The sequence below is a fragment of the Leiobunum rupestre genome, chromosome 7 (genome assembly GCF_980474605.1).
Source record: "Leiobunum rupestre chromosome 7, qqLeiRupe1.1.hap1, whole genome shotgun sequence".
Taxonomy (NCBI): Eukaryota; Metazoa; Arthropoda; class Arachnida; order Opiliones; family Sclerosomatidae; genus Leiobunum; species Leiobunum rupestre.
The window spans coordinates 47030655-47319012 of NC_143390.1; the positions used below are offsets into that span (position 1 = coordinate 47030655).

The 288358-nt window shown below is 33.6% G+C and overlaps 1 protein-coding gene across 7 annotated transcripts; it reads left to right on the forward strand.

Moving 5' to 3' along the window:
* Positions 1–6767: 6767 nt before the first annotated feature.
* Reph (Regulator of eph expression) lies at positions 6768–243174 on the forward strand. 7 transcript variants are annotated; one of them, XM_090153127.1, is made up of 4 exons: positions 6768–7228; positions 129710–129779; positions 158150–158874; positions 240971–243174. In XM_090153127.1, exons 1-4 carry the CDS (start codon positions 7160–7162, stop codon positions 240989–240991), a joined length of 885 nt encoding a protein of 294 aa, XP_090009253.1. In that variant the 5' UTR covers positions 6768–7159; the 3' UTR covers positions 240992–243174. The 7 variants fall into 7 exon arrangements, with proteins under 7 accessions (XP_090009253.1, XP_090009259.1, XP_090009254.1 ...); XM_090153128.1 differs by lacking the exon at positions 6768–7228 and adding an exon at positions 7696–8251; XM_090153129.1 differs by lacking the exon at positions 6768–7228 and adding an exon at positions 28123–28164.
* Positions 243175–288358: the final 45184 nt, after the last annotated feature.

Below are 288358 nucleotides of genomic sequence, written 5' to 3' on the forward strand. Positions count from 1 at the left end.
TTTCGAAAAATGTAAGGGTATTTCTAGAGAAAATCTTTATAAAATTCTATAGGAAAACCCAATATTTTTCTTAAGAAAAAGGGGCCAATATTCCGAAATATTCTTTAGGATAATCTAAAGAAATTCTTTAAAAATTTACATTTAAATTTCCTTTAGAAAACCCCAGAAAATTTTCATAAGGGCAATACGAGTTGCTACGTGCGAATGGAGAAAAAGGTACCGTGGCGGATTAACTACAACTCGGGACCTTGGCAAGAGTTTTATGGGGTAGGTACATTTGTTCGAATTTCATTCGTCCGAACCACCAAAATAAAAAACGTTTCAATTGTTCGAATTGGACAATTTGTTTGTTTCATTCGTCCGAATCGGTAGCATCACTTGTCCGAATTCTGTCGCTAAATTAGTATTTCTTATTGCTGTTTTTTTTGGCCGATATATTAAGTGGGAATTGCGTTGAATGTTATGGATATTTTAGGTTAGATTAGGTTAGGTTAGGTTAGGTTAGGTCAGGTTAGGTTAGGTTAGGTTCACGTTAATGTTACTATTTTCTTATATTAACAATATTTAAAAAAAAACCAACCAATTCCTAATGTTCGAAAAAACGGACAAACGATTATTCGAACAAATTAAATTTGCCAGTAAAGTTAACATAAATTGAACGAGTAAATCACCAACAAGAGTTGTGATAAATTTTTCGGGCAAATGAAATACGTTTTCGGACATACGATCCTGTTTTCCGGCATTCGGACAAATGATCATTCGGACATTTCTACCACCGTTTGACGAATGAAATTCGAACAAATATAGCCAAATCAGTTTGATTGGGGCCACCTTAATCTTTCTTCAGTGTAGTCTTGGGCCCTCGTATTATTTCACAAATTCCAGGCCCCGATAAATAGCCACTGATATTAACGTGCTGACAACACTAACGCATTTGTGGGCCAGGTTTCACTGGTGATGTCAAGGCCAGGCAGGCCACTAACTAATTGCTACATAATTATAATAATAATAATAATAAACTAGGCTAATACTATAATACTAATACCTTAGGGCCAAAAATTTTAAAATTAGCGAAAACATTTTCAGATTAACTTTTAAATTCCTTAAAATTCTTTTGAAATTTATAACAGGAAGCTTAAAAATTAAATTTTTTTGAGGATGAAACATTTTGCTCGCTCTAGGAAATGAAAAAATGCATCAAAGTCCGCCACTGAAAATGGGGCCCCATGTAGTACTTGTTTTAAAGAACGGTTGGTTTTAATGACTAAGGCTGAGCTCCAAATATTCTAATACCTTTAGTACAAATCACTTTCATTAGGCAAATCAAACTGATAAAACTAATATTGAACACCTTTAGTAATGTAAATTGACATATTTTGTAGTAGGTAAGCGGAGGACTTTTCGTGGAGCGTGTGAACAAGTATGCAATTCGCTTTGCAACCAGCAATGTGAAGCCAAATTTTGTCTCGTGTGAATAGGCCTTAAAAGAAGTCTGTTTGATATTTTTTGGCCAGACCTGGGAGTTAAGTCGATATATCAACCGTTTCTGTGAAATTACGTGTCTGTAAGAGAGGCTAATTACTTGTCTTCCGTTAATGAGTATTTTATGATGCTTTCTGCCTTTTTGTCGAACCTCTCTCTCTACAGCGTGTCCAAAAACGAGGAAAGTTATTCCGAATATTTTCGCAAATACGTCGTTTTTCGTGCAAATATCTTCGCCGGAGATCGGAGAATTATTTTAACATTCGATGGAGCTGAGGTTTAACTAAAAGATGATAATATTTTATTCAAGGTTTTCCGGTAGACATAATTTTTTTTCTACACTGAGAACTATTAGTGATTTTTTTTTAAATATTTACATGAAAAACTTTTAAAATTTTATATTTATTAACAAAAATTAAACAGTTTACTTTAATATATTAAAGGTTAAACAATTTCTATAATCTAAAATTTTACATTAAATTATTAACGATTAAACGTTTTATAAAATTTTATATAAATTAATTAAAGAATAAACGTTTTCTAAAATTTTACATTAAATTATTAAAGATTAAACGTTTTATAAAATTTTATATTTGTTAATAAAATTTAAACATTTCACATCATTATATTAAAGATTAAACGATTTCTATAATTGCATATCAATTTATTAAAGATTAAACGTTTTCTAAAATTTTACATTAAATTATTAAAGATTAAACGTTTTATAAAATTTTGTTTAAATTTATTAAAGATTAAACGTTTTATAAAATTGTATATAAATTAATTAAAGATTAAACGTTTTATAAAATTGTATTTAAATTTATAAAAGATTAAACGTTTTATAAAATTTTATTTAAATTCATTAAAGATTAAACGTTTTGTAAAATTTTACATTAATTTATTAAAGATTAAACGTTTTATAAAATTTTATATAAATTAATTAAAGAATAAACGTTTTATAAAATTTTGTTTAAATTTATTAAAGATTAAACGTTTTATAAAATTTTATATAAATTAATTAAAGATTAAACGTTTTATAAAATTTTATTTAAATTTATAAAAGATTAAACGTTTTATAAAATTTTATTTAAATTTATTAAAGATTAAACGTTTTGTAAAATTTTACATTAATTTATTAAAGATTAAATGTTTTATAAAATTTTATTTAAATTAATTAAAGAATAAACGTTTTATAAAATTTTGTTTAAATTTATTAAAGATTAAACGTTTTATAAAATTTTATATAAATTAATTAAAGATTAAACGTTTTATAAAATTTTATTTATATTTATAAAAGATTAAACGTTTTATAAAATTTTATTTAAATTTATTAAAGATTAAACGTTTTGTAAAATTTTACATTAATTTATTAAAGATTAAACGTTTTATAAAATTTTATATAAATTAATTAAAGAATAAACGTTTTCTTTAATTTTACATTAAATTAGTAAAGATTAAACGTTTTCTAAAATTTTACATTAAATTATTAAAGAGTAAACATTTTATAAAATTTTGTTTAAATTTATTAAAGATTAAACGTTTTATAAAATTTTATATAAATTAATTAAAGAATAAAGGTTTTCTAAAATTTTACATTAAATTATTAAAGATTAAACGTTTTATAAATATTAAAATTTTTAAATTCGAATTCTACAAAATATAATTTATAAGTTTATGACGAGGAGTCACAATTATGGTTATTAATGCATCCTTAAAGTAATAAATAGGATTAAATTATGTATAATTAAATTGGTAAAATCTCGATTAAATGACGTAAATCGTGGTTAAATTGATTAAATCATGATTAAAGGGGTTAAGAGTGATTAAATAGAGTCAATTACGATGAAATAGAGTCAATTACGATGAAATAGAGTCAATTACGATGAAATAGAGTCAATTACGATGAAATAAATTAAATTTCGATGAAATAAATTAAATTTCGATGAAATAAATTAAATTTCGATGAAATAAATTAAATTTCGATGAAATAGATTAAATTACGATGAAATAGATTATATTACGATGAAATAGATAAAATACGATGAAACTAGATTAAATTATGATGAAATAGATTAAATTAAGATGAAATAGAATAAATTACGATGAAATAGATTAAATTACGATGAAATAGATTATAGAACGATGAAATAGATTAAATTACGATGAAATAGATTAAATACGATGAAACTAGATTAAATTCGATGAAACAATATTAAATACGATGAAACTAGATTAAATACGATGAAACTAGATTAAATACGATGAAACTAGATTAAATACGATGAAATAGATTAAATTACGATGAAATAAATTAAATAACGATGAAATAGATTAAATTACGATGAAATAGATTAAATTACGATGAAATAGATTAAATTACGATGTATTAGATTAAATTACGATGAAATAGAATAAATTACGATGAAATAGATTAAATTACGATGAAATAGATTAAATACGATGAAACTAGATTAAATTCGATGAAACTATATTAAATATAATGAAACTAGATTAAATACGATGAAACTAGATTAAATACGATGAAATAGATTAAATTACGATGAAATAAATTAAATAACGATGAAATAGATTAAATTACAATGAAATAGATTAAATTACGATGAAATAGATTAAATTACGATGAAATAGATTATTTTACGATGTATTAGATTAAATTACGATGAAATAGTGATTATTTAACTTTAAAAAAATGTTGGTGGGTTTCATTGGACTGGACATAAAAACAGTAATTAAATTTTGTAAGTAATTCCACAGTGAATTGTGCTAATGTACACACTGAATCAAATCGAACCAAATCCATTTGAATAAACGATATTCAACACGATATTTCGTTTATGAATTCTTTATTTCAAATACGAAATTGCTAAATAATTGAGGACGTAATCCCTAATTCTAAAGACCCGTATCTTTAGACAAATAAAAATATGGGAAACATCCTGGCTCCATATGGTGTCGATATAAATATGGGTTTTGGCGAAAAAAACACACATCCGTAGAACGTTTGGATAGATAATGCACCATCCATTGTTAACCTGTAAGTGACACTTTTCTATGTTGGGTAGCGGTAAAGGAGGCTATATAATTTTGCACCACTGAAGAGAAAATGCATTAGGAATAAATAATTCTTTGGAAACTATAGCTATTTGACAAACAAGGCTATACGGGGTAGGGGCATCCTACCGGTAACTATTATTACGGTGAATATGTATTTTTCTCTATATATTAGGATGGAATCGATTCAGCGTCGTTTTTAATAGCTTTAGAACTTTTTAGGGAATTACCGGGCACGTGAAATTCCAGTTTAATTCGCAATTCGTATATTGTCAGACGATAAGAAGTGAAATGGGATTTTGATGGCCCTAGCGCTTATAAATTGACGCCCTCTTACCCGTTTTGTTCAACGTAGAGCTGTTCGCACCAAGCCGGAGCTTTCCCGTTTATAGTTCAGCCACGGACAGGCAGATGGCGCTGCTAACCCTCACTATAGCAAAGGTTTTATAGTATATTTCATAGAAGGTATAAATATGAAATTGGATCAAAGCGTGAACGTCTGAGGAGCTGATCACTTAAAATGTGTATGATTACGTAATCTCCTTACTCTACGTAATCTTAAATACTCCGCGTAATCTCTAAGTATTTCAAGTAACCTTCGAGTAATATAGGCGTACTCTGCGTAATCTGCATACTCAACGTAATGATTGCGTAATTTTAATATAATTTGGACTTGCTTATCATAAATTTAAATTCAGATTCAAATTCAAATTTATAAGCATGTTTAAAAGAGGTTATAGGACTAAATCATCCTTTGTGTTTTATTTAATATTTTATAATACTCAAACAATTTATAAAGGAGGCGAGAAAACAATTAAAGTTTGAATATAATAAAAAAAATTACAGTTTGCGAAAAATAAAGAAAAAAAATAGTGATTAAAGTATTACATATACATAAGATTATTTATAATTATCGAATTTAGTTTCCTATTAAAAATATTTTCTTATTCATTGATATTGATATGTTCTAAAGGGAATATAGGCTTGGAAGAATATACTATCTCCAAGTAACCTGGGAGTACTCACAGTACTTCCTGATTACGTAATCCGTGTATAGGGAAACACTCAGTTCATCATCTACTCGAACTAACGGTAAAAAATGTCATTGCGTAGGGATATATTTTCTTGCAAAACGTATTATGAAAACAGGTTGCAAAGGTACGTAATTAGCAGTTTAGGGAAAAAGATACTTAACTCGTAAGAAACCTATATCCTTCTGGTCATATTTAAAAATATTTTTAATCTTTTTATCCAGTTATAATGAAGATAAATATTTCACAGTGCGCTTCAAAAATGGAATTTAAAATTCTTTGTCAATTAGAAACGCGAGATTTTGCAAATTTCCAGAGAGAAAAGAAACATTTCTTCAGTGACTAAAACACATAATGTAACCGGAGAAATATTGGGGGTATCGATTTGGAAAAAGGCAGTGAAAGTATCCTCTCGGGGGCTTTGCCAGCGCGACTCGAAAGCACCGCGGGGAAAACAACAAGCAGGCGGAGAAACTTTGTTTTGAAGAATGCGAAGAAGAAAGTAAATCCGAAAATCGAATCTTTTGCATTCCCCCACACGTACAAGTTTATAATGTGTTATCGGATTTGGTCTTTGGTCGACTCTTTCGTTACTAGGTTCGGGTTTTCGTTCTTGGCCGCTCGTAGTTGAGAGATTTCGGGCGAAGTTGGAGGCGAAAGTGGAAGCCCGCTGTTATTGATAAACTTGAGCCAAGAACAACGTAACGAATTTCGCGAGAGAACGGACCAAGTTTCGGGAGCTGTCAAACGCAGAACACTTTCGCCGTAGGCACTCTCTGGCCAACTCCCGTTAGCTCCAAACCCCAATTCTGCAATATCTCTCTCCTCTTCCCCGGATCGCTGGCTTCCAGGCTCGCGCTATGACGCCTCGCCAACCGACCAATCGGAGGCGACTTGGACTCGACCATTATTTAAATTCGAAGGGGTGGACGCGTTTCCGAGTCGAGGGTTAACGACGATTATCGTCGTTAATTACTCTTAATGGCGGCCGTAATTAAGTTTGAATCTTATTTAAAACTCGAATTTGTCAAGGATATAGATTTAAGTCGACTTTGTCGGTAGATGATGGTTGTTTTTGAACGAAGGGAGTTACTGGTCCCCTCCCGGGCGACAGCGAAATGGTTGGGCCGACCGCCAGATGATATTTTGTCGGTGTACTTAGCGGGCAAGCTCGTCAGTTAGGATGAGTTGCGGCGCCCGAGGAGAATGTGGCTATCGACCTGGATGTGTTTTTAGTGTCTTCTAGTCCTTTGTTCTCGAACCACGTCCCAGAACAAGTTCCGCTCTCATCTGGCGCGTTTTAGGGAGAGAGAATTGGTTGGAAAAGGATGTACACTTTGGCTTACTACTGGCATCGGCTGATACGCGTTAAATACCAGTGATTTACCTTGTCGGTAGAAATACTTGTCTTTCACATCTCACCAGCACATTATTCGGAAATACACAAAAAAAAACCTAAAGAAAATAAAAAAAAGTTTCGATCGTATATAAGGTCTCGCTCGTTGGTCCGGTCTCGGTCAGTCCCGTTTCGGACGTCGTCAACAACGGTTCCGCGAACATAATCGCTACTTGAAATGCTTAGGTATTTGACTCATAAACTCCGTACGCAATCGTTGAATGAAAGCGACTCGATACAAACGAAGGTAAGGAAAAATTTCTCGATGGTAGCCTCGTGTTGACGCTTGCCTTTTCTGTCGCGGTCGCTCCGAGCCCCTTTGAGTTTCGTTTTCCGGCGCGGCTTCGAAACCATGGACTCTCGGCCGCGTCGAGGGGAAAAGGACGTTTCCCAGGGCGAAGAGAGCTAAGCCTAACGCTGTCACTGTCATGGCTGCGTTCCCCGCCGCTCCTGGCGAAGCCTCGACGGCTGTTTCCCCGATCGCTTTCCCCGTACCTCTCGCCAATCTTTTTCCCCGGTTTGCAATGGCGGAATGCCCAGCCAAGTCCTCGTCGAAAGACAATCTTTTTCTCGCGATTAAATTCTTGGACAGTGTCTGCTTTTCGAATTTTATTTTTTAGAAGGAAGGTGTAGTTAAATTGAAGCGAGCTGTGGCGGCGGCGCAATGTCTGGTCGAACGCCAAGATGAGGTAGACGCGTTTTTCCCGTCAGGGGAAGGTAACTTTTCGAGAAGAGCCGGTTCGGAGCCATCGAACGGCGAACGTAGACGGCGCGCAGCGACGAGCGCCGCTTCAGTTCTAGCTCGGTGCCTTCGGCGTAAGGAAGGCGAGTCTCGGTTTCCTCTCTGGTTTTGTTGTACTCTAGTTTTAATTTCATTTCAAATCCGAATTAAACGATTTAAATAGTTTGTCAGTTTCGAGCTAAGTTTTCTCCCAGTGTATTTTGACGGATTTAGTCTCGTTTAACGTATTATTACGGCCTTTCGAACCCGAAGATAAGTTCGAATTTTCGTCGGAAGAACTCCAAAATCGTCGGTCGAACGCCGGCTCTCGACGAGTTAGGCTTAGTGATTTTCGCCGGCCACTGGCTTCGGTTTATACCGGTTTTTCGTCGGGCCTAGGCTAGGGTTCCCTCCTTTTGCGTTCTTCGCTTCTTTTGTTTTGGAAAAACGCGTTTTCGCCTCGATTTCTTTTAAATATCATTACGGAATTTTTGTCATATCGTTTCTGGTGCTATGTGGTGCTATACAGATAATACCCAAATACAAAAGGTCAGTTGTCATTATTTTTATTTTCCTGTTTTAATTGTCTCGTCATTTACGATAACATTTGGGGGAAAAAGTATGATTTTAAAGTATTCGTTTTAAGTTTTGGGGTTATAATTTACATTTCATTAAAATAAATTTATTTCGCTACTGAATGTAGTATTTTTCGATTTTGCAATAATTTTAATAACCGTAATTCTTTATGGAAATTAAAACTTTATTACTAGTGTGTTTTTGTTGGGTATAAAAATCAACGGGTTTTACGTCGTTGGCATTAAATTTAAATAAATTTTCGTTGGGAATTTTGTGAAAATATCGGTGATATCGGGGTTATAACAAAGAATACGACGTGGCGATTTATTGATTTCGATTTTGTGAGGGTGAAATATTTTAAACTTATTTTTGTCGTTATGAGTAATATCTATACGTTGAACAAAAATAGGTATATTGTTGTTATAGTGTATCTTACTGATAAACTTAAATTGCATAAGATTATTTCAAGTTATATGTTATAAGGGGGGTTTTTTGGGACTCCCCATTTTCAATTATATTTGCAAGAGGGAATTCGTAGTAAAATAAGATAAAAACGACGAAAAGGACCAATGCAATATCGGAAAAAATGTAACCAACATATCTCTATAATCAAATATACAATAATATCAATGTGAGAATATTCAGAAAAACAATATTTTTATTCCATGTTATTTTGCTTCACCCAAATAGAAATTCTTTTTTGGCCTTTGTCTAATTCCTTACTAAAAAGTTTAGTCTTCTTCCTTGAGACATAACCTCTAATAAATTTTAAGAAACGGGTATTTGCAATTGGTTATGGGCGTATAGGCTATCTTTAAAACCGGCTTTTCCATTTAAGGGAAAAAAAAGTTACCGCTGTAATGTATTTTTTCTTTAATTTTATAAATTTTTTTTTTTATTAATTCCATATCGGGAATATAAAATTGGAAATTATAAAGTTCATACTTTTGAAGGCAAAAGTACATATTTTTTATACGGTTAAGATTTTTTTTTCGTCATAAACGTTATTTTGTCCCTTTTAATTCGATTTCACGTTACAATTATGACCCAAGGCGAAACTACGATAATTTCTTATATATTTTTTTGATACGAGGGTGTGGCATATACCGTACGATAGGTGGCACTGTAAGTGTTTTTAACGTACACGAAAGATTTCATTGTATTGTGTTTTAATTAATTAATTTACATGGAAAATAGTAGTTGTTTAGTTTGAAAGTGAGAAATTTTAACAGCTTAAGGTTTTGATCGAAGTACTAATTTAAACTTATGTGTATCGATTTTAAAAACATTGTGTCAATAGCATAAATAGAAATTAATCTTCATATGATTTGAATAAAAGCAAATTATTTAAATCAATGCATATTATTTAAATCAATGCATATTATTTAAATCAATGCATATTATTTAAATCAATGCATATTATTTAAATCAATGCATATTATTTAAATCAATGCATATTATTTAAATCAATGCATATTATTTAAATCAATGCATATTATTTAAATCAATGCATATTATTTAAATCAATGCATATTATTTAAATCAATGCATATTATTTAAATCAATGCATATTATTTAAATCAATGCATATTATTTAAATCAATGCATATTATTTAAATGAATGCATAATAAATCAATGCATATTATTTAAATCAATGCATATTATTTAAATCAATGCATATTATTTAAATCAATGCATATTATTTAAATCAATGCATATTATTTAAATCAATGCATATTATTTAAATCAATGCATATTATTTAAATCAATTCATAATATTTAAAACCATTCATAATATTTAAATCAATGCATAATATTTAAATCAATGCATAATATTTAAATCAATGCATGTTCTTTAAATCAATGCATGTTCTTTAAATCAATGCATGTTCTTTAAATCAATTCATAATATTTAAAACAAAACATAATATTTAAATCAATACATAATATTTAAATCAATGCATAATATTTAAATCAATGCATAATATTTAAATCAATGCATAATATTTAAATCAATGCATAATATTTAAATCAATTTATATTATTTAAAACAATTTATATTATTTAAAACAATTTATATTATTTAAAACAATTTATATTATTTAAAACAATTTATATTATTTAAAACAATTCATAATATTTAAATCAATGCATATTATTTAAATATATTTTTATTTAATGAAGTGATGTTTAATCAAATTTATTTCAGACCACCTATCACGTTACACGTCACCAATTATTAACTAACAAATATATATATATGGTTAAATAATGATGTATCAAAAGTAACATAAGAATATAAGTAATATAAGTAAGACTTTGAACGGTTGCCAAGGTTGGTTCAATGGCGATAAATACAAGAGAAAAACGTGTTTAACTCCCAAATTCTAAAATTCCCATCTTTCAATATCGAAGGGACTGTTTCTAATAGTTAATATTACTTTTCGATTCAATCATTCATAATTACTTAGCGTTACTTTTACTTTTGAAAGCGTTTCAATTTTCAATAAGCCTTGGCTGTAATTCCAACATTACAATAAAATAATTTTCTTAAAACATACCCCGAAGAGTCACTTTTTGAAGAAAATTCATTTACTTCTGATAGAAGTGAAATATAAATTTAAAAACTGTTCGATATTAGCCCTAGAAGAGTCAAGGAAAAATTAGGGAATTTGAGTATGAAAATATTGTGGAAACCCTTAATTTTATTCCTAGTAAAAAAAGGCATAAAATGTTTAAAAAATGGAAAAATCAAATTTAAATAAAATAAATTAATTTTTAATTTTTTTTGGTGATATTATTAAAAATTCGTTAGGGTGTAGAAAGTGTCATACTTATGGCTATGTTACTTACGTGCATATTTAATAAGATTTACGGATGGACGCCTTAGTGCAAATAAAACTTGGCAAATATGAAAATGCGACTCTTACACGGGGCATTGAATTTAATACTTTTTGATTGAACAGGCGAGCGTTCTTTATGTATTTTCCATTTGAGTCCTAGTGGTTTTTTGAAGGTGCGTTGCCTTATCACTGGGAGTAGAAAGTAGCCTGTTCCACTGGGAATCCAATAAATTCGTTTTGGCGTCGCTAGAGGCGCTGCTGATTGTTTCTATTAGTATTTAAACGCTGTAGGTGTCTTATTTCTATAACCTTATGCGATGTGCTTTATCCACGAGTTTAATGACCTTACGAAAAGTAATCGGTTTACGAAAAGTAATCGGTTTACGAAAAGTAATCGGTTTACGAAAGTAACCGGTTTACGAAAAGTAACCGGTTTACGAAAAGTAACCGGTTTACGAAAAGTAACCGGTTTACGAAAAGTAACCGGTTTACGAAAAGTAATCGGTTTACGAAAAGTAATCGGTTTACGAAAAGTAATCGGTTTACGAAAAGTAACCGGTTTACGAAAAGTAACCGGTTTACGAAAAGTAATCGGTTTACGAAAAGTAATCGGTTTACGAAAAGTAATCGGTTTACGAAAAGTAATCGGTTTACGAAAAGTAATCGGTTTACGAAAAGTAATCGGTTTACGAAAAGTAATCGGTTTACGAAAAGTAACCGGTTCACGAAAAGTAACCGGTTCACGAAAAGTAACCGGTTCACGAAAAGTAACCGGTTCACGAAAAGTTACCGGTTCACGAAAAGTTACCGGTTCACGAAAAGTTACCGGTTCACGAAAAGTTACCGGTTCACGAAAAGTTACCGGTTCACGAAAAGTTACCGGTTCACGAAAAGTTACCGGTTCACGAAAAGTTACCGGTTTACGAAGAGTTACCGGTTTACGAAACGTAACCGGTTTAAGAAAGGTAACCGAAAAGTTACTGGTTTACGAAAAATAAGCGGTTCACAAAAAGTAACCGGTTCACGAAAAGTTACCGGTTCACGAAAAGTTACATACTAGCTGACGGAAAGATACTAGCTACCGACTTACGAAAAGCTACCGGCTGACGGAGAGCTACTACCCGCCTCAATTATTGCTACCATTTTCATAATTGATACTCCCTTTAAAGAGGGGGATGCACTTCGAATAAAGCTGGTGATTTTGTATCGAGCGTAGTATAGGTTCTGTATGATTATTTTTCTGTGATCGCGATGATTATTCGGTGGCGCGGGGGTACCGCAATGTATTCGTCCGCATCTCGATTTAGTTTTGGCAGCTAAAAATGCCTCGACAGCTGCTCGCGAAAGCCAATACGCAATACGGCGATTCAATAACTTAGGCCAATGATTGGATATCAGTTCACCTCGGCCGCCAGCCCCGCGAAAGGAAAATAATCGTCTCTTTCCAGATCCCAGCCAGACCTATTTATACCCCGCTTGTCTTGACACTCGGAAAAACGCCCTTCTAGGCCCTTTAATAGCGTAATCCGCGCTGACGAGTGTCGTTGTCGAGCTGAGACGCGGGCTTTACTCGACACTTTGCGGGCGTAGATTTACGATACAACCGCTGCCTTTGATATAAGTGTCAAGTGGCTCGTATTAAGTAAATAAATTATAAAAAAGAAGTAATAGACTTAAGCTTTCCCGATAACGTTGTTTAGCGTTCTTACGGCGCTGTTTGTGATAAGGGCGGGAATTGTGTTTCGTGTGCCGTAAAGGTCTTTGTACTTCTGCATTTTTAGACCATTTTAGGTGGATCGTATTTTACGCGGGATTGTCGCCGGCCAGGGAAATATTTTGGGAGATTTAAAAATATACATAAAAGGTCGAGAATTAGGGAAAAGTCAAAAAAAAGTCGGGGAATTGAAATATATCTTAAAATTTTATGAAGGTTATCTAAAAGAAGATTTGTAAACGTTGCAATAAAATGAATTATCTTAGTTTAATTCTGGGATTTTTATAAAGATTTGTAAACGTTGCAATAAAACAAATTATCTTGGATTAATTCTGGAATTTTTATAAAGATTTGTAAACGTTGCAATAAAATACATTATCTTAGTTTAATTCTGGGATTTTTATAAAAATTTGTAAACGTTGCAATAAAACAAATTATCTTGGATTAATTCTGGAATTTTTATAAAGATTTGTAAACGTTGCAATGAAATGAATTATTTTAGTTTATTTCTGGGATTTTTATAAAGATTTGTAAACGTTGCAATAAAATAAATTATCTTAGTTTAATTCTGGGATTTTTATAAAGATTTTTAAACTTTGTAAAGTTTGTAATTCCAATAAAAACATTTTATAACTGAAACTTAATCTGAAAAATAAGTAAATTCATTAACTTCTGATAAGTTATAAATCATAAAATTTTACACAACAGAAGGTAATGAAATACAATACCTGTAATGTTATGAAATAATATGTGAGGAATATCTGTGCGTATTTATTTTCCACGTTAACCGTTTGTACGTTATTGTGTTATAAAATATTTCTATGAAGGTGTTTTATTTGTCAAATGCCTCGTATTCAAAGAATTAATGGTTTCGTTTGTCTAAGTAATTTATGAAGCATTCAAGACCGTTAATATCCTCAATGTCAATGGATTTTTACAAAATAGTAAAACGTGTGGAATGATAATGGCTTGGTATAGTGTAGGCCACATTTTTAGATAGTCTCCCATACTTAAGCCCGAAAGGCAGTCGGATTGAGATTTTCCCTTAAGGGGGAAGAATGCAGTAAAAGCCTCTTTTTCGTTCAAGCTGAACGTTTCTGTTTTAACAATTACATAATTTAATTATATTTTTCTTATTAGGCTGAACCTTCCTCTAGTGCTTAAAATAATTTTGATAATTATAATATTAATTAAAGAGATATAAGGTCCTAACTAAAGGGTAGTTTGGTAGCTTGCCCAACTTGTTTAGCTCCGGGGGTCAGAATTAAAACGTAATAACTTAATTACTATTAAATTTAAAATTGTCAAAATTATTTTAATCACTAAGCAAGAGGCTGTTCTACACATAAATATTAATTTTTTAATTTAAAATACAAAATTAAAAGAGTTCAGCTTGAAATAGCTCGAAAGTAAACAATGGCCACTGTAGTCTTCCCCCTTAAGTACATTTCTGTATTTACAAGCTGCTATTTGCATATTAAACCATGCGTTCACATTATTAAGCAATTCGATTTAAATCAAATGCTTAATTGACTATGTTCGTTCTGTATAATTAATGAAAACGTTGATTTAAAAACAAATAATTGAACTAATTGTTATTATATAATTTAGTACTTTAGATTTAGAAATTGGAAATGGTATCGTGTTCTTTTGAATCTTTTAGTTCTAGTTACTGTTGAAAAATGCTTTGTCTGCAACTAGAAAACCCTTTTTAACTATTTACATTTCGAAATATTTTATCCGCAGTTGAAATAAATAAGAAAATCCACAACCGTGTTGTTAAGATTTTAAATTTAAATTTCTTTACGATATTAAAATTCTATAAATTTAAATTTATCCGTGGTACCGATATATAACCTTACCACACCCACGTTTTCACCAAGTACTTTGTTGAAAATTGAAGTACCCGCGTTGAATATTCCAGTGCTCAAGCGCCTATAAATATTGGCCTTCGAAAATGTTTTAGGAAGAAGTTAACTTAAATTATTATTAATTTCTTCTATGTTTATTCGTACGTAACCTTTTTGGTGGAATTAATTTTTTGACAATTATCTTCGTACTGTTTAGTTTACTTTATCTTCGTATAGCTCTTCACTGTAGTGTGTTAGTTGGTGTTAAAACCGGAATGTCAAAATGCCGCCTTCGACAGCGCTGCCTTAATTGCTTGATGCCAGCTGCTTCAACTACTCTAATTTAACGTTTCTACCGCTACACACTAGGTTGGCAAAGTACTACTTAAACTACAAGTACGATATCAGATAAAAAATTATTTGAAAATTAGTAATTCTAATTTTAAATAATTATTATTTTATTTACAACCTAAAATATTTATTCTTATTTTTTAAGTGTAATTTTAATTTATTTTAACCCCTTTCTTAATTTATTTTCCCTCTTGTTGGTACTGCTCAAATTTGTACTGTTCTGACGAGCAATAAACGCAATTATATATTCCTAATATTTGTAATATAGCCCTATTTTTTTTTTTAATTTATACGCCAAACTAGTTACCAGATGTGACGACAAAACTTGCAAAACAGTAGAACCGTAAAAAGGTGTAGTAATTACTTTCCCGGATAAATTTTTTAACGTTTAAAAAATCCCGTTTAATCGTAGATAATTTTAGTTTATTTCTCGTTTCGATACACTCGATAATCAAGATTTTATCAGTTGACGTATTAAAGCGAACTTTCAATAATTACCGTTGATCGAGAGAGTTATTAGGTCTCCCCCCAATAGGCCTTGGCCCCGCGGGCTCCAATTTCCTGATCATTACCGACTTTAAATGATTAGTTATTGGATTTATTCCACTATTAAAATGGGAGATTGGCTTCGAGCGAAACTTTCCTATACTATACAGTTTAATAATAATAATAATAATGCCCGCCGAGAGATCAGCGGAGATAAAACGAAGCTAATCGTGTTTGCCAGTTACTGACTTTAATATCTTTCTTTTTTCCTTCCAACTATTTCCATTCCCCGAGTTTCGCTCCCTCCCGTTTCTACTATCAATTGCACTTCTACTTTATACATTTAGCCTAGTTTTTGTTTTGAAAACTGGTATCAAACATGGCCTTCTCGAAGCTAAGCGTTGGTTTTTAAATATTTTATGTAGCTTGATTTATACAGATGGTTCTTTAGTGTGTTTAAATCGTTTAATTAAATTGTTAAATATTTAGTTTAAACGTGAAATATATTAAAATAATTTATTTTAATTGTTAAATATTTAGTTTAAATGTTAAATATATTTAAATAATTTATTTTATTTGTTAAATATTTAGTTTCAATATGAAGTATATTTAAATAGTTTATTTTAATTGTTAAAAATGAATAAATAATTTATTTTAATTGTTAATAGTTTACATGTAAAATATATTTAAATAATTTATTATAATTGTTAAATATTTAGTCTAAATGTAAGATATATTTAAATAATTTATTTTAATTGTTAAATATTTAGTTTAAATGTGAGATATATTTAAATAATTTATTTTAATTGTTAAATATTTAGTTTAAATGTGAGATATATTTAAATAATTTATTTTAATTGTTAAATATTTAGTTTAAATATGAAGTATACTTAAATAGTTTATTTTAATTGTTGAATATTTAGTTTAAATGTGAAATATATTTAATTTATTTTAATTGTTAAATATTTAGTTTAAATGTGAAATATTTAAATAATTTAGTTTAAATGTGAAATATTTAAATAATTTAGTTTAAATGTGAAATATTTAAATAATTTAGTTTAAATGTGAAATATTTAAATAATTTAGTTTAAATGTGAAATATTTAAATAATTTAGTTTAAATGTGAAATATTTAGTTTAAATGTAATATATAAACTGAATGGGAGATTAATACATTTATTATTAGAACTATCATGATTAAATCTGATTTACTTTAATACAAAGATTAAAATTGATTAAATCGCGATAAAAAAATTAATCTTTATTAAGTATAGTACGTTTCTAATTTTAAGTAATTAGACTCAAAACGAAGCGATATTCAAACCACATATCAGTACGCCACTGTCTCGAAATCTGGGAATATGGGTGAAAATCGGTTCCAAAATCACAAACCGGAAATCTTTAAAATAGGTTTCCGAAATCCCTTGACTGTTTCGAAATGACCGACAGACAATTACTTTTTCTTACCTAAAGAAAAAAGAAACTAGAATATGAATCATTTTAATAATCTTAACTGTTGTTATAAATAACCTGAACCCGTACCAGTTTAAAAAAGAAACGCTACATTTAATAACACGCATTACGCTTGTGGCTGGAAGCTAGGGTCACTCCAACGCCAAACCAGTTTCCTAACCCCCCACCCTGCAACCACGTTAATTATATGGGCTAGAGACCGATATTTTGTAAGATTTATAAGCCCCGCGATTCACTCTTCTGCCGAAGACATTTGACTTTTTTAAATCTTTTCTAATGATAGTTCTCCTATAAAAAAGCACGCGTAACCTGTTTTAGACGGGCGCCATCTATGGGGGGGGGGGGGGGCGAGCGTAAACATTATCGAGCATCTTTTCGCGGTAAACAGACCTCGATGATCATCCCGTAACCCCGTCTTTGGAAGAAAAAATGTCTGGCTCCAGGTACGCAACGAAGGTCGAGGTCACGGCTTAACTACGAGAGAGAGAAAATGTTTCCCTTCTTACTCACCAGGGGGAGGGGGCTGAATTATGGGAGCTTTAAAAGAAAAGCCTTGCCGCCAGGGGACGCTCCTTTTACCTTTCATTAGTACCTGTAATAAATTATGGGACGTACTTATCGTCTTTACCTGTAAAGAAGTTAAAATTGCCAGACGGAGTTGTCTGATCGAAATAAATTTTAATTAAATCGGCTGTTTAAAATAGGCTTTACGTATTTAAGAAAATGCACTAGAATTAGAGTTGTTAATTTTCCGGAAAATTAACACGCGGGAAAATTTTCCGCAAATTGGTAAAATGAAAAAATGAAACATTAATTACTTTTTAAGGGTTTTTAATACTACAAAACATTAATTGGATTATATTGTTAACCAGTTTAAACTAGTCTAGAGGTTTAGTTTTACTTTTAGATTCGAAAAAATTAGACGAAAATACCGCTTTATTTAAATTTGCAAACAATATTAGACTAATCATGGAATGTAAAATTGTTTTATATTTTTCGCAAAAATACGTAAAATTTTCTGGAAAATTTCCCGACTTACGGTTTCTCTAGTTTGAATGTCCGTTGGAAGGGAATTCATTAACTTCTGATTGAAGTGAAATATAATGTGAAAATTTTTTGATATTGGCCTTAAAAGGGTCAGATAAAAATCAAGGAATTTGGTTTACTTTTCCCCGGGGTTAAAGGTCTAAAAATGAATTAAAATAATTAAGTAAATTTAATTTTCATTTTTTTAAATAAGCAGTAACCACCCCTTAAAAATGTACCCTTACCTTTCTTACATTATAATAAATATACATGGTATTTTATTGTGTTGTTTTTGAAGATATGCATGGCGTGTTCTGATGATGGAACCGAATGGTATTTTTAAATAAAATACTTTTATTTTCACAACGCCAAAGTGGTCTTTTTAAATTTTGACTAGTAGAATTATTTATGTTTGAATGTTGCGCGGACGTGATAAGATTTAAAATGAGCCCGGGAGAAAATGGCACGCTTATTTCCCGCAAAGATACAGAAAGGAAGGGAGGTTCGAAGGTACTCGATCACATTATAGCTCGCTTGGTTTGTTTCGAAGGAAATTCAATTAAATTTCTATAAATTATTCTCCTGAATTTTCGATCGTGCTATGGCAATTATAATAAATTAAATTTTCAGTGAGAAAAATGTCGTACAATGTACAAGGTAATTTCATTTAATCTTATCGTTGAAAAGATAACCGTTTAAATTTCATTTCCACCTTACAAAACCAATTAAAGTAGTTGGATAACATTTAAAGTAATTTAATTGTTAAGATAAATAAGATTCTCAAGCTATATTAAATATGTCATTAAATTTTCAAGACTTGTCGCCTTTTCCTGCTAATTCTCATTACATTTGGAGTTAGCTAGTACTGAAATTAAATTTTAAATGATAAAAGTGTTCCCGTATTTTACGTTAATTATTTTTTGGTAATTTACTTGGTCGTCTTTTTAACGAGAAAATAAAATGATCCTCATTTCATTTCCACGTTACAGAATTAATTATCGTAGGTTAATTATATTTTGAGTAATATAATTTACTGGTTTTGCATATTTTAATGATATTAATAAAATTATATAGTGATATTAAATATGGCGTTAAATATAGAAAATCTTTTGTAACCTAATTATAATAATGATAATAATGATAATGATAATAATAATCAGCTAGGCTAATACCCAAGGCACCACCATAGGCCTAAGTCATCAAGCGACTTTTAAAGCCATTAATTCAGGTGGCATTTGAATTTAATACTCAAATTAATTTTAACTGCAACATAATATTGTCCAAGATAATAACTCTAACCTACACGTTAAGCAAATGGTATTGGGATAATTGAAAACTAAAGCAGTTATTGGGATAATTGTAAACTAGGGCAGTTATTGGGATGATTGTAAACTAGGGCAGTTATTGGGATGATTGTAAACTAGGGCAGTTATTGGGATGATTGTAAACTAGGGCAGTTATTGGGATGATTGTAAACTAGGGCAGTTATTGGGATGATTGTAAACTAGGGCAGTTATTGGGATAATTGTAAACTAGGGCAGTTATTGGGATAATTGTAAACTAGGGCAGTCATTGGGATAATTGAAAACTAGGGCAGTTATTGGGATGATTGTAAACTAGGGCAGTTATTGGGATAATTGAAAACTAGGGCAGTTATTGGGATAATTGAAAACTAGGGCAGTTATTGGGATAATTGAAAACTAAGGCAGTTATTGGGATAATTGAAAACTAAGGCAGTTATTGGATTAATTTTTTAAGATTTATCCCCTGTTAATACCAAAAACAAATGTTTAATTACCTATTTTGGATAATACGAACAGATTCGATAAGTTCCGCTAATTAAAATGATGCTGCGAAAAAATAATCGTCGAGCGCTTCGTGAGAAAATAAAACCACCTTGTCGTCCCGGTTCCATTTTAGTGCAATTATCACCTAATTGAATCGCTACAGGTTTTTATTCGAAAACGGTGTCCTTTGTCATATTAAGAACCTTCGACCACCAATTTAGGCGGGTAATAAAACAAGTTGGCAAAAGGAAATGTATAGTCCGGCGCTTTAGTCGACATTGCAGTCGTAAAACCGAATATTTGACGAGAGAAGCACTTTAATATTAATTTAATTTAATTAGCTGTAATATAATAATAATGTGGTTCTTAATTTCGATATAATTTGATTTTTAAAATTTATATATTTTAATTCTTATTTTGGATATAATAATTTGATTTGTTATTTTGATATAATGATAATTTGCCCTTAAATTTTGTTATACTAATATTTTTATTCAAAATTTCGATATAAAAATAATTTGATTATTAATTTTAATACAAAAATTTAATACTTAATTTTGATATAATGTAAAATTGGATTCTTAATTTTGATCTAATGTAAAATTGGATTCTTAATTTTGATCTAATGTAAAATTGGATTCTTAATTTTGATCTAATGTAAAATTGGATTCTTAATTTTGATCTAATGTAAAATTGGATTCTTAATTTTGATCTAATGTAAAATTGGATTCTTAATTTTGATCTAATGTAAAATTGGATTCTTAATTTTGATCTAATGTAAAATTGGATTCTTAATTTTGATCTAATGTAAAATTGGATTCTTAATTTTGATCTAATGTAAAATTGGATTCTTAATTTTGATCTAATGTAAAATTGGATTCTTAATTTTGATCTAATGTAAAATTGGATTCTTAATTTTGATCTAATGTAAAATTGGATTCTTAATTTTGATCTAATGTAAAATTGGATTCTTAATTTTGATCTAATTTAATTATTAATTTTAATTTAGTATTAATTCAATTATTAATTTTAATTTAGTATTAATTTAATTATTAATTTTAATTTAGTATTAATTTAATTATTAATTTTAATTTAGTATTAATTTAATTATTAATTTTAATTTAATTATTAATTTTAATTTAATTATTAATTTTAATTTAATTATTAATTTTAATTTAATTATTAATTTTAATTTAGTATTAATTTAATTATTAATTTTAATTTAGTATTAATTTAATTATTAATTTTAATTTCGTATTAATTTAATTATTAATTTTCATTTAGTATTAATTTAATTATTAATTTTCATTTAGTATTAATTTAATTATTAATTTTCATTTAGTATTAATTTAATTATTAATTTTCATTTCGTATTAATTTAATTATTAATTTTCATTTAGTATTAATTTAATTATTAATTTTCATTTAGTATTAATTTAATTATTAATTTTCATTTAGTATTAATTTAATTATTAATTTTCATTTAGTATTAATTTAATTATTAATTTTCATTTAGTATTAATTTAATTATTAATTTTCATTTAGTATTAATTTAATTATTAATTTTCATTTAGTATTAATTTAATTATTAATTTTCATTTAGTATTAATTTAATTATTAATTTTCATTTAGTATTAATTTAATTATTAATTTTCATTTAGTATTAATTTAATTATTAATTTTCATTTAGTATTAATTTAATTATTAATTTTCATTTAGTATTAATTTAATTATTAATTTTAATTTAGTATTAATTTAATTATTAATTTTCATTTAGTATTAATTTAATTATTAATTTTCATTTAGTATTAATTTAATTATTAATTTTCATTTAGTATTAATTTAATTATTAATTTTCATTTAGTATTAATTTAATTATTAATTTTCATTTAGTATTAATTTAATTATTAATTTTCATTTAGTATTAATTTAATTATTAATTTTCATTTAGTATTAATTTAATTATTAATTTTCATTTAGTATTAATTTAATTATTAATTTTCATTTAGTATTAATATAACCCTTTTAAGTTTACCCTCCATCCTCAATAAGTAGAGACTATATTTCTAGAACAGTCAGCGACGAAGCGAAGTGAATCAATATACTCTCCCTCAATCCCAGGTTCGCTCTAGCCTTTGGCAATGGTGTCAACTAACAACGAAATTGATGAAATTTGTTCCTTTATCAGAGTATAATTCGGCGCCATGCACGACGCCCGGACTAAAAAAATCGGGGTCTCTCGGTGGTGGCGTATGTGTCTTGATTCTTTATCAATAAACCCCTTATTAGGGCCTAGATCTTTCCCGTCAGATAAAGGTGCCGATAGAATTTCAGATATCTTCATTCAAGGGTGCGGGTGAAAGTCGATGCTTTAAACCCTTATTACGCTCTCTTTTTGTTTGGCCGGTAATAACGATTCGCTTCATTAAGCGCGCATATATTACTTTCTCCGCTGTGTCAGGGCAGCCTCCCGTTCTGCTCCGTTTCATTTCCAATAAGATCTTAAATTTCGTGCCCGACTAACTTTCGACCGTGTTTCCAAACTGATTGTTCAGATTGGATATTTCACATCGACGCCAAACAAATTATTTGATAGTTTATAAACCAAATGTCGATAGTAATAATTATATTAATTGTCTTTATTATTGTTATGGAATTTAACGTCTTTAATCAGGGCCACCTGTATTTTTAATTTATAACTATCTCGACGCTAGTAGTGATATTTCTTCCCTGAACACTTCTAACCAGGAATTTATATATTCGTACACTTGGAATATTTAAGGTATTGATGATTAACATTTAAATGGGCGTGGTTTACAAACCAGATTATCGCTGCACGGTACCAATGGATTCTTATAAATTCCTAGTGTCTACATATATTGTTTCCCGGCATATCAGACCAATCATTTTGTATTTTTCCAGCCATATTTCGGAGTTCGCGTCAAGGTGAAGTAACTAAATTCATCTACGAACAATCTTTCTAAATGTAACCAACGCAAATCATTAAAGAGTAAGTTGCAAATAGATTTTCGGGATAGAAACTTAACTACTTAATATTTTTCTTGTTCATTTGATCATGGGCTTTCCGAAAATGTAACTCACTTGACGAAATACCGTCGTTAAGTTTATTTAATATTAAAATTAAATTAACGTGCGGCTTTTATTTTGAACGATAATTTTATCGCGCTTAGTTTGTGACGTCATTGAGTACGGTTTTTTTTCATAATTTTCCCCACTGCATCTGGTAGATTACATAGTTTTCACTATCCTACCAAAATAATTATCGTAATATCCTTGCTAAATAATATGGCGATGCCAATTTAGAGCGCGTTTTAAAGAATAAACATAAGCGCGTGTTTTTAAAAAAAAGTAAGAACAAAATACAGTAGTAGAATCCCATAATTATATAGGAGATTTTTCAGATTCGGCCACAGAATCAGTAGCATCTAGGAGCAACAAATTCAAGGAGAACGCAGCTAGCCTTTAAACACGCTAACGCAGTGTTGTGTACAAAATACAACCTTTACCCTGATTGTTTTACGGAAAGGGGGAAGACAATTTCCGAATTTTTCCCCTTCCGACGGCAGCAGGTGCTAAAGCGTCTAGCCAATGAAAATTGTACACAAGAAAATCCACAACTTTTGACGGGTTGCGTTCTGCTTGTGTACGGTGCGGTGTTTGTTGTTCCTAGGTAGCATCTACATTTTGTATCCAAGCCTTAACCCATGGAGATATCAGCCAATGATAAATAACGTATAGTCCAGCGGTTCCCAATTTTTTTTTTGCTATGGAACCCTAAATTATCCACCAAATTCTGGCGGAACCCCAACTCTTTTTTTTACATATCTTAAAAGACTCTTGACACAAACAAAGATAGCCGCGCTGCGAATTCTCGGAACCCCTGTGACCCTTCCGCGGAACCCTAGGGAACCGCTGGTATAGTCAATAACGTCAATCGCCACCCTAAAATTCAAATTGTTTCGCCGTTCTACTAATTATTTCTAATTAACAACGAAACGGAAAGCAACGAAACTTTATATATTTAGGTATTTTAAACGTAAGCGCTTCGTTTAAAGGGAATATTACCTCAGGTTTTTTGGTGTGGAACACCAACACTTCGACCATTTCCCGCTCATTCCTATGGCTTCAGATATTTTTGGCGCTGGTTAGTGATTTCCCGCCAAAATTGTTAACATAAAAAAAACAAAAAAAACCTTAAAATAGATTTGAGGTTATATTCCCTTTAATAACAAAATTAAGGCGGTAACGAATAATTTGCAACTTACTCAGCTGAATTAAAGGCTTTAAAAGTCGCTCGATGACTTAGGCCTAAGGTGGAGCAGATAAGTACTGAAGAAACGGACCACAACACCGTTTGTATCAACCCGTGGTCGTTACCGTTTCTTGGCGGGGGCAATTTATAAGGGAACTGGTCTTTTTTTAAAAATTGTATGGGCTAAAAACAACTGGGCTAAAATTATATTCGACCGCAAAAACTTTTAGTGTAAACACACGTGGAAGTAATAATTTTTAGCGCCAGCCTAGCCCTCCCCCCCCCCCCACACTCCATCCGATACCCCCCGAACGAGCACTCTTTGGATCCCAACCGAACAGACTGTTTCACTCTCTTTCTCGCACATTGCAATCGCAAAGAGTACTGTAACGAAAACACCATTTAATATATTAGGATTTTTTTTTCACTCGGAAAAAAATTTCCTTCTGTTGATCAACTTGTCCAGACGGTAGGCAACTCTGAAAAATATTTTCTTGGTATAAAATTGCTTCTCTCAGTCCGTATTTTTTATTTCTTTAAAAACACAGCCGGGTTTTGAAGTTAAAAGCGAATTTCTTTTATACACGAATATATATATGTATATATAGACGGTACTATTTTGGTTTAGTATAAGGTGAATAAAGTAGTTTGAGAATTCACACATTTGCTGACAGAATGGCCCTTCTCGTCGACGAGTATGAGAAACAAGCTGGCCATGTTATTTATACTTTTTACCAAGAACATATTTATGTCACTAAGAACGTTTGAAGGGGAAGAACAGGCACGGTTCGTACGGAACCTGGATATCCTTGATAACCTGGATAAGTTAGGGATTCTCCAATTGGGGAAAAAGTCAGGGATTTAAATAATATCGTAAAAAGTCAGGGATAAGTCAGGGATTTAAATAATATCGTAAAAAGTCAGGGATAAGTCGGGGATTTAAATAATATCGTAAAAAGTCAGGGATGAGTCAGGGATTTAAATAATATCGTAAAAAGTCAATGATAAGTCGGGGATTTGGTTTTGTATCAAAATAACTTTAAACTTACTAAAATTTCTTTTATATTTCTGTTAATTAATTTAAATTACTCTAAAAAATTCCTATGCAAAAAATACTAAATGTGGTCCGTTTTTTGGTTTCAATTTTTTTCTTATGGCCAGGGGGCTGCCCCCAGAACGCTGATTTGAAACTACTTTGCCCCCCAACTCTCAAACATTCCTACGCCACTGTGGTTCATTTTATACTATTTAAAGTACCTGTGTCAACGTACAACCACCAGGGTCGAAATCATAAGCTTCCCACAAAACTAGAAAAATAGAAGTGAAACGCAAACCGAAATAAAAGTATGTCTGAAATATTGGAGCGTTTTCTCGGCCATTCTTCCACTGTAGGCCCAACTATCCTAGAGAGGGTAGGGGAGGGGGGGGGGCTATATTCCCCCCACTTCATTTGTGTTATGGCGGGCGTTTTGTTGGACTCTTTCTGCGAAAAGGTAAATGTTTGAATAAGGCTCTCTGATGAGCGTGTGTTTGCCAATGCAAATCCAGAAAATGCTAACGTTAGTTTTGACAATGTTCTTACAAAGAAGGGGAGCAAAATTGAAGAAAGATCAAAGAGAGGAAGGAAAATAAAAAGTGCTTGGAATAAAAAAAAACTTTATCCCCCCCCCCCCCCGACCCGCGACCCCGCAATCGTTTGTAGTCAGGTGTCTGTGATGGTAGTTGATAAGCTACCATTTACTTTAAAAGAAAACTAGTCGGAAATCATTAGAATTCTCAAGAACTGATTTAGGTTACTGAGAACGTAAGAATTAAGAACCGTCCTTAGCATGATCTACTACCTACGCTCCTCCCTCGAACGTTGCACCATCTAGGTCGTTAGAACGTTTTCTCTTTTATTCCGAGTTAACGCGTAACTAAAGTAAAATTAAAAACTTGATTTAGTTCGAGCACCTTTAATTAAAGCTAAATTTAATTTAATTAATAGTTTGGTAGATTTTCAATTATAGTGTTAAAATATTTTTATAATGTAAGTTCCCGACAGATGTCGTTACTATTCTAATTTAAATTACGATTTAACTAGGGATGCACCGATAAGGGTACAGCCGATATATCGGCAATTCGTTACCGATAATATCGGACGATATTAACAGAGTTATCTATCATAACAGTAGTGTATATGCAAACTCATTAGAAAAGATGGTTCAGTGCACTGTCATACCATTTTATTATATTTTTTATTTTATCGCTATTTAGTTAATCGAGAATTTTAAAAGTTTTTCCGATAAATATTTTTCTTTTACCGGTATAGGCCAATATCGACTTCGTTTAAACTGATATTGGCCGATACCAATTTTAGACCGGGTTGCCACACGTCAGTGAAATCAGGAAAAGATCAGGGAGTTTAAATATAAGCTTAAAAGGTCACGGAAAGGTCAGGGAATTTTAAACATTTTTAAAAGTCATTTTATCTTGACACTTTTTGAAGCTAATTTTACTCTAGATCTATGACAAATTATGTGACCATTATTTAGTTCCTTGAAAGTTTTGCTAATTCTTTTAACCTTTGTACTGAAGTATTACATAATTTATTAACTTCTAATAATTATGCTAATTTTCTCCTTAAAACGTCAGGGAAACAGGGAATTTAAATCTGAAATTATTGTGGCAACCCTGTTAGAAAAATAGGCCGATGTATCGTCCGATATATCGGTGCATCCCTAGATTTTCCATACGTCCTATGTAGTACTACTTGCTTCCCTGAACGCGCGAACTCTTACGTTCTTAGTACCCTTAAAAGGTTCTTGGTAATACTCGTGGAAAAGGGGGAATGAGGCAGGAGCGGCTAATTTTATTTGATGTGGAATTAGAATATCTGCTTCCTCCCTTATTGATTCGGCGCGGCAGTCCTCCCGCGAAACCCCCGCTCCGTTTCAGCCGCCCTCTTCCGGGAAGAAATTTCATTCGAATTTAATTTGTCGACGTTTTCCAAGTCCTATTGTTTATCCCTCTTTTTTTAGTCTCATGATTATTTCTTCCAAATTGAAAAACGTATACACCGACTTCGATTGGAAGCGGAGGCGGCGGATCGGGGGATGGATGCGGAGTTACGAAGGTGGCGCTCCCTGCTGGATAAGTTCCGTAATGAAGTGTAGAGGGCGTGTGTGACTTTGTCGGTTTTAGCAAGCTGCCTAATGATTTCTTGATATCTGCCCGTCCCCGCTTTGGCCTTTTTACCCTCCCCCCCCTTCGATGTGGCGTTTAGGACCGCGAAGTGTATGGAATCCGAACGGATGTGGCGGGAGTTGTATTTGTTTCCTGACATTCTGACTTCACTGATTGCGATAGGACTGTTTGGAGTGGGCTATTCGGAGAAATTAGCTTTTATCGTGATTGTAGATTTGTAGAGTTTTTTTATTAGTGTGATGAAAAACACTTCCCTGAAAGCGAGGGTTTTAAAAATCTGTTGAAATTAATTTGTCGTGAAAACTGTTGTAATGGGGATAATTATTTCCACAATTTGTTTTAACGTAGCAAATACGAATGTACCATAGTGTTCTAAAAAACTGACGTCCTTTTTAGAAACCCTGCAACATGATTGTCAAAATATCGACGTCATTTTTCGAAACTTTGCAAAATGTTTGTCAAAATCTTGGCGTAATTTTTAGAAACCTAAAATATCGACGTCATTTTTCGGAACCTTGCAAAATGATTGTCAAAATATCGACGTCATTTTTCGGAACCTTGCAAAATGATTGTCAAAATATCGACGTCATTTTTCGGAACCTTGCAAAATGATTGTCAAAATATCGACGTCATTTTTTGAATCTTTGCAAAATGATTGTCAAAATCTTGGCGTCATTTTTCGGAACCTTGCAAAATGATTGTCAAAATTTCGAAATTAGATCCAACATTATATGTTCAATGATGATTCTGTACACTAAAGTTAAAAAACTACCACCCGTTCCTCCAATTGAAATTTAAAACAATTTTTCATGTTAACCGCAAATCTATTGTCCAATTTTAAGTAGTTAAAAATGATGAACAATATTTAATCTGATGGCCGTCTTATTTGGCAAAATAGTACGAATTTTGGCGTTGTTCAGCGAAGTTGTTGGTCCGTATTGTCGGAGGAAGCGGCTGTATAAAAGGCGTCGCTGGATTTTACGAAAACCAGTTTTTAGATCTGCCTTTATATTTTTTGGGGCAAAATAATTTATTGTAACTCGTATTTTTGGCCAACCGCCGGTAATTTTCAAAATGAGTTCGCGGCGGAACCTACCTAAAAATGAAATTTTGATTAGCTAATGAAAGCGATTGTTTAAAAGGATATTAAAACAATGAAAGGCGGGAAAAGTTGGTGCCGAACCCGCCGCCATCCAGGAAATGAGCAGACCAGAAAACTTTCGCGGCGAACTTTCCTCCGCCCCTCCTTGACCTTGACCTTGATAAGGCCCGAATGAATAGTTATTGGGAGTGCCATCTCCCTTTTGTTCGCCACAACGAAATGAATCCTCCCTATTTTCAAAGCCGCCTTTCGTCGCTGACGTTTTAGTCCTTCTATAGATATCCGTCGAAAATTAGGTCGAAGATCTCGAAATAAGTTTCTGATTTCTAAAATCATTTTGTGTTTCAAAATCCCGTACGCAAAATTTTAAAAGGTCGGACCACTCGATAATTAGGTACGAATAAATACAGGGCCGCTAGAGGTCCTATAATTCCTATAAAATGCTATATTTTCAACATCCTATATTTTTAGCAAAATCCTATAATTTTTATATATTTTGCCCATTTCAAATCCCGCCACTCCGTTAAATTGCTAGATTTAGCTGTAGGATAAATTGCTATACAAAGCCATTATATAGTCTATAATTTGGTTATTGTTAACATGATTAGCTACTAGTATATTTATGTGATAAAATAGTTAAATAATTTCTATTTTTAAGTGAAAATCAAAGATTTAACTAAATATAGATTTTGTTAGTAAGTTAAATAGCATATATAATCCTATAAAATCCTTTAATTTTGAAAAAAATATTCCATTAAACTCCTATATTTTTTAAATATAATCCTATTTTTCCTATAAATAATTTATGATTTGAGGGAGGGGGGGGGGCGTAAATATCTCATTTTGTTGTACGTACGTTAAGTGTTACAAAATTAAAAAAAACGTCTAGTTTAATTTCCATTATATCTGTTGCCATCAGAATATCTATTTCTAGTCGCCTTTGTAACTCTTTTAGGGGCCAAAAATAACGCCCAACACCACGAGACAGTTTAAAATGTAACAATTGAGCTCGAAAATGTAGCTAGCCTTTTACATTATCGAATTTGTATCATTATAACACGAGTAGGCTATTGCGTTAATTTAACAATTTCTTTGATAGCGCCGAAAAATAAAACTTAAATTGTTCTGTTTAATCCATTAAACTTGTAGTCGAAGTCCGTTTAACGACTCTACGCCCTGCATCGCGGGTCATTTCAAGTCGATTAATTTACTTTGAAAGCGAATTACGTTTTTAGTTAGTTGTACAACATTCTGACCCCGTATCAGGCACCAAAAAATAATTTGCGAAAAAGCCCATTTTCTAATTTAAAAGTGTAACATTATCAAACTTTTTTTTTGTAAATTCCCTTCTTGATTATTTAGTTATATACTATATTCGTTTAAATAAATGGTTGTTTTTTTTTAAGTATTATTTTCAGTGTTCGTATTCCGTTCACGAAGGTTTTGAAAAGTCGTAGAAATGTCATTTGCGAATTTCTGTTGTTTTTTAGACAAAAGTGAAATTAAAAACAAAAGTTGGTTTTGTGAATGAGGTATTGTGTGTACCGCGGGATGTAAAAATATTTATCCATTAGACCAGAAAGTGATAATCATCCGACTGCCCTCTGAAATGAGACTTGGCAGAAAAACTAACCTAAGCCTTGGCTCGGTAATAGTCTTTTTTATTTTTAGTTTAGTTCCTTTGACACGGTACAATAGGCGAAAATAAACCGGATTTAATAACGTGTGAAAGCTTTCTCATTGTTTTTCTTTTAATTGTAATTCCTTCAAGAAACTTTCACTTTTTTTGGTGTCGGAAGTGTTTGATAGGTTACGATCTTCTCGCCTATTCATATTTGGGCCCCCTCTTTTAATTTATGTCCACAATACTCGGCCCTTAATAGGGGCTGCCCCGCGAACAAACTTTTTTCCAATGAAAGAGAAAGCTGTGGGAAATAATTACGCGAAAAGGCACAGATTTTGTTTCCCCCCCTCCTTTCGCTGTGCTTCTTAAATTGCTTTTTTTATCTCCAAAAGTAACTTAAAAACGTAAGTGTGACACGATAACTGTTTCGTAGAATGTTATTTGATCTTTGGGAATAGGAAACTCGCCACTCGTTCTTAAATCAGAGAAATTCTCTAAAAATGGTCCGGGAAAACAAAGGAAAACATGGGAAATATTCTATAAATGGTCCGGGAAAACAAAGGAAAACATTGGAAATATTCTAAAAATGGTCAGGGAAAACAAAGGAAAACATGGGAAATATTCTAAAATTGGTCAGGGAAAACAAAGGAAAACATGGGAAATATTCTAAAAATGGTCGGGGAAAACAAAGAAAAACATGGGAAATATTCTAAAAATGGTTAGGGAAAATCTGGGAATTTTTATAAAAATATTCAAGGACAGGAGAGGAAAATATGGGAAATTTTCTAATAATGTTCTGGAAAAACTGTGGAAAGTAAGAATTTCTAAAAATGGCCAGGGAAAGTCAGGGAAATTTTCTAATAATGGCATGGGAAAACTGTGGAAAATGAGAAAATTTTCAAAAAATGGCCAGGTAAAGTCTGGGAAATATTATAAAAATAGCCAGGAAAAGTAGGAAATTATTTAAATGGTTACGGAAAATTAAAAAAATTGGTCAAAGAAAAGTTATGGGATTTATTTCTTTAAATATTGCGGTAATTCTGGTATAGTTTGAACACCTCCTGGAAAACACAGTTTCTATTCCTCTACGTATATTCTCTTTGGCTCATGCCACGACCTCACGCTTGGTTTTTGGAGTTCGTTTATAACTCGGTTGAAACGGGCTCGATTCAAGTATCTTCGCCGCCGACAGTGAATTCTTTTTAAGCTCGAATAATGAAAAGCGTAGAAGTTAATGTAGTGGGAGAATTCGGTACGGTGGCCCTATCGCGGAGTGTGAAGCCTGTGTGTGAGAGGGGGACCGGTGACGACGAGAAGGGCCTCTTCCCGAAATTCGTCCCTGTCATGAAACGGCAATTACCGAAAATGGGAAACTGCCTCCAAGAGTCGCCGTATAGGCCAACGCTCAGAACAAAAAAAACAAGTGGTGGAAATACTAAATATGGTTCGGCGCTTGAGTCGACATCTGCACGCGTGAAAAATAACATTTTGGCGAAAAAAGCGCTTTAATAATATTTAAATAATTTAATTTAATGTCAATTTAACGTGAAAACTAACATTTTGGTGAGAAAAGTGCGGTAATAATATTTAAATAATTTAATTTAATGTCAATTTAACGTGAAAACTAACATTTTGGTGAGAAAAGTGCGGTAATAATATTTAAATAGTAATTTAAAGACAATTTAACGTGAAAACTAACGTTTTGGCGGGAAAACGCGGTAATAATATTTAAATATTAATTTAATTTAATGTCAATTTAACGTGAAAACTAACATTTTGGTGAGAAAAGTGCGGTAATAATATTTAAATAGTAATTTAAAGACAATTTAACGTGAAAACTAACGTTTTGGCGGGAAAACGCGGTAATAATATTTAAATATTAATTTAATTCAATGTCAATTTAACGTGAAAACTAAAATTTCAATATTAATTTAATTTAATGTCAATTTAATTGTAAAATTTCGCTTTTAAATTTAACGTACCACCCTGTTAATACTCTCTCTGTGTACCCTGGGAGGCTTTTCTGATAAAATCAAATATGACCAAAAAATCATGACCTGTCACAAATGACAATGCGCGTACATGCCGAAGAAGCTGCTACCCGAATATCAAACTATCGACAGTATTGGTCAAATTCAAAATCGCGGTGGTCTCTGTAATGCCGACGTTAGTGATTTTAATGAAATGCTTCGACATACGGTCGATGGTGCCAATTTAAGTCTTAGGCACCAAAAATAAACAGGTATTTTACGTCCGCTTAACTCTTAAGCATTAAGTTCATGATTTGATTAAATACCGGATATAGAATAACATACTGCCACTACTTAAAATTGAACTTGCATTTCTATTTTTGACGGATCGAGATTTTTTTGTCATTTTTGATTTTTACAGAAATTAGTCCCTTCATCAGAGTATAATTGTGGCGCTATCTATGAGGCGCTTGCTAAATAATGGAAGATGGGGGCAAAACGCGTGCCCAGGGGGTCGGTGAAATTTGCAAAAAAGAAAGGGGACATTTTACAATTTCTGGGAGTGAGTCTAAATGTAATGTCCTCAGGAAAAAAAAAGAATAATAATTTTTTCTTTTTTGAAAGTGCATCAAAGCGTAACTATTTCTCCCTATTTTTTGATATCTTGATATTATTTTTTTGTTCGTTTTCTTTTTCTTATTTCCATTGTACGATCTTCGAATGCGTAATCCGTCCACGAATATCACACGAAGAGCCTCTCGCGCTTATCGACTGAGTTGTTGGCCGCGGTTTGATCTTATCTAAAGACCTTCTTCAGATATTAAATATTCCCAAGTCTGGGAAAAATATGTATAAACCGTTAAATTATTTAACTCTCAATAGTCAACAATGTTTTCCTCCTGACAGTAATGTCTTAAGAAATACTAATATTATTATCGTTTTCCGTTAATATTTGAATCTATTTTTAGCTAAATTCAAATTCTGATTTTATTTGCGAATATTGTAATATCATTATAAGTAATGTAACACGTATAAGTATGACACACCAATTTATTTTATGATAATCTGTTTCGCTAATGACCATCTAAATCATTATGTGGGTAAGGATCTACTCAAGATTTTACTGGTCTCTAGACAGGGTTGCCGCACGTCAAGGAAATCAGGGAAAAGTCAGGTAATTTAAAAATGGACCTAAAAGGTCAGGAAATTTTAAAAATTCGTAAAAAGTCAGAGAAAGGTCAGGGAATTTAATCTTGACCCTTATTTAAGGTAATTTTACTCTAGATCTATGGCAAATTCTGCTATTATTATTAATATTATTTAGATCCTTGAAAGGTTTTTTAACGTTGAAAAATAAATGACCTTGTACTGAAATATATGTTGATTCTATTTATGAACTTCTGATAAATGTAAAAGTTATAAACTGTCTAATTTTGGCCCTTTAAAGGTCAGGGGAAATTACTTAAAATGGTCAGGGAAGAATTAGTCGAAGCTTTTATAAATTTGAATTCCTTTCAATACGAAATATAAATAATGATAAATTATTAAATCGAATCACAAAAATTGGCTATTAGCAACATCAGTTTCGTTTCGGAAGACCCAAACTGTTCAGAGTCATACTTAATTTTATTATCTTACTTATGATATGTATTATCAATCGAACAAAGCGAATTTAGTGTGGGATATATTAGGATGGGTCGGCCCTTCCCCAGTACACGTTGGTATATCGGGCCATTTAAAAGACTGGTTCTTATTGTTAAGAATTGTTGAAATTCCAATCCCATTTCGTATTATCGAGAATATATTCAAGGTAATCGAGAATATGTGGGCAGAATACGTGATTTCCGTAAGAAAAGCCATGTAGACTGAGACTTTCTTCCGGAAATTATAAGAACAGAGGCTATAGTTGCGGTTGCATATTCTCTGGTAACCTCAATACATTCTTGGTATTATAATATCTCTCTCATCTGCTACAGGGAGTTGTAATAACAATAATAGAAACCTCGCCGAGATAATGATGGCTCTCATTAGCGTTAATGATTGAACGCTTCATAGAGGACGCCCGACAGGTTATTAAATGAGAAACGGAAATAAAATTCTACAACCTGGTCAGGCGCGCCGATTGCAGCGCCACCAATCGGGCCATGAAATCGTTTCGAGAAACTTAATATCATTGATATTTATGATATTAAAAAAAAAGTAATTTATATATATATTTTTAAAAATAGTAATTTATATATATATTTTTAAAAATAGTAATTTATATATATATTTTTAAAAATAGTAATTTATATATATATTTTTAAAAATAGTAACTTATATATATATTTTTAAAAATAGTAATTTATATATATATTTTAAAAATAGTAATTTATATATATGACATTTTTAAAAATAGTAATTTATATATATATGATATTTTTAAAAATAGTAATTTATATATATATTTTTAAAAATAGTAATTTATATATATGACATTTTTAAAAATAGTAATTTATATATATATGATATTTTTAAAAATAGTAATTTATATATATGATATTTTTAAAAATAGTAATTTAAATATATGATATTTAAAAAAATTTGAATTTAAATATACGATATTTTTAAAAATAGTAATTGAAATATATGATATTTTTAAAAATATTAATTTAAATATATGATATTTTTAAAAATAGTAATTTATATATATGATATTTTTTTAAAATAGTAATTGAAATATATGATGTTTTTAAAAATTGTAATTTAAATATATGATATTTTAAAAATAATAATTTAAATATATGATTTTTTAAAAAATAGTAATACATTTTATTGATATCGTTTCATTTTTATTTAATCAAATTTAAATATCTTTAATCAAGATTGAAAATTTCCAAAATTATTATAACCGAATGAATTATATTATGGAAAACAGTGAGCATAAAATTAGTTACGACGTTGAAAAATAAAATATAATTTCGTTATATACGTATCGAAAAGATAATTTCAAAGTTTATAGAAAAATATTTTAAATAAATGTTATCTTTAAAAAATATTATATAATTTACTATTTTTCATTATTAAAAAAAAATTTATCCCCGTGTCTGGTTTTGAATATTAAGTTAGAGTAATTTTCTATACATTTAAATTTAAAATATTTTTCACCAGAGGCGCTTCGTGTCATCATACGCCAACTAAACTAGCAATTACAGTCGTCAGCCCGTCCTCTGAGATTACCGCTGCCCGGTTTATATCATTAGCTAAAAATCATTATGGTACATTCGTGAATAAAGGTCGTCACGGATAAAATACAAATCGATATCGAAATAATTTATAATAACAATAATAATAAAAAGCAATTGATGCGAATATTTTTCCGCTGTGTTCTTGATTATGAAATTGTTGACCACTTTTATACGGCGAAATTTCCTATATTTTTTCTACAGGTTCTTTATGAAATTATTTATTACATTTCGGCTGTCCCATGGCAAAACCTTTTAACCAACACTAACGAAATTTTGAGATATTTGACTTTTTCAAAAGCTAAGTTATAAGATTTTAACTTGGTTTTTAATGCGAAAATTATAAAATCCAAAACCATTTCTTAGGTCATAAATAGTTAAATATTTATGACTATTAAGCAGCGTTCAGACTATGTGAAAATATTACGTTAGTATCGGTCGTGTCGTTTCGGTTATGTTGGTCGCGTCGGTTCGTTCATTTCACTGTTCAGAAAGGAACCAACCTTGCACGGAGATTAACATAAAAAGTGATTGTTCATCCAATCAGAGCTCAGTAATAACGGCGGAAAAATTGAAATAATTTTTATCCACCTCTGATTGGTTATAGTATTTCGATGCTATGAACTTTTTGAGCGGAACGAAATGAAAACTGTAAACGACACGCGCGAAAATTTGAAGTCTCTGTTGAGAAGTCTGAACGGTGTAAGAAATCGAAAGAACCGACACGATCGACGCAAATGTAATATTTTCACATAGTCTGAACGCAGCTTAACCTCAAACTTTTACAGTACTTTTGTACATGCCTTAGTAATACTGATGCGTAAAATCAAATTTTTCAAAAATTTGTTTGATTAATTTTACCTCGATTTATATTTCTTCGATAAATGACTTGTTTTTCTCATTTCGCTAAAGTCGTTACGATCTCCATCCAAGCTTCAAAATCGCATGTTCAAAAGAAAATTGAGGGAAAGTGGAAAAATTGAGAGCCATTTAGCAATTTTCATAATTTGTGACGGTGATTTTTTGCTACTTCGTTGATAAGATATTGGCCTCTTAACGCTAAACGTTCAGAAAATGTCACGAACTTTTTATATTAAATTATTAACTACTATTTAGTTGAATTGGGCCGTGTGAGTTGGAGATAATTTTTTCGGTTATTAGTTGCCGTAAAATTTTAACAAAATTGCTTAAAGGACAGTCTACCATTTTCCAATAAGGCGCCAAATTTGCACGGTGTGACCAACCAAGACACGTAATTTACACAAACTGAGGCAGCTATTATCGATTAAAAGTCGCTCGATGACTTGGACCTAAGGTGGTCTGATTATTATAATTTTATCCGCCATTTTCCCAAATAGTTTAGAATTTCATCTCGCAGATAATACCAACCAATACGAACTTATACTAAACGTTACCACGCCAGAAAATGTTTATTACTAAACCCTAATTTACGTACGCTAAACTTTAAAGGAAAAGTCCAGGTATAAATAAACTAAAAAATATCAGTCGTAAAATTGTATCTTTTTTTAATGACGAGAAATTAATTTTTAAACGAGCCAAATTTACCGCCAAGCGATCTGCCATTTTTTGTTTCGGGGTGACGTTTTAGGACTTTAATCACGCGCTATAACAGGCTTTAACAGAGCTCTGTTCCCCGCGCGCGCTTGCTCCGCGTGCGGTCTGCGGAGGGAAGGCGAAAGAAAATGGCAGCTCGCTTGGCGGTAAATTTCGCTCGTTTAAAAATTAATTTCTCGTCATTAAAAAAAATACAATTTTACGACTGATATTTTTGAGTATATTTAAACTTGATCTTTCAAATAGTCCCAAGTTTTACCCAGCCTGGACTTTTCCTTTAAATAAAATATGATACGTCATCTATTTTGTATAAAACCAAATATTTAAAAGGTAAATGTTTTATTTACTTTTTCAAAAGTATATTACATTATTACAGCAAAAACTTAACATATAGTTCTAGTTTTAAGACAAACACTAAATAATTTCTAGTCATACCAGTAGCGCTTTTGGTATCGGAATAACGTATAAATTAAATATGACTTTTGACTTTTGGAAAATGTTTAAAGGTCGACCACGTATAGTTCGGGGGTAGCCGCAAAGAGCATCCCCCGGCATCCCCAGCAGACAATATTCTTCCAAGTTTTAAATCTGGGATCTTACGGGAATGAAGCACTGCCAAATATAGCGCTTCCCTCTTTAAGACCGTTCTATTCTACCTCTGGATATAGTTTTCTTCGAAAATGAACTTTGCTGGAATCTCTTTGAAAGAGAGACGTCTCCCCAGCGAAAGATAACGAATTATTGATGTCTTTTGAATTGTAGATTTATTTCTCTCCGGCTTTTTTTTCTTCTTCTTTCCATTATTATTTAATGTCAAAACCCGAAGGAAGGTGGCGTTGCTTCGCCTTCCTCTTTAGTCGCTTATCTTTTTAAAAACCTTTTTTCTTTCGGGGCCAGAAAAAAGATATTATAGAAAATAAAAGAAAACTAAATCGTGGTGCTCGCGGAACTAGGAAACGGAATGAATGCCAAAAGAAAATCTTATCTGACATTTTGCAAGAACACAAATTAAAGAATAGACTGCACCGTAACAATTAAAAATATTTTTCTTTGGCAAGAATGCATCGTGATTGACAGAGAATGTGTAACTGCGACAATAGTATTTGCTTTCATGATCACCGGAAGATATTCTCCGCCTACACGGGCAGACAGCCTGCGTTCGCACGGGAGTGTCTTCCCCCCTTACCGACAAAAGGGGGGAAAGATTACACGAGGAAAGGCGCAGGGGCGTGGTTTATCACGAGGGAATCTTCGCTCACCTGAATACATTCTTGGTTTGAATTGATATCGTTCTTTCCGACAATTAAAATATTTTTTCGTGCAATGCCTTTTCTATGTTAAGAGTCGTTTAGTTCTATTGTTGCAGATAAATCTTATCTAAGAAAATATAAAATTATCTTTTTTAACGAATTTGGTAATTATCAGGGCTGTATTTTAATTTTATGTTAAATTGATTGTAGAGTAATTTGGGCTGCCGTGTTTAACCGTCTTCATTTCTTCGAAACACTTTTGAGGTTTTGAACTCGGCGCTGCTAGATCCTGTAAATCAAATTATAGTATTAAGGCCTTAAAATTATCGATTTCAGTAAAATAAGTTATTGTGCGTCTGAAATTTTATTTTCGTTTCGGTAAATATTTACAAGAATTCAAGTTAGGACTATTAAAAATGATCTTGAGCAAAACAAAAAATGTGTTTTCTACGGCTACGATACATTGGTCGAACGTCTACGATATATTGGTCGAACGTCTACGATATATTGGTCGAACGTCACCGATATATTGGTCGAACGTCACCGATATATTGGTCGAACGCCACCGATATATTGGTCGAACGCCACCGATATATTGGTCGAACGCCACCGATATATTGGTCGAACGCCACCGATATATTGGTCGAACGCCACCGATATATTGGTCGAACGCCACCGATATATTGGTCGAACGTCACCGATACATTGGTCGAACGTCACCGATACATTGGTCGAACGTCACCGATACATTGGTCGAACGTCACCGATACATTGGTCGAACGTCACCGATACATTGGTCGAACGTCACCGATACATTGGTCGAACGTCACCGATACATTGGTCGAACGTCACCGATATATTGGTCGAACGTCACCGATACATTGGTCGAACGTCACCGATACATTGGTCGAACGTCACCGATACATTGGTCGAACGTCACCGATATATTGGTCGAACGCCACCGATATATTGGTCGAACGCCACCGATATATTGGTCGAACGCCACCGATATATTGGTCGAACGTCACCGATATATTGGTCGAACGTCACCGATATATTGGTCGAACGTCACCGATATATTGGTCGACCGTCACCGATATATTGGTCGACCGTCACCGAAATATTGGTCGAACGTCTACGGCATATTGGTCGAACGTCTACGGCATATTGGGCGAACGTCTACGATAAATTGGTCGAACGTTTACGATATATTGGTCGAACGTTTACATTAACGCCGCCAGTAAGGAAAAATACAGTCAGCGTTGATTTTATTGAATGACTACAGAATCATGGGAAAAATTCGTCCCGAATTTCAGCTTAGTTCCTCCACTGCCCCAAATCGTGAGTGCAGACACGACCAATTAAATTTTGGTATTTTCGAAATTCAAACAATTCTCTGGCCCTTAAAACAAGTGAGCCGCAATTTTGTAGTTTAAAATGATAAGTTGAAAATAATAAGGCGGGTTTCTCAGAGCGAAAAAACCAACGTACAATTTATTTAAAACGTTCGATATTTTATAATTTAATCATTATTATGAAACGGCGAAAGGAGAGAGAGAACAATGAAGCTTTGGTTCTCCGCGCGGGAAAAATAACAATGGGTGAGAAGGCTGAATTTTCGCCTGTTGGAAACACGACGTATTAGTTACATCGGCCGCCTTAAAGCTCCCCCTGGCGATATTTAATACGCGCTGTGTGCCGCAATTATTTTGAAAGGGTTCCAATCTTTTTTTCTGATTATTATTTTCGCCGTCTGCCTTTCCGATAACTTTATTATTGTTGACAGTTGATTCTAAAAATAAATATCTTCGAGTTCGATTACCACCGTCGTTTTAACTGACTCTATTCCCCCTCTTTACGACCCCCCCCTTCAAACGTGTGTTTTTCCGAGTTTTCGTGCTCCATTTAAGTTTAAACAAAACCTCCATCTAGTCTGAATAATACAATGTTTTGTTTTGTGTGGCGCCGGAGCTATACTCTGATAAAGGGATATATTTCGTTTCTGTTGATACCATTTCCAAAGGTAAAAATGCCCTTGAATATCTGCAAATTGGTTCCCAGGGTATACCAAGATTCGTCGCACGAACAGACTCACTTTATTTAGTTGGGCTGGAGTTTAAATTTAAAATTAAATTACGTAAATTCTTAATATGTTGATTACAGGGTTGGCTGATTTAAATCACACAATGTATTTAAATGGGGGAATAAAAATCTGAGCAAATTAAAATATTAAATAGTAATTAAATTTAATTAAGATTTCATTTAATTCAAGATTAAAAAGTAAAATATCCGTTAATTATACAATGAAATAGCCATAAATTATATAAAAATCAATAAAATTAAAAAAAAAAATTCAGAAAATCGATTGTGGCGACTTAAGCGCCGGACTGTAATTTTCATTTTGGCAACTTGTTTTAATTCATCTTCTTTAATGCAACATTTGCAACTGACGTGCAAACCGGACCGTTTTTACTCCACTTCAATTGTTAACTGTGCTGTTAAAGCGGTTAAGGATAGTCTAATTACCCGAAGGAAGGTGACATTTACAGTTGACAATCGCAATTCGTGTCTACGTCTCCGTATTGTTCGATTATACGCGGACCGCGTTTCGTCGAAGATGGGTATAATAATCGAGAACCGCCTTTAGCTAAGCGTAACACTTGTTTATAGCTGCATGACGTCATTTACCTCTGCTCAGAATTTTGGGCATTTCGCCCGAGTCGGATAAATCAATATAATATATTTTGGTCGCTTTTGAGGCTTGTTTTCAATCCGTCTAAAACTGCGCGACGGCGAGTTTCGACGGCCATAAATTGTATTACTACTAACGTAATATTTTTCCGTCGTCGTTTGCCGTCGCGGCGTTTTCGCCCTAGTGAAAACAGGACTTTATTAACAGTGCGACGCGTACAATGTACAGTATGAGCGAGATCTCCTTTTGTCAGGCCCCGGTTAGTAGTATATTGTATTCAATCAGCTATTGTACCTTTGAGGGCATGGACCCCAGCTATTTTATTCTCGTACTGTATACATGTCGTGTTTTTTTGTTGGAAATATGTATTTTTTTTTGGTATTTGCTTTATTTGACCATATCGTGGGCTTCCCCGATACCCTTTTTTGTTCGTTGTAAATCTGTGTATTTATGACGTAACTATGGTGTTCTATTTAACGGGGTAATATTTAGTTTTCGAGGTTCAGCCCTCTGTTTACATAAAGGCAGGAGGTGATATTCCAACGCGGTTTCCGACCTAGTGACCTCTCCTCATGAAGAAAAAAATTGATTTCGAATGATGATTTCCATTGTTATTTTTTGAAAGGTTTTTTTGTTTTGTTTTGCGTTAGAATCTGGGTGAACGCTAATAATTACAGGGTGGTTTTAGGTCTTTTTTTATTAATTATAATTTAAAATCTTGAAATATACTTATATAATAGTATCGGTAGCGATGCCAAATTAATTAATATTAATTTAAGTAGTTGATATTACAAGACAATTTTCAATTATTAAAAAAAAAGAAAAATTCGTATTGCCTAAAAAAATTAAATTCAATATTTGTGTGGAAAAGTAGTTAAATATTTCCTAAAATATTATTTTACCCAAAACTTTTCAAATAATATCATGTTTTATACTTATATTAGTTTGGTTAGAAAATATAATGTCAGCATATAAGCATTGGCGATACCTCTTTGACTGTCTCCTGTCATTTTTATATTGGGGAAATATTTTGGCCATATACAGCCAACGAGTATAGCGAATCAATTTGGAAAAAGTTTATATTATGCGCCTTATAAATTATAAATAATTAATAAATAATTTCAAATAAATGAATAATATTAAGTTCTCTAGGTAATTTCCTGTTTTCCTATAATTTCACGGTTTTTTATTCGTTGTACGGGTTGTGTTTTATTTGATATTCAATTTTATCTTCATTTACAAAAAAAAAGCTAAAAAATATTTATTATTTCAAGGACAGGTCAGAGATAAGACCTCTAACGTCAGTTCATTTGTAGTACTTTCCTTCTGCTATTTTTGCTGCCTTTATACCTTATGTACTAAAAATTTGTTTGCCTAATTATTTATCCTCAATTTAACCTATTTTTACGAATAATTCGCCCTTAAATTTCCCATTTGTCCGACAATATTTCCGTGAAATTTCCCACGAGGTCTGTGATGATTTCATATTAAATGTAATATTACTATTATAATAATAATAATAATAATAATAATAATAATAATAATAATAATAATAATAATAATAATAATAATAATAATAATAATAATAATAATAATAATAATAATAATAATAATAATAATAAATATTTTATTTACAATATATACATACCACAATCCAATACAAGTGCAATAAATTTACTCGAAAAGGTGATAGATCACATCGAAGAAAATAATGCTCTTAATATAATTTTATTGGGGGATTTTAATTGTACAATCGACCCAAAGTTAGACCGAATAAACACCGACGAAACTCGTTTACCACTATTACAAAAATTAAACCAAGTACTAGCTAAATATCATCTTATAGACGTTTACCGGAAGTTATTTCCTGAAGGGAAGGAAATGACCTGGCAACCAGACTCCGACCCTAGTAAATACGCACGTCTAGACCGCTTTTATGTTTCTCCTACCATTTGGCCATCTGTAGCTGGTGTCACAAAAGTATTAGGCACCACCACGTCAGACCATATCCCGTTGATTCTCGATCTTAATATCACCTCAGCGATGAATAACAGAAACATCAGTGACACCTGGTGCTTCAATAACGCACTTTTAAAAGACCCTAAGTTTGTAAATGTTTTCAACCATTTCTGGGGAAAGCGTATACTTGACCTACCAAACTTAGACCAAGATCTGCTCCCCTGGTGGGAAAAAACAAAATACCTAATTAAAAATATTACTAAGGAATATACTTACCACTCTAAAGTCAACCGAACAAACGAAGCAAAACAGATACAAGAAAAATTAATCCAGAATCCAAACCTACCTGAAAATGAAAAAATAAAACTATTAAAGAGGTTGGAAGAAATTGAAAATATAAAGGTTGATGGAATACTTACCCGTATTAAATTGGAAAACGCAGTCGCTGGAAAATATCCATCCAAGGAGCTCCTCAGACGTGAAAAGAATAGGACCGTTAATAGTATCTCGACAATTACAACGGAAAACGGTAACGAGACGACTACAAAATCCGAACTCTTTAATGAAGTAGTAACATACTATACAAAGCTCTTTGCAGACGAAAAAACAGAAGATTGTAATGATTACATAAGTATTTTACCGCAACTAACAGAGGAGGAAACGAAAGATTGCGATTGCTTACTTCTAAAATCAGAAGTAGATAATATTGTGAAAAGTCTACCAAAAAACAAATCCCCAGGCAAAGACGGCCTAACCAATGAATTTTACATGTTTTTTTGGCCTATTATAGGCGAGACAATTTTTAACATTTATTTATGCATTTTAAATCGAAATCATATTCCAAGCTCCTTCACGACCGCAATCATTACCCTCATATTCAAAAACGGCGACCCAAAAAAACTATCAAACTGGCGGCCAATATCACTACTTAACTGCGATTTTAAAATTTTATCAAAATGTCTCGCCAACCGAATAAGAAAATATATCGCCAAATTAATAGACCCTGATCAAACGTCTAGTATTCCCGGAAGGCACATTTTATCCAACCTGAACATTACCCGCGATATAATATACTATTTCAACTATAACTCCACCGACAACCTGGCGATTATTTCTTTAGACCAGACAAAAGCTTTCGACAGAGTAAAGCATACATATCTATTTAAAATTTTGAGACATGTAGGATTGGGAAATACTATTACAAAATTTATTCAGGCTGTCTACAACTCTGCCGAAGCGCGAGTTAAAATAAACAATACTTTGTCATCTAAATTTAGGATCGCTAAGGGTGTCAGACAAGGTGACCCACTCTCAAGTTTCTTATTCTGTCTTTCGATTGAACCTTTGCTTTGGCATCTTAGAACCAAATTAAAAGACCATTCGATAAATTTACCTTTTCTCCCAAGACCGTTATCAGTAATGTCGTTTGCTGATGACCTAAACTCTTTCGTTACGACAAACATTGGTTTTCAGATCCTAAATGATGAATGCATAGCGTATGGGGCGGTAAGCAACGCAAAATTCAATTTAGAAAAAAGCCTTGGTCTATGGCTCGGTGGTTGGAGAAATAGATCTGATAATCCATTGGACGTCAAATGGAGTAGCGACCAAATCAAGATTCTTGGCGTTACGATGACCACTAAGGAGGACATCCTCAAAGACCACGCAGAAAAGCTAACAAACGACATTATTGACGATTTAACAAATCTTTCACAAACAGTTGAAAACCTTTCTTACAAAACTCGTACGCAATTGTGTAATTTTTTCCTAAGCAAGATGTACTATATTCTTCCAATTCTATTTTTGCCCATTGATCTTTCGGAAAAACTCTTTCGAATGTGCGTCCATGTAATTTGGGGGAGAGAAAAACATTGGCTAAATTCTGAAGATATCAAACAGAAAACCATTGATGGAGGTCTCGGTCTACAGTCACTAACAACCCAGTGGAAAAATTTCGCTTTCACGAAACTTCAGAATCAAATCACCCAAAGTTGTCACCCTATAGAAAACGCTTTCGTCACATACTATCTCAAAAATACAAATGTTTACAATTTTAGTTACGAAGTGTTTGGCATGCCTAAAATAGACTTAAAATATGATTTCTTACCGAAATATTACGCGGATCTCTTCGATTTTTGGCATACGCTACCTGTGCGGTTAAAAAAACCTACCACGATTGATGGTCTACTAAAACTACCAATTCTATATAACCCGTTCATGGATCTCGAATTTTATCATCCAAAATGGAAAACTCCAGGTTATAACTTTTTAGGGAACATTTTCAATCGTGATTCTATGTGCTTCAGGAACCCTTTTTTAAATAAAGGACTGAGAGCGCAAACAGAACGCGCCCTCTCGAGCCAATATGAAAAAATTGTAAAATTATGCAAATTAAATTTTGACTTTACACAAACATCTATTGTCCAATTTGACGAGGACAACAACAACCAAATAAACTTTCAAATTAAGATCAATAATGAAAACGTTGCCATCGAAAAAGTGTCAAAATTACAACGAAAAAACTTAATTACCCAAAAATCCCAGAATTTAAAAAATCGAATTTTAGCTCTTTTTACAAATAATAACGATATCATACCCAAACTAAATTTTATTTGGTACCCGAGTTTTCTTCCGAAGGAAAATAATGTCCTTTGGAAGATCATCCTTGGCTCTATAACTACTCCTGTTGTTGCCGAAAAGATTTTTAATATTAGTAGTATTTGTCCTTTATGCGAAATTGGCCGTGGAACAACAAAGCACATGTATTTTAATTGCCAGATTACCCAAGATTTCTTACATGAAATTGAAGTTTTAATCAGAACTTTTAACCCAGATTTTAAGTTAAAAAATGAAATGTTTTGGTTTTATGCAGATAATCAAACAGCGTATTTTAAATTAATTGCAATTTTAATCAACATAGCCAAATTGTCAATTTATTACACCTACCAAATAAGAATGAATCTCAAAGATGAAAACCCAATGACCATGTTACGAAGTTACTTTAATAAAAAACTATTGTTATGTACCCTTACTGAATATGAATTCTACAAAAAAGATGACAAAACTGTATTTATTGAATTTTTAAAATCTGAAATATGTAACCTAAAGGGTCCGATTGTGAAAATGAAGAAATTTCTGTAAACGCGAAAATTTTTATTATGTATTAGACCCTTTTTTGTTGTTTTAAATAAACGCTTTCTCCTTGTTTGAGAAAGTTTAAACTAAAAAAAAAAGAAAAAAAAAAAAAAAAAAAAAAAAAATAATAATAATAATAATAATAATAATAATAATAATAATAATAATAATAATAATAATAATAATAATAATAATAATAATAATAATAATAATAATAATAATAATAATAATAATAATAATAATAATAATAATAATAATAATAATAATAATAATAATAATAATAATAATAATAATAATAATAATAATAATAATAATAATAATAATAATAATAATAATAATAATAATAATAATAATAATAATAATAATAATAATAATAATAATAATAATAATAATAATAATAATAATAATAATAATAATAATAATAATAATAATAATAATAATAATAATAATAATAATAATAATAATAATAATAATAATAATAATAATAATAATAATAATAATAATAATAATAATAATAATAATAATAATAATAATAATAATAATAATAATAATAATAATAATAATAATAATAATAATAATAATAATAATAATAATAATAATAATAATAATAATAATAATAATAATAATAATAATAATAATAATAATAATAATAATAATAATAATAATAATAATAATAATAATAATAATAATAATAATAATAATAATAATAATAATAATAATAATAATAATAATAATAATAATAATAATAATAATAATAATAATAATAATAATAATAATAATAATAATAATAATAATAATAATAATAATAATAATAATAATAATAATAATAATAATAATAATAATAATAATAATAATAATAATAATAATAATAATAATAATAATAATAATAATAATAATAATAATAATAATAATAATAATAATAATAATAATAATAATAATAATAATAATAATAATAATAATAATAATAATAATAATAATAATAATAATAATAATAATAATAATAATAATAATAATAATAATAATAATAATAATAATAATAATAATAATAATAATAATAATAATAATAATAATAATAATAATAATAATAATAATAATAATAATAATAATAATAATAATAATAATAATAATAATAATAATAATAATAATAATAATAATAATAATAATAATAATAATAATAATAATAATAATAATAATAATAATAATAATAATAATAATAATAATAATAATAATAATAATAATAATAATAATAATAATAATAATAATAATAATAATAATAATAATAATAATAATAATAATAATAATAATAATAATAATAATAATAATAATAATAATAATAATAATAATAATAATAATAATAATAATAATAATAATAATAATAATAATAATAATAATAATAATAATAATAATAATAATAATAATAATAATAATAATAATAATAATAATAATAATAATAATAATAATAATAATAATAATAATAATAATAATAATAATAATAATAATAATAATAATAATAATAATAATAATAATAATAATAATAATAATAATAATAATAATAATAATAATAATAATAATAATAATAATAATAATAATAATAATAATAATAATAATAATAATAATAATAATAATAATAATAATAATAATAATAATAATAATAATAATAATAATAATAATAATAATAATAATAATAATAATAATAATAATAATAATAATAATAATAATAATAATAATAATAATAATAATAATAATAATAATAATAATAATAATAATAATAATAATAATAATAATAATAATAATAATAATAATAATAATAATAATAATAATAATAATAATAATAATAATAATAATAATAATAATAATAATAATAATAATAATAATAATAATAATAATAATAATAATAATAATAATAATAATAATAATAATAATAATAATAATAATAATAATAATAATAATAATAATAATAATAATAATAATAATAATAATAATAATAATAATAATAATAATAATAATAATAATAATAATAATAATAATAATAATAATAATAATAATAATAATAATAATAATAATAATAATAATAATAATAATAATAATAATAATAATAATAATAATAATAATAATAATAATAATAATAATAATAATAATAATAATAATAATAATAATAATAATAATAATAATAATAATAATAATAATAATAATAATAATAATAATAATAATAATAATAATAATAATAATAATAATAATAATAATAATAATAATAATAATAATAATAATAATAATAATAATAATAATAATAATAATAATAATAATAATAATAATAATAATAATAATAATAATAATAATAATAATAATAATAATAATAATAATAATAATAATAATAATAATAATAATAATAATAATAATAATAATAATAATAATAATAATAATAATAATAATAATAATAATAATAATAATAATAATAATAATAATAATAATAATAATAATAATAATAATAATAATAATAATAATAATAATAATAATAATAATAATAATAATAATAATAATAATAATAATAATAATAATAATAATAATAATAATAATAATAATAATAATAATAATAATAATAATAATAATAATAATAATAATAATAATAATAATAATAATAATAATAATAATAATAATAATAATAATAATAATAATAATAATAATAATAATAATAATAATAATAATAATAATAATAATAATAATAATAATAATAATAATAATAATAATAATAATAATAATAATAATAATAATAATAATAATAATAATAATAATAATAATAATAATAATAATAATAATAATAATAATAATAATAATAATAATAATAATAATAATAATAATAATAATAATAATAATAATAATAATAATAATAATAATAATAATAATAATAATAATAATAATAATAATAATAATAATAATAATAATAATAATAATAATAATAATAATAATAATAATAATAATAATAATAATAATAATAATAATAATAATAATAATAATAATAATAATAATAATAATAATAATAATAATAATAATAATAATAATAATAATAATAATAATAATAATAATAATAATAATAATAATAATAATAATAATAATAATAATAATAATAATAATAATAATAATAATAATAATAATAATAATAATAATAATAATAATAATAATAATAATAATAATAATAATAATAATAATAATAATAATAATAATAATAATAATAATAATAATAATAATAATAATAATAATAATAATAATAATAATAATAATAATAATAATAATAATAATAATAATAATAATAATAATAATAATAATAATAATAATAATAATAATAATAATAATAATAATAATAATAATAATAATAATAATAATAATAATAATAATAATAATAATAATAATAATAATAATAATAATAATAATAATAATAATAATAATAATAATAATAATAATAATAATAATAATAATAATAATAATAATAATAATAATAATAATAATAATAATAATAATAATAATAATAATAATAATAATAATAATAATAATAATAATAATAATAATAATAATAATAATAATAATAATAATAATAATAATAATAATAATAATAATAATAATAATAATAATAATAATAATAATAATAATAATAATAATAATAATAATAATAATAATAATAATAATAATAATAATAATAATAATAATAATAATAATAATAATAATAATAATAATAATAATAATAATAATAATAATAATAATAATAATAATAATAATAATAATAATAATAATAATAATAATAATAATAATAATAATAATAATAATAATAATAATAATAATAATAATAATAATAATAATAATAATAATAATAATAATAATAATAATAATAATAATAATAATAATAATAATAATAATAATAATAATAATAATAATAATAATAATAATAATAATAATAATAATAATAATAATAATAATAATAATAATAATAATAATAATAATAATAATAATAATAATAATAATAATAATATAATAATAATATAATAATAATAATAATAATAATAATAATAATAATAATAATAATAATAATAATAATAATAATAATAATAATAATAATAATAATAATAATAATAATAATAATAATAATAATAATAATAATAATAATAATAATAATAATAATAATAATAATAATAATAATAATAATAATAATAATAATAATAATAATAATAATAATAATAATAATAATAATAATAATAATAATAATAATAATAATAATAATAATAATAATAATAATAATAATAATAATAATAATAATAATAATAATAATAATAATAATAATAATAATAATAATAATAATAATAATAATAATAATAATAATAATAATAATAATAATAATAATAATAATAATAATAATAATAATAATAATAATAATAATAATAATAATAATAATAATAATAATAATAATAATAATAATAATAATAATAATAATAATAATAATAATAATAATAATAATAATAATAATAATAATAATAATAATAATAATAATAATAATAATAATAATAATAATAATAATAATAATAATAATAATAATAATAATAATAATAATAATAATAATAATAATAATAATAATAATAATAATAATAATAATAATAATAATAATAATAATAATAATAATAATAATAATAATAATAATAATAATAATAATAATAATAATAATAATAATAATAATAATAATAATAATAATAATAATAATAATAATAATAATAATAATAATAATAATAATAATAATAATAATAATAATAATAATAATAATAATAATAATAATAATAATAATAATAATAATAATAATAATAATAATAATAATAATAATAATAATAATAATAATAATAATAATAATAATAATAATAATAATAATAATAATAATAATAATAATAATAATAATAATAATAATAATAATAATAATAATAATAATAATAATAATAATAATAATAATAATAATAATAATAATAATAATAATAATAATAATAATAATAATAATAATAATAATAATAATAATAATAATAATAATAATAATAATAATAATAATAATAATAATAATAATAATAATAATAATAATAATAATAATAATAATAATAATAATAATAATAATAATAATAATAATAATAATAATAATAATAATAATAATAATAATAATAATAATAATAATAATAATAATAATAATAATAATAATAATAATAATAATAATAATAATAATAATAATAATAATAATAATAATAATAATAATAATAATAATAATAATAATAATAATAATAATAATAATAATAATAATAATAATAATAATAATAATAATAATAATAATAATAATAATAATAATAATAATAATAATAATAATAATAATAATAATAATAATAATAATAATAATAATAATAATAATAATAATAATAATAATAATAATAATAATAATAATAATAATAATAATAATAATAATAATAATAATAATAATAATAATAATAATAATAATAATAATAATAATAATAATAATAATAATAATAATAATAATAATAATAATAATAATAATAATAATAATAATAATAATAATAATAATAATAATAATAATAATAATAATAATAATAATAATAATAATAATAATAATAATAATAATAATAATAATTTATTTGGCGTTTTAGTGAAAATTGGGTCTTACAATTGTTAATTGGCTAAGTCGCGAGGCGACTTTTATGCCGTAGCACCGAAAACATTAAACTTTATATTTATATATCCAGTAGAAAAATTTAGATTAACAACAATCCTATAAATTTCCTATTTTCCGTGGTCACTCTGAGAATGTATTTATTTAAACTTAGGCAACTATTCAAACGGTCAGGCTACGTATGTTTTAGGGAACCAATGAGACACCGTGCCGATTTAATTGACGTCAAAGGGGAGGGGCATACTGGCCATGTGACGTGGATTGCTTAGAAACGTTCAAATTCGTCTCAAAATATTCTTGCGAAATATGAATACATTCTTGAAAGTATTAATCCGTATCGCGTGATATCGAGCAGCGTGGTTCGCTCGGGCTTTTGGTGGCGAACGAGGTTTGAATAGGATGTTATTTGGGAACGGGCATGGAGTAAAAAATCTTTATTTTTTTGGTGTTGTTATATAAAAGAAAGTGAACGAAAAAAGAAGACCTAACTGACGTTTTCCCGCGAAAAAAAGCTAAAAAATCGTAAAGTGTACGTTTGTCGTTCACGCCTGCATTTCGAAGAACTTTCTCTCTCTCTACAAAAAGTGCTCGCTGCCGGAAAGCCAAAGTAAAGCAACTTCAAAAGCTCCTATTCTTTGAAAAATAAATTTAGTTAAATTGATGTCATTTCATTTAAATCATTTCCATTTCATTTTAAACAACATGACTTATATCATTTATTTTTAAATGATTCCCATTTCCTTGTGAATCATTTCATTTAAATGATTCCCATTTCCTTGTGAATCATTTCATTTAAATCATTCCCATTTCCTTGTGAATCATTTCATTTAAATCATTCCCATTTCATTTTAAATCATTACCGTTTCATTTAAATCATTACCATTTCATTTTAAATCATTCCCATTTCATTTTATATCATTCCCATTTCATTTTAAATCATTCCCATTTCAATTTAAATCATTACCATTTCATTTTAAATCTTTTCCATTTCATTTTAAATCATTACCATTTCATTTTAAATCATTCCCATTTCATTTTAAATCATTCCCATTTCATTTTAAATCTTTCCCATTTCATTTTAAATTTTTCCCATTTCAATTTAAATCATTCCCATTTCATTTTAAATCTTTCCCATTTCATTTTAAATCTTTCCCATTTCATTTTAAATCATTCCCATTTCATTTTAAATCATTCCCATTTCATTTTAAATCATTCCCATTTCATTTTAAATAATCCCCATTTCAATTTAAATCATTCCCATTTCATTTTATATCATTCCCATTTTTTAAATTTTTTCACATAAATAATTTCATTTTAAATCCTTTCATGTAAATAATTTCATTTTAAATCCTTTCGTGTAAATAATTTCATTTTAAGTCCTTTCATGTGAATAATTTCATTTAAAAAATTTCATTTAAATCCATCCTATTTTATTTTAAAATAATTTCAGTTAAATCATTCCTATTTCATTTTAAATCATTTCATTCAAATCATTCCTATTTCATTTAAATCAGCTCCATTTCATTTTAAATCATTTCATTCAAATCATTCCCATTTCATTTTAAATCATTTCATTCAAATCATTCCCATTTCATTTTAAATCATTACATTTAAATCAGCTCCATTTCATTTCAAACCATCAGAGTTAAATCATTTCATTTAGATAATTCCCATTTGATTTTAAATCATGTGATCTCGAGTTGCTTGACTTTCGTTCCGCGGCGGCGCTCGTGGTTTTATTTTCGGGCGTCCTTTATCCGAAGAAAGAGCCGCTTCGGAAGGAGAAGATTGGCCAGTGTATTCGGCCGGGAGTGAAGCCCGGAAAAGGGAATATGACAGGACTACTTTTTAGCCTCTGTTTTTCCAGCGAGCGCCTCTGAAATGGAGACCCTGCGTTTCTTTTCTTCTCCGGGCAGCGTTGGCCACCTCCAAAGGCTGCAGCCAGAGCAGATCTTGATCGACGTCATGCGTAAAATTACGGAGAATTCGGCTTGACTTTTTTCCCTCTATTTCGATTTTCGCGAAGCTTTATCTTTTTATTCATTCGCTTTTTCAAACGTGAAATGAATCCCCAATTTTTGGCCAAAATCGACGCGAAGTTTTTGGAAACCGTCTTGGTACCCTCCTCCGTGCCCTTGTTTTGAAACCGGTGGCCTCGCTAAATTATGTTACACGCTTCTGGTTTAAAGAAATACAATTTCTCCGTGGAAAGATTGAAACGCTTTGCGGTATCTATATAAATATAAGACTGTTTTTTTCTCCTCCCAAATTTACAGTGTATGCGAGTATCGTGGGAGCTTGTGAAAGTTTAGACATCGCGATTTGTAGTTCGTAGTTTAAATTTTAGCAGACAGTAGAGACGTGCTGCGGTGAATAGTCGAACTAGTGAGTCATGTGTCCAGAACAAAAGATATTTAAATCAAGTGAAAATATTAAATTAAAAATTAATAAGTTAAACGCGAAAAGGTAAGATGAGACCAACATTTCGGGGAAACTAAACTTAATTAGCTAATAATAACCACCTTTGGCCCAAGTCAGATAGCGACTTTTAAGGCCTTGAATCAGGCGCCCGGGTGAAATTGCGTTATCTTCATTTTATTGGTCAAAATTGGCATTCAAAACGACTTAAACTGGGTTTAATTCCACCCTAATAAACAATTTTCTTATTGTGAAATTTAAAAACATTCAGAGCCCCCAGAGGTCCTATAATTCCCCTAAAATCCTATATTTTCTAAAATGTCCCATAACATCTAATATTTTTAGCAAAATCCCCATTAAGTCCTATAAAATCCTATAATTTTGATATTTTGCCCATTTCAAGTTCCACCACTCAGTTAAATTGTTAGATTTAGCTATAGGATAAATTCCCATGTACAAACAGAAAGTCATTCTAGCCTATACTTTTATTTTTGTTACTAGTATATTTTTGTTATAAAATGGTTAAATAGTTTACATTTTTGAAAATCAAATATTTATTTTTTTAAATATAGATTTTTATTTTAAAATTTAAATGAATAAAGTTAGTAAATGAAATGGGATAGTCCTATAAAATCCTATAATTTAGAAAAAATAGTCCTATAAAATCCTACAATTTAAAAAAATAGTCCTTCAAAGTCTGTAAATTTTTAGAAATAAAATCGTATTTTTTCTATAAAAATTTTAAGATTTTTAGTGGGGGCCCTGAAAATTGAGTTTGCGCATCAGTTCAATGATTTAGTATTTTTTTTTAATAATACCGATTGCTATTATGGAATAAACAAATCTTAGGCGATTCTCCGTTAAAGGACTTACAAAAAAACCTAATCCTTTGTTGGCCCTCCAACAAAATGTAGTAGTAATAATAATAATAGTATTTCTTCATTGTTTACTCCGTTGTAGAATCGAACGATCGAAAATTATACCCTTCGTTTTAGAGTTAATGCAATCAAGAATTTATTTAGGTTGACAGAGAATACGTAGCCGCAAATAAATCATAGCTGTTCTCATGATTTTCGGAAAATACCCCCCACCTACGTGGAGAGTAAGCCCGCGATCTTAGGGGGAAAGTTTACGCGAGAGAAGGCAGAGGGGGCGTGGTTTTGCATCCGGGTTTCACGAAACGAACGGCCTGAAATATATCGGAGGATGATAGTGCTTTTGCGTTTTGTCAAAACACGGAAAGATGATGAGGCGTTAAGAATTGTATTTTACCCACTTCTTCATTTTTGAAGCTGCCAGGTTTTTTTTGGTACCACCGGTTGTGTTCTTTTGAAGTGGCCCGTTCATTGTTTTAAATTATAAACGTGCCGAAAGAAAATGTAGGTTAAGTTAAGTGCTATTTCCGCCAGCCCAATATCCACGGACGTTTTCGTGCTGAAAACGATGGAACTGAGGAAGTATATAAACTGCCACCTTTCGCCAACGCGAAAAGCGGATCACCTTGCCTTTATTCTAACTATCTGGTCATTGTTAGCCGTTGTGTTTTCAAACCGGGCAATATATTTTCATTCCTCTTTTTTTCAATTTTCCTCACGATGATCTTCGAGTTAAGCGATTTTTCTTCATTTACGTTGACTCACCCTTCTACCAGTCTTTGGTTGTAGCTAAATTACCCCTTAAACGCGGAAATGGCCTACGATGCCTAAAGAACGTATTCAGGTTATCATAGAACACGTTGCCTCAACTATATCCTTTGTTTATATGATTCCCGGAACATTTTTCCGGGTTGCCACTGTACCTGGGAAACCTGGAATTCCGGGAAAGTTAGGGAATTTGTATATTAGCCGGAAACTCAGGGAAAGTCAGGGAATTTTAAAAAATGGTCTGAAACTCAGGGAAAGTCAGGAAATTTTAGAAAATGTTCTAAAATTATCGTTCAAAATAAAAGCCGCAGTGAGGCGCTCCAAGCTAGGAGCTGTGTTTGTTGCACCTAGCTGCAAGTAAATTTAATTATGATATTAAATAAACTTAACGATGGTATTTCACTAAGTAGGTTATATTTTCGGAAAGCCCATCATCAAATGAACAAGAAAAATATTAAGTAGTTTAATTTCTATTCCGAAAATCTATTTACAACTTCTCCCTTAAAATATAATTTTTTTGACAAATGTGTTGGCGTTTTTGGTACACCTATTAAAACTGAAATATTTGGGGAGGAAGACGATGTACGGTGGCGCCATCCAGTTTTTCTCATTTACCCTCGAAAGTCGAACTTGTCTCGTAAATATTCCTTTGGCAAAAATAGTCGGTCGTGTAACAGCGGCAGAAAAAGGAATTTAATATCCTTTTCTTTTGTGGGTCTGCGCTTCGACGCGACTCGTAATAGGTTTCCGGTAATAGCCGGAACAGAGAGCTTCCAATGTACCGTCCAAATCAGTTCTGGCCGCCAGCGCCGACCATATCGCTCATTTTTTCCCCGTGGATCAGTACCTCTAATTTTCCCAAGGATAAGCCAGCTGCTTGCCTAGGCCGGGTTGTCATATTCTACCCTATCTCGCCCATTTCCGCGGGTTTTCGATAAAACTCCTGAGTTGTAACAATACCTTGAAAACCTGCAATAGTCTGGGAATCCGAAAATTTGGCATAAAAATGTTAGGGAATTTGAAAATGGGGAAAATGGCATGGAATTTGAAAATGAGAAATATGTTATGGAATTTGAAAATGGGAAAAAGTTTATAGAATTTGAAAATAGGAAAAATGTTAGGGAATTTGAAAATGTGAAAAAGTTATTGAATTTGAAAATGGGAAAAATGTTATGGAATTTGAAAAGGGGATATGTTATGGAATTTGAAAATGGGAAAATCTTTTATGGAATTTGAAAATGGGAAAATCTTTTATGGAATTTGAAAATGGGAAAATCTTTTATGGAATTTGAAAATGGGAAAATCTTTTATGGAATTTGAAAATGGGAAAATCTTTTATGGAATTTGAAAATGGGAAAATCTTTTATGGAATTTGAAAATGGGAAAATCTTTTATGGAATTTGAAAATGGGTAAAATGTGATGGAATTTGAAAATGGGTAAAATGTGATGGAATTTGAAAATGGGAAAAATGTGATGGAATTTGAAAATGGGTAAAATGTAATGGAATTTGAAAATGGGTAAAATGTGATGGAATTTGAAAATGGGGAAAATGTTAATGAATTTATAAATGGGTTAAATGTCTGAAAATTTGTTATTTGTTAAAAACATTAAGGAAAAGAGAGTTAATTTGGTTTTCTTTGAGTTATGAATATTTGTGGTAAAAAATAATATTGGAAAAACGTAGAAAAGTCAGGGAATTTGAAAGTACGAATTCTGTAACAATGGGGTTTCCGAATATGACGAGAATTGTGCCCGTTGCGTCAAATACATATTGGGCTAGACGAAGGTGTAATTCCGGCGGGCGTAAGTAATGGACAAACGCCGGCAACCCGGTCTCGGACATCAATGGATTTTTCTTGTCGTCGAATTGGAAGTTTTGACGAGAAAATCAACGAAAGATGGCTTCGGACATTAGTCTTCGTGGAAGTACCGTTGTTACCGGCGTACAAATGACCGTAGGCTATCCGGGAAATGACCGATCCGGGTTTTCGTTCGTCGTCGGCAAGCTTGTTATCATCCTTAGCCTATCAGTCCCGCTTAACTCCCACCCAGGGGTGTATTTTGCCTCGATACCAGACGCGTTACTCTATAGCTGGCAGCCAAACCCCGTTGCTCTTAGGGATATCGTCAGCACCTTCCCATTTTCGGGGCTTTAAAAAAAAACCCTCCTTGGAAGAATAAACATGGCGTGCCCGAAAAATCAATGTCGGAAGTAATACCGCGGGGTGAAATTAGGTTCCCCGCAGTCCCCCTTTCCGCGTCCGTCGTTTCTCTAAGCGGAGCCTATTTTTGGTCCCAGCTCCCTCTCATCTTCCTCAACGCGACTCTCATCTCCCGCGTGAAGCACTTTCCGGTAATGTGTCGTCAATCTTCGCCTATCGGAGCTGCCTGCGTCTGCGCGTTTACCCGAAGAGATTCAACGGCGGAATAAAAAATAACTTCAGCGACGTAGACTTCAATACGACCTTAATTTTCATTCCCAAACGAACCCGAAAATCTTCCCTCTTCATCGTTGGTGTAATTCACTATTAAAGGTGTTAACTACGTCTTCAACCTTGAATTTGTTTGTTCAATTATTTTTAATACTGAATTATTTGGCGCTTTTGATTAAAATGAAATGTATTTACAATAGATGTTTCTATAAAATAAAATGAATAAAATGTAAAAAATAGGAGCAACAAACGCAACGAGAACGCGGCTAGCCTTTAAACACGCTAACGCAGTGTTGCGTACAAATTTCATTGGACGAACCTTAACGCTGAACGTTTTACGGAAAGGGGGAAGACAATTTCCGAATTTTTACCCTTCCGACGGCAGCAACCAATGAAAACGGTACGCAAGAAAATCCACTACTTTTGGCTGCTTCTCCTTGTGTGGGGTGCTGTGTTTGTTTCTCCTAGCTCTATATTAGTATATTCTACGCGCGATTTGCACGCGCGCTAGAAAAACCTGTATACCTCGCGACATATTATATTTCTTACTTTTTATTCATTTTATTTTATAGAAACATCTATTATCTAACTCGTGTCTATAAGTTTGCTTTACATCATCAGAAACAAATATTTATTTATTTATAATCTTTAATCTTTAAATTTTTAATTTTACTTCTGGCTACGCAATCGCCTTTTTCCTAATTAAAATTACGTAACCTATAAATATTTAATTACAAATTTGCTCAAGATGGCGACCACTACTCAAGGCAGCGATAATGATATCGTATACGCGCCACCTACCTATATATATATATATATATTTAATTTATGTAATTAGTGATAAATATAATGGAATACGCTTGATTTATTAAAAGCAAACTATGGATTGAACCCTAGTTTATTTATCGATTACCCCTCGTGCTGTGGTCAGTTTATAATACATATACATACAACGACCTTGTGCCTGGAGTTTATGGAAACTCCCAACAGATCGACCTGTGTTTAAAATAACAGTTTTGAATATTTTCTTTTTGTCGGCCGCGGGCTCTAAGTATACGGTGTTTCAACGAGATCTGTTGCATTTTTGATTAAGGCCTTGTCGATTGCGTAATAGCTTCTAGTAAATGAGCTAGAACGGTAAATGGTCGGCATAATGGACTGAATATAAATCTACGAATCTGTATTTTCCGATTCTACAACGAAATGCTCTTAGCGGAAATCTTTTTTCATCCCGTTTTAATCCTTAATGGTTTGTAACGCGACAATGACTCCCGCTCAGAAACGTCTAAGGAATGTTTCCCAGGTAGTTCAATAGCAGGGCCCCCAGAGGTCTAATTCCTATAAAATCCTATATTTTCAAAAATGTCCTATATAAAATCCTATATTTTTAGCAAAATCCCCCAAAAGTCCTATATAAAATCCTATAATTTTAATATTTTGCCCATTTCAAATCCAACCACTCAGTTAAATTGCTAGATTAAGCTATAGGATAAATTCCTATACACAGTCATTCTAGTCTATGCTTTTGTTATTGTTAACATGGTTAGCTACTAGTATATTTTTGTGATAAAATGGTGAAATAGTTTCTATTTTATAAGTGAAAATCAAAGATTTATTTCACTAAATATAGATTTCGTTTTTCAATGCATAAAGTTAGTAAATTAAATCGAATATATATTCCTATAAACTCCTATAATTTTGTAAAAATAGTCCTATAAAGTCCTATATTTTTAGAAATATAATCCTATTTTCCTATAAAAAAATTGAAGATTTGAGTGGGGGCCCTGCAATAGCTATAATATTTTTAAAAAAAAGCTTCATTTTAGCAGATCAAGGGAAAATATGGTATGGAGGCTTAATATTTGCAGAATTTAGTTGATATATTGTAAAATATTTAACTCCAAGAAGACGTTAAGTGCCTGAATCGATTGAAGATCAAGTTTTAAATAGCTTTTACAATTTTACCTAAAGCAGGGTACGCGATGATGAAATAAATAACGTTTTTACAACCACTGCTGTTGTAACCAACGCTCACGAATCGGCTTGGAACGTTTAACTTGGTAACTTAAGTTAAACTCACAGTGACAGACATCGTTAAAGAACTAGTTGGTGGGTTTGGAAAAATATCCCTTCCCATACCGTTTTGGTTCAAATATTTGTCTTCCAACCATTTAAATTAAATTTTCGCATTCCCTACCACTACCATTCCCGATTTTAAGAATTGTAACCATATGAAAAAATCAATTCCCGACCATTCCCGATTCAAAGAATTGCGACCGTAGGAAGAAATCGATTCCCGACCATTCCCGTCTCAAAGAATTGCGACCAAATGGAAAAATCCATTCCCGATAATTCCCGATTCAAAGAATAGCGACCAAATGGAAAAATCCATTCCCGATAATTCCCGATTCAAAGAATAGCGACCAAATGGAAAAATCAATTCCCGACCATTCCCGATTCAAAGAATTGCGACCGTAGGAAGAAATCGATTCACGACCATTCCCGTCTCAAAGAATTGCGACCAAATGGAAAAATCCATTCCCGATAATTCCCGATTCAAAGAATAGCGACCAAATGGAAAAATCCATTCCCGATAATTCCCGATTCAAAGAATAGCGACCAAATGGAAAAATCCATTCCCGATCATTCCCGATTCAAAGAATTACGACCATAGGAAAAAATCAATTCCCGACCATTCCCGATTCAAAGAATAGCGACCAAATGGAAAAATCCATACCCGACCATTCCCGATTCAAAGAATAGCGACCAAATGGAAAAATCCATTCCCGACCATTCCCGATTCAAAGAATAGCGACCAAATGGAAAAATCCATTCCCGACCATTCCCGATTCAAAGAATAGCGACCAAATGGAAAAATCAATTCCCGACCATTCCCGATTCAAAGAATAGCGACCAAATGGAAAAATCCATTCCCGACCATTCCCGATTCAAAGAATAGCGACCAAATGGAAAAATCCATTCCCGATCATTCCCAATTCAAAGAATTGAGACTGTAGGAAAAAATACATTCCCTTCCATTCCCAACCTCAAAATTTCCTATTATTAAAATAAGATATCAATCTGACTCCCGCCCATTCCACGGTTACCGTTGCAAATGGTTAAAAAAAACATTTCAACGCATCTCTCTAATTCAAACTAGCGTAATAAATGCAATGGTCGAAATGGAATCCATTTAGATATGTCATGGGCGAAGGGGGTATATATATTTTCGTAGTACCTTTCTTCCAATAAAAGAATTAATTCCTTTTCTACAAAGACGATGTTCCGCCGTCGGTTTATTGACAATTATCTTGACCCATCGTATTATTGGATATCTTCCACTTCGTCAGGGCCGACCCCTGCTGAGAAATGAACAAAAAAATGGAGAACCGCGGTCCTGGTTGTATTTTTTCGACGCCAGGGCACTCGCGCAATCGCTTCGCAAATGAAAAAAGCAAATAGAGATATTTGGAATGGTATTCCTATGATATTTCTCTCTCCCGCGCCCCCTGAGCTGGCAGGCAGGGCGGGCAGCCAGGGCAGGGCTCTCGGAGTATGTGGGAAAAGAATTCGCAGAAATCCGAGCCTCCATTTCCTATGGCTCTCCGGTCGACGGAAAGAGTAGTAATAAGAAGTGTGTGTGCGCGAAGAGAAAGGGAGAGAAAAAAGATGGTTTATTTTCCCTCGACGTTCTTGGTTTGATCCGTGACGGCGTCATTGACGCATGCGCCCCTAATGGAGTTGCCCTTTTATTGAACTTTGCTGCCAGAAATCTGAGACCCACTTTTTTTTTCTTCTTCCATTTGACAACGCTCACTGCAGCTATGGCGTAATCTTAAATTCTGTGGAAGTGTTAACGGTGAGCTTTGATTGTAATATACCATCTCGTACCTCCCGGACCCCTTCACAAAACGAAATTGTGCAAACGGAAATGATAGCTTCTGATCGGTTCGGTTCCTTTCTTAACACCACCCCCAAAATATAAGCGGGTCATTGTTCTGTTTGTTTTATCGATGCTATTTTTTTTTTCGTTTTAGTCGTAAGGGATAACCAGATTTCCGGGGATTGCAGGTTTAATTATTTCATTTGAATTATCATATTTTGTTTTAATTTTTATAATTACACCGCAAAGAATGGTAAAAAAAACTTAAGGTACACTTTTGTTATTTTTTGAATAATGGTTTCCACTTCTAATTATACGAAAAATATTTAAAATAACTTTGCGTTGTAATTTTACCCAAATTTATTCTTTGAGTAACTGGAAGCAATTTACATATCCTTAAACTATGACCAGACTTCCTATATTTTGCCTTTCTATAAATTCTTTTATTTTCACCTATTTTCCTATAATTTCACGGTCTTTTGAAAATGAAATAATTTCTTATGTACGTGTCATAGAGCATCTAGTGAAAACAAAATCTTGAAATGTACGAGCTTTATAAATCCGCTAAGTGATCCAATAATGCAAGAAGTCAGTGTACAAAAATTATCAAATTTCTAGATGATACCGATATGCAATAATTACCTTATTATTTTTCCAATTTTTACTATAATTCGCTTATTTAATTTGATATATTTTCCTATAATTAACCCCCAAAAATGCCTATTTATCCTATAGGCATAAGTTTTCAAAGCCTTTCCCAAGTCACCCTGCTATAAAATAATAAAAACAATTGCCGTATTTAAATATCAAAACAAGATTTATTAAGCTAATTGAATCTCCTTATTAAAATGGAAAAACACAAAATTTTACAAGATACCAAAGTATAAACATTGTATTTAATTTATCCTAATTGCTTAGTTGCATAATGGATGTCAATATTACTACGATTCGAAATCCGTAGGCGGTGCATCTACTTTTCATTTCCTTCAACGCGAAAATAGATTCCATATAATTTAATATTCGCTCTCGAATTAGCGATAATTATAAGTTCAATAACGGATATCCGGTACGTTACGTAATCAGGAACCCTCCAACTCTCGCTAGAAATTACAAAATAATTTCCTGCATGACGAGGAAAAACGCTACAAATTGAGGGTTTCCATAGGTCAGGGAAAACATGGCCAAGTCAGGGAATTTTGAAATAAACCTAAAAAAAATTGGGGAAAGGTCGGATAATTTTAAGGATTTTTATAAAGTCAAGAAATCAATTTTTTTTAATTACTCCCGAAAATTTTTTGAAGGTGATCTATAAACACTAAATGCTGCAATGTATTTTAATAGTCAATTTTTTTTTACAAAATATAATTAATTTCATTAACTTCTGATTAAAGTAAACTAAATTTTTAAAATTGTCTAAAATTAACATAAAAAGAATTAGAATTTGAAAATGTGGTTTCAATACTTAACGTTTGGTTGCTGTAGCCCGGGGACCAGAACGGTCTTACAAGGACCCGGGACCAGTATTGTCTTACAAGGACCCGGGCCCGCTGTAGTGATCCTCTATATTTTCTACATAACCGCCGTCTGAGACTACCCATGATTACTTAACTTATGATTAGTATTCTACTGCGTGGGATTCTTGAGGAATGCAAATAAGAGAGAAAATTATTCCAGCCATTTTTACGCCCTTCAAGGTAAACTTCTTATTTTTAACGCGCGTGCGCGTCTTTTGAGCTTTTATTTAAATATTTGCACCCGTGTGTGCGAATTCGCGCCGTCGCTTGAAAGCCAAAACGACGTATCCATTTGGAGGGCGTTTTCAAATAAATACGAATTATTTAATGTTACGTGGTGTTTGCTCTTATACGAAACCGTGTTTTTGTAATTACTTTTTTTTATCTTAAGCTAAGGCAAACTGTCTTCTAATCCGAAATAACGATTTTTTTATATTAAGCAACTTGAGATTGTAAATATATATGTGTATACTTTTCGGCGATTGAGAAGGGAAGAATACCCGTAAATATAAACCGTTATATTAACCGGGGGCTTTTGTAAAACCGGATGGAGAGGTTGGGAAAGATGCACCTCATTAAAATCATTCTCTTTTTCCGGTTTTCGAGTTCCAGTATCGATCCCTCGCGTGAATTCCAGTTTTGACACACGCGATTTTTACATCTTTCCTCTTTGGAATATTTGAAGCGAGAGAAGACCGGGGGAAGATATTGTCTAGTCGGTTGTCCTTGGGAAAACAAGTTGCCTAATGGGAAAAATAATAGTTCGGCGCTTAAAATTCAGGGAAAAATCAGGGAATTTGAAAATAAGTTAAAATTTATGGAAAAATCAGGGAATTTGAAAATAAGTAAAAATTTATGGAAAAATCAGGGAATTTGAAAATAGGGTAAAATTTATGGAAAAATCAGGGAGTTTAAAAATAGGTTAAAATTTAAGGAAAAATCAGGGAGTTCGAAAATAGGTTAAAATTTAAGGAAAAATCAGGGAATTTGAAAATAGGTTAAAATTCAAGGATAAATCAGGGAATTTGAAAATTGGTTAAAATTTAAGGATAAATCAGGGAATTTGAAAATTGGTTAAAATTCAAGGATAAATCAGGGAATTTGAAAATAGTTTAAAATTCAAGGATAAATCAGGGAATTTGAAAATAGGTTCAAATTCAAGGATAAATAAGGGAATTTGAAAATAGGTTCAAATTTATGGAAAAATCAGGGAATTTGAAAATAGGTTCAAATTTAAGGAAAAGTCAGGGAATTTGAAAATAGGTTAAAATTTTAATAAAAGTCAGGGAATTTGAAAATAGTTGGAAATTCAAGGAAAAGTCAGGCAATTTGAACATGGTTAAAATTCAAGAATGTCATGGAATTTGAAATGAGATAAAAATTTCAAGGAAAAGTCGGGGAAGTTTAAGAACTAGTTAAAACATCAGGGATGGTTTATGGAAAACGTTTACTACAAATATAGGTTAGAAATTGCAATGTCGTTTCTTAAAATAAATCAGGCAAAATCTCTGAAAATGGTCAGTTAAAACCTAAAAAAGTCAGAGAATTTGGAAAATCTGCCAACCCTATTAGTAACTTAATTCACTTTTAATTTCAATTCAATATACAATTAATTCTAAAATTAGGCCCTTAAGTTTAATCTCCTAGAACAGACAACGACGAAGCGATCTAAATACTCAGCTTTTATACCCTGGCAGCTAGTTTGTAGACTCTACCTTTAACAATGGTGTGAAGTAAAACCAAATTTACGAAATGTGTCCCTTTATAAATCCGGTGGGCTAAAAAGAGAAGATAGAAGCTGGCGTAGGTTTGGATGGAAATATATTATAGATTCTTGTTATTTGACGTTTTCTCGTTTTTTCTCGTTATTATGAATAGGAGCGCCAGTTTATTTTTACGTTCCAAAAGATGAGATTTCTATAAGGTTTTTTTTATTTCCTTCGTCTTTTGCCTTCGCTTGATCCTTCTTAAAATTTTATTCCTGGGGGCGCTTAAAGAGCGAGGGGAAAAAGCCGTATTCAATCCGATCTGCGCTCACCCCGAGAGAGAGAGAGAGAGAGAGAGAGAGAGAGAGAGAGAGAGAGAGAGAGGACTGCTGTCTACCGACCAGAAAATGCGCCCTATATTGGAGCTCCTTCGTTTTATTTCCGTCGGGGATATCGTTGTTTATCTTCAGCAATTTCTATGAAAGATTACTTCTTTTTTATTTTACGTAACTCAGAAACGGTGGGATTAGTTATTGAACGAATACATACAATTAAATTTAATTCATCAAAATGAAGTGATTCACTAAATAAATGATTCGTTAATGAAATCATATCATTTCATTTACGAATCATATCATTTCATTTACGAATCATATCATTTCATTTACGAATCATATCATTTCATTTACGAATCATATCATTTCATTTACGAATCATATCATTTCATTTACGAATCATATCATTTCATTTACGAATCATATCATTTCATTTACGAATCATATCATTTCATTTACGAATCATATCATTTCAGTTACGAATCATATCATTTCAGTTACGAATCATATCATTTCAGTTACGAATCATATCATTTCATTTACGAATCATATCATTTCATTTACGAATCATATCATTTCATTTACGAATCATATCATTTCATTTACGAATTATATCATTTCATTTACGAATTATATCATTTCATTTACGAATCATATCATTTCATTTACGAATCATATCATTTCATTTACGAATCATATAATTTCATTTACGAATCATATCATTTCATTTACGAATCATATCATTTCATTTACGAATCATTCAGAAATGAAATATGATTCGCAAATGAGATGAAGTGATTCTCATGCTCAATTGAAGTGATTCGCCAGCTTAAATGAAATGACTCGTAACCTTAAATGAAATGATTTGGAAGCTTAGATGAAATGATTCGTAATCTTAAATGAAATGATTCGTAATCTTAAATGAAATGATTCGTAATCTTAAATGAAATGATTCGTAATCTTAAATGAAATGATTCGCAATCTTAAATGAAATGATTCGTAAGCTTAAATGAAATGATTCGCAAGCTTAAATGAAATGATTCGCAACCTTAAATGTAATGATTCGCAAGCTTAAATGTAATGAATCGCAATCTTAAATGTAATGAATCGCAAGCTTAAAAATTTAATCATGATTTAATCATTTTTAATCTTTCTACAGCGAAAGCTACAGATTTATTTTAATCTAATCTAATCATGATTTAATCATACGAGGGTGTCCTAATAATCATAGGAGTGAGCTGCCCCTAGCCTAAATATTCGATATTTCTGCTCTGGGTGTAATTGCAAAATGTGGTATAGTTCTCGTTCCTTTTGTTCCGTAGTCTGACTCTCTCATCTTCGTTTTGAAACTGGTTTTGCTCTTTCTTTCGTGTTTTCGCAATGTCGTCTAAATGTGATGTATGGAAAGCTTCGTCATTTTACGCGATTTGCAAAACGAATATTTCTTCACTTAGTGCTTGATTTCTTCACAGCCTTTTTATTATGTAACACTATATCCGTATAGGCTAGTTTCAATTTTAGTCATTTTTAACACGCTCATTTCTTTAATGTGTACAGTTTTTAAATTGAATGTCATAACTTTTCAAATAGGAAAATTCTGAGAATATTTTATGGGTTTTTGATATAATTAGAACATATATAATATTAATTACTTAATTTTAATTGTAATATATAAAATATTAAAAGTATTAATATTAATGTTAAAAATATTAATATTAATGCTAAAAATATAATATAATATAACATAATATTATCAATATTAATATATTATATTATAAATATTAATATATAATATAAAAATATTATATTATATTATATTATATTATATTATAAATATTAATATAATATAACATAATACATATTAATATTAATATTCTGACAAATATGACCAATTAATAATTACAAAGAATGTGAGAAAAATCTTAAATATCGTAAATTTTGGTTGAAAAGGTTAAAAGATAAAAAAATTGTCAACCGGAGCAAGAATCAAATTCGCTTATATCTAGCCTATATTTTCTGGGTCAGCGAAGTGAAGTCAGGGAGGGAGGGACGAAGAATAAATGGCAGCACCGAGAACTAAGAAACACTTTCCTTTATATATTTGAGAAAAAGTATTCCCCCCAATGTACTCTCTTCTAATACGAAAATAAAACCCAGGATTGAGGAAAAATCTTATACAGACAAAGATCTGTAAAACCGGAATATATTTTACGTACCTCAATTTTGTTTAAAATAAAACTTCTTTTTGTTAAACGTTAATTTTACGTGTGTTTTAGAAGGTTATAGTGACTCTCGCAAACGAATTGTATTATGATTAAAGAGAATATGCAATAAATCTAAATATCGTCTGCTAACACGCGCTATTACTTGTTTTAACGTAACTAGCGCCAATTATCCATAACTTCTCAGTGGCACAATATTAAATTAAATGATTTATCATACTGCCTTTAAATAAATGTAAAATAATATAATAATTGAATATTAATATATTAATATTAATTGATATTGAATAATGAATTGAATATTAATATATTAATATTAATTGATATTGAATAATGAATTGAATATTAATATATTAATATTAATTGATATTGAATAATGAATTGAATATTAATATATTAATATTAATTGATATTGAATAATGAATTGAATATTAATATATTAATATTAATTGATATTGAATAATGAATTGAATATTAATATATTAATATTAATTGATATTGAATAATGAATTGAATATTAATATATTAATATTAATTGATATTGAATAATGAATTGAATATTAATATATTAATATTAATTGATATTGAATAATGAATTGAATATTAATATATTAATATTAATTGATATTGAATAATGAATTGAATATTAATATATTAATATTAATTGATATTGAATAATGAATTGAATATTATTATCAATATATTAATATTATTATGTTAATATCATTATATATTAATATTAATATATTAATATTATGTTAATATCAGCATATATGAATATTAATATCAAATTATTATTATTATTATTTAAAAATATAACACTAAAAACCGTTAAAATGTAACCTGCAAAATTTCTATATAATTATATATAAGTACACTATCTTGTTTCAAAGTAATTGGGTAATATATCCTTTATTTCCTTAAAAGCGTGAATTTTTCGCTTTATTTTTAGTTGCGAAATGGTTTTTTTCATTTAAATGTTTTTGGGGGATGAATGAATAAGAAGGTCTGATTGAAAGTTGTCACTTAATTATATAAATTATATGTAAATTATTCCAAAAATCGTGTTTTTGGCGGTAAATTTACGCCTGCATATATAACATATATAATATAATAACCTTTGCCAAACGGGAAACCCACCAAACGGGTTTCGGTGGAATGGGAAAATTGTTACGCGCGTAGCAAATCGCATATATTTCGCTAATTATTTAAAATTTGTGCTTTTCTGCCTTGCGTAATGTAACGTGCTTTTCACCTCTACCGTTTAATGGCTTGGTAATTCCCCGCCACTTGGCATCTTTTCCTCGCGCGTCACGGATTGTCGCATTTTTAGTTCAAGGTTGAATGCGGATCGGAGAATTTTTTATTTCTACTCATTGTTAATTTAAAACCACGCTGTTTTAATAATTATTTGGCAATTTTTTTTCCGTAATTTGATGGGCCAATTTTCGCGACCTTAATCGGCATAAATTTTATTACATTTCCCATAACATTTGAGATTTATACAATACGGCATGATTTGGTCGAATTTTATTAAAACTAGTATTTTCTATACTTTCGTATAATTCCGAAATTATCTTATAAATTGCTTTTCCATTTTATCCAGTATTTACTATATTTTTGTAATTGGTTAAAATTAAACTTATTTATTGCTTCTATCGGTTATGTAATCTAAAATTACAGAAAATATGAAATACATTTAATGTAATATAACTCGATTGAAATCAAATTGATTAAAGCCAGTCAATATTTGAGGCAGGCTTATACTATAAAAGATATTTTCTGACGCTTGTCTTTAGAGACGAGAGGTTAAGCGCCTGACGTTACAGACGTTAACGTTCCAACATTTCTGTTGTCCCCAATGTTTGTTTGCAAATATCACACTTGTAGGTGTTTTCCACAAACAGTTGTTGCATTGTCTCGTTTTATTTATTTATTCAGTACGGGTTTCCAACAATTTATTTGGTCGTAAAAATGCCTTACGTTACTATAGAACTAACAAAAAAGCTACTGTCTATCCGTTCCAAAGTTGTTGATATATTTTATATTATTTTAAAAATCGGGAAAAAGTTTATTTAAATCGATTTTTTATTTAAATCGATTTTTTTTATTTAAATTGGTTTTTTATTTAAATCGATCTTTTTATTTAAATCAATTTTTTATTTTAAATATTTTATTATTTTTAAACATCATCCTTTTCTTAACGTATTGATTACTAATTGGCGTTCACCGATAAGGTAAACTAAAATTAAATTTAATCTTAATTAAATTTAATTACTTTGTTTGCTCTGAATCAACATTGCTACAGTTTCATATATACGTAGAAAAATAATTAGTGATTTTAAGCCATGCTTAAAAAAATTAATTTAATTTAACTAGAGATTGAAATATCTGATTTATTACCATGTTACCGTTCTGCATTATACAGGCATTTAATTAATTTCTATTTTGTTAGACATAAAATAAAAATAAAAATAGACATAAAAAATTATCGTTTAAATACTCCTTTTTATATCTTAAGACGATGTACAATATTGTTATATTTCATCATAAATACCGACCAAGTTTGGTACGAGTTTGTTGTAAAAGAAGTTTTGGCTAAAAAGACTATAAAAGTCTCTGAATTGATGATTGAAGCCGCTTGAGAAAGAGATTTGGAAGGCGGTGTCTGCCCCCCCCCCTCCCCTGCCTTTATTACCTTAGCTTTTTTCCACAGCCACTCCTCTACAGCTCGGCTCTTTACCAAAAAGTACCTATTATAAAAAATGTAATTTCATTTTCTTATTTTTCATTCTTTTTGCGGCTAGGGAGGGGATGGCAAAAACCTCGGAATAGCCGGTTCCGACCCCCCCCCCCCCTTCCCTCGCTAACATTTCTTAGTCGTGGAATACAAAAATCCCTTCGAATCGTTAAGCCTAATATTTCGTTTTCCTCTGTCTCTCTGTTGAAGAATAGCTTGGGCCCCTTTTTAAGTCCGGTGCCATCTATGGTAAGCCGGAAATATAGTTTAGTATAAAGAGAAATTTCAAGAATTTGGTTTTGGTTGAGGTCACTCCAATGATTATTAGGACACCCGCGTATGATTAAATCATGATTAGATTAAAAGTAAATCTGTAGCTTTGGCTGTAAAAAGATAAAAAATGATTAAATCATGATTAAATTTCTAATCATGATTATTAGGACACCCTGTAACTAAGTTATCTGCCCCTCGAGTGGCCCTTGGATATCTGCCAAACTGACTATCAGAGTATAGGGGTATTTTCTCTTCGCTTAGTCGCTGTCTGTTCTAGGAATGTGGAGAACTATATCTAATAAAGATGGAGGTTAAACTTGAAAAACATTAATTTTGAAATTAAATTAATTCTTAATTTTAATACAATATTAATTTAAATCTAAATTTCAATACAATAATAATTTAAATCTAAATTTCAATACAATAATAATTTAAATCTAAATTTCAATACAATATTAATTTAAATCTAAATTTCAATACAATATTAATTTAAATCTAAATTTCAATACAATTTTAATTTAAATCTAAATTTCAATGCAGTATTAATTTAATGAAATTGACAATTAAATTAATATTGCATTAAAATTTAGACTGAAAATAATATTGCATTAAAATTTAGACTGAAAATAATATTGTATTAAAATTTAGACTGAAAATAATATTGTATTAAAATTTAGACTGAAAATAATATTTTATTAAAATTCAGACTGAAAATAATATTGCATTAAAATTTAGACTGAAAATAATATTGTATTAAATATTAGACTTAATACTAGTTTTATTTTATCACAAATTGCAAGGTTTTACGAATGTGACACAAGCGCCAGACTATATTTTGCCGCTTGTCAACTTGTTTGATGGGTAATAGTGAAGATTCTTACATAGAGGATTTGCTCCAGAGGGAAAAAAAGCGAGGGGAAAAAATGACCCTTCTCTTAAATGATTTTCTTCTGATTAATGGCCAACTGAAATTAAAATAAAAATAACGTTACCAGCCTAGTTACCGTTAGAGGAAGAGTCATTTCGCTCTGGTACCACTCGCTTTTACGAGCAGTGCCATTCTGCGCTCTTAAACGTTATTGTTCTCAACTCAAAATGAATTGATATTAAAAAAAATTGCAGGCAGGGGTGCGGTGGGGTTAATATTTAACTATTAATAATGATTATTATGATTAATAACCAACCTATTTTTCCTTTTGTACGTGCGTTTTTGATTAAATTAAATGTTCATTTTTTTTATAAAAATAATAATTCTTTTTTAATATAATAAAAAAATAGCGTGTGGTGATTCTATTAATTTATACTTAACGACGTTTTAAGAGATTTGTTTTCCACGTTGAAACATAGAGGAAATTCTTACGCTGTTCAATTTTGAAATTATTTTATAAAGTATAGTTATTTCGGTTACTTTATACGAAAAAAGTTATGACTCATTGTACGTATAATATCCTATAAAAAACTATAAATCGGAAATTTTAGTCTTTATATCTCTAATTTTACAATTTTTATCCTACGGTTGTTATGTATAAAAACAATTCGTGAAAAATGTTAAAATAGTACGTATTGAATACCTAGATTCAAATTGCAATTCAAATTGAAATTAACGCCACCTGACGGTGAATTACTTTAAAATATGTTTCTTGACACGATAATTAGGAATTAAACAACAATTTTGCTATTTGTGAATATGTAAATTAATTAAATAGTTAATTAAGCTATTATTAAAGTTGAACGAACTTATTTAGAGTTAAATGTGTACGAAATTATACACTATCGAAAGATACAAGCGATACTAGATGGCGATATACAATTGGATAAATGGGAGGGGTTTTCCATTTGAGGAAGAAGATTATGTAGTACATCATGTTATTCGGGCTAAAAGGTAGACTCGTACGTTCTCAGTAACCTCAATACGTTTTACAGCGCAAATCCTGTAAAGCGCAACCAAAGGCAATGAATTATAAAAACTGTTGTATCTCGCAAATGGTGCAAGGACTAGGTCGAATGAACCCAGAATACAAAATGTTTACTCTAGAAGTAGAAACCCTGAATTATAGAGGACTTTCACTAGGGCACTTCACGTGTGAGCGGCTCCCGATTATACCAAGGCCTTTTTAAACCTAATATTTATTATTTTATTCCGAATTAACTATTAGAACCGGTTAAGGTGTATTCGCTCGTAGGGAAACTTTACGATTGCCACTTTTTGTGTCGTTTTTGGATCAAGTTTCTTGATAAAATAGAAATTGTTCCGAGATGCTGAGATAGTCCTTACCCCATCTAGTGGCAGAAAACGTTACTAAACATTCGCCGGGTTTCTCCTTGAATGTATTGATTTACAGAAACAGGCATTACTACCGAACGATTTCTTATATAAAATATCGCGACATAGTTGCAGTTTACTATATCAAAATGTTTGGACCTAAAAGTTTGGCAAAAAAAACCAAGACCCGAAATAATCTTCTCGACGATTAACTATAATTTATTCTACGGATTCTGTACCCAAAAAAGAAAAGTATGTATACCAAGTACTTTGAGAGATAAAAAACGTTTCGAATGATTTCCATGCTAAACGACGTGGACTTAGTTATTATTCAGATTAATTTCTTGGTGAGCTTTTCCCCCACCAATTGTAAGTAGAAATCACGCTTACCCGTTACTACTGGTACAAGCTAGACGACCCTCCTACGTGCACTTTTGTAATGTCGGGTAACGTCGATTTTTAACAAATGGAAATTATATATGTATACACTTGGAATGCAGGGTTGGCTGATTTAAATCAAGTGATTTAAATCTCACAATATATTTCAATGGAGGAATAAAAATTGGCAAAAAATAGGTTCTTAAAAAGTTAAAATTCATAGAAAATCTGATAAAATTAAAATATTAAATAATAGTTAACATTTAATTAGTATTTTATTTAATTCCAGATTAGCTATCTAATAAAAATAAAATATACGTTAATTATTATAGGAATCAATAAAATCATAAAAAATCCGATTTAATTAAAAAAAGTCGATTAATTTGATTTTTATTAAAAAAATAAAAAAGGGCCAACCTTGTTGGAATGTCTAAGGAAGAATGTGGTTGCGCTGATGATTTCTTTAGAAACGGGCTTGGTTTTTTTGTTGCGTAAATAGACATAAGTTTGTGAGAGAACGAACCGAGATTTCTTACGTCCATATATTCCGTCGACTTCTTAGCGACGCCGTTCAGCCAATGAAATTGGAAATACCCGCGTGACGTCCGACGTATTTTAAGCCTCGGTCATCTCTAAAGGTGCATTCGCGGCACGATTGCAACGGAGCGTTAGACATTCCGAGTGTGCACTTATACAATTTCTGGTTCCAAAGCGTCGCGAAGGCGGCAGGAAATTTGGGATGAAATATATAGATAATTTAAAGCACGCGTGGCCACATTCCCGAAATAAATTAAGCGAACGCCTCGAAGGTATAAAGCCCAAGCTTCTCAGCCGGTATCTCAAATTTCAGCCATTTAACAAACGCCAATTTCTCTCTCTTACGTTGCAGTCACCTTCCGTAACCTAATACCCCTTTGGCCATAGACGCTTATACGCTTTGACGTCTACAGGTGAATTTATAAAGCGAGGATGTCAGCTACGGAGCTGCATTTTGTACGTATCACGGTGTGTAGCGGCGCTGGGGTCCCCGAGGCCCCAGCCTAGGCCTAGTTTATAACAATATAGGCAGAACCCCATTTGGATTGGCCTTTGTCGCTCGCCTCAGTCGCGGACCTCGTCGACCAGCCAATTAGGAAGAGTTGATAGAACATCCTATCGATCCTGTAATGGGCTTTCGCCCCCCCAGCGTCCCCTTCCTTTAAGGGATCGACCCCTTTCCTGGCCCCCGCCCTCGCTCCGTACGCCTCTACCCAACCCCATTTCCTCAGGGTCTTCGGGGGGGCCACTGGTACACGCGCGTATCTCTATATTAAAAAAAGAATCTGCTTAGAAAGCTTAATTAATTGAACTCGTGTTAGACAGGTAAGAATCTACTCTGGGCCAAAGCTTTTTCCCGCTATTCTCCGCGCATAGTCATCGAGAGTTTTTTCGTCATCATTGTTCCCCGTTCAGCAGCGACCGGGGAAGCTCAGACGATCCTTCATCAGATCGCGATCGAGCCAGAAACTGAACCCGTCTTTCGTGATTGTCCAACGCTTTATCCCGCGCCCTGATCGATTTTCATTAGGAAACTTCTTAAGAAAACCGGAACTTCAAAGTAGAGTCGCTACTTTAAAATTATCCGTCAGAAAGTGAGTTTTATCGGGAAAACCTCCCACTATTACAATTTAGTCGACGCTTTTGATACGAGGTTTTACCTATTTCGGGGATTTACTGCTTATGGCGTTCTAATAGGGTTGGAAAACCTTTGACTAAAACTGGATAACATCCGAGTTAATCTGGGTATCGTCCGACCAAAACTGGGTAACATCTGACCAAATCTGGGTAACATCTGACCAAACTGGGTAACATCTGACCAAAACTGGGTAACATCCGAACATCCGACTAAAACTGGATAAATCCTACTAAACCTGGATAACACCCGACTAAACCTGGATAACACCCGACTAAACCTGGATAACACCCGACTAAACCTGGATAACACCCGACTAAACCTGGATAACACCCGACTAAACCTGGATAACACCCGACTAAACCTGGATAACACCCGACTAAACCTGGATAACACCCGACTAAACCTGGATAACACCCGACTAAACCTGGATAACACCCGACTAAACCTGGATAACACCCTACTTAACCTGGATAACACCCTACTTAACCTGGATAACACCCTACTTAACCTGGATAAAACCGACTAAAACTGGATAACACCCGACTAAAACTGGATAACACCCGACTAAAACCAGATAACACCCGACTAAAACTGGATAACACCCGACTAAAACTGGATAACACCCGACTAAAACTGGATAACACCCGACTAAAACTGGATAACACCCGACTAAAACTGGATAACACCCGGCTAAAACATATCATTCAATAGAAAAAAATCCTTTTCTTCCCCACCGCTAGCAATAATTTGCCAACTTAAGCTTTTAATTTTGAGTATCCTATTCTAGTCGTCTGGTTTAGAGTTAAATCTTTAGAGCTCCGTTTTCTGGACGCACGCTATCCACGATGTTATTGTATTTCGGAGGTCTCATCTTCAATGTCGAGTTGTCCACTCCTCGGTCTCCCCCACTCGCTGTTGGACGTTGGCCGACTATTATTAGATACTCGCCTGGCTGACTACCTTCCCTCTGTATGAATTGATCAATAAGTTGCCGGGATTCCCCGCCAACGCTCATCCTCGATCGTATGCCTTCGACGCACTCTGACCAGGCTGACGGCCGACCGAAAGGGTGTCGCGACCGAGTGGTCTAAAAGGAGTTTATACCTTCGTCAAAACTGCCAAGTTGAGTTGGTAGGACGGCATTCACGTAACCCCATCGTTTAGAGAGCCTTTTATTTGCAGGTAGCTTCGCTAATCTTTCTTGTTTTCCTCGTCTTGGAAGCTGTCCTCGATAATATTCCCAAGCGTCTTTAAAAGTTTCAATATTTCTTCGATGTCGCATAAGGGCAAAAGCACCATCGACTTAAAATATTTTTTAATCAACTGTTCAAGGGAAATTTGAGAAATGGTCAAACTTTCTAATCGATACGCGATAACTATGACCATAAGTGTATAGTATTATTACATAAGTGTGACACTTCCTATTCTTCACATGCGAAATTTTTAATGAGAACTATTCACAAGACAGACTGCATTACGGGCTTCGTCGCTTGTTAAGCGTCCGCTTGCTAACGCGTCACACGTAGCCTTTGACAGTGCCTCGCTAGGGGGAGATTTCTACTTGTGATGACGTCATTTCGTTACTAGCTCTCAGTAAAATATTCCCCAAAATGACAAACTTATGGAACAATGTTATAGACTTATGCTATAACTTAATACACAAGATGGCGCCAAGGCGAGTTCGGTTATATTGCGACCGTACAAAGACTAAATTAAATGAGCCTCTCAGATATGAAATTCCATTTGTAGGATAACTTAATTAAATGTTGGTTGACGAAAATATTTTATTTGAGGGACACGATGGACCGAATTTCGTCCCTATTTCGAAAAATGTGGTCCCTATTTCCTAAAACTGGGTCTATATTTCCAAAAATGTGACCTCTATTTCTTAAAATTGGATCCGTATTTCCTAAGATTGGATCCGTATTTCCTAAGATTGGATCCGTATTTCCTAAGATTGGATCCGTATTTCCTAAGATTGGATCCGTATTTCCTAAGATTGGATCCGTATTTCCTAAGATTGGATCCGTATTTCCTAAGATTGGATCCGTATTTCCTTAAATTGGATCCGTATTTCCTTAAATTGGATCCGTATTTCCTAAAATTGGATCCGTATTTCCTAAAATTGGATCCGTATTTCCTTAAACTGGATACGTATTTCCTTAAATTGGATACGTATTTCCTTAAATTGGATCCGTATTTCCTAAAATTGGATCCGTATTTCCTAAGATTGGATCCGTATTTTCTAAAATTGGATCCGTATTTTCTAAAATTTTGTCCGTATTTTCTAAAATTTTGTCCGTATTTCCTAAGATTGGCTCCCTTTTTCCAAAAACGTGGTCCTTATTTTCACCAATTGGTTTTTTAAATTTTCAAAAATGGTTTAATATTTTTATCGTGATAAGGGTCCCTTTTTCCGCTGAGTTATTTCCGAAATTTCGTTGGCAACCCGGTGTCTGTATTTCTTAAATTTTCCATGTCGAGGAAGATTATAGATGCGCCGCTGGGACATACGAGCCCTCGAGGGCTGGACCGTAGCTCCGGGCTCTGGGAACTTTGGAGGGCCAAATGTGTTTCGGGAGTAATATGGCGTGCTCTATTACCGCGCTGCTGTTTTGCAGAGCCCCCAAATAGGTGTGTCCAAACCTATATTTCGACCCGCGGGGTAGAAAGAAACCGCCTTCTTATTAAATATTAACGACGTTTTCTCTTGACGTATTCCTTTCATGGTCTGATATTCATCGCGCGAACTCCTCGGGGTATATCGGAAATTTAACGTTGTTAACTGGTAGCGACTGACGCTCTATACCATTATACGCGCCGTTGCCATTAAAAATGTTGCCTCAATTCTAATTATTTACAACTCGCATGAATATTGATGTTTATGCACGGTTGTGAATTTAAAAGTCAGTCAATTTAAATTTATTTAAGCCATTTTGGTTAAATATTATGTAAAAAGTGACGGACAAATTAACGAATTTATATTTATTTAAGCCATTTAGGATAAATATTATGTAAAAACTGACGGACAAAATAACGAATTTAAATTTATTTGAGCCATTTAGGATAAATATTATGTAAAACGTGACGGATAAATTAGCGAATTTAAATTTATTTGAGCCATTTAGGATAAATATTATGTAAAAACTGACGGACAAATTAACGAATTTAAATTTATTTGAGCCATTTAGGATAAATATTATGTAAAATCTGGCGGACAAATTAACGAATTTAAATTTATTTGAGCCATTTAGGATAAATATTATGTAAAATCTGGCGGACAAATTAACGAATTTAAATTTATTTGATCCATTTAGGATAAATATGTAAAATATGGCGGACAAATTAACGAATTTAAATTTATTTGAGCCATTTAGGATAAATATTATGTAAAAACTGACGGATAAATTAGCGGATTTAAATTTATCTTAAAATATTTAGGCTAAAGAATTTAAAAAATCACAGAAAATTCAGGGAATTTAAATTTACGTGGAAAAAATTGGGATAAAGAATTTTAAAAAAAATGACATAAAAGTCAAAGAGTTTAAATTTATCAGGAATTTGTAAAAGCGAGTTAAAAATTAAGGAATTGAAATTGATCTTCAGCATTTTAAACTAAGGCTAGTAAACTTTGTATGGAGTTTAGAGAATTTGCAAAAAACAATCAGGATAAGAGTCAAGATAATTAAAAATTCTCGATAATTTTAAGCTAAACGTTTTATGGAAATATTCAGGGTTGCCATACTTCAGGGAAAAGAGGGAAATCATGGAAAAGTCAGGGAATTTAAAAATGGGCCTACAAAGTCAGGGAAAGGTAAATCTACTCTATAGATCTATGACAAGTTCTATGATTATCATTTATTTCCTTGAAAGTTTGGCTTTCAACATTGCAATAACCTTTTTACTGAAATATAAGTCAATTTAAATTTATTAACTTCTGATATAATAAAAATTTTGCCTTAAAAGTCAGGGAAAATCTCTTAAAGTGGTCAGGGAATAGTCAGGGAGTTTGAATCTGAAAATTTTGTGGCAACCCTGATATTTTAAGTTAAGTCATAACGTTTATACTTAAATATAAGTTGAAAGAAATTCAGTAATGTCTGATAATGGTACTCAAACAATTCTCATATTTTTTCCTTGGGAATGTCATATAAAATCAAGGAAAAAAGTCTTGGGAATTTAAAGAATATAGTGGCAACCTTGTTTATAGTCGGTACAGTTGTTTTCAACGATCCGTTTAGGGACACATGCTTCATTTGAAACACGTGCTGCCTCGTTGCAAAGTTATTAATAATAGAGAGATGACGCTCACGTGTTCTACCCACGGGCTGCTGTATCTTTCATTATGCCTAACTTGGCTGTTTTTCTCAGGCAGGATGGAACGAGACACCGTCAGTTGAATACGATCCTTTATTGTACCCTCACTACCCTCGAGGATATCACTATTATTGAAAGTATATTATATCGTTTAGAGATAAGTCTTCCTACGTTATTCCTACTTTTCGCCTCGAAATTCGTTATTATTATTGTCTTTGTCAAAATGATTGCATTGGAATAAATATAGTTTATAAATATAGGGTTCATACACAACCTGGGAAAGTCAGGGAATTTTAAAATTATTTTAAAAGGTCAGGTAAAAGTCTGCGAATTTGAAAATGATTCCAAAAGGTCAAGGAAATGTCAGGGAATTTGAAAATGTTTCCAAAAGGTCAGGGAAAAGTCAGGGAATTTTAAAATGATTCCAAAAGGTCAAGGAAATGTCAGGGAATTGGAAAATGATTCCAAAATGTCAGGGAAAAGTCAGGGAATTTTAAAATGATTCCAAAAGGTCAAGGAAATGTCAGGGAATTGGAAAATGATCCCAAAATGTCAGGGAAAAGTCAGGGAATTTGAAAATGATTCCAAAATGTCAGGGAGAAGTCAGGGAATTTGAAAATGATCCCAAAATGTCAGGGATAAGTCAAGGAATTTGAAAATGATTCCAAAATGTCCGGAAAAAGTCAGGGAATTTGAAAATGGTCTAAAAAATTACGGGAATTTTAAAATGTCCCCAAAAAAATCAGGCAAATAAATTGGTGAAAGAAAATATTTTTCGAGATTTCTACCTCAAACCATTAACTTATTCTACAAAAATGGTCAGGGGAAATTTGGTCAGGGAAAACCGGGAAATGTCAGGGAATTTAATTCTGGAAATTTTGTTTAACCCACTATAAATATATTCTTATATCTTAACATATTTGATATACTTCTGGTATTATGGAACGGGATAAAAATAAGAGTTAAGGCCAAAAGCCATCGATCAATTCCTTTTGGCTTCTATATATCGGCTTTGTGGGGGATAAAACAAACCGTAGGTAATTTCCATAATTTCGAAGAAAAAACCGTGTCGGTAAGAAAACCTCGTGGGCCAAACTTTTCGTTTTTGGCCTGTTTTCCTAACTTTTTTTCCCCATTCTTTGCCAACTCGTTGTTCTGTTTTTATAGCCAACGGAGGAACCGTTGTTTTTAGTGGACATTGATCTCCGTGTCCATAGCCTTTGGTATAATATAACATTGACCTCTCATTCTTTTCAGGGGACCCGTCTGATAAGCGCTATATCCAACAACACGTGTACTCTATACGGATTTAAATTTGTTAGATATCTTATTTCCATAAAACGCGTATACTTTTCGGGTTTCGACACCACCCGTTTGTACGGCGCCCCGTACGCCTGGCGAAGGCGGACTAGTTTGGGTTTAAAGAGACGCAACGGGCGGCTGCGCTAAGGACAAGGAGCTGACGGGGTGGCGTGCTGCTGGAAAACCCTTTAACGACCTAAAATCGTTGTTGCGTGTAACGACAACATGCCCTTTGTTTGATGCTCTATCGCATTTTTTCTTATTTCTCGAATATATTTTTTTGCGAGACATTTAAATCGGAATAGGAATTGGTGGCCATTTCGTTCCCTTTGTCCTTTTTATACTCCCCTCCCCCCTCTTTTTCGTACCGCGCTGGACCGGCTCAGCTCCTTTTGGAGCGAGTTTGCGTTTAGATGAGCCCATACACCGATTACTAAAGCCATGGTCACACTAGTTAGGGCTGATACTTCTTAGTCACTTTTTAAACTAAAAGTCACTTTTTTAAAATCAGTGACTAAAAGTCTTTTTTTCTTCAAATTTTGTCACTTTTTCAAATTTGGTCACTAAAAGTCACTTTTCAAATTTGATCACTAAAAGTCACTTTTCAAATTTGATCACTAAAAGTCACTTGTCAAATTTGGTCACTAAAAGTAACTTTTCAAATTTGGTCAATCAAAATAACTTTTCAAATTTGGTCAATAAAAGTCACTTCAAATTTGGTCACTAAAAATCACTTTTCAAATTTGTTCACTAAAAGTCACTTGTCAAATTTGGTCACTAAAAGTCACTTGTCAAATTTGGTCACTAAAAGTAACTTTTCAAATTTGGTCAATAAAAGTCACTTCAAATTTGGTCACTAAAAGTCACTTTCCAAATTTGGTCACTAAAAGTCACTTTTCAAATTTGATCACTAAAAGTCACTTGTCAAATTTGGTCACTAAAAGTCACTTTTCAAATTTGGTCAATCAAAATAACTTTTCAAATTTGGTCAATAAAAGTCACTTCAAATTTGGTCACTAAAAATCACTTTTCAAATTTGTTCACTAAAAGTCACTTGTCAAATTTGGTCACTAAAAGTAACTTTTCAAATTTGGTCAATCAAAATAACTTCTCAAATTTGGTCAATAAAAGTCACTTCAAATTTGGTCAATAAAAGTCACTTCAAATTTGGTCACTAAAAGTCACTTTTCAAATTTGATCACTAAAAGTCACTTTTTTCCATTTGTTTAGTTTTTTAAACAAAAATATTTTTCAGAGTGAAATTTCATATGGCACGTTACTAATAATATAGCAAAAATTGTTCATTTAACCGAAATATATCATAACTCTATTTTTAAATGGGATATTTTCCTTTTAAGATCGATCATCTTATTTATAGCCCTAAAATTTATTTACTAATATGAAAACACTACTTTTAAGAAATAGAAAGTTATGCTGTAATTTTCACTTTAATAAACTTTTTATTTTTAGTGACGTTTGGATTTAGTCACTTTTTGGTAACTTTTTAGTCACTATTTATACTAAAATTTAGGCTAACTCTGAGTATCAGCACTGCACTCAAACCCAGTTAAGGTCGGTTTGAATGTCAGTTTTGACCGCCGACGATAATTCCTGGTTCATACGTGCAAAATCGCTTCACCCCGGTTAGCTTATAGCCGAGGCTTAATGCCATTTTAAATAATGACCAGAATTTTGAAAATACTAAAATGCATCCCAAAGCAAATAGTTAATCATGTTTACTATTCATACAGTGATTTTATTTGACATTATTAAAAATTTCATTCCCATTATTTTGGAAAATACGAGCAATTTGACTTCGCCGCCTTGTCGTTCGTTTTGAAAGCGATTCTAAGCGAACCGACTTGGACGAGTTGCTTCCCGAACCAACACGGAGCGATTTCCCACACTGGTTATGAAAACTAGTTATCTAAAACGAAGCGATGCTAGGGGTAAGTGTGAACCTGGCTTTAGACGAGTCGGAAGAGTTTGAGAGTATATTTTATATTTTTCAGTTTGTACCACTTATTATTTTAAAAAATCTTGATAAAACTGGTAATATTTGTTAATATTTGCGATAAAGTTCGCGCAATTAATCAGTAAATCATGTGAGCGAAATTTTTATCAATTAATTAATCTTAATAAATTTGTTTAGAAACTTGGATACGGCATCTCCAATATAACGCAGTTTGAGGTGGTCGAAGAGCTGAGTGGGAATTTATGTAATCGGTTGAGCTGAGCTCGAGAGTTGTCTAGCTATATTCTAGTCAAAAATGAGCTAATGAGAGTGCCCAGAGATAAAATTATCTTATAATCAGTGAAATATCCGAGCGGATATAAGAATCGTGAATTTTTCTCAATAAGCACGAGCTGCTGTTACGAATTGAGAATCCCGTTTTTAAAAAAATGCCCATCCTGTTTTCTTTCTAGATATTTTTTCTTTTATTCCTGTTTCTTCGATTTTGAAGATTAAAGTTCCATTGTTGGGGGGTTCGGTTTCAAGTCGCCAGAAGACGCTAAGCTCCGTTCACTCGTGTAAAAGGGACGTACGCTGTGCGGGGATTTTTTCTTCCACTCGAAAGAGTCGAAAGGATCTTTTTGAATGGTACTGATATAGGGAAGGTAGGCCTACCATTTACGGATCTCTACTCGGAGAGTACCCTATCTCTCCCCTTAATGGTTAGATTCGAAAAAATCCCTTTTATTTTTGCTCGCTGCGTGTGTTCCGCCAAAAATATGCACTTTTCATATCGTTTTTCTCTTGCTTTCCCAACTAGCTCTGTTTTAGCTGTTTTTTGTTGTTGGGGAAATATGATCGAAGAAGAAATTGCTTCGGTCATTTCGTTGGCCGTATACCCGCGTCCGATTTTTACTCGATATGTTCTCCGGATAATGGTTTCTACCAGAAAGTATATTGTACACTTTTTTTCTTTCTTCTCCCGGACCGGTTTTTGAAGGGTTTCCAGCTCTAAAAGTTGTCTATTTCAACTTCGGATGGTTTACAGATTTCCACAAAAACTTATTTCGTTTTTGAAGTTCAAACGCTACTTCAATTACAATCGTAGATACTCTTTTGAATTCGAAACTTCTGTATTTCGAGACAAAAATGTTTCGACCCTATTAAACTACAGTGGAAGCCTATTTTTCGTTCAAGCTGAACGTTTCTGTTTCAACAATTACATAATTGAATTATATTTTTCTTATTAGGCTGAACCTTCCTCTAGTGCTTAAAATAATTTTGATAATTCTAATATTAATAGTTAACGAGATATAAGGTCATAACTAAAAGGTAGTTTGGGCGCTTGTCCAACTTGTTTAGCTCCGGGGTCCGAATTAAAACGTAAAAACTTAATTACTTTAAAATTAACAAGTTTGCAAGCCAAAATATACCTCCTCGGAAGAGTTTTTAATTTTGAGTTAAGCGTAACTGTATCCGTGGTTCTGCGGTAGAACGCTCACCTGTCGTGCAAGAGGGCTCGGGTTCGAATCCCGGCCGATTAAAAAATTATACTACACCCAATGACAAAAAGAGGGCGCTTTTGGAAAAACCTTTTCCCTGATTCTAAGAAACTGGGTACGCAGGCCTGACAGACAGACCCACAGACAGACAGACCCACCCACCCACAGACAGACACGGTGGTTGTATAACTCCTCCTAGGTAAAAATTGTCAAAATTATTTTAAGCACTAAACAAGAGGCTGTTCTACACATAAATATTAATTTTATAAGTTAAAATAAAAAATTAAAAGAGTTCAGCTTGAAATAGCGCGAAAATAGACAATGGCCACTGTAGTCTTCCCCCTTAACTTCGTAACCCATATATTTTTGTAATTTCAACAGACATTTGGGTATTTTTTCCTTAACTTACCACCTATAAAATCCTGTTATCGATAAATCGTCTTCTTTGCAAAGGTTATTTCCAAAATCTAAGTTATGATAAAATTACAATATTTTTTTAGTTAAAACATAACACAAAAAGTAATTTTTATAATATAATATAAAAGGAATAAAAACTTTGGTAACTTCCGTTAAATTTAATTTTATAAAAAGTGTCTAATTTTGGCTTTGATTAGGTCTAGCAGGGTGACCACTGTTCCTATATTTCCTGTTTTTCCTATTTTTCCTATAATTGAACGTCTTTCCTTTTTCTCCTATAATTTCATTAAATTTCCTATAATACCCTATATTTTAACTCAAACGTCTGAAGAAATTAAATTAGTTGATATTTTACCCTTAGAAGTCTTAATATTGTCCTAGTTTTTATAGATGCTGATAGTTTTCGACTATTTCTATCGGTTATCAACTTTATTTTGAAGGTTATATCCCCTTTAAACAATTTTGACAACCGTTTTCTCTTATTGTATAATGAATTTTCTCCTATTTCTTCCTGTATTGCCCCCCCCCCCCCCCCAATTTTCTTCCTATATATTTCCCTATATTTCACTGATAAATTTCCTATAATTCCTTTAAAGGAATTAAAAATATGAATTAATAATATCAACTTTATTTTGAAGGTTATACCCCCTTTAAACAATTTTGACAACCGTTTTCTCTTATTTTTTAATTAATTTTCTCCTAATTTTTACTTTTTCCCCCCAATTTTCTTCCTGTATTTTCCTTTCCCCCTCCCCCCAATTTTCTCCCTATATATTTTCCTATATTTCACTGATAAATTTCCTAACATTCCTTTAAAGGAATGAAAAATATTCTGTGGTCACCCTGGGTCAAAGAAAAGTCTTAATTCGAGTCATTTATGAGTTTGTCCTAAATTAGACTTTTTACCAAAGTTGGTTACTTTTTCTATCCCCTTCAATGGAGTTTCTCACTTGCCTAAATGACTTCGTACACGATAAAAAATAAAGCTGAACATTTGGGCTATCTCTATTAAACCCGCGTTGGTTCTCGGGACTAGGCAATTTTGGAAATGTTCTCTTAACCCTTGACTTTACTCCGTTCGTTTATAAGAGTGGCGGGGGAGCATTCCTTGGTCCATTGCTCGGTCCATTCCCCCTCTGGTTTTTAATGTCCTGAGACTGGCAATTACCCGTGAAGAGCACGCCACCGAAGAGTGCAAGAACAAATACTTAAAAAAAATCGGTCAGTTTGGTTGGATTTAATAAGTGGCGCGGCCATTACTTTCTGGGGCGGCCCGGATGATAACAAGTTGCCAGATGATGAAATTGTAGTCCAACCCTTAAGTCGCTAACTACCATGGCAGGGCTGATACTGGGTTACTTTTTTAACTAAAAGTTGCTTTTTTTAAATCGGTTACTAAAAGTTACTATTTGTCTAATTTGGTTACTAAAAGTTACTTTTTTGAAATTTGTTAGGTTATCTCTACGAAAAAATATTTTACCATATTTAATTGTATCATATTTAATTTTAGTACTGCCCATAGAAATCAAAAATGCCTTCTTTTAACAAAATCCTTTATTCTTAACGAAGGGAAACGTGTTTAGCTACAAAACTAGCGGGAGAGACCGCCACCGGCCAATTCCCTAGAAATGTAACGGCCGCTCCCTAAGCCAACTTATGTCTACTCCTATTTTGGCAGCCACATTTTTTTCTCGTCTTAAATTTAAAGATCGTCTGCTTAATTTATCACAAACCTCGTGTGGTGGGTTTTCAAGTTATTTCTTAGTTACTTTTAGGTTACTTTTTGGTTACTATTTTTGAAGAGGTTAGTTACTATTTCCACTAAAATTAGTTTATGAATTTGAGTATCAGCCCTGCCATGGCGAAAAATCGCGATAATATTATTTAATTAATAGGTATTTAATTCTTAATTTTTATTTAGTATTAATATAATTCTCAATTTAATATTAAGATAATTCTTAATTTTTGTATAATATGAATTTAATTATTCATTTTAATTTAATACGAATTTAATTCTTAATTTTAATTTAATACGTATTTAATTCTTAATTTTAATTTAATACGTATTTAATTCTTAATTTTAATTTAATACGAATTTAATTGTTCATTTTAAATTTAATATTAATTTATTTGTTCATTTTAATTTTAATATTAATTTAATTCTTTTTTGTTTAATATGAATTTAAGTCTTCTTTTTTGTTTAATATGAATTTAATTCTTAATTTTATTTTAATACGAATTAATTCTTAATTTTAATTTAATACGAATTTAATTCTTAATTTTTATTTAACATAAATGTAATTGTTCATTTTAAAGTTAATATTAATTTGATTCATTTTTTATTATAAATTTAATTCTCAATTTTAATTTAATATGAATTTAAATCATGCTTAATTTTATTTAAATATGATAATACGAATTAAATTCGAGCTTCAAATTATTTAAATATAATAATATGTAGTTAATTCTAAACTTTAATTTAAAAGCGTAGTTTTAGAATTAAATTATTCAACTTTCAGTAATTTTATTTTAATATGACAATATGAATTTAAATCATGCTTAATTTTATTTAAATATGACAATACGAATTTAATTCAAGCTTATTTTAATATGATAATACGAATTTAATTCGAGCTTCAAATTATTTAAATATAATAATATGTAGTTAATTCTAAACTTTAATTTAAAAGCGTAGTTTTAGAATTAAATTATTCAACTTTCAGTAATTTTATTTTAATATGATAATATGAATTTAAATCATGCTTAATTTTATTTTAATATGACAATACGAATTTAATTCAAGCTTATTTTAATATGACAATACGAATTTAATTCAAGCTTATTTTAATATGATAATACCAATTTAATTCAAGCTTATTTTAATATGATAATACCAATTTAATTCGAGCTTCAAATTATTTAAATATAATAATATGTAGTTAATTCTAAACTTTAATTTAAAAGCGTAGTTTTAGAATTAAATTATTCAACTTTCAGTCCCACTAGATAGTAGTCCCATATTCCTAGAACAGACAACGACGGAGCCCTCAAAATTATGTCCCTCTAAACCCTAGAAACCACTTTGCAAATATCCAAAATCCGGTCCAATTTCGGCAATGGTGTCCTACTAAATTTCCTAAATTAGTCTTTTGATCAGAGTATAATTCGTTGCCATCTACGACGCTCTGGACTTAAAACGGTTGGTTTCATTATAAATAACCGGTACCTCTATGGAAGTTTATATTCGCTGCCCCGCGAGAACACGGCCATTTTTCGGCCCAAACGACCTACGCAGAAACTAGCTTTTTATTGCCTTTGCACGGCCTATAGCTTTTTACGCGCGTTTTTTAATTTTTTTACCCCTTTCCCGCGCGACAACTTAACCTAGCTAACCTCCGTTAGGTCAAACTCGCCCCCACTTAGCTTTCGTACCAACTGTCAGGTGCGTAGGGAACTCCTCGTCGACTGGACTGGCAAGCACCGAAAAGGATTTATTCCCATTGCTATTCGGAGTAATTTATTGGGTTGCGGCGCTCCCCCCTTCCTTCCTTCCCCCAGCCCGAAAAATGTAGCCGCCCGAGCTCGCATTAACTTCTCCTCGCCCCCCACACACTTTTATCGCGTAGAAACGCCGAGAATAAAAATTGATGTTTTACGATGTCCTCCTTTTTTATACTCCCCCGTGTGGTAAGTACTCCCGCCAACCGGGCCACTGTCTCCAACCATGCTCGCCCGAAGAAAAGTCTTTTAAGTCTTTTATATAAATATATCAAATAAAAATATTGTATAAGGTGAAGGGGTTACGGGGGGGTTTCAAAAGCTATGAGGTTTATAAGACTAGTCAGGGGGTACTTTTTAAGGGGAAGCTGCAAGATATTTATGGGGCCCGACCAGCCTGGGGGCCCGAGCGTTTATGGGGGAAGCTGGTTTATCTGTCGAGGGCCCGACGATTGAGGAGGAAAAGTTTGTACATATTTCGGGGGCCCGTCTAACCTGGATGGCCCGAATGTTTATGGAGGAAGCTTTTTTATTTGTCGAGGGCCCGTACAGCTGGGGACCCGATGATTGAGGAGTAGAAGTTGGTACATATTTCTGGGACCAGTCTAAGCTGGAGGACCCGAGCGTTATTGGGAGTCCATGCAGCTAGGGTAAAAATTTCATAATAATGAGATTATGACATTATTAAAATTAAAAAATTATACGTGGTTGGGAAGTTTTAAATTAAATGTTAAAAAAATCCCCAATTTTAAAACTTTTTTTAAACAATTGTATGAAGTTTTAAATAGTTGGAATATAATATTAAGATAATTCTTCATGATGTTTTTCTAAGAATTGTTTTAGTCATACTTTATTTGAGTAAAAATATAATTTTAATTAAGTATTTAAAACGTTTTAAACTAGTATTTTGGCTTTTGGTTTTTTTAGTTTGATTTAAAAAAAGATGAATAAATGACAAATGCTTTCAAACAAAGTCCTCTCTAGCTTCTATGCTTCTGTAGTTAGTTTTCCCTATTAGAATGTTTTACCCCCCAAGGCTGCAACTGCGCATCTGATAATTAGGAGAAAACAACGTTCTTGTCTTTTTTGGGGCACACATTCTCAACTGTGTGGAACGAGCTCGACATGTATTATCATTAGCAACGGGGAGTCTCTCCAACCTACTAAATCACGATTGCCTTTCCTCGCTACCCTCCGTCTTGGGCCGTTCTTACCCGGGGTAATGATAACCAATATCCTTTCAAGATCGGCTTAGTAAATTCGGGTAATTCGGCGGATGGGGAGATCTCGCTATTTTATCTTTATATACGTATAATATAATAAATATTCTTTTTTACCGCCACCTACCTCGTGTTGTCTTTTCCCTGTGATAGTTTGATTAGGGTCCCCCCCCCCCCCTTACGATTCCGGATCGAATAATAGCGCGCTCTGGCGACGGAGCCGCTAACTAACCCCCCCTCCGACGATCCCGGAGACTGGGTGATCCTTCGAAGAGCAGCGGAGGAGGAAAGTTCCGGTTGCCATGGAAACCCGCGGTGGCGTCATTCTGTGATGGAAGTACGCATTCCAGCGTACTCCGCAGGTGCGAATAAATGATCCGGCGAGAGCGCGCGCGCGCGGGGCCAAAAAAAGTCACCGTTCTGAACTTTGATTCTTTTTTTTACCCGTAGGTGGCGCTAAAAGGGTTTCTCGCGTGGGTTGTTGGTTAAGGGGCCGCATTTGCAATTGATGGTGATATAGAAAACTATAAATTTCGCGCTCTCTCTCCGGGGCAACAATGAATATAAGAAAGGTTGTTTCCTTCTTGCAAGCTGCTCTTTATTCTTTACGGCCCCTATTCCCGTCCACTTGGATCCTCGGATTAATATTAGCGCGCCATCGACATTACGCTGGAGTTTCTTACCCCACCGCCATCGGGCACTGCCCACGTTGGAGGTAACGAAAATAGATTTACCCGGCCGGGAAAGGGTCCTAGTGTATACAGTGTGTTGCTTTGTCCGTGCTTCACCGCAACACATGGATGTATTGTAAGTACGCTCAGGGGCGAACATTTTTCCAGAGTTGGCAAACTAGGCATTTCATTCTTAAGGGGGAAGAATACAGTAAAAGCCTCTTTTTCGTTCAAGCTGAACATTTCTGTTTTAACATTTACACAATTATATTTTTCTTATTAGGCTGAACCTTCCTCTGGTGCTTAAAATAATTTTGATAATTCTAATATTAATAGTTAACGGGATATAATATCCTAACTAAAGGGTAGTTTGGGCGCTTGCGCAACTTGTTTAGCTCCGGGGGTCCGAATTAAAACGTAATAACTTAATTACTTGAAAATTTAAAATTGTCAAAATTATTTTAGTCACTTAACAAGAGGCTGTTCAACACTTAAATATTAATTTTTTCAGTTAAAATACAAAATTAAAAGAGTTCAGCTTGAAGTAGCGCGAAAGTAGACAATGGCCATTGTAGTCTTCCCCCTTAAAGTTGGCAACTACAACTTAGATTCTTTAATTATATCTTTATATCATATGTTTATTCAATATCAGGGACCCCAGAGGTCCTATAATTCCTATAAAATCCTATATTTTCAAAAATGTCCTATAACATCCTATATTTTTAGCAAAATCCCCCAAAAGTCCTATAAAATCCTATAATTTTAATATTTTGGCCATTTCAAATCCAGCTACTCAGTTAAATTGCTAGATTTAGCTATAGGATAAATTCCTATACCGAGTCATTATAGTCTACGCTTTTGTTATTGTTAACATGGTTAGCTACTAGTATATTTTTGTGATAAAATGGTTAAGTGAAAATCAAAGATTTATTTCTCTAAATATAGATTTGGTTTTTAAATGCATAAATTTAATAAATGCAATAGCACATATAGTCCTATAAAATCCTATAATTTTGGAAAAATAGTCCTATAAAGTCCTATATTTTTTGAAATATAATCCTATTTTTCCTATAAAAAAATTTAAGATTTGAGTGGGGCCCCTGCAATATGTATAATTTAACTTACGTCAATAAATTACTAGTAGTGTTTTATTATTTTGGATTTTTAGTGAATTTATTAAATCAAAGCCATTTACTATGAATTTAATTAGACCGTTGAAAGCGAAAAATATATTCCATGAAGTTGGCAATTTTTAGGCTTTGAGTTGGCAAAATTTTATCTTCTACACCCCTCTCCCCCCTAAATTCTAAGTGCTTTGCTACGCCCCTGATTACGCTCTTTATATCCTTGCGAAGGACGAAGGAGCCATTGACTCCGTTAGGGGGGGGGGGGGGGTGATGAATACTCTACGCGTGTTGCTGGGATGCACTGGAATGTTCCAGGGGAAACCAAACGCCCTGTGTACGACCAGGCAGAGTGAGATCAACATGTTTTTAAGTCCATTTTGTTTTTACGTTCTTCGGTGAAAATTAAGTTTTGGCGCCATCTACCGACATCATTTATGAAATTTTGAAGCCATATCCTCAGGACCGAACATACTCATTCCAATTTAGTTGGCCATCACGCCAAATGAAATTACTATGCCACGAGCTGGTCTTAAAATATCTTTTTGGTAGGGTAATTGATAATTTACCATCTATTCGTCCATTTATTAAAGATAAAAAGGTTTCAACGACCGACGTTAGATGGCATTATACAATTAGCTACCGGGCTTGGAAGATAAGACTCGTACGTTCACAGTTGCCTTAATAAGTTCTTGATTTATACTCTTAAATCCTTTGCTAAAAATCTCAAAACTTCATGCTTCAACAAAAGCTCTAATCAATTTGATAAATTGCGCAACTCGGTTGGACGACTGTGTTTACCTACCAAATTGGCCGTAAAGGTTTGCCAAATGCGAATTGACCTATACATATTTGCTTTACTAATTGTGCGGACGATGGGACGAATTTTTCCCTATTATAATCAATAAATGAAATTGGCAAAATATATATTTATTCCACCTATTACTTGTACATGCTTTAAAAGGATTCTCTTGTAATAGTTTTTTTTGCCTATACTTTGGATAAACTTTCTATACTACGCAATTATGTATCGTTACGTTCAATTACCATTGATCCCAGGTAAAGCGATAAGGGTAATATGTTATTTCAGTATTGAACGTCTGTATTTACCTATTGGAAATCGTTGCTATATTGAGCCTCCGGAAATAATAATTTTAGTCAAAGTTATCCGACTTATTTTATAATATTTTATATTTTCAAGGTCTTTCTATAATTACACTATTTTCTTATTTTTTCGTTCTTTGCACGTTGCGATTACGTGTTTTGATATAGACTTCAATCATAATTTTGCATTTAGAACAAAATTACCTCAGTTATAGCCTCAATCAGATTCAAGCTCAAACTTTTTCCACTCTTTAAGAAACCAAATTAATGTTCAAATACTTCACAAGTATTTGAAACTGATATTTTTATGTAATTTCAACAGAAATCATCTTATATTTTAGTTTAGTTTTTAAAAAATATCTCCGATTAAATCCTATGAATCCAGTTAAAATTTCCTATTTTTCATATAAAGATTTTGAAGCTTTTCTATGACCCCTGAGATTGCCCTTGCGCTAGTTGAAAATAACAATGTTTTGGAACTCGCTTATAACCGGTTTAAACAAAAATTTAACGCCATTAATACATGGTTGGCGTTTTGGCAATATTCTTCAAGGAAAAAGACCGATTTAGAATTAATTTAAATATAAAATCGATAGTTTAATAATTTCTCTTAATTCCTTGTTCGGATCTTTCGAATTTAAAGGACTTTTAAAATTAGAAAATTTGCACGGCTCCTAGCGAATCCTATATTTCCGATAATATCCTACCATTCTGAAATGATCCCATAAAGTAATATAATAAATTTAGCCGATATTTTATATATTATTTTAGTAAAGTTCTGTTAACGTTCTTATTAACTGAAAATGTTGGTGTTCCACACCAAATACCTGAGGTTATATTCCCTTTAACATTCTTTTTAACTAGGGGCTGAAGAGTAATTTATTTCATCCTCATAAGTCAATACAGCTCGAAGTTGACTAACTTCTGACTCCATCTAGTGGCAGACGCTAGTACTAAACATTCGTAGGGTTTCACCTTTACACAATAAATCTGTTTTAAGTCCGTCATTTTATTCCTATAAATCTCATAAATTTTAAAATTTGATAAATCTCCTATAACTTTAATATTTTATTATCCTATAGTACCTACATATTTTTTTTGGGGGACTTAAATCTCGAAGCTCTGGAATTTGTTAATCTTGAAAGAAAGTATAACGTTTTTTTATAGAAATGGCTTTTCTCTGGTCCTTGTCTATCGATCTCGTTCTTTTTACTGAATATTTTAGAATATCCCCGATTCCGCCACCAGTCCGCGCTGTAAAGTGACGGCTAGGGCCATTGTATCGATTAAAAATCCCTTTATCCCCGCTATTAAACGAAATAGTTTCGGGGGCTTAAATGGCCCCCCTCTAATCTAACGTTAAAAGTAGCGTCGTAAAATATAATAATTGACTTCCAAAGCCATTAAAATCTTGGTCATTAACCTACTTTTAGCGAAGTTTTACCCAAATGCCTCCGAGCTTCTAGCCTTTCTCCATCCAACCTCGCTTGATGCGTGCGCCACTGTGGCATATTTTAATAGTCGAATTATTATATATCTTCTATAGTGGTGCCAGTGGAAGAATGGGGGCTGACATAAAAGGGGGGTCTTTTATTTGTGGTGCATGAGGTCGCCATCACAGGTATTAGGGACCTTACCGTATCACGAAAAACTCGTTGTCCACCCCTTTTTGCTGACCCCATCCTCCTTCTAGCTGTACGGTGACGCTAAATATTGTTTTTACAGTACGACTCCTTACTCTTTCTCCATGTTTCTATATAGATACTTCGCTTCCTCTTTATAATATTTTCTGTTTCCATCAAATATTGAAGGCCATTTGAATGTAGTTTTTTCAACGTCACTAGATTGAATTTATAGCTTTCGTGTCAAGAATATTTTACGTTTAGTTTGATTTGATTGAAACGCCGAAACAAGGAGGCGGTGAATAGCAAATTAAAAGTTTGATGGAAGTTTTAAATTTGTTTTAACGTGACGTGTGAATTAAGTCCAAGGCTTACGTTTCTTAGTCATAAATAACGCAGTTTAAGAAATAATTGTCACATTGGTATTTATCAGACATGATATTCTACGGTAGTAATGCTTTTAAAACTCTTTAAACAGACGAAGAGTACTTGGAAACGGAATATATTTTATTTTAGCCAATGGAATATTTTCCAATAACCTGACGTCAGTACAATTCCTTCGCTGTCATTCGATATTGCGAAAAATAGAATAAATTATTTTAATAAAATATATACGATCTAAATTCAGAATTTTATTCGCTGACTATTGCAAAATCCTTTTCAGCGTTTCATTTTTCAAGCTTGATCTTTCCACGTGGTTTCAGTAATCGTAAATATTTTTAGATAACTTTTACACTACTTGTATGTTTCAATTTTGTTAATGTTATTACGAAATTTAGTAATTTCCAGGTGTTTAAAAAAGGTTTTCGTGCTGTTTCAGTTCAGTTTATGATTTAAAACCGGGTGCTTTTATGTCCAGGGTGTGAAACGTCATCCATACGTCACCCGTGACGCAACCACAACATCTAAACAAGAAGAACAATGTTACTTTATAGAAAGGCCTATTTTGATTTTGCAGACGACTTTTCAAAATTCAATATAAAATTCCGCCAGTAGATGTCGACACTTCTGACCAGGGGTCATTTATAGTAGGCTGAGCAGCACGCTATAAACGCAGGGCCCCCAGTGGTCCTATAATTCCTATAAAATCCTATATTTTCAAAAATTTCCTATAACATCCTATATTTTTAGCAAAATCCCTCAAAAGTCCTATAAAATCCTTTAATATTGATATTTTGCCCATTTCAAATCCAGCCACTCAGTTAAATTGCTAGATTTAGCTATAGGATAAATTCCTATACACAGTCATTCTAGTCTATACTTTTGTTATTGTTAACATGGTTAGCTAATAGTATATTTTTGTGATAAAATGGTTAAATAGTTTCTATTTTTGAAGTGAAAATCAAAGATTTATCTAAATATAGTTTGTTTTTAAATGCATAAAGTTAGTAAATTAAATAGCATATATAATCCTATAAAATCCTTTTGATTTTGTAAAAATAGTCCTATAAAGTCCTATATTTTTTGAAAAGTAATCCTATTTTTTCTATAAAAAATTGAAGATTTTAGTGGGGACTCTGTAAACGTGCAAAATGTATTTCAAGAACCAATTTCAAGGTTACAGCCAAACGGGAATCGAAAAACTCCAATTTTATCTCTCGTTTGCCATCTTGTATTACAAAATTCTCGCTCTGTACGCGCACTAAGTCTATTCTACAATCACCTTCAATCCGCGTTAATGTTAGTCTTGGTAAAAGTGTAAATGAAGAGGCGCTAGACATTTTTATCTCTCCGGGGCTTAAAGAAACTTCTCGCTTCATTCATCACGATGTCTCTGTAGGTAACGACGTACGGATCACTGTCTCTGATAGTCTCGGAATAATCCTGCTCCCAGGCCTCCTCTTAGTAATCCCTCTCTCCGTCCTATGTCCTCGGAATCCATTTTGTCGTATCACCGGAGGAATGCAGACGTTCTCCGTCTATGAGAGAAAATAACGTTTAGTGAAATATTATTGTCAAATTCCTTTTTACCCAACCGATTTAAATTACGATGATGATGATGATGACGTGAGCGCCACAAGGTACCATGACCATCATGCTTAGCTAGCCCCGTAGTAGAAATTATTCTTGTGGTAAACTTTCGCCTTACAGCGCGAAAATCCGACTTTGATCCCAGCTTGTGGCAATGGGTGAAAACTCTGAACTACTCCTTCCGCGTCGAGTTTGTTGACTTATTTTGAACGTAACTAGCAACAAACACACATAGCTTCTGTTAAAATGTCACTTTTCTAAAAATAGCTCAGAGACAAAATTTATCACGCGAAAGATTTGAAAATGACTCACAAATATAATTATTATTATTATACCTATTTATAAGAGCTACGTGGTGTTCATTGTTTTAGATTATATTTTAAATTGTTCTAAATGGAACCACGCGACGATATAGAAATAACACGATTTTATCATGGAGAAAATGAAAGGAGTGGTAGAACAATTTCAAAGCATAAAAGAGTGTGCACGAACGAAAAGAGGAAAAAACCGGGTATATTTTCGCGGTTGAGAAAGGCAGTACGGGAATTAAAGGCTTTTGATTTCATGTGGGAAAGGTGGTAGTCGATACTTCGGCCAAAATGTGTCTAGCAGGCGAGCGAATTATAATTTATAGGATACAAAATTGTTTTCTTTGTTTGCTTGTACGGTTTAGCTTTTGTCTAGTTTGAAGTTTCCTGTTTATTTTGACATTTTTACGAATCCAATGTTATTCGACGTTTCACCAGTTCATATTCTATTATGGTGGAAGTCAGCGTTCGCAAATTAACTTGTCAGTGTCGCTTTGCACGTTTCGCGCCATAATTGATTATACGCTGGTTTGTTTTGGGCGTTAGAAGTCGCGTGTTACCTTTTTTGGTTTTTTTCATCATTTTTATTTCACGCGTTGGACTTTCAAATAAATAAATAATCCGTTTTTCGCGAAAGTTAAAAAAACCGGATTTGAATTCGCAAAACTTTGGTTATATATCAAGAACGTTTTTAGGTTAGTGAGAACGTACGTAGCCTCGCCTTTTACAGAAAGTAAAATAGCTATATAGGCGTGACTGAATATTGAAAAAGAAACAGTAAAGTCAGCTATTGAGGAGTTATCTTAAAATAATTTTTTGACATGATTGTTGAGAATCTACCAATTATTTCGTTAATTAAATCGTTAAATTAAGAGTTAAATCTAACTTTTTTTTACAAACGATACTAGGGGGCGTGAAACAATTGGAAGAATTAATGGTTTCAATTTGAAAGAAGTGAGGTAGAGGCTGCCAAATTTCCTATTAAAAATACATTTTTCAAGGTCTATAAAGATCGAGATTACATTTTACTAATGATCGAGATTACCTTTTACTAATGATCGAGATTACCTTTTACGAATGATCGAGATTACCTTTTACGAATGATCGAGATTACCTTTTACGAATGATCGAGATTACCTTTTACGAATGATCGAGATTACCTTTTACTAAAGATCGAGATTACCTTTTACCAAAGATCGAGATTACCTTTTACTAATGATCGAAATTACCATTTATTAATGATCGATATTACCTTTTACTAATGATCGATATTACCTTTTTATTAATGATGGATATTACCATTTATTAAATGTCGAGATTACCATTTATTAAATATCGAGATTGCCTTTAAATAAAGATCGAGATTACATTTTACGAATGATCAATTATTACCTTTTACTAATGATCGAGATTACCATTAAAAATGTTGAGATTACCATTTATTAAAGATCGAGATTACCATTTTTTAAATATCGAGATTACCATTTGTTAAATATTGAGATCACCATTTTTTAAATATCGAGATTGCCTTTTACTAAATATCGAGATTACCATTTATTAAATATCGAGATTACCATTTGTTAAATATCGAGATTGCTTTTTACTAAATATCGAGATTACCATTTTTTAAATATCGAGATTACCATTTGTTAAATATTGAGATCACCATTTTTTAAATATCGAGATTGCCTTTTACTAAATATCGAGATTACCATTTATTAAATATCGAGATTACCATTTGTTAAATATCGAGATTGCTTTTTACTAAATATCGAGATTACCTTTTACTAAATATCGAGATTACCATTTATTAAATATCGAGATTACCATTTATTAAATATCGAGATTACCATTTGTTAAATATCGAGATTGCCCTTTACTAAATATCGAGATTACCTTTTACTAAATATCGAGATTACCATTTATTAAATATCGAGATTACCATTTGTTAAATATCGAGATTGCCTTTTACTAAATATCGAGATTACCATTTATTAAATATCGAGATTACCATTTGTTAAATATCGAGATTGCCTTTTACTAAATATCGAGATTACCTTTTACTAAATATCGAGATTACCATTTATTAAATATCGAGATTACCATTTGTTAAATATCGAGATTGCCTTTTACTAAATATCGAGATTACCTTTTACTAAATATCGAGATTACCATTTATTAAATATCGAGATTACCATTTGTTAAATATCGAGATTGCCTTTTACTAAATATCGAGATTACCTTTTACTAAATATCGAGATTACCATTTATTGAAAATCGAGATTACTTTTTACATAAGATCGAGATTACCATTTTCAAGGTTGAGACTAGCATTTTCGAAAGATCGCCCCAGGGTTAGGCAGTAACGGTTTGGCAAAGTAGAGCCATACGTCCTCGGAAACCTAAATACGTTCTCGGTGTATTATACACGTCGCGAGAGACAGCAAAAAGATCCCAGCAGAGGATGATGATCAAATATGGAAAAGGGGAGAGTCGCTCATGGTTTCGCCTCCACTATTTCGGGCATATTTTCCGCCGTTTCTTCGCTTGACAAATAGTAAATGCGTTTTTCGGGGAATCGCTTAGGCAAGCAACTCATCCCCGCAAAACCAGGAATGAAGAGGCGGCTGCTGAAATACGGGCTGCTCTCACTCTCGGGGAATGGAGGCGAGAGCGCGCCGGAGCTAAACAAGATGCCCAAGCGACCAATGTAGTCCGCCGCTTGTTACGATATTTACACGAGACATAGTACCTGGAAAACGTGCAATTCCTGGAAAAGGCAGGGATTTTTAATATGGGTCGAAGAGTCGGGGATTTTTAAAATTGTTCTAAAATTCAGGGAAAAGTCGGGGAATTTTAAAAATTTGTCTAAAAATCAGGGAAATGTAAGGGAATTTTAAAAATTAGTCTACAAATCAGGGAAATGTCAGGGAATTTTAACAATTAGCCTAAAAATAAGGAAAAGTCTAGAAATTTTAACAATTCTTCTAAAAATCAGGGAAAAGTCAGGAAATTAAAAAAATTAGTCAAAATATCAGGGAAATGTCAGGGAATTTTAACAATTAGTCTAAAACCCCGAGCCATCAAAAATTAAATTTTCGCCACTTTAGCGCCACCAAGTTTTACAACGTTACTTTTTTTTCTAAAGATAAGAATAAATAGTTCCAAGACAAATTAGCTCATAGACCAAAGATAACATAACCTTTGACTTCGTAGTCGATGGTGAAAATAGCTCTCAATAAATATTTAATACTAGAGAGCTACATATTCCTAAAACAGACAGCGACGAAGCGTAAAGCCTTCTATATACTCTCCCTCTCTACCCTGTGAGTCAGTTTCCAGATGTCCCAGACATCCGCTCCACCTTTGACAATGGTGTCGACAAGAACAAAATTTATGTAATTTATCCGAGTATCAATGTTGGCTCTTCGTAGATGGCGCCAGAGTAAAAAGCAGGTAAAAGGAAAAAGAGAGGAGAGGAAAAAAAACACGCCAATCTCTGATGGGTTTCCCTACACGTCACGCGCGCGTGGCCTTCTTCCCGCCTCACCCGGGGAATCTGCCGGGAAGAGAGTTTTACCGGGGTCGTGTTCTGCCCAACCTCACCGGATACTAACATCAAAGGGGCCGCGAGACGCGCGATAGGCGGTGGGAAATAGTCGGTAACCGCTTTGCCGACCCTCAATCCTTCGGAGAGACTGTTCCAAAGAGGATTTTTTTCGCTTTGGCGGCCGATATCTTTCCCTCTATACTTTAAAGAGAGAGCGCCTTTCGCCAGAGTTAACAACCCAATGCGTCCAAAAAAGTGCGTATTACGCGGAAACCTCGTTTTTCGTCGCATTATCTACTTCCCGAAGAGCTCTGTAGCGCGTGTCCTGGACTTCTGCCGCTGCAATTCCCAACCTTCCTTACTTAAAACTAGTTCCGTTATAAGTTGCGTTTCATAGATGGTATTGCACTGGGTCTTCATTGTCTTAAAGCACTAGGTTTTCCTCTGCCTGTCACCCTTTAAATTTACTCTCCTTCCAAACAAATACAATGGTGGTAGGCCAACGTGTTCTGTTGTTGGCCTACCACCAGGGTATTTGTTCGGCGGGAAGTAAACTTAAAGGGTGACAGGCAGAAGAAAACCTAGGCCTTTAACTCTATGATTAATTATTAGTTTTATAATTATATATAATAATATAATAATCAGCTAGGCTAATAACATAAGTAAATGAACCGAAGTTATCAGACTGCTATACTCCCCATGTTGGAGGCGTTTTCCTTATGTAGTTAAATTTTGACCTCGAATTGGAAATTTTGCAGTCGCCTAGACCGAAAAACAAGTTTGTTTTTATGAAGCCATTTTTTATACATAGAAATATCTATACCCACAATTGCCAAGTGCAATTTATCGCGTCAAAAGACGGAGATGGAAATTTGCCTTTATTTGACGCGATTTTTTTATCATTTTCATAAGGAAAACGCCCTCCGATTCTGAGCGCTAATTCGATAACTTCGGTTCATTTACTTCCGCTAATACCCAAGGCACCACCTTAGGCCTAAGTCATCGAGCGAATTATAAAGCCTTAAGCAAGCCGAGTTACAACGTGTAGGAGGGTGGCGGCCAGCAATTCATGCCACGCGAGATAACAGCTCCCTACACTAACTATTACCGTTAACCTCTACAAGTATTTATGGAAGGGGAAACCGAAGAACTCGGGGGACAACCCCTGTAACCAATGGGGACAGAACTTGCAAACTCTACGCGGAAGGAGTGGTTCCGAGTTTTCACCCAGTGCCACAAGCTGGGATCGAACCTGGTTAATCTTGCTGCGAGACGAAAGTGGCAACCCTGTAAAAGCATGTACTTCGACATGGGCGTTAAAATGTTGCGAAAACCAATGTCGATTATTTTTTCTCTTCGTTATCAGCGTCCCCAATAAACAGTACAGCGGCACACTTTTATCTCGGCTTGAATTTAACGGGAATTGAAAGCCCAGCGTGTCACCCTGTTTAAAACCGAATTGAAAAATCAATAAAGCGTTATCTCTTTTTCTGGGATTTCCCCCCATATTTATATTTGCTGAATCAGGGACCGCTCTCCGTGGAATCGGGAAAAACAGTATAATTTCGCCAGTCCCAATTTCCCCCCATCCCATTCGGACTTAGCATCCCCGTCCTGACGAACCTATCTGGAAGGTAAATATGAGTGACGTGTCTCGCGGGACTGACTCCGCCGGTGGTGGCGTTGCTGTTCTGTTTGGGTTGCCGTATTTGGCACAGTCGGCAGGATTTGTCGGGGGCTCGATTCGCGACACGGGAGGGGAGGGGAAATCGCTGACGTCTTTCTATCCATTTTTGCCCATTTTCGACGTTCTCTCCGATGCACTGTCCCTTACACTTTGGGAAGGGGTGGGCGACTGTCTACGAAGGGGGGCTACTTTTAACGAGAAGAAAGCGAGCCGTCATCGTCCTTCCATAATTATATACTCTCTGGCGAAGGAGGACATACTGAATGCGATTTAGAATTATCGAACGGCGGCTCTCTGTCGTTGTCACCCTTTCCCACCGAATCTGCCTCTTTGCCAATTATTTCCACTCGCCCTATCTTATCGGATACGAATTCTGCCTTTTTTTATTATTCGTGAACTTTCTGAAAGAAGGTTTCCACTCTGGCAGGGTTCCCAGAGTTCCTATAATTCCAATAAATTCCTATAATTTCAATATGCTCCTATGATTTTTTCATTTTCTCAAAATTGTTCCTATAAATTCCTATTTTTTCGAAATTTTCTAGTTTTTCTTTAGCTATATCCAGAAATTCCTATAATTTTAAAAATAATGTATTAGAAAACAGCCTTAACGTTTGGGGAAAATTTTGCCTTCTAAATAGAGCTTAGCTCTAGCTTAGGTCCGGTGTTCCCGAAAACATCAACGGTTGGGCTCCCAGAGTTCCAATAAATTCCTATAATTTCAATATGCTCCTATAATTTTTTCATTTTCTCAAAATTGTTCCTATAAATTCCTATTTTTTCGAAATTTTCTAGTTTTTCTTTAGCTATATCCAGAAATTCCTATAATTTTAAAAATAATGTATTAGAAAACAGCCTTAACGTTTGGGGAAAATTTTGCCTTCTAAATAGAGCTTAGCTCTAGCTTAGGTCCGGTGTTCCCGAAAACATCAACGGTTGGGCTCCCAGAGTTCCAATAAATTCCTATAATTTCAATATGCTCCTATAATTTTTTCATTTTCTCAAAATTGTTCCTATAAATTCCTATTTTTTCGAAATTTTCTAGTTTTTCTTTAGCTATATCCAGAAATTCCTATAATTTTAAAAATAATGTATTAGAAAACAGCCTTAACGTTTGGGGAAAATTTTGCCTTCTAAATAGAGCTTAGCTCTAGCTTAGGTCCGGTGTTCCCGAAAACATCAACGGTTGGGCTCCCAGAGTTCCAATAAATTCCTATAATTTCAATATGCTCCTATAATTTTTTCATTTTCTCAAAATTGTTCCTATAAATTCCTATTTTTTCGAAATTTTCTAGTTTTTCTTTAGCTATATCCAGAAATTCCTATAATTTTAAAAATAATGTATTAGAAAACAGCCTTAACGTTTGGGGAAAATTTTGCCTTCTAAATAGAGCTTAGCTCTAGCTTAGGTCCGGTGTTCCCGAAAACATCAACGGTTGGGCTCCCAGAGTTCCAATAAATTCCTATAATTTCAATATGCTCCTATAATTTTTTCATTTTCTCAAAATTGTTCCTATAAATTCCTATTTTTTCGAAATTTTCTAGTTTTTCTTTAGCTATATCCAGAAATTCCTATAATTTTAAAAATAATGTATTAGAAAACAGCCTTAACGTTTGGGGAAAATTTTGCCTTCTAAATAGAGCTTAGCTCTGGCTTAGGTCCGGTGTTCCCGAAAACATCAACGATTGGGCTCCCAGAGTTCCTATAAATTCCTATAATTTCAATATACTCCTATAATTTCAAAATTGTTCGTATAAATTCCTATTTTTAGCTAAAATGTTCCTATAAATTCCTATTTTTTGGCTAAAAATGTTCCTATAAATACCTATTTTTTGGCTAAAAATGTTCCTATAAATTCCTATATTTTCTATGAAATTTCCTATAATTCCTATAATATTAAAAAAAAAAATCGCTGGGAGAATAAATTTGACGTCCAAATTATTTGAAAATTAAGGGATACGAATTTTCTCCCAATAAATCATATGACTTCGCACGTCGATAACGTTATAAATACGTTATATTTTAAACGGTAATTGCTAACGTGAATTTTGCAAAAATATTTGGTACGCTCTTTGGTTTGTAATTTTCTTGATGCACCTGAACACGTTTGTTATTCGAACTCTATCGAGATATGAGTCAAGTCTTTGGCATTGCGTTGGGATTGGAATTGCGTAATTCGGAGAGCCAGCTTTTTAAAGCTACGATAATAGTATAAATGGTAAAATAAATAGGGGTGGAATTGTTAACCGTCGTTGCTATTTCAAAACTGGATGATAGCTAGGGAGGGTTGTTATTAGAGTTTGCACAGAGACTGTTTCTTTACTGTAGCCCCGAAATAAATACCAAAGATAATATAGAACTCCGTCAGATTTCGTACACGACCGGGAAAACCTAGAAAATCAAGGAATTTGCAAATGTTTCCAAAAGGTCAGGGAAAAGTCAGGGAATTTGAAAATGTTTCCAAAAGGTCAGGGAATTTTTTAAATGATTCCAAAAGGTCAGGGAATTTTTTAAATGATTCCAAAAGGTCAGGGAATTTTTTAAATGATTCCAAAAGGTCAGGGAATTTTTAAAATGATTCCAAAAGGTCAGGGAATTTTTAAAATGATTCCAAAAGGTCAGGGAATTTTAAAGTGACCCAAAACTAAATTTGGCAACAAAGATGTATTAAAAATATACAATAAATATTTTTCAAGATTTTACCTCAAACCATTAATTTATTCTACGTAAATGGTCAAGGAAAATGGAAATTTGGTCAGAAAAAACCTGGAAATTTCGGCGAATTTCATTCCGGAAATTTTGTACGAACCTTGTTTAAGTACGCTGACCGTTATATTTCGGAAATGGAGGCTTTGAAAAAATGCACGTTTAACTATAAATTTAGTACAATAAACTCGTTAAATTAAATTACAAATTATATATTGAATGAATCATCATAGACGTGAAAAATGTCAGAAATGACCTCAGTGACTGTTGAAGTCAGGGCCGCCACGCTGTCAGGTAATCTTCCCCTAATGCAAAATTCCCTTCGATGACGGGAAGCCGTTAGAATTTAGTTTACCGTGTATTCTATGTGGCATAGTTTTTTTTTGGCAAAATCCAGACTTTGACTCATTCGTGTTCGAATACATTTAAGTACACGGAGAATATTCCAACAGCACTCCATTATCCCGGTGATTCCCGGAATAAAAACCACGCCCCTCCGCGTTTGCACGCGTAATCTTTCCCCCTTCCTTCAAATAAGAGGGGGAAGAAAAAATATATTTTATTTCCCCTCTTCGACGCCACCGCGGGATTGAGCTGTTATCTATATTAAAAACACGACAACATAATAGCCGTTGTTTTAAACTGACACACGATAACGGAAAAGTGACATTTTTATCGTTGCCATTCCACTTCTGTGTCAAAAAATAATGGTAATTGTTAGCAACGAATTCTGAGATACGTCAAGCGCGTTTATCAAATATTAATATAATCGAATCCAGTACTGAGATTAAGCTGATCGAATAATGTCTGATACCTTTTATACGTATACGGGAGCTCGTACGGATAACTTGGAAAACAGGGTTTCCAAATTGGAGGGAAAAAGTCAGAAATAATTCAGGGAAACCCAAACGGGATAAGTCCGGAATAGTCAAATATAGCATATTTATATATTTTTGATAGTTCTGTTGTTTTCTCGCCTAAAATATCATCAATGACAGCAATATTACCAAAAATATTGCAGGGGTTTTGGCATAAATTAGTCAATGAATAAGCGAGAAAATCCTTAAGACCTATTTATACGCTTTTGGGCCCATAAAATGAACGTAAGCACAAACTTAGGTGACACGCGTTACTTAAACCGGGTCGAGTAGCTTAAAACTAGGAAGTATTTCCACAAAAAATCATCCTCGCCATCATTAAAAGCAACCACCACACTGCGGGTATCTGTTCAATGTCAAGTCAATTCGGCTCTCTCCGTTCTGGGGTTAACGGGAAATTAATGGTTGTTTACCATTTTTGAGTGGGCACTCTCTGTTACGATCGAAACCCGGCTTCAAAGCTCCTTTCGCCATTTGTCAGCGTCAATTAAACTCTGTTTTCCGCTCTCAAAAATGTTCGCAATTAATCAGCCAGAACTCCCGCCTCTTAACCTAATGCGTTTCTGTTTACAGTTACCCAGCTTATTACAAAATCCGCCGGTTTGCAGTCTTAAGAAGATCGTATTTATTTATACAAGGACGGCTCGCAGATGCCACCAACTTTATTGCATTTATCCTACTTTCCTTCCGCTATTAGTAATTAGTAGTTCGGCACCTTTTGTACTAAAGCCGGGTACGAGACGTTTTAATTTTTATTTTGGATAATATTAACCTATTATTTTATCTATATTTTACCCGTTCTTCCTACAGGTCCCTAAAATACGTAATTGTTGTCGAGGTCCGTAAACCAACTTAAAATAAGAATTTTTTCCCTATATTACCCTATTTCTAGTAAATTTGATGAAAAGTACCATCGGCTTATAATATTGAACCAGAATTGTATCGATTCCCGTTAATAATTTACTACATTAGGTGGCTAAATTGAAATATTCGGTAAAATTCATAATGAATCTCCCTTTCGTAAATTTGAACTATATTATTTTGAGTAAAGATAGCCCATTTTGTGATAAAATATTTTTACAAATTAAAACTAAGTCAGCTTTAGAAATATCCTATTTTAAAAGTCTTTTTTGTTAAAATTTAAGTTTAAATAAAGATCTAATTTTTTATTTAAATGGTCCCTTTTTGGTTCCTAATTCTAGCCTGAAAAATCCCCTATTTCCCTTTTTTTTTAAAGATTTTGGTGAGAGCCCTGTTCCTATAATTCGACTTAAAATTTCCTATTTTTCATGAAATATTTATATAATAGGAGGTATTTTGATTTATTTCGGAAAAATAATTCAGGGTTCGTACACAGCCTGGAAAAGTCGGGGAATTTCAAAATGTTTCCAAAAGGTGAGAGAAAAATAAGGGAATTTGAAAATGGTCCAAAAACGTAATTGAATTTTAAAATCACCCCAAAAACATCGGGCAAATAAATTTTTGAAAGATGTACATAATGAATATTTTTCAAGATTTTACCTCGAACCATTCATTTATTCTACAAAAATGGTCAGGAAAAATTTTGAAATTTGGTCTGGTAAAACCTGGAAATGTCAGGGAATTTATTTCCAGAAATTTTGTACGAACCGTGTAACTTGCGTTGCTTCATGGTCTAATTATAAAAACGTCACCCACGTGTGGTTCAATCGACGTGAGTTGTAGGGATCAAATGAAATCCTTGTCCGATTTGATTGAGAGATACGCTATAAAATCGTATCAAATTAATCATTTTTCCTAAGTAAAATTGTATCTGGTTTTTAAAAAAGTCTTTTTCCAACCATCTGCCTCTTTTAGTTATTAAAAAGAAAATTAGGTTGAGTAATGGGCGTTGTAACTGCGTGCTCCTCTTTTACAATTTAGCTCGGAAATGATTGAGCCGTCACTCGATATCCCTTATAAAGCTATAGATTTCCAAAAGCTTTTTAAAAAAAGGCTAAAAAAATACAGCTAAGCATGAGCGGTTGGTCGAACTTCGCGGATGGGCTTTGTTCAATAGCTCGGCTTTTGGAAAACCTAGCTTTCGAGTATTAGCGATAGATGGCGATTTATTCCGCGCTAAAGGTGACTGCGGAAGTACGGCATCGATTCTGAGATAAGACCATTTAATATTTTGTCCCAGTTGTGTCGATCGAAGGGGTATTCTACGCCTTATATTTAATATTGGCGCGAGTTCGGGCGTCGATTTTTGAAAGACAAGAAGTGTTACGAGTTATAATTTTTTTATTATTATTCTTTTCGAGTATTTTAACTGGTTTATTTGATTTCGCCAAAAACTGGAAATAAATAAATTTAGCCTTTAGTTCATATCACGAGCCACCGGTTCCGAATGGATAACAGTCGTCACGGTAACTGAATACCGAACTAACTCTCTCTCTCTCACGTCGAATACCCCGCTACTGGACGAGGAAGGTAATGCATTTGTGTCGTCTGTGGACGTAGCTGTGGTTGTATTATTTTAATGGTGACGGGCAAATCGGAGTGTCTACAACTGATACTGTATGTCGGTAAAGGAATAGTTTGTACTTTAATTAGTTTAATTTTAGTTTGAATTTAAAATAATGGCCACGAACTTGTTTAAAGTTAAAGCGCCATCTGCTAACGGTCGTAAGAACATGTTTTTATGTCAAAAAAATTAAGTTAGATTTAATATACCTTTTTATTTAGTAACATTGACCTTCTTGATTTGATGTTGCTGTTGCGTCACGGGTGACGTATCGATGACGTTTCACTACGAAAAGCTTATTTTATAGAAAGGTCTATTCTTAATGTGTTTTGCGCATTTTTAATAACGAGTAAATTCAACGATTTAAATTAGTTCATTTATAAATAATAGCAAAATATTTGATAGATAATCAAGATTCGTGTCAAGATAAAATTGTTTAAAACAACTCTTCACAGAAATTGTAGGTCTGAGTAGCACCATAAGTCTATAATGTTGTTCCATAAGTTTGTCACTTTGGGGAATATTATACTGAGAGCTAGTAACGGAGTGACGTCATCATAAGAATAAAATCTCCCCCTAGGGAGACGTTGTCAAAGGCAACGTGTGACGCGTTAGCCATGAAGCCCGTAATACAGTCTGTCTTGGGAATAATTCTCTTGTAAAACTTAAGCATGTGAAGAACAGGAAGTGTCACACTTATGTAACAATATTATATACTTATTTATTATTTTCGTTAATAGTAGTCAACGTATACGTTCTCAGTAACCTAATTAGATTCTTGGTAAATTTAAGTCCGTGAGCGAAACGAGGAAAGGGGTCGTTAACCCAATTGTTACGCGGCAGATTTTATTTTTATCGAAAGAACCTTGTTTTTGGAAAGGGATCAATTTTCGGTAGTGAATTCCGATACATTTTCCATTTCAAACTTTGCCGGCGTAATAGGTGTATTTCCAGGCGGGGGATCATTGGGGGAGTGGAGAATGGATAGTTCAAGGCGGAGAGGGAGTGATCAGAATTGCTCCTCGGCTCGCGCCAATCGGAGGAGGGCGGATGGCGGGGTGAACTGGTAATTGTCTCTCCAGGCTCGCGTCGCCGGCATTCCGGTCGGCAGGACGGGTCCCTAATGACGGGAACAGATGCTCGGCCGGCGTACTGGTTCGAGGACCAGCGTGCCAGCTCTCCTTGCCGGCTGCGTTATAAATGCAACCCGGAAGGCCGTTCTCGCTTTACTCGCCATTGTGGCCGACAGGATACGTCCGTACCCAACCCGCGCGCATTCAGGCAATGGCCGCTGCCCCCGAAACAAAACTCCGGCCACGCTTGGTCGCCCAACTTTTCGTGCCCGCACTGCACTCGGAAATCACTGGTCACTGGACACTAGACGGGAAGGTTTGGGCTTCGTTTGTGGGAGGGGGGGGGGGCGTTGATCTATGGCGCCCCCTGGTCCCCCCCTCTTGTAATACCTCGTCATTGCTTCCCTTCGTTTTCGATTCTTGTCAAAAGATGGGCCATTCCACCCCCTCCTTTAATTTCGGTGAAAGCTACCCTCCTGGCATCATTCAAGTTGACGTTATAAGGTTGTTCCCGTTACGAGGATATGGACGAACACACTGGTCAGCCACCCCTCGCCAATGCCCTCTCTATCTTATTTCTTTGAAAGAGGGGGGCTCGAGACTCAACGTCCACTTACGCTTAAAACACTAACAGAAACAAAATTCTATTATTTTCCTTAAATTGAAAAATAATTGCCTTTAGAAACGTTACGAATTTAATAATTTATTGTGCGTTACCAGGGTGACCAAACTTCCTATATTTTCACCTATTTTCTTAAATTTTCATTTATTTTGCTATATTTTAATATATTTTCACGGTCTTTTGAAAATGGAAGAACTTTTTTGTACGTGTCATAGAACATCTAGTGAAAACACTGCCACTTTCGAACCAAATCTTGAAATGTGCCGCCTTTGTAAATCCGCTAAGTGGTCCAATAATGCCAGAAGTAAAGTATACAAAACATTATCAATATTCGAGGTGATTCGAGTCAAAGTATACTGATTAGCAATAATTACCTTATTATTTATCCTATATTGAGCCTATTTAGTTTTCTACATTTTCCTATAATTCGCCTATTTAGTTTTCTATATTTTCCTATAATTCCCCTATTTAGTTTTCTATATTTTCCTATAATTCGCCTATTTAGTTTTCTATATTTTCCTATAATTCGCCTATTTAGTTTCCTATATTTTCCTATAATTCGCCTTTTAGTTTCCTATATTTTCCTATAATTCGCATATTTAGTTTTCTATATTTTCCTATAATTCGCCTTTTAGTTTCCTATATTTTCCTATAATTCGCATATTTAGTTTTCTATATTTTCCTATAATTCGCCTATTTAGTTTTCTATATTTTCCTATAATTCGCCTATTTAGTTTCCTATATTTTCCTATAATTCGCCTATTTAGTTTTCTATATTTTCCTATAATTCGCCTATTTAGTTTTCTATATTTTCCTATAATTCGCGTATTTAGTTTCCTATATTTTCCTATAATTCGCCTATTTAGTTTTCTATATTTTCCTATAATTCGCATATTTAGTTTTCTATATTTTCCTATAATTCGCCTATTTAGTTTTCTATATTTTCCTATAATTCGCCTATTTAGTTTCCTATATTTTCCTATAATTCGCCTATTTAGTTTTCTATATTTTCCTATAATTCGCCTATTTAGTTTCCTATATTTTCCTATAATTCGCAACTAAAATTCCTATTTTTCCAATACATTTTTCAAAGTTTTTCCCTGGTCACCCTGCGTTAAAAATCATACAGCAAATATCCTTTTTTTTGGTCAATTATTTTGGGTTTTTTTTTATCATTTCCCGTAATTGGTGAACACGTGGGCTAAATCGTTACTTTCTCCGTAATCACCTCATTAATATGTAGTTAATCCATTTGTTGATTCGGGGTTTTCCTTAAGGTCATTAAATGTTCTGTAATAATTAAAATATTAAAATTTATAAGAAATAAAAAGTTACCTAGTTTAAATATGACAAATAAATCATTTAAAATTACACCAATTTCATATTTAATAATTAAAATGGTTTTTATTGCGTTATTAATTAAGTAGCTTTTATTTATTTTAAATTTAAATAATCGTATATCAACGTGAAATAGTAAAAAATATTTGAAATGGTACGAAAATAGACGTTCTCTGACGTAGAACAACTTCGGCTTAAAGCATTTTGACATTTTAACAGAAAATAATTTCTAGGTCGATCTGAATGCGTTAATTCGTTCTGTAAAATTAAGTGGGCGTTAAATTTAATTCGATTTAAAAAGTAACATATACAACAAATGTTTAACTTCTTGTAATTATTTTTTTAATGTAGCGCCTACTCGTACGTTACGCTCGAGCAATATTCATTTAATTATTAGTAAATCGAAATAAAAACCTGTAGCCAAATAATAGCAAGAATGCTATTATTTGTTCCGTGATTCCATCGTGAAAAACCACGCCCCTGTAGCCTTTACTCTTGTAATAATTCCTCCTTTTCCGGCGGTAAGGGGGAAGACACTCCGGTACAAACACAGGCTTTCTCTCCATATAGGCGGAGTCTACTTTACTGGTATCATGAAAACAGTGGTTATAGCTGAGGCAACATATTATCTGTTAATATAAATACATTCTTGGTAAGGTAAAAATCGGCGTTGAGTAAATATGAAAGGAGTGCATCTTAGCATTAGGGCTAGCGAGCCTCCCAAAAAAAACCTTGGGCCAAGGGGGCCCCTCAGTCTGCACCCTTCTCCGGGCCGAACATTCTTTATCCGAGCGATAAATCACGTCCAAAGCAGATCAAAATCTATTCCTTTTTCTTCTTCCCGAGAAACACGATTGCTTCCAAGAAAGAAGGTTCTTTGAAAACCATTAAGATTCTTTCATATTTTCTTATGATAATAGCCAGTCCACGGCCAAAGTCTTCGATATCCATCAAGTGAGCCTCCCTTGAAATATAAAAATTTATGAAATAGGCTTAAGAACTGGTTTCGCTTTTTTTTTATTCTCGCCAGGGTTGGCTTTAGAAAGTTCTATCTTTCGCGAGCAGTTCGTATCCGACTTTTTTTCGCGTCTAAATTTGAACGACGCCGTTTTATTTTATATCGTGGTATTACAGAATCAAATGCCATTTCGCGGCATTTTTATAATTATAATAAACTGTATTTTTTTAATTTTAAACTTATATTTAAATTTGTTTCAGAATATTTTTTAAATACACAAGTATAACAATTAAATATCGAAATTTGAGGGACATAGTTAGTTTTTACACTTGATATATCGTTGATTTTGTAACACACTTCCATCACGTTGGTTACCTTAGACATCAACCTAATCCCTGAATTTTAATCTTAGACATCAACCTAGTCGCTGAATATTAATTTTAGAAATCAACCTAAATGGTAACATTAAATATCAACCTAATCGGTTAATGATAACCTTAAATATCAACCTAATGGCTCAATGGAAACCTTAAATATTTAACCTAATCGCTCAATGGTAACCTTAAGTCAACACTAATCGCTTAATGGAAACATTAAACATCAACCTAATCGCTTAATGGTTACATGGTAACCTTAAATATTAACCTAATCGCTTAATGGTAACCTTAAATATAAACCTAATCGCTTAATGGAAACCTTAAATATCAACCTAATCGGTTAATGGTAACATTAAATATCAATCTAATCGCTCAATGGAAACCTTAAATATCAACCTAATCGCTCAATGGAAACTTTACATATCAACCTAATCGCTCAATGGTAACCTTAAATATCAACCTAATATCTCCCATGGTAATATTAAATATCAACCTAATCGCTTAATGGTAACGTTAGATACCAACCTAATCGTTGAACCACTGGATAGCAGCAGTCGAACATAGGATGTCGGTAGAATGTACAGGAGATGGATTTTAAAATCACATCCCTAAATCGCCACTACTCTCACAGAAGTTAACGGTAATGGTGGGGCCCAAACGTAGCTTTGGGCGACGAACCATTTAACCTACATAAACACGGTGTTAAATGGTTCGCGGAACTAGTGAAATATCCGCTTTCTGTGTCAAAACGCCTTTCCTGGTGTGATATGAATACAATAATAACTTAATAAGGCAAACTGCCGCCGTTGGTGGCTTGAGACAGATGGCCCACGGATTCGAACAAGAGCTTTTATGTTGAAAAGTTTAGTTATTCTGTACAGTTAGATTTGAGCGTGTTGACCGAGTTACCGTACCGGTACTGTAGTATATAATGTAGAACGCTATAGTTTGAACTGCCATCTGCTTACCGGCGTTTATTACAACCTGGTTTTACACTAGACGAAATTTTTGCCCAACACGTGTCGCAATTGGATAAATAATTCCCACCCTCGCCGATGCCGTTATTCGCCATGTTTTGAAGAATGGATTGTTTTTATTACCAAGGCTTAGCTTCAAATACATAAATCTCATTATTTTCGCACACATTATTTGTATTTCGCTAAACTGAGTCGTAATATTTTGCGCATCTTTATTACGATAAATTGTCATGATTTTTCGTAGTAGAACCGTCTTGCTAAAGTACTCGTTTAAAAATGGTCTAAAATTCAGAGGAAAAAAGACAGGGAATTTTATTAAGGTTGAAAATGGAAAATGTTTACTGAAATAGAAGTTAAAAATTTCCATATTTTGGTTTAAAGAACAGTTAGGAAAATTAACTGAAAATGGCCAGGAAAACCCTACGAAAAATCAGGGAATTTTAATCCGAAAAACTGTGGTAACCCTGGTAGTAGTTTTTGGTTAAAGAATTAGTTCGCTCAAAATCTCAGCAACGTTTTGGTATTGCCAGTTTCGCTTCGAAATCTGCGTTTACCAACAAAGTAGGTCAAAAATGTAGTACCTCGCAAATAAGCTTATCCACCCATTGGCACCGAACGAAATGTACAACGTGGCTTTTAACGACGTGGAAAACTCTTCTCCGAGATTCGTTCCCTGAGCGTCGGCTGCCCTGCCATCCATTCTCCCATTAAACTTTCCATTTTATCAGATAGGCGCTCCCCTCCACTCTCTTTTTGATAACTTCTCTGCCGCGGCGTATAGAAGGCAAACGGCCTTTCATTACTGCGAATCGAGTCCGTTGTTTTTGAAAAAGGAAGGCCAACTTTTCTAATGGCCGAATCCCCCCCCCCTTATCCCCCTCCCCCCCTTGGTAATAGTACCGCGGCCCGGGCTAAAAGCGAGAGAGGCTAACGTTTTGGCAGAGTGGTGCCGGTGTGGAGGAGAGCCGTTTTTGGCGTTGAATGCGCTAAAGGGTAATTAGTACTCGTTCCGTTTCCCATTTCTGCGCCACCCCCCACCCTCCCCCACGTGCGCGCGCGCGCCTGGCCTTACACCTTTCCTCGGACCTTGATTAAAGAGTTAGGAACCCGGCTCGAAATGTTTCCCGTACGCCTCCCGCTTTTGCGTCGTGAATGCCTAATTAGGCGAATGGTCTCGCCGATTAGCTCGGTACGGAAAAGTTTTATTTTCCGGATTTATCGCTTGATTATATGAAATATGTTATTATAATAACGCCTCGCGTATAAGGTCAATCCACTGTACCACGCGATCTGGTGGTGTGTGTGTGTGTTATAAATACTTTTAATAGTTGTCCGGCAAACCGATTCAACTAGTAGTCAGGTTGCGTTTGTCGTCAATTTATGAAAACGTTGCGATATTACCATAGGCCCCAGTGGTCCTATAATTCCTATAAATTCCTATATTTTAAATAATGTCCTACAACATCCTATATTTTTAGCAAAATCCCCAAAAATTGAAACGTTGCGATATTACCCCGGCCCCTAGTGGTCCTTTAATTCCTATACAATCCTATATTTTCACAAATGTTCTACAACCTCCTATATTTTTTAGCAAAATCCCCAAAAATGAAAACGTTACGATATTACCAGGGCCCCCACGGGTCGTATAATTCCTATAAGATCCTATATTTTCAAAAATGTCCTACAACATCCTACGTTTTTAGCAAAATCCCCAAGTCCTATAAAATCCTATAATTTTGATATTTGGCCCGTTTCAAATCCCGCCACACAGTTAAAATGCTAGATTTAGCTATAGGATAAATTCCTATACAAAGTCATTCTAGTCTATACTTTTGTTATTGTTAACAACTTAACATGGCTATTATTAACATAGTATATTTTTTGTGAGAAATTGCTTTTAAAAATATTTTCTATTTTTAAGTGAAAATCAAAGATTTATTTCACTAAATATAGATTTTGTTTTTAATTGCTTAAAGTTAGTAAATGAAATGGCAAATATAGTCCTATAAAACCCGATAACTTTAAAAAATAATCCTATAAAGTCCTATATTTTTAGAAATATAATCCTATTTTTCCTATAAAAGTTTCAAGATTTGAGTGGAGGTCTTGGTTCTGTAATAATGAGGCTAAGCCACCGCCAGAAAACGTGTCAGAACTTGCAAGGTTGTAAATTGAACGTAAATACACGTCTACACGTTAAACGACGTTTTTTTCATCAGTTCTTAGATACATCCTATAATAATATTTATGGTTTTAAAATATTACGTACTGAAATAAATATTTATTTAAAAAAATCTATTCAATTAAAAGCGACTGTCGGATAAGAGGGCATTAATTTTAACACCGTTATTAATATTATCTTTAAATTAAACAGCGTTTGGTGGGGAAGTCGGCGACGAGGGGGTACTTTATAGTATCAATTAAAAATCCGGCGATGCTTTGGAAAGGGAGCTTAATTTATCTCCAAAATTTGAACTCTAGGCTCCCCTTGGCGGGGGGTGGCGTAGATATATTTACATTCAGCGTGATTTAAAGCTGGAATTATTTCGCAATAGTAATCCTTTGACAGCCACGGGTAACACGATATACAGTGAAATAAATCACGATTTCGAGGTGATCCTATGCTGGGTTTGGCGCGTATAATTTTCCGCTTTGCTAGTTTCTTCCTTAATTTATGCCAGTTTTAACGCTAATACATAGGGGAAATCTCGGCCGAGAGATGGCGTTTTAAGCAGATCCCCCCGCACGTTTCGCCTTGACAAGGCTGGCCTTATACTCGGGAACCGGTCTTCGAGAACAGATTGCCTCAACCCAGGACTTAAACGGATAGTCTACTTAAGGGCAGGATTAAGGTAAAGTTTGTCTCTTTTATTACTCGAAGCCACTATCCGCTTATTATTCGCCAGAGTTAAACCTTTCTGACGCTGCGTTTGAAAAATGAAACTCGATTGTTCGCTTCTCGACGTTTCGTTAATTTCTACATTTATTATTTAAATTCGATTTCCAGTTTAAGTCGAAATGACTTCCTCCTGGGGTACGAAATAATAAAACTTTCAAACCTTATTTAAACCACAGACCACCTACCCCAAGAAGAACTCGCATCAACCGCGTAAAAAAGTTGTCTCCAAAGTGATGCTATTTTTTTTTACTTAAATCAGAAAATAGCGCATGAAAATTCTTTATTTAACGAAATAAAAATGAAGTCGTTCGTGAGCCAGCTTCAACAATAGAGTATTTTCACCTATGGCTGCCATTTTGTACGGGTTTTTTTTTTCTCTATGCGAAAAAGCATGGATGACGTCGTGTCACGTGAGACTGAAATCACTGAATACATTTATTATGTTCGCGCGTACTCTTATTTTTACCTTTAAAACTGCCTCTACTGGCCGTGAGATGGCGCGCTTTTTAAAAAGCCGCATCACATTCGAGATAAAAAGAAATGGAAATTACTACCAGCTATACATGTCCCTCTTGGGGTAGGTGGTCTGTATTTAAACGCGTTTATGTTGATAGGAATCACCTCACCCTTTCGGTAAATTCGTAATTCAACGGTGAGTCGCTTTTTAAGTTATTTAAACGCCGTTTAGTAGTTTCTCAATTTCGCTGGTTTTTTTATCGCTTTTGAGGAGTTGTTAGGACGAAATTTGAATTTTATTTTTACGTACAAGAAAAAGGTTTTATCCCTTAAATTACCCGAGATTAAATTGGATGAAACGTTAATGCGGTATAAACACGGGTATTCCCAACCGTAAGTTTAATTATTCTTTTATTATAACCTTTGTATAAACAACACTCTAGTCACTCTACCGAGCGTATAGTGGAACTCGCGAACCGTTCATTTAACATAATTTCAAACCATGTAGTGAAACAAACGCGTGTATACAAATATAATCATATATTTAGGAACTTAATCGTATTTTCATGACATTAACTAGGTGGAAATAAAATATACCGTTAGTAGCAAGTAATCATGAAACATGGAGAAAGATTGTAAGGAGTCGTAATTATCCGCAGGAAATTTTTCGTATTTTTCTGAAACAAATTTAAAAACAATTTCATTCCATGATTGGTCTAATATTGTTTACAAATTTAAATAAAGCGGCATTTTCGCCTCATTTTTTTTCGAATCTAAAAGTAAAACTAAACCTCTAGACTAGTTTAAACTGATTAACAATGTAACACTATAAATGTTTTGTAGTATGTTTACTGTTATTAGACATTTTATATCGATAAAAGTTTTAAAAAAAATTAAAAACCCTTAAAAAGCAATTCAATTTTTTATTTTTCCGCAATTCGGAAATTTTCTGGAGGTTTTTCCGGAAAATTAACAACACTAGCTAATTGTAATGGGTCACCGTTATTGCAGCGAGTGAAGTCGGGCTTACGAGCGGTGTTTATACCCTTTTTTCAGCGTCGGTTTTCTATCTACCGTTGTGTGTAATATTATTTAACAACACTACTCCTTATATTTTCCTCCATGCATTAACTCATTGTGACTGGTCAAAATGGCGGCGCGCGAAACCAAAGTATATATATATACATACATACATATATATATATATATATATATATATATATATATATATATATATATTGTAGGTCCTTTTTGAAACCCAATTATTATTCCAAACATTTCGTCTACGTTAAACCTAATGGCTTTTAGAATTTGGCGTCAACACCATTAGGCTTTTGTTAGAAGCTAAAAGGTACAAGATGGGCGGGGGAAGGGGGTTCTGTTAGCATTTTGTAATGGTTGACAAGAAAATTGGCTTGATATCTCTGGGGTCTAAAGTGGTCGAGAATGCCAATATCGATCTTCCCTTAAATTAGTTTAATGTGTTTTTTTGCGTAGTAATGATCAACCTACCATCCGGTGCAATGTCCTGTCCAATTCGGGTTCGCTTCGGCGCACTGGACGGCGGCTGACCCTTGATACGGTTCTTCTAAATTACATTTTCCATCGGTGTACTCTATGTTCGAGATCATTTGTTTCGTTTCTATAAATAAAATATACTAGGATTTTCTACAGGTATAATTTTATAATAAGGTTTTTTTTATTGCTAATTCACGTTATTTTGCTACTCTTCTCTCAGTTAAATAATGGTGTTCGCCTGGCCAACCACAATTTATATAATTACTTATTTCAAAAGTCGCTCGAGGATTTAGGCCTAAGGTGGTGCCTTGGGTATTAACCTAGCTGATTATTATTGATTTTATTAGATTTCTTATAAAAAATACGAAAGTAAAATATTATAGTTAATTCTTTTTTTAGACTTGAAATTCGTCATTTGGGGTATTTCCATCATAATTAATATACAAAATTTCCAATGAAAATTAGTCAAATTAAGTTATCAACCGTACATCAGGGCCCCCAAAGGTCGTATTATTTCTATAAAATCCAATATTTAAAAAAATATCTTATAACATCCTATATTTTTAGCAAAATCCTCAATTAGTACTATAAAATCCTATAATTTTGATATATTTTGCCCATTTTAAATCCCGCCACTCAGTTAAATTGTTAGGTTATAGGATAAATTCTTATACAAAGTCATTCTAATCTAGAGGTCGGCAGTCGATTAATTTTTATCAATGAATAAAATAAGCTCGGCTATATTCAAATAATATTTATTTAAATAACCAATAGTTGAATAAAACTTGTAAAATGTTTAAGTAATCGAAAGTGAATAAGCCTATTATTTAAATTAAACAAACAATTATTTAAATAAATACCATTTTAATTCAAACAAATGCTTGGTTGCGTAAAAAACATAATTAAATAAGTTAAAATGATATTCTTTTTACCAACGTTTTTTAAATAAATCGGAAAATTTGTGGATAATGAATAAACAATTCCGAACACTATTCTTATCTATAATTTTGTTCTTGTTAACTTGGTATATTTTTGTGATAAAATGGTTAAATAGTTTCTATTTTTTAAGTGAAAATCAAAGATTTATTTCACTAAATATGGATTTGTTTTTAAATGCATAAAGTAACAAGTTAATAAATGAAATTGCAAATAAAGTCCTATAAAATTCGATAATTTTGAAAAGAAAAATAGTCCTTTACTCGTATAGTCCTATATGTTTAGAAATATAATCCTATTTTTCCTATAAAAAATGATTGGGGCCTTGCTATGGTCCCCCTGAATATTAAAATTCGGTTATTATTTATTTTCCAAATAAATCTATTTCGTTTTTGAGCTTTTCTGTGGTCACCCTAAATGAATTAAAATTATATTTAAACCTAACTCGTGTTTTAGCGTTGAAGCTAGTTTTAGTTGCACGTTAAACCGGTAAAGATTTTTTCAAGTTTCCTATAAAGTCCTATATTTTTAGAAATATAATTCAATTTTTCCTATAAAAAATTTTAAGAGTGCTTTGCCGTTCTTGTGTAATACCGCTTCAAATAGCGAATAAATAAAGAACTATTAAGGATGGTCTTCGGTGGTAGATGGACATAACTTCTTCCAATTTGGGGCGGTTGGAAAGTAGAAGAGCAGTCGTGAAGAGCTTGACTCAGTCCTCGTAAATCCTTTCGATTTGCATAATAATCGGTGAACTCCGGAACTACGCTGAAGGACTTTCATGGTGGGGCCAAGTTAATGAAATTTTTCAAACAATGGCTAATTTTAACTTGCTCCGCAACCCCACCCTCTCCTCCTACTTCGTGCTCGGAGGCTCCTTGGACTCTACCCTTCTTTTAAATAAAGCCCTTAACAATTTGCCCAATGGCCAAATGTAGTCCGGCGCTTTAAATTAGGCTTTTATTTCCTATACAATCATCCTATTGTATCCTATTAGTTCTTGAATAATTTCTTATGTTTGAGTTAGAATCGGTTAGAATATATTTCCGACATAGTTGGTGACCGAAAAACATATGTTGAATAGAATATAGAAATAACAAATGAACAAAAAAATTAATTTAGCTTCGAAACAAAATTAAGAAATTAACATTTACTTTTGTGATATCGGGTACAATAAAGCCCATAAATTTATATATTTATCAAATTTTAGTCTTATATTGTCCTAAATATTTTTTTATCCTGTTTATCCCATAAATTGACATATATAATCCCATATTTTGAGAAATATAATCCCATAAATTGATCAAAATAATCCTATAAATTGACCAATATTATCCCATAAATTGACCAATATTATCCCATAGATTGACCAATATTATCCCATAGATTGACCAATATTATCCCATAGATTGACCAATATTATCCCATAAATTGACCAATATTATCCCATAGATTGACCAATATTATCCCATAAATTGACCAATATTATCCCATAGATTGACCAATATTATCCCATAAATTGACCAATATTATCCCATAGATTGACCAATATTATCCCATAGATTGACCAATATTATCCCATAGATTGACCAATATTATCCCATAGATTGACCAATATTATCCCATAAATTGACCAATATTATCCCATAAATTGACCAATATTATCCCATAGATTGACCAATATTATCCCATAAATTGACCAATATTATCCCATAGATTGACCAATATTATCCCATAAATTGACCAATATTATCCCATAAATTGACCAATATTATCCCATAAATTGACCAATATTATCCCATAAATTGACCAATATTTTCCCATAAATTGACCAATATTATCCCATAGATTGACCGATATTATCCCATAGATTGACCGGTATTATCCCATAGATTGACCGGTATTATCCCATAGATTGACCAATATTATCCCATAAATTGACCAATATTATCCCATAAATTGACCAATATTATCCCATAAATTGACCAATATTATCCCATAAATTGACAAATATTATCCCATAAATTGACAAATATTATCCCATAAATTGTTCAATATTATCCCATAAATTGTTCAATATTATCCCATAAATTGACCAATATTATCCCATAAATTGACCGATATTATCCCATAGATTGACCGATATTATCCCATAAATTGACCAATATTATCCCATAAATTGTCCAATATTATCCCATAAATTGACCAATATTATCCCATAAATTGACCAATATTATCCCATAAATTGACCAATATTTTCCCATAAATTGACCAATATTATCCCATAAATTGACCAATATTATCCCATAAATTGTCCAATATTATCCCATAAATTGTCCAATATTATCCCATAAATTGACCAATATTATCCCATAAATTAGCCAATATAATCCTTTATATTGACATAAATTATTTTTTATTTAAGGAATTTAAAATTTTGGCTAGGTTCCCTGGGCTTACAAATAAAATAAAACCTTTATTTAAGAAAAATGTTAAAAATGAAAATTTGGAATTTCGGAATTCAAAGTACTCAATATTATAAGTCACGCGTCCCGATAAATGGCACTGCGCCTATTTAAAAATGAAAATTCTCTCCAATAACGGTCGTGCGTGCTTGCCATCTTAGGCTGCCAGATCTGGCTATAAGCCGGGAGAAAAGACCCTATGCAAACTTGAAGACGAGTCCTATACTTTACTATATTATAATACGATCTTTTCTAAATTTGAAAGAAAAAAAATCCTATCCAACATAAGAATCAATTTGCATTATCTTACCCTCTTCTAATGTCTTTTTGTAATTCCATATTAGCCTATTCCAATACGTAGTTACTCTTGGGCTGAGAGTCAATTAAAGGCCGTGGTTTAGCATATCCACTTGGTCATGGCGACAGCCGCCAACGGGGAGCCATCCTCAGATTCATAGCTGAACTAAACTTTTACTATTTTATTTAATATACAGTCGTTTGCTTAATATCTATTTCTGCAAAGAATTTAGAGATGGCAGCACTTTTATTATAAAATTTCGCTTGCTATGACGGGTATTTACAGTATAGGTTGAATCTCTAGTATATTTTTTTTACCATAACGTTCTCCAAACCCAGAATTTTGATAATAATGATTGTAAATTTCGGTAGATTTTTAAACCGAAGCAGGTCTATGGTGAATTCAAAATTGTACAGTTAAAGCTTTTAAATTCTTTACACATTTTTTTTTAAATTGAGTGTAATAACAAATAACTCTTCATTACTGTACACAGGGTTGCCACGTTAACTGGAAAACCTTGAATTCCTGGAAAAGTCATTTAATTTGAATATGGGTGTAAAAATCAGGGAAAAGTCGAGGAATTTTAAAAATTAGTCTAAAAATCAGAGAAAAGTCAGGGAATTTTAAAAATTAGTCTAAAAATCAGAGAAAAGTCAGGGAATTTTAAAAATTAGTCTAAAAATCAGAGAAAAGTCAGGGAATTTTAAAAATTAGTCTAAAAATCAGAGAAAAGTCAGGGAATTTTAAAAATTAGTCTAAAAATCAGAGAAAAGTCAGGGAATTTTAAAAATTAGTCTAAAAATCAGAGAAAAGTCAGGGAATTTTAAAAATTAGTCTAAAAATCAGAGAAAAGTCGAGGAATTTTAAAAATTAGTCTAAAAATCAGTGAAAAGTCAGGGAATTTTAAAAATTAGTCTATAAATTACGATTGCTAATAGGAAACATTTTCTAAAATATAGGTTAAAAATACAAATTCTTGGCACAAAATAAGTCAGGGAAAACCTGGAAAAGTAAGGGAATTTGATTGTGAAAAAACTGTGGCAACCCTGTGTACAGAACTCTATTTTACAATATAGTGAGGTTAAGCTAACAACATAATGAACAGAGTCGTGTAAACTTCTACATTGCTTCGCGATGTTATCAAAGCCACGTTGAAATTTTTATTAATTCCTCTATTTGGATTTGCTTAACTTCGATAACATTGGTGCACACAATTTCGAAGGTTTTAAATGACCTAACGGTATATTTCTATGTAACTCTAGTTACAGGAAGTTAAATGAATAAAATTCAAGGCAGGTTTTTCGCTTCCCGTCACGGGTTTTGGTCGTTTTAATCAATACAAACTAGTGTAGTTAATCTAAGTGTGTTTATTGTTACGAGCACAATAATTTATTTGAATATACTCATTGCGTTTCCAACCAAGCGCTGCTTATAAATTATATTTATAAATTGATAATTTTTTAAGGTCAGTCTTGTCGCTTACGTAAACGCGTTTTTATCCGCGTTTTTATCGTCATGTGGTAGACCCTTGTAAGCTTTTTTAAGAAATTCGATACCAGCTACGATAGACATTTTTTTTTCACGTCTGTAGATTTCAGAATCTTGGTGTCGTGTTTCATCTTAATTATATAGTAGTTAATTTAAACGGCTGTAATAAAATTCAAGGATATTGTCTCTATTAATAGTGTAACGATACTTCACTTTGATCTTAGCCCAAAAAGAACCACCTTATTATCATATTTCCATAAATTTTATACGCATTTATTTGGTACAAAATGAAATATTTGACAGCTTATTTTACACTCAAAACATATATTTATTTTTTCAAAAAGTATTTTACAGAATTAAAATAAAATTTATACAACAATTAAAAGCTATATATCAATTAGTGCTCGGCATTCGATTAATTTTTACCGATGAATAAGATAAGCTCGGCGATATTTAAAATAATATTTATTTAAATAACCAATAGTTGAATAGAAATTGTAAAATGTTTAAATAATCGAAAGTGAATAAGCCTATTATTTAAATAAAACAAACAATTATTTAAATAAATACCACTTTTATTGAAATAAATGCTTGGTTGCATAAAAAACATAATTAAATAAGTTAAAATGATATTCTTTTTACCAACGTTTTTTAAATAAATCGGAAAATTTGTGGATAATGAATAAACAATTCCGAGAACTAATATCAATTGATGCCTTCATGAAATTTTAAACTTTTTAAAGAAATCTAACTTGATTTATCTTTTATAAATTAACAATAATAATAATCAGCTAGGCTAATACCCAAGGCACCACCTTAGGCCAAGTCATCAAGCGACCTTTAAAGCCATTAAATCAGGTGGCCGGGTTACAATGCGTAGGAGGGTGGTGGCAAGCCCTTAATTCCACACGAGCCAACAGCTCCCTACACTAACTATTACCGTTAACCTGAACAACTTTTTATGGAAGGGGAAACCGAAGAGCACGGGGGAAAAAATCTTTAATCAGTGGGGGAGAGAACTTGCAAAATCAACGCAAATATTACATTTAAAATATTGCGATATTTTGAAATATACTGTATTAACGTGGTTTAGCTTAGCTATATAGGAAAATCTACTTATGCCTGGGGTTTTACCAGAAGTAAATGAATCGAAGTTATCAGACTGCTATACTCCCCATGTTGGAGGCGTCTTAAAATTTTGATACCAATATATTGCGATTGAAATGGAGTTCAATATATATATGTATATATATTTATAGATATCGCGAGAGAGAGCGCGAGAGTATTTTGGGCAATCTATAATTTACATATCGGCTTTCCGCTTTTGAAATTTTAAAGGCTTTTACATTAATTGAATCTACCGTCCAGTTCACTCCGCCAGTTTCGGAATGTATAGGTAATCTAAAAACTCTAACGCTCGCGCTAATGCCCGGCATTCGCGGCTTCCTCAACCCGAAGTTAGAAGATCCGCTTATGTAGAAATTGTATTACAGTGGGCGTTTTAACGCCGAATCTAATCAAGTTGGATTCGCTATAAAGGCCGACAAGTTGCGCCCCGATCTTAACAATCTCTTGACGCTTGAATATCAATTTAATTTGAACGGATAAACGCGAGATCTATTGGAGTGAGGTTCGATTCCTGCTGGCGTCTTTGATGGCCCTAGCGACACACCGTCTTAGAAGACGCGGGAAAAGTTACGTTCTTAAATTAATTGGAGCCGTAAATATTCGCTAATTATCGAAGACTCGGGCCACCGTGTTTGGTGATTCTCGGTTTATCTCCGTCGGGACAACGGTGTTCTACAGGGATCCGTGCAGCGCGGCCGTTGAAGAATGGCCCTGATTTACAAGAATGCCCGCTTGTCCAAGTTTCATTAATATTAACGGCCCCAAAAATAGGTTCCTCTGACCGCTTTGGGCTTTGAGTTTCATATTTCATATCTCTTAGGTATAAACCAGCTTTTGTTTTAGCTGCATCGATCTTGTCAAACCCGTAGAAAAATTATCTGTAGAAATGCAATTGATATTCTGTAGAAATATTACTCAAATATTTTAAAGAATCTTTAGAAAATTGGGCAATTTTTCTTAAACTATTGGTAAAACAGATATCATTTTTTCTAAAACTATTGTTAAAACCGATTTTGGGGTGTTTTCTACAGAAATGTTTAGAAAATTGGGTGAAAAGGTGAACATTCTATACTTTTTCTATAGAAATGTAATCCAAATCCTATAGAAAAATTAACCCGAAGTCTATTAGGGTCTATAAAAATGAGGGCTTTTTCTATATCTATTGAAAAAGTATAGAAATTTCTAGGTCTTTTTAATAGTAATGTGATAAAAAAATTTATAGAAACGTTACCCGACGTTTTATAGAATGTATATAATTTTGGGTAATATTTCTATAACCATTGAAAATAGAAGAAACTTCTATTCTGTAGAAATATTTATATAGCACTCTATTATAGACTTTAAAAATTTGTCTATCAAAACCTGCGTAATTTTTGTAGAAAATTCTAGAAATTTAAGTTATTTTTCATTACTTTTTACGTTACTATTTATTGTGCCTTTGACCCGTACTTGTAAAGATTGTACTGTTAATAAAAAACGTGATGTCATATTAAAATATTTTAATCTTGTTAAAAAACAGCTCCGTGAAACAACCTTTTTCATAAATCTGATATTTCTTTATCCAGCAATATTTTCATACGCCAAATTTCGTAATTTCGTCCTTGGATATTTCAATTTCCAGCTAAGCTTTGGGCTTTCAATAATATTTTTTCTCTCGCCCATTGACACGTTGCTAATTTGAATGTATATTGCAACTGAGTTTGGGTTCGAATCTATTCCAACGGCGATTGGCCTTCTAATTCCCAATTAACGATTCTGTCTAACTGTTAAGTTGTTGTTGGATTAGTCGAGAGGAGACAAGACAGACAAGCGAAGAGATCTGAGAATTTATCTTATTATTTCCAGTTTTTCTTCGTTTTCCGCTCACGTACCACCAATTTTATCCTTTCAACATTTTTGCCTCTTTCATTTCTGCCATAGGTAATCACTTAATTTAGTTTTTTGGGAAACCTGAAATTTTATTTATACTCGTGGTGTAGGTTTTAGGTTTTCCTAAGCAAAGAACTTTTAAAAAATCTCATTTGAATATTTCGAAAACGTTATTACTTATTTAATTCTGTGTTTAAATTTATAATAACGCTTTTTTGTAGTGTACGTTTTGTGTCATATATTTCGACTGTAAATATCTGGCGGAAAATATTTCGACTGCAAATATCTGGCGGAAAATATTTCGACTGTAAATACCTGGCGGAAAATATTTCGACTGTAAATACCGGGCGGAAAATATTTCGGTTGTAAATATCTGACCGTAAATACCTTGCTGAAAATATTTCGGTTGTAAATATCTGACCGTAAATACCTTGCTGAAAATATTTCGGTTGTAAATATCTGACCGTAAAGACCTTGCTGAAAATATTTCGGCTGTAAATATCTGGCCGTAAGCACCTTGCATAAAATATTTCGGCCGTAAATACCGGGCGGAAAATATTTCGGCTGTAAATATCTGACCGTAAATACCTTGCTGAAAATATTTCGGTTGTAAATATCTGACCGTAAAGACCTGGCTGAAAATATTTCGGCCGTAAATACCGGGCGGAAAATATTTCGGTTGTAAATATCTGACCGTAAATACCTTGCTGAAAATATTTCGGTTGTAAATATCTGACCGTAAAGACCTTGCTGAAAATATTTCGGCTGTAAATATCTGGCCGTAAGCACCTTGCATAAAATATTTCGGCCGTAAATACCGGGCGGAAAATATTTCGGCTGTAAATATCTGGCCGTAAAATATTTCTTCTGTAAATATCTGGCCGTAAATATCTTGCGTAAACTATTTCGGCGGTAAATATCGTACGGAAAAATATCCTCGGTAAATAACTTGCGGAAAATATCGTACGGAAAAATATAATCGGTAAATACCTTGCGGAAAATATTTCGGCGGTAAATATCTACATAAAGTAACCCATTTAATTGATTTAAAAAGGAAATAAGATATGTGCGCTCTTATCGGAGCCAAGGCTTAATTTCGACACTGAATTTATCGTAAATCTCGCCCGTAACGCCCACTCGTTTCTATAGGAATCATCGCTGAGACATTCCTAGTTTATACGTATATAATTTCCTGGAAATACTTCGGTATATATTGCTAGAAGTTGTAAATTAATCAAGAACGGCTCTGCCGCATTTTCCGGACTGCTGATCTTAATAAGTGTAATGCGCTTGTTACTAACGCCATCTGTCGTGTTATTTTAATTTAGCGACACGTAAAATCCAATTACTCTGATAACTTTGACGGGGATAAGATATACGTTTTTAATTTTGAATTATGCACTAGGCTAAAACAGCATAAAGTAATGAAATTTGACGAATATTGCAAGCGTGTTCCGGATCTTATCTCGGAATGTTTGCTGAAGCCTTATTTTTTACGCGCAAGAATCCGTTGGAAAAATTTAGAAACAGTCCGCCCCCGCCAACAAATTTCTTTTATTATTTCTAGACGTTTTTCTTGATTCTTTGGGGTTTTGGCGGAAAGCGGGCATTCTCGAAATAGCGTCTTTATTGGAATTTTCTTTTTCGCCGGTAGATGGCGTGATTTCGTGTTAGATATCCGTATGTAGTTTTAAATGTATTTAAACTTTTGACTGCGAAATGGAGCTTTCTCCGGGTACTTTTCCGTTTTGCTGTTTCCACCGCGCCGATCAAAATCATCAGAAATTGCCTTTCTTTGGCCAATATTCAGCTAAGCGAGAATACATCAAAGGAACTATGTTCAGAATTCTCCTTACTTACGTTTTAGTTTCCGGCTACTCGTGCCATTGGTTTTATGTTAAGCTGGACGCTTGATTTAGAGAATATGAGGTGGAATATGAAATGCCTAACAGTGGAAAATAAATTAGAAAAATTGGCCTTTATGATTTTTGTTTATTTCAATCGGATTTCTATTTAATTTCTATAGATATTGGGAGTCATTTTTCTATAGATAATGTGGACTTTTTGTTCCAATTTGGGTCACTTTTCTATAGATATTGTGGACTTTTTGTTCCAATTTGGGTCACTTTTCTATAGATATTGTGGACTTTTTGTTCCAATTTGGGTCACCTTTCTATAGATATTGTGGACTTTTTGTTCCAATTTTGGTCACTTTTCTATAGACATTTGATCCAATTTCCATAGACATTTGATCCAATTTCTATAGACATTTTATTCAATTTCTATAGACATTTTATTCAATTTCTATAGACATTTGATTCAATTTCTACAGTCATTTTATTCAATTTCTATAGACATTTTATCCAATTTCTATAGACATTTGATTCAATTTCTACAGACAGTTGATCCAATTTCCATAGACATTTGATTCAATTTCTATAGACATTTGATCCAATTTCTATTGATATTTTATCCAACTTCTATATTTCCCAATTTGCACTAAAATTTAGGCTAACTCCGAGTATCAGCACTGCTTAAGATTATATACCTTTGGTCACACTTCAATTATCCCCCGCATACAAACAACCGTATATTATAATGTACGTCGAAAAGCCATTTGAGGGAGATGCGAACTGAGCGTCTTCCTACGGGACGCGAGGAGGAGGTCAGGGAGAAGTGGTCCGTTATGTCGGTCATTTTTCTGGACTTTGCGATAGTTGAAATTGTTGTTAGTCATGTGGGCTCTTTCTATTAAGGCTATCTTTATTTTTGTGTAACGGGCTGTTGACTTCCCGTGATGGATCGGCCGACGATGGAGAGAGCAGCCAGAGAAAAGTATCGCGCAAACCGTTTGCCCCGCGAGCGAGGAGCCCATTAGATCGTGCACCACTCTCCCACTCTCCCACTCTCTCACTCTCTCTCCTCGTTCACTCTTACGTCTGCCTTCCCCCCTTTTGGACCACCCCTCAATCCCCCCCCCCCCCCCTATTTGGAGCGAAGCTATTTTTCGAGATTGAAAAAGGGGCACACATTTGGCGGGGGACAAAAATGGTAAAAGCGTAAATTCTCGAAATTTTGTGGGGGGTTTTATTTTTTTTGGCTCTGGTACTTTAATTTTTTATTTTTCAAGTGTTATTTTTTTTTAACTCTCCGCAGTTTTAAAAGATAATTTGGTTCGGAAATAAATTATTTTTAATCAGAGAACCGAGCGCCCAAAAACCGTTCTTTCATTTGTGTCATTAATTAGAATTCCAACTAAGCGAAATAATATTTTTTTGTTTCGCGTTGTAATTATAAGCGAGGCTAGAAAAGACCACCCGTTTTTACCCCTTGATACAAAGGACCTCTTTATGCACGCGCTCTTTTTCGTCAGAAACGGGGTGCTTTGATAGATATTGTATTCGACTAAAACGAAACGGGATATGTTTTCTGACGAAATTTTATATTTGCGTTCTTTCGTATTCATTTTTCTTAAATTCGTTAATTTTTTTGCTTTTGATATCGGATTTACGCTTCGAAACTCATCGGTTAAACCCTGCTGGCTGGCTGGTACAAAGAAATGGGCCCGTTATGTGTTCTAACGAAATTGTATAATTTGCCAGTTTCAATAATGTAAAAGTATTTTCAAATACCACAGGTATAGCCAACTTCAATTGTTTTGAAACGCGCTTTTATTTTATCGCAATTGGCCAAGATGGTACTTTTGCGCGAGACTAATTTTAAGAACGCGCTGCCTTATTCAGTAGAAATTTGAAACCGATAGATGGCGGTAATGTTATTGAAACTGGCAAATTACGTGCTTGGGTTTTAAATTTTTATTTAAATTCTTTCCCTTTTTTTGTTTTATTGTTTTTTTTGTTTTTACTTTTGATATCGGATTAACACTCCAAAACTTATAGATTTTACCATATTGGCTGGCTGGTTGTCGCGTTTCTACTTTTTATTTTGTAATGTTATAAGCGATTTCAAAATGTTGAGCTTTGTTGAGCTTATTCTTGCGCTTTTGATTTGCAGGCTAATGACGATCATGACTCGGGTACTGAATCGGATGACGAAAGTGCAAACATTGAAGAACTACAAAAATGTGAGTGTGACGTTTATAAGCGAATGCAGTCTCTCAGTATTTTTTATACACCTTTAGAAAAAGTTAACGCGCAATGTCGAACTGAAGTTTGGAAAGGCTGACTGGGCACGCGAACCTGATAATGTTTTCAAAACCCAAACCGAGTTTTTTTAGAACCTTGGATAAAATTGCCCAATGTTTGGTTTATAAACATCACGTTTAAATTATATTTCAGTGTTCTCTGTATAAGAACGCGAACGACATTTTCCAATACATTTAGAAATTAAAATATTACGCACGTATCTGGCCAAGTTTGTGGCATGAGGCGCAATTTTCGGTTTCCTTCAATATTTACCCAGCGCGAAGCTACGTTTCGAGAATGCCAAAAACGCAATTAAAGGAAATTTCGCCTAGCGGAATAACGCCATTATAGGAATTTGCAAACAGTCGGGCAGTTTCTCTGTAGTATTTACTATACGATTTGATTCCATTGTCGACTACAATAGCAACCAAAGCGTTACCCTAACAACGGCGTATAGACTTAAGAGAGCTTCGCTTTCGTAGTCGTGATGTTAGGCCTTGGACAAATAAACTACTGGACCCGAATCTAGATTGCGCGCTTTTGGTCCCTTAAAGCAGCGGCACCTGTAGCGCCACGGTGTCCGATATTGGAAACATTTACCCGCAAATATTAACAGGGAAATGAGCTAATTCAAAAATAATCTTAAAATGTCAGTGAAAGGTTAGGGAATTTTACGAATTTATAAAAAGTCGGATAATTTTAAGAATTTATAAAAAGTCGGAGAATTTTACCAATTTATAAAAAGTCGGAGAATTTTAAGAATTTATAAAAAGTCGGAGAATTGTACGAATTTATAAAAAGTCAGAATTTTACGAATTTATAAAAAGTCAGAATTTTACGAATTTATAAAAAGTCGGAGAATTGTACGAATTTATAAAAAGTCAGAATTGTACGAATTTATAAAAAGTCAGAATTTTACAAATTTATAAAAAGTCGGAGAATTGGACGAATTTATAAAAAGTCGAAGAATTTTTCAAAAGTCGGAGAATTTTAAGAATTTTTCAAACGTTAGGGAAGATTTGGTAGGTAATTTTACTATAGTTCTGAGACAAGCATTTTATTTTAATACTAAATTATAAGTTGAATCCAATTTATTAACGTCTGATAAAAGTAAAATATATTTTACTTTGGAAAATGGCAAAATTTAAAATAGATATATCTTTCAAAATATTTTTGGTAACATGCTGAAGTATCGCTCGTTTACTATTATCCTTAGCCTGTTTTTAGACCCTAACATGAGAGGGGCTAACCACTCTTAGAAAGTCTGTACACCGGATTACGCTTAGATTAGCACTGCCAAAGGCAGGGTCTTCAAAGATTACGCGTAATCCCATTAGTACAGTCAAAGGTACGGCTCTGTACACCGATTACGCGGAGTAATCAGCCCCTCGCTAACATGTTTCGTTATTTTCAGGCTTAAATAGTTTATGAAATCTCTCGATAAATGACGAATTAAGTGCCGGTACGCACCGCGAGGGGGCGTCTTCTCGCTCTTTCCCGAGCGCGGATTTTAACGGTTTAATTTAAATTGGTCTTGTCAGCTCGCGCTTTCCGCGAAATATTAGTGGGAATGATTACGAATGAAAAATGAAAATGGCCGCAGTTGGCGGAAAAGGGAAGAAAGATGATGGATAACTCGACAGTTGTTGCGGTTATTAGCCCGCCGACCGACGAAGCTCCGGAACCTGACCGCCGCGCCTTCCAAAAACGCAGACCGATACGCGGTTACGAAGTTTCATCCGACTTCCATTTTTCTGGGGCAAGCCTACTCCCCGAGAATGCTAAGGAATTAGAGTAGACTGAATAAATATATATACATATACAGGGCGTTTCAAAAGTTACGCCAAAATTTGAAGGAGTTGTAGGGGGTGAGTTGAAAGGTGTATGCCTGTTTTTTACCCATTTTCCTACGATGAGTTAAAAAAACGCCAGAGAGCTTCAAAGTGTGGCCTACTAGGCCCTGGAAGTAGGTTGCAATTAGCGCAAAACCAAGCAGCAGGGACTTTAAATACTGTTTAAGTTTACTTTTTTACGCTGGTTACTTCGATTTGTTTAAGTCCTTTTTTACCTATCACACGAACCCAAACCTTAATGTTCGCGTTTCCCTGCTGCTTGGTTTGCCGCTTTTTGCAGCCTACTTGCAGGGGCTAGTACGCCACACTTTGAAGCTCTCTGGCGCTCTTTTAACTCATCGAAGGAAAATGGGAAAAAACAGACATACTTCTCAACTCACCCCCTACAACTCCTTAAAATTCTGCCATAACGTTTTGAAACACACTGTATATTATGTATATAATATATATATAATATGTGTGTGTGTGCGCGCGGGAAAAGCCAACCCCCCAATTCGCCGAAAAGTCGCGTGTTTTAACGAAGAGTGGATTTTGGCAATTTTTCCCCATCTCCGGCAAACGTGGCCGGTGCAAAGGCTTAAATTATTCAATACTCGACCCACTTAACTTTACTATTAAAACTTTTGGTCTTTCGTTGGAAAGGCAATTTTATTTTTGCTCCCTCTACCGCCGAAGTTTGTTTTTTGGCGCTGGCCGTTAATTAGGATCTCGATGACTTAGGCCTAGGGTGGTGCCTTGGGTATTAGCCTAGCTGATTATTATTTATTTATTATTATTAAGTGCAACGATATATTTCAATTGTTATTTTTACCATTGGTTTCCCTTTGAACTTCAAAAACTGGGACTTCGAAATTTATTTATTTTTTCTAGTTTTAATCTTTTAGCACTCTTTGGAAAATTCTAAAGTTTCGGTTAAAACCTTTGATCTGTTTTTGGCAGGAACGAGTTCGCCGAAACATGGAATTGGATAATATTTTTAGAAGTAAAATGAAATTAAATACTGATAATATAATCTTTTGAATAGCTTCGCGTGGTTGCGCACAGTACATGGAAAAGTCAGGGTATTTGAATATGAGATTAAAAGTTAAAATGTCTAGAAATTTTTAGAATTAGTTGAAAAGTCAATGAGTTTCAAGAACTGGTAAAAATATCAGGGAAAATCAGTTAATATTAACAACTAGTAAATATGTCAGGAAAAAGTCAGTTAATTTCAAGAAATAGTAAAAATGCCAGGGAAAAGTGTGTGAATTTCAAGAACTAAACTAGTAAAAATGTCACGGAAAAGTCAGTTAATTTCAAGAACTAGACTAGTAAAAATGTCATTGAAAAGTCAGTTAATTTCAACAAGTAGTAAAAATGTCAGTGAATTTCAACAAATAGTAAAAATGTCAGTGACTTTCAAGAACAAGTAAAAGTATCAGGGACAAGTTAGTTAATTTCAAGAACTAGTAAAAATGTCAGGGGAAAAGTCAGTTCATTTCAAGAACTAGTAAAAATGTCAGAAAAAAAGTCAGTTAATTTCAGCAGTTAGAAAAAATGTTCAGTGTATTTCAAAAACTAGTAAAAATGTAAAGAAAAAGTCAATTAATTTAAAAAACTAAGAAAAATGTCAAGAAGGTCGTAAATTTTAAACTAGGTAGTTGAAACACGGGAGATTGAGAATGTAAAATTTCAAAATGTATACATAAAGTTTTTTTAAATTTGATCCGAATGCAGAAGTTGCGACGCCACGACTCGTGACAAATTATATCATTTCCTGCGAACGAGAGTTTAATATAGATGCTTGATAATATGAAAGTAAAAAGGATTGTCAATAATGGAAAGAGAGGGCGCTAGGCATACATTATTAAGCTGTATACAATCTCTCTCCGTGTCTCTCTGTTCCACGGAAATTAGTTTCGGAGAGCAGCCCTATTTCGTGTCGCGAATAAAAATCAATTCGTTCCTTTGGCCTGTGTTGCGCCTTCCGTCCGGTTTCGGAGCGCCATTGTTGGGGTCGATCGCGCGCTTTACTCGGTTTTCGCGCTCGCTACAAGCGGGTCATCAAACCTCCAAATCTACTTGACACTGGGCTAATATTACGTCGTTTGATAACCAAAACCACGTCATTATTAAACGGGTTAAGCCAACGCCCGAACACTTGTACGGGTAACTTGTAGGAGGTACAGGCTGTACGCCACAAAGCTACTTGTTAAGCCAACGCATGAGCACTTGTACGGGTAACTTGTAAGAGGTACAGGCTGTACGCCACAAAGCTACTTGTTAAGCCAACGCACGAGCACTTGTACGGGTAACTTGTAGGAGGTACAGGCTGTACGCCACAAAGCTACTTGTTAAGCCAACGCATGAGCACTTGTACGGGTAACTTGTAGGAGGTACAGGCTGTACGCCACAAAGCTACTTGTTAAGCCAACGCATGAGCACTTGTACGGGTAACTTGTAGGAGGTACAGGCTGTACGCCACAAAGCTACTTGTTAAGCCAACGCATGAGCACTTGTACGGGTAACTTGTAGGAGGTACAGGCTGTACGCCACAAAGCTACTTGTTAAGCCAACGCATGAGCACTTGTACGGGTAACTTGTAGGAGGTACAGGCTGTGCGCCACAAAGTTACGTGTTTGTACTCAACAAAGCTACGTGTTAAGCTAACGCACGAGCACTTGTAGGAGGTACAGGCTGCACCCAACAAAGCGACGTTTACGCTTCTACAAGTTCCCCGTACACGTTTTCGGGCGCTGCCTTAACTTTTTGCTGTAAAAGGGTAGCACTTAGACTCGTGGCAAGAGGAGTAGGGTTCGATCCCAGCTTGTGGCACTGGGTGTAAAACTAGAAGCAAATACTTCCGCGTTGAGTTTGCAAGTTCTCCTGGTTTTTCTCCGAGTTCTTCGAGGTTAACGGTAATAGTGAGTGTAGGGAGCTGTTGGCTCGTACAGCACCACCCTCATACGAATTGTACCCAGGCCACCTGATTTAAAGGCATTAAAAGTCTCTAGCTGACTTGGGCATAAGGTGGTGCCTAATTGGGTATTAGCCTAGCTGATTGTTATTGTTATCTTATAAACGATAAATCAAGTTAGATTTCTTTAAAAACGTAGAAATTTTATGAAGGCATCAATTGATATATAGCTTAGGCCTAAGGTGGTGCCTTGGGTATTAGCCTAGCTGATATTATTATTAACCCTTTGTGAAACTGTAGTTAAGAAAATTAGGAACAATGAATTGGTGTATTTAGGCAAAGATATTAGTGGCGATATCTAAGTTTTACGAAAACAGCTATTTTTTAATGCAATTTCTAGTTTCTGATATTAGCTGAGACATCCAGGGCCCTGATTCTAAAAATTTAGGAAAAATAAAATGCTACATTGGGGCTCGTTTAGCAAGCTTTCCCATTTCTCTATAAGAGTATATTTATAACTGAGTATATTCTACAGTAACTACTTGAATGTAACGGTCTTTACCTTTATTTTGATTCTTCATTTGAAAACTTTGGAAAATGTCTCGTTTATATGCGCGTACTTAATAAATAATAGTGTTTTATCGGTGTCACGTTTTAGCTTAGTTCTGAGTTTGAATTTAAAGTTTTCGAGCGTTGCTGGTTTGTTTGTGTTAAATCGATTCGTGGGCGGTTCAGTCTGGAAAGTTATTTTATTTACTATCTAGTATCTCTCCAGTCTGGCATTTATTATCCATGGTGCGTCGTAGCGAATAATTAGCCACGACAAACCGAACTACGTTTACGAAAATGACTCGAACAAATGTCAAAATTTCGATCCAACTGGAATCCAGACGTATCCAATTTGATACCAATTTTGTTTGGATCAAATAATTTTGATCAAATTGGAATAAAGTTGAATTTTGTACCTTGTAATTGTATATTAGACCAACAAATATCACATTTTGTATTAGATCTTCCCAGTTTTGGATATATCAAATTTGATACGCCATTTAGATATTAAAAAATTTAAATATTTCGACTATAAGACCTTTTCGATTAATATTATATTATTCGACGAATATTTGATAAGGTAGTATTGGTTTTCGATTAGAAAAAATTTGGGTATTCGATATTCGTCTTGATAGGCTAAAAGTGCTATTCACCCAGCCTTACCTATAAGTTATTTATCGATCTATAATTACGAACACCTCTTATAGACCTATTATTCGATGAATATTCGGGTATATTATTCGATGAATATTCGGGTATATTATTCGAGAAATATTCGGGCATATTATTCGACGAATATTCGGTCCTATTATTCGACAAATATTCGATAAGGTAGTATTGGCATTCGATTAAATTTTTTTTGAGTATTCGATATTCGTCTTGATAGGCTAAAAGTGCTATTCGCTCAGCCTTAACTATAAGTTGTTTATCGATCTGTAATTACAAACACCTCTTTATATGGCCTCTAAACAGGGTCGCGGGGTGATTGTCGGCTTTATAAGAGGCGAGTAAAAAAGAGAGAATCAAATAAATAAAAGTTCTTACTCTGTGTGTGGGACGGCGCAATCCGCAGTCAACATAGTCCCGGTTATCGAGAACAAATAAGTCACTATTGGAAATTCCAGGCGATGGTGTCGCGCCTTTTTTAGATGCCTTCGAAAGCCCCCTTTTTTGGCCGCCGCCACATGGATGCCGCCCGACTTATACTTTGCTAAAGGGACCAAGTTCAGTTGACACCGTTGGCAAAGAGGGAGATTATATAGTGGGCTTCGTCGCACGCTGTTCCAGGAATATATTGCCCACTATCTAGTAGGACTGTAGGTTAAACTTAAAAGCGTAATTTCAGAATTAAATTAAAATTACGAATATGATTAATATTAAATCGCTTCTTCGTTTCGCTTCGTCGCTGGCTGTTCTAGGGATATGGAGCCCTTTATCTATGGAGACTGGAGCTTAAAAACGCAATTTTTAAATTAAATTAATATTAAATAGAAATAAAAATTACGAATTGAACTAATATTAAATCGGTTCGTCGTTTCGTTTCGTCGCTGTCTGTTCTAGGAATATAGAGCCCTCAATCTTGGGGTTTAAACTTCCACAAGGTTGCCACAGTACCTGAAAAACATGGTCAAGTCAGGGAATTTGAAAATGTTTTTAAAAGTCAAGAAAAAATTAGGGAATTTTAATTTTAACCTAGTTAAAAGGGTAGTTTTTAAATAAAATCGATTTTAAATTGATAAAATTATTATTAAAATGATTTAAGCGCCGGAGTGTATATTGCCCTTTGGCCAACTCGTTTTATTTCTCTTCGATTTTCGCTCTCTATTTCCTGTCGGTCGGTGTAGCTCTTTCATTGGGAAAGAAAAACTAATCGCCCTTCGAATTTGTGAAACAACTTTAGTAGCACGTGCGCGAATCGATACCGGCGACAGTCCATTCGTCATTCAATCATTTCCTCGAGCGCCGACGCCGCGGAGACACCGTCCCTCCCCCTGTCGGCCTCGCCCCGAAGCACCCGGCCGACGTTCGAAAGCACCCCGAAGCCACGCTTCGCCTTCGAACCGCTTAGCGATTGACAGCGTTCCGGAGTATAGTTGTTGAAAAGAACTCTCCAACACGGACATACCAATAGGTTTCTCTCCCACTCCGCCCCTACCACCGCCGCTTCTCCTTTTAGCTTCTTTCTTCGAAGGTAACCTAGTCACCCTGGGCTCATCACTCTTTCCGATCAGGGGGCGTGGTGGGCGAGCGCCCTAGCTGGAACCTTCATCCCCCTTGGTTTCCCCTCCCCCCAATAGTTCCTAATCTGTGACGAGAAGAATCAGCATATACCTTCTTTTGGTCGGGTTTCCCGTTCAAGAACGCGAGAACTCCAGCGAAATCGAGGATCGGAGCCGGCCTTTTATGAGAGAAAGAGTTCCATTTCATATCATCCATCTTTTTCGCCTTTTCTGAGCCTTCTTTGACTGTGGCGTATTCGTAAATAGCTGCTCTTATTATTATTATGTTGGTCATCTTACTTCGCTAATTCTGGTTCATTGTCCAGATGGACTTTGTTCTAAGCGTTTCTTGTTTCTGTTAGCTTAGTAGCTAATTAGGAAGAAAATTACCTCTCCTCAATAAAGTTTTGCTACCCGTAAAAGTCTTAGGTCTATCCTACTTAAGTCGTTTTTGGCTCCGTTAATTAGTTCCATACCGATAGTTCTTTCTAACCAAAATAAAATTGGAAACGTTAGTGTTGTTAAATTTCCGGAAAAATAAAATGCGGAGAATTTTCCAGAAAGTTTTCGGCAAATTTTAAAAATAAAAAATTTAAACATTAATTACTTTTTAAGTAAAAAACGGTAACTGTCATGGCGGCCAGTGTTAACACTACAACTGTGACGTTAGCAGTTTTCGGATCGTATCAGACGAAGCACTATAGCAGCTAGTGACGTAGAAAACATTTACACGTGACCTCCAGTATTTTATAGAAACACCTATTAATATTAAATTCAATTTTTTAGGTTAATTTATACTTTTTTTATCAAAGTTAATGAATTAAATTAAACATCGTCTAATGGCCTTGAAAATTTCTAAAAATTGTCACGAAATTTTAATTTTTAACACGGTTGCCAGGGAAATCACGGTTGAAATATAATATGTCGTAGAAAGATTATGGAATTTCATAAATTTCTAAACAGTTCGACAATTAAATTTTATCTTGAAATTATTTAATACAAGCAATAACGCTTCAAAACAAAATAAGCATTTATTAAACTGAAACTTATAGGATTTAGCAATAAATTTAAAGGAAAATATAGGATTCTTTTTAAAATATAGGAATTACAGGATCGCTAACATAGTTAATTAATAAATTTAAGTATGTCATTTTTGACTCTACCAATGATTTTTATTAATGATAGTCTGTTTCAAAATTAACCGCTGAATCCATCATACGGCTAAGGACTGGCAACTATTCTTTGGAACTGTCAAAAGTATGCCAGGCTTTTTAACGGATCAACCAAGGCTTATTTATAATTAGAAATTGAAAAATAACGCTTAATTTGGCAAAATTGTGATTAATTATTGAATCAAAACTTAAAATTTTTTGTTAATAAACTAACCTGACAATAATAATAATTCAATTCAAACTTGGGTTTATTCTGAATAAAAACATGTTAGTAGTAACACTTTTAAAATTTATTATTAATCATACTAATTTAATAATCCCAAGGCACCACCTTAGGCCTAAGCTATATATCAATTGATGCCTTCACAAAATTTCTACGTTTTTAAAGAAATCTAACTTGATTTATCGTTTATAAGATAACAATAGCAATCAGCTAGGCTAATACCCAACTAGGCACCAAGGAACGAACCACCTTAGGCCTAAGTCATCAAGCGACTTTTAAAGCTATTAATTCAGGTGGTCGGGTTACAATGCGTAGGAGGGTGGTAGCAAGCCCTTCATGCTACGCGAGCCAACAGCTCCCTACACTAACTATTACTGTTAACCTCGACAGGTTTTTATGGAAGGGGAAACCGAAGAGGTCGGTGGAAAACCCCTTAAGTCAGTGGAGAGAGAACTTCCAAACCTAACGCGGAAGGAGTGGTTCCGAGTTTTCACCCAGTGCCACAAGCTGGGATCGAACCCGGCTCCTCTTGCTGCGAGGTGAAATTGCTAACCCCACCATTTAACTTAACCAAAGGAAATTTTTCATGTTCATACTTCTTAGTGTTAGGTTACTTATGGTACAATGCAACGAAATCACGCACTAAAACGCTTGAAAACTATCGAATGAGGTCGGATATAAGCTATTACCAGAACCACTATAAATAAAGACAGTAATAGAAGTTCAAAACCCCTTTCAAACAGCGAACGGAAGAAAGCTAGAACGGGCTCGGCCTCGTCGAGATAGCGTGCGGTTCGCCAACAAGCGGTTTAATGGATTTCAGCCGGTTTCGCGTATCCACGAAGATGAAAGCCAGAAAACAAAAATAGACCTAACTGGAAGACGAGTTTTGTCAAAATCGCCGTAAAAAAGTGATTTTTAAACGGTTTATGAAAAGAGCTTGTAATGCTGGCATTCACGCAATATTTTCCAGTTCAAATTCCCTGACCATTTGCTGAGAATCGACTGGTTAAGGCACCTTTTTGAAAATATCTAGGTGAAAAAAGGAATTGTCAAATATAATCCTATTTTTCCAATATATAAAATTTTTATGTCCTGGATAATCCTATAAATTGTCAAGTATAATCCTATTTTTCCAATATATAAACTTTTGTGTCCTGGGTAATGCTATAAATTGTCAAGTATAATCCTATTTTTCTAATATATTAAATTTTTGTGTCCTGGATAATACTATAAATTGTCAAGTATAATCCTATTTTTCCTATATTTCAAAATTTTATGTCCTGGATAATAATATAAATTGTCAAATACAATTCTATTTTTCGAATATATTAAAATTTTGTGTCCTTCATAATACTTTAAATTGACAAGTATAATCCAATTAGTCTTATATAACAAAATTTTATGCCCTGGATAATACTAAAAATTGAAAAATTTAATTCTCTTTTTCTTATAATGAAATTTTATGTCCTAGATAAATCCTATAAATTGACAAATATAATCCTATTTTACCTATAGACTCTTTTTTTTGGAATTTTGCTGGGCGCGTCCATGTTGAGTTTACCCCCCTTAACCCCCATTCTCCATATCCTGGGACCTAAGACCCGAGCCTAGACCCCCCACCGGTGGTTCCAGTGAATGGCCGACTAGCGGGCGGCCAAAAAGAGGGGACGAAAAGACCGTGGAAAAGAGTGTATAATAAGGAAATTTTAACTTTTGCCTGGGCTTCCCGAATTATCCTATTTCTAGCGAATATTTTTCCAATTAGCGTATTATTTAAGTGCGTAAGTGACTGATGCGAACGAGTCCCGTTAGTGTCGTAGGACCCAGGGGGAGGGGGACGGGGGCGGTAGTTTGCTCGTGGGGCAGTCGACACAGACGTACGCAATAATCGTCGAAAGTATAGGCATTACGTAAGCTTTGAAGACGAATAACTCTGTCAGGGAAGTAAAGTTGTGATGGCCGAAAAAGAAATGTCATCGCAGGAGCGAAACAATTTTTATTTATCTGAACCTTCAACTGTCCTCGGTCGGGAGAATCTCCCTCATCCTTTCATCTCGCGCTTCTTTTTACTCTCCATCGGTTCTCTGGGGCTTTCGGAATTGGAATGAAGATCTAGAAGTAGGACGAGACAGAAGAGAGATGATGACGAGGTGGAACTTATATATCCAGTTATAAGCGTAGTCATCTTGGGGACCGTGTTTGTTTTCCATCTCGCTCTTGGTCTTCTTTCTCTCAGTCTCTTCCTGCTCCTCTCTCTCTCTCTCTCTCTCTCTAGATAGTTCGTCCTTAATGCTGGCGCTATAAAGCCCAAACCCGTCAATTTGCCGTATAATCCTCAGATCAGTCACATCGTCAAGTGACATGGCACCGTGCGGATGCGGGAAAAGAAAGCCTAACTATTCGATGGCGGGGAGGGGGGGAGAGAAGGTCGTAATAGGGTTGCCGGGTTGTAAGGAATACAGCCCAATTTGGCTATTTGTTTATGTATACTGTGCGGGGCTTGGGATACTTAGAGTTAAAAGAACAAAATTTGTTGATCTTTATCGTAGGTTTTTTCATGTTTTTACAAAGTTTTAACAGAAAGTTTCTTTGTTAAAATAAATGCATACAATCTAAAGATTTATATACCTAATATAACTAATTTTTTTTTCATTTATTTTAACATGTTAAAATAAATCCAAAAAATTATTTTAACCACGATAAATATACTAAAATTTTAAAATTCGTGACCCAAAACTATCGCTACGCCCCTTTTGATTCGTCATTGAAACCAGATTAGGTAACTGCTAAAGCAGACGCTATTAGTTTTTCCTCAACTTTATTGGTAAATTTGGTTTTTTAAATAATGATACTTGCATTTTAATATAATTTTTGGATCGTTTGCTTATATTTTGATAAGTTTATTTAAGAAAAAACGTTCTTATGACTTGTTATTTTGTCTGTAGCAGTCGTAGCTAGACTCGTTTCGGTCGCGAATTAAAAATAACAACTGTAATCGTTGCGATCGCAACCATAAAAATGGCGATCTTTTAGATTGGAAAATTGGATACCCTAGCTTTTATCAAAGTAACATCGCTTTAATTAATTAATATCTTCGTGATAAAAGACTGAAATAATAGTGAAATCTTAAGTAACAAAAATATTACAATTAGCACAATTACCACCGAACTTATTTACATAGTTATTGCTCAATTAAAACTTAGTTCAGATCAGAGCTCTTTAGTGTCTAACTACACGTTGTACCAAGGACTGTTATTTAATACTTAGGTACGAGTCCTAGTCTAGAGTCTGGTAAGATTGTCAGTGTTGAAAAAAAGGTTCGATGAGAAAAAATTATCATTAAAACCGTACAAAGTGTCATGCTTATATTTATTCTGTTACTTAAGGTAGCATTGAATCAACTTTTAATATCAAAAACAACGATATTTTACTATAAATAAAGTTGGCGTTTTTCGTGGTCAATGTTGGCGGTTTTTTTACCGTGGTTCCACGGTTGAAAATAAAAAAGTGCAATCCTATCGGATCGAACCGGTGTCCCAGACTCGCCGGAGTCGGAATTACTCAAAGGAGAGAGCTATACGAAAACGGAGAAATGTTGTTGACGACAACACTTCGTAAACTTCACCCGGCCCTCCGCTTTTGACCGAACCGTCCGTTAACCTTCTATTTTCTTGGAAGACGTAGAGTAAATACTTATACGAAGAGAGATAAGAACGGTCACACCAGAACCCGGACGACCCCTGACCCCCGCCAATATATTTCTTTCCCTTTTTTTGGCGGAAAGTATTTTGAGAATCGGCGAGTTGATGGCGGAAGTCGGGCCGCGGAAAGTAACCCGAGATGATTCGCTTGATAATCAGTCTACTACAGTGGTTCCCGGATTCCGGCCCGTGCCTTCCACTCGAAGAAGCGAAAGAGGGGCTACTGCCGAGAGCATCTCAAACATAAATACATTCTTAATGGCGAAAGATAGAGAGGTTTTTCTCTCCAAAAATACAAGTTGAACTTTCTTCCGTTTGGGGGTGCTCGGATCGCGTGAGAAGGGGGATTTATGGAACGGAGTTTTTTGACAATGTTCCGGATACATTTCGCTCCGGGTCTGAACACGGTGACTAATGACGTTGACAATCCGGAGAATTTATTCCCATCTCTCATCTCGAGTCGTCATGTTTTTCGATTGATTTTGGATTGTATATATTTCACTTTACGGAGTAAATAGATTTTTTTTGACATTGGATTATTAGTGTTTTAACGTTAGATTTAGTGATGTTACTGGTTTTGGTAGTTCGTAATGGTTTTTCGTTTTGTTCGGTTGTAAGTTACGTTATCTTAATCGTTTACTCCTACCAAAAATGTGTTCAGATCAAAGAGATAATATCCTATATTTAATTTTAATTTTCCAAATCGATAACGAATTTTTCATGAAATTACTCAGCTGTACAAGTTTGACAGGGTGCCCAAAGGTACTATAATCCCTATATAATTCTATATTTTTTACATGTTCGATAACGTCCTATGTTTTTAGCAAAATCACTAAAAAGTCCTATAAAATCCTCTAATTTTGATATTTTGCCCATTTAGCTACATGATAAATTAATATACAAAGCCATTTTATAGTCTATACTTTTGTTATTGTTAACATGGTTAGCTACTAGTACATTTTGGTGATAAAATGGTTAAATATTTTATATTTTTAAGTGAAAATCAAAGATTTATATCACTAAATATAGATTTTGTTTTTAAATGCATAATGTTAGTAAATTAAATAGCATATATAGTCCTATAAAATCTTATAAATTTGATATTTAGCCCATTTCAAATCCCCGCCACTCAGTTAAATTGCTAGCTATTGGATAAATTGCTGTACAAAGTCATTCTAGTCTATACTTTGGTTATTGTTTACATGCTTAGCTACTAGTATATTTTTGTGATAATAGTTTATATTTTTTAAGTAAAAATCAAAGATTTATTTCACTAAATAAAGATTTTTTAAATGCATAAAGTAAGTAAATGAAATAGCATATATATTTATATAAAATCCTGTAATTTAAAAAATAGTCCTTTAAAGTAAAATTTTTAGAAATATAATCCTCTTTTTCCTATAAAAAATTTAAGATTTGCTAATGGTCACCCTGAATATTAAATTAAAAAATTCTATAAATCTATTAAAAATTTCTTATAAAGATTTTAATATAAAACGTTTTTGAGCTTTTCTAAATGTTTTAATATTCTATTAAAACCAGCGTTGAAGCTAGTTTCAGTTTCTCCTTGAAACAAAAGCACGTTAAACCGGTAAAGTGTTTTTCCAGTTTATCTCCCGGTGTTTCCGTTGGAACTTGAAGCTCTTCCAATTTCTCGAATTTCATTAAAGCTAATTTCTTTTCGTGACCATTTTTAATTTGTTTCAAATTACGAATGCAATTTATTTTTAATGATAGACTCCACTCGTTAAAAACTTTTAATTGTACACCGTCCAAAAAAAAGTTATCCAACAAAAGAGTCAGCTCCCGCGCGCTCGCCAGTTCGAAATTGGCAGTCGGTTCACGTACCGTTTGCGTATTTATCTTATTCCGCCTTTGACGCTTTACGCCAAAATCGAGCGAGATTAAGCTAAAACCTTATACCCCTAGCAGGGCTCCCAGAGTTCCTATAATTTCAATACGCTAATATTATTTCCTATTTTCTCAAAATTGTTCCTATAAATTCCTATTTTTTAGAAATTTTCTAGTTTTTCTATAGCTATATCCAGAAATTCCTATAATTTTAAAAAAGATGTATTAGAAAACAGCCTTAACTTTTGTGAAAAATTTGCCTTCTAAATAGAGCTTAGCTCTGGCTTAGGTCCGGTGTTCCTGAAAACATCAACGGTTGGGCTCCCAGAGTTCCTATAAATTCCTATAATTTCAATATACTCCTATAACTACCTATTTTTTCAAAATTGTTCGTATAAATTCCTATTTTTTCAAAATTGTTCGTATATATTCCTATTTTTTGGCTAAAACTTTTCCTATAAATTCCTATATTTTCTATTAAATTTCCTATAATTCCTATAATATTTTCTATGAAATTTCCTATAATTCCTATAATATTTTCTATGAAATTTCCTATAAATTCCTATAATATTTTCTATGAAATTTCCTATAATTCCTATATTATTTTCTATGAAATTTCCTATAATTCCTATGAAATTTCTTATAATTCCTATGAAATTTCTTATAATTCCTATGAAATTTCCTATAATTCCTATATTATTTTCTATGAAATTTCCTATAATTCCTATATTATTTTCTATGAAATTTCCTATAATTCCTATGAAATTTCTTATAATTCCTATGAAATTTCTTATAATTCCTATGAAATTTCCTATAATTCCTATATTATTTTCTATGAAATTTCCTATAATTCCTATATTATTTTCTATGAAATTTCCTATAATTCCTATGAAATTTCTTATAATTCCTATGAAATTTCTTATAATTCCTATGAAATTTCCTATAATTCCTATATTATTTTCTATGAAATTTCCTATAATTCCTATATTATTTTCTATGAAATTTCCTATAATTCCTATAATATATTTAAAAAAAATCGCTGGGGACCCTGCCGTAGCTTGGTAGAAACTGTCAAGTGATATTTGTGGTGTTGAGACGTAGACGTTGGGCGGGTTACTGAACCTCGCAATTACCGATGGGCGTGGTGCTATTACTAGTTTGACGCTCCGCTGACGTCACGACTCGAATAACGAATGAACAAGAAAAGGGAAAAGAAATTAACTGGCTAATCATTTCGACTCGCGGAGAATGACCCATTCAGAAACGCAACGCTTAATTCCACCCCGAAAATTACCTTCATCTATTTGGTCGGGTATATCCTCATCCTTATATTTATAGCCAAGGCTTAAGAGCTCTCTCTCTCTCACATATCGAATCCATAAATCCGGCCCATTGCTTTCACCCCCTCCTACCCGCCATTTTTTATCATTTATCAAAATATACTTAAAAACCCTTCTTCGACACTGCTCGAAATTCCTAAATCCCCCCCGTGCCATTCCTGTTTGGGGCCGTTCGCAAATTCAATTTTTTCGAAAAATCCTCAAATGTAAATTGCGTTACCAATACGGATATCCCTCTATTCGATTATAATGACACTAAAGCCCTTAAAATCAAAAAGTAATTTTTCTATTAAATATGATAGAAATAAGAATTAAGTGGCTAAGTTTCTTTAAATATAGGGATTCTAAAATTTCCAATTTGAAAGACCGCCATTCGAGGTATCGGATGTTCATCAAAAAATGTGTACGCGATTTTTAAATCCGGGATTTTACGCTGGATTTAAAGATTTCTTGTTGGATGTCGGATTTATAGTCTGATTTCGGGATTTCTTGCCGAATTAGGAGATTTCTCGTCGGATTTCGGGATTTTTTGTCGGATTTCGAGATTTCTCGTCGGATTTCGAGATTTCTCGTCGGATTTCGAGATTTTCCGTCGGATTTCGAGATTTCTCATCGGATTTCGGGATTTTCCGTCGGATTTTGAGATTTTCCGTCGGATTTCGGGATTTTCCGTCGGATTTTGAGATTTTCCGTCGGATTTTGAAATTTTCCGTCGGATTTTGAGATTTCTCATCGGATTTCGGGATTTTCCGTCGGATTTCGAGATTTCTCATCGGATTTCGGGATTTTCGTCGGATTTTGAGATTTTCCGTCGGATTTCGGGATTTTCCGTCGGATTTCGGGATTTTCCGTCGGATTTTGAAATTTTCCGTCGGATTTTGAGATTTCTCATCGGATTTTGAGATTTCTCATCGGATTTCGAGATTTTCCGTCGGATTTCGAGATTTTCCGTCAGATTTCGAGATTTTCCGTCAGATTTCGAGATTTTCCGTCGGATTTCGAGATTTTCCGTCGGATTTTGAGATTTTCCGTCGGATTTCGAGATTTCTTGGAGGATTATGAGATTTTCCGTCGGATTTCGAGATTTCTCATCGGATTTCGGGATTTTCCGTCGGATTTCGAGATTTTCCGTCGGATTTTGAGATTTTCCGTCGGATTTCGAGATTTTCCGTCGGATTTTGAGATTTTCCGTCGGATTTCGAGATTTCTCATCGGATTTCGGGATTTTCCGTCGGATTTCGAGATTTTCCGTCGGATTTTGAGATTTTCCGTCGGATTTCGAGATTTCTCATCGGATTTCGGGATTTTCCGTCGGATTTCGAGATTTTCCGTCGGATTTTGAGATTTTCCGTCGGATTTCGAGATTTCTCATCGGATTTCGGGATTTTCCGTCGGATTTTGAGATTTTCCGTCGGATTTCGGGATTTCTTGGAGGATTATGAGATTTTCCGTCGGATTTCGAGATTTTCCGTCGGATTTTGAGATTTTCCGTCGGATTTCGAGATTTCTCATCGGATTTCGGGATTTTCCGTCGGATTTCGAGATTTTCCGTCGGATTTCGAGATTTTCCGTCGGATTTTGAGATTTTCCGTCGGATTTCGAGATTTCTCATCGGATTTCGGGATTTTCCGTCGGATTTTGAGATTTTCCGTCGGATTTCGGGATTTCTTGGAGGATTATGAGATTTTCCGTCGGATTTCGAGATTTCTTGGAGGATTATGAGATTTTCCGTCGGATTTCGGGATTTCTTGGAGGATTATGAGATTTTCCGTCGGATTTTGAGATTTTCCGTCGGATTTCGAGATTTCTCATCGGATTTCGGGATTTTCCGTCGGATTTCGAGATTTTCCGTCGGATTTTGAGATTTTCCGTCGGATTTCGAGATTTCTCATCGGATTTCGGGATTTTCCGTCGGATTTTGAGATTTTCCGTCGGATTTCGAGATTTCTCATCGGATTTCGGGATTTTCCGTCGGATTTCGAGATTTTCCGTCGGATTTCGAGATTTCTCATCGGATTTCGGGATTTTCCGTCGGATTTCGAGATTTTCCGTCGGATTTCGAGATTTTCCGTCGGATTTCGAGATTTTCCGTCGGATTTTGAGATTTTCCGTCGGATTTCGAGATTTCTCATCGGATTTCGGGATTTTCCGTCGGATTTCGGGATTTTCCGTCGGATTTTGAGATTTTCCGTCGGATTTCGGGATTTCTTGCCGGATTTCGAGATTTTTAATCTTGGGATTTTAGGCTAGATTTCGGATTTCTTGAAAAGTGTACGGGTTTTTTTTTAACTATATTTTATCACAAATTGTATCTGATTCATTTTACCAAGTATCCGACCTAAACTTTCGGTTTTAAACACTTTGGTTTGAATTTGGACCCGTAACAACTAATTTGATAATATCTGAGCGTAAATACGAATAATCTAATATCTGAATTATTTTCTGGATTCGGATAACGCATCTGAGAATCATTTGAAAGCGGTGCGTCATGCGTTAACGCCGTTAAGTTATTTGTGAACGCCCCACGTTTTTAACCCTTCTTTTTTTTTGGTCCAAGTTATTTCGAGCAGAACTAACCAAGCGCGTGAAATAGAAAGGATGGAATAAAACGTTCGATAGTCGAAATAGAAATTCCGTTTCCTTCCCCCTAACCCGAACTGCCTAGCTAAGCCTTTGTCAACTTCCTTCCCCTCGGCCGTCTTCGTTTTCTTTTATATCTATAAGAATTGTTTCAATTCTTGTTTCTAGAAAGTCGCCTGCAATTTTGTGACACTGCTTTTTCTCTTGAAGAAAAAGTTCTATGAAGAACGGGTTTAGGTGATGGAGAACGTACCTAGTCTACTGGGGTTCGTATACGACCTGGAAAATATTTCCAAAAGGTCAGGGAATTTTAAATGGTTTCCAAAAGGTCAGGGAAAAGTTAGGGAATTTGAAAATGATTCCAAAAAATCAAGGAAAAGTCAAGGAATTTGAAAATGGTCCCAAAAAGTAAGGGAATATTAAAATGACCCCCAAAAAATCAGACGAAAAATATTTTATTTCAAAAATTTATTTAAGATTCTTACCTCAAACTATTCATTTATTCTACAAAAATGGTCAGGGAAAATTTGTCAATTTGGTCAGGGAAAACCTGGAAATGTCAGGGAATTTAATTCCGGAAATTTTGTACGAACCCTGTCTACAGTGTTCCGAGATTTGGCAATAGTGTGGAAAATAGTGAAAAATTCCGGCCTGGACTAAACGGAATTTAGTGGCCACTAATTATTCTAATACAAAAATATTCAAAACAGATTACCTGGCTTTATATTGGGTTGGGCCTTATTCGTAGAAAGTGGTTGTGGAAAATTTATTTACAATATCAATTAGATTTCTCAACTGCATCTCATTTTCTACTGTAAAGATATTGTTACTGAGAATCTAATATTTAAATTCTTAACGTGTAATGTTCTAATTAGTTTTATATAATTTGTGGTGTTAGATTTAATGCCATTATTTTAACATTTCTTTTATTTATTTATTTATAAATAAAAACAAATAAATAAAAGAAATAAAAATAAATAAATAGATATAAATAAATAAATAGATATAAATAAATAAATAGATATAAATAAATAAATAGATATAAATAAATAAATAGATATAAATAAATAAATAGATATAAATAAATAAATAGATATAAATAAATATATATTTATTTATTTCTATCTATTTATTTATTTAATTTTATTTATTTATTTATTTTATTTATTTGTTTTTATTTATTTATTTCTTTTATTTATTTGTTCATTTATTCATTATTATTTTTATATTTTATGAATAAAATATTGTTTAAAATAGGGTTTGGGATTGTTTCAAATAATGAGTATTTAATTAATATTTAAATAATAAGTATTTAATTAACAACTTAGCGCCACGAATTTTAAACAGGCGCCATCTAGTGAGAGAAAATAAAACCGTACTAAAATCGAACCTCGGACTTACCGTAATGGCGTTATATGAAACCCGGGCGTATTTATTTCGGGTGCAAGGTAATGCCGTGTGAATCAATTCCTTCGAATTATTTTGATGTTATTTTTGACCCCCGTAAATTGATCTTTTATAGCGTCAAATCTTCAACCATCCATTCCCGAGTCTGGTACTAAATTCGCGCCATCGTCCGGCCATTATTTCCACGTATTCCACCAAAAGTACGTTTTAGGCGTATCGAAAACTGTCAGGTTAGGCGGGTGAGACGGCCTCGCGAAGACAGTTTTACAAGGGCGGACCGTCGTCAATTACCAAGCCCGGTGCCGGGATTTATTACGCAGCGCGGGACGGCTCCCTAGATGGCGCTGTTAGTGACGTTGAGCGGGGAATCTTAGCTATTTTCGACACCATTCCGCCGTTCCATTTCTTAGGGTTTTTTCGGTCAACGAAGTTGCCGTTTTATTACCGTAGTTTCCCCCCTTCTTGGCTCTAAAATCCCCCCCCCGCGTGTCTGTAGACCAAAAAGGTAAAGAAGCCCCTCGAAAGGTAACTTCCCGGAAGAGAAAATTGCGTGAGATAATGCTCGCCAACTTTTATATATCTCCCGTCTTTTCTTCACAAGAAATTCGCGGGTCCATCCCGGTCTGGCTCTTGTACTTTGTCTCCAGATCAGCCGACTTTAATGGCCATTAGGAGGAAGCCAGAACTGGCTCCTCTCGCGCCTGGCCGTTAACGCGCTACAATTTCTGTCCAAAGTTTGGCTCGGCTTGGACGCGATTGGACCTGACAATTTGGACTTATCTCGGCTGCTAATCCTACGTCGCGGCCGTTAAGCGAGGATTGGCACGGGTCAAGGGAAAGTCAGGGTTGTTACGAGTCATGGAAATCAGGGTGGACATAGGTCAGAGATAAATCAGGGTTGTTAGAGGTCATGAAAAGTCAGGGTTGTTAGAGGTCAGGGGTTGCCTGAGAAGTCAGGGTTTCCACAGGTCAGTGATTAATCGGAGTTGTTAGAGGGTATGAAACGTCAGGGTGGACACAGGTCAGGGATAATTCAACGTGGACACATGTCAGGGATAATTGGAGGTGGCCACCGGTCAGGAATAATTACAGGTGACCACCGGTCAGGGATAATTGGAGGTGACCACCGGTCAGGGATAATTGGAGGTGGCCACAGGTCAGGGATAATTGGAGGTGGCCACCGGTCAGGGATAATTGAAGATGGCCACCGGTCAGGGATAATTGGAGATGGCCACCGGTCAGGGATAAGTCAGAGAAACCAGGGAATATTTTAGGGAATTCAAGAATTTATAAAAGTCATGAAATTAAATTTAACTTCAAATATTGTGAAGGTTATCTAAAAAACTTAACATAATTTTAGCTGAAGAGTCACTGTTTTACTAAAATATTAAGTAAATTTATTAACTTCGGATAAAATTAAAATATAAGGTTAGAAATGATCTTGATATAGATCTTAAAAGGTTCAACTAAAATCTGTAAAAATGGTCTGAACGAAATACCGTCCAACCATGACCCGAGTTCTAAAAATCGGCCATGACTCTAATTTGGATACGATCTATTAGGTCGGTCGGTATAAAAAAAAATCCTAAAAAATTTCTCTCCTTGAGTATATGGATATTTCTTGGCATAAAATACATTCCTTTGGATAAATTTGAAGGTAAGATAGAGACAAAAATCCTTAAAGAAACCAGTATTGACATAATCCTCTATGTAAGCTGTCTGTTTTATCCGAACGAGACATTACGTTGGATTAGCGGATATAATAGTTGAGGAACTTCCAAGCATGTCACTGAGAGGTCTTTCGGATTTTGACTCCGTGATAAGTTGACGTATCGAGGATACAATCAACCCGCGAGTTGTATAAAAAAGATTTCCCTCGACGATTTGATCTTAAAACCCGAATCTATTATTCACGCGCGGCGGGTGTGTCCGTGAACTTTGACTCCCGTAGCTTTATCCCTTACGTGACAACAAAGTACTGAAATCATTCGCCCCGCCTTAAACAGCACTGTCCATTACTCTGGTTTATTTTTTCTTTCTATTTTAAAAGCGTTAATTTTGAATTTTAAATGTTTCCGCGTGACTCCGGCCGGGTTTGAAATGGCTGGGAAAAATCACACGATGTTAATGGTAGTATCTTTGTTTCTCGACTGGAGGACTTAGGGCGGCTCATTAAGGTGGTCTAATGGTCTTAATGGTGTCCGAGTCGACGAGGCCTAACCTTAAATTCGTTGGCTTTTTTCCATTTGATTTTGTATCGTCCATTACTTCTGCAAAGGGAGAGAAGCGAACTGGTACCGTCTCAATTAGCTCCGATAAGTATGAATTCCGCTACCTTAATGGTTGTCCTTTCCTCCTACGCCCGGTTCCGTAATTGTCCTGGCACTAGTCTTAATGGATTCACCGCCTTTGACTTGACTCACTCGACGAGAAAACAGTAGCGCTATTAAAGGCGACATAAATGAGATTTCGCATTTTATATTATTAAATAGCGCATTTTAATTTAATACACCCATTAACGCGTCTTGATATTCGTGTCCTAAATTATTGATGACTCGTTCTAGGTTCAAAGTATTTGTTTTAAAACGGGCGCTCCGTTGATTTTATTATTTTCATTCGTTTGTCGAAATACCTTAATGTTCTTGCGTGTCTCTAAACCACCGTACGATCGAAATTTGATCCTTAAAGTACTCGATTTTCAATGAAACCGAGGGGAAATTTCAAAGGCTGGCTATTATTCATTCTGTTTGAAGGCAGTTTACAAAATGATTAAAACAATAGTTATTACCAAAAAATATATAGAATTGTGTTCGGCTACCATTATCGAAATTATTGGGAACGTGGAAAAATTTCCGGAATATTTGCAGCAAATCGGAAAAATAAAAAATTTAAACACATTTATTTTTTGTGGTTTTTATTCTTAGCTAGAAGAAGTTTAGTTTTACTTTTGGATTCGACAATATGAGGCGAAATTTAAATTCGCGAACAATATTATTTTTTTTCGGAAAAATACGGAACATTTTAAACCTTTTAAAATATATCATAATTAAAAACATTTAATTTTTATGGTCACGTATTTTAAAACTATAGTTCAAACAAGAATGTATTTATTTATATTTAGGAAGAATGATTATGTTGCGACAATCGCCGGGCACGTTGAACGCCTTTTCTCGCGCGGGGGGAAAGACAAAATGTCACCGGCGTTTGATTTCCATCGCGTTAGGTGACGTAAATTTTAAGCAGCCAATGAAATACCGGGACTATTCGTTTTATTTTAAGCGGAGGAGCGTACTGGGGGGACCAACGGGTGGATTGAGAGAAAGGCTAAAAACCGTCTCGACATAGACATTCTCCCTAGGTATAAATAAATACATTCTTGGTTCAAATTAATATTTAGATAACTCCTCATTTTATTCGCATCTTAAAAATATAGTTTTATATTTTATCCTATTCTTATCATGAAAAGTACCTTTTGCTCCCAAATTTTTAGTAGTAGTTTGGTATTTTTGCAAGGCGTAAAGACTATTGCATCTTCAGCAAACTGTTCAAACTATCAGTATCCAATCAGAAAAAACCATCTCCTCGCTATAAGGGTGAGCTGTTATACCCCGTTAATCGTTCCGAAGAACTTGGGGAATTTCTGTGGATGGAAATTGAAAGGAGGAGAGAACTTGTTAATAGTCATCGGAAGTTGGGATGGTTTCCTACTTAAGCTATCTCGTCCTGCCACCAGGGCGGCGCGCTCGAAAGATATTTTTCCATCGGTAATTTTCGCCTTTCTCCATTATTCCTAATTGCATTGGTCTATTAGGAGAAGGGTCTTAACCGAGCGGAGAGATGCCTCCATTTAAATGGCGCGAAGGGCGGAGGACCGCGGCTAATGTCCTTGGCTTGTGGAGGAAAGGAAGCGCTATCAGAAGCTAATGATATATTTCTTAGCGTGAGAAGTACCCAGTGAAATTATAGTGCCATAGAGTAATATTATTCCGTAGCTTTGGCCATGGAAGGTCGTGGGTGACGTTTCTTGACGTGGCACTGATATTATCTTAAGAAGTGCACTGCCTTAGAATATTCACTTGTTTCTATACTATACTCTCACGATTAATAGTTTTAAAAAGTGCACTTTTTTTGCCAAAAATCAGAGAGGTCATGCCGGTGTTTTAAACGAATTGTGTTCAATGTCTTCTTAAAATATTTTACTACATTTTTTTAATTTAGTCGTTGTAATTCCTTGTTTTGATATAGATTGCAATAAAAAGTTAGAAAATTAGGTCAGCTATTGCCTCACACCGATTCCAGCCACTTTTCCCTCCCTATTAAACAGGGTTCGTACATGACCAGGAAATCCTGGAAAAGTCAGGGAATTTGAAAGTGGTTCCAAAGAGTCAGGGAAAAGTCTGGGAATTTGAAAATGGTTCCAAAGAGTCAGGGAAAAGTCAGGGAATTTGAAAATGGTTCCAAAGAGTCAGGGAAAAGTCAGGGAATTTGAAAATGGTTCCAATGAGTCAGGGAAAAGTCAGGGAATTTAAAAATGGCCCTTAAAAATTGGGAAAATAAATTTTTAAATGATGTATTAAAAATACATATTAATTATAAACCATTCATTTATTCTACAAATGTGGCCAGGGGAAATTTTGAAATTTGGTCAGAGAAACCTGAATTAATTCCAACAATTTTGTACGAACCCTGCTAAAAATCGTCGCAAAACCAAATTCATTTTAAAAACCATGGTTTTTCACTTCATAAATATTTAAAAACCATATTATGTATTGTAAACAGAAATATTCCATACATTTTTTTTAAAAATATCTGCTACAAAATACATTAAGATTTTTATTTTTTCAATAAACGTTTTGCAGCTTTTCTCCGTTGAGTAAAATATTTGCCTAAATTAGTCCCAAAAATCAAATTATAAATATAATAATAATAATATAATTCTATAATATCAATATTATAATTAATGTAAACTTGGAATTACTGGAAATGTCAGATAATTTGAAAATGGGCCTAAAAATCATTGAAAAGTCCTGAAACTTGAAAAATTAGATTAAAAAAAAAGAATTTTAATTTCGGTAACAAATAGAAAACCTTTACTATAAATTATAATATGTAAAAAAAATACAAAATTAGGTGCAAAATAAGTCAGGAAAATTCCCCGGAGATGGTCAGGGAAAACTTGGAAAATTTATTGAATTAGAATGTGAAAAAACTATGGCCATCCCGTTTTGAAACTTTTTCACGGCCACACTTACATCCCTAAGAGGTATATTATACGCTTTTAACGATACGTATCCTCTGACACAACAACGTTTCCCTCGATTACACCGATGGCTAAGGGACCGGCGTAGTCGCTTTAAAATATCCTCTCAGTTTTTTTTCACGTTTCTTTCGCTTCCGTCTAATGATACTCGAGGCTGCATAACGCGAGCGCGTAGTCGCTAAAGAATCTGGACGCTTGGATAAAGCCAACGCTGATTGAGGTAATGTAATTGGGAGTGGGTGGTTTTTTCCCGGAACTCTTAGCGCCCGGGCTACGATCATTTAACGCGTCTTTTACCAAGTTCCCCTCCCGCCACCACATTTATCCAGTTCTATATTATTCTCAGCCAGCCACTGCGAAGGAGGGTTGCGCGAACCGACCTTCTGTTTCTCGTATCCTAGAGAGAGAGTCGTCGACTTTAATGAAGTTAGCGAATAAATTATTGCCCTTTCGTCATTAAACTCAGCGTGTGTTGCGCGTGTGGATCGGGTCCTCTCTCCCGCCAAGACTCGGCGTTTCGGAGGGTGAGATGTCTTTGGTAATTTCAATGTCTTTTCCAGGTTCCCGCTAGTAACTTTTCGATAATTAAAGGCGAAAACTTTGCAACCTCCTTCCGGTTTAGTATCATCTAACTGCACCGACAATTTAATTTAGGTAAACGCTATTTATACGTTGTTGGGGGGTAGGTTGACTGTCGCTCGCTTCGGCCGGGAAAAAGTCGTCAAAATAATTGTCTTCTGTTTTCGAGAAAGAGAGGATTAGCTAAAAGTTTTCCCTCTAATGATTAAATTTGTTGTCACTGAGAGTACTTTTAATCAGCGAAACGCGTTTGCTAATGCCTGGCAACAGCGTGGCTACGAGGACAGTATAACCAGGGACTGTCTTGGCGGGGTCGCGACCTCTCTTTCGTTGTAAAAGAATACCATGGCGCGAAACTCGCTCAGTCTTTGACGCGCGGCCGTCATCAATGGCCGTGAACCGATAGTCTCGAGATGAACGTGATTACCAAAGTCCCCCGATTCACTCTCCCAAGTTCGTTAATTAAGATGTTTATTTTTAAGCCCTTCTTTTGCATAGTCGTGGAGTCAATGAAGGGTCTCTAGTTTCTTTTACTGGAACTACTTATCGGGAATTTACTGGCCGCTAAGCTGTTTCGAATGACTCTCTCGGAGAGGAGTTTCTTCGAACTTTTTTAAATAAGAACCATTTTCCCGAAACTGATAAGTATTTTTGCGCGCTTGAGTTGGATCTTTCCAAATCCAAATTCAAACTTTATAAACTTAATTGATGTTAAGCGAAGTTTTAATCGCGTATTTTCCTTATTTGGGTGTCGTTTCTAAAAATATTACTTTTAAATTCGACTGTCTCTTGGAATAAAAGATAATATAGTTGAGAAGATTTCTTGAAAAAGGTGATGAGTATTTTTTATAAAAATTGATAATACAAAAGCTATTTCGTTAATTCAAAACAATGGTATCAACATCATTAGATCACTATTTCTTTCAATTGTACAAAGTTGCTTGGTATCATTAATTTTAATGTTTATGTGGAATATAAAAAAGTCAGTGAGCATACAACAACATCCTTATCTGTGAATAAAATATAAGTATTTATATCGATATATTGTTTAAATTATCTGCTATCTTTGAATTTGAATATTTTAAACTGCACGTGTCTCTAATTAGAACTTTGATACAAAAATCAGGGTTACGGTTTCATCAATGACCCACTTTGACATATCAGTCCGATATATCGCTGTTGTAACCTAACAGTTTCGGTAACGCTAAACTATCCTCAATGGATTGTAAATTCTGGTAACTAAGCCAGCCTTCTGTGGTTGCTTTTATCAGTTATCAACCTAAGAGCAACAAACACAGCACCCCACGCCAGGAGAACGCAACCCGTCAAAAGTCGTGCATTTTCTTGCGTACAGTTTTCATTGGCTAGATGCTTTAGCGCCTGTTGCCGTCGGAAGGGGAAAATTCGGAAATTGTCTTCCCCCTCCCTCCGCCCGTTAAACGTTCAGCGTAAAGGCTCGTTCAATGAAATTTGTTAAGTTAAAAGGAACCACCTATTTACTGCATTGTAAAGGGTTATATAATTAGCGAATAAGTAGATTAGTCGATTAAGAAAAGGGATAATAAAGCTAAACCCTAAACAAATTTGAAGAAATTGAAAAACTTACTAATAGCTCGTACCGATAGGTCTTCGAGCGAACAAAAAGACGCGAAACTCGGACCAAATAGATCTTCGAGTGAAAAAGTAAATGAAATAAAATAGCCAGAAATTCCAACGGTAGACCGGTTTCGTCCTATTTGGGACTCTCAGTACCGTGCGGGAAATCTGGCTCGCGACTATACACTCTTTTACGCGCGTCTTTCCCCCCCATCAAGGACCCTCCCACGATTTGCTCCACAGGCAGCTGCCATAGACGTACTGCACGTAGCTCTACTGTGGAAAGTTCTTTCCCCAAAACCCGTTCTCTCGCGTGTAGCACGGTAATGGCGACTCCCATGAAATAGGCGCGTAAAAGAATCTTATAGAGAAACTTAGCCTAAATATTAAAAATTTCAAAACGAGTTGCGTAGCAACGGAAAGCCGAATAGGGGGAGAGTGGTGGAGAATAGTATATACGCAATGTTAAGTTAAAAGGAACCACCTATGGACAAACACAAGGAGAACGCAGCTAGCCTTTAAACACACTAACGCAGTGTTGCGTACAAATTTCATTGGACGAGCCTTTACGCTGCACGTTTTATGAAAAAGGGGAAGACAATTTCCGAATTTTCCCCTTCCGACGGCAGCAGGCGCTAAAGCGTCTAAGCAATGAAAAATGTACCCAAGAAAATCCACGACTTTGGACGGGTTGCCTTCTCCTTGCGTGGGGTGCTGTGTTTGTTGCTCCTAGGTGCCAGGACAGTTCTAGCGGTTCGAGACTGGCGAATTGTTTTCATCTATTAATTCATCCCTCGATTCGTTATTAAACCACTATTTAGCCAATGACAGAGTTTCTAGAATGTTGAGATCTTGGCTATTTTGTAGCCGTAGGGCTAGTCACTCCGCGTAATCGGTGTACAAGCCCGTACCTCTGACTGCGCTAGAGTCTCTATCAGTGTTGAGTACGCGTTATCCGTGTACAGGCCATCTGAAAAGTGGTAATCCCCTCGCGAGTGGCGCCATTTTATTAGTCGAGATATTCTACTTTGTTGGCTTTGAAGATACTAATGATTGTTTTTGTTTTTATCGGTGGATCAGACATGGAGAACAGCATCCTCCTGGGCAGCAGCAGTCGAGGGACGCGGTCGCAGTTCCGGCGCGGCTCCACGGGCGAGGTAGCCGGCTCCGAGATGGGCAACGACGGGACGACATTCTCGTCTCGAAGACAGCCGTTGTCCCGCGCCTCCAAGACGGACATGGACAGTCCTTTCCCGGAGGCCGCTCTGGACTCCGCGCTCCCCAGTGATAGTGACCATAACTTCGACCACCACAGCTCCGAAGAGGAGCTGGAAGTCATCAACCGCGTCGGACGCGAAAGGAACGCTAGTGGCGCGTCGTCCTCCGGCCGGGTGCCAGTGAGCAAAGGCACGCCGCCCACGAACCCCAGCCGCGGTGTCCTCCCCGCCGTCAACGGCAGTTCGGCGGCCGCGCTCTCGCAGTACCCGGAGAAGCGGAAGTGGTCTCAGGCGAACGGACAAAGTTTCGGGGAGAATTCGGGCTCTTCGGACGAGGAGATCAAGGACCTGGTGAGTTTCTCGACCCCCGTCGAGTTCCGAACGTCGCCGCCGGCCAACGTCCACAAGCCGAGCCGTTCGCTCTCGCCTCCCCCCAAACTGTTCCACTCCGCCTCGGCCAACATCCCTCCCGTCGAACTGTGCTCCGTCTCCCCCCGGAAGAGGCATCGCAGGACGCCCACCGTCAACGCGACCGCGCCTGGCGCTAACATTCAAAGACCGTGCTTGGATTTCGAGAAAATGCAACAGGTAGGAAAACACTTTTATTTTACATCCAGCCCTCCACTACCGTGGTCGCGCGTTAAGTACCTTGCCTTTGTATCCCTGGATTTACTTACACTGGTATAGCGATAACACTTAGCCAAGGTGGGCAGTGCGAGGCACCTTTTTGGAGAAAAGTCCAGACTTGTGGAAAATTGGCCAAAAGTGGCTTATAAAAAAATTGCATTTAAAACCTTAATAAAGTAATTGGAATTAAATTTTTAAGAAGTTTATTGTAAAAATGTCTTATTTTACACTGAACTTACAATATTTTAATTAATTATTCCAAAAAATTAACAGACTAATCTAATGTGAATCAGAATCTGACCATTCCTATGCACATAATTTTGAATTAAGTAGCCCAAATCTGAAATTTATGTTTTTATCATTTTATAATTTTCTGTGGTAAAAATATTTACTGTTCACTTAATTCACTTTTGTCCAGTCCGGAATTTTCCACACTATTTTCTACCTGGAATTTTCCACCGCCAAACACTGAAGGTGGGTAGGTACAATCGCTTATTTCCGGTCAAGGGCCAAGCCTAAGCAACAACCCCGAGTGACCATTATCTTAGGCCAAACCCAATTGACTCCGTGGTATACTTTAAAATTATCAATTTTTAATTGAAGTAAAAACAGAATGATAGTAGATAAATTTAGCATTTATTTAAAATATAACTACCATAATTGTACCATCCAATGTAGAACTTTAGTTTCGGCGCTGTAGCAGTTTATAAGCTTTCACGAGATCTCGCGTTACCATTCACGCGTACGGGATAATTACCGTACAGGGAAACGGTACTTTGAAGAGTGTCTTGGCCATCGCGAGTCGGGTTCTGACGCGTGCTATTTGGTCCCCCATTATTTGGCAATTATCTAGATGATGGATGGCTTTATTTCTAAATTCGTATACGGGACGTATACTCTGGGCGCCGACTCTCAATGGGGAAAACTTTTCACGTCACCTCTTTTGACGGCTACGGCGGATCCCGACTATTGCCTCCTATAACGGCTCATTTCTCTCGCGCGGTCATTGTCTACTGGAAAATACATTCGACCTTGTTTGGAAAAAGAGACGCTTTGTGCAGTTTTTACAGGGTTGCCACCCACCGCATCTGAATAAAATGGGAATTTAGAAATAGGTCTAAAAGTTAGGGAATTTTCAAATAGCTTTAAAAGTTAGGGAGTTTTCAAATAGGTCTTAAAGTCGGGGAATTTTAAAATAGGTCTTAAAGTCGGGGAATTTTCAAATAGATCTAAAAGTCGGGGAATTTTCAAATGGGTCTACAAGTCGGGGAATTTTCAAATAGGTCTAAAATTCGGGGAATTTTCAAATATTTCTCAAAGTCGGGGAATTTTCAAATATTTCTCAAAGTCGGCGAATTTTCAAATATTTCTCAAAGTCGGCGAATTTTCAAATAGGTCTAAAAGTCGGGGAATTTTCAAATAGGTCTAAAAGTCGGGGAATTTTTAAATAGGTCTAAAAGTCGGGGAATTTTTAAATAGGTCTAAAAGTCGGGGAATTTTTAAATAGGTCTAAAAGTCGGGGAATTTTCAAATAGGTCGAGGAATTTGAATGTGAAAAACTGTCATTATGAAGCAAAAAAGTAAATTTAAGTGATTATGAACTAAATCTAAAAATCATCCGCGTGGTCTGACTGGTTTTCTACATAGCTGGCGCCAATCAGCTCCAGCTTCAGAAATGTTAAATTCGTTGATACTTTAAGCTAAGCTTTATGTCCCTAAAAATAAAGCTATCCGTACGCGTTCGCGTATTCCGCTCAACCTCTTTTCTCTATTAAAAAAAACTAACAGTCAGCCTTCACTCGATCGAAATCTCTCTTATTTCGAAATTGAGATTCGTAAATCTTTCCAAAACGTCGTTGGAAATAATGTGTAAAATAAAAAGTGAACCGCGCGTCTAGATAAGCCGACGTCGACCGTAGAGGTGAAAAGTCGCAGCGCGTACCCCATGGACTAGCTTCCGCCAACGCTGTCAATTTAACTCGGGTCCCCCTCAATAGTCGCGGTAGATAGGGCGAAACCTTCAATCTGGGTTGGCTCCTTCGTTTCGTATGCAAATGAGGGTGCCGTTTCAATAGAATCTGTCTGATAATAATCGTTCTCGAAGGACCACGCGCTATTTAATAGTTGATTCTCCTCTTTCAGTGACGCGAGTTTAAAAGCTGTCAAAAGTTTATCTCCACTCTGTTTTATTTTTCTAGCGTGCCCTCCCCCGTCGCTTCCCCCTCCGCCCGCGTCACTTTTCCTGATTAACATAAAAACAAGGAGGCATTCCGCGAAACTGATCTCAAGGTTATCCCCGGGAAGGTCAACCCATCCGTCTTTCTCATCGTGCGCTAAATTTAGTTTCAATCATTTTTCGTGGAAAATATTAGGCCTGGTTCTTTATTTCCTACAAAATATAAACAATAAACTTGTCTATTAAAATACGCGTTCTTTTATTAAATTTTTCTTCGTTTTACAATTTTAAAAAGTCATTAACTAACAATAATATTTATTTAAACATATAATTATTTAAACTAATTAGAAAATGTTATTAATTTAAACTAACAATAAAATTTATTTAAACATAAAATTATTTAAACTAATTAGAAAATGTTATTAATTTAAACTAACAATAATATTTATTTAAACATATAATTGTTTTAACTTATTAGTTTAAACATAATTATTTAAACTAATTAGAAAATGTTATTAATTTAAACTAACAATGAAATTCATTTAAACATATAATTATTTAAACTGATTAGAAAATGGCAAAATTTTAAACTAATTAGAAAATATATTTTCACATAATTATTTAAACTAATAATAAAAATTATAATGCCTTCCTATAATTTCCTTCATTTTCACCGATTTTCCTATATTTTCCTATAAATTTAACGGTCTTTTGAAAATGAAAGAATTTTTATGTACGTGCCATCGAAAATCTAGTGAAAACTCTCGAACAAAATCTTGAAAGGCTTTGTAAATACACTAAGTGATCCAATAAAGCCAGAAGTCAATGTAAAAAAAATTATCAATATTCTAAGTGATACCGATATGCAATAATTACCTTATTATTTTTTCCTATATTTTCATATTTAGTGTCCTATATTTAAAAAAAATTCGCTTATTTAATTCCCTATATTTTCCTATAATTCGCTATTCATATGTACAGGTGTCGCCTAACAACAATTATTTATGCTGGGACGTTTAACATAAAACCATTAGTAACTTAATAGACATAAGTATGACACCAATCGATTTCGGCTAATGATAGTCTGTCGCGAAGTGATTGCGTAATTGAAAGTTTCGGGAGATGAAATACGTCACACGTGACTATTTTCCATTGAAAAATTAGTGCCAGCTAGGAGCAACAAACACAAGGAGAACGCAGCTAGCCTTTAAACACGCTAACGAAGGGTTGTGTACGAATTTCATTTGACGAGCGTCACGAGCCTTTACGATGAACGTTTTACGGGCGGGGGGAAGACAATTTTCGAATTTTCCCCTTCCGACGGCAGCAGGCACTAAAGCGTCTAGCCCAGCGGTTCCCAATTTCTTTTTGCTATGGAACCCTAAATTATGCAGCTAATACTGGCGGAACCCCAACTCATTTTTTTTACTTACTGTTGCCACGACCATAGATGACCGCGCTGCGAATTCTCAGAACTCCTGTGACCCTTCCGCGGAACCCCAGGGTTCCGCGGAACACCTTTTGGGAACCGCTGGTCTAGCCAATGAAAAATGTACACAAGAAAATCCACGACTTTTGACGGGTTGCGTTCTACTTGTGTGGGGTGTTGTGTTTGTTATTCCTAGTTGCCAGGTTAGCGGATAAATACGTACAAAAAACGCCTTTAATCACCCGATTTAAAAATAAAAACCTTCAGAAATGATGGGCATGTTTATAGTAATCAATTTTATGCTATCAATAAATAATTTAATATTATTTCGCCAAAATAAACTTAATTGCAACTGTTGAAATCGTTTAACTTTCAATAAGCCTAAGCCTTTATGGTTTCTTCAACAAAGGTTACCTGACACTTCCAAAGAAACGTTCTCAGCCACGTCCTGATTTATATGGTCATTACGGAAACTGACTTTCAATATTACAAATTTCATTTTCAGAACAGTGTCATACTTACGCGTATTACGTAACTTCTGATAAAACGAAATCAAATACGTGTTAATTTTGTTTGTTTATTTCGTGAAAATTCTTCAATGACTCGAACAATTTTAATTAAATTGAAAATGAAGACTGTTCCCTTCAACGCTGTCGGGAATGGAATAAAATTACCGTACCGCTAGATGGTGCCCCTAATTTAGTAGGAAATTTGCCGAGAAGGAGGGGTAAATAATTGGTCTTTCGGAGTACGAAAATTACCAATGGTAACGGTATTAAAAATTAGTCGGTTTTAGATCGATATATAAAGAGTTTCCCCCCGAAGCGAAGGGAAAAATAGTTCGTCCGTAATCCGTATGGTGGCGGGTCGGGTAATTGGCTCAAAGTGAAAAATAGGCTCGAACTAGATTGGAAAGGTTATTGCTTTTAGACCAAATTTGGTTAAGACCCGGAATAAATTTTCGCGAAGAAAATTTTTACCCCTAATTAATGCGATGGCTTCTATCGCCGTTCGGTGGCGCTAATGTCGCTACCCCAACGCGGCCCCCTTATCTCCCCCGTCCCTTTCGTTTATTTTTTAACACCTTAGTCCCGTCTCGTAGCTTGTACCCTTTCCCAACATTTCCCCCTGCTAATCCCGCCGATAACATTTTGGCCCGATGCCAAAAGATGGGAAGGATACCTCCCGCCCCCTCTTTCGGCTTCCCCGCATGATTGCGAAGTAAGGCGGGGAAGCCTTCTTCCTCCACTCTCATTCCCAATACTCTTATTAAGAATAAATCATATGAGGGTAAAAAAAACGTTCTGTTTATTCGTACATAAAAAAGGCAAATATGAATTAACGCGGTTTTAATTAAAAGATATTTTCTTTAACTGGGAACTGTTTTTTAACGTCGTGAACTGCCCCTTTAAGGTTAGAATGATGAATCTTTAACGATTTTCTCAACTAACAACTTTTCTTCGAATATTCTCTATTATTAACTTCGTTTCGAGTTTGGATCTTAGTCTATCCGTGTCAACTACGTCAAATATTTAATTTGGTTCGAATTGTTTGTTAATTAAATATTTAAATTTAATCAAGCATTGGTTATTTTAGCGTTCGAGAGATGTAAGCGTTCATTTGAGAGTGAAGACGTGTATAAAATTTTCTAGTGTTGTAAGTCGGAAAATTTCCCGCTCGGAAAAGTTTCCGGAAAATGACCGAGGCCTTTTTTTGGGAAATCTTCCTTATTTTTCCGAAAAAAATAAAGAAGTTTTCATTCCATGATTAGTCTAATATATTGTTTGCAAATTGAAATAAAGAGGCATTTTCGCCTATTTTTTTCGAATCTGAAAGTAAAACTAAATCTCTAGACTAGTTTAAACTGATTAACCATGTAACGCTATTAATGTTTTGTAGTATGTTTACTGATATTAGACATTTTATATCGATAAAAAGTTAAAAACATTAAAAACCCTTAAAAGGTAATTTATGTTTCCAATTTTTATTTTTCCGATTTGCGGAAAATTTTCCGCAATTCGGAAACTTTTCCGGAAACGTTTCTGGAAAATTTTCCGCATTTTATTTTTCCGGAAAATTAACATCCCTAACATTTTCCAATACTAGTCTCCCTCCGGACCTAGGAGCAACAAACGCAACACCCCACACAAGGAGAACGCAACCCGTCAAAAGTCGTGGATTTTCTTGTGTACAGTTTTCATTGGCTAGACGCTTTAGCGCCTGCTGCCGTCGGAAGAGGAAAATTCGGAAATTGTCTTCCCCCCGCCCGTAAAACGTTCAGCGTATAGGCTCGTGACGCTCGTCCAATGAAATTCGTACACACCCCTTCGTTAGCGTGTTTAAAGGCTAGCTGCGTTCTCCTTGTGTTTGTTGCTCCTAGCTCCGGACATGGGAATTTGTAAATGGAATTGGTCACAATGCCCCTAGAGTTCCTATAATTAGTTAGCTACTAGTATATTTTGTGATTAAATGGTAAAATTAGTTTATATTTTTAAGTGATAATCAAAGATTTAGTTCACTAAATATAGATTTTGTTTTTAAATTCATAAAGTTAGTAAATTAATTAGCATATATACTTTTTTTAAATATGGTCATATAAAGTCCAATATTTTTAGAAATATAATGTTATTTTTCCAATAAAACATTCACCATTTGAGTGGGGGACCTGGGGTCAGGGAAATTAACAATTAATTAGTTCCCGTGTTGCAATAAAATTACTTAATACATAATTACCTAAAGTCACCTTTATATTAAAATATAAATTGAAGTAAATTTATATACGCTGGTTTAAACTAAGTTATTTTTTTTAAAAACCAATGTTTTTGTTTAATAATTTTTTTAATTAACTAAAAATTATTCAAAAATGTTTATACATTTTCTTAGCGAAATGATTATATTTCTAAGACATTTACAAGGTGACCGAATTTCCTATATTTTCAATACCTTCTTATAAATTTCTTAGGTTTTCTTATGTAGTGTATAACCCGAAGCCTATATATCACTTTATTTTAGCTACTGATTTTCGATAAGAATCCTTATTTTTGCTTATGGTTTTTCCTATTTTTCTGGTCACGTGAGGCTTGTATTCGTAACAATTTTTAGTTGATTTGTAATATGTATGCACGGTTAAACCAAAGCTAGAAATAGATTGAAATTAAAATAAAGCAGTGTTTAAAAAAACCTGATCAATATACACCAAAAAAACCTGGTTTAAACCCAAAAAACCGAGTTTAAACTAAAATAACCTTTTTTAAACCTAAAAAACCAGGTGTTTTTTTCCCAGCCCTGACTCGTCTCAACCTAGTAATTCTCTTTCAAGAAAAACCTCTTTTTATCGTTTATTTTTAAAATGTTGTCTACAAAAATACGTGTCAAAGGGCACATTCTAAACATAGTTAATGTCAGGGTCCGTCTCCATAAGTCACGCGTAACGTCGTGATAAAGCATTCCCTTCCGACAGCGCCCCCTTTACTCTTTCCCCCCAAATAATTTCGCTTTCAAGTTCTCAAAGAATAACTTATCCCGTATTAAAATTAACGGCGCCGGTCAATTTTTTTTATCCTTTAAAGAATCATTGATGACCACATTAGTTAAGCCTCCCACGCCCACGAAAGCGCCTTCGCTCCCCACCGACAGAGCTCGCTTCCAGACCCGCTCGATAATAAGATTGTACGCGGCGCCGCCACGCGGGGAATAAACGCCACCGATTTTGAGGTGAAAGTCTCTCCATTTCCAACTTCTCCTTCGATTTTACTTTGAAAAAACAAACCTAGATGGCGCCACTAATGGAGCTGGAAGCGAATCTTGATAAATGCGCCCGCGTACTAAATATAAGGAACAGCTTCCCCCCTGGCCATCTTTTTCTATCTCTCTAAGTTTATATACAGGGTGTTTCAAAAGGTTATGCACAAAATTTAATCAGTTGCATGGGGTGATAAGTATGCCAGTTTATTTCCCATTTTCCTACGATGAGTTAAAAGAGCGCCAGAGAGCTTCAAAGTGTGGCCTACTAGCCCCTGGGAGTGCATCTGTGCTTAATTAAACTCATTGCACATTTCTTATTTACTCATTTGTTTTTTGTTATTTATCTCAATTCCCACGCGTTTGCAAATTCATCGTACCCCTGAAATCACATTTATCTGCTGCTTGGTTTTGCGCTTGTTGCAGCCTACTTCCAGGGGCTAGTAGGCCACACTTTGAAGCTCTCTGGTGCTCTTTTAATGCATCATAGGAAAATGGTACAAAAACAGGCATACTTCTCAACTCACCCCCTACAACTTCTTCAAATTTTTTGCATAACCTTTTGAAGCACCCTGTATATAAGCAAAGTCGCAGGTTTGCATAGAACCGTTTTTTTTTTCACCCAACGGTGTATTATAGCGCTATGGTAAAAAGGAACTTTATAAGACCGAGCACTCGCGCTAGTTAGTATAATCTGTTTTTCTCGTGTCAGCGTCTTTTAAGCGGCTGCCGCAATAAACTTATTTCCACTTTTGGGGAAAAAATATTCAGCCGAAAACTTCCTAATGTCTTTACCAATATACTTTTTCTATGTTTGCTGTATCATAATAAGGCATCTTTGAATGATATACTTTCTGGAAAGTTAGTAGCTTTATTTTTCTGTGGCGAAGTAACGTTCAGACTATCAGGGTTACCACAATTTCCCTATATTTTATAAGTTTTCTTATATTTCGATTGTTTTCTTATAACTTTAGGCTATAATTTGACAATTTCCCTATATTTTGATGTATATTTCGTTCTTTGCGCTTTGATTTCAATATAGTTTTAAATTTCGATAGAAGGCGTTCAAAAACAGCCAGCCCTTTACTAAAACAGGGTTGCTACACGTCAGGGTAAAGTCAGGGAATTTAAATATGGGCCTAAAAAGTTTTAAGAATTTGTAAAAAGTTAATTCAATTTTATCTTGACACCTTTTGAAGGTAATTTTATTCTAGACCTATGACAAACTCTATGATTATAATTTATTCCCTTGAGAGTTTTTGGCTATTTTTTTTTCAACATTGCAATAACCTTTTTACTGAAATATAAGTCCATTAAAATTTGTTAACTTCTGATAAAAGTAAAATAAAAAATAAATATTTTGGCTTTAAAATGTCAGGGAAAATCTTTTAAAGTGGTCAGGGAAACAGGGAATAGTCAGGGAAGATTTTGCGGCCCTGTAAAACACTAATATCATTAGCTTTTACGGGTGGATGGTGTTTAAAATGAAAATGTAATATTAAAGTAATATTACATCTAGTCACAAAGTCAGTGATGTTTTCGTATTAAATGTAATATTATTATTAAACCAAAGTTTCTTTAAAAGCATTTGTTTTATCTTTATTATAATTATTCCTATATTTTTCTATAAATTCACCTGAACGTTCCTATAATTTCCTATATTTACATAAAAATTTATCCCATAATTTCCGATAAAATGACTTAATATTTCCTATTTTTTCCTATTAAAAAAAGTGGAGGGTTTGTAAGTGGTCACCCTTAGTGGTTCAACTCCGATGCACCACCTAATTTGTTCACCAAAAAATGCTTGTATATCTAACGTTTTGGGGGTCCTAACCTATCAATTTTCGTAATTTAAAAATATATTGTAAGCGTCTTGCGACACGATTGAAAAAAAATCATTGATTTAAATCACTTATTATACTTCCAATGCATTTATGACAATGTACGAAAGCACGCTCTCTATAAATTCCAATTCAGACAAAACTTCAGTTTAATTTTATTAGTAATTAATAATTCGATTTACCAAACAATAATTGAAACTATAGTTTACGTTATCGCCGCACACAAATTATTTATCAATTTGTCAAGAAAATCAGGCTAAAAACCCTAAAAAATCAATAAATCTATTAAAATCAATAAAAATCTGATTTTAATAATCAACAACCCCAATCCTTAGTTTATTCTATCGAATAGGCTTTACCTGCTATTTCAATTATAACAATGTTATATATTAAGTGGACGACGGGTCAATGATCTAATAGCTCGCGCGTTAGTGACGTCACGGAATAACTTAATTTTATTGGATGAATTTGAAATGACTTTTATTACGAAATATACAGAAAATTACCTAAGAAGGCGGTTTCCATTGTGAAATAGAATAGTTTTTTATTTTGCTGATATAAAAAGAAACGATTTGTAGTGAAAAATATTTTATTCATCTATAAAGTAAGTATTGATCAATCAATTGATATCGTTTATTTTGTGATCTGGGGCTACATTTACAAATAATGTATTTATTTCTGCTGAAGCAGAATGATCATGTTGATACCATATTTATGTTGATGGAAATACCATCTACTCTTCATGGTAACTTGTTAAAACCTAACTGGTCCCTTCCAGGGTGAATGGTCCATATCGATCAAGAACCATTCACTCTGCTCGGGACTCGTAACGTTTTCAGAGTTGCCACACGTCAGGGGAAAGTCAGTTAATTAAAAAAATTGTAAAAAGTCAGGAATTTCAGTTAAATATTGACACTTTTTAAGGTAATTTTACACTGGGTCTATGGCAAATCCTGCTATTATTTTTAGATCCTTGAAAGGTTTTTTTAAATTTTGTACTGAAATATAAGTTGATAATTTATTAACTTCTGATAAAAGTAAAAATTAAACCTGTCTAATCTTGATCTTAAAAAGTCAGGGAAAATAACTAAAAATGGCCAGGGAAAACAGGGAATAGTCATAAATAAAATAAATAATAATCAGCTAGCTAATACCCAAGGCACCACTTAGGCCTAAGTCATCTAGCGACTTTTAAAGCCATTAATTCAGGTGGCCGGGTTACGATGCGTAGGAGGGTAATGGCAAGTCGTTCACTCCACGTGAGCCAACAGCTCCCTACACTTACTATTATCGTTTACCTCAACAAGTTTTTATGGAAGGGTAAACCGAAGAGCTCGAGGGAAAACTCTTTAAGAAAGTGGGCAGAGAACTTTCAAACTCTGCGCTATGAATTTGAATCTGATAATATTGTGGCAACCCTGGTTTTACTCTGAATTACTGTAAAAAATATTATTTTGAAGACGGTGATGGATTTCCACGCCATACACTCATTTCCAATTTAACGTCAAAGTTATTAATATTATTATTAGTTACGTCTAGTACTTAAAAATGAAGGCGCGCGCTCGATAACAGGGTCAGGGAAATCAGGGAATTTAAAAATGAGCCTAAAAAGTCAGGGAAATGTCAGGGAATTTTAAGAATTGGTAAAAAATCGGGGAAAAGTCAGGGAATTTAAAAATGGGCCTAAAAAGTCGGGGAAATGTCAGGGAATTTTAAGAATTGGTAAAAAATCGGGGAAAAGTCAGGGAATTTAAAAATGGGCCTAAAAAGTCGGGGAAATGTCAGGGAATTTTAAGAATTGGTAAAAAATCGGGGAAAAGTCAGGGAATTTAAAAATGGGCCTAAAAAGTCGGGGAAATGTCAGGGAATTTTAAGAATTGGTAAAAAATCGGGGAAAAGTCAGGGAATTTAAAAATGGGCCTAAAAAGTCGGGGAAATGTCAGGGAATTTTAAAAATTGGTAAAAAATCGGGGAAAAGTCAGGGAATTTAAAAATGGGCCTAAAAAGTCGGGGAAATGTCAGGGAATTTTAAGAATTGGTAAAAATTCGGGGAAAAGTCAGGGAATTCAATTTTATCTTGGCACTTTTTGAAGGTAATTTAACTCTAGATCTATGACAAATTATCATTTATTTCCTTGAATGTTTGGCTAATTTTTTCAACATTGCAATAACCTTTTTACTTAATCTAAATTTATTAACTTCTGATAAAAGTAAAATATAAAAGAGAAATTTTGGCCTTAATAAGTCAGGGAGAATCTGTTAAAATGGTCAGGGAATAGTGCAGAGAATTTGAATCTGAAAATTTTGTGGTAACCCTGGATAAGGGGATATTATAAATTACGACGCCTCCTATCGTCTCGTAACGCTTTGGCACTACGGAAAGTGTCTGCCAATAAAAGTATAGAAGTGGAAGAGAGAATCCCCCCCTGGCGCTATAAATAGATGAGATCTTTTCAGTTTCGGCGGGCACGTCTATAGATATTCGTCGCTCGGATTAAAGTGGCGGAAAGCCCTCCGGTCGCGTTCGGTCAATATCGGAGATTGGGGGGTTCACCGCCAGGGGTTCACCGCCAGGGGTTTGCGGAGGCTCTCGTCAAAGACCTAAAAATAAATTTCCCCGTTCCTTTGAAAGTCGCGGCCCGTAATTAGGGACCCTATTTTTCGTTTGGCCCGTCGGGGTCCACGGCGCGGTAGAAATGTTCCCTTTCCAAAAGAGATCTCGCTCGTTACCCATCTAAACATTCTCTTTCCTTTCTGACGTGGTGTGGTCGGATGATATTATGAGATTTCAGTCCCTATGAACGGGTTTTCCAATTGTGGAGAGCGTGCCAAAAATTGCCGAGTTAGCGTTTACTCTGAGCAAATAAGGTCCTTTCATAAAGACGCGATTTTAGCAATCATTACGAAGCTGCTACTCGCGAAACGGTATCTCTCAAAACGCGATTTGCTTTCGCGAAATTCGGCAATTTCATTCAAAACCGCGTTTATATCAGGATATTATAATGTCTAAGGCTTCATTGCCGAAGTGCTTTGGAGCAGTGGGTGCGGTTTAAACTACGTTGAATAATAAACGTCGCGAGTATTTGCAAATTCGCTGACTGGCCTAAATCGCTAAGAAGCCACGGCCGCGCCGTTGCGGGGAAAAAGTAAATGTTTAATTATTTATAATGTACTTAACGAAAATAAACTTAACTGCAAATAAGTATTTAAGAATTTATAATGTACTTAACGAAAATAAACTTAACTCGTAATAAATATTTAATAATTTATAATGTACTGCGGGAAACGATAGTAGAAACACCCAATTCTTCTATTTGAGCAAGCGCGCCCGCCCTGAAGAGGTTTTCTCACTTGAAACCTTTATTGTTTCATATTTAGTGTTTATTGTTTAAATGCACCCTTAATTGACATATAAACAACTATATCCGAGCTATAAATTCATTATTTTCATTATAGTTTGGATATTTATTCAAATATAATTTCTTTATAATGAGGTACGTGGTTTTATATTCACGAACGGCCTTCTAGTAGAAATGAGAAATTAAAGCACTACCAAATCGGGGATACTTTTGGTGAAATAATTACTAAAAAACTACTGTATTTCACACTACGTATAACACGTGGTTAGAAAAATGAGGGGAGGGAATTATGTATTGCCCCAAATTCCTGAAAAGGTTATACTCCCTTTAAATAAGAAAATCATAAATGACTTTCCACTGCTGCAACTGCCGAATGAGAAAAAATGAAATGTCATACTTGCCAAGAAATGTTCGCGAAATTGCGGAAATTTTTAAGAAGAAAATCTGACGGTAGAGCTTGTCTAGCGCTAGGCATTTCATATTTTATCTCGCGCTATTTTGCATTTTTCACGCGCCCCCTAAATTGCCTGACTTGCCCGTACAGCCTTGGGCTAATGAATGATTATTAGTCAGTTTTTGCCTTGGCATTGGCAAGACCTCATTCTATTATACAAACTTAAAATTCTGCGTACTCCGGGCAAATTTTTTTCTTCTTCTCAAATCCTTTCTTACTTGACTAAATTCAGGGTTTTTTTTTTATATAAAGTGGAAGTCGAGAGGAAAACATGGTTGCGATAGTAAAAGGGGACAAAAATATTTTTTGAATGGGTGATTTCTTATTCGCTGGCATACCTGGATCGGGTTTTGGTACTACAAGATGACTCACCTACTGGCGGGTCTGGTTTATTTTTAATCCGTTTTTTATCTTTGGCTTTTTTATATTAATACGCTTGAAGCGCCAAATATTTAATAACTATGAATATTTAATGTTCAGTTTAATTACTGAATATTTAATGTTCAGTTTAATTACTGAATATTTAATGTCCAGTTTAATTACTATGAATATTTAATGTCCAGTTTAATTACTGAATATTTAACGTGCAGTTTAATAACTGAATATTTAACGTGCAGTTTAATTACTGAATATTTAACGTGCAGTTTAATTACTGAATATTTAACGTGCATTTTAATTACTGAATATTTAACGTGCAGTTTAATTACCGAATATTTAACGTGGTTTATTCATAGAATATTTAACGTGCAGTTTATTCCTAGACTATTTAACGTGCAATTTAATTACTGAATACTTAACGTGCAGTTTAATTACTGAATATTTAACGTGCAGTTTAATTACTGAATATTTAACGTGCAGTTTAATTACTGAATACTTAACGTGCAGTTTAATTACTGAATATTTAAAGTGCAGTTTATTCATAGACTATTTAACGTGCAATTTAATTACTGAATACTTAATGCAATTTATAACGCGATATCTATTAAAACTATCATTATAGCTATATCATAGACCTCTTAATCTTCGAGTAATTTAATAAAACTCTTATCACATTGGGGGTTATAGAATTATAGAATTTATTCCCAAAATTTATTTTAAATACATGCAGGGGAAATACGAATTGAAATAGTTCCATACGTTGTCCACTTTAAGGGAAATCACCACCGAATACAGCCTTGTATTTTTCCCATTGTTGACATCTATAAAAATGTAACTTCGAAATATTTGGCGTGCCTAAAAGGTGACGAATTTCTCAACACGGCGAAATGGAGGCGAAATTATAGCCATATCTTCATCGAAGTGTATCTGTCAATTATTTTCAAGTACTTCGCGAGAGCCGTACCTGAGAACAATGGATAAGGTGGTTTTTCCATCACGTTTTATGGATTAAGTTGCGCTCTAGCGTACGAGTTCTTCATTGTGATATATTCAAATGTCCGTCGCTAATCTGTCGTTGCCACGCGAACTTTAAATTGCTGAAAGCAGCCGACTTTTAACGAGATAGCCCTCGACGACCAACCCGTTGTTTACCTTACCCCCTTTATATACCCCCTTTAAACAAATGCGCAAATTTTATTTTCCTCTTTTTAAATTAGTTTCGTAATAGCTTTTTATAATGGCCTAAATACAACGACTTAAAAATACTGGCACTTAGCTTACCAAAAAATGATAGTTAATTTTGTATTGATTCTTTGTTGGTGAATATTGGTTTAGTAATAACACTTAAAATGGGATATCCAAATAAAAAATAATGAAAAAATTACGGTCATGCATTTACAAGTTTTACGAAATCCTTTCTCTATTATGGATAAAAATAGATTATTACGCTATTGTACAATCAGTTGTTAACTATGGTATTATTGCTTGGGGTGGCACAAATAAAACATTCCTGGTGGTAGGCCAACGTGTTCTGCGGTTGGCCTACCACCAGGATATTTGCGCGGCGGGAAGAAAACTTAAAGGAAAACTGGCAGAAGAAATCCTAGGCCTTTAAATAAACTTTAATCACAGAAAATACAAAAAAATTCTTTGCATCTTGATTAAAAATTTTAAAACAAAAAGGTTCCTTCAAAAAATGGGTCGTCGAAATCTTAATTTTGCCCACTGAATTACATTTTGCCCATTGACCAAATATATTTTATGGGGAGGGTGTCGGTGACCGCCCTGCCCCCTATTGTAGGCCCTCGATACAAACGGGCTCATCCGAATACAATCAAAACGCCATTAAATAGGCGGCCGAGACGTGCACCCAGCCACGTGATTAGCACTTGTTATAGAGACACTCCCGACGGCCTCCTGCGACTGAATATAATGCCTCCCCGAAATAATTGTACCTGTATAAAAAGAAAAATGGAACAATGGGGTGTATGCTCGCCCGCTCGCTCCCAGGTGGACGGGGGTTCAAGAGAATAAATGCATCCCCCCTGCAAATTGTCTCCCTCCCTGTTCTGCCTCCGTTCTACTGCAGAAGGTAATTAACTTTCTTTCGGCATTAATAACGCGGTACCTCTCTCTCTCTCTCTCTCTCTGGGAACAAGAAAGGCAGTTCCTACTTTATTATAAGTTGTCCTATTAATTTGGGGTAGCTTCCAATTTCGACGAAATACAACACTTCAGTAATATGATCTTGCGCAAGTTCAGTGATTTTGGCGACATCTACCAGGTCGCTAGAATAACAAATTATCTACATTTCTTTAATGTCGCTAGAATACCTAAAAGTCTATTTCACTTCGAGGCCCCAAAGGTACGTAAAAGTCTATTACACTTCGAGGCCCTAAAAGTACCTAAAAGTCTATTTCACTTCGAGGCCCAAAAGGTACCTAAAAGTCTATTACACTTCGAGGCCCCAAAAGTATTTAAAAGTCTATTTCACTTCGAGGCCCCAAAAGTATCTGGAAGTCTATTTCACTTCGAGGCCCCAAAAGTATCTGGAAGTCTATTTCACTTCGAGGCCCCAAAAGTATTTAAAAGTCTATTTCACTTCGAGGCCCCAAAAGTATCTGGAAGTCTATTTCACTTCGAGGCCCCAAAGGTACGTAAAAGTCTATTACACTTCGAGGCCCTAAAAGTACCTAAAAGTCTATTTCACTTCGAGGCCCCAAAAGTATTTAAAAGTCTATTTCACTTCGAGGCCCCAAAAGTATTTAAAAGTCTATTTCACTTCGAGGCCCCAAAAGTATCTGGAAGTCTATTTCACTTCGAGGCCCCAAAAGTATCTGGAAGTCTATTTCACTTCGAGGCCCCAAAAGTATTTAAAAGTCTATTTCACTTCGAGGCCCCAAAAGTATCTGGAAGTCTATTTCACTTCGAGGCCCCAAAGGTATCTGGAAGTCTATTTCACTTCGAGGCCCCAAAGGTACCTAAAAGTCTATTTCACTTCGAAGCCCCAAAAGTATTTAAAAGTCTATTTCACTTCGAGGCCCCAAAAGTATCTGGAAGTCTATTTCACTTCGAGGCCCCAAAGGTATCTGGAAGTCTATTTCACTTCGAGGCCCCAAAGGTACCTAAAAGTCTATTTCACTTCGAAGCCCCAAAAGTATTTAAAAGTCTATTTCACTTCGAGGCCCCAAAAGTATCTGGAAGTCTATTTCACTTCGAGGCCCCAAAAGTATCTGGAAGTCTATTTCACTTCGAGGCCCCAAAAGTACCTAAAAGTCTATTTCACTTCGAGGCCCCAAAAGTACCTAAAAGTCTATTTCACTTCGAGGCCCCAAAAGTACCTAAAAGTCTATTTCACTTCGAGGCCCCAAAAGTATTTAAAAGTCTATTTCACTTCGAGGCCCCAAAAGTATCTGGAAGTCTATTTCACTTCGAGGCCCCAAAGGTACCTAAAAGTCTATTTCACTTCGAAGCCCCAAAAGTATTTAAAAGTCTATTTCACTTCGAGGCCCCAAAAGTATCTGGAAGTCTATTTCACTTCGAGGCCCCAAAAGTACCTAAAAGTCTATTTCACTTCGAGGCCCCAAAAGTACCTAAAAGTCTATTTCACTTCGAGGCCCCAAAAGTACCTAAAAGTCTATTTCACTTCGAAGCCCCAAAAGTATTTAAAAGTCTATTTCACTTCGAGGCCCCAAAAGTATCTGGAAGTCTATTTCACTTCGAGGCCCCAAAAGTATCTGGAAGTCTATTTCACTTCGAGGCCCCAAAAGTATTTAAGTCTATTTCACTTCGAGGCCCCAAAAGTATCTGGAAGTCTATTTCACTTCGAGGCCCCAAAGGTATCTGGAAGTCTATTTCACTTCGAGGCCCCAAAGGTACCTAAAAGTCTATTTCACTTCGAAGCCCCAAAAGTATTTAAAAGTCTATTTCACTTCGAGGCCCCAAAAGTATCTGGAAGTCTATTTCACTTCGAGGCCCCAAAAGTATCTGGAAGTCTATTTCACTTCGAGGCCCCAAAAGTATCTGGAAGTCTATTTCAGTTCGAGGCCCCAAAAGTACCTAAAAGTCTATTTCACTTCGAAGCCCCAAAAGTTACTAAAAGTCTATTTCACTTCAAGGCCCCAAAAGTATTTAAAAGTCTATTTCACTTCAAGGCCCCAAAAGTACCTAAAAGTCTATTTTCTTCCAGGTCCTTAGAATACCTAAATTTTTATTTTTCTTCAAGGTATCTAGAATACCTAAAAGTCTTTATTTTTCTTCAAGGTACCTAGAATACCTTAAAGTGCCCTATTTCCAATAAATAGTTTGGTATCTCTAATATTCAAGGACAATTTAGAAAATGGTCATTATAATTGTTACGTAATAGTTGTAACTTGGTGATAATTAAAATCTAAATTATGGGACCCCTATTTCATCTCGAATTTCAAATTTACTTCCTAATTATATTTATTTTTATCGTGAAAAGTTCATTAACCATATCATCTCATTGGTTCCCCTAAATGTACCGATTGAAGCGCACAAATATTAAAAAATGCTTGAAACAATAAGAATCAGCATTTTTAAAATAACGTACACGACATCGTATGTCGACCATTTCATAACTTCTCCGCATCGTATTTTCTAGAGCCTCCATTACTACGTACGCCAACTTTCGAAGTACGAGAAAAAAAATACATACAAAAAATACGAGAAGAGGATATGAAAGTATCGCGCGCCTAAATCCGTTGCCCTTTTAAGTATAAGAAGTATTCGAGATGAATACTAAAACAGAGAGAAGGGAATAGAATAATAATACTTAGCAGGGCTGCCAGGACGATACGTGAATAAGGCTGGAAAAAATACATTTTACGTAATATAACCTTTCAGGGTTTTGGTGGTTTTTTGAGGCTGACGTGCATTTCGGATACGTCCAAAACCAGATTGTCTGGTCTGACTGCCTCCCCCATAATCTCATATTCTCGAAGAAGGTCGGGTCCCGCACGGCCCCCGAATACAACTGCGTCCACCGGGGAAAGAAATAAATACTTGTAACAATGTACTAAAGACAGTTTACGTCTGTTACGCCCTCTATTGGCGTGATTTATCTCTTTGTGACTTGAAATTAAATGTCCCAAATTAAGGGTTGAACGCTGACATTTTGAATAGGAAAATAAATTGTTTCAAATCATGTCTAAAAGTGAGAATGTAATAGTGTTTTCGAATCTGTGTGACTAGGAACCAAGAAAGAAGTAAAGGGACTCACGGCTTTACTTTTATCCAGACGGTAAAGTTGGTGCCAAGGTTTTCTTCTGCCTGTCACCCTTTAAATTTACTTTCCTTCCAAACAAATACCCTGGTGGTAGGCCAACAACAGAACACGTTTGGAACGAAAGCAAATTTAAAGGGTGACATGCGGAAGAAAACCTAGGCCTTTAAGAAAGTAAGCATTGAGTCCCTTTACAGATTTCTTCAACCGAAAATTATTATTATAAAATTGCTTATTCTTAACATATCTCTAAATATTAATATTTAAAAATATTAATAAAATATTAAATACTGGTTATTCGAATAATTATTTAAAAATATCTCGCGTCTTCTTTTTATTATTAAAATTTAAATTAAGATTCTTTCTTCCTTTTGAATTAAATAATTTATGTAAATATGCACGATGAAGCGAGCGACCGCCGGTAATTAGTTCGGTTGGCGAATAATGTAGTTTTTTTAACCTTCCCTTCAAGCAAGGTGTAAACCGGAATAGAAAATAATAAATTTCGCTCTTTGGCAGCTGGGTGCGCGCTATCAACTCGAAATTGGGAGGGCCAAAAGAGGAAGGAAATACTCGCTTTTTGCCACGCGCTCCTCCAAAATTTATTATTCCATCCGTAAGTGGAATCCTTCAAGATTTCGGGAATTTTTTTTCTTGAAATCGTCTGTTTCGTTTAGAAAGCTATGTGGGTAATTTTTAGCTGTACCATTTTTAACTGCTCTGTAAATAAGATAACTTTTTTAAGCGCAATAATCTGTTTTCCCTTTCATAAAGGGTTTTTGATTTTTATTTTATTTTTAAATCGATTAATTTTAATTTTTTTAAAGTTTTATGCCTGTTTTTCTTGACAAATTGATAAATGATTTGAGTAGGGCGGTAACGTAAACTATAGTTTAAATTAATCTTTATTAAATTTAATCATTATTTGATAATAAAATTTAATTAGTTTCTCTGAATATAATTCAATTTTTAGCCTAAATTTCTTATGTTTATAATTATATTTTTAGCCTAAATTTATTATATTTATAATTCCATTTTTAGCCTAAATTTATTATATTTATAATTCCATTTTAAGCCTAAATTTCTTATATTTATAATTCCATTTCTAGCCTAAATTTCTTATATTTATAATTCCATTTCTAGCCTAAATTTCTTATATTTATAATTCCATTTTTAGCCTAAATTTCTTATATTTATAATTCCATTTTTAGCCTAAATTTCTTATATTTATAAAATTATAATTCAATTTTAGCCTAAATTTCTTATATTTATAATTCCATTTTTAGCCTAAATTTCTTATATTTATAATTCCATTTCTAGCCTAAATTTCTTATATTTATAATTCCATTTTTAGCCTAAATTTCTTATATTTATAATTCCATTTCTAGCCTAAATTTCTTATATTTATAATTCAATTTTTAGCCTAAATTTCTTATATTTATAATTCCATTTTAACCTAAATTTCTTATATTTATAATTCCATTTTTAGTCTAAATTTCTTATATTTATAATTCCATTTTTAGCCTAAATTTCTTATATTTATAATTCCATTTTTAGCCTAAATTTCTTATATTTATAATTCTATTTTTAGCCTATATTTCTTACATATATAAATACATGTTTTATAAATGTTTTGTGCCCTACCGCCTGGGCGACTTGGCGTACGGTCTCCTTAACTAAATACGTTCCCGATAATATAGATAACGAACAGTTTTTGAAAATTTCTGGGTTTGCTGCAGGCCTTATCTGCTGCTCTTTTTCAAGAGTTGATTAACTGCGCCTAATCTCAACGTGAAAGTTAGTTAGTCTCTCCTAAACTTTCGTTTTAGACGGTTTGTTTTTAGGCCATTGCGTGGAGCAATATACAAATGAATGACCCTCGGAATTTTGAATGAGATTAGAACCTTATCGTCTGCTATTAGGAACTGCGGTTAATAAAGAGATAACCAAATGTAGCGTTTTATGCAAATTCGTTTTAATTTATACGTTTTTCTTTTTCGGGTAATTTTCCATCTCCCAGAAAAATATTTTTTAATTAATTTATCCAAAATATTCATTTAAGTCTTTAAAAAATGGTGTCTTTCAATGCGACGTTCGAAATATGTTTTGTTTTTTTCATCCAAATGACCTTTCGGATAATTTTACATATCCCAGAAAATATTTTTTTATATAATTTATCCAAAATTTGCGAATTGTTTTCATAGGTTATGTAAAATTTTGTGTCTCAAAGCGGCCTTCGAAATAAGTTTGTTCATCCAGGTGACCTATTTCGAATTTAAATTAAAGATACATTTGTAATTGGTCTGGTGAAATAATGAATAAATGCATGATTAATTTGGTAACAACAGTTACTCGATGAATACCGATGTGTATGAAATATTTAAATGACTTGACGAAGAATGTATTTGGGGTACTGAGAACGTACTTTAAATGGTTTTTATTTTTAAGTGAAAATCAAAGATTTATTTAATTAAATATTGATTTTGTTTTTAAATGCATAAAGTTAGTAAATTAAAAAGCTTATGTAGTCCTATAATTTTGAAATAATAATCCTATAAAATTCTATAATTTTGAAAAAATAATCCTATAAAATTCTATAATTTTGAAAAAATAATCCTATAAAATTCTATAATTTGGAAAAATAATCCTGTAAAATCCTATAATTTGGAAAAATAATCCTATAAAATCCTATAATTTTGAAAATTAATCCTATAAAATTCTATAATTTTGAAAAATAATCCTATAAAATCCTATAATTTTGAAAAAATATCCTATAAAATCCTATAATTTTGAAAAAATATCCTATAAAATCCTATAATTTTGAAAAAATAATCCTATAAAATCCTATAATTTTGAAAAAATAATCCTATAAAATCCTATAATTTTGAAAAATAATCCTATGAAGTCCTATAATTTTAGAAATATAATCCTATTTTTCCAATACTTCTCCGCAAACAGGTCGACTGGTACGTTCTCAGTGACCTAAATAGGTTCTTGATTATTGAAATTTCCGCAAGCCGGTCTCAAAATGGTCGAAAGTGAAAGTGGAAAACTCATAACAAAAATATTGCGGCGCTTCAATAATTTTTATTACCTAAATATGTTTTTGTTGGCAGCAATTATAAAAGAGGTTAAGCGTCACGAACGGGAACGTCAACGCTTTCTCGAGACAGGGTTGTCGAAGCACGTTTTAGGCTTTGACCCGCTTTCATTTTGTCTCCCAGCTAATAAATTACCCCCAGAATCCGTTCACGAGAAGCATCCGGCTTCGTTCTCAGCCCTTTCTCTCGCCTAATCTGCATATCGCTCGTTTTTTTAATATTTTAATTTTTCGACTTCCATATGTTCGTTGTTAGGGCCCGACATGGTCCAAATTTCCGTTGTCCAATCTAGTGCTCGGCATTCGATTAATTTTTATCCATGAATAAAATAAGCTCGGTGATATTTAAATAATATTTATTTAAATAACCAATAGTTGAATAAAAATTGTAAAATGTTTAAATAATCGAAAGTGAATAAGCCTATTATTTAAATAAAACAAACAATTATTTAAATAAATGCCACTTTTATTCAAATAAATGCTTGGTTGCGTAAAAAACTTAATTAAGTAAGTTAAAAAGATATTCTTTTTACCAACGTTTTTTAAATAAATCAGAAAATTTGTGGATAATGAATAAACAATTCCGAGCACTAGTTCAATCGCTCGTTCCAGGAATCCACACCTCTACTTGGAATGCTTATCCCGGCGTATCGCGTATGGTAAGATCACTCTGACGGCTTTGGCCCCGCCTACGAGAGGAAAAATCCCCTCTGCGCGCGCTCCCCTCTCACGGTGTTGTTTGTTAAGTTAACATTGTGACGTCAAAAAAACGTCAGCCACATCGATATGAAAATCTGCCGCGAAAAGCATTCCTAGTAGAGGTATGGATTCTTGCTCGTTGTAATAACGGAGAATAATATTTAAATTTATTAAAAAAAATAATTTAACAATTTAGTATTTAATTTCCTTAAAAGATTTTTCAAACACTAGTATCAACCAGGAGTAAGAGATATCTGGAAAAGTAATGGATTTTTTTTAAATGAGTCTTAAGTCGATAAATTATAAGACTTGTAAAAGTCGGGAAATTTAAATTTATTTTGAAATTTTGTAGGAAAGTATTACAGTTATGTGAAAATAAAATAAAATTATTTAGATCCTTAAATATGCTAGTCATTTCCAATAACATTTTTAGATAAAATTTAAACTTAAAAGTAAGGCTTACTGAAGGAAATTAATTGACTTCTGATAATCTTTTAAAATGGGCATTGATAAGTCGGGATATTAAAATCTGAAAATATTGCGAAAACCCTGATCAAGTTTCAAGAACAGCGTAGACGAAATTATGTCCTGTTTTAAAAATAATTCATTGTTTTTGTTTCGCATTCCAACTATTGAAATTTTCTCTTTAAAAGAATTGTCAGTAACAACAAGCAGATATCAAACCGTTTATAAGGAAAAACGTTTAGTATTATTGACAACTATAATTTGGACCGAGTCGCGATAGGCACGTTAGCCTCGTTTCTAGTTGTTGTTGGGAATTTCGAAACAGAATTAAGAAAATAAAAAAATAATCTGCCAGCTCCAAATTATTTTAACGAGGTTGGGGTTATATATCCTGCTTCCTTTTTTCTTTCTTTTTCAGACTTTTTCTATTCTCTTAATCTACATATATAGAACTCTTTCTTTTTTGACTAATAATAAAAAGTGCAGTAGACAAGTATTGCTGCATTTTTAGTCGGGCGCCTCGTAGATGACGCCAGAATAATACTCTGATGAAAGGACAAATTTCAGCAACTTCGTTTTTGGTTGGCACCATTGTTAAAGGTAGAACGACCCTTTGGGTATCTGCGAACTTACTCCCAGGGTATTGAGGTAGTATATAGATGGCTTCGTCGTTGTCTGTTTTGGCTGTTAATTTAAAAAAAAACCAAGGAATTTTAGTAGTTAAAGAAGTATTTTAAAAATTAAATTATTATTAAAATTAAGAATTCAATAATCATAAAATTATGAATTTAATCATCATAAAAATTAAGAATTAAATGGTCATTAAAATTAAGAATTAAATTATCGTTAAATTTAAAATGAAGCATTAAATGAATATTAAATAAAAACCAAAATTAAAAATTAAACTAATATTTAATAAAATAAAGAATTAAATAATGCTAAATAATTTTAAGAATTAAATAAATATTTAATTAAAATTAAGAATGAAATAAATATCCAATTAAAATAAAGAATCAAATAAATATCCAATTAAAATTAAGAATCAAATAAGTATTCAATTAATAAAATGAAATTTTCTTTAATTAATAATTTATTAAAACTTAGTTAATTTTCTTTTATTTTTAATAAATTTCATTTAATTTTTAAATATTACTGTACCTTTCTCGCCGTATGTTCTATTTCACGACCGTAGATGATGACTTAGGGTTCGTACAGAACCTGGATATCCTGGAAAACCTGGATAAGTCAGGGATCTGTAAAATGGAGGGAAAATATCAGGGATAAGTCAGGGATCTGTAAAATGGAGGGAAAATATCAGGGATTTAAATAATTTCGAAGAAAGTCAGGGATTTTAGGTAGTCAACCAACCAACACATTAACAAAGAATTTTTGACTTAAATTAATAAAAAAAATCCTAAAATATAACTAAAAGGTCCGGAATATTGCCAAAAAGTGATCAGGGATTTCAGATAAGAAAAGTTCGTACGAACCCAGTTAAGCGCCGGACTATATTTGGCCTTTGGTCAACTTTTTGTTTCTCTAACCGATTTTTCGAAAGGGGTTGGTATTTTTTTGTGCTCTTAATTTTGTTGTTCCGTCGCTTTGATGATATAAAAGGAGGGGGGGGGGGGGGCAAAAGATAGGCCCTCCCCCGTTTCGGAAGGGCTTTTAATTATTAAAAAGAATTAGCATCCTCTTTTAATTGGCTACAAACTCGGCTCCAGGGACTTCGTTAATTTTAATTAGATTTCGGTATTGATTTTTTCCTGTCCTCTGTCTTTGGAAATTTCCCCGAAATAAAGCACGATTCTTTTGATGGAACTCGATATTTGTCGAAGCACGAGGGTCCTCGAAGAATGTTCCTCGGACGTTTTTGCCCCTGGGCAACGAAGAGTCCCGGGATTTCAAAATGCCCCAATAAGGTCAGGGAAAGGTCAGATAATTTTAAGAATTTGTAAAAGGTCGTGGCAATTTCAATCTAACTTTGGATATGTTATGAAATCCTGTCAAGGAATATATATTGTAAAATATTGTGGGAACTTCGTACCAGGATAATTTTGCGCACAATATTAATTAAATAATAAATATTAGACTTCTTTAAATTCGTATTTGAACCGGCCAAACCTATAATTAAAATTATTTAGTTTCAAAAATTTGATTTTCATTCAGTCCTTTTTGATAAGTAGATTTTTCTATATAGCTAAGGCAACCTACGTTAATACAGTATATTTCGAAATATAGCAATATTATAAATGTAAAATTTTTAATTATAACTTGCGTTGAGGTTGCAAATTATCTCCCCACTGGTTAAAGGGGTTTTCCCTCGAGCTCTTCGGTTTCCCCTTCCATAAAAACTTGTTGAGGTTAACGGTAATAGTTAGCGTAGGGAGCTGTTGGCTTGCGTGGCATGTAGGGCTTGCTACCACCCTCCTACGCGTTGTAACCCGGCCACTTGAATTAATGGCTTTAAAAGTCGCTTGATGATTCAGGCCTAAGGTGGTGCCTTGGGTATTAGCGTAGCTGATTATTATTATTATTATTACACCGTACGCAATGGTTTGTTTAAAAACATAATCGATTAATGAATTTTCCAGGATATTTAATCCTTATATATAACCAAACAACTAGCTTTGCAGGTTTGCCAGATAATTGAGATAATTATAATTATTTTACTATATTTAAATCCTGGTCCTTCGTACCTTAAAAAGGGTAAACACTGTCATAATATTAATCGTTTCAGTTAACATAGAGTCACTTAACGACCAAAACGATAACCTAGATTTTCGTCTGCTATGCAATCATATTATGTTTTAAAACTGGACAGGGTTGCCACGGTACCTGGAAAGGTCAGGGAATTTAATTTCGGTGGCAAATAGGAAAGTTTTTCTAAAATATAGTTTAAAAACCTTGAAAAGTCAGGGAAAAAGCTGTGGCAACCCTGCTGGAAATATTTAGCTGATCAGCAGCTAGTGAACTTAAACCACTTTATTTTTTAACTCTTTAAATTTTTCGATTGTACGAAATAGTAAAACGAATTCTATTATTATTCCATTATTTAGTAAGCATTTAGTGTAATTATATATCTTTGGGGGTGGGGTAAAAATTCTTTCCAAGTTATAAATTATATACATTGATGTACTTATTACTAAGATAGAGAGAAAATTATGTATAAAGCCGGGTTGTATTTATCAACGGCGCATTCCGCAAACGGGTTCGGAGGCTGAGCTTGCCTCGGAGAGATAAAAAAGAATTTATACGATCTTTCGCGGCGTTTTCCGCCCACGACCCCATCGAAGCCAAGGCTAAATAAAAACTTTCTCGATTAGCTATTGGAAAAATGTCAGCCGCATTTAAAAAGTTATCATTTTCTGGGTCGCCGTTAAGATTAGCCTCTTCTCTTTGTTTTCTCGAAATCGCCGCCGTGGCTCCATCTCTCGGGAAAGACTCGAAACACGCTCGATCGAACTCGGCTGGTTACGATGGCAAATATTGCCACCCCCCCCACCTTCGAAGAAGCAAAAAAGTCGGTGACGCCAACGCCGCCAAATGGCTACTTTTGGCATTTTCGCACTTCATGGATATTTACGAAAAACCCCTTTTTTAGACGCTACTCCACACGCGAACCTTCGGTGATGGTATTAATCAACGTCGAAGGCTCTGAACGGGTAAAGTTTGTACGGTGTTTTTGTTTCTGACGACTTGATAAAATGGAGTTAAAAAAATCTCGGGTTTAATATTGACAAAAGAAATACATTTGGTGCAACGAAAATCGTAAGAATGTCAAAGTTAAGATTGTCCTTTCGGTAAATGAGAAATAGATTAAAACGAGTCCCCGCTGAGTTCTTTAAAGTAAGGAATTTCATTACATTGCAATTACACGCGGGGTTACTTCATTTCTTCTTGATCACATTTGATTGTTTGACATTATATTAATACGTTTTAAATTATAATTACTCCTTATTTAGTCAGAGAATCGGGTTCACAGAATACCAAAAGTATATGATATACCTCTTAATATATAAGTATCCATCATCTTATTATTAGGTTTGAATTGATAGGTGCTTCCATTGAGTTGGGAATAAATAGAGGTACAACTAAATCTGGCTGGCGCGGGACCAATTTCGTTCAATAAGGAGACTTATTCAACCTTATCGTTCTACCGTGGCGGCATCTGTCTCTAGTGGTGGCAACTATATTGCAATTGATATTTTCGCGAATCTGATGCGAAATTGAAATGTATGATTTCTCGTAACAAACAAACCTTTGAAGTTGTTTCAAAATAATTTTATTCTGTCAATACGATCCTTTTTAACTCAAGTTACGGTGAGTAAGCTAATAATTATTAGTTTTTAGCCATGTAACTTTACAAAATATAGATGGCCTAACCGCCTAATTATAAAGATGAATTTCGTACAGTCTTATCAGAACAGGTCCCGCATAACCATGGCAACCGAAATCGTAATTGTAATTCTAGCAGAATTATTCCCAATTCAATGGATGCTTCCAAGTTAATAATAGTGTAATTTTTAAGTTATTACATTTTGAGAGAGGGAAAGTCACCTAATTTGATTCTTGTTTTTTTAAGAAGCTTATGTACTTCTGACACTACTGATATCCTAAAATGATATCTTCTTTCTAGACACTAACCCGCTGCGCTTTGAAAAGTTGTATAGGCGCTAGTAGTTCAATATTAGACCAATCTGAAAAATAGATATCTGTAATTATTAGCCAAAATTTCACCAAAAACGTATTTTGTTAGGTCGACATTGTAATAAAAATATTTTCGACTGTTGAAATAATTATTATTAAAATCTAAAAGTACTTTGTAGTATTTTTATTATTATTATTAATATTAATTTATTGAGGCTTTTTCGGTAATGCCACATACAGATTAAGTTTTTAATACATCCTACCCAATGCCACATAAGCAGGGGTTGCTTGTGCGTGGCTGGGTTTAATAAATAGTTATACATTTAGAAAAATTTGTACAGGTTATTAAAAAAACAGTTTTTCTTCGAAACAAGAGAATAAGTTTAAATAATTACTTAGGAGTATAATTTTATATACAGATCATCAATACCTAAATGTTATTAAATGTTTTTTGAATAGAGATAAATAGTTTCACATTTTTTTTATATTTTTGTTAAGATTGTTGTACAACTTTGGACCTAGAAAAGTTAGTGCTCAGCATTCGATTAATTTTTATCCATGAATAAAATAAGCTCGGCGTTATTTAAATAACGAATAGTTGAATAAAAATTGTAAAATGTTTAAATCATCGAAAGTGAATATGCCTATTATTTAAATAAATATCACTTTTATTCAAATAAATGCTTGGTTGCGTAAAAAACATAATTAAATAAGTTACAATGATATTCTTTTTACCAACGTTTTTTAAATAAATCGGAAAATTTCTGGATAATGAATAAACAATTCCCAGCACTAAGAAAAGTAGCATGTTTGTGTCAAATTTTTTTAAACATTATATCTCCCTATACATTAGCGGCTATAATATTTCTAGCGAGGGGTCGGACACTTGCCATTATTTTGTACGGGATTTCGGGATTTCGTAGAGATTTTGGCGATTTGATCATTACTTTTTGAAGTGATTTTGGGATTTCAATGTTAATTTACCACAGAGAGAGTTGAAAGATTTTGTGATTTTAGACAAAGTGTACAGGATTTTGGTAAATGTCCGACCCCTCGATTTCTAGTATTATATTCGTTGGCATATGTTAATCAATAATACATTGTAGTATTTGTTTAGAAAATTAAAAGTAATTTTCTTCGACGGTTAAACTGATAAAATGTGAAATATTTCGCGTTGTAGTTACTTCCCTTTCGATTCCACCACTGGCTTCAAATAACCGCGGACTTTGCAGTATTTGCGCGTCACACGGTAGCGAAACGAATGCTTTGTAAAGAATTCCAGGCCGCCTATGAGAGCCAAGAGGAGGTCTATGGCAACAAGAAAATCTAAAGCAGTTTTGGCCCCAAAAATCAACGCGTTTTTCGTTGAGTCGACATAAAACCCTGGCGATAACTCACGGCGTAAATAGCGCGGAAAAAACCTGCTCCGAAATTTGGTCGTAATAACGGCTCTCCGTGTTTCCAGCCGCCCGCCGACGACGTCCAAAATATCATCTGAAGGTGGAAGAGGGAACTCGTCATTTTAAGTTATGGCTCTCTCGAACGTTTCCCCGCTATAAATTCGACTTCTCCCGAAACTGAAAGGGTGCGCCCACCCCACCCCCTTCTTCGCCTCTTCGTCCCACGCGCAAACTTCACCGCCTACTTTTACTTTTATTCCAACCGCCAGGTGACACCCGTTCCCGCGTCCGCTTAAAATTGCAGTCTATAGCTGTTACCATAAGTCACGTAATACTATAAGTGTGAGCCACCTGGGTTCACGCGTTTGTTGAAAATTGCAGTCTATAGCTGTTACCATAAGTCAGGTAATACTATAAGTGTGAGCCACCTGGGTTCACATGTTTTTAGATTACGGTTAATAACATAAGAAACTTTAAAGATATTAGTATGACCAAAAGTGACATAAGACCCAAAAGTGTGTCAGTATGGTATAATGTTTAATGAGAGTTTGTCGCGAAGTTGAAAGAGGGGGTTGAAAATACGTCATCAAAATTTGTAATTTTCTCCACTTCAGCGCCGCCAAGTGAGGCGTTTTAGAACGTATGTCTACGGGATAATAAATGGAAGAGATAAAATCGCGGCAGACCATAGACTAAATAAACCGTTGCTTGTACTATTCCAACTAGTAGGTTATGTAGTCTATTGTGAGACTAGCTCTCAGTAGATATTTTAACGGGCGCGAAGGTAGAGTTGACACACTTTTGGGTCTTATGTCGCTTTTGGTTTGACCCAGCTCGTTCACGCGATTGTTTAAAATTGCAGTTTATAGCTGTTACCATAAGTAACACAAGAGAAAGTAAGTTATCTCCCCACTGTTTTCCCACCGAGTTCTTCGGTTTCCCCTTCCTTAAAAACTTGTCGAGGTTATCGGTAATAGTTAGTGTAGGGGGCTGTTGGCTCGCGTGGCATGAAGGGCTAGCCACCACCCTCCTACGCATTGTAACACGGCCACCTGAATTAATGGCTTTAAAAGTCGCTTGTAGACTTGGGCCTAAGGTGGTGCCTTGGGTATTAGCCTAGCTGATTAAAAAAAATCGGTATGAGCAAGCTTCCATGCGTTTGTTGAAAATTGCAGTCTATAGCTGCTACCATAAGTCACGTAATACTATAAGTATGAGCCAGCTTATACTTTTTCAGGGTTCGTACGGAATCTGGATATCGTGGATAAGTCAGGGATTTCCAAATTGAGGAAAAAGTCAGGGATAAGTCAGAGATTTAAATAATATTGTAAATAGTTAGGGATAATTTTTGCATCGTGGAGAATATTCCCAATATAGTGGTGAAAAATCAAGTATTACTCTAAGACGATCTCGGTATATAAAATATAATTAAGTTTGTGATATTTAAAAAAATGGTTTCACTTTGTTCTTTTGAAAACATGAAAATTACCAGGAAAATTACTAAAAAGGTCAGAGATATTGCCCCAAATGGGTCAGGGATAATCTGGATAACTCGGGGATTTTAAACCCTAAAATGTCGCACGAACCCTGTAAATTTTTAAGTATAATTCCTAATCATATTATGTTACTTAAAGGGGAACGGTCAAGCTTTAACCAGTTAGATAGCCCTATAGCCCATTAAAAACCAAAATTTATGGTTTAAACCGCTGAAAAAAATATTGAGTGGTTAATTTTTAATAAAATAAAGAAACTTCGGGAAATCGATAAGCGCGCGTCCGCCGCGACACCTGGTGAGAAGTGGGTGAGACAGAAAATCAACGTAAAAGCGCGCGCTGCTGAAGACGCAAAAAAATTGTTTTGCACGCGCGGCGCGTTCCAGTTAGAAGAAACTTAAGCCTAAATTGCGCGATTTTAAAAGTTAGGATAGTTCGCAAATCGCTCATACGGGGTTAGAGGCGCTGGCGGCAGCCCCTAAGATGGCGGCTAAAATTCAAACCCAAACACCTGGCGTTATTTTTCGTTTCAACGTTTTGGGCCAAAAGCTATTTTTTCAAGACAAAAAAAGTTACGTACCTGAATTAAAGGCTTTAAAAGTCGCTCGATGACTTAGGCCTTGGGTGGTGCCTTGGGTATTAGCTTAGCTGATTATTTTGATTATTATTATGTTGAACGTCTTGTTAATCTTATGATACGGAAATAATAACATATTTGGAAAAGCTTGGCCGTTCCCCTTTAAGCCGCTTTCAAATGGCACACTTACGCGCACCTAAGTTGCTTAGGCTGTTACGGAGCAAATTACTCAAGAACGTAGCGAGCGCGCGCTAGTTTCGTTTACGCTTCCTTAGCGTAAACGCGAGTAATAGGCACGTAAATTCGGGGACACTAATTGATGCGTCCAGAAAACCTCAAAGTGCTTGTAACGGGACACGCCTCTGTTACTTTCTTCAGACTCTGAGTTTCTACACTCTCCCCTCATCAGGTGAAAAAAAATCTTATTCGCAAAAAAGCTAAAGTTGAGAGTAGTTGGGAGGGGGGGGAGAAAAAAGTAAAAGATGTCGGCAGAGTGCGCCGCCTGGGCCCACTGTCATTAATCAACGTCAATGCGGGAAATTAGGATGGAAGAAAAGAAGAAATTTGCGGGGTTCCCCTTTTGTGACACCCAAGAATTTATTACGAACACTGCTCGCGCTTATAAAGATACTAAACTTTTCTTTTATATGCCTTCCAGTTTTTGAGATGGAATCTTCAAAATTGATACCTTATAATGTACTTCTTAAACTGCTGTTGAGTTTTAGCTTCCGGATATATTTGAGATTCAATTCTCGACCATCACATTTTTCCCTCTAAGGTAACTGATCAACGATGTAAAGTTATCGGAATCAACAATATAAAGTTGTATGAATTATTTCTTTGGAAAATTAGTTGGTACAATGTATAAATTTGTATGTCACTGGTATCTAAGATACATCCCATTCTGTTTGTATCAAATCATTTTGATCTAAACGGAGTGAAGTTGAATTTTACACATTTGTTTTATCCAAAGTTCGATTATTATCAGTTATCGGATTACTAATATCCATTATATATCGGATGTCTAGTATCCTCAGCTATCGGATGTCTAGTATCCTCAGCTATCGGATGTCTAGTAACCTTGGTTATCGGATATCTAGTAACCTTGGTTATCGGATATCTAGTATCCTCAGTTATCGGATGTCTAGTATCCTCAGCTATCGGATGTCTAGTAACCTTGGTTATCGGATGTCTAGTAACCTTAGTTATCGGATATCTAGTATCCTTAGTTATCGGATGTCTAGTATCCTTAGTTATCGGATGTCTAGTATCCTTAGTTATCGGATGTCTAGTATCCTTAGTTATCGGATGTCTAGTACCCTCAGTTATCGGATGTCTAGTGCCCTCAGTTATCGGATGTCTAGTACCCTCAGTTATCGGATGTCTAGTACCCTCAGTTATCGGATGTCTAGTACCCTCAGTTATCGGATGTCTAGTACCCTCTGTTATCGGATGTCTAGTACCCTCAGTTATCGGATTACTAATATCCATTATATATCGGATGTCTAGTATCCTTAGTTATCGGATGTCTAGTACCCTCAGTTATCGGATTACTAATATCCTTTGATATCTGAAATCTAGTGTTATCGGTTATCGAATATTTGGTATATTTGATATTGAAATTCCGTATCCACGGGTATTGACTCTCCGGTATTTTCAAATTTAAAATCAATATTTTATTTACATATCGCTTTAATCGTAAAACCGTATTCCAGCTTTAAAATAGAAGAACCGATATGCCGTCTAGAAGCGCTAAATTGAACTGGCAGAATTGATCCAGATGTACTGGCGACCTTCGTACGTCAACCGATCGCGAAAATTGAAAATTTATAAGCCACGGTCGTTAGCGAAAATATTCCATTTTCTTTCGTCGAATGAGTCAGTAAATACATTAACGTTGAGGCCGAATTGATATCTTGACGCGTGTAAAATTAATAATAAAAAAATTAACCATTGGAGGCCAAGATCAACATTTATCAATAATTGATTATTATTTCGCAAATCAGGTATAAGCCTAATAATAGATCGATGCGGAAGCTAGGAGTAGATTTGGACTGAGATAACTCTACGGACTATTTTTAGACCTAACCTTGTTATTCAAAGGGGAGTTGATTTTTTTTAGTTTCAATTTATACGGGCTATACTTAGTCACTAATTTAAAAGCAAGTTTATACGGCTGTCGTGACGGTGCTGGTTCTACACCGTTTCAAAATCTTTCTTTGCCGTATTTCGTAACCGTGGAGCAGAGAAGAAACTGAAAACTTTTCGCGATTGATGACAGTATACAGTACAGGGTGCTGCCTCTTAGAACAACCCGCGTTTTACTTCAATTCGCGGTTCTTTCGCATTTTAGTTTGGGAATACACTTTGTAACAGGTTTAATTAGATTACTATAGTGAGTTGCAGGCTAAGAAAGACAAAATATATAGTACAATCGGCACAAGGATACCTCAGATCGTTTCCGGTCATTCCACCGCGCGAAATTTGAAAGGGTTTCCAAAACGTCAGGGAAAAGTCAAGGAATTTGAAAGGGTTTCCAAAACGTCAGGGAAAAGTCAAGGAATTTGAAAGGGTTTCCAAAACGTCAGGGAAAAGTCAAGGAATTTGAAAGGGTTTCCAAAACGTCAGGGAAAAGTCAAGGAATTTGAAAGGGTTTCCAAAACGTCAGGGAAAAGTCAAGGAATTTGAAAGGGTTTCCAAAACGTCAGGGAAAAGTCAAGGAATTTGAAAGGGTTTCCAAAACGTCAGGGAAAAGTCAAGGAATTTGAAAGGGTTTCCAAAACGTCAGGGAAAAGTCAAGGAATTTGAAAGGGTTTCCAAAACGTCAGGGAAAAGTCAAGGAATTTGAAAGGGTTTCCAAAACGTCAGGGAAAAGTCAAGGAATTTGAAAGGGTTTCCAAAACGTCAGGGAAAAGTCAAGGAATTTGAAAGGGTTTCCAAAACGTCAGGGAAAAGTCAAGGAATTTGAAAGGGTTTCCAAAACGTCAGGGAAAAGTCAAGGAATTTGAAAGGGTTTCCAAAACGTCAGGGAAAAGTCAAGGAATTTGAAAGGGTTTCCAAAACGTCAGGGAAAAGTCAAGGAATTTGAAAGGGTTTCCAAAACGTCAGGGAAAAGTCAAGGAATTTGAAAGGGTTTCCAAAACGTCAGGGAAAAGTCAAGGAATTTGAAAGGGTTTCCAAAACGTCAGGGAAAAGTCAAGGAATTTGAAAGGGTTTCCAAAACGTCAGGGAAAAGTCAAGGAATTTGAAAGGGTTTCCAAAACGTCAGGGAAAAGTCAAGGAATTTGAAAGGGTTTCCAAAACGTCAGGGAAAAGTCAAGGAATTTGAAAGGGTTTCCAAAACGTCAGGGAAAAGTCAAGGAATTTGAAAGGGTTTCCAAAACGTCAGGGAAAAGTCAAGGAATTTGAAAGGGTTTCCAAAACGTCAGGGAAAAGTCAAGGAATTTGAAAGGGTTTCCAAAACGTCAGGGAAAAGTCAAGGAATTTGAAAGGGTTTCCAAAACGTCAGGGAAAAGTCAAGGAATTTGAAAGGGTTTCCAAAACGTCAGGGAAAAGTCAAGGAATTTGAAAGGGTTTCCAAAACGTCAGGGAAAAGTCAAGGAATTTGAAAGGGTTTCCAAAACGTCAGGGAAAAGTCAAGGAATTTGAAAGGGTTTCCAAAACGTCAGGGAAAAGTCAAGGAATTTGAAAGGGTTTCCAAAACGTCAGGGAAAAGTCAAGGAATTTGAAAGGGTTTCCAAAACGTCAGGGAAAAGTCAAGGAATTCCAAAATGGTCCCAAAAAGTATAAGGGAATTTTAAAATTTTCAAAAAAATATCAGCCAAATAAATTTAAAAAAAAAAATATTTTTCAAGATTTTTACCTCAAACCATTCATTTATTCCACAAATATGATCAGGGAAAATTTTACAATTTGGTTAGGGAAAACGTGGAAATGTCGGAGTTTAATTCCGGAAATTTTGTACGAACCCTGTATTACTTTCCCGGCCCGCTAACATGATCTACTACCTAAGCTCCTCCTCTCAAACGGAAACTAACAATTTTCCCAATTGCATAGCGCCATCTACAATTAGTCCTAAGAAAGTTTTCTTTTAAAATTATCTGAAAAAAATTTAATTATGCATAAACTAAAATATAATTAGTAGATTATCAGTTATCGTATGAAGTGTTTTATAGCTAATTCCAAACCGATGACGTTACTGTTTCAATTTGAATTTCTCAATCGAATTAATTATCCGTACTATAATCGATCTCGTATGTTCTCAATAAGCTCAATAGGTTCTTGTTAGGAACTAGAGTATTCGCATCACCCGTTACAGAATGTACCCCCTCCTAGGCTTTTCTTTTTCCGTTCACAAATTTTCTGCGAAAATATTTCTCCGGTGATGAAGTGTTGGCCTGAAATTTATTTATTTAAGAAAATGGATTCGAAGTGTTGCGCTGGGTTATTTGAAATATTGGGTCGTTCGTCTTAGGCTTTTGGAAATATTTTATTTTTCGACCTAGTGTACTTCATTAGCGCAATGCGGAAAAACATTGCATGTTCAAATCAACAGTAGGTCGTTTATAAACGCCAGAGTAAAAAAAAATTATGCCATTCATTTTGGGGAAATACTGCTAGAACTTTTAAACGAGACTAAATTTTCTTGTTGTTTATCCAAATTATTTTACGTGAATTCCACTGTCAACATTAGACCAAAATATAGCTACAGTCATTTTACTAAAATTACTTTTTCGACCTTATTGGATACTACTTCGGGGAATTTTCCATTTTTTAATACAAATCGATCAAATTTATTAAGAGTTCCTAAATTTTTCCCTAAAGAATACAAATTTACATATCCAACTTTTTCTTACTAGTGAGTTGTGATAGCTTCATGAATCCATACCTCTACTAAGAATGCTTATCGCAGCAGATTTTCGTCTCGATGTGGCTGACGGTTTTTTTTTGACGTCACTATGTTAACTTAACAAACAACAACGTGAGAGGAGAGCGCGCGCAAAGGGGCCAATAGGCGGGGCCAAAGCCGTCAGAGTGATCTTACCATACGCGATACGCCAGGATAAGCATTTGAAGTATGGATTCCTGATAGCTTTTATGTAATGGAACCAATTTAGTTTCAATGTCAATCATGAAATGATTAATCCTATACCACTTTATGAAAAGATTGGTTAAGTTAGCAATGACATAATTAACTTATGATTAAACAAAGAAATCGCTTTGCCAACTATTTATAAAAAAAGCAGCTATCCTATCTTCGCGGGGTAAAGATTACAGATTTTTACAACTTGCAAATGTAGTTCGAACGACTGGTTATGTATTTATATATTTAGCTGGTTTGCTCCAGCAAGATTCCGACATGGTATATTAAAAGAACGGAAGTGGTGTATGTCAGGAGTCCTTCGGGCAAGACGTATCCGCGTACGATGGACTGCAGCGAGACACCGTCGCCGCGCATTCCAGCGCAATAACGAGGGGAAATTCTCTGGGCATAGAACGCGGTCTGAAAGTACCCTACTAAATGCCTCGCAAGTTATCCCTAGAAACGATAAAGAAACCGCGTTTCTTCCTGGACGTCTAGCGACTGCGGCTTGGATAAGTCGTTGAAACATCTTTACGCAGTCGTTTTTGGCCAAGGGCCCTGTCGGCTTGTTAATCTCTTCCTACGTCAAGTTTTCTCTTTTGCTTTTGAACCTCCCGGACGAAAATGACTCGATACGGTGATGTCCCAAATTTGGAGCCAATACACATCCAGTTATAAAGTTGAACTTCGCACAGGGCTCCCAGAGTTCCTATAATTCCTATAAATTCCTATAATTTAAATATGCTCCTATAAATTCCTATTTTCTAGTTTTTCTATAGCTATATCCAGAAAATCCTATAATTTTAAAAATAATGTATTACAAAACAGCCTTAACGTTTGGGAAAATTTGCCTTCTGGCTAAGGTACGGTGTTCCCGAAAACCGGTTGGGCTCCCAGAGTTCCTATCAATTCCTATAGTTTCAATATACTCCTATAATTTTCTATAATTTCAATATACTCCTATAATTTCCTATTTTTTCAAAATTGTTCGTATAAATTTCTATTTTTAGCTAAAATGTTCCTATAAATTTCTATTTTTAGCTAAAATGTTCCTATAAATTCCTATTTTTTGGCTAAAAATGTTCCTATAAATTCCTATATTTTCTATGAAATTTCCTATAATTCCTATAATATTAAAAAAAAATCGCTGGCAGCCCTGTTCGTACATTATATTTGGATCTAATAGATTGCATTTTGAATAGAAGTTTTCGATCTGTGTCAAATTTTGATCTGCCCAATTTTGCGTAAGAAGTTTGATTCATCATTTTTGTTAGGGTGTAATATTTCCATAGAACGTACAATTATTAGACCATAAATGGAAAATTCTTGTATTTCTGGTTCTATTGAAAAGGTTACCATGGAAACAAAATCTCAGAATCTCGAAATAGCAACGCGCGTGGAATTCGGAATTAACTTCCTTAGCTTCCGTTTCCAATCCATAAAGTTAATGACTCGTTTTTCGTCAGGGAGCTATAAGTGACGTAAATTACGTCATACCCCGAGAACCAAGTTTTCATTAAAGAAAATACCATTATGGCATACTTATGACTGATTACGTTACACATGTTAGTAGTTCCGCAAACCTTCTATCCCGAAACATCTGTCGCCTCTTGATGTATCGCATACTAATGTCTGCTAATATTTCCGTTAAAATTCGATTTTGAATGTTTTCTCGACTAGAAAATGTTTCAGTGTTACCTAAATGTCACTTTTTTAGAATAAAGTCCATGCCAGTGGCAAAAAGTGACCAATAGTGATTAATTATCAGTAAATGCATTTAAATGATGTAAATAATATCTTTCAGATATGTAGCATCACTTACATGTGATATAATGTTTCAGTTTTTCACAAAAGAACCATTAAAAACACCTTAAAGATATATAGCAGACGAATTCAAACTCAGGAAAAATCGTTGAAAAATAGCCAAAAGAAATAACTAGATCGGGCTATAATTGAGTTTCTAGCCCAAAACATGGCAACTAATCCAGTATATTGGTCTAAAATAGCACAAGTATATTTTTCTTAGGTATGTTTTTTATTTTTATTAAAATCTATTATTTGCCAATATTTGGCATATTAGCCAGTAAAAGTATGTCGGTATTTACTACTTTTTGCCACATTATTTAACACCGGACATTTACCACTTCGGAACACTGAAAACTTTACTATTTTTAACACCGATACTAGACAATGTATTAAACATACGTATTACCATAAGTATCATAATAACAATAAGTATGACACTTCTTATTGCTTTAAAGCTAATTTTCTAACCGAACCTTTTTTCGGCACTGATACTCTCTTTAAGCTGAGACTTACCGTTTTGGATGACTACTTTTTGATAAAATTTTAAGCCTAATATCGGAGAGCACGTTCTGGAGTCGCGAGGGGCTTTGGCTTTGTTTAGAAGCCCGCGTGCGAGTCACGCGGGATAAAAAAAAACCTGAGCACGTGGCGCCGAGAAAGACGTTTTACATTTTTATAATTTTAGCCTAATATTCCGCCTATCTATCGGAAACCAGATATTTCGGCTTAGCGGAAGTCTCGCCTATTTTAGACACTAGAGTGCTCTGTGCCGAGAAAACATCTTCATTACGCAATAATTATAAAAATCAGTTTGGTTGTAAATCTTTCCGTTTGGTCGTAATTGTCATACTTATTGTTATTATGATACTTATGGTATTACTGGTTTATTTTATCCAATAATTAACGCGTAAACGCTGACGGATGGAGAAATGAGCAAATATTTACGAATGGAATTATGCGTAAAATCCGTTGGCGGATGATGCGCGCTTTTAATGTAAACACCGTTAATCAATCGTATGCAGATTTATTGGAAGACCTATAACACTCCTTCGACAATACCTAAGTCGGAAAAGTAGTTCGTGAACTAGTATTTCAATTCCTTAAATCAACTCGGAAACGCGTCATTGTAGCGCCAGATAAGAATTGATTGTCTTAATTCGAGAGACAATGAACTAACGCTCTTCGTAGGACAAACAAATATCTCGCTGGACATAATTAGAGCCGGGATAGAAGTATCCATTGAACGCCGGTGATTGTCTTCCCCTCTTTACCGTTAAGATTGTCCTCCTAAACAATGGTCGATATAGATTCCCCGGATGACCAGTAGGTCCCAAAATAAAATCAATAAGAATTCGGGAAGTGGTGTTAGAGTCGACGGGAGAAAACAACGCTGGAAAACCTCTCGCTATAATAGCCTCCGATCGAGTTGTCCCGGCTTCAAATAGGACCAAAGGGGATAGAGTCGCCGTCTTATAGACTATATCGAAATAGCCACCCGCGACATGAATCCAACATCGCGACTGGCTCTTCTGGCCAACCGGAAAAAGGATCGATACCAGCCTATATTTGCTCCATCCCAGACTCTTTTCTTTTCGAGTATAGTGGGCGATATTGGCTCGGTGAGTAGCTGGCAATGATCCTCCGTCGATACTTCCAGCGAAGAGAAAAGAAGTCTATAGCCAGTTTGTTTTATACCCTTCTCCCTCTCGCCTTTGTCGAGACTTCTCGGCCAAAGGAAAGCGCGCCAAACTTACTGGCTTTCTTAGGCCGCAGTTGGGTTTTGGCGAGCGCGGGCTACATATAGCTTTCGGATGAAACTTCATTGAATTCTTTCATTATACTCTTTGTCTTCGAAAGAAAATCTATTGTTTTTCGGTGGTTTCGAGTGCAGTGTTGGCACGGTGGTAACCAGTCCGGTTTTACCCACGTGGGTTAAACCGGATTAATCAACGTTAAAAAATCCGGACTTTTCAAAAACTCTGTTTTAAAAAAATCACTAAGAAACGTTTGTATACTTAGCAAAAAAAAGCTTTTTATTGGTGGAAACCAACAGTTTAGTCTATGGAACTATCCCAAATTTGCTGTAATTAAGTGTAATAACAGTTTTTTACTGTTATTATAACTCATAAGCTAGGGGGTCACTGGTCATAAGGACCAGTTTAAAAAAAACTTATTTCCAAGGCTGGTGTTGGATGCCAAAAGCGGGTGGGCATCATAGTGGTGGACGGAAAATAACACCATTTTATTTAATAACAAGGCAAATGTATGATTTTTGAAAAATCCGGTAAAAGTCCAAAAATCCGGATTTAACTTGCAAAAAACCATATCAGTGGATTTTTCAAGAAAAAACCCTGTCAGAGTGGCTAAGCTCCGGGTCGCCTGTATAATTCTAGTGTTGTAAATCGGAAAATTTTCCGGAAAATGACCGAGGCCTTTTTTCCGGAAAATTTTCCCTATATTTCCGAAATAAATAAAAGTTTTGATTCCATGATTAGTTTAATATATTGTTTGCAAATTTAAATAAAGCGGCATTTTCACCTAATATTTTCGAATCTAAAAGTATAACTAAACATCTAGACTAGCTTTAAACTAGTGCTCGGCATTCGATTAATTTTTATCCATGAATAAAATAAGCTCGGCGATATTTAAATAATATTTATTTAAATAACCAATAGTTGAATAAAAATTGTAAAATGTTTTAATAATCGAAAGTGATAAGCCTATTATTTAAATAAAACAAACAATTATTTAAATAAATACCACTTTTATTCAAATAAATGCTTGGTTGCGTAAAAAAAACATAATTAAATAAGTTACAATGATATTCTTTTTACCAACGTTTTTTAAATAAATCGGAAAATTTGTGGATAATGAATAAACAATTCCGAGCACTACTTTAAACTGTTTAACAATGTAACACTATTAATGTTTTGTAGTATGTTTACTGATATTAGACATTTTATATCGATAAAAAGTTAAAAACATTAAAAACCCTTAATAAGTAATTTATCTTTCAAATTTTTATTTTCCGATTTGCGGAAAATTTTCCGCAATTTCTCGGCATTTTAATTTTTTAAAAAAACCAACACTAATTAATTCTGATCAAGATTCATTCTCTCGAATGCTATACGTTAACGGTCGCTTTATAACCATTATAAGTGGGTCCATCCGCGCGGGTCACCAGTGGGCGCCTTTTCCCCATATTGGCGAATTGATGAAGCGTCCATCGATCTGTTTGGCCTACTTTTTACGAGCGTGAAGCCTTTATTACTTAACCCATCCGTCATTGCATCTCGCGCTATCCTCGGGGCCGCTGCCCTCGTAGTACCCGCTCGGGCCCCTTACCGTTATAACTAGATAAATAGATAATTCGATAAGCAATCTACGATGTTGGCGAGTTTCGGCAAATGGCGTCTGCTTCTACTTAACTCCTCGTCTTGTTTATGTCAAATCCCATTTTTGCCTGTGTTAATGGAAATTTCCAAAACTGGAACCCGTCGGTATTTCCAGTTTACGCAGGGTTCCCACCAGGTCCCTAAAATACCTAAAAGCCCCTACTTTTTTTCGAGGTCCCTAAACCACCATAAAATCGGGATTTGGTCACTAAATCACCCTATTTCTAGTACATTTGGTGAAAAGTACCATCGGCTAAAAATATTTCGTAGAAAAGCGAAAAAAAACCCGATTTAATGTGATAGAATTATTACAAAAAATTTATAGTCATTTTTGGGATTGATAAAAGTTTTTTTAGAAATTAAAACTAAGTACTTAATTTTTGTGATAAAACATTTTTTTAAATTAAAACTAAGTCAGTTTTAAAAATTTGCAGCTTTTAAAAGTTTAAATAAATATCTTATTTTTGTTTATTAAAATGGTCCCTATTTGGTTCCTACTTTAAAATATTTGGATCCTATTTCATCCTATTTCTAGCCAGAAAAATCCCCTGTTTACGCCTATTCTATGATTATCATTTATGTCCTTGAAAGTTTGCCTAATTTTTTCAACATTACAATTACCTTTTTACTGAATAATAAGTTAATTTTAAATTTATTAACTTCTGATAAAAGTAAAGTATAAAATAAAAATTTGGCCTCTAAAAAGTCAGGGAAAATCTCTTAAAATGGTCAGGGAATAGACATTGAATTTGAATCTGAAAATATTTTAAGTTAAGACATATCCTTTATACTTAAATATAAGTTGGAAGAAATTAATTTATGTCTGATAATGGTACTCAAACAATTGTCATATTTTGTCTTTAGGAATGTCATAGAAAAACAAGGATAAAAGTATAAAATATAAAATAAAAATTTTGGTTTTAAAAAGTCAGGGAAAATTTCTTAAATGGTCAGGGAATTTGAATCTCAAAATTTCGTGGCAACCCTGCAGAATTATATTTCTTTGGGGAAACAAAATATCCTAAAAGTTTGACTATTTATTATTTTTTTCTGCTGTTATATATTCTTCTCCAAAGTACTTAAAACGCGGTATAGCTAATACAGTCTAAATATTATTTGTAAACAACTGTATTACGCCCTCATTTACTCTCGTATTTCCTTTTGTATTTCAATTTGGGGCAATACTTCGGACTCAAACTTAAAACGTATACTGTTATTACAAAAAAGAATCATTCGCTCAATAGCCCGTGCAGAGTTCCTTTTTAAAACTTTTTAATCAATGTATGATAAAAGACCTAAAAACCATGACTCAATTTAAAAAACTAGCGAGGGATTTTATAATATATAGGGCATCCATAAGACCCTAATCCCTTTACTTTTAGTGTTTACACAGTTTTCTTTATTTATTGTTTTTTTCATTGTTTACTACACTGTTCTCTTTTTTTTATTGTTTTTTATTGTTTTTTTTTCTTATTGTCACTTTAATTTTTTTGATTTATAATTTAAACTATAATTATGTAACCTAGGAAACGCAAACAATTATAACCGGGCAAAAAGTCATATCTGACTTAGCCCTGTACAAAAAATGGTTTGATTCCTATTTTTTCTCAAGAATAAATAAATAATTATTATAAAAAAAAACATATCCTAAAAGTTTGACTATTTATTATTTTTTCTGCTGTTATATATTCTTCTCCAAAGTACTTAAAACGCGGTATAGCTAATACAGTCTAAATATTATTTCTGGTCTGAATTTTTAATTACCTCTCCAAGACGGGAAGGAAAGAGAGTGCAAGTGACTTGGGCCACAGGGAGCGGCTCTTTTGATCCGCCAATATTGCCGTTTTCTCGCGGTACTTCACTTAATCCGTACAAAATTGGAAGACCCTCGGCTTCGAAAAATTCATTTCAACTGCGGAAAAGCCAACGTCTTAACACCCCACCGTGTCGAGGCGCTGAAATAAGTTTCCCCTCCAACTCTGCCCAATTCCTTTTCAGAGAATTTTCCTATTCAACATTTTCCCTCAAAGCTTTTTTTATATGAAAGGTTGGTCTCCTTCAATACGGATATTTAAAAAGTATATTTTTCTTTACGGAGCTCCTGAGCAGGATGGGCCGTCCAGCAGCTTCAAACGGTGTCCACCTCTATTGACGGCGCAGTGTCGGCGGGGATTGTTCACGCGTTAAAGTACTGGTCTCTTTTTTTCGCCGCGTGTGTCACGTTGAACAACACGACGATGAGTGTGCGGGGATGTCTTTTGTACGTTTATTACGTATTGGCGCGGGGGCAGTCGCCTCTTCCAAATCTTCGACGCGTTTTTTTTTCCCATAATCCTTTTTTATTTCGTTTTTTTCGGGTACCAGGAGGACCTTACGAGGGTATTTTGCGCTTTGAAATGGGACAATTTTTAAAGGTGGCTGGCGAACAAGAAGGTGACGAAGCGATTGTACCTTTGAAGAAACGAACGGGGTCCCTTCTTGTCAGGTATAACACGAAGTACATTTATCTGGAAAAATGTATTAGTAATCTTTTCTTGGTGCAGAAGACACGATCCATATATTTAGGCCAAGTCCAGGGGCCAGGGCCTATTGAATATCTCACGATGTTTCTATGATTGCATTGTCTTTCCACAAATTTCCTCTGATTTTCATTGATTTCTCACTACGTTTCTCTGATTTTCATTCATTTCTCACTACTTTTCTCTGGTTTTCATTGATTTCGCAAAATCTTACCCAGATTTTCATTGATTTCTCACCACGTTTCTCTGATTTTCATTGATTACTCACTATGTTTCTCTGATTTTCATTGATTTCTCACTACTTTCCTCTGATTTCCATTGATTACTCACTATGTTTCTCTGATTTTCATTGATTTCTCACTATGTTTCTCTGATTTTTATTGATTACTCACTATGTTTCTCTGATTTTCATTGATTTCTCACCACGTTTCTCTGATTTTCATTGATTTCTCACTACTTTCCTCTGATTTCCATTGATTTCTCACTACGTTTCTCTGATTCCCATTGGCTTAACAATGTTTCTGTGATTCCATTGATTACTAAAATTTTTCTGTTTCACAACATTTTGGATTTTCCTGCTTTTTTGGTAATGTGTTTTTCAAGTTATTCTTCAGAAGGATCTGTGATTCCCAGCCTTTTTCTTTCGTGAATTTCTTGGAAATAATTCCCTTTTATATTTTATTGAAAGTCTTAAATTTCGTACACGTGCACTATTGATACCAAATCTTCCGTGGTGCTTAGCGCCGTTATCTACGACCACACCGACAACGGGCCATTTTCCTTCTCGACGATATGACGACGTTGCTTAGAATGTCGGGGTTTGAAAGATGTTGGTGTCCCCGCGTGTTTGAAATGGCGTTTCATCCGGCCTCCGGAGATCTTGTATGGCTCCCTCGTGGATCAGTGATATTGTGAACCCGTCAAAGTGTCCGCTCCTGGGTCGGGGTCTCTCTGGGAATGGCCTCATCCTCGTTGTCGCCCACCGAGCTCCTTGTCAATGGAAAAAACTTTTCCCCAAACATGTTCGACGCGCAAACGCTTTTGTTGGGCGAGTTTCGAAAAATGGAACGTTTTATGGCCGAAGCTTTGTTACAAATACGTAAAGGGACAAAGAATGCTTTGAATTTTAAGGGAAGAGGAGGGGCTATTTGAAATTCGGCCCGAATTTTTTTAACGATTCTCTGTACCTTTATATCAAATACTTTTCGATTACATTAAAGTAAATGATAATATTAGTTTTAAATATCTTTATTAAAATAAATTGACATGTTTTTGTTGTAGAAGGGATGTTTTTTTAAACAGGGTTGCCACACGTCAAGGAAATCAGGGAAACGTCAGGCAATTTAAAATTTGACCTAAAAAGTCAGGGAATAGTAAGGAAGTTTAAAAATTGACCTAAAAAGTCAGGGAAAAGTAAGGGAATTAAAAAATTGACCTAAAAAGTCAGGGAAAAACAGGGAATTTAAAAATTGATTTAAAAAGTCAAGGAATTTTAAGAATTTATAAAACATCAGGGAATTAAATTTTATCTGAACACTTTTTGAAGGTAATATTACTCTAGATCTACGACAAATTCTATGATTATCAGTTATTTCCTTGAAAGTTTGGCTATTTTTTTCCACATTGCAATAACCTTTTTACTGAAATATAAGTCCATTAAAAGTAAAATATAAAATAAAAATAGTGGCCTTTAAAAGTCAGTGAAAATATCTTAAAATTTTCAGGGAATTTAAATCTGAAAATTTTGTGGCAACCCTGTTAAATAATTACAAGTAATTTTCGAAAATGCCAACTCAAAACTCAACTCTAAGACTCACCAACCAAGTTGACCGTAAATATTGGTTCGTGCGAATAGGTTTGAAACGAAATATAAACCTATATTTTGAACACTGCTTTTGGGATAGGTTCTTCATTGTACCTGATTTATTCTGTACATCCACCCTCGATCGAAACTGAGAAGAGGGTTTTATTATCGATGATTTATTTTTTTATTTTACTCTTTATAATGAAATATTGAACAAGGCGATTTGTGGTTTATTATTGGCGGTCGCTTATATCGTATTTTCAACTAGCCAGAGAAAAGGGGAAAAATGAATTGTACGCTTATTGTTGTGGTCGGCAGCCTTCTGATATCGACTCGAAGGCTTCTTCAATCTTTGGCTGCACTTTTTTCGGTTTTTAGTCCGGCGTCGGAGTTGCAAGAAAGACAAATTTCAAAAATTCCTTTTTGGTTAACAATGTTACCAAAGCGACATAAGACCCAAAAGTGTGTCAACTCTACCTTTGCGTCCGTTAAAATATCTACTGAGAGCTAGTCTCACAATAGACTACATAACCTACTAGTTGGAATAGTACAAGCAACGGTTTATTTAGTCTATGGTCTGCCGCGATTTTATCTCTTCCATTTATTCTCCCGTAGACATACGTTCTAAAACGCCTCACTTGGCGGCGCTGAAGTGGAGGGAATTTCAAATTTTGATGACGTATTTTCAACCCCCTCTCCCACTCCCTCGTTTTACTTCGCGACAAGCTCTCATTAAACATTATACCGTACTGACACACTTTTGGGTCTTATGTCGCTTTTGATGTTACCCAAGGTAGAAACCTTGAATTTCTGAAAACTGGCTCCCAAGGTATAGAGGAATTTTGGAATTTATTAATATTTATTTAATAAAAATATTAAATTAAGAATAATTTTATTGATATATTAGTACGGTTTTTCTCGCTAAATCACAATAAAAATGAGTATAAAGTTAAAATCAAATTAATATTAAATAAAAAGTTAAAATCAAATTAATATTAAATAAAAAGTTAAAATACAATTAATATTAAATAAAAAGTTAAAATGAAGTTAATATTAAATTAAAATTTAAAATGAAGTTAATATTAAATTAAAAGTTAAAATGAAATTAGTAATTAAATTAAAAGTTAAAATGAAATTAGTAATTAAATTAAAAGTTTATATTAATTTAAAAGTTAAAATAATTTAATAATAAATTAAAAATAAAATAAAATTAATATTAAAATTAAATTAATATATTATTACTGTGCTTTTGTTCTCAAATTCCCCACTATATTTGGCCTTCGGCAACTTGTTCTTGTTGCACCTGGTTTAAATTAAAAAAATCGTTTATTTATTTATTTTCTCAACCCGGTTTAGTTGCGCCCATGTTTTATGGATGTTTTCGGAGTAAATCGGTGAAGCATACCAGGCCGTGGAAGGGGGAGAAAAGACAGATTTATATTTCAAATTCCGACAAAGTAATCTTTGATACAACTGTTGCGGGGGTTCTCGAACTAGCTCGAACCAAAAATAGCTTTTCATATAAATTCAACTAATAGAGCTATGTTTAAACGATCATGTGGTTATTTATAGTGTAAAGTTTGATTATATTTCTTAAATTTTTTTTATTTTATGCTCAAAACATTAAATAAAAAATTGTTTTTAAAAACCAAAACATAGTTTTTTTTGTATAAAACAAGTTTTATTGTTATAATTTATCAATATAAAAAATTAATTCAACCTTGGCTTACACTCTTCTTTATTATTTACTTTGATAAATAAAACGTTCTTACAAAAAATCCTTGGATAATTTATCATATAAAATAAAAGCATTTTAAAACTGCATAGAATTGTTTAAACTCTTTATTTTTAATATTTTATTTAAAACTTTCCTACCCTAAGCTAAAATAGCAGCAGTATTAGTAACAAATAGTATTTACAAAACCAATTAAAATGTACTAAACAGTTTCTACTCACTCCAGAATAAACGACAATAAATTTTGTTGAATTAAAAATCCATTAATTAATTCCTTTGAAATAATATAAGAGAATATTCGTTATACAGTTTAACAAATATCATAATCGGATGAATATGAATTATGCTATAATTTGATAAATTAAACCCCCACGACAATTAAATTATTATCATATTATATGAAACAAAATTCCTTACCAAATATCACGATCGGATTAAATTTAATATTACGTATACAATAATTAATTAAGTCCCTATGAAATTCAAATTCCTTTGAAGATATTTATAAAACACCAAATAGATCCACTGTTTAAAATAAATATTCGCGAAATTTAAACCTTACGAAATAAAACGATTAAATAATTCCTTTTAAATGATATTAAACGTTTTGGCAAAAATTCCCAACATAACGTATAGATCCATCAAAATTAATAATCCGAAAATATTTGGTACGTAACCACCGAGCAACAAAAAAGAAATTTAGATAGGTGGTTTTGTTCGGAGGAGGCGCTCCCTGGCGACGAAGAAGGGCCATAATTTGGAGGCCCTGCGGAGCCTCATCGTTGTGACAAGTTGACAAGTGAAATGTTTTCTTTTCCTCCTCCTTCGAAAACGTATATTAGGTTAAAACAAATTTTTCCTCTCACTCTTTGTACCAGTATGTACTTTCTCCGCGTCGAGAGGGGTGATAAATCCTAATTAGTCCAAGGTTAAAATTAAGAGCTCTCCCTTCTCGCTGGTGGTGCCAACGTTTTTGAACTTGGGAGCGCATCTGCTTGATGTTTTCATCCGCAGAGACGAAACGGGGGAGCTCCATACTTAATGACCCATTTAAACTTTGAACACTGCGTCTTTTATGTTTCGAGTATGATCCGTTACGAATTGCTGTACTTTCGTACCAGGAGGGTTTCGTCATACGACCTAAAGATAAACCCTTTTTAACTGACACTATTGTTGATGTCTACGTTATTTGGAATTTTGCATAACGCGATGGAAATAGTGCCCTACAGACTTTCCACCCTAAAAAACAATGAACAGCGCTATCTAGTGGCAAAAAATTAATTTTGTTTTATAATATAATACGCGTATTTAAATTAACTTTTCATTGCTAGTGTGGTTCTAATGTTCGTTAATCCATGCTTTTATTTAAAAAATATCGGCTCTATCAAATAGACGTATAACTAAAGACCAATTTAAGTACTTCGTATACGTAATTAATTTAAAAGCCGACCTCTTACAGGGAATTTTAAGAATTCGTAAAAAGTCGGGGAATTTGAAAATGAGAATATTGTGGCAACCCAGTCTTAAATAGTTCCAAATATCCATTTATTTTTCTAGTTTAATTTCGACATATTGTACCAATCGTGAATCAGTAATACCAGAAGTAAATGAACCTAAGTTATTGAAATAGCGCTCGGAATCGGAGAGCGTTTTGCTTATTAAAATGAAGATAAAATCGAGTCAAATTAAAGCTAATTTCCATCCGCGTCTTTTGACGTGATAAATTGCGCTTGGTAATTGTTGATATAGCCATTTCTATGTATAAAAAATGGTTCCGGCCTAGGAGCGCGCAAAATTTCAAATTCGAGGTAAAAATGTAACTTCATAAGGAAAACGCCTTCAACATGGGGAGTATCGCAGTCGGTTAACTTCGGTTCATTTACTTCTGGTAATACCCAATGACGTCATTGCGCGTGACGACTTCTCTCCATCGACGAAATTTTGACGTACTGACGAGGCGAAATCACTTTTTATTTTTCTGTCATTTTATTGGAAGATATTTTTTATAGATCCCGGAGAGGTTGCATCACTTGACTTGATTCTTAAAACTGGTTTTTATTAAAGCGATTCCTTGTTAGGGATTTCCGAGCTTAATGGCTTCAAGGGGTCCCCTCCCCTATGTCTCTCCGTCGTTACATTTAGGAAAAGGGTTTACTTTTATGCCTGATGGGAGGCCATTTCGTTGCAGGGGTAGACACACTTCTTTTAAGGACCGTTCGTAAATTACTTCGCCCTAAGAATTGATCCTTGAGACTCTTACCCCTCCTTTGTACCAAAGAGTAACTATTTGATCCACCCCCTAAATTACCAATTACCATAGCACCATGAACGTTAAAATTATTAAATTACAAAGAAATTTAAGTCTTATTTTTTATTGGTTTAGATCTAGAAAACTATTCAAACCATCACAATATTTTATACTTTGCACTTTTTTTGATTTTTTAATAAAAATCAAATCAATTGATTTTTTTTATTTAAATTGGATTTTTTTGATTTTATAGGATTTATTGATGTTAATACAATTAATGGCTCGTTCATTGTATAATTAACGGATACCTTTACTTTTATCAGTTAACTAATGTTGAATGAAATGAAATCTAAATCAAATTTTATTTTTATTTAATATTTTAGTTTACTCAGATTTTCGGTATTTTAATTCTATAAGAACCTTTATTTTACAAATTTTTTTCACCTTATTGAAATACGTTGTATCAATTAAATCAACGATTTAATTAAAAAAGTAACTTGATTTAAATCTTGATCATCTTGATTTAAATCAACGTTTTTTTAAATCACTTGATTTAAATCAAAGTTTTTTTAAATCACTTGATTTAAATCAACGTTTTTTTAAATCGTTTGTTTAAATCTTGATAATCTTGATTTAAATCAACGTTTTTTTAAATATTGAAAATAAGTTTTAAAAATCACTTGATTTAAATCATGGTTTTTTTTTGAAAAAATCACGGGATTTCAATCAACGTTTTTATTGAAAAAATCACTTGATTTCAATCAACGTTTTTTTTTAAATCACTTGATTTAAATCAACGTTTTTTTAATCACTTGATTTAAACCAACGTCTTTTTCAAAAAATCACTTGATTTCAATCAACGTTTTTTTTTAATCACTATCAGCGTTTTTTTCAAAAAATCACTTGATTTCAATCAACGTTTTTTTTAAATAACTTGATTTAAATCAACGTGTTTTTTTTTAAATTACTTCATTTAAACAACGTTTTTTTAATCACTTGATTTAAATCAACGTTTTTTTAAATCACTTGATTTAAATCTTGATAATCTTGATTTAAATCAATATTTTTTTAAACAATCACCTGATTTGAAACAAAATCAGCCAACCTTGCTAGAAGTTGAGTAGACCTTCGTACAAACGTCCTTTTAGCGACTTACGTAATTTGTGAACTGTCCCTGAAAGCTTTGCGGAAGCTTTGGTAGTGTGGGATTTAATGAAGCGAAGAGCCATAACGAAAAGAACAGAAAGATACGTGGTTCGTGCCATTAAGAAAAGCTCGGGGGGAGAGAGGTTATAAGTGGCCGGGAATATTAATGTTTAATTGGGCGCAAACCCCCCTGTTCGGCCGTTCTTTCAATTAACTTTTACCCCTTTCGTCTGGAGTGTTTGCGAAAGCAAAATAGAATTCCAATACCGCTGCTGAAATATTTTATTTTTGGATCTTCAAACTTTGTACTGTTCATATTCTGGTCGCTAGTTAGGTTTGAAGTTGAAACTTTGATATATTTAGAAAAATAACCGTAAACCTACTAAGATTGTTATAGAAGTGGTTGCGAGTGTTAGCGTATTGTCAAGGTCAATTCGCTAGCTTACATCATTTTAGCTTTTTGTCATCATATTACTCTTATTGTAAGTAACATAATATAATTAATAAACATAAGTATGAAACAAAATGATATAGGTTAGTGATAGCCTGTCACGAAGAGGAAACCATTCAGTCAATTTAACGTTCCAATTACTTAATTAATTATTATTATTTAATTATTTCGAAACATTTAGCTATTTCTTATATTTTGAAAGCATTTCGATATCCATTATTATATTTATTCCTTAAAAATTTCAATTCCAAAGACTACAATTTGGTTTTATTGGTGGAACACGCTATTAGTTGAAAATTTAATGTTGTCATACTTATGTGAAATCATGTTACTTATGCTGTTATCTACCTAATTTAAATGATTTTTTAACGACTGAAAGGGGTGGTCTACCTTATAATATTTTCAGAATGTAAGAAACTATAAAATCATAATCTTTCCTGGGTTTTTTTAAGGGTTTGTGGCATATATTTCAACGATGATTTCGAAATTTAAAATGAGGTGTAAAAGCAGCCCTCCATTATGCTAATTTTATAGAATTAGTTCCATCTTGTTGAACACGGAACTTGTATTATTTTTTCGTTTATTTTTATATATTGCCATTTTTCCTGTTTCTTTCGCTTCGTAAGTAACCTTTAATTTGTAAATTATAGTTCTTAGCCAGCGTGGAAAACCAAAATCACGTTTCATTTTTAAGGGCTTGGTTAAAATCGCTTATTTTAATTTGGTTTTTTTACCACTCGTCAAGGTTAACTAACTTCGGATTTTAATAGAAAAAACATATCGTAAAGTACTTTTCAAAATAAACTTTTGCCACATAAAAACAAAAGTGCTATATTTTTCATGTGTTCTTAATTTTAAGGAATATTTTGTACTATACCTGAACATTGTAATTTACTTTTTACACCATCTAACTCCAAAAAAACATGGCTACCTTATTTCCAAAACCAAGTAACTCGAAAAATTCAGTTTGTCTAAACATTAATTTAAATGAACGTTTTCATTTTCGATAAAATTCCTTTTGGGTTTATTAAGGTAATGTACCAGATGATTGAAAAAAATAATATCAGGGATACAGGTATTCCATATTATATTATTATTATTAATATATTATTAATGAATAAAGGTATTCCATATGATATTATTATTATTAATATATTATTAATGAATAAAGGTATTCCATATGATATTATTATTATTATTAATATATTATTAATGAATAAAGGTATTCCATATGATATTATTATTATTATTATTAATATATTATTAATGAATAAAGGTATTCCATATGATATTATTATTATTATTATTAATATATTATTAATGAATAAAGGTATTCCATATGATATTATTATTATTAATATATTATTTATGAATAAATTTATTCCATATTAATAATATATTAATAATTAATAAAGGTATTCCATAATAATAATATTAATAATGAATAAAGGTATTCCATATTAATAATATATTAGTAATGAATAAAGGTATTCCATATTAATAACATAATAATAATAATATTCATAAGTATGACACTTTCAAACGCTAATTTGTTTAATTAAAATAAATAACATTTTGTAAAATTAAAAATTAATACATAATAGTGGACAACGTCGACCAGTTAATTTTTCATAGAAAAGACTCTATATATAATAAAGAAAGCGTACCACCAGTAAATTAGGCAACGAGTACATCAGCTCGTTCGGGGTGGTGGCGTCTGGATGTCTGCTTTTTGTGTCGCCTGTAATTAGCGATTTTGAGTGGGGGGAGACATCAGCTTAATGAGCCTTTAATTGAGAGCAGCTCCGCACCGTCATCCATCCAATTAGCCGCAAAACGGACTTGAAAAATCATCGGACAAAACACCCGCCTTACAATTTTCTCGCCTTCTAGATAGATCTATCATTAACACCAAAATACATTTTCCAAACTTTGAAATATACTTATAATAGACACCCCAATTACCGAGTGTCTTTTGCACTGATGGAAAGGTAATTTCGGTGACGATTTGAAGATTTTTTAAACGCTTGAGCTATTTTTTAAGGCCTTTATCCCCGAAGGATCCTAGATTAAATTAGTCGCTAATTACCATAAACAGTGATTGAAAATGGGATGGACGTTCTGTAGCGTTCCAAATTCGATTTGTCATACGAGATCTCTAGACTCGTAGAAATCCCGCTGGAAATCCGTCAAGCGCGCGATTTTAATCGAAAATAATTCTTTTGAGAGAAACACCACGAAGCCGACGCTAAGATCATTTTCTGCTTTTCCTTTCCACTTTCAAAATATAACGCCCAATAAATTTGAGGGATTTTTTTACTGAGTTTTTATCTGTTTTAAGGGTCTCCCCCAGCAATAACATCCCCCAACTTTAATGAAAGCTAAATTGACGCTCCTAATGTTCTGATACTGAATTTTCTTTTTCGATAAAATACTTTCTAGTTGGGGTTAATTTGCTTTCGACGTCTTGTTCGGCTAACGTCGACTGTACCTTATTCCGGGAATCTGGTTTCAGCGTCGACTGACCGTCACGAATGAAGCGTTGTTGGTGATAGTTTCGAGTCATTTAGCCCTTACGCCTTGATGATTATTCCTTAGAATGGTTTTGGTCAACGTGCTCAAACCATTCCTTGGGGGTTTTTTTTTTACTATATCTGGGAATACTTTGAAATTTATAGAAACATTTTACCGTCTATGACTTAAAGGCCTAGGTTTCTTCTGCCTGTCACCCTTTAAATTTACTTTCCTTCCAAGCAAATACCCTGGTGGTAGGCCAACGTTTTCCGCTGTTGGCCTACCACCAGGGTATTTGTGTGGAAGGAAAGTAAACTTAAAGGGTGACAGGCAGAAGGAAACCTAAGCATTTAATTGTATCGAAGGTTTGAAAATTGTCTATTTTGAAGGTCAAGATCAACGTTTTCATGGTCAATATCGTCCTCTTTATAGCAGTTAATTTTCTATATATTATATTTTTTTAGTATATTTTCGAATGATACAATTTCAAGGTTAATATGGCCATTTACAAGGTTGAAACGTTAATTACCAAAGATCCTCTATTTGGACACAACTGATTTAACGAAAACTAAAACTTAAAAAATTAAGTGTTTAATCAGATTTAACACAATTCCACTCTTTTATCTGTTATTTGTAAATTAGGGGGTCGGACACTTGCCATTATTTTATACGGGATTTCTAGATTTCGTAGAGATTTTGGCGATTTTATCAAAATTTTTTGAAGTGATTTTGTGATTTCAATGTTAATTTACAATAGCGAGAGTTAAAAGATTTTGCGATTTTAGACAAAGTGTACGGGATTTTGGTAAATTTCCGACCCCTCGTTGTAAATAGCTTTGGTGATTTTGAAATTTTGTAAAGATAGTTTAGCGTTTCTGAAAGAAATTTTTTCATTTTGTAACATAAACATTTTTAATTATTTTAAAGTAACATTTCCCACCGACAAATGTTACTTAAAATTATATTTTGTTAATATTTAAAATTAATTTATTCCCAAACATTATATACCATATTTACCACTTTCTCTAAAGCGATAATTACCCTTCTATACGACGGTATCTACCACTTCTTAAATACCATTTACACTAGCAACATAAGTAGGGAATTCACCAACTATTCGACCTCTATAAGCAGCTATCTTGGCCGTCAAAATCATCAAAGTTTCGCGAGGCGTGTATGGACCGAAAAATGTGACAAATTATCATAAATTCCGTATCTCTTCGTAAATATATATAGTTCTAATTGTCGCAACCGCATGATGACAGCGCATTAAAACGAAAATATCATTTAGAAACGGTTCCAAAAATTTTCTTTAATTAGGCACGCGACCATTAAATGAAATTACGCTGCCGTTACTTTTGAAAAAGGACATTCCTTAAATTCGAAAACTTTCCGCTAGTGGTCGCATTAAACGCGAAATCGCCCTTTGAATTACCAATTGATTTTGAGGGAAATTTGAGTTTCTCTGCCAAATTTTGGGCCATGAGAAACCCCAGTCGAAGTGGGGGGGTGATAAGGTTTTACCCCTCCCCCCCTCACACATCCCAACGGTTCCTAGAATATCACCTCTTTCGAAAATTGCATTCCTTAATTTCTGCGGCACATCTTCGGAGATGCGAATTGTAAATAGAGGCAGTCGCCCCGGCGCATTGATTTGGTCGTTTTAATCAGATTTGGTGGCTGCTTCAAATGAATCGGGTAACCCGGTAACGAAAAGTCCTTCTTGGTGCGCAAAGGCTTAAATTCAAAATGAGTTGGCCCCGAGAAAACAGCGGGTTATACGATAGCCGACTTTACAGGGTGCTGCGTCACCCCTCCGAGCAACAGCTCCCGCTTCCCCGCGATACTCGCGTGTATTGTAAGTCTGAGTGGGTATACAGGAGCAACGACTAGCTCTCCTGGAGTTATTTTTAGTTATTAAGGTTGTTAAAGTATATGAAAATTCAGGTAATTTCAAGAACTGTTCAAAAGTCAGATAATCTCATGAAATAGTAAATATGTCAGGGAAAAGTCAGATAATCTCAAGAAATAGTAAATATGTCAGGGAAAAGTCAGGTAGTCTCAAGAAATAGTATATATGTCAGATATATTCGGGTGAAATTTGTGAATTTTAAGAAGTGGTAAATCATACCGTAAATGTAAAGGAAAAGTCGGAAAAATTTAAAAACCGGTTAAAAATAACTAATAAACTAGAGAATCAAATCTTAAGTTGAATGTTAAATACTAGTTACAGATTCAATATTATTCCAAATTCTTAATTTCTTAGAAACTATTTTATTTTTAAACCATGGAATTTCAAAAAATCTTCTTAATTTATCGCCTGTGGAAAAATTGAAGTTATTAAAAAGTGTAAAATCAATTATTGTATACTCCCCAAACTTACAATACACCCGAGTATTACAAGGAAGCAACGAAACCCCCTGTACATTCATTCGTAGGGGGAAAGGGTAGCTGCTTTGCGGGGAAGATACTCAGTCGTTGCCCGGCAACATTTCTCGGCACTCATTTGAAAATTCTAATGAACTCGTGGAGACGAGCGTTGGATTAGGACTTCTCCCGTTTCACTCTCTGCCTTTTCTCTGAACCAGTTTGCCACCTCATTCTCCTGTCATTTTTCTAAAATAGAACTTTGAAAAATCGCCGTTGTCGTGGAGACTCCTTATAAGTGATCTTCTCCCTGAAAATTAGTGTATTGCTGATGGAATATTTCTACGGGTGCTAGTAGGGCAATTTAAGATTTAATTTACGTGTTGGTTCCTAAAAAGTGGGGACTCCCTGTAAGTTATCTTTGCCCTGAACACTGGTGTAATGCTGGTGGAACATTTCTACAGGCGCCAGTAGGCCAATTTAAACTTAATTTATGAGGTATCTTTGGGATAGTTAAAATGTAGATAAAGAAATAGTATCGATGACTTAATTCATAATTTCCACACGTCAGGGAAATCCGAGGAATATAAAAATGGGCCAAAAAAGTCAGGGAATTACAAGAATTTGTAAAACGTCAGGGAAAAGTCAGGGAATTCAGTTTAATCTTGACACTTTTTTAATGTTGTTTTACTCAAGATCTATGGCAAATTCTACTATTATTATTTAACTTTTGTACTGTAGTATAAGTTGATTTAACTTATTAACTTCTGATAAATGTAAAAGTTAAAAACTGTCTAATTTTCGCCTTAAAAAGTCGATAGCTTAAAAGTGGTCAAGAAATTTGATTCTGAGAATATTGTGGTAACCCTGTTATTAAAACTTATTAGGTTGTTGAATAGATCATTTTTAAATATAACCCTAACGGTCACGATGCCCAATTTCTAATAATCAATTTTAAAGAATATTTTACTACGATATGTAATATAAATCTTTTTGCATCGTAGTTCGATCTCCGTACGGTTTCATTTTTAGTCCATTACGAGTTTAAAACGGCAGGAATATTTTAAAAGATATATTATATCATAGAGAAAAGCATTGTCTTTTCCCGTGTTGAATATATATACAGAAGATACGGTTTTTCTTTTTGAACGAGTTTCGTATCTACGACTTAAACAAATCCCCCTCCCATCTCTTCCATATATCTATATATTCTCTGCATTTGAAGAGCGGTTTTTAAAGAAATTCTATTTCCTTCCTGGCCAAAATGGACTTTCTTATTTTATTGATTTTTTTGTACGTTTTACAACTGGCGCGAGCTCACCGAGTTGAGCAACTACTTGAATCCCCAGCTACCCCCTCCTGACGCCGCCTCGCATCGATACCCGTTCCCCGCATTTTTATTTCTCCCCCGTAAACCGTCTTCTCCGCTGTTACTCCCCGAAGGCAGTTTTGGCGCAGCGAGTGAGGGGAGTAAAATATTGCTGTTTTCCGATGCCTGAGTTCCAAAGTATATTTCCACGCTTTTTTTATTCGATCTTTTATGACGCGAAGGAAATTTTACCGCTTATTTTTAGATTGAGAAAAGGACGATTTTATTCCACTCGCATCCATCTCCACTTTAAAGCTATCTACCGTGTATTTATATTTACACTCTGTCTAAATATATATATATTGTTGTATATCATCGTTTCGTAATCGTATCCACTGTAATCGTTCTTAGTCATTCTGTAATTCGGGAATCATTTTGTTGTCCTTCCGGAATCATTCTGTAATCAGCTCGTAATCATATTGTAATCGTTCCGGAATCTTATTGTAACCGCTCCGGAGTTTTTCCGTTATCAACTCGTAATCCTTCCGTTATCAACTCGTAATCCTTCTGTAATCATCTCGTAATATTTCCGTAATCAATTCGTAATATTTCCGTAATCAACTCGTAATATTTCCGTAATCAACTCGTTTTTATTCCGTAATCAACTCGTAATCCTTCTGTAATCAATTCGTAATATTTCCGTAATCAACTCGTAATATTTCCGTAATCAACTCGTTTTTATTCCGTAATCAACTCGTAATCCTTTCGTAATCAACTCGTAATCCTTTCGTAATCAACTCGTTATCCTTTCGTAATCAACTCGTAATACTTTCGTAATCATCTCGTAATCAATTCGTAGTCATATCGTAATCATTCTTTAATCACTCTCTAATCAGTATATTCGCTCCGTTATCACTGTAATAATTTTTATAATCGATTACCTAATCGAAGTGGCTAGTATAAATAAAATTTTACCATTTTTATGTAAATCTTTAAGATAATTTTAAAGTAAATGTTTGAAATTTTACTTGTCATTTTTCATTAAATCTTTTATGAAATAGGTAGTGTTGTAAGTCGGAAAATTTCCCGCTCGGAAAATTTTCATTCTATGATTAGTCTAATATATTGCTTGCAAATTGAAATAAAGCGGTATTTTCGCCTCATTTTTTCGAATCTGAAAGTAAAACTAAACCTCTAGACTAGTTTAAACTGAATAACAATGTAACGCTATTAATGTTTTGTAGTATGTTTACTGATATTAGACATTTTATATCAATAAAAAGTTAAACACATTAAAAACCCTTAAAAGGTAATTTATGTTTCAAATTTTTATTTTTCCGATTTTCGGAAAATTTTCTGGAAAATTTTCCGCATTTTATTTTTCCGGAAAATTAACATCCCTAGAAATAGGCATTATTATTATGGCCATAAATTCCTTTTATAAATGCGACAAAATATTACAGTTTTTCTTTTAAATCTTTAATTTTAAACATATCCTTTGATTTATAATTTTTTATCATTACCATTTTTTAATGAAAGATGCATTATTATGGTAATAAATGGCCTATTTATTTTGTACCACTGATAAATGCTTGATCGTCTCCATGGTGAAAATTGATTATTTTTTATTTATTCGTATAAATTTTAATCTCCGGTTCGGCATAGTAATACCCTCAAAACCTTTTGTCCCCAATTACAGGCGTTGGCGACGAGACTAATCCTAGCCACGAAATTATTGTTAATCCAATTTGCAAAACAGCGCAATTTTTTATGGGTTTTTCGATGGGTTTGAGGTGGCGTTGCAACCTCTCTCCGTAGAGCGGCGCTCTTTGACATTACAATCTCGAATCCTTTTTCCTGCACCGGAGAATAGGTGGCGCTAACCGCGGAGTGGTACGCCAAACCGCCAGATGATAATTAATTTTTAAAGCTTAATCTTTTTGAGGGAAATCGTACAAATGAAAAATTGCTTTGAAGTTCCCTGCCGATTCCGTACCGTCTAGATCTCTCAGCCTCCTTCGATCAAACAATATTCATTCGTATCGGCGTTTGGAAGTATACTCGAACGCGTGGCGCTTAAGTTTTATTTTTTGTTGTTAGTTTTCGGGTGTTCTAGCAAACTCATCAAAAATTGAATATAAGCCTGTTCTTGGTTTCTTTATTTTTATTAAGTTTCATATTTAATGTTACGCATTTAATATTGTCAGAGATAAACATTTATTTGCGATTTAAAAATTGGTAAAAATTATTTATATTTTTCGTGGTGTTTGACGAGAAATTCGGGGAAAATCCGCTTATTTAAAAAAGTACCAAAAAGTTCAGGTAATTTAAAAAGAAAAGAAAAAGGCAGTAATATTAAATCAATCTTAAAAATTTTATAGAATTATTTTTAGTATATTTGTTCGATAAATTCGGTTATTATTATTTAGTTCCCTTAACGTTCTAGACATTTTTAAACCTTGAAAGTTTTTTTTAAATAAAACCTAACCTTAAAATATCATTTGAAATTCTATTTTAAATATGATGTTTAAAATTAACTAATTTTGTCCTTGAAACGATCGACGACTTGAGCAATCTTATTATTGCGCGAGATGTAACAAGTTATGGGGGGAAATTTTTCTTAAACGGATGTAAACACCACTGATATAAAAGACACAAAGTCCGGCGTGTTATTTTTTCCGTTTCAAACTTCCGAACTCGACTTTGGGATGTAGCTGTAAATGTTTTCTCAGTTTCCTGGCAGCTTCTAATCAAATTTGATTTATTAATGACAAAAAGTTTATTCAACCTGAATTTTGATTTTATCTAGATATCCTAACCGCCCTACGCCGTTTTCTGTCGATATTACTCAACACCAAAGTTTGATAAATGTGTCAAAAAGTAGATTTAAACATTCGAGTAATGATATCAAAGTGTACATAATATTTTATTAGTAATATAAATTAATATATGCCTGTAATATAATATATAATTTGATAAATGTTTCAAAAAGTAGATATAAAGTTTTGAGAAATGGTATCAAAGTGTACATTATAATTTATTAGTAATAGTTTTTTTTAATATTATAATAACGTAATAACTATATGGATTCATAATTATAATTTAAATATTAAACATAATAGTATTACATCATATAATTATATATTAAACCAATTATAGCAATTATAGTATTACATTATATAATTATATATTAAACCAATTATAGCAATTATAGTATTACATTATATAATTATATATTAAACCAATTATAGTATTACATTATATAATTATATATTAAACCAATTATAGTATTACATTATATAATTATATATTAAACCAATTATAGTATTACATTATATAATTATATATTAAACCAATTATAGTATTAAAAACTTTTGATTAACAGTTAACCTATTGAAGAAAAAAAATTCGTATTAATAGTTACTCAACCTTTTAATAAACGTTCAAGCAGGACTTGTATTACTGAATTAATAATGTACTTTCGTATTATTATGTATTATTGAATAAGATCGATGCAGATTGTGTGCCAATTCTATCCAGGTTTTTTTATCAGAATCTCGCGTTCGTTGCCGAAGTATTAATCTTTAATTCTTCGAAAGGCTTTTTCTTGAATAATATAATAGTCATGTTTATTCCTGGAAATTGCATTCTAGGAAGGTTTTGGCACAAGGAGAAAACGTTGTTAATTATCGAACCTATTTTTACCCGTTATTTCTTAAAACATGACCATCTCTTATTAATAATGGTGTTTTTTCGGGAAAATCTAAGTTCACCCCTTGACCCCTCCACCCACCACCCGCGTGGCGAAACACACCTCCTTCGCTCACGTAAGACCTCAAATAATTTCGTCACTTTATTTATTTTTTAGTACGGTGCATCGTTAGGTTGTGCCGGAATTATACTCTGAGTACGGGATAAAATTTCTTGGCACCATTATCAAAAGTATATCTTGGATGTTTGCTTACTGGTTACCAAGGTATAAAGGGAAAGTAAATTTTTGGGGTTCGTTGCTGTTTTTAGAATTAAGAATTAGATTAATATTTTATGTGAAAATTAGGAATGAAATTAGAATTAAGAATTAAATTAATATTTTACGTAAAAATTAGGAATGAAATTAGAATTAAGAATTAAATTAATATTTTATGTGAAAATTAGGAATGAAAATAAAATTAAGAATTAAATTATTTTATGTGAAAATTAGGAAAGAAATTAGAATTAAGAATTAAATTAATATTTATGGGAAAATCAGGAATGAAATTAGAATTAAGAATTAAATTAATGAAGGGGATCTTTACGGCGACTAGCCTGAAGATGGCGCAACGCAAAATTATAATTCTCTATAGCTTCTACAACGGCGCGCGACGCACGCGCGGCGTCACATGGTAATTGGAACGTGCCATCCCGAGCACGTTATTAAATAGAAACGCTAAAGCCTCCTAGTGGTGTGTAGTGCCAACTTTAGCCTAGTAAAATTCTGGATCATTAAATCAACATAAAAATATTACGAATCGTAGACATCGATCTTTAAGCGCCGCACTGTACTTTCTCCTTTGGGCATCTTGTTTATTTGAAATGTGTGTTTGGCACGCTTTCAATTTGGCGCACTTGTGTGTGTTGGCCGAACAGCGAATAGGTACGCATTCACCTGCTTCTTTGCCAGCTTCTAATAATAATAATAATAATAATCAGCCTGTTTCCGAGAATTTCAACTGCGTGTGATACATTTCATTACCTTTCAGAGCGCGTTTCTCAAATTTATGTTCCATTGGATTTTGTTTATATAGTTAAAAAAAATACGATACCACACGGTTAATATCAAAAACTCGAAAACATTTCATATTTTTCTCAATATTATTATTCTTATTATTATATAAATAAATGGAAAATTATCTACGGTTGGTTTAAAACATTCATACAGAAATCTATTTTAGCTCCTTAAAACAATTATTTAAAATTTCAGGGTTACCACGGTAATTGGAAAACCTGGAATTCCTGGAAAATTCAGGAAATATTAATATGGGTCTAAAAATCAGGAAATTTTAAAAATTAGTTTTTAAATCAGGGAAAATTCAGTGAATTTTAAAAAATTAGTCTAACAATCAGGGAAAAGTTAGGGAATATAATTTAGGTTTACAAATAGAAAACCTTTACTAAAATTTAGTTTAAAAAATGGTAAATTTTCGCACAAATTAAGTCAGGGAAAATGTCCGGAAATTATCAGGGAAAACCTCGAAAATTCAGGGAATTGGAATGTGAAAAAACTGTGGCAACCCTGAATATAAAGAATGAAAGAAGTATCTAATGTAATTTGACTATCGTAAATTTATTTCATTAAAATAGACAATAATTATTTTATTTGTAAAAGTTAATTAATTTTAATAATCTACTTTAATTGTTTATCTTGATCTAACCTTTATCTACTCGTGACTTTGTTTATTAAGTTTTCAAAGCGCATCGAATATTAAAAGCCTATATATATATATATATATATATATATATATATAAGGAAAACAGGCAGAAGAAATCCTAGGCCTTTAAATGAACTGGTTGTATTAAATCTGATTTTAAATAATTTGTTTTTCGTAAATACCAAACCTGAGTAAATACCAGTCGACTTAGTATTTTAATCAAGCTAGTAGGTTTCCCCTTTTCAGAGCTCCGAATTAACTCTCTCTACTTCCGAATGTCTCTTTTAATTACCTTTTTAATTAGTATTTACAGAGTTCCTTTTGTAAGCATCTGTATCAAGTACTTCTCTCCGGGAGGGGGCCGGGGCAGACGGGGTTTTATTTTAGAGAAGCCATTAATGAGCTTGTTTACAACGATTTTAAACTTTTGTAAGACTTTCACGCTAGAATAGTTCCCGAAACAGAAGTAAAATATTGAAACCAAAGCACCTCCGTCTATTCGCGACTTACTAACTTATAAGCTCGCTTCGTATAAGCTTGGAAATAAATAGGATTGCGGTATCTCGGAATGGCGTCACTCGGCTGTATTTGCTCTAAAATACAGCATCCTTTCATCACGCCACTTGCTGGTTATTTTTCTATTTGCGCGACTCCAAAATGGCTAAAGGTTTCACCAAGTATTTGCCTTAACGGATAATATGTTGCAGCAACTTTTGACTCTTAATTTTGTGATTCCCGGTAGATAGTCTCCGCCTACTCAAAGAGAGAACCTGTAATTGTACCAGAGTGTCTTCCCCCTTATTTGAATAAAGGGGGGGAAAGATTACGCGTGGAAAGGCGGAGGGGCGTGACTTTTTTCGCGGGCATGTTATTTAAATGTTGTAGAGGGTATTGTTCTTGGAGAGAAAATAATGGGATCGTAAAAACAGAAATATAATTGCTTTTGTTGTTTTCGTGATATGGCGTGTTTTATTGGCCTGAACGAAAATGGAGGGTTCATAAACAGGGTTGCCACACGTCAGGGAAAACAGGGAAATCAGGGAAAAGTCAGGGAATTTAAAAATGGGCCTAAAAAGTCAGGGAAATGTCAGGTAATTTTAAGAATTTGTAAAGATTCAGGGAAAAGTCAGGGAATTTAATTTTATCTGGGCACTTTTTGAAGGTAATTTAACTCTTGATGTATGACAAATTCCACGATTATCATTTATTTCCTTGAATGTTTGGCTAATTTTTTCAACATTGCAATAATCTTTTTACTGAAATATAAGGCCATCCAAATTTATTAACTTCTGATAAAAGTAAAATATAAAAGAAAAATTTTCCCCTTAATAAGTCAGGGAAAATCTATTAAAATGGTCAGGGAAAACAGGGAATAGTCAGGGAATTTGAATATGAAAATTTTATGGCAACCCTGATAAAGTCGATTAATATGATTTTTTGTATAATACCGGGAATTTTACGCGGAAAAACTTGGTTGCTGACCAGCTATTTCGATCACGCTTTTAAATCGCTGATATTAGCCTGTTTTCGCAATGCACCCGTAGCTATTAGAACGTTAAAAAGTGTAGAATTCTTTATCACATTTATGAGTTCAAATGTAGAATATTTTCTGATACGCAAATTTTTGGTGAACTTTAAACAGGGTTCGTACACGACCAGGAAAACCTGGAAAAATCAGGGAATTTGAAATTGATTCCAAATGGTCAGGGAAAAGTCAGGGAATTTTAAAATGATCCCAAAAGGTCAGGGAATTTTAAAATGATCCCAAAAGGTCAGGGAATTTGAAAATGATTCCAAATGGTCAGGGAATAAACAAGAATTTTAAAATTACCCCAAAAAAATCAACCAAATAAATTATTGAAAGATGTATTAAAAATAAATAATCAATATTTTTCAAGATTTTACCTCAAAAAATTCATTTATTTTACAAAAATAGTCTGGGAAAATTTGGCAATTGGGTAAGGAAAAAACTGGAAATGTCAGGGAATTTAATTCCGGAAATTTTGTCCGAACCCTGTTAAACGAATTATTTAAACTTTTTCGTGTACACGATGTTGATCGTTTGTTTGTAAGTTGCGCATTTATAACTCTAAAGGCGCTGATAAATTTGGGATGCGTCAATTCTACAACACTCCATACGTAGCTATCGGTAATTATTTCAACTGATAATCACACTTATCAAACAAATAATATACTTTTAATCATACGTCAAAGGAAAATATTCGTTTCGTTAAAGTAAGTAACGTCGAAATTAAGACTTGTTCGTTACTAATAGTGTTCGGAATTGTCTATTCATTATCCACAAATTTTCCGATTTATTTAAAAAAACGTTGGTAAAAAGAATATAATTTTAACTTATTTAATTATTTTTTTTACGCAACCAAGCATTTATTTGAATAAAAGTGGTATTTATTTAAATAATTGTTTGTTTTATTTAAATAATAGGCTTATTCACTTTCGATTATTTAAACATTTTACAAGTTTTATTCAACTATTGTTAATTTAAATAAATATTATTTAAATATCGCCGAGCTTATTTTATTCATGGATAAAAATTAATCGAATGCCGAGCACAAGTTACTATAGCGCTTTTTATTGAAATAAATATATTAATGAACCGTATTGTCCAGCAATTTTCAATTGCTCCTTAATAACAGACGTCAGGAAAATCTGTCGACAATACTCAATGGGTTTGCTAAAACTGTCCATAAATTAACCTTCGTTAGAATCTCTGTTTACGTCGAATTAATAGTATTAATATCGATACTGTCCCCTCGTCCTAGGCGACATTTGACGTGGCAAATGGGAGAGGATTATTTCCGTCGCCTGCTAGACAGCTTGGTGCTGCCGGCGTTGCTTTCAAATATAGATTTCTGGGAAAACGCGAGGCACTAGTCCAACAGCTCCCCAATGAACGAGCATTCTCTGGCATCGGCTACGATCCAGAATACACCTATCCTAGGAGGTCAGATTGAAATCTTTGGAAGCCCCGTAAGACCGCTCTCCCGCGGTGAATTGCAGTCTGCAATTGAGGAGTATTTAAAATCCTTAGTCATCCTAGCCGACTATTTGTCTGTCGTGGCACGCCGGTAAGGGGGGTGTGATGAGTACCCTCCCTGTCCTTTGTTTAGGCGCGCCTATGACGCGCACGCAGGCAGACGTACCTCTTTTTTGGCGCGGTTGTCGAGATGACGAACTTAAAAAATACGTAATGAAATGGAGGTTCGATTGGTTCCTTGCCGCAATCCAGTTTCAGTCTGAGCGGTCTATCGCGTGTTCTCAAAATAGTGGGCCATTTTGTAGGCTATTTTGCTCACACGCGTTGCTAGTTTAAATAAAAATAAGTAATTTTTGGTTTGGGTATAAAACTTAATTACGCAGAACGACATTTTTTTGTCGCAATAACAGTTTCTATTCTTATAATTTTTAATTCATTATTTATACAGGGGGTTTCAAACGTTTATACAAAAATTTGAAGGAGTTGTAGGGGGTGAGTTGAGAAGTATGCCTGTTTTTTCCCCATTTTCCAACGATGAGTTAAAAGAGCGCCAGAGAGCTTCAAAGTGTGGCCTACTAGCCCCTGGAAGTAGACGCAAAACCAAGCAGCAGGGAAACGCGAAAATTAAGGTTTGGGTTCGTGTGATAGGTAAAAAAGGACTTTGTAAACAAATCGAGGTAACCAGCGTACAAAAAGTAAACTTAAACAGTATTTAAAGTCCCTGCTGCTTGGTTTTGCGCTTGTTGCAGCTTACTTTCAGGGGCTAGTAGGCCACACTTTGAAGCTCTCTGGCGTTCTTTTAACTCATCGTACGAAAATGGGGAAAAAACAGACATACTTCTCAACTCACCCCTACAACTCCTTAACATTTTTGCATAACCTTTTCAAACACGCTGTATTTAATTAATTCATACCAAAATTCGTTGATTTTTGGGGAATCTATTGGTTAAACTCTGACGCGTCAATTTTTAAGGTACACTCTTGATTTAAAATAACAAATTTTTTTTTAAAAAAACTCGGAAAAATTGTCGAGGAAAACTTTTTAAATTTTTTTTACATTTTCTAAAATACTGAGTTTACTGACGAATGACTTAAAGTGTATCATTAAATAGGACTTCATATTTTCTATTAAATATTTGACGTTTAGATTAATTAAACGTTAAATTTAAACACCCTCCGCCTTTTGGAATAGCTCTTTAGTGTAGTTTTGGCAAACTCTCTTTACACATTTTTCTTTTGAGAAGCCGAGTCGGCACGTCATTAATAATGTCTTGGATGCCGTGTTTGCGTGTGTTTATGCTATATTTACTCCGCTGAGTAACCCCGCCAAAATAAGCGCCTTTTCATTACGCTAGATTGAAATGATAAATACCTATATTTCTTTACGTCAAATTTTCTCCTTGAAATTATCGGGTAATTACGTCCCATCCTTGTTACGCGTCAAATATACACCACTAGGATTTTATACCACATACATTCTATACTAACTATTTTGGGACTCTTGGGAGGGAACATTTTCGATACCAAAAATGTATTTTGGTGAATAGATAATATTTTAGCCGCACCGTGTTCACCTCGTGAATCCCGGGTGAAAAACCACGCCCTTTCATCATTTTCATGTCAGGGAAATTTAAGAATTTGTAAAATGTAAGGGACAAGTCAGGGAATTCACTTTTTGAAGGTAATTTTACTCGACATTTATGACAAATTATGTTATTATTTTTTAGTTCCTTGAAAGTTTCGCAAATTTTCTGAAATATACGTTTATTTTAATTTATTAACTTCTGACAAGTGTTTGTTAAATCTGCAATTAAAAATGAAATCGTTTAGTATAGTCCAAAAGATAGTTCTTTCGCGTATCTTACTTCACCCGCAAAAAAATTAATTTTCGTTAATGGAATTCTTTAAATATTCAGCATTGAAATAACGTAACTATTTGCAGCACCGCGAACGGCAAAAAAGTTAAGTTAATTTACACTTTATTTAAAAAATAAAGCTTTCGGATGAGTAAAACCAAAATCATTAAAACGTTTAAACAGGCTTAAATCCGTGTCTTTCGGGAAATAGGTTCTCGCCGGGGAAAACGAGAACGCGATACGGAGACGCTGTCGCCATCTAGCGGTGCTTTTAGGAATTAAATATCTGTTGATTGCTTATGGTCTGTAGGGAATTACGTCTCTTTGGGCAGGGGGGGGGGTAAACAGTATCGAATGAAACGGTTCTTTTTAATTTAACTTTTTTTAATCCCGCTGGCAAAAACCAATTTTGTTTTATCGAGCTGTTTAGCTATTATTTTATTTGGCGATATTTCGAGTTGTTTGATACGATGGCCAAGTTTGCCATCTGGATCCACCCCCTTTGCAAATTGGAAGTAGGTAATGTAAAAACATTATATGTATTTCAGAATCTCTTACCAGATTAGTTTTTTTACATTTACGGTCGAGATTTTTTTGTTTTAAGTGGTCAAAAACATTTTCGGTTGCCATGGCAAATCGAATGGCTAGTGCAAAGTCTCCTTTTGGGAAATTTCATATCGCATATAGGTCTACATTACGCTCGACTTTAAACAAAATCGGCAATAAACACCTCAGGTACTCTCCTTGTTAGCCTCACCATGGTTGCCACTCGTCAGGGAAGTCAGGGAATTTAAAAATGGGCCTAAAAAGTCAGGGAATTTAAAAATTGGCGTAAAAAGTCGGGGAATTTAAAAATGGGCCTGAAAAGTCAGGGAAAAATCAGGGAATTTAAAAATGGGCCTAATAAGTCAGGGAATTTAAAAATGGGCCTAAAAAGTCGGGGAATTCAATTTTATTTTGACCCTTTTTGAAAGTAATTTTATTCTAGTTATCTGACAAATTCGATGATAATTATTTAGTTCCTTTAAAGTTTTGCTAATGGTTTTTTAACGCTGCAATAATACTTTTGTACTGAATGTAGGTTGATTTAAATTTATAAACTTCTGATAAAAGCAAAATATAAAGCTGAAAATTGTCTAATTTCGATTTTATAAAGTCGGGGAAAATCTCTTTAAAATGGTGAGGGAAAACAGGGAATTTGAATCTGGAAATATTGTTGCAACCATGCTCACGTTCCAATTAGAAATATATTAGTAAGTATCAACTTGACGTATCGAGTAATGAAAAACCCCTTTAAGGACTTTGGGAAGGAGACCCAAGGGGAGGGGGGGAGAATATTTCTATAGGGGATATTTTTATTCAAGCCAACGTCACGCGAAGGATTAATAATGGATTGACCATACACCAACAAGAGTCAGAACTCGCTAGCCAGGCTTCGTGGCAGACAGCCAGTCCTTTTTCTAGACAAGTATTCGCGAGGAATCAATATAAATCTAGATTCAAAGGTTTTGTTACTCGCGCGAGACAGGACCGGGGTTGCGGCGGTGGACGTGTGACATTTCAGCCCAGACCCAACTAAAATACTCCCCACTTCCGAAACGTCGACCAAGAAAAAGATAGATTCTATGAAACAAAGTTTTATTCTGAAGTCTGTTATATATATAGAAAAAAACCCTCCGCCCCCCCCCCCCCTCCTAAAGGGGGCACACCTTTAGACAAGTAGACATTCCACATACATATCAATCTACGTGTCTGACACTTTAATTTATTATAAATGTTTCAATTTTCCCGCCTTATTTGTAACTATAGACCGTTGTCCTTTACTTTGACCCGTCGCTTGTTTGACGTCTACATATAGGTATATATATATATATATATATATATATATATATATATATATACCTAGCGGCACTGAAGTGTCGTCGATACAATGAGGTTGTTGATAATATAAGAACGTATTTATGCTACGGTTTCCTCTTTTTATAAAAAAATTTGTAGAAGTTAGCAGTAATAGTTAGTGTAGATAGCTGTTGGCTCGCGTGGCATGAAGGGCTTGCCACCACCCTCCTACGCATTGTAACCCAGTCATCTGTTTAAAGGCATTATAAGTCGCTAGATGACTTGGGCCTAAGGTGGTGCCTTGGATATTAGCCTAGCTGATTATTATTCCATGCCGACTAGCATGATCTACTAGATAAGCTTTTCCCTCGGTCGTTATCACGTATTCTTTTAGTTTATCGATTAATAATTAGTTTGATTTAATTTAGTTAGTGCAATTTTTATTGAAGCTGATATTAATTATTTCTTTAATTTATTTCATCACAAACTGTAAAATATTTGGTAGATTCCTAATTATTGCGTTAAGAAAACTATTTTAAATCAAGCCTCTGACAGATTTATTTACTACGATTTTCAGTCAAGCCTAGGTTATACCGTCTGCCACTATAAATAGGCCGACTAGTACGTTTTCATTATCCTAAATAGATTCTTGTTATTCTACAATCTTATTAATTTAAATTGAGCTTTTGCCCTGGGGTATGTCAGATGTGTGGTATTTTTTTATTGTACGTAATTAGATATATTATATGGGAGTATTCATCCGAACAGTGACTCTTTTGTTTTTCAACTTTCTCTATTTTGGTAAAAGTTTGCTTATAGCACGGTTGGTGTACCCATTTTAACCGCAGTTCAAAGTATTATACATACAGGGTTCGTAATTGGTAATTTTCCCATTGAAAATAACATGGGATTTTGACCGATTCCAACATTTTACAAAATTGAAAAAAAATTAAAATACCAAAATAATAAAAAAAATATAATTTTTTTTCACAGGGAAATCGGTCAAAATCCCATGTTATTTTCAATGGGAAAATTTTATGTTGTCAAAAACATTTTTCGTTACCATGGCAAACCTGTTGCCCATTGAATAAAATCCCTTTAGGATTTTTAAAGTTACATGAAGGTCTACCAATCCCCCGAGTTTGAACAAATTCGGTGTGTAACACCTCGGGTAGTCTCCTTGTAAGTTAATTAAACACTCAAAATAGACAACTCCGTTAATTACGTTACACATCTAACTTTTGACGTTTGTGATAATTACGAAATGTATGGCACCCCTTCGATTTGAAATTTTTGAATATTTAGTAATTTATGTAAATTTTATATAAGGCCCGATTTTGAAGTGTTGTCAGTTTGGACCCGGGGCAAATTCGTTCGAAATATTGTGTTATAAGAGATATACGATTTATTTTACCGCTTACGGTTAAAAGCGCTCTAAACCTAGTTTACATAGTAGATTCATTATACAAGTCTTACCTCTATTTGGTTGACAGAATGACAACCAGGTTACCTTGATGGCGATAAATACCTGTGAAAACGCGTTTCTGATTTTAAATTTCAAAAGTAATAATTGACGTTGAAGTTGGTTTAATTTAATTATTTTTAGTTTTCAACTAAACTAAAACTTATTTCCAATAAATATTACAATTCAAAATAACTATACTTTAGAAAATGGGCCTAAATATAAAGTTTTTATTTAAATATAATTTAAAAATTTACACATTTTGACTAAAAATTAATCAGGAAAAGTTAGGGAATTTTAAAAGTTTACACATTTTGACTAAAAATTAATCAGGAAAAGTTAGGGAATTTTAAAAATTTATTTAAAAGTCAGGGAAAAGTTGGGGAATTTTAATCGTCATTATGAAGGTCATGGAAAAGTCGGGGAATTTTTAAAATTACTATGAAAGTCATGGAAAAGTCGTGGAATTAAAAAATTTACTATGAAAGTCATGGAAAAGTCGGGGAATTAAAAAATTTACTATGAAAGTCATGGAAAAGTCGTGGAATTAAAAAATTTACTATGAAAGTCATGGAAAAGTCGGGGAATCAAAAAATTTACTATGAAAGTCATGGAAAAGTCGTGGAATTAAAAAATTTACTATGAAAGTCATGGAAAAGTCGGGGAATTTTAATCGTCATTATGAAGGTCATGGAAAAGTCGGGGAATTTTTAAAATTACTATGAAAGTCATGGAAAAGTCGTGGAATTAAAAAATTTACTATGAAAGTCATGGAAAAGTCGGGGAATTAAAAAATTTACTATGAAAGTCATGGAAAAGTCGTGGAATTAAAAAATTTACTATGAAAGTCATGGAAAAGTCGGGGAATTAAAAAATTTACTATGAAAGTCATGGAAAAGTCGTGGAATTAAAAAATTTACTATGAAAGTCAGGGAAAAGTTGGGGAATTTTAATCGTCATTATGAAGGTCATGGAAAAGTCGGGGAATTTTTAAAATTACTATGAAAGTCATGGAAAAGTCGTGGAATTAAAAAATTTACTATGAAAGTCATGGAAAAGTCGGGGAATTAAAAAATTTACTATGAAAGTCATGGAAAAGTCGTGGAATTAAAAAATTTACTATGAAAGTCATGGAAAAGTCGGGGAATTAAAAAATTTACTATGAAAGTCATGGAAAAGTCGTGGAATTAAAAAATTTACTATGAAAGTCATGGAAAAGTCGGGGAATTAAAAAATTTACTATGAAAGTCATGGAAAAGTCGTGGAATTAAAAAATTTACTATGAAAGTCATGGAAAAGTCGTGGAATTAAAAAATTTACTATGAAAGTCATGGAAAAGTCGGGGAATTAAAAAATTTACTATGAAAGTCATGGAAAAGTCGTGGAATTAAAAAATTTACTATGAAAGTCATGGAAAAGTCGGGGAATTAAAAAATTTACTATGAAAGTCATGGAAAAGTCGTGGAATTAAAAAATTTACTATGAAAGTCATGGAAAAGTCGGGGAATTAAAAAATTTACTATGAAAGTCATGGAAAAGTCGTGGAATTAAAAAATTTACTATGAAAGTCATGGAAAAGTCGTGGAATTAAAAAATTTACTATGAAAGTCATGGAAAAGTCGTTGAATTAAAAAATTTACTATGAAAGTCATGGAAAAGTCGTGGAATTAAAAAATTTACTATGAAAGTCATGGAAAAGTCGGGGAATTAAAAAATTTACTATGAAAGTCATGGAAAAGTCGTGGAAATTTAAAAATGACTATTATGGTCATGGAAAAGTCTGGAATTAAAAAAAAATACTATGAAAGTCATGGTAAAGTCGTGGAATTTTAGAAATGACTATAAAGGTCATGGTAAAATCGGGGAATTTTAAAAATTACTATGAAAGTCATGGAAAAGTCGGGGAATTTTATATAATATTATGAAGGTCAAGAAAAAGTCGGGGAATTTTAAAAGTTAGTATGGAAGTCATGGAAAAGTCGGGAATTTTTAAAATTTATATAAAGATCAGGAAAAAAACAGGAAATTTAATTTGGTCGCAAATAGAAAAAGTTTCCCAAAATATAACTAGGAAATAAACAGGGAAAACCTGGAAAATACGGTCAATTTGAGGCAACCCTGTTCTACGCAGTTTCAGCTGGCCAGGCGATGTTAAAATGGTCTGAGTGAAAATAAATAAAATGTTTGATATATTCGGCTGTGTCAGTCGCGCGCGCAGGAGGTCTCCACCTCCCGGGGATCACCCTGCTCTCTTCTTTATTACCCTGTGTATGTATACAAACTTGCATGTGGTCTCCCCAACCAAAGCGAGCACTCCGACAGACATGTCTACCGCTGCCTATTTTCACCCGACACCCTTTATAATATTCCTTCTTACGGGATAGTTCACTCAATTGCGTACAGGACGGTAAAGTCTTCGTGGCGTGGATGGGGGTGATTTAGTGCTGGAAATGTTATTCTTTTAGCGGATGAAAGATCCGTAGGCGCTGGATAAACAAAAACTTAAATTACAGCGCGTTTGGAATAAGGGTTTTAGTTGTCTCATTTCGTGATGTCATTAGTAACGTTATATCCATAAGTGTGACTCTGAACGATATAAATTATATGTGGGATAATAGGAAGTGTCACACTTATCGTTATTACGTTACTTATGGTACAATTTATCTCATACTACCGTCTGGTTTGGACAATTTTGAAAACAATAGCTAATTAGGTATTAGAGCGACTTATTATACGATTCTTTTACGAATCTAGTTAGGTCTGAAACAATCACAGTTCAAATTGAAACAGTAACGCCATCTGTTGTGGACTTATTTTAAAGTATTTTTCTTGCTATAGTACTAGAGAATCATTCTAATATATTGGTATATATTATTACTGAAATTAATGAAAAGGTTAAATGAACACCTATTTTTAGCCGTCGTCTTGATAGGTAAAAGAAAAGTACTTACTACCCATTCTAGATGGCGCTATACAATTGCGAAATTACCTGGTTTCCGTTTGAAGGAGGAGCTCAGGTAGTAGATCATGGTATCGGGTCTATCAAAGTAGAATCCAACGTTCTCGGTAGCCCATACTAGATAGTACGATTCAATTTTGGGAAATTTCTGGGTTTCCGTTTGAGATAGATGTTAGCAAACCTGAACGATAGACGCGTACGTTCTTAGTAACCTAAATACGTTCTCGATTCTATCTGATATCGAGTAGAATTCTTTTAACGTTAAATAAGTGGAAACACGTTTGGTCAAACTTTACCAAGAATACTTTGAGTACTCCGTTATCGCGTGTTCTTCGTGTAAAAAGAAATTGTGTTATTTGGCACACAACTCGAGTACACATCTATTTCGGATAGAATTAACTCGTTTTATTTTTCGTTCGGAGAAGAAAACATAAATATTGCCTCTAGCCAATTTAATTTTTCAAAAGAATGGAACCAACATTTCTTTCGTAAAAATAGGGCCTAAAAAGTAGAAATGGAAAAGATAAACATTTTTTCCAATCTATAATTGAGTTTGTCTCTTTGAAGTTGGTATTTAATATTGGTTTATATATATATATATATATATATATAAACCCATGCTTTGGGGAGTAACACGCGATTCTTAGATTCTATATTTATAATTTTGTGTAGCTATTGACACCCATAGCTAATAAAAAGTTACTGTCGACAGAATACTTAAAAACATTGGAGGAATTCGGTGCTTGTTTATCAATATTATTATTTATATATTTCATATTGTGTTATATTTTGATAATATTATATTTTATATTGTGTTATATTTTGATATTATATTTTATATTGTGTTATATTTTGATTATATTATATTTTATATTGTGTTAAATTTTGATTATATTACATTTAGCGCCTCGCAGCAAGAGGAGCTGGGTTCGATCCCAACTTGTGAAACTGGGTGAAAACTCCGAACAACTCCTTCCGCGTTGAGTTTGCAAGTTCTCTCCCCACTGGTTTAAGGGGTTTTCCCCCGAGTTCTTCGGTTTCCCCTTCCATAAAAACTTGTCGAGGTTAACGGTAATAGTGAGTGTAGGGAGCTGTTGGCTCGCGTGGCGTGAAGGGTTTGCCACCACCCTCCTACGCATTGTAACCCGGCCACCTGAATTAAAGGCTTCAAAAGTCGCTTGATGACTTGGGACTAAGGTGGTGCCTTGGGTATTAGCCTAGCTGATAATTATTATTATTATTATTACTATCACTTAAAATGATGTTAAAAGATGTTTTGTAATGAATCAGTAAATAATGATTTCCTCGTCTCTAAAATGTTAAAATCAAACTATTTGATTCCCTGTAAGCTATTTGTATTTTCGCCTTGGTAAAAATCATAATTTTTCAACAGTGTAAAGGCATAAATTTAAAAAATGAAAGCGGTACTAATGGATAATGTCGTTGTTAGGCCTGAGGGGGAAATTGTATATTACCAGACGTCGTTATGAACGTTAAATGACCTAGACGTATTTAATATTTTTGATTTTTGAGCGACTAAGGCGGCGCATTAATGTTTGGTTTGCGAATTTAAACCCCTTTCTAGGAAATGTGGAAAACTGCATGACCCGTTTTAACGACGTCCCGGACATTTTCGTGAAAGCCTGCGTGCAATTACAACGCCGCCTACAAACAGACCAAAAAATAAAATTCATTTCAATCTAATGGACGAGAGTTTCGAAATTTTGTATCAACCCGAGTTTCTATAATCTTTCCTGCGTTGTTGAGAATGTTGAATGTAATAGCAAATATTAAATAATGATCTGGCGAAGACGGAGAAAATTATCCAACATGTTGGACGACCGAGTTGCTCCGTTTGAATGGAGATAAGAAACCTAATAATTTTTGTAAAAAATTTTTTAAGTAAAATTAATGGAAAATATTGATATTAAATTATAGAAGTTTCTTTTTTTTACTTCTGTGCATGTTTCCATACCAGATTTTCTGTAAAAAAATTATAATAAAAAATATATATAGATGTATGTGTATATGTATATATATATATATATATATATATATATATATAACATGTTAAATTACAAAAATATCTGCATTTATAAATTTGGGTATTTAATAGTAATAATGAGATTATTATATATATATATATATATATATATATATATATAATAATCTCATTATTACTATTATATACCCAAATTTATAAATGCAGATATTTTTGTAATTTAACATGTTTTGTAGTAGAAAGGTTGTAATTTTCTTCGGAATTTTAACCAATAAAACAATACTTAATAAATGTAGATTTAAGTTGATAACACTACTCAAAACGTTATTTAATTTTAAATTCGTTATATTTCACCTTTAATAATAGTAAATTTTATGGCGATTTAATATTTCTTCAATAATTAGCTAAAGTAAGCGTTAATTTTAATTCTCTAAGCGTTTTAAATATCACTTGTCCTCTAATATTAAAACGATTGAATTTCGCGAAGTCGCTACCAGGTAGTGTTATTTTGCTATTGGTCATACTTTGTTTTCGAAACCATAAGAAACAAGAGTAGCAAATGACGCAAATGCTTTGTAAGGCATCCTAATATTTCTGGGATAATCGACCTCCGTCATTCGATTTTTATCGATTATCTCGATAATTGGGAATTTATTTAAATGAAGCGGGGATAATTTCGGTCGAAACTTCTCAAAAAAACAAGCGCACTAAATTCCATTATGTTGTTTTGATAGGTTTCTTTTGACCTACATCAAATTGTTCTTCATTCGCTGAATTCGTAGGTGTGCTGCGGGGAAAGTGTTACGAATGCTATTTTTAGCAAATTTTACTTTTTAAATTTTCGAGTGTTGCCCAGTTAATCCAAATGTTTTTTTAATAGAAATAATTGTTTAGCCTTTAACGTGAAATATAAACGAAATATTTTTAAAAGGAAAAATTGTGTTTAGTTCAATCCACTCATAGAATCTTACTTTTTTTTACTCAAACTAAAATACATTAAAGAATTTGTTGAAATTAATTCAAATCAGTATTTTAAATGAAACCAAGTTTAATTTAAATTAGTATTTTTAAATTAAACCAGATTTAAACCAACATTTTAAATTAAACCAGATTTAAACCACTATTTTAAATTAAACCAAATTTAAACCACTATTGGAAATTAAACCAGATTTAAACTAACATTTTACATTAAACTAGATTTAAACCACCATTTTAAATTAAACCAGATATAAACCGACATTTTAAATTAAATCAGATTTAAACCACTATTTTTAAATTAAACCAGATTTAAACCACTATTTTATATTAAACCAGATTTAACATTTTCCAACCATTTGGTCGTGGTTATTGAGTAAGTGGTCAATAGGAACGGAGCAGCTGGAAAAGTAGCGAGTAGCGAGAAGGCAGAGTTGAAAGAATTCGCGACGACGTCTGTAACTTTGTAAACGTGCTTTATCTGTCGGCAGTCCTACAATTGCAAAGAATCGCATTGTCTAGGGACCGAACAGGGGACTCGAGAACCATCGGCGATTCTCTCTCCTGTCCCTGTCCCGGCGCAGACGCGAACGCTGCGATTTTCGCCCAAGTGCTTCGAGGAAGAGACCAAATGATAGAATGGCCTGGAAACGAATGAAAAAATTGTCAAGGAGAGAGTGAGAGAGAGAGAGAGAGAGTTGGGGACACCTTTACTCTTTAGACCATTATTATTTCAAGTATTCCGAAAATAGTACCCTTAATTTCGGCGCGCGCCGGGTTGCCACTTTCCCTCGCCCTTTTCAATTCGACACTGGCGCCCCCTATTAACTCCTCTCGACAATCCGAGTGTCTCCTCTAATGGCGCCGCGTGCTCAAGTGCCCGTTCTGCCCGTGAGAGGCGCTGCCACTGCTCTCAAGAACTCTATTTTTAGTCGTTTCATTGACGCACACGTATGGCTTTTCGCATCAATACCCGCGGGGGGGGAGGGCTCAAAATTAATATTTTATTAATCATATTTGTTGTTTATTATTTATATTCTTTGTGTACAAGCCATGAATAGTAGGGTTGTTAATAAGTAGGCAGTATTTTCTTGTTCGTTTTAGTGACAGTAAGGAGAGTAGTTCGTAATTAATAATAATAATTAATTTCGTAGTGAATAATAATAATCAGCTAGGCTAATACGTACTAGTCGGCCTATTTATAGTGGCAGACGGTATAACCTAGGCTTGACTGAAAATCGTAGTAAATAAATCTGTCAGAGGCTTGATTTAAAATAGTTTTCTTAACGCAATAATTAGGAATCTACCAAATATTTTACAGTTTGTGATGAAATAAATTAAAGAAATAATTAATATCAGCTTCAATTAAAATTGCACTAACTAAATTAAATCAAACTAATTATTAATCGATAAACTAAAAGAATACGTGATAACGACCGAGGGAAAAGCTTATCTAGTAGATCATGCTAGTCGGCATGGAATAATAATCAGCTAGGCTAATATCCAGTTTTATTTTGGAAATTTAAAACAAAATTGGTAAAAAATATACAATTTGGAAAATATTCAGTTAAACGGTCATTATATTCCCTATTTTAAGTGACATTTTTCGCTTGGGAACATCGTAAGTGTATCCCCAGAGAAAGCGAAATGCTCGTGGCAAGTGAACAAAGGGAGACGGGAATTATGAGCGTAAGAAGCTCTTTCATTCCACGCCAAACTCGGATCAATATTTAATTAATTCTTTCATTATCACCCGATAGACGGCGCTCTTTCGTGTACGCTCCAAAGAAAACCAAATGAGCAGCAGTCAACGCTCTATGAGTAAGAATAGAGGGATGACGAAATATTAAAGTCACCTGACCGTCGCCGGTGCCCTCGTTACCCGACGACTTTACCCCTAATGTCCGCTTCTTCTTAAGCGCTTTTTCTTTGTCTCATTTTGTCACGAAGACGACTAGGAGGGTTGGGGGAATCAGATACATAATTCAAGAGTTTTTCGTGCCATGGCCGATACACGCTCCCGAAACCGAAATATCTCCTGAATAGTTGTTCTTATTAATACCAGATATAGGGAAAAAACCCTCACTTATTTAGTAGTACAACCATAAGTAACATAATATACATAAGTTTGGCACAGAACGAATTCGGTTAATGACAGTTAAGAAGTTTACGAACAGGAAACTCGTCCCTTCCTACTCTTTCCGTTGGCAAAATAGTTGCTTAGTTAGATGGCGAGAAATACGAGCGTACACGCGTTTAGGTTTGAAATTCGAAAATAACTAACTTCTAAAATGGAGCCAGTGTTTATAATAGTTATTTTTATCATCCGTTTCAATAATTCATCATTATTTTCCAAAAGTAAAAGTTATTTAGACTTTTGAAAGCATTTAAATCTTCATTAGGCCTTGACGGGTCCGTCGAAAAGGCTGTCGGCGGACCGTCGCCGATTTTACCGGCATCTTCCAAATACTATTAACAGTTCTCGGAGAGTTGTCAGTCCGTCGGCACGTAATGGTTTACGTTTTCATTGGCGAAACTAACTATCATTTAAAAATTAGCATTGGGTTAATAGGAAGGGTCGTACTTTTGTTTATTATGTCACTTATGGTACAACGAATAAAATTTCGGAGGACCGATGAAATTGTAATCGTGAAAAAATCATTGTATTTTATTTCCCCGATCTCAATCGACCTTATGTAACTTTTGATTAAGATGATAGCAAGCTGAGCGTATTTTATTTCTCAAGTCTCATTCTTATTAAATATAGCCGAGAACGTATTTAGGTTACTGAGAACGTAGGCGTTCTTAGAGGCCCTGACTATACCATTATAAAGTGCCATTATTCTGAAAGTATTCGCTAAAGAAAACCTTTAGAATGTACCAGTTTTCGAAAGGTATTAATTTGCTTAAGAATGCAACTATAATGAACCTTTTTCTAAAGGTATTTACCTAAGATCCTCCCTCAAAACGGAAACCCTCTATTTTCTACAATTGTATCACGCCATCTAGTGTGATTCGTAAGAATATTGAGAAATAAAGGGAATATAGTTGTTAGTTCGGCGTATTTTCTGGCGCCATCATGCATTTGGTGCAAAGGGCTTTTCACTTCGCTTGGTCGTTGTCTGTTCTAGGAATATGGAGCCTTCTATTTAGTGGGAATAGAGTTTAAACTTAAACAGGGTTCATACAGACCTGGAAATATCAGTTAATTCGATTGTCGACAGAAAAATCAGGGAAATATCCGTGGGAAAACCGGGATATATCAGGGAAATCGGGTTGCCATTAGTTGTATGAACCCTGTTAAAGCTTAATTTTAGAATTAATTAAAATATTAATTTAGTGGAAATAAGCTCAATTTTAGAATTTATTAAATTATTATGAAATTATTAATGTTAGTGAAAATAAGCTCAATTTTGGAATTAATTAAATTAATATTAAAATATTAATTTAGTGTACATTAGCTCAATTTTTGAATTAATGAAATTAATATTAAAATATTAATTTAGTGGAAATAAGCTCAATTTTATAATTAATTAAAATAATTTTAAAATATTAATTGAATGTAAATAAGCGTTATTTTAGAATTAATTAAATTAATTTTGAGATATTAATTTAGTGGCAATACGCGTTATTTTCTAATTAATTAATTTAGTGGAAATAAGCTCAATTTTAGAATGAAATTAGCATAAAAATATTAATTTAGTGAGAATAAACTCAATTTTGGAATTAATTAAATTAACATTAAAATATGATTAGTAGTATTTTCTGGTCAAACGTCTTTTATCGAATATAAAGGTCGTTATAAGCGGAATACATATTTTCCTTTTGTCAACTTGTTTGGTTGTATTTGGTGGCTATTATTCTCGTCGTGGTGGGCGCGGGTGGGTGCCGCTTATTTATGCGCCATAGCCGCCAGGGCCCACAAAAGTAAGGACGAGACCCCGCGGAACATTTTCTACTTTCTCAGCTCAAATTTGATGGTACTCCGCGAAGAAGAGTCAGCCGCTACTCCAATAAAAGTGCCCGGAATGGTCGTCGTATAACGCTCTAGTCGTCGTATTGGCCTTTTATGACTCGTAAAAATGTCTGTGGACTGATACACCTCCTCGCTCTCTCTCTCTCCGCGTTAACCTTTTCTACCCCCCCCCCCCATCCAGTGCAATAAAAATAATATTTTCACTACCCCCCTTCTTTTGGTTTATGGTGCCAAACCATCTTCTCGATAGTGGAGAACTTTAGCGTCCCACCGAAAACGCCCGGGACCATTTTGGAAAAAGCGATTCCGTTTATGATTTACCAGCGCGTGGAAACTTTTGGAATCGCCTATTTGGATTGCCGTCGTTGTACAATGTGTTTAAATTGGATTAAAACTAGTTAAATATTCCCCTTCAAAACTTTGAACAGTTTATCTAAAGGTATTTCTATATAATTGTAGAATATCTTTAAAATTTATTATTTTTCTAAACGTGATTGCTTTAAATTGTACCACTTTTCTCAAGATATCTGCTTAAAAATATACAAAATGTACCATTGTTTTAAAGATATTTGCTTAAAAATACATTCAGAATGTACCATTTTATTAAAGATATTTGCTTAAAAATACATTCAGAATGTACCATTGTTTTAAAGATATTTGCTTAAAAATACATTCAGAATGTACCATTTTTTTAAAGATATTTGCTTAAAAATTCATTCAGAATGTACAATTTTTCTTAAGGTGTTTGATTTAGAATACCTCTAGAATATATTACTTTTCTAAAAGTGTTTAACTATACCAAGGTTATAACCCTGACTTTACCATTGTAATGTGTCATTATTCTCAACGTATTTTCTTAAGAAAACATTTAGAATGTGCCATTTTCCAAAGGGTATAAATTTTCTTAAAAATAAAATTATAATGTACCTTTTTCTAAAGGTATTTGCCTAAGAATACCTTTTAGAATGTACCATTTTACTAAAGATATTTTCTGAAGAACAACTTAATATTCTCTAAACGTTTTCGTTAGAAATATCACTAGAACAGTTTCAATTTTATGGTGAATATTTTGGTACCGAACCTAATGCATTGACTCTTTTGGATGGCTGGAATAATTCCGAAACTTTATAAATATTATGACCAAAATTGAGAATTATCATTCCTAATTTCTGTTTTCTTTTTAATTTATTTTCAGATAAGGGTACGACTCGTCTAATCAATCTATAATTTGGGAAAGCGTTGGAACAAGTCGTTCGAGCCAAGAATCTCTCCCCTCTTTCCTGCCCAATCCTCGTTTCCTCCCCCTTTCCCTCCCCTCATCATCCCGATCTTTCCATTATTCAAAACAGAAGAAGAATTTTCTCGTGAAAGAAACACGAATTTGAATATTATTTAAAAAAAAAACAAAGAAAACATCAATACGAAATATATCGGATAACAACTTAATAAAAGGTCCACGAAATAACACAAAAAGCATATGGGGAAAAGACCCGATTGGCAAATTTTATTCGTTTTGTTCTTAATCGGCGAAAACTCCAAACAAAATCCAATCAAAGCGACTGACAAAAAAAAACTTTAAATATGATATTTTTTTTCTAATATATGATTCAGTGTTAAACCATTTAATAAGAAAAAAAATCTCGCACGATTTATAATATTGCCTTCATTGTAAATTTGATGTAAATAACATTGCTTTAATGTAACTTACAAAATAAGAAACCAAATGGATATGGTCTGAACATTTCGAGCCACGGTGGAACCAACTTGTTATTATATACGAATATATTATAATTAGCCTTATTCACGTTGTATCGATTCTAAGTCATTTTTAGGCTATTTTTAACACGTATGAGTTCGATCGGTCCATAATTAATGATATCGTCCTGTATTTAGAACGTTAATAATTAGTATTAATTATTAAAGGAAAATATTCAACAAAATATCCGTTGATTCTAATCGGTAAACAAAAATAAAATATATGAAATAATTTGTTTTCATTAATTTTTACGCGATCTGTAAAAGTTGTTGTAAATAATATAAATATATAAATATATATATAAAACTGTGAAACTATATAAGTGTAGATATATATGGTATTTTTGTTTAGGTTATAATATGAAAAAAGTCCTTTCGTAAGATATCATCGCCATGTGTTTGAAAACTATTTTTTGTAATAAGAAATTAAAATATAAAAAAATACAAAAAATATTAAGTGTTAGTAAACTACAAATACCAAAACTACGATATTACTAGGCCAGATTTTTTTAATTGTATTTAAAAACAGCGCAAATATAACCAACCAAAAATAAAACCTAAATGTATGATCCTCAAAGGTTGACTATCAAATTACTGTTAGTGGCTTTATAAACGAAATGAACGAGCATTATTATTTTTTTTCAAATTAATTAATTCATACTCTTAACAAAAAAAACAAAATTGGTATGATCAAAACTCGTGGTCTTTTCCCTTATAATTAATTAATTAATATGATCAAAATTCGTGGTCTTTTCCCTTATAATTAATTAAGTAATATGATCAAAATTCGTGGTCTTTTCCCTTAAAATCGTGTAAATCAAGAAAAAAATGAAATGAAGAGTTTAGCGAATTATAAAATAGCATTAGAATTTCAAAAATAAAGCAAAAAATGAAAAAATTAATAATTAAAGGGTTGAGTTGCATTCCAAGATATTAAAGAAAGAGAATTTAAACCAAAATAAATCGACCAAAAAATATATTATCAAATCTTTTTGTGAATGTCGAAAATTGAAAAAGATTCAACGTATTTTTAGCCGCTACGGAGCACAATTGTGGCATACAAAAAAAATCTAAAAAAATCGAACTTTTGTCCGTTATCTTTTCTCTACGTGTATTATATGAACTTAACTAACAAATGAGAGGGGAAAAATAACTATATTATATATAAATATATATAAAAAATGAACTAAAATAAAAATTTACATAAACAAAAGTGACGAAAAAAAACTGTTTCAAATGAAATTGGAAATATTTTTAGGTTCTACGACATTTTTATTTCCTTGAAAAAAAGTTTCGAACGCGACGTAACTGTGCGCGTGCGCCGAGTGAATGTGTGAATAAGTGCGACATCTAGTGGCCAATCTTAAGATTAACGTGAAAATATAAAAACAAATTAAAAGGTGACTTTTCAAAAAAAACAAATTTAAAAAAAACTGAAAGATATTACCGCATTGAAAATATAAGTGAGGAAAGAAATATTTTGATGTGTATCAGTCCATTGTTTTCAAAAAGAGAAAAAAATGTGAGCCTAGTTTTGGGTATGGCAGGGTTTTGTATACATTGTAGAGGTAAGTGTGTTTCATTGTACGTGAAAAACAAACAAATACAAATAAATACAAAAATTAAAATTTTTTTCTGACTCAATTCTACTTTGTTATTTTAATACTAATTTTCCTAATCTAAGTATTTTTTTCAAGGTGACCTATATTTTGAAATTTTCCCTATATTTCGATTGTATTCCTATAACATCCTATAATTTAACAATGTTCCTGTATTTTTCGCTTGGGTTCAATATAGTTTTAAAGTTCGATAGAAGGCGTTCAAAACAGTCAAACGTTTACTTAAACACTAATTTCATTGGCTTTTACAGTTGGCTGTGGTTTTAAAATGACATATATCAAATCAAGGTCTGTGATGTTTTCATATTAAATGAAATATTTATATTCAACCAAAGTTCCTTTAAAAGCATTGGTTTTATCTTTCAAATTATTCCTATAAATTTACCTTTAATTTCCTATAAATTTACCTTTAATTTCCTATAAATTCACCTATAATTTTCTATAAATTCACCTTTAATTTCATCTATAAATTTACCTTTAATTTTCTATAAATTCACCTTTAATTTCATCTATAAATTCACCTTTAATTTAATCTATAAATTTACCTTTAATTTCCTATAAATTTACCGTTAATTTTCTATAAATTCACCTTTAATTTCATCTATAAATTTACCTTTAATTTTCTATAAATTCACCTTTAATTTCATCTATAAATTCACCTTTAATTTAATCTATAAATTTACCTTTAATTTTCTATAAATTTACCTTTAATTTTCTATAAATTCACCTACAATTTCATCCAGGGTGACCAGACTTCCTATATTTCCGATATTTTTAATGCCTTCCTTTAATTTCCTTTATTCTTACCTATTTTCCTATATTTTTCTTAGCCTATTTAGTTTCCTATAATTCGCCTATTTAGTTTCCTGTATTTTCCTATATTTCGCCCCTAAAATTCCTATTTTTCCTATAAAATTTCCAAAGCTTTTCCCTGGTCATACTGTTTCATCTATAAATTCACCTGTAATTTCCTATAAAATGACTAAATATTTAACTTTTCTTCTATAATCTTATGATCGAGGTACGCCTACCAACGGGGGGATACGTGGGGACACTAAATTCCTAAAAAGAAATAAGTTATTATCCTAAAAAGAAATACACTATTATCCTAAAAATAAATACCCTATTATCCTAAGAAGAAATAAACTATTATCCTAAAAAGAAATACACTATTATCCTAAAAATAAATACCCTATTATCCTAAGAAGAAATAAACTATTATCCTAAAAATAAATAAACTATTATCCTAAAAATAAATAAACTATTATCCTAAAAATAAATTAACTATTGTCCTAAGAACAAATACACTATTATCCTGAAAATAAATAAACTATTATCCGAAAATTAAATAAACTATTATCCTAAAAAGAAATACACTATTATCCTAAAAAGAAATACACTATTAGCCTAAAAAGAAATACACTATTAGCCTAAAAAGAAATAAACTATTATCCCAAAAAGAAATAAATTATTATCCTGATAATAAATAAACTATTATCCTGATAATAAATAAACTATTATCCTAAAAATAAACTATTATCCTAAAAAATAAACTATTATCCTAAAATTAAATAAACTCTTATCCTAAAAAGAAATAAACTATTTTATCCTAAAAATTAATAAACTATTATCCTAAAAAATAAATAAACTATTATCCTAAAAAGAAATAAACTATTATCCTAAAAAGAAATAAACTATTTTATCCTAAAAATTAATAAACTATTATCCTAAAAAATAAATAAACTATTATCCTAAAAAGAAATAAACTATTATCCTAAAAAGAAATAAACTATTATCCTAAAAAGAAATAGACTATTATAATAAAAACACGAAAAACGTCTCTCTGATCCCGACCTAAAACGGTTTTTCAAAATATTAGGCTTTAACCTTTTCCAATTGGAAGCAAACATCATATGTGTCCTAACCTTTCTTTTCCTTAAAGTCTGGGAATTAAACTTCAAAGAAGCTAAAAAAGTAAATGAAATTCTAAATTTGTTATAACGCAACAGTTTGCGCTTTGCAACGCCATGTTTTTTGGTGGCTCTTGACTTTTGAAAGTTGAAACCTTGCCGTTGCCTAGGAAACCGGGTCCAGATACGAGAGACCTAGTGGCCGGAATTGTCGAACAAAAATGCCAGAAATGAATTGAAGACATTCCCCGTGCTTGGGCTTTTGTAATAACGTAGGCAACTTATACAATTGCTGATATTTACAAATCTCGGAGGAGAGCTTTAGGTCCGTTAGGTCCGTTTAGTAAACGAATGTTTTCTCGTGTTCTTGTTCTCGAATGTTCCAAACATGTGTCCATCAAAACATGAACATTGTATGTGCTAAGAGTATTTAAACAAATCTGATCAGAGCACGATGCGTTTTTTAACTGAAGCTTATGGAATTGGGCCATAGAGCTATCGTTTATTCCCATTCGACCGAAATCCCATTCGACCGAAAGAATTTTAAAATGTAGCCCAATTGGCGGGGTGATTTGGTATTTTATTTATAAGGTATGTACTATCGAAGATCCATGTTTAGGTTAGGTTAGGTTAGGTTAGGTTAGAGTTGGTTAAGTTTACTATTTCAGTTTTGGTTCAGTTACTTTTCTTGACTAGGTGAAGATAAAAATATAATTCATGCTCATTCCATTTTATTTTCAAATAAATGCATAGTACAAAGAGATTAAAATGGCATAGCTAAATTCATAGCTACTGCATCTAGTAGGGAGAGTGCTACTTCATTTTGAGATTAAGACGGAATAAATAATTATTATTGATGTATAAATACCCTCCTTTATTAGCTATCCGCTCCATTGCAAACGACTTCAGTAAATCAGTAACTAAATTGAAACATAGCAAAAGCCAATTTATATAGCAGCGTTCGGTCGAATGGGACACATAAAAGCGTTCGATCGAATGGGACACATAAAAACCGCACGTTTCGGCGGAATTCGGTCGAATGAAACACCTCAAAAACCGCCTTCGGTCGAATGGGATTTCGGTCGAATGGGACTAAAGCTAGAGCGATAGTCAAGATTGCATTCTGGCACCTCAAAATAGATGTGACGTAAGCTACGAAGGACGTCCACGGGTTTCTTGTCAGTTTTATTTACAGTGTTTTGGTTAATTTACCTTAGGTTAAGATTGGGTTAAAGTTAGGTTAAGTAAGTTTGAGTTAGGTTATTAAGTGTTTTGGTTAATTTACCTTAGGTTAAGGTTGGGTTAATGTTAGGTTAAGTAAGGTTGGGTTAGATTATTAAGTGTTTTGGTTAATTTACCTTAGGTTAAGGTTGGGTTAAAGTTAGGTTAAGTAAGGTTGGGTTAAGTTATTAAGTGTTTTGGTTAGTTTAGCTTAGGTTAAGGTTTGGTTAAAGTTAGGTTAAGTAAGTTTGGGTTAGGTTATTAAGTGTTTTGGTTAGTTTAGCTTAGGTTAAGGTTGGGTTAAAGTTAGGTTAAGTAAGTTTGGGTTAGGTTATTAAGTGTTTTGGTTAATTTAGCTTAGGTTAAGGTTGGGTTAAAGTTAGGTTAAGTAAGGTTGGGTTAGGTTATTAAGTGTTTTGGTTAATTTAGCTTAGGTTAAGGTTGGGTTAAAGTTAGGTTAAGTAAGGTTGGGTTAGGTTATTAAGTGTTTTGGTTAATTTACCTTAGGTTAAGGTTGGGTTAAAGTTAGGTTAAGTAAGGTTGGGTTAAGTTATTAAGTGTTTTGGTTAGTTTAGCTTAGGTTAAGGTTTGGTTAAAGTTAGGTTAAGTAAGTTTGGGTTAGGTTATTAAGTGTTTTGGTTAGTTTAGCTTAGGTTAAGGTTTGGTTAAAGTTAGGTGAAGTAAGTTTGGGTTAGGTTATTAAGTGTTTTGGTTAATTTAGCTTAGGTTAAGGTTGGGTTAAAGTTAGGTTAAGTAAGGTTGGGTTAGGTTATTAAGTGTTTTGGTTAATTTATCTTAGGTTAAGGTTGGGTTAAAGTTAGGTTAAGTAAGGTTGGGTTAAGTTATTAAGTGTTTTGGTTAGTTTAGCTTAGGTTAAGGTTTGGTTAAAGTTAGGTTAAGTAAGTTTGGGTTAGGTTATTAAGTGTTTTGGTTAATTTAGCTTAGGTTAAGGTTGGGTTAAAGTTAGGTTAAGTAAGTTTGGGTAAGGTTATTAAGTGTTTTGGTTAATTTAGCTTAGTTTAAGGTTGGATTAAAGTTAGGTTAAGTAAGGTTGGGTTAAGTTATTAAGTGTTTTGGTTAATTTAGCTTAGGTTAAGGTTGGGTTAAAGTTAGGTTAAGTAAGGTTGGGTTAGGTTATTAAGTGTTTTGGTTAATTTAGCTTAGGTTAACGTTAGGTTAATTTAGGTTGGGTTAGGTTATTAAGTGTTTTGGTCACACGTAGTACCTAAGCACCGCCTTAAAGCATGACATTATTTTACGTCATTGATTACGAGATACAGTACACACCATACAATTAGCAGTCCACCGGTAATTGGCTGTACAAATCACTAGTAGACTTAGGTTAGCTTAGCTGATTATTATTATTATTAAGATCCACGATTCTGTTTGGAACATAATCACGTGACCCCATGGGTCTATATATTTTATGACCGTCATAAACTCGTTACCATGGTGACGAAAATAGGAAAAAACCTATATCCTGGCATGCTTTACACTCAAAGTTAGTTAGTGTGATTTTAGTCGTTATATTTACGAGTTGTGATTCTTCGAGATAAGGAGTATGTTGAGAAGATTTCAGAGCTTAAAACTCAATCAAATCGACGTTAAGAAAATTTGGTGATTTAAAGCTTGTGTCTCAACAAGTTCTCAATTGATTTGCATGAATCTTTGTTTTTATGTAGAATTCAATGTTTCATATGTCATGTAATTTGTTTTTGAGATTTGGCCTTTGACCCGAAATATTTTCAAAGAAAACGCCCTTAGCTAACCACACGTGGTTCGACTTCAGTATTGACATTAATTTATTAAATTATTTTTATTTTACTCGCGACAAATATAATATACGTTTTTTAAAGAAAACATCTTTTTTTATCAACTGCTTTAACGATTAGCATACATTTTGTAGGTAATATTTGGATAGTATAAATATTTCACTTGTGCTCTGAGATATTTAAGTCTGTGTGAAAATCTTAAAAGAGTCCAATTAAATTTTTCACAGAGTGATCGCAAGTAACTGTGATTTTAACAGGTTTGTTTACTTTCATTTTAACGAATGATCTGACATTCAAACAAATCACGTACACTCTAGAGAAAAATTATTGTAGAAATCTGGGAATCAACTTGAAAATTCCGAAATCTGGGCGAAAATTAGTTCCAAAATCACAAAATCAGCCATAAATCCAGAAATCAATATGAAAATTCCGAAATCTGGGCGAAAATTAGTTCCAAAATCACAAAATCAGCCATAAATCCAGAAATCAATATGAAATTTCCGAAATCTGGGCGAAAATTAGTTCCAAAATCACAAAATCAGCCTTAAATCCAGAAATCAATATGAAATTTCCGAAATCTTGGCGAAAATTAGTTCCAAAATCACAAAATCAGCCTTAAATCCAGAAATCAATATGAAATTTCCGAAATCTGGGCGAAAATTAGTTCCAAAATCACAAAATCAGCCTTAAATCCAGAAATCAATATGAAATTTCCGAAATCTGGGCGAAAATTAGTTCCAAAATCACAAAATCAGCCTTAAATCCAGAAATCAATATGAAATTTCCGAAATCTGGGCGAAAATTAGTTCCAAAATCACAAAATCAGCCTTAAATCCAGAAATCAATATGAAATTTCCGAAATCTTGGCGAAAATTAGTTCCAAAATCACAAAATCAGCCTTAAATCCAGAAATCAATATGAAATTTCCGAAATCTGGGCGAAAATTAGTTCCAAAATCACAAAATCAGCCGTAAATCCAGAAATCAATATGAAATTTCCGAAATCTGGGCGAAAATTAGTTCCAAAATCACAAAATCAGCCTTAAATCCAGAAATCAATATGAAATTTCCGAAATCTTGGCGAAAATTAGTTCCAAAATCACAAAATCAGCCTTAAATCCAGAAATCAATATGAAATTTCCAAAATCTGGGCGAAAATTAGTTCCAAAATCACAAAATCAGCCTTAAATCCAGAAATCAATATGAAATTTCCGAAATCTGGGCGAAAATTAGTTCCAAAATCACAAAATCAGCCTTAAATCCAGAAATCAATATGAAATTTCCGAAATCTTGGCGAAAATTAGTTCCAAAATCACAAAATCAGCCTTAAATCCAGAAATCAATATGAAATTTCCGAAATCTGGGCGAAAATTAGTTCCAAAATCACAAAATCAGCCTTAAATCCAGAAATCAATATGAAATTTCCGAAATCTGGGCGAAAATTAGTTCCAAAATCACAAAATCAGCCTTAAATCCAGAAATCAATATGAAATTTCCGAAATCTTGGCGAAAATTAGTTCCAAAATCACAAAATCAGCCTTAAATCCAGAAATCAATATGAAATTTCCGAAATCTGGGCGAAAATTAGTTCCAAAATCACAAAATCAGCCTTAAATCCAGAAATCAATATGAAATTTCCGAAATCTGGGCGAAAATTAGTTCCAAAATCACAAAATCAGCCTTAAATCCAGAAATCAATATGAAATTTCCGAAATCTTGGCGAAAATTAGTTCCAAAATCACAAAATCAGCCTTAAATCCAGAAATCAATATGAAATTTCCGAAATCTGGGCGAAAATTAGTTCAAAAATCACAAAATCAGCCTTAAATCCAGAAATCAATATGAAATTTCCGAAATCTGGGCGAAAATTAGTTCCAAAATCACAAAATCAGCCTTAAATCCAGAAATCAATATGAAATTTCCGAAATTTTGGCGAAAATTAGTTCCAAAATCACAAAATCAGCCTTAAATCCAGAAATCAATATGAAATTTCCGAAATCTGGGCGAAAATTAGTTCAAAAATCACAAAATCAGCCTTAAATCCAGAAATCAATATGAAATTTCCGAAATCTGGGCGAAAATTAGTTCCAGAATCACAAAATCAGCCTTAAATCCAGAAATCAATATGAAATTTCCGAAATCTGGCGAAAATTAGTTCCAAAATCACAAAATCAGCCTTAAATCCAGAAATCAATATGAAATTTCCGAAATCTTGGCGAAAATTAGTTCCAAAATCACAAAATCAGCCTTAAATCCAGAAATCAATATGAAATTTCCGAAATCTGGGCGAAAATTAGTTCCAAAATCACAAAATCAGCCATAAATCCAGAAATCAATATGAAATTTCCGAAATCTTGGCGAAAATTAGTTCCAAAATCACGAAATCAGCCTTAAATCCAGAAATCAATATGAAATTTCCGAAATCTTGGCGAAAATTAGTTCCAAAATCACAAAATCAGTCTTAAATCCAGAAATCAATATGAAATTTCCGAAATCTGGGCAAAAATTAGTTTATAATTAGAAATCAATAAGAAAATTTGTGCTATGAATTCCCAAAATCAGTTTCTGATGTCTCAAATATTTTTGAGATTCAAAAAAAGTACACCAACCTTGCAAACGTCAAACCTATCGCATTTTAAATCCTAACAAGTAGACAAATTTCACTCTCAAAGTTCTATCCGATTTAAAAAAAGTCTAAAATCATCAGAGATTTTAATTTCCGTAACCTCTTCGACAATTCACGTAAAATAGCCTGACAACCTGACAAATAAATGCAGTAGGAACCGTTGACAAGTTTTTATCGCCTGTGGACGCGTATTTTCCAAAAGGGGGTGATCTCGATACCAGAACTATGTCCCCCGTCAGCGAAACGAAATGGTATATTTTGTGGTTTTGACGGGTCGCCAGTTTCATGACAGAAAATCACGAAATGGAGGAGCTCGGTTGGAAACGCGCGCGACTGCCTGGTTCCCCGTTGGATGGTGCGTGCATCGGGGTTAACGGGATTTTCTTGTTAGTCAACTAACTTTCAAGTTTGTCGAATTCGCCTCGAACCAAACCCTTTTCGCAGTTGTACAGATATATTTGGGAGTTTAAGCTACGAGTAAAACGCGTATATTTTAGGCCTTTATCGTTAGTTTTCTTAATCCCGATTACTTATTCTACGACGAATTTCGCGGGAACTGAACCTCCATTTGTAACTGGTCGGCATCAATTCAGTTTCCCCAGAGGCCGGACGAAGCGTCAGCTATAGAAAGTGGAAGTTTTACGGTTGATAGTCACGTTTTGCGAGAAAGTGGTTCCCTGAAGGCGGTGAATATGAATCCGAGATTGCAGTCACGACCCCTCCGACTTCGAATTAAAGCGTGCGAATAAGGCAAACGTGCTAATTCGACCAATTTGAGATAGGGCGGTGGGGAATTTTTTCAAAACATAAACTTTCAAACTTCAGGCATTTTATACAAATTTTACTCGATGACATTCAGCCCTTAACAACATTTTCTATAGACTCGATGTACATAGAAGTCCTAACATATCATTTAGAGTGGGCTGCCTGTATAAATGTTTCTATAAAAACTAATATAAGCCTACAGAAGCCCAACTATTTATAAAACCTATAAGATTTTCTTAAGAGTGAGCTAATGTATAAATATTTCTATAAAGTAGAAATAGAAACAATACTATAGATTCTATAACAATTTTGGTTCATTCTTACAAAGAATTTCTATTACAGTTCTTTAAATTTTCTATAGAGGGAGTTGCATGTATAAATATTTTTTATAAAGTAGAAAATATATTATGGGTTCTATAACAATTTTGGATCATCCTTATATAGTATTTCCATTACAGTTCTATAGAGAACGCTTGTTAGAGAGTACATAAAAATTACGTTTAGTCAGAAGAAACACTACTCGATTCGACTTCAACATTACTCGACTCGAATAAGAGAAAGTTTCCCCTTAATCAAGTACTCGATAACTCGATTCGACTTCAACATTACTCGACTCGAATAAGAGAAAGTTCCCATTAAACAAGTACTCGATAGCTCGACTCGACTTCAATATTACTCGACTCGAATAAGAGAAATTTTCCCCTTAATCAATTACTCGATAACTCGATTCGACTTCAACATTACTCGACTCGAATAAGAGAAAGTTCCCTTTAATCAAGTACTCGATAACTCAACTCGACTTCAACATTACTCGACTCGAATAAGAGAAAGTTTCCCCTTAATCAAGTACTCGATAACTCGATTTGACTTCAACATTACTCGACTCGAATAAGAGAAAGTTCCCATTAATCAAGTACTCGATAACTCAACTCGACTTCATCATTACTCGACTCCAATAAGAGAAAGTTCCCCCTTAATCAAGTACTCGATAACTCAACTCGACTTCAATATTACTTGACTCGAATAAGAGAAAGTTCCCATTAATTAAGTACTCGATAACTCGATTCGACTTCAATATTACTCGACTCGAATAACAGAGAGTTTCTTCTTAATCAAGTACTCGATAGCTCGACTCGACTTCAACATTACTCGACTCGAATGAGAGAAAGTTCCCATTAATCAAGTACTCGATAACTCAACTCGACTTCAATACTACTCGTTTCGAATAAGAGAAAGTTCCCCTTAATCAATTACTCGATAACTCAACTCTACTTCAACATTACTCGACTCCAATAAGAGAAAGTTCCCCCTTAATCAAGTACTCGATAACTCAACTCGACTTCAACATTACTCGACTCGAATAAGAGAGAGTTTCTTCTTAATCAAGTACTCGATAACTCAACTCGACTTCAACATTACTCGACTCGAATGAGAGAAAGTTCCCATTAATCAAGTACTCGATAACTCAACTCGACTTCAATACTACTCGTTTCGAATAAGAGAAAGTTCCCCTTAATCAATTACTCGATAAATCAACTCTACTTCAACATTACTCGACTCCAATAAGAGAAAGTTCCCCCTTAATCAAGTACTCGATAACTCAACTCGACTTCAACATTACTTGACTCGAATGAGAGAAAGTTCCCATTAATCAAGTACTCGATAACTCAACTCGACTTCAATACTACTCGTTTCGAATAAGAGAAAGTTCCCCTTAATCAATTACTCGATAACTCAACTCTACTTCAACATTACTCGACTCCAATAAGAGAAAGTTCCCCCTTAATCAAGTACTCGATAACTCAACTCGACTTCAACATTACTCGACTCGAATAAGAGAAAGTTCCCCTTAATCAAGTACTCGATAACTCAACTTGACTTCAACATTACTCGACTCGAATAAGAGAAAGTTCCCATTAATTAAGTACTTGATAACTCGATTCGACTTCAATATTACTTGACTCGAATAACAGAGAGTTTCTTCTTAATCAAGTACTCGATAACTCAACTCGACTTCAACATTACTCGACTCGAATAAGAGAAAGTTCCCATTAATCAAGTACTCGATAACTCAACTCAACTTCAATACTACTCGTTTCGAATAAGAGAAAGCTCCCCTTAATCAAGTACTCGATAACTCAACTCGACTTCAATACTACTCGACTCGAATAAGAGAAAGTTTCCATTAATCAAGTACTCGATAACTCGATTCGACTTCAATATTACTCGACTTGAATACTCGATGTTAAAATATTTGATACTCGATAACCTCCTCGATTTCCTAAGACCACTACTCGCACAGCCCTACGCCACACTAAAAACAAATTCGTCTTCCACCGATTGAACCCGCTACAACCATTTTCGAAAGAGAGTGACGCATTGGTCCACGCAACACCGCGAGACGGGGTTCAAGAAACGGTGTATTAACAGTGTCCCAAATGTCCTTACCCTCTAGAGAAAGAGACCATACCGTACGTAGTGGAGTGACACTACCACGGCTGTAATATAACTATCTCACTAACTACTAAATGGAGAATTTTAAACTATACAAACGTAGCTATCTCGGAATAGCACGGCGAGCGAAGGGGTGGTAGCTTTCTCGGAAGCTTCGAGGGACTTCAATTAGGGAGCGAGTCGATGCCTGAAAGCCGCCCCTCCAGTTCGTTAGTTCCCCAGAGAGAGAGGCAGCGGATATCTCCTCAAAGCTCCTTCTCCGCATTAAGGTCATCGAGAGTCCGAAGACGTCCTTCAGACGGCGCGCGCGGGATACTGGACATTAATGAGATGGGCCACCCCGCGCGGGGGAAGCAGCATTTCTCCCTCGGTCAAACCTATCTCGTTTTATACTTCATTAAACTCTCTCTCTCTCTTCTTGACCAGCAATTTATTGTTTATTGATAAAAAGGCCTCTTTCCGGGAGGGGAGAGTAGTTGGACGGAGTCGCCAAAGATGGCGCTGTTGTCATTCTTCATCGGAGAGTGGCGATTTGATTGGGCAGTTTGTTTCGTGAACCGAGTGGAGTCATTCGAGCGAAACACTACGAAGCCCCATCCTAATCCAGCCTGTTTATATTCAAAGGAATTCACTCAAATAATTCGTCTATAAATGGGTAAATATTGGTCCTATTTGCTTTTTTATGGTTGGTATTTTTTTCTTTTGTAATACCACGATAATCCTTCAAAATGAATTTTACTTATATCATAGAAGTTAAGGTTATCACACACTTGGATTTGTGAAATAAAGCCTGCAGGAGTAGCAATCGAGTAGCGATTTTGGTATCATCATTTACCGAATGTTATTTACGCCGGGCGCCATCTATATGTGGCTTTCGAAACTGTATTCTTATTTTAAAATTTAAACGGTAATATCTTTTGAAATGTTTCTATTTACACAAAAATTAATAATATACGAAATCATTTTATTAATTAAATCTAAATAATAGCTTTTTAAAACTATGTTCAATTGGCTAACCGAAACTAGTCACCCTTTAAATTTAGTTTCCTTCCAAACAAATACCCTGGTGGTAGGCCAGCAGCGGAACACGTTGGCCTAAAAAACTATTATTTATATGCACACACACGAATCTACATTCTAATTAATGATTATTATTTAAATCGTTTAATTCGGCTTTATTTGAAGTTGAACTAATTAAATTTACAGTGAAATTTAAGTTCTTCGTAATAAATTATTCACATTTTCTTGAAAAATAATGGAAAACTTTCTTTCGACCGATTCTAGATGGCGCTATATGATTCGTAAAAATGGGAGGGGTTGAGCTTAGGTAGTTCAACTCTAAGAACTCTTACGTTCTCAGTTACTGAGTTTCCTAAGCACGAAATAAAAAGGAGGAAGTTTTTGTGTAGAAACTAATCTTTATTATGCAAATAACGCTGTACTTCGGCTGACAGGTCTTCTATGGATAATAATATTTAATATGTTGAGTCGATTTTAATTTTGTTACTTTTTTACACACAATCCCTAAGGGTACGTAGCCCCCGCCGCCATTGGCTCATAACTCTCGAACCGTTTGTAGTAAAATTGTCAATAATACATTAAAATATCGCCAATTTTATCATACTATGCATTGCAGTCCATAGGTGGTTCCTTTTAACATTACATTTCGTATTTACTATTGACGGCTTTTAAAATTCATTTTGCGCGTGGAAATACCTCTACATGTTATGGTCAAAAAAGCACGCAAAAGAAGGCTGTATGCCCAAGACATGTACCTATAGTGTCGCGCGCTAAAACGTTATTTCAAAATCCGTCAATTCTCCACCACTCCCCACTATTCGGCTTTCCGTTGCTATGCAAATCGTTTTGAAATTTTTAATGCTTAGGCTTAGTTTCTCTTTTCGGTGTAATAGTCGCCAGCCAGCCTTCCCGCACGGTACTGACGAGTCCCAAATAGGACGAAACCGGTCTACCGTTGGAATTTCTGGCTATTTTATTTAATTTAAATTAGTTTTTCACTCGAAGATTTGTTCGAGTTTCGCGTCATTTTGTTTGCTCGAAGACCTATCGGTACGAGCTATTTGTAAGTTTTTAAATTTCTTCAATTTTGTTTAGGGTTGCATTAGGAAATTTTAATCTTAAGTGGGATTTCTGTATATGAATGACCAGGTGATTAGGATCGTTGTTATTGCCCCACGTTTTTGAGAAAGTGATGCTTTTCGTTAAAATTTCTTTTAATGTACAGTGTGTTTGAAATATTGTTCCTAATGAAGAAGGTGTTTAGTGTTCGTACGGGGACCCCGACCCCGACCCCGAAAGTCGGGGATCCCCGACTTTTGTCCCCGACCCCGACCCCGACCCCGACCCCGACTGTCGCAAATCAAGTCGGGGTTTTCCATTTTTTCGGGGTTATGTTTTCGTAGTGTAATTTTAAATTTTCGCGCCGACGCACCCCGCTAAATCCTAAAAATATAAAATAGATAGGTTCCTTCTCTCTTTTTTTTCGTGGGCGACAATAGAATGATCCGAATGACCTTCGGCTGATGCCGCTGACTTTTGGGATGGTTTCTTCATTTTCGGTCAGCTTGGGTAGTTTCTACTTTTGGGTGGGTTGAACGTTTAAGCGTTTTTGGCTTATGATGGAGTTTCAGCAGTTTGAAAAAAATCACGTTTTATTAAGCCAGCTGCAACATTTTCTACATTAGTGATTAGATTGCATCTCCTGATTGCATTTATATCAGAACTGTCTTTGGACATTTTTTGGCAGTAGTGTAGAAAGATTGTATAATTATTTACAGATAGTTCTTTTTTATTCTTAATTTAGTTTAATTTAATTAACTATTTAATTTAATTAACTATTTAATTTAATTAACTATTTAATTTAATTAACTATTTAATTTAATTAACTATTTAATTTAATTAACTATTTAATTTAATTAACTATTTAATTTAATTAACTATTTAATTTAATTAACTATTTCATTTAATTATATATTTAATATAGTTGAATTTAAATAACTATTTAATTTAATTAACTATTTCATTGAATTAACTTTTTCATTTAACTAACTGTTTCATTTAATTAACTATTTAAATTAACTAACTGTTTCATTTAATTAACTATTTAAATTAACTAACTGTTTCATTTAATTAATTATTTAATTGAATTAACTGTTTCATTTAATTAACTATTTATTTTAATTAACTGTTTCAATTAAATAACTGTTTCAATTAAATAACTGTTTCAATTAATTAACTATTTATTTTAATTAACTGTTTCATTTAAAATATTTAACAATTTAACTTCATTCACCATACAAACTAAAACATTTGTTAGATTTCTTAATTATTGTTTAAAGAAAAACATGAAAACAAGATCCCGAAAGATGTCGTTACGGTTTCAATTTTAATTGGAGAATTTCAGAAGACTCGTACAGTCTCGGTTACCTAAATACGTTCTTGATCAAAATAATAGACATATTATATTATATGATGAGGGGGGTTATCAAGATTGAGTTTTCGCGAGATTTTCCTCGATTCCGGAAATGTTCACTAATGTAACTTCCGTATTTGTAATGACTACAATTCCTTCGAATATTGGAAAAGAGCCCCTCAGAAAAACGTTGTACTTAAAATGGCTCTCATTTTTACGTAATGGTACGCCCAATTTATCGGTAATTACCAATTTGATCAACTATTAAAAGTAAAGAATAACAAGTTGGCAAGCCAAAATATACCTCTCCTCGGTAGAATTGTCCCTAGTGGTATTAATTTCTCGAGATAACCCTTAAAGATATATCTCCGCAATTTAGAGTTATTTGTTAAAAATATTAACCCATTTCTATCCCGCCCGGTATAAAATTTTAATTATAATTAAAATAATTGAGACGAAACGACCAATTTTAATTTATTCAGAATATCATAAGTTAAGTAGTTACAACAGTACGTTAGACGTACTATAACAATGCACAATTGAATTAAACCCTTTTACAGAACAAGTTTATCAGTTAAATATAATACGACGCAAATTTTAATGAAAGAAATATCTACAGAGGCTTTTTGGAATTACTCGCTTACGAAATACTTGCCGCATCTTTAACGCTCATTTTATTTCAACACTCGCCCTTGATGAAGATACCGTAGATATCTGGTAGTGGACGACTCGTTCACTTCCTGTTGACGTTGTGACGCATACCACATGAAAAAGACCAATGCCGTCCAATTTCCAATATCATATAATGACTCGCACACCCAAGAAATCGTAGATATCCAAATATCCACACCAAATGTATTTACAAGAAGCAAAAACCTTACCATCAACAAAGCACAGAGAGCCACTTGACTAACCGCCAGCTTTTAAAGCAATTAACGTTAAATTATCTCCTTTGAATTAACAGAACTATATATAGGTCGTTAAGAAAGTGGACTACCCACAGGGTCTACCCTTTAACCCTCTAATCTCGGCTGACTGCGCTAAAACAAGATTTAACCTTTAAAAAATACCAGATTAGGCCTTCATAAATTCATTAATAAAAAAAGACTTTATTACCTATTATGCTTACGATGCCTGTCTTAATTTCAGTGAATCTAAGCAGCTATCGGTGGTTCTGTGGTAGAGCGCTCGACTGCCAAGCCGAATGGTCTGGGTTCGAAACCTGGGTGGCGCATTTGTTTTTAATCAATAGAGAAACGCTAAATTAGAATTTCTTCGATGCAATAATTTCAATTTCAATTCTATTTCAATTAAACCAAAATTTCGTACTCTATTAAATACGCTTCCGATAAAGCTGAAGGTCTAATTTTCAATAAGGCGTAACAAGTGTCGGTGGTTCTGTGGTAGAACGTCCGCCTGTCAATCAGGAGGTCTCGGGTTCAAATCCCGCCCGATGCGATCGCAAATTGATACTAAGACGAATACCGTGTACAACTGGTGGAAACCCTGCCATTGAACGTTGAGAGGTAGCATTACACTCAGCACTCGGTCCGTCCCAAAGTCATTAAGAAGAAGTTGGAGAGAAAACGCCCATATAAACACAACAGACTCAACATGCACATCCATCAGAACACAAACACAACAAATTCAACACTCACAACCTACGCATAAACATTACAAAAACGTAATACACCAAACCGTCACGACGGTGAGCGAAAAAACACCATCCAAACCAAACCGCAAATGCATCCGTTAACACTCACCGTCACACGGTGGTTTTGCCAACCCTTTGAGAAACTGCGTACGCAGTGATTACACTTTGCACCGAAAATGCGAACGCGTTCGCAGTCCTGACAGACAGACACACCCACAGACCCACCCACAGACCCACCCACAGACCCACAGACAGACACGGTCGTTGTATAACCCCTCCTAGGGGACTTTGTCCCCTCGGAGAGGTAAAAACACGAAATTATTGCGTAAGTATGATGTTTATTTACAAAACCGACTAGTTTCGGCACAACGCTGTGCCATTGTCAAGGCAAAAGAAGAGCGACAGTATAATCCAGGAATTATATATACACACAAAAAAAAAGAAAAAAATTATATATACATAAAAAATCAAAGAATAAACAGATAAAATTAAATTTAAAAAAATAAAAAAAATAAAAAGGGGTTAAACTACACAATATCTATCTATGGTTTTTTTATATAAAAACGGAAGAAATTTCTACCGCTTCACGAGTATCCCTTTGTTGTTTATATTTTGGTTCGGCAATTATTTTTGAATCCGAAAAATTAATGTTATGTCCCGTTTCTTCCGTTTTTATATAAAAAAACCATAGATAGATATTGTGTAGTTTAACCCCTTTTTATTTTATTTTTTTTTAATTTAATTTTATCTGTTTATTCTTTGATTTTTTATGTATATATAATTTTTTTCTTTTTTTTTGTGTGTATATATAATTCCTGGATTATACTGTCGCTCTTCTTTTGCCTTGACAATGGCACAGCGTTGTGCCGAAACTAGTCGGTTTTGTAAATAAACATCATACTTACGCAATAATGTCGTGTTTTTATTCTTTACTGTTAATACATAGCGTAAGGCGTTTCAATCAATTTTATTGATCAACTATATAAATGGCCCAAAACTTCGTTCGATCATATTTAGGCAACTATTTTATCACAAAGTTTAAGTTGAGCTATACTTCTTAAATTAAGGAAATTCACGACCGAACGAGTATAGGTATGGTAACGGCGCTAGCTTATCCGAGGTTGCGCCTAGGATCTAGCATCTGTTACAGACAAATTAAAAAGTATTAAGAATGTTTTTCTTAAATAAACTTATCAAAATATAAGCAAACGATGCAAAAATTATATTAAAATGCAAGTATCATTATTTATAAAGGCAAATTTACGAATAACGATTGGGAAAAACTATTAGCGTCTGCTTTAGCCGCTACCTATCTAGGCTTCAATGGCGAACCAAAGGGGGCGTAGCGATAGTTTTCAGTCGCGAATAAAACTCTGATTAATCTATTATTACAAAAATATTACGCAATGCAGCTCTGGTTTAAATTAGTTGTGTTTAGTATAAAATGTTAGTATATTTTTAAAATAAATTATTATATTGATAAAATATGATTAATATTTAAGTAATTTTAAAATTTTACAACCGTAAACTGAAATCAGCTTATTGAATTTTAATTGCCTTAATTATATATAATAAACTTCGGATATCACATTTTAAACTTTACATCGTCCAACGAAATAATACATATTTGATTTGATGGTAGGTACGCCAGTGGCGTAGCCAGAATTTCTTCGAGGCCGGGGTTTAAACTATGTAAATTATCTAAGGGGGTCGAGAAAGGGGTTAAATTTTAGTACAGCCAAAGTTACACCCATGGGGAGGGTTTACATGGAAACCCCCCTTGTCTACGCCACTGTTGTACGCTTCTGGGTCTTGTCTTGAAATTCCCGTTAATGACTGGATCAAATGTCCAAAATGGTATATAACTTTCATCGAGACACATCCAGTTTGAAATAAATTATTATTTGTTCAAATAATTTAATCAAATTGGAATAAAATAATTTTCGATATAATTTTTGTTTCCCAAATTTAATCCACAATGTTCCTAAATGATTTAATTTTTGTATGAAAAATTCAAACTAATCTCTTAAGATACGTATCAATTACATCTTCCACGTTATATTTATTCTGAGATAACCAAAAATTTAAAAAATTGACAACTTTATTTACGTAATAAAAGAATAAAAACATATATACATATTAGGGTGGTTCAAAAAAATGCAAATATCGAAATTTTTTGGTGCACATGGATTTTCTTGTTCATTTTGATGAGAACATGAACCACGAAAAATTTTAAGTAAATTCATTAATATTTAGGATGATAAAATACGCAAAAAAGTAGATTAGTCCATAATTAAAAGGGATAATATAGCTAAATCCTAAACAAAATTTAAGAAATTAAAAAACTTACTACTAACTCGTACCCAATAGGTCTTCGAGCAAAAAACGCGAAACTCGGATCAAATAGATCTTCGAGTAATAAACTAAATTAAAATTAAATAAAATAGCCAGAAATTCCAACGGTAGACCGGTTTCGTTCTATTTGGAACTCATCAGTACCGTGCGGGAAATCTGGCTGGCGACTGTCAAATCTAAAGGAGAAACTAAGCCTAAACATTAAAAATTTCAAAACGCGTTGCATATAGCAACGGAAAGCCGAAAAGGGGGGAGTGTGGTGGAGAATAGAATATACGATAAGTTAAGTTAGAAGAAACCACCTATGGACTGTGAGAAGGATGATAAAATACGCGAAAAAGTAGATTAGTCCACAATTAAAAGGGATAATATAGGATTTAGCTATATTATCCCTTTTAATTATGGACTAATCTACTTTTTCGCGTATTTTATCATCCTTCTCACAGTCCATAGGTGGTTTCTTCTAACTCATTAATATTTAGGATTGCCTCAACGAGGTACAGTTTTAGCACTATGAACTAACCCATTTATAAGCAAAAATCAGTTATGTCACTCAAATACTTTACTTGAACGAAATATTCAATATTTTTTACTTATTTAAGTTTAATTATAGAAATAAGTACCGGTACACAATAAAATATTTGGCAGAAAGCCCCACTAAACCAGGTCATAACTGCTGAAAATCACAAGTTAGGACCTGGTTTTGTGGGGATTTCTCAATTATTTTATTGTGTACCGGTACTTATTACTATAATAAACCTTGTAAAAACTTAAGTATGTAATAAATATTGAATATTTCGTTCAGTTAAAGTATTTGAGTGACATAATTATTTTTTGCTTATAAATGGGTTTGTTTATAATGGTTAAACTTTAGCTCGTTGAGGCAGTTCTAAATATTAATGAATTTACGTAAAATCTTTCCTGGGTTATTTTACCACCAAAAATAACAAAAAAATCAATGTGCACCAAAACATTTCGATATTTGCATTTTTTGAAACACCCTAATACATATGTCGTTAATGACGACTAGTTTCGCGTCTTATTCAGGCGCATCTTCAGGTCTAAATGAAATCTATATCCCATTTCATTTAGTGTCGTCATCCGTGATGACTCGAAATGTTCCGCAGATCCGAAGACGGAAGAGGCTCGAAAACGAGTGTTCTTCTCATTTTCGGAAATTAATCTCAGAGACATGTGGGAGGTGACCCCGGGACAGAGCCAGCCCCAACCCCCGCGCACCACTTTCTCTTCTCTAGCTAAAAAAATCCTTAATTAGTCCTTTCAAGTTCGCTGACTTTTCAATTAAGTCTAAATATAGGATAACGTATAGATCCCTCGTGTTAGAAAGATTTTTTGGCCAAGAACAAAAAAATGGACGGAAAAAGAGATTGTTAAAATAGAAAAAGAGATGAAAGGCCTGCGGATATAATAGCGGTTTCTTACGCCTTTTCTGCATTTTACCATGAACCTACTTAGGTTACCGAGAACGTATTAATCTACCCAATAGAAAAATCAAAAAATTTTATCGGTTTTTAATAGAATAGTTCATTTTTGTATATAACCCGGATTTCTTCGCAGAATGTTTTATTAACAATTTAGTAATTATTTTGATAAACCTTAAATTTTATGATCTAACTCACAATTTTTAAATAAATGTTTATAAGAATGATGTAACATAATTGTATGGGATTTGATCATTTTGTTAAATTAATAATAATTTAAAATCTGTTCAAAGAACATTTCTAATAAAGATCCTGAATTATTATATACAAAATATTAAAAAATTTGCTGTTTTAATCACATTTTAGCCATTGGATTTATTTATTTATTTATTACAGGTTCGTCACTTCTTAACACGTAACAAGCGTTACATTTTAATTTCATTTTTTTCGGAATTAATTAAAACACGATGTTTCAAAGCGTGGAGGGTCTTAATTTGGTTATAAATAATTTATTTGAGCTTCACAATTCTCAATTCTGAACGAGTCCTTACTCCATCTGGTGGCCAAAAATGTTACCAAGCACTCTCAGGTTTTGCCTCTAAACAACTCTTTCAAATGAAAACCCTTCTATTTGCCAATTGAATCATGCCATCTACTGTCGGTCGTAGGATCGTTTTCTTTTACTTTTAAAAAAAATGTGTATAATTAAAAACAGAATCGTTGTAATTAACTTTTAATTTAGTTTAATTAAAACCGAATTTAAGGGTTTAATTTATCCTAATGTAGAGTTATAAAGTTTGTCATAGTAGGTGAAATTGATTGTATTTTCGGTGATTGCGTAAGCTAATAGAAGCTACAGCGACAAAAGTAACCCAACTGATTCGAAACCGTTTTGAATTTTGGAGAGACTGAACCAAAAATGAATTTTATCATAGCTAGAAAACCTCCAATTCTATATATTTATATATTAAATATTTCATGGAAATAGGATAGATTATAAAGATTTTAATTGTATTGAAGAAAACCAACATTTATCTGAACCTTTCGTTATTAACTGTACCAAATATTTAAATTTCCTCAATATATTGTGCTTAAAATCCCAAAAAATAATGTATTTATGCCTAAAATATTTATAAGTGGGCCAATTACGTTAATTGTCATAAGGGCGTGGCTAGGGTTCGTGGTGGCCTCAAATGTTTGGCCAAAATGTGGTCTCGTGTGAATAGTACTTAACAGGTCCCTTTCTAACCCTTTCTCCGCTAAGAATGAACAGTTGTTGTATGCCGCAGAAGGTCACTAATTAGGAGGGTCACGTACGAGCCGAGAGCGGACAAAATATTTAATATCCTTCGTGGCTGCATTTACAGCCAGTGCTATACGTGCCGCGATGTGCAAGAAGATGAGTTCCAGGCTCTCCCCAACCATCTTCTCGATTAGGCTAATTAACAACCATTAGGGACATTTTCAAATCGCAACTGCGAAAGTTACGACGCTCCGCTCACTCTACATAATATCAAATCCAGTTTCCATCTTTATGCAAATCTTCATTTTTAGAAAAATGAGATTAACATTTGTACCGAATGTGAAACACCAGAAATATATATTACTAGGAGTTTATAATATGTCTCTAGGGTCATCGTATACATCTAAGCCCTTACAGGAAACATTTATCTTCGTTGGCTCGAAATAGATTCTAAAACCGCTTGTATTACTTCTTCTAACGATCTAAAATTTAAAGCTTTCAGTGCGTAGGGAAATATCAAATTTTATCATGTTTTAAGGGAAAGTTTTCTTCAGAAAAATAAGCTGGAGCTTGTTAAGAAAAATGTTCCAAACGAGTATAGATGAATTCTTCATTTATAAGAGATCTAATCTATGAATATATGTTTGTCCGTTATAGAAATCTACAGTTTTCAACTTAGGTCAACCACATTTAGTATAGTATCTCATTTTACCCTGACTGTGGTTTTCGACAGTTACGGTCGGCAAAACCACTTTAAATAAATGAATTAATTTAATAATTAGGTATATTCGCTATATACAAGTACTACACTTTGATCTTAACCAAAGACCGAGTTTCTAACTTGCAAAACACACGAAAGAAGCTTAAATTATTGCAATTTTTAAGAAAAAAACCTTCTTCTATAGACACTAGGCCGTATAATAAAAGGCAAATTATTATGTAGTTAACGTAACATTGGTTAATATTGTCATTAACTGGTTGATTATATTGGATACGGTGCCACGCGTGGAGATACTTATTGCAGCGTGTAGAAAAATTATAACGTGCCACTTTAATTGGTTACTTTTAAGTTAGTTTATTTAGTGTTAGTCTTTAGTGTATTAAAAATTGTTAAAGAAATGAATAAAATTGTATAATTAATTTAGAATAAAAATGTATAATTAATTTAGTATAAAAGTGTAGGTTGTATGAAGTGTAAATAATATTTTGTTGTAAAATTTTGTAAACTGTAAAATAACGACCAGAAAAATCCCATTGTAAGACGAAAAGAGCACTCCTTGGCAGAGATATTCTTCCCGAGCGGTAAAACCCGTGGATGACTTAGAAATCCTCGCATCCTTGCTGGCCCCTGTGGAGCATATATACGTCAATATATACGAACAATATGTTTGAACCCCGTATAGATACCTCGGCCAAGGAGTGGTCAAGTCAGTTGAACGGAAAAATTCTACTCCAAGCCCAAACTAAAAGGGTCTCCTGCCAAAGCAGGCAATAGCCGGTCCCGAAAGGACAAATGTTTAAATTTAATATTTTAAATAAATAATTTTTGGTTCGTCAGAACATAGCTTGTAGTTTTTTCCTGACAAACCGAGTATATTGTTTCAGTCCGATATACTCGGTGTTAAAACGCTCTCCTCAAAAAGAACCACCCAATTTCAGAAGAAATTAAAATCAATTAAAAGTTTGAATTCGGCAAACCCCGCAAAAACAATTTCTTCACAGCGTTCTATTTTCGTTTTGAATGTGTCGGAGTTTCGTCACTGTCGCTTTTTCCTTGGTTATATAAATTGGCATATTTTCCCCGGGAAATACCGAGTACCCCAACTAGTATATTTTATATTTCTGTTAACACGTGAAATCCACCTTCAACAGTAGACTATATTGAAGAAAATATAAAACCTTTCAACTATTGCGGGAAACATAATACAATCATTCCTTTAAAACTATTTCCCAAACGTTTTTGTTACTGTTCGATGCCCGAAAGTTTTTTAAAAAGATAAATTTAATCCATAGACCGATAACAAAACAGAGCCACCCAATTGTCCGTGACAAAAACGATCAAAATAAGTTTTGTATTTAGTATAATGCAACTTGGCGGAGAATAGGAACAAATCTTCAAAATCAATGTAATGGAAGCTCTCGCCGATAGATTTGGCCTATTAGGGCATTTGTCGAGAGCGATGAATAGAGCTCGGACCCGGCAGAGTCCCCTGTGACCTTCGGTAATTGACCCGCGCTTCGATTCCCGAACGAATCCATATAGATCCTCCACAATTCGCGACACTGGAGTTTTTCCCCCTCCGAGATCTACGTCTCTGCACCGACAGATCGACTCTCTCGGCTCCCAGATGCGTATCTACACTTCAGCTTTTCTCCATCTGATACAATCTTCTCTTTCGTTCGACCGTGTTCGATATCGCACTCATTTTCAGGCAATATATTACAGAGTGTCTTTGCCATTCAAGCCAATGGGAACAAGTTGCGCTCTAAAACCGAATGTTGCTAATTGGATTTTTGTAAATAGCGTGTTGAATGTGGTTATCGCCACCTTTACCAAACCTTTCTATGGATATACCTCTAAAGCGGATTTATGACTAGTTAGTATTAACTCTGGCCGATAGGCCAGAGTTATTTATGGGCCGAACATGCTTTCCTATGGGAATCGATAGTACACTGGAAGGCAGGAAAAAATATAACTTTTTTTTTCACTTTTTGTAAAAAGACAATTATTTTCAAGGTTTTTCATGCCTAAGATTCAGCATTAGGGAGGCTAGCGGCATTATTCTTATTGTCAACAATACTTGCTTCACACATTAAAATTGCAATAATTTACAAGGTTTACTCGGCAGTAAATAAGAGTACACCAATTGCTTTCCTTCATAGACTCATTTCTGACATAAGTCTGCTTTCATTGGCTGGGAAGTTCCTGAGCTAGCAACCCTGTTACAAAATTCCAAAATAAAATGGCGGACCGCCATGTCGCCTTAAACTAGTGTTATAACTTTTCGGTTTTTAAAAACGTATTATTTATAAATAAATTTCGTTATTTAATTGAAAATTATTATTAATAAACAATTGTATTAACGTTAATTATTTAAAATTTTAACTAATATTTAGAACTTTAGGGTAAGTTTTAATAATAATTAAATAAAAATTCGCGCAACAAAGATTGTAGAATTATACGCCATTAGATGGCATTGTATTTCACTTCATTACTATTGTATTCCGTTGTTATATTTCATTATTATACTTCACTCTTATACTTGAGTATTATTTGCATTATTTTTAACTAGTACATAACTTTGCTAATATTAGGTCTGTCTGTTTTTTCCATCCTTTGAAATAACTAGTTTACCTTTGTATTTTTACCAAATTTGTATTTTACCAAATTTGCATTTTCTACCAAATCTGTTTTAAATGATACTACTCCATGTATTTTAAATTTGTTTTGCTGTGCTCTTTGTGAGCCGCCCTGTTACAAAAGGGTGTCGAAGACGGCAACAATAAAACCTTAAAACCTTAAAACCTAGGATGTAGTAGGATATACATTATTTCAGCTCAGGGGCCTTGTAATTTGTTGAAAAGTAGAAACTCTGACTAGCTTGCTATTGAATTACAAAGAGTTCTAAATTTAGAATATAAAACTGTGACTATAAGTGAAGATAAGTGTTAAAAATAATTCTGTTAAATTTGCAGTTGAAAAGCCAGTCCTTTTCTTCAGTTTTAATATATTTTAGACTGGAAACGAAGAGTGACAGCAATGGTTAAAATTATAGTGGGCACTGATCAATTTGACCCCATTTTTGTTAACAGTGTGAGGTCTCAGTACTTTGTTTCTAATTTCAGGATTTCTGGTAAATTTACAGTAGAAAAATCAATGAGCCGAGCAACATTCTTCAGTTAAAATTGATTTTATAGTAGAAATTAAGTAATTTAGTGAACGAGTGATACTAATGGATAGTACCATTGCTAAGGAAGCAAAGTACATGTACACTGTGGCCCACAAAATGCTTTTTTTTTCAAAAAAATTCCACTTGTTCTTTAATTAACTAATTTAGAGACTAAAAAAATTACTTGATTAAATTGTGTTTTTCCCAACTGGAAATGTAACTGAATCTGGTAAATTTTAGTTTGAAAATGCATGAATCAAGTATTGAAGTTAATGATTTGGTTGTGCAAAGTGAAATTTACTAAATTTAAAGAATTTTGATAACTACACATTTGGAAAGGCACGAATCAAGAATTATTATTGTGAAATTTATGATATCTCTGTAGCTCCTACCTTTAATTGATAAAATTTTAAGAATTCTTATGAAATTGAAACTCTAGCCTTCAACATTTTTAATATTGCTTCTTTACATTTTGACTTGAATCAAAGTGTAGGATCTGTCATTAACAAAACTAAAATTTTTTTACTATAAACTTATAAAGTGAAAAGTTATAAATTGTTTATTCAAAGTGACCTACAAATAACAGTATTAAGTTATTGATTATTGGATCTTGTAACTGAATGATTACTTATGGCTTATATTTACAATAATAATTTCTACGGTAAATTTGCCCTGTAGGGCAGGGAAAAGAGCCAGATATTAATTAAAAATGCTTTAATCAAAGCAGTTTAAAGGTAATTTATGGGGGGAGGGGGGTGAGTTGGTACCTAGAAAGGTACAGATATTTCTTTAGATTTTAAGAGATATTTTTTGCAATCACTTTCAAAAGCCAAATATATTTTATTACATTTCATCAATTTTCCTCTCCTTTTCACAAATTGATATTCATATTTATCAGATGGAAATGTATATATTTTAAAACCCTTTCCTTAAATTTGAGCCTTGAAACTGTAACAGGAAACTGATAAAATATTAAATTACAAAGGATTACGTGTAAGTTGACCATTTAATTTGTTGCAACTCACCAAAGAAAATACACTACTAAATCAGTATAAATGTTTTGTAATATACCTAATCAAATATTTTATTAACTACATAGCCCCTAATTTGATGATTAATTTAGTATTGATCTCCACCCATTGAGATGTGAGAGAGACTGTAACTTTATAAGGGGAGTGTTATATTTTCCAGTAATATCCAGAAAACGATAAGATCTGATCAGGATTTTTATTCTAATAATAATAAAAATAATAATCAGCTAAGCTAATACCCAAGTCACAAACCACAGGCTAGCATCTTGTTAGTCATGATTCAAACTCAAATTTAATGTGAAAATATTATAAATTTAATATATATAGTTTTCAGTATAATAGTAAACTGGAGTTAAATTATTGGGTAGCATAGTACAAGTTTTAAGCAATATCAAGCCCTAAAAATAACCATAAAAACCAAGTGCCACTTCATTTTAAAATAATATAAATGCAAACTAACAGACAGAATTTATAAATTAAATGAAAGTAAAACTCGCTTACATATTAATTAAATACAAATAAAAAAGCATGATTATTACTTTACAATAACTATGTACTTATTAATTTATTCAAACTAGTGACGACACCGTAGCAGACGACTGTTTTAAAACAAAGGGCCAGATATAAGGTTATTAAAGTAAAAATCTGCTTCCTATGAGTATGAAGGTTTCGTTATTTGGAATACGTGAATTTTGCTGTGTCTCTTCTCGCTATTTTCATAAGGAAAAAGCTCGAACTTTTTAAAAGTGAGCGATTTCCTATATAGTCCCCTCCCCCCCCCCCCGAATAGAAAAACCTGGACGTACACGCGTATTAAAAATTGTTAAAAATATTTAATAAGTTTACCATGGAACATAAATTAAATATTTATAAGTACACGCGTATTCCTTTGCATTTTAATATTTTTATCAGTTTCCTGTTACAGTTTCAAGGCTCAAATTTAAGGAAAGGGTTTTAAAATATATACATTTCCATCTGATAAATATGAATATCAATTTGTGAAAAGGAGAGGAAAATTGATGAAATGTAATAAAATATATTTGGCTTTTGAAAGTGATTGCAAAAAATATCTCTTAAAATCTAAAGAAATATCTGTACCTTTCTAGGTACCAACTCACCCCCATCCTCCCATAAATTACCTTTAAACTGCTTTGATTAAAGCATTTTTAATTAATATAGATAAGCTGTGAAAAAGAATATTTAGTAAAGATTTCATTGGTTGTCATTAGCAAATGTCTGATTTCTCTAAAATAGGTTTATAGAATATATTTAGCAAATGAGTCATTTTTCTAAAATAGGTTTTTAGAATATCTTTAGCAAATGAGTCCTTTTTCTAAAATAGGTTTTTAGAATATCTTTAGCAAATGAGTCATTTTTCTAAATTTAGAATATATTTAGCAAATGAGTCCTTTTTCTAAAATAGGTTTCTAGAATATCTTTCGCAAATGAGTCCTTTTTCTAAAATAGGTTTCTAGAATATCTTTCGCAAATGAGTCCTTTTTCTAAAATAGGTTTCTAGAATATCTTTCGCAAATGAGTCCTTTTTCTAAAATAGGTTTCTAGAATATCTTTCGCAAATGAGTCCTTTTTCTAAAATAGGTTTCTAGAATATCTTTCGCAAATGAGTCCTTTTTCTAAAATAGGTTTCTAGAATATCTTTCGCAAATGAGTCCTTTTTCTAAAATAGGTTTCTAGAATATCTTTCGCAAATGAGTCCTTTCTCTGAAGTATGTTTTTATAATATCTTTAGCAAATGAGTCCTTTTTCTAAAATAGGTTTTTAGAATATCTTTAGCAAATGCGTACTTTTTCTAAAATAGGTTTTTAGAATATCTTTAGCAAATGAGTACTTTTTCTAAAATATGTTTTTAGAATATCTTTAGCAAATGAGTCCTTTCTGTGAAGTATGTTTTTATAATATCTTTAGCAAATGAGTCATTTTTCTAAAATTACAGTAGCTTTGGACCATATTTTTTATATAATATAATATTATAACATAGCATAGCATAGCATAGCATAACATAGCATAACATAGCATATCATGGCATATCATATCGTAGAATAGCATAACATATAATATCATATCATACCATATCATATCATAGCATAGCATCGCTTGGCACAGCACAGCATATCGTATAATATAATATAGGCCAAACTCCACCTAAATTGACTACGCCTTATTAGAGATTATAGTTGGTAAATATAATAATAATATATATAATAATGATAGGCCTTCCAAATTGAAGCTGACTATTTTAATAATTATATAATAATTATATTAATAATCGAAGTCCACTTAGTAAAGTTTCTCTAATTATTTCCCGGTCCCTTATTATTTGGGATATTCAGCATTTTAGTAGTAGCCATTGCCACCAATAGATGGCAAACGAATCACTTTTCGCTTAAAATCGCTTTCATTCAGAATAATTTTTTCCGGATACATTTGGTCAATTTTTAAGCAATTTTTTTTTGATAGACTCGCTTGAAACCGATACATTTATTTCAATGCGATATAGAAAGAACTTTCTTCATAATGCGAACGAGACGGATCAACGACTGGCGAAGGGGGGTGGAGTTGGGAGTTTCCCCTTTTACAAAACGCGGCGGCGTGCCGACAGGTAGCGCTACGGTTCCTTCCTGTGGAAATGTTACCGGAAATAAGAATGCTTCCTGAACGTACCAGCCGCGCTATTAGGAGGGGGGGGGGGGGGGGCTCAAGCTCTTTCGGTGGCTTTTGACCCGATACAATATATTTATAACGAAATATATATAAAAAAGGCAACAACTTATAAGACTTTTTCTCCAATTGCAATCGCTTTCTGATCCCCTTTAGCCACGAAAGCACGTGTAAGCTATTACCGTTTTTATCATTTCGAGAAAAAGGAGTCAGGATGGACCTCGCCAAGTAAAATCCTCCGGAACCCCAGGGATTCGGAGCTTGAGAAAATACGAGAAGTACCTTTCTTCCAAAAGACCAGGGGTTGGAGGGGGGAATTAAAGGGGGCATCCAGTTGCCCCCGGAGAGTTTCGGCAGCCCTGGTTTCTGTGAAGACCTTAAAACGGAGGGAAAAGAGTTGGGAGTAAAATTAAGGGAGCGAATTCAAGCCCAAGAGTTGTGTTTCCTTCGACTCTCGCTCGCCCTATTGTGTGTGGATGTGTGCTTTTTTTACCTTTTAAAGGTTTCGTTTTTCCTCCCTCGTACGCTTGATGATTCGCTTCCGGAAAGTACCCCTGCTTTCCTTTTAAGCTAATGACTTATTGCCTGGTTTATACCTCTTTTTTTCAGTATATGTTTATACCATATTATTAAGCTTTAGTTTCTAAAAGTAGGAAATGTATAAGTTCTAAACTTTCCTGTACAGTTTCATTGCAATTTATTTGTAACCAAATCTCCAGCGCTCTATTGATTTGTAAAAGCGAGACATTTTTTATTTTATTTTTGGTCTATACGTACGCGTTCTACGTTTAGAGCTACTTAATCTCAATTGTAAAGGTGTATTTTAGGTAGAGGTCGGCGTTCGATTAATTTTTATCCATGGATAAAATAAGTTCGGCGATATTTAAATAATATTTATTTAAATAACCAATATTTGAATAATTATTGTAAAATGTTTAAATAATCGAAAGTGGATAAGCCTATTATTTAAACAAAACAAACAATTATTTAAATAAATACCATTTTAATGAAAATAAATGCTTGGTTGCGTAAAAAATAATAATAAATAAGTTAAAATTATATTATTTTTACCAACTTTTGTTAAATAAATCGGAAATTTTGTGGATAATGAATAAACAATTCCGAGCACTAATTTTACGATTACTTACACGTTCGTAAATTTGGTCTATTTTTAACCTACTAGCGCCTGTAGAAGTGTTCCATACGCGCTACATCGGTGTTCTGGGATAAGTACGCGACCAGGGGCTTCACGTTTCCTCTTTCCCAATTTTAAGATAAATAAAAATAGACCAATAAATGTGAATCTTGGTCAATTATCTTTGTCGTAAATTATATTTATCCTTGTAGTGTCTTTTCTGGCAGCACTGCGAAATAGAAAGAAATAAAGACTCCCACCCATCTTTAATCCTTGATTGCTTAATCACCGCGAAATATCGATTTGGGTCGGTGCAAAAGGTAAAAAGAACAGGGTATACTTGAGACGCGATTATCTTAAGGGCTGGTATAAAAGCCCAGGTTTCACTCAGGGATAATGGAAACTATACCGTTATGTTATTGTTTAGTTTATATTTTACACACTCATCGTCTTCTAATTAAGATTATTTTGTAAACATTTCACATAAAAAACTAAACATTACAATTAATTCTAATAAATTCCTTTGAGCTATATAGAGACTTTACCGGACAAAATAGGCTTTTTTTCTGTAGATAATTCTAAAGAAAAACATTTAAATAATCATTAAGAGTAACGTCTTTTTTCCGTAGTCTTTCCCAAAGACATTTCGTTAAAGAAACTTATTTTAAAAGGTCTTAAGTTATTTTAAATTTTATTTAATAAAACTGTAATATTCATTTTCTTTCAACTTCACGATTTTAGAGAAAATTATTGGAAAGGTTTTTAAGATAATACTCAAGTTATATTAAAGATGATTCATATCTTTAGAAAAATCAACTATCCTAAAGATATTCTATAAAGTTAGTGTATAGCCAAGAAATAGCTTTGCCCCAAAAAGGAACATCTTAGATGTTAAGAAAAGTTCGACTGTTAATCACACGGATCATCTCAACAGTCATTCTCCCGACAGCAGATATAAATACATTCTTTAAATCATCAAAATGCTTCATTTTCCACGTTACTATGTTTTTAATCTAAGACAACGGTGAAGGGTCGGACATTCAATGACATCTCGTACACTTCCAAAAAAAATCCGAAATCCGGAGATTTTTTCCAAATCTCAAAATTTGGCAAGAAATCCTGAAATCCGACGGGAAATCTCGAAATTGCCAAATTGATAAATCCCGAAATCCGGGACAAAAGTCAAGAAATCCGAAATCCAACAGGAAATCTTGAAAAACAGCGAGAAATTGAGAAATTGGACAAGAAATCCCGAAATCCGACGAGAGATAACTAAATCAAGAAATTGCAAAAACGCGAAATCCAACGAGAAATCCCGAAATACGACGTGAAATCTTGAATCCAGCGAAATATCGAGAAATCGCAAAATGCTGAAATCCGACCAGAAATCGTGAAATCTCTAAATCCGACGAGAAATTGCGAAATCCTGGACAGAAGTTAAGAAATCCGAAATAAAACAAGAAATCTTGAAAAACAGCGAAATATCGAGTCATCCGACCTGAAATCCGAAGAGAAATCCCGAAATACGAAGAGAAATCCCGAAAGCCAACGAGAAATCCCGAAATCCGATGATAAATCCAGAAATCCGACGATAAATCCCGAAATCCGAAGAGAAATCCCGCAATCCGAAGAAAAATTACGAAATCGAAGAGAAATCCCGAAATCCGAAGAGAAATCCCGAAATCCGAAGAGCAATACCGAAATCCGAAGAGAAATCCCGAAATCCGACGAGAAATCCCGAAATCGAAGAGAAATCCCGAAATCGAAGAGAAATCCCGAAATCCGACGAGAAATCCCGAAATCGAAGAGAAATCCCGAAATCCGATGATAAATCCAGAAATCCGACGATAAATCCCGAAATCCGAAGAGAAATCCCGCAATCCGAAGAAAAATTACGAAATCGAAGAGAAATCCCGAAATCCGAAGAGCAATCCCGAAATCGAAGAGAAATCCCGAAATCCGACGAGAAATCCCGAAATCGAAGAGAAATCCCGAAATCCGAAAAGAAATCCCGAAATACGAAGAGAAATCCCGAAATCGAAGAGAAATCCCGAAATCCGATGATAAATCCAGAAATCCGACGATAAATCCCGAAATCCGAAGAGAAATCCCGCAATCCGAAGAAAAATTACGAAATCGAAGAGAAATCCCGAAATCCGAAGAGAAATCCCGAAATCCGAAGAGCAATACCGAAATCCGAAGAGAAATCCCGAAATCCGACGAGAAATCCCGAAATCGAAGAGAAATCCCGAAATCGAAGAGAAATCCCGAAATCCGACGAGAAATCCCGAAATCGAAGAGAAATCCCGAAATCCGATGATAAATCCAGAAATCCGACGATAAATCCCGAAATCCGAAGAGAAATCCCGCAATCCGAAGAAAAATTACGAAATCGAAGAGAAATCCCGAAATCCGAAGAGCAATACCGAAATCGAAGAGAAATCCCGAAATCCGACGAGAAATCCCGAAATCGAAGAGAAATCCCGAAATCCGAAGAGAAATCCCGAAATACGAAGAGAAATCCCGAAATCCAACGAGAAATCCCGAAATCCGATGATAAATCCAGAAATCCGACGATAAATCCCGAAATCCGAAGAGAAATCCCGCAATCCGAAGAAAAATTACGAAATCGAAGAGAAATCCCGAAATCCGAAGAGAAATCCCGAAATCCGAAGAGCAATACCGAAATCGAAGAGAAATCCCGAAATCCGACGAGAAATCCCGAAATCGAAGAGAAATCCCGAAATCCGAAGAGAAATCCCGAAATACGAAGAGAAATCCCGAAATCCAACGAGAAATCCCGAAATCCGATGATAAATCCAGAAATCCGACGATAAATCCCGAAATCCGAAGAGAAATCCCGCAATCCGAAGAAAAATTACGAAATCGAAGAGAAATCCCGAAATCCGAAGAGAAATCCCGAAATCCGAAGAGCAATACCGAAATCGAAGAGAAATCCCGAAATCCGACGAGAAATCCCGAAATCGAAGAGAAATCCCGAAATCCGATGATAAATCCAGAAATCCGACAATAAATCCCGAAATCCGAAGAGAAATCCCGCAATCCGAAGAAAAATTACGAAATCGAAGAGAAATCCCGAAATCCGAAGAGAAATCCCGAAATCCGAAGAGCAATACCGAAATCGAAGAGAAATCCCGAAATCCGACGAGAAATCCCGAAATCGAAGAGAAATCCCGAAATCCGATGATAAATCCAGAAATCCGACGATAAATCCCGAAATCCGAAGAGAAATCCCGCAATCCGAAGAAAAATTACGAAATCGAAGAGAAATCCCGAAATCGAAGAGAAATCCCGAAATCCGATGATAAATCCAGAAATCCGACGATAAATCCCGAAATCCGAAGAGAAATCCCGCAATCCGAAGAAAAATTACGAAATCGAAGAGAAATCCCGAAATCCGAAGAGAAATCCCGAAATCCGACGAAAAATCCCGAAATCCGACGAGAAATCCCGAAATACGAAGAGAAATCCCGAAATCCAACGAGAAATCCCGAAATCCGATGATAAATCCAGAAATCCGACAATAAATCCCGAAATCCGAAGAGAAATCCCGCAATCCGAAGAAAAATTACGAAATCGAAGAGAAATCCCGAAATCCAACGAGAAATCCCGAAATCCGATGATAAATCCCGAAATCCAACGAGAAATCCCGAAATCCGATGATAAATCCAGAAATCCGACGATAAATCCCGAAATCCGAAGAGAAATCCCGCAATCCGAAGAAAAATTACGAAATCGAAGAGAAATCCCGAAATCCGAAGAGAAATCCCGAAATCCGAAGAGCAATACCGAAATCGAAGAGAAATCCCGAAATCCGACGAGAAATCCCGAAATCGAAGAGAAATCCCGAAATCCGAAGAGAAATCCCGAAATACGAAGAGAAATCCCGAAATCCAACGAGAAATCCCGAAATCCGATGATAAATCCAGAAATCCGACGATAAATCCCGAAATCCGAAGAGAAATCCCGCAATCCGAAGAAAAATTACGAAATCGAAGAGAAATCCCGAAATCCGAAGAGAAATCCCGAAATCCGAAGAGCAATACCGAAATCGAAGAGAAATCCCGAAATCCGACGAGAAATCCCGAAATCGAAGAGAAATCCCGAAATCCGATGATAAATCCAGAAATCCGACGATAAATCCCGAAATCCGAAGAGAAATCCCGCAATCCGAAGAAAAATTACGAAATCGAAGAGAAATCCCGAAATCCGAAGAGAAATCCCGAAATCCGAAGAGCAATACCGAAATCCGAAGAGAAATCCCGAAATCCGACGAGAAATCCCGAAATCGAAGAGAAATCCCGAAATCGAAGAGAAATCCCGAAATCCGACGAGAAATCCCGAAATCGAAGAGAAATCCCGAAATCCGATGATAAATCCAGAAATCCGAAGAAAAATTACGAAATCGAAGAGAAATCCCGAAATCCGAAGAGAAATCCCGAAATCCGAAGAGCAATACCGAAATCGAAGAGAAATCCCGAAATCCGAAGAGCAATACCGAAATCGAAGAGAAATCCCGAAATCCGACGAGAAATCCCGAAATCGAAGAGAAATCCCGAAATCCGACGAGAAATCCCGAAATCGAAGAGAAATCCCGAAATCCGAAGAGAAATCCCGAAATACGAAGAGAAATCCCGAAATCCAACGAGAAATCCCGAAATCCGATGATAAATCCAGAAATCCGACGATAAATCCCGAAATCCGAAGAGAAATCCCGCAATCCGAAGAAAAATTACGAAATCGAAGAGAAATCCCGAAATCCGAAGAGAAATCCCGAAATCCGAAGAGCAATACCGAAATCGAAGAGAAATCCCGAAATCCGACGAGAAATCCCGAAATCGAAGAGAAATCCCGAAATCCGAAGAGAAATCCCGAAATACGAAGAGAAATCCCGAAATCCAACGAGAAATCCCGAAATCCGATGATAAATCCAGAAATCCGACGATAAATCCCGAAATCCGAAGAGAAATCCCGCAATCCGAAGAAAAATTACGAAATCGAAGAGAAATCCCGAAATCCGAAGACAAATCCCGAAATCCGAAGAGCAATACCGAAATCGAAGAGAAATCCCGAAATCCGACGAGAAATCCCGAAATCGAAGAGAAATCCCGAAATCCGAAGATAAATCCCGAAATCCGACGAGAAATCCCGAAATCCGACGAGAAATCCCGAAATCGAAGAGAAATCCCGAAATCCGAAGAGAAATCCCGAAATCCGACGAGAAATCCCGAAATCGAAGAGAAATCCCGAAATCGAAGAGAAATCCCGAAATCGAAGAGAAATCCCGAAATCCGAAGAGAAATCCCGAAATCGAAGAGAAATCCCGAAATCCGAAGATAAATCCCGAAATCCGACGAGAAATCCCGAAATCCGACGAGAAATCCCGAAATCGAAGAGAAATCCCGAAATCCGAAGAGAAATCCCGAAATCCGACGAGAAATCCCGAAATCGAAGAGAAATCCCGAAATCGAAGAGAAATCCCGAAATCCGACGAGAAATCCCGAAATCAGAAGAGAAATCCCGAAATCCGACGAAAAATCCCGAAATCCGACGAGAAATCCCGAAATACGAAGAGAAATCCCGAAATCCAACGAGAAATCCCGAAATCCGATGATAAATCCAGAAATCCGACAATAAATCCCGAAATCCGAAGAGAAATCCCGCAATCCGAAGAAAAATTACGAAATCGAAGAGAAATCCCGAAATCCAACGAGAAATCCCGAAATCCGATGATAAATCCAGAAATCCGACGATAAATCCCGAAATCCGAAGAGAAATCCCGCAATCCGAAGAAAAATTACGAAATCGAAGAGAAATCCCGAAATCCGAAGAGAAATCCCGAAATCCGAAGAGCAATACCGAAATCCGAAGAGAAATCCCGAAATCCGACGAGAAATCCCGAAATCGAAGAGAAATCCCGAAATCCGAAGAGAAATCCCGAAATACGAAGAGAAATCCCGAAATCCAACGAGAAATCCCGAAATCCGATGATAAATCCAGAAATCCGACGATAAATCCCGAAATCCGAAGAGAAATCCCGCAATCCGAAGAAAAATTACGAAATCGAAGAGAAATCCCGAAATCCGAAGAGAAATCCCGAAATCCGACGAGAAATCCCGAAATCGAAGAGAAATCCCGAAATCCGAAGAGAAATCCCGAAATCCGACGAGAAATCCCGAAATCGAAGAGAAATCCCGAAATCGAAGAGAAATCCCGAAATCCGACGAGAAATCCCGAAATCAGAAGAGAAATCCCGAAATCCGACGAAAAATCCCGAAATCCGACGAGAAATCCCGAAATTCGGAGAGAAATCCCGAAATCGAAGAGAAATCCGGAAATCCGTCGATAAATCCTGAAATCCGACGAGAAATCCCGAAATCCGAAGATAAATCCCGAAATCCGAAGATAAATCCCGAAATCCGACGAGAAATCCCGAAATCCGACGAGAAATCCCGAAATCGAAGAGCAATACCGAAATCCGAAGAGAAATCCCGAAATCCGACGAGAAATTCCGAAATCGAAGAGAAATCCCGAAATCCGACGAGAAATCCCGAAATCGAAGAGAAATCCCGAAATCGAAGAGAAATCCCGAAATCCGACGAAAAATCCCGAAATCCGACGAGAAATCCCGAAATTCGGAGAGAAATCCCGAAATCGAAGAGAAATCCGGAAATCCGTCGATAAATCCTGAAATCCGACGAGAAATCCCGAAATCCGAAGAGAAATCCCGAAATCCGACGAGAAATCCCGAAATCGAAGAGAAATCCCGAAATCGAAGAGAAATCCCGAAATCCGACGAGAAATCCCGAAATCGAAGAGAAATCCCGAAATCGAAGAGAAATCCCGAAATCCGACGAGAAATCCCGAAATCCGAAGATAAATCCCGAAATCCGAAGATAAATCCCGAAATCCGAAGATAAATCCCGAAATCCGACGAGAAATCCCGAAATCCGACGAGAAATCCCGAAATCGAAGAGAAATCCCGAAATCCGAAGATAAATCCCGAAATCCGACGAGAAATCCCGAAATCCGACGAGAAATCCCGAAATCGAAGAGAAATCCCGAAATCCGAAGAGAAATCCCGAAATCCGACGAGAAATCCCGAAATCGAAGAGAAATCCCGAAATCGAAGAGAAATCCCGAAATCGAAGAGAAATCCCGAAATCCGACGAGAAATCCCGAAATCCGAAGATAAATCCCGAAATCCGAAGAGAAATCCCGAAATCCGACGAGAAATCCCGAAATCGAAGAGAAATCCCGAAATCGAAGAGAAATCCCGAAATCGAAGAGAAATCCCGAAATCCGAAGAGAAATCCCGAAATCGAAGAGAAATCCCGAAATCCGAAGATAAATCCCGAAATCCGACGAGAAATCCCGAAATCCGACGAGAAATCCCGAAATCGAAGAGAAATCCCGAAATCCGAAGAGAAATCCCGAAATCCGACGAGAAATCCCGAAATCGAAGAGAAATCCCGAAATCGAAGAGAAATCCCGAAATCCGACGAGAAATCCCGAAATCAGAAGAGAAATCCCGAAATCCGACGAAAAATCCCGAAATCCGACGAGAAATCCCGAAATTCGGAGAGAAATCCCGAAATCGAAGAGAAATCCGGAAATCCGTCGATAAATCCTGAAATCCGACGAGAAATCCCGAAATCCGAAGATAAATCCCGAAATCCGAAGATAAATCCCGAAATCCGACGAGAAATCCCGAAATCCGACGAGAAATCCCGAAATCCGACGAGAAATCCCGAAATCAGAAGAGAAATCCCGAAATCCGACGAAAAATCCCGAAATCCGACGAGAAATCCCGAAATTCGGAGAGAAATCCCGAAATCGAAGAGAAATCCGGAAATCCGTCGATAAATCCTGAAATCCGACGAGAAATCCCGAAATCCGAAGATAAATCCCGAAATCCGAAGATAAATCCCGAAATCCGACGAGAAATCCCGAAATCCGACGAGAAATCCCGAAATCGAAGAGAAATCCCGAAATCCGAAGATAAATCCCGAAATCCGACGAGAAATCCCGAAATCCGACGAGAAATCCCGAAATCGAAGAGAAATCCCGAAATCCGAAGATAAATCCCGAAATCGAAGAGAAATCCCGAAATCCGAAGAGAAATCCCGAAATCCGACGAGAAATCCCGAAATCGAAGAGAAATCCCGAAATCGAAGAGAAATCCCGAAATCGAAGAGAAATCCCGAAATCCGACGAGAAATCCCGAAATCAGAAGAGAAATCCCGAAATCCGACGAGAAATCCCGAAATCAGAAGAGAAATCCCGAAATCCGACGAAAAATCCCGAAATCCGACGAGAAATCCCGAAATCGAAGAGAAATCCCGAAATCGAAGAGAAATCCCGAAATCGAAGAGAAATCCCGAAATCCGACGAGAAATCCCGAAATCAGAAGAGAAATCCCGAAATCCGACGAGAAATCCCGAAATCCGACGAGAAATCCCGAAATCGAAGAGAAATCCCGAAATCCGACGAGAAATCCCGAAATCGAAGAGAAATCCCGAAATCGAAGAGAAATCCCGAAATCCGACGAGAAATCCCGAAATCAGAAGAGAAATCCCGAAATCCGACGAAAAATCCCGAAATCCGACGAGAAATCCCGAAATCGAAGAGAAATCCCGAAATCGAAGAGAAATCCCGAAATCGAAGAGAAATCCCGAAATCCGACGAGAAATCCCGAAATCAGAAGAGAAATCCCGAAATCCGACGAAAAATCCCGAAATCCGACGAGAAATCCCGAAATCGAAGAGAAATCCCGAAATCGAAGAGAAATCCCGAAATCGAAGAGAAATCCCGAAATCCGACGAGAAATCCCGAAATCAGAAGAGAAATCCCGAAATCCGACGAAAAATCCCGAAATCCGACGAGAAATCCCGAAATCCGACGAGAAATCCCGAAATCGAAGAGAAATCCCGAAATCGAAGAGAAATCCCGAAATCGAAGAGAAATCCCGAAATCCGACGAGAAATCCCGAAATCAGAAGAGAAATCCCGAAATCCGACGAGAAATCCCGAAATCCGACGAGAAATCCCGAAATCGAAGAGAAATCCCGAAATCCGACGAGAAATCCCGAAATCGAAGAGAAATCCCGAAATCGAAGAGAAATCCCGAAATCCGACGAGAAATCCCGAAATCAGAAGAGAAATCCCGAAATCCGACGAAAAATCCCGAAATCCGACGAGAAATCCCGAAATTCGGAGAGAATGCCCGAAATCGAAGAGAAATCCGGAAATCCGTCGATAAATCCTGAAATCCCACGAGAAATCTCGAAATCACGGCAATAAATCTGGAACAAAAGTTAAGAAACCCGAAATCCAACAAGAAATCTTGAAATCCAGCGTGAAATCACCGGATTTAAAAATCCTATACACATTGTTTGGTGAATGTCCAACCCCTCGGATAAAACGGTAATGTCATTCATAATAAAACGTCGAAGTGTGCGTGAATTCTACACCGATAATCCGTTGGGAGGCGGGAGGGGAAAATACGTACTCGTCCATAGGCGGCGCTTCCAAATTTAGCGATGAAAGTAACGCGAGAAGGAACTGGAATGAAACGGGTTGTATTTTCCTTTTGACGAGCGGCGATGAATAGAGACGCGCAACTTTGGTAGCCTTCTAGAACAATTACGCCGCGGAACAAAAGCTCTTCTCGTAAAAGGCTATAATTAGTAGAGGATGAAAGGGGGGGAGAAACGGAGGGGGGGGACACACTGCCTCTCCGAATCATCCAGCAAAAACCAGGAAAAGGAATTGTTCGCCGCCTGTACACTCCGCAATTCATCAAAGCGAGCGAATGGAAACATTTCTAATCTCGATAGAGACCCCAAGCGGCCGTTTCTCTTCGGCGCTTAGATCTACCTAAACCAGAGGACGTACATGGGCTATCTTTACTAAATGGCGATCATGACCTTCAAAAATGGTCATCTTAACCTTCAAAAGGATTCCCTAAAAAATGAATTAAAATTTATAGCCAGGGCTCAGTTAACTTGCCCCCCCCCCCCAAATACTGTGTTAAAAAACTAACAAGTTGATTGAAAGGCACCCATTACGCACCATTATGCACCACAGTCGAATCATTACATCAAATAAAAATGGGTTGGGGGGGGGACTGGGGTTAACCTATAGCCCCCACTTTTTTAATTCGAAAATTTAAAAGGTCCAAAATTGAAAAATAAAGTTATTTCCTTAACTAGTATAGTGCCTAGTGTTCGGAATTGTTTATTCATTATCCACAAATTTTGCGATTTATTTAAAAAACGTTGGTAAAAAGAATATCATTTTAACTTATTTAATTATGTTTCTTACGCAACCAAGCATTTATTTCAATAAAAGTGGTATTTATTTAAATAATTGTTTGTTTTATTTAAATAATAGGCTTATTCACTTTCGATTATTTAAACATTTTGCAATTTTTATTCAACTATTGGTTATTTAAATAAATATTATTTGAATATAGCCGAGATTATTTTATTCATTGATAAAAATTAATCGACTGCCGACCTCTAAATTAGTGCCTAATTTAAAGAAGTTGGTGCATAATGGTGTGTAATGGGTGCGTTTGAATGGCACCATTTTCGATGCTAATGGTGAAAGGGGGGGCTGGGGTTAACCTACCCCCCCCCCAATTAATATTTGATGTAATGCTATAGGGATAAGGGTGCGTATGATTTGACTGTGGTGCATAATGGTGCGTAATGGGTGCGTTTGATTGGTTATCAAGTTTTAGGGAAAAGTGGAAGGGGGGGGGCTCGGATAAAGTTGCCCCCCCCCCCTTGAAATTGCAATTTCTTACTGAACACCATGGGTGCGTAATGGGCTACTGATGGTGCATAATGGGTGCCTTTCAATCAACTTGTTAGTTTTCGAACACAGCGTTTGGAGGGGCCAAGTTAACTGAGCCTTGTAGAAGTTGATTAAAATAAACAAGGCGATAATGATGTTGAAAATGGTGCTGTCGACCTTTAACTTGGAAATTAGAATATCACCACATTATTTAAACTAGTGTTGTTACTATTCCGGAAAAATAAAATGCGGAAAATTTTCCGCAAATCGGAAAAATAAAAAATTTAAACATAAATTACTTTTTAAGGGTTTTTATTTTGCAGTATAAACATTCACCAGTAATTTTTCCAAATTTTGTAGATTTCATAAAATAAATATCAAGAGTTCGTTTACCCATGGTTAGTGGGGAAAACGTCCAGGCAGTTATTCTTGATAACTTGATACCTCGCTTGTTACGGAGGACTTTGAAGACTTTAAAGTTTAAACTAGTCTTGAGGTTTAGTTTTACTTTTAGATTCGTAAAAATGAGGTGAAAATGCCGTTTTATTTAAATTTGCAAACAATATTAGACTAATCATGGAATGAAAACTTTTTTATTCTTTTCTGAAAAATACGGAAACTTTTCCGGAAAAAAGGCCTCGGAAACCTTTCCGACTTACAACACTATTTTAAACTGTTATTTTAAATTGTTATGTCAAATTATTTCGAAATAAAATGTTTCACTTATTTTTATCGGTTTTGAATAATTTTTTTAGAAACAAGGTGATTTCAAAGATTATTATTAGCAACTGACACTTGCCTTGTATTTCGCTTGTTGGAAACTAATGACGCTGATGTATCCAGAAATATACACCGGCAAGAGAGAGAGATAAAAATGATGCCGGAGAAAAATTAAAGATAATAGAGAAATATGGCAGCAGCGTGGCTGACGAGCGATTAGGAATAGCTTGTCTCTCTCTAGTTATACAGGGTGTCCACTAAACAATGCTCCACTGCTAATGATTCAAAATATATTTGTTGCTAGGAATTTTATATTTTCAGATCGCATAGCTAGCGCTGAGGGTCATTTGATGAAAGAAAATTCAATAACCTTGAATCTTGTCTTCAAGGTCATTCAAAATTTATCTCGAGAACCGTTTCGTTAAGAAGGTTGGTTCCAATTCAAAAAGTGTGCGTCATCACTTTTTAGAAACAATTTACTTTCAGTAGATTTACAAAGAGTAACCCACTCACATAGAGTGGAAGGCCCTATTGAAGCACATGAAACAACAATCCTAACGGGCCAACTTGTTTTCGAGGCGTGAATAAATATAGTCCGAAGAGCAATGGTGTGGGTTTTACATTTATTTGAGTACAAACTTACGTTACTCTGTGGAACCGACCTTATGAACCCAACGGTTCTCCGAATAAAAATTGAATGACCTTGAAGACATGGTTCAAGGTCAACAGAACTTTCATAGTCAAAGACCCCTTACCAGAGTTATTTTGTCGTTAAATTTGCAATGCCGTAGCAAAAGTACTTTCTAAATTATTAACACCTAGGCGTAATATCTTGAACATTTTTACTTAATGTTAATTTTCTTGGCTTCTTGGTGACATAATTACCAAAAGTGTGACAATCCCTGTACTATCGTATGCTAAAGGTTTAATAATAATAATAATAATAATAATAATAATAATAATAATAATAATAATAATAATAATAATAATAATAATAATAATAATAATAATAATAATAATAATCAGCTAGGCTAATACCCAAGGCACCACCCTAGGCCTAAGTCATCGAGTGACTTTTAAAGCCTTTAATTCAGGTGGCCGGGTTACAATGCGTAGGTGGGTGGTGGCAAGCCCTGCATGCCACGCGATCGAGCCAACAGCTCCCTACACTAACTATTACCGTTAACCTCAACAAGTTTTTATGCTCGACTCGAGATCGACCACATAAAAGACTATTTATTGTCGCCTTTCTGGATCTTTTTTTAGTCTATGGTATTATATCGTAGGTAGATGGCGATAGCATCTCCACAGAACGACTAAAAATCAAAAAATACACTAACTTTGACCAGTGCTACTTAGTTCCTCCGTTCCTAACTACGAGGCGTTATTTGTTGGTTTTAACTTCTTTCCCTCCCCAAGGCGTACTTTCTCTTCTCCCCTCCCAACTTGTATTTCGCTCGTAACATCCATTAAGAAATGGATCCGACTGACACACTTTTGGTAATTATGTCACTTTTGATATGGGTCAGTTCTCATCTGTATTAAGCCACTAAAACCCAAGATGTGATGACGTACATATTTCTAATTGGAACCGAGTCTCTAAATATAACGGTTTTCAAGATAAATTTTAAATGACCTTGAAGACACGGTTCAAGGTCATTAAATTTTTTCTCATCAAATGACCTCCTGCGCCGGCTACGCTATCCTTGCCAAAATAGATTTTGAATTATTAGCAGTGGAGCATTTTAGTGGACACCCTGTATATGTACTAACTCTTCCCTGCCAGCAACTCTTGTTATCGATATTTGCCGTTCTCCTCTTCAGAGGGGCCCCAAATTTAAAGTGTGGCCGGGTTGCGGGGCCTTCCTTATCTTTAATGGGAGTCAAGTTTACAAAAACGTAATGGTCCCTTTCGAAGTTGTCATTGACTAGCGCCATAAGTAACGTAATAACAATAAGTATGACATTTCCTATTGCTTTAATGCTAATTTTCTAACCGAACCTTTTTTCGGCACTGATACTCTCTTCAAGCTGAGACTTGGACTCGCGACTTACCGTTTTGGATGACTACTTTTTGATAAAATTTTAAGCCTAATATCGGAGAGCACGTTCTGGAGTCGCGAGGGGCTTTGGCTTTGTTTTGAAGCCCGCGTGCGAATCATGCGTGATAAAAAACATGAGCTCGTGGCGCCGAGAAAAACTTTTTTAATTTTTATAATTTTAGTCTAATATTCCGCCTATCTATCGGAAACCAGATATTTCGGCTTAGCGGAAGTCTCGCGTATTTTAGACACTAGAGGGCTCTGAGCTGAGAAAACATCTTGATTACGCAATAACTATGAAAATCAGTTTGGTTGTAAATCTCGTTAATTGTCATACTTATTGTTATTATGTTACTTATGCTAGCAGTCTACCGATTCGTGGTGTCCGTCCAAGATTTTCCCTCCAAACGTTTGCTCGTAATCTTTGTAATATGTAAAAACGCGACGACTAAATTTGAATAATATTTATTAGCAGAGGTGTATGTTTTATAAGTACGGTTGTTTAGGAAATAATTTTATCAAAAGCAAAGGTCACCAGAGAACAAAAATTTCCTTCTAGCGACCAAGATATTCAGTGTCGTGACACACTTCGTAAAGGCATAAGTAACATAATAAACATAAGTATATCACAGAACGAAATCGGTTAATGATAGTCTGTCGTGGAGTGATTGTACAATAGGAAGTTTACGAACAGGAAACTCGTCCCTTCCTACTCTTTCCGTTGGAAAAATAGTTGCTTAGTTAGATGGCGAGAAATACGAGCGTACACGCGTTTCGGTTTGAAATTCGAATATAAAAAATTTCTGAAATGAAGCCAGTGTTTATAATAGTTATTTTTATCCACCGATTCAATAATTCATCATTATTTTCCAAAAGTAAGCGTTATTAACACTTATGAAAGCAGTTAAATTTTCAATAGGCCTTGGCTGGTCCGTCGAAAGGCTGCTGGCGGACCTTGGATTAATAATATGTTACTGGATATAGCACTACGATTTTTAGGCGTCTCTCAAAGTTCGCCGGTAACACCCAGCCAAAACATTGTAACTCCTTGTTTTGGTGATAAAAATTTTACCACGCGGACGTGGTTTACGTTGTGGTTCGGTTACTTCGGTATGAGCGGTTAGATTTAGTTGGCTTTTATTTAATATAATGAATTGTTGGGACACCTATGAGGTATTGGGAATACCGAAGACCAAGATAGAGCCCAATCCCAGCTCCACAAGAAAGTTGCCCAATTTTATTCCTAATTATGATGATTCCTCTGGTAAGAAAGCTCTGTTTACGTTCTTTAGTCAGGAATTAAACTTTTTTTTAATTACATAGATGAACCAGAAACTGAAAGATTGGCTCAGCTCAGTTCCGAATCATCTTCATCTAGTATGAAACACGTATATTTACTGTTACTTTAATCAGAAATTAACTAATTATCAATTAGGTGAGAGTGAAACTGAACGTTTAAAAGAAAAGGAGCATCCAACGCTCACAGACACCCATTATGAAGGTGCCATAGATGAAAATATCAATTGTGAATATTCAACTAATGATGAACTACTTGATGATGAGGAAATTGAGCGGTGGTTTTCCAATATGGATAATGGAATTTGCCCTGCCAAATCTAAAACAAATACACAACCTTTGGGGACAATTACAAAGTAAATAATCTTTTAATATACCACTATTTTCAATACTCATGTTATACTACTTCCAGCATCCTAAAGCCACGTAAGTTACCAAAGAAAGTTGTGCGATGTCATATGATTGAAGGTATGAACTAGTCTTCTATCATGTAGTATATAAATTCAATAATAATTAATTAATAAATTCAGTGGATTATGAACCTACATATACACGATCTTAATGAATTGAAAGACGCTCTTCAAGAAATTTTAACAAAAACTGCATCAGATCTCCATCAAAATGAACAATTTTATAAAGAGCAAAAAGAGAACTGATAAAATCTTAAATTCTCTAAAGCATACTGTAGTAAGTGATATTATGCAATAAACATTTCTTTC

Excerpts from the sequence above, each read along its gene's own strand:
- Reph (XM_090153127.1), top strand. The coding sequence starts at position 7,160 with ATGCTTAGGTATTTGACTCATAAACTCCGTACGCAATCGTTGAATGAA. Across the intron at positions 129,780-158,149 it reads CATTGAAGAACTACAAAAAT|ACATGGAGAACAGCATCCTC; the intron begins GTGAGTGTGACG and ends TCGGTGGATCAG. Across the intron at positions 158,875-240,970 it reads ATTTCGAGAAAATGCAACAG|ATAAGGGTACGACTCGTCTA; the intron begins GTAGGAAAACAC and ends ATTTATTTTCAG.